Below are 287033 nucleotides of genomic sequence, written 5' to 3'. Positions count from 1 at the left end.
ATCAGCAAGTCTTTAGTGCTTTATGTGTTGTATTGAGCACTTCTGATGAGTCTCAGATCTGACAGTGTATATACACATCAAAGCAGAAAACATTATTTGTTTGTCATTTTCTAAATATATATTTGTGGGTCATTTAGCTATGGTCCACTTTAAAAGGAATAGTTTACCTTCAGAATGAAACTTCTATCACCTGTTTTAAACTGGTCTGATTTTCTTTCTTCTGCAAAACGCAAAAGAAGATATTTTGTAGGTAACCAAAAACTGTTGGTCCCCCATGACTATTGTATGGACACAAAATCAGTGCAAGTCAATGGGCACCAACGGTTTTCTGTTACCAAAATTTTTCAGAACATCTTCTTTCGTGTTGTGCAGAAAAAACAAAGTCGTACACGTTTGAAATGACAATAGGGCGAGTAAATAATGAAAGAATTGTCATTTTGAAAGTGAACTATTCCTTTAAGAAAATAAAAATTCGATTTGATTCTGACAGAAACCTAATAGCTTTACCAACTCAATATGACAAATATTCAATATGGGCTTGTGCAGCAGTGATGGACACAAAATGATGAAATTTTATTTTACAATAAGTCAAGTTAGCAAGTTATCATAGCAAGAAGTCATCTGGAAAACAGAGATTCACATGTTCACATTATGGATAAGACGCTGCAAATTATTGGAAGGTTTTGTTTACTAAGTTTTCGCTTACTATGTTTATTCTTTGTTTTTTACACAAACACTCTACAGTCTCTCCCCCAAAATGTTTCTATATACAAAACCTGATTACCTTGGCAACAAGAGCCGAAGCTTGATCAAGCCCAAGGTCCATATATCTGTCCCCAATAAATACTTTGTAGCACTTAATTTAGTTCCATGCCGTGGGCAATTAGCTCCTACAGTCCGTCACTCAGCAACTGTGTGTTTGATGCAGAGAAAAGGCACAGCAGTGTCAATTTAATTAAAGGTGCCTGTATATCAACAGAGTGTTGCAAACCTCTGAAATGGCTATTGACGTCCCTCTGTATTTTTCTGGGTTCTCGGGTTTCTTCTAATAAAACATATATAAGTGGATAGGCATTGTGAAAGAACAGAGGGTGAATACATAAAAAAGTACTATAGACCAAGGTTAAATTGACAACTCCTTATTTGTGAAGAATGAAAAAAAAAGTATATTATGTAATAAGAAAATTTGCCAATTTGACCTTTAAAGGCCAAGAATGACTATGCTTTAGTGTTTTCTGTTCACCATCAAATTTTAATCAAAAACTATAAAAGAAAATAAAACTGTCAGAATGCTTAACTTTTTATGACACAATAAAATACCAACGATGAGATCACATCAATAATTAATAATAACAATACTTGACTTCAGAAGAAAGGAAACCAATCACAACAACATTTAGTAAGATTTTTTAGTAGCTCAATCATGCAAAACATTACTGTTATAAATCTAGAGTATATATTGTTTTCCTTTTATATATATAGATATCTATAGATATCTGATAACTCTCATAACCCTAAAATAACAACCCTCATAGCATTGGCACAGCCACAGCAATGGCGCCAAAACATTTAAATTCCATAAAAAAAGACTTACAATTTTGACGTGTTGTATTTATGCCGATTTTTTTTTAAGTATTTCATATTTCAGACCCATTGCAAAAATGATTGTATATTGCATTGTAGTTTAGACGGAGTCAAATCAGGCTTCACACAAATGTGGTTGTTCCACCAAGCAGGAAATCAAAGGGCTGTTTAGTATATTCCACACAGTTGTGTTTAGACCTGATACTGTAGTGGAATAAAAGAACAAAAACAACATTTGTGTTTACTTTGTCAACTATGTAAGTGTTTTTGGAATTTGAATGCTTTTACATATTATCTTAAAAATAACACCCTAAACACTGCTTCTCCAAGTCAATGTGATGGGTTTTGATGTTTGTTTGTTTTTGTTGCTTTGTTTGTTTTATATGTGGACTGAATATTTGGAATGAAAATTCTCATGTCACCGCAGTCAATAGATTTTTGTTTGAAACACAAAAAAGAAAACATGACAGACATGTAACTGATTTATGTTTGTTTCCTTCAGTTTAGTGGTAGTATTTAAGTTTATATTATGCTTCAGTTGAGTCCTTCTTTAGTGAAATTTTCTGTGGTTTGTTGTACAAACGTTTAGAGAAAGTTATTACATAACACACACCAAAGCATTTTTATTCATTAAAACTACATCCACCAAATAAAAATCTGTTTGTATAACAACATAATCCATAATCACCATTATTTGTATTTATGAACCAAGCAGATGAGATTGTCTCGTGGAAGCTATGAAACAAGCATCAAAGGGCCGGATGGGGTCCCCCAGGCTTCGGCTGCATTAAAATCACAACCTGTCTAATTACAGGTATGCAAAGGCACAGTGGTTAAAAAATAGAAATGTTTTTAACAAAGATGCCTTGGAGCCATTGTTAACCTGACAATAATGACTAGAACCAATTCCTCATGTGAGGAACTCAGGTGCTGAGAAGCTGTGAGTCTGAAACTGTCTGCCAGGTGACTCTGACTCATTCTGTCTCCACTCAAGCCTTGAGTAAACATCATTTTGTTCTTGATCTAATAATGTTGTTCTTGATCTCACCAAAGCCCCAAAAGGAGGCCAAACACTTGCCATTAAGATCACAGAGCGAGCGTCTGCTCACAGTCTCATACCACACAGCGAGAGATTTTGACTCAGTTCTGGGGGAGATGAGGACGTTGGTGCGGGCGCTGTTAGTCACCAAGTGCTGGCAATCAAAAAAGACAAAAGGGCCTTTCTGAACAAACATGATGCTGTGCTGCTTATCACGCAGCAATTCTTCAAATATGAATCAGCTCAATTTCATGCCTTGGAGCCCTTTAGTCGCGATGATACATTTTTATGTGTGCTAGCTGTGATTTATTGGTTGCAGTTGTTGGTTAGTTGTTGTACTGTTTATCGAAACAACAACATTCCCATTGAGCTGTGGTCTTCGGCTTGCTTTATTTTGTTATTCTTCAAGCAAATTAGCAAATCAGCTGCATGCAATTTAACTTACAAACAGAAGAAGCCCATCTTCCTCTTTAATAGCATGCACTCGACTTCAGAAAAACTTACAGTACTTAGCTATGATATTTTATATGTAAGCTATTTAACATTACACAAATATTAGCATTTCTTTTGCTGTGTCTGTCTGTTTACAAGCAGGCAGATGACCTTTGTGTGATCTAATTCGTTTATTGTTTGCTCTTGTTTAGAGTTTCTGCGTCTAGAGGAGACGTGCCACGTAACTCGGTTACTAAAGGGTTGTGTTTATATTTGATGCCTGGGAAAAGACCACCACTTGGGTGGTTGGAGCCCTGGCAGTATCCTGAAGTCTAAGACTAACCTTTAATCTTTAATCCGTAACCTAAACCTGACCCTACAGCATTTTGCTCTCAGATATATTTGTCGGACGCCTCTCGGTCTATCCATCCAAATCCAATTACACCCAAATAAACCACGGTATTTGTTTGGTGTACAAACGCAAGCGCAATTTATCCTAAATTTTGTGTCAGAAAAACAACTGTTGTCGTTGACAACTATAGTAGCTGGTTTGAATATTTGGAATGGATGAGAGTACAGGGATTTTCAGAACTTATGATTTCCCTGTGTTTTTCGAAAGGATAAAATTCCATAACACTAGTAGTGTTGAGATAACTGTGGAAAGTTATTTGGTTTCAATTTTTAATTTTACAGATGAGTGTTTGATAAAGCAGCTTGCCTTCATCACAATAAAAGATTACATTATATAAGTGGTAGTCATAAACTAAAGTCCAGAGATGTTACATTTAAACCCATTGAGCAGTTTTCAAGTTTGTTTGCATTTAAATCACAATAAAAGAATGATAATAATTCATACATTTATTACATTATACAATAATTTATTATATTATTCTGTCAAAGAGAAAAAAATGGCAAGATTTTATCAGTATATAGTTGAGGTCCAAAGTCAGTTGTAGTTGAACTTTGGTCTTTTTATTACAGCTAAGATTGTTTTGCCACCACCGCTTATAGCAAAACAAGTTCATCATTCATTGGGATACAGTATAAGGAACCACTATGATCAGGTACGTTTTTCTGGGCTTTAGGATTTTAAACGGCCACTTTTATCTCTTTTTTTAAATATATAATTATTGTGATGGTTATTGTTATAATTATTAGCTCATTCACAGCTCATTGCATTGTTATAACTTTAATGCTCATTTTTCTTATTAAAGGTTTGCTGTTCTAATCTGTCTACCAGTGGTGTTGTTCAGCACCTCAGCCAAGCCATACAGGCCCAGAGTAGGCTATGACACTGTTTACGACATAATATCTTGTATTATAATTATAAAGTAATATGTCTTGTATTACAAAAAATATAAATAAACAATGATATATCTACTGTTAGAAAATCTGTCCTGACTCTTCTCGTCAATAAAAAGTTTAACATGCAGTATTTGTTTAAATTCGGTTTGTTGCCATTACAGGAAATAGTGTTGGGCAAAGCAGCTCAAGACACTTTGAAGTGAGTATGCTTTAGTGTCTTCCCTTCTACACACTGTGCAAGATCTAGGATGTGTAGTGAAATCTATAGAACCACGAAAAATGCAATGTCTTTGTGCGCATTTTATTTTTGATATGATATAATCTGTGTAGATCTGAGGATTTAAATGGAAAGATGATGCTGGGAATGAAGGAGGTGGAGCCACCACAAGACATGGATATCGCAGATTTTGACATCGACCCCAACATGTTGATATGGAAAGCTGTAAAAGATGAAATACACCAAAAAAACAACAGACCTGAGGAAGATAAAGATGCTCTCTACCACCCCTTTGACTTAAAGCTTCCAGCTGACTCCAAACATCCTGAACCCTTCATTCAGCCACAGGGAAACAAACAGGTACAAACGTATGACAAACCAGAAGAGGACAGGGATGATCTGTACCATGGCATATTTAATGTAAACGGTGATGCTCTCAAAGAGGATGCTCAAGTAAGTGGAGATAAAGGCAGGCTGTATTTAAGCCCTGAAGAAGACAAAGATGACCTGTACCATGCAGATGTCAGAGGACAACAGCCTGACCAGCAGGTTCCACTGATGGATATGTTCCCCATTCAGCCCAAAAGAGTGCACACAGAGCCAGAAATAGACCTGGATGGCCTTTATCATCAGTAAACATTGACAATGCATTGTAAAGCTGCAATGGTTGTTCTATTATGAATTAGTTCATGATGTCACAGAAATGCTGTCTATTGTTAAAATATTAAATGATGTGTAAAATATTAAATTAAATTAAATAAACAAAGGTTTTATGTTCATTATATGACTCTAACTCAATACTAATGAATGTTTTAACAAAATGTCTAAGCCATAACTGTTTTCCTTAGATCATTTTAAAATAAATAAATTGTATTTTTTATGAAATCAAAATAAAAATGGACAAATTTGTCAGATTCGTTTTTATTTATGCAAAGCACTGAAGAAATTTCCACAATATTTTTAGTTGATTTTGTAGAATTTTTTCACAAAGCTCAATTCAGCTGGTGTAAACTGCCAAAATAAAGGCAACAGAATGAAATGGTGCCAGATGGGTATTGAGCTACACCTGTTGCACAGAGGAAGAAAAAACAGGTAGGCATGCTCCAGTATGTCTGATCCCGTGGAAAGCATTTTGTATGTACTAGTATTAGTCTGATTCTTGTACTCTAAAATAAATAATATGTTTTTACATAATAATATATACATTGACTCATAACTTACAGTATTGTTGTTGTATGTACCAGGATGGTTTTTTTACTTCAACATTTAAATGCTTAAAAATATTTTATAATTTTGCTTACAAATGTTTATATAATAACATATACAATAAAAATAATTGGTTTTATTTTTTCTGTGCATTAACAATGCATTATTTTGGTCTAATAACTTTTGGTACAATCAGTTCAGCACAGTTCAACATTGTTCATCAGGTGAAATTACACCTTTCTTGATTATGAGGTTTCCATACAGTGCAGTCTCCCTGTCAGAAGAATTATTGGTATTATTTATAAAATACATATTTTAATCATATCAAAAAATAAAAATACTGCTTACCCGGTTGCCACTACAGCAAATGCATTTTTGGCACGCTCATAAAAAGCAAACCGCTCAACGAATTTGAAACTACCCTAAAAAGAAAAGCATGCTAAATTTTAACTACAGCACAACTGGTTGTCTAAATAATAATTACAGTATACCTACATGTGTATCATTATGCAATGTATTATGCAAACTAATGCATTTGATGGCAGTAATATTAGCTGAATAGGCAATGAATGTCTATAAGCAAAGTAAGCAAAATCTATGCCAACAAATTTGAAGACTTTAGTGTTACATGTTGAACAAAAAAACAGCATTGCTTTTTTGCATATACATCATGGCATCTTATGTATATTAGATCTTACATCTGATCCTGCTTGTTTCAGAAGGGCAGAGTACTGGTCCCATATAGGCACCTCTAGACCCTTTAATTTGTCACTTTGCACAAGATCCATGACAGCTGCCTAACAAAATAAGACAACATTCAATGAAATACAACCTGATTTCTATGCAGTTTAAGGAGTATCTGAACAAAGTTTATCCGTGTGATTTTAGTTTAGGTATTTAAGAAAAAAAATGTTAATGCAACACCCACCGGATCATCATAGGTGTCAAGAGGAAAAAGCTTCATTATTGCCTTTAAAAGTTCTGGTATACCTACACCTTAAGGAGAAAAAAGTGTATTTAATTATCTTGGTTTAATGATGCAAAAGTATCACTGACAAAAACTGACACTTACATGTTCGCCTATTGCATCTATCAAAAAATAAATTCTGGGTATTTGGTATAACAGATATTTTTTATATTTAAAAACTTCCACAGTGACCATAGTTTCTAAAATTGAATACATTTGATTTGTAAAATAAATCAAAATAAATTAGTAAGACATCTTATTTGAAAACTGTATATAATTAATACAAAATCAGTTTTATTGTAGAAACAGTACCTATAAGATTTAGGCTATAGGTTTAAGGAAGAATAAAGGTAGTATTGTAACTATTGTTAAGTTTTTTTGGCTTTTTTAAATATACTGTACCAGCTTGTACGACACATACCATCGGCTCTTATCTCCGCTGGACCACATTTGCAAATAGACGCGGTTGGAAAATTTGCGTCAGCAAGAACTGGAAATAAAAATATATACATCACATCCCATACACAGAGTTTATTTCTTATAATAATGTTGCTGCATTGATGTTTCGTCGTTGCTGATTATGAGACAAACCAGAACATCAAATGACAGACGGAACCGCGGATCAGTTTTATTTCTGCGCTTTTCAAGATCAGCGGGACTCGAAAGAAAGCATTGAGATCATAAGAAATTCAAATATAGGCTATGACACAGCCACCCCTGAATTAAATGACATTTCGAATATCGAAACAAAAGCGAAAGTTGCGTAGTAAGGAAGGAAAGCTGCTACGGCACTTCCCTCTTCCACTTTTGCAGGATTTATCAGGAACACGCGATTAATCTAATAGGCCTACATTATGGGTCATTTTACATTTCTAAATCGTATCTAACATATAAAACAGTAACATGACCTATTCATTAGGACAGATCGCCTCATGTTGATCCAGAAATTGCATTTGTGACAGAACAGCTTTAAGAGTCCAGATTTAGCTTGGAGTTCGCAAAAAGGGTCGATCTCAACTGATCTGATTAACGACTTACCCAATTCATCTCCATGACCCATTCGCGCCAAAACATACAGTAATTCAGGTGTAAGTATTGATGGGATTCCTTTCAGTATAACCATTTTAAATCGATGACAGTGCAAACGCGTGCGGGTTGGCTGCGAGTCATGTGACCTTATAAAGTTTTCCAATTGGCCAGATGCGTTGAGAGCTACGTTTCTAACGCAATGTTGAGTTTCACGGACGTAATTTGCGTTGCGCTCTGCAAGCGTTTAATCATTCACTGATCGTTTGTTTTTTACGATAACAGAAATACATAATAGTAATGCATATCTAATTTTACTGCTTGCTGTTAGGAGAGAAAAACTTTTTTTACTTTTTTACACGGTGTGCAAAATGTTTAGGTCATCATACGTTACAATACTATCAGATGCTTAATATTCAATCTAATCACTATTTATATTCGATGCTATAAACTCCTACTATTATAATAAACACCTCTAAATAGTATATAGATTGTATAAACAGACCACCAGTTTTCCATTTAATAACACATTTTTATGCAAGTGTTTCAGCAAACTTCAATGCGCGCTGCATGTGAACCAGTTACATTATGGTGCGCTCGGTGTAAAACTGCAAGTGAAATGTGTGATATTTCACGGCTATAGAGGTCTACTGAAGTGTGACGAAGGTTACAACACTCTCAACTGATTTTCAAAAATCTGGATAAACATTTAGCGATAAAAAAAAATACACTATGCTAGGATTGCAATTGTTTTATAATACATTTTCACGATAACATGCAACGAGGAAACATTTTTTATTTATTATTTAAAAACGAAGACCTGAACTGGATGCGCGCAGCTGTTGATGAAGTTAAACTTCTGGTGATGTGGTTGTAATTCAGGGAAATTTGCTGCAAAAGAGGTGTGTGTGGAGGCTTTGCAGCTGCGAAATGTAGAGTGAAAGTGCATAGATGGAAGACTGATGGAAGAAAAGAGATTCGGAGGAGCCAAGACTGTCTGATCAGTTCAAAGCTCTTTTCTTTTACCGAGGAACCATGCTGCTCCCTCTTTGGTTCTGCTTTTTTAAATGAGTTTATCACGCTATGAGGAGCTGCCTCTGCCAAAATGTAACGTTTTGCCTCTTTTGTCCGCGCTGAGCGCCTCAATTCGGTCTACATTTATTATTTTGACCTTTCGTTAGCAGGGGATAGACTTCAAAGTGGAAGCTCCTTTTTGCTGTCTTTTAAGGAGACCTTTGTGCTATTGCCGTGTGTGGAGAGAATTTTTTCTCCTCTATTAAAAGTTTTGTTCCGAGTGCTGAGAAGAAAGTTGGACTCTGAGGGAATATTGAATGAAAATTAAAATCAATTAGGCTATGGACATTTGAGTGTTTGAAAGACGCCGTGCGGAAAAAACGCAGATATTTTAAAGTGAGAAAACGCTCGCCGTTGATATGCAATGGGGATGAAAAGGCTCGCCTTATAATTACATTTGCTGTGGTCCTTCTGCACGCTGTTATTTCAAATAAAAATGGTCAATGAATAAAAGTGGGCTGTAAGTTCTCTGGTGATCTTTAACCTTAACAATTAGAGACTTTACAGTTTTCAATTAACACAATCATAAAGTCTGAGGTTAGTTTAAACGTTCTGTAGATTTTTTGCGTCATTCAAAAAACATAAACATGAGAAACAGCAAAAGTTTAAAATAACTAAAATATATTATGCAAGTATATTTGAATTTTTTATTTAATATTTGTAAATCGTCCTCAAAATTAAATCAACAGCAAAACATTAAAGAAAAGAATACATTTCACTCAGTCGCTAGTCTGTGATGAACAGGTGGCTATATTTAATTATTTTTGGCTAAATTCTTTTAGACTACCTAGCTTAAAAGATTAATTTAATAAGTTATGTAATGTTGTCTTTTATTAATAAATAAACTTTTTCAATGTGCGGCACTAAACGAAAAAAAAAAAAGAGAAAGTAGGCTATTTCGGCTTTCAGTAACCAGACCATATTTTGACATACATGCCATTCATTCACAATAACCAATATTTACATTGAGCATAAATATTACAACAACAATATTTATCATTTAAAAACAATATCTACCAACGAAAAATGTCCGGCTATAAAAATGCTAGTACACCAACTACTCACTGCAAGTACGTTTGAAAGTATAACTATAGCACCACCTAGCGCGTACAATGTGTAATAGCGATTTCTTAAAAAGTTAGTGCCTCTCAATATAATTGTATATTAAACTTGCATTACTGAGACCTTTGCTCTTTGCCAAATGATGTGCAATGTTATACATGTATTGCAAACCGTTTAGGAGGCTAAGGCCATTGCATTTCATGATCTAAAACAAGCAAGGCTACCTGAAAATTAATTTGAAGCAAGCATCTCTGCCAAAAACATGCTGTCGCTACAAAGAGGTCATTAAGAAGAAGACGACTTTATTATTTATTTTTTTAACTACCTGTAAAACGTAAGTGTGAGCCTACAAAACAAAGGCATGTCCTATATATTTAATTGTTGAAACATATCATTTGAATTTGTCACAAACTCTTGATATAAAAAACAGTAAAGTTAAGGCAAAATAGATCACTTTAATATCAGCATTTGATTTTTTTTAAATCACCGTAATTTCACTGGATTTTTAGTTGTCTTGGAAAGCAGCTTTTCTCTTCTCAACAAAGGCGGTCATGCCTTCCTTTCTGTCCTCCTGAAAATCAGAACACATCAAGTTCAAGAACTGTGTATTCACTTTCATCAAAAAGAGAAATGAAGGAGAGGAATTTATATAACGCACCGTGGCAAAGGTTGCATGGAACAATCTTTTCTCAAGCCGACTGCCCTCTGCTAAAGTCAGTTCAAATGCTGTAAAACGAAGTTAAATTGTTAGTTTCTCGAAGAAATTCATTTTGTCTTAGTTAAGTTATAACAATCATAAGTATCATAAACAATCATAAACCCATACCGGCATTAACAGCTTCCTTTGCCATGGCTGAAACCAGTTTGGAATTTGCAGCTATCTTCTCTCCACATTTGATAGCTTCTGAAACCAGCAGCTCTGCAGGGAATACTTTACTCACCAGACCTATGAAGTTAATTCAGTAGTACATCTATAAAATTAAGGGACTGTGTTTTCTTTATACATAAATTACTTTTAACCTAACCACATAATCAGCTCTACAGCAAAAATGCAATGTGACAATAACAAAGTGTGAAAGACAAACCGGACTGTTTTGCCTCCAGAGCCGAGATTCGGTCTCCCGTCAGAACCATCTCCATCGCAAGAGATTTGCCCACTGCTCTCGTAAGCCTCTGAGTGCCTCCAGCACCTGAAGTATAACAAATGAACCTGATGTCATCTGCTCTAAAATCCCTTGTGTTGATGATTGCAAATTAAAATTATGTATCAGCATTCAATGCACAGAATGTAAAGACAAGTGCTTTATTTTACCAGGGATGGTCCCCAGCATGATTTCTGGCTGTCCAAACTGTGCCTTTTCTCCGGCATAGATTATGTCACACATCATGGCTAATTCACATCCTCCACCAAGCTGTCACACAGAGGAAGAATAAAGTTTGAGCACACTTTCTAGTTGTGGTGCACACATTGAAACCTTTAATACTCACAGCAAATCCATTCACGGCAGCAATAACAGGCTTTTTGACTGTTGATACTCTGTTCCAATGAGCCAAGAAGTTGCCACCATAACACTCTTGAAAAGTTCTGTTCTGCATCTCTTTAATATCAGCTCCAGCTATTGAAGCAAAAATGACAATAAAGCATATAGTTTTAATTTTAAAAAAAACATAGAGGTGAATATTAATAAAACACTTAATTATTTTGACAGCTTCTCACCTGCAAATGCTTTCTCACTCCCTGTGATGACAATAGCTCCTACTTCTCCATCAGTTTCAAACGTATCAAGGGCTTTGCCCACCTCCATCATCAGACCATCACAGAGGGCATTCAGAGCCTTGGGTCTGTTCAGCTGGATAAAACCGACATTCTTCTTTTCACCTTTTTTGTCAACCAGTATGTACTGATATTGGCCACCTGCAAAAGAGATGTGGGTCAACCTAACACACAGCAGTTTTAGGGAAATATTTAATATATTTATTGATCAAAGAAAAACAGTATGTGCATAACCACGTTACAGATCACAAGCGGAAAAATATGATGTACAACACTTTGGTAAAGGTAAATTTACACAGATATTGAACAGTTTAGCTTTGACCGGAATTAGCATTTTAGCTTGCTGTGCACCAACACACGTCTTCTGCTTGCTATTATATTTTATTAAGCTGAGTAAAAGTGTAAACTGTGCACCATGTTTGTTGTCAGAACTGAATGTTTGTCTTGCAGGTACAGTACGACGTTCAACACAGGCTGCAGTCACACAACCAGCGCACGTAAATGACGCAAGTTTTCAACCTGGGTAAGCTTGAAAGTGACATTGACAAAGACGTCATTGTTTTTGGGTAGAAATAGTTAAAGTTACCTGAACTGCACTGCCTTGCTGCTGTCAATGCAGATGGCACCAATTTACTATGTTTGAGAAGTATCCCAGTAGATCTGCAAAGCAGTGCCATGATTGAGCTCGGACTAACGTTACACAGTCGCTGTGCAGCTCTGAGAGTCTGTCCTGTTGGTTGGCTCACATTGGTGACGCAACAGCCAAGTCAGGATGCCAGATAATTTACAAGAAACTACTCTCAGTTAAAACCCTGTCAGTGATTTCACGGTTAAACAATTCAGAATTAGACTAAAAGCGAGAATTTGAATAGGTAGTTCTGTACGTATACATTCTCTCATAGTTATACAAAGGGAAATATATATGTTGCATCTTTTAATTGGCCTAATAATTCAACAATAAAATAAATATTTGGCAACAGTGTTCGGTCGCTTTTACTAGTATGGCGCCCTCTATTGGTCACTTTTTACATGTTTTTTTTGCAAGCGCTTACACAGAAGACATTAGTCTGTAAGGATTGTTTATTGGTCCATAAATCAGTTAGAAAACTGAAATTCATGAGTTACAAATTTCACTAAATAGCTAGCCTAAACATTGACTGTAAAAACAAAACATATGATCAATAATATGTTTGCATACCAACTTTGAACAGTTAAACCAGCAGATGCCAGTTTAATAATTGCAGGCAAATAATAATTTGCAGAATAAAGTGCCATTCAGATATTTGTTATTCACATATAGGCTATGTTTTTTCACTTAGTGGCTCCTCTTCAGGTGCATCAGACTGCAGCATATTTACATGGGATTCTGGAGAGCAATTATGTACCACCTCAACAATTTATGAATAATTTCATTTGTTTTAACAAATTATGCATTCTCTTATACCATATGAGCAAAGATGCATCACATTACAAAACAAAAATAAATTGAAAAGTGGTATGCAAATTTCTGTCAATTAGTGTATATTATTTTACTAAATACTAAAGCCATATTTAAATAGGCACATTTCTGATAAATACCAAATACTGAAAGCACACAAAACCAATTCTTATTCTGTTGGTCTTGATTTAACAATTGTACAACTACAATTATTCTTCACCACACACCAGCTAAGTAATGGGCCACTTTATAAACACATACATAGACACTTCAAACAGTCCTGAAAGAAAAATAATAAGTTCTAAAAGCAAATCTCTGAATATACAACAAACAAACTGAACAAATCTAAGCTATGAAATCAACTAGCCTAGTTTTTATGAAATGGAAACTAGTAACTCACTCTACACTCATTCTAATCATTACAAAACTCAAACACCCTCTTTAGTGTCGAGACATTATTGCAGTACCAAAATATAAAAAGAAATGAAGCATACGGACAGTTACTAATAAATGTACATCCAGAGTTCGAAAGCTTCGAAAATGTACAATTAAGAACCATGACATTCATTTTACATCTTTATACTGTAAATCAGTAAGCCAGTTTGAGAATTGTTGCAATTTATTTTGAGATACAATACAATAAACAGCACCAGAAATGGAAGCATTAGAGCTTCCGTCATGTGGAAAATCAGCAGGATCATAGGGAGAAAAGCAAAGGATCTGTTTGTTAAAAGCAAATGCTCTTGTAGCTCCAGGGCCAAAGCACTAACACTTCTAAGGTCAATGTGTAAGCTAATATGTGCCCTCTTATCTTTTAGACTGTTAAATAAGCTTTACTCCCTCCCCTTTCAAAACTATCCAGGTATAACACATTTTGGGTATCCTCACATACAGTCGTGGCCAAAAGTATTGGCTGTGTTTTGCAAAGTTTCTGCTTAAACTGTCCTGTTGTTATAGATTATTATGCAGAGTGATCAGATGCCTTTTATATAATTGCAAAAAAAGCAACTCCCCGGATGTCAAGTCACATATAGAGAACCTGTGGTCAATCCTCAAAAAGCGAGTGGATAAGCAGAAGGCCATAAATTGTGATCATCTCAGAGCACTAATAAGGCAAGAATTGTTCGCCATCAGTCAGGATTTGGCCCAGAAGCTGATATCCAGCATGCCAGAGCGAATTGCAGACGTTATGAAAAACAAGGCCCAACACTATAAATATTGACTCTTTGCATATATTATGTTTTTGCCAATAAACGCCTTTAAAACTGAAGATATATATTAAGATATCCAGTATACCATAGAAACATGTGCCAAAATAATCTACAAATACAGAAGCAGCAAATTTTGCAAAACACAACATTTATGTGCCAATACTTTAATAGATTTAATGTCATCCAAAAGTGTGAGTTTCACCTTTAAACATTAAAACAGTATTAGACAAAACAAAGAATGTCCCACAGAAGTACCAGTTAAAATAGCAATACTATTTGGTGTTCCACATTGGTCCAAACGTCCAGGCTTCAAATGCTAAATATGTCTCATTCCACTCTAAGTCAAAATGTTTTTGTCACAAAATGTCAGCTTTACTAGAGAGAGATGCCTGTGGTCAAGAACCATATTGCTTGCGTGGCAGTACCAATAGTTATTAAATTTGTTGTGTTTGAGACTAAACATGAGTTCTGTGGTGCATAAACAGCTGGAAAAACATCAGCAAAGATACTCTGAGTGTAAGTGGCCCACTTCAAGTTATTTAGCAGAGTTTTTCCCAATAAAGAGGGACCAAGAAGTGATGCTTTGAGTGTAAATCAAAACATTCAAGAAACGAAAAGAAACTTTAATAGTTACTCTTACTTAATATTAATAATCAAAGCTCTTAAAATTAATTCCCCACTCTACAGGGAGTGTTACGTTTTAAAACTGAACATAATACTGATCAACAGTGCAATGTATAATCACAATGGGTATCATAAATACGTATGCTTGCTGGGGCTTACTGTATGTACAGATCTGTCAACAGAGACCATTGTGGGTACAGTGTATGTGGCAGAGGTGCCTTGCAGATGTTAAAGTGGGCAAAAGGCCAGAAATGACAGCAGAACACAGGAAATGTGATGAGTCTTGACTCCACATTTATATTAAGAGGAGCAAAGCGGCAAGTGAATGTTATAAATAAGGGAGCTGGAGGGAATAATAGGCTTTTTCTTTGAAGACACCCACTTTACACCCACACATAAGCTATTATGCAGCCTATGAGTGGATGATTGTACATTCATAAAACTATTTAGCCCTGTTATTTGTGTTCCTTCAACTTTTACTTGATGCTTAAGATCTTGTGTAAACTTTATATGAGCCAAGTTGGGTTTCGCAAAATTCACTTTATCTAGGTAATGAAAAACAGCTCTCATTCCTGGACTAGAAAACAATCATTTGTTGGTTTGGTTGCTATGGATTTCCCATAATACTTAAGTTCTGAAATACTGCGTTGGCTTAGAAGAGAATGATAGGATGATCACGCCACCCAAATTTAGTGCTTCAATTTCAAAGATGACTCCAAACCTCAAGTCAACTAAGTCGCGTGACATTCCTCTGCAGTGAAACACAATCTCTCAAAAAATGAATGGTTGCAATGAACAGATATATGAAGAATAAAAGGCTGGTTAACTGTACACCCTGCTACACATCTGGGGCCTGAATAATACTCTCCACCCAAAATACTTTAGCTTATTAAAGTAGGTAGTTGAGACGCCAAACCAAAAATGGGGCGGAACATAAAAATGCTAAATCTTAAAATCTCTAACATTCTAGTAGTCAAACTTCTTCCAAGCTTATTTTACTCATTCTGATGACAAATTCTTAGTCTTAAATTACTAAGTAGACCAACTTTATCTGATTTCCTGAGTCTTGGATCATTTTTTGGATCATCAACTACACTGCTAGACATCAAGCACGCATAGACTGGCAGTGTCCATTCATAGTAGCAAAATCACCAGTGGCGCTTGGTACTGCCACAGAGTGCATATCAAATTGTGCAATCCCTGAAAAAAACTGAACTAAACATAAAAAGCTACAAGATTTTTAAACCATTCAACAAGGGACACACATCTGAAATTGCAACCATTCACCAACCTGTCATGAAACAATACACAGAAATAAATGAAGAAAGCAAAATGCAGATGATGCTGGGAGGCCTTCATTGCTTGTGGCAAATGCACAGGTGGGCGTGGTCACCTGTCAGAAGTCCTTTTTGTTGTAGGTTCAGCCCAGTTTAGTGATCTGAAGACTCCCAACTATCCGGATCATATTAATGGCCAGCAAAGACTTAACTTTGTGATAAAAGTCAAACAGCTGGTGTCCATCCACAAAGATCCTAAAACGCTGGTGCTCACAATGGATCTCAATCTGCATAATCGGAAAAAGGGAGAGGGGGACAAAAAGGAGTGAAATGAGATCAAATCAAAAGAATCCTTTGTCAGTCACTGAGATTCATTGTGGATAGTGTGTTGAAAGGAAGGACTTGTTTGACTGAAGCGGTTGTTGATTGATCTGGTACTGAACTGACCCACTTTTTCTTTGCTTCAGCCACATTTACAGCATCTTTAGCCACTGTATTTATACAATTAATTGCCATACAGAGTAACTCTGTAACTGGCTACTATTAAAAAATAAATGCAAAGCAGCTCTCTGAAACTAAAATAAAAAACACTTTTTACCCTGAACGGCTGGTCTGGGATGAAAGGGAAGTAAGATATGGCTGCCTCCTCCTCACTCCATTTCCCAGAAACCCGTGCACTCCTCAGGTACTGTCGTTCTGCAAATCGTACACTGAGTTTAAGGGCCACATCTGTGAGATCCTCATCATCTTTCTCCTCCTTGTGGCCGCAAGTCAAAATGATATCAAAGCTGTACACAAACAGCAAACACGGTTCATTAATAAATCTCTTCTTAGAGTGGACTGTCTACAGTTCTATCAGCTTTAAAAGGTTTATTAAAGTCCTGTTTACATTTTCTGTGGTGTTACATACTGTACTCCATTTAAACTATTCAAAACCACAGTATAATGCCAATTTTACCCTTATAAAAAATTATGCATGTAGCTGTTATGATCGCATATGTATTTATTGACAGACTACATAAAAAAGTAAATGCAGATGTAAGAAATAGTGATTTACATAAAAGAAATGGTGACCTGTTACAGGACTTACTAAGTATACTTTTGTAATCTAAATGTAAGTTTTTCTTTAAAAATGTATGTAAATTGTAACTAACTCTATATTAATAAATGTTGCAACACCCTTAAATATATCAATAAGAAAAACATTACAAGCACTGTAAGTAGTGATAAAACATCCAACATTACACAGAAAAAGCAGACAGCTTAACATTGTAAAAGAATTCACAGCCATTTAGGCCTGCCTTGACATCCATTTTCACACAGTAACTTTCTATTGAATCAGCAATTTGTTTAGAAAGGCTGTAAATTCCAGCTGTAATTATGTATTAGTTAGGGATGCACCGATACCATTTTTTAAAGACCAAGTACCAATATTTTTTTCTGGTACTCGCCAATACCGATACCTATATCCGATGCCTGTATAATGTACAATAATGTTAATAAACCAGTATCTTACTGCTACATTTTCTTTTTTTCTTTTGTTTTTAGGTCTACTTAAATTTAAGTACTATTTTTTAATCAAGTTCTATTTTTTATGATAAGTAGCACAATTTTACTAGCACATTTACTTCAGTTTACTAAAGTAAACAATATACTCTGTGGTCAAATTATAAAAAATTTAAGTAAAAATGTGAGTGTATTATAACTTGTTCAAGTCAACCGGACCTTTCTTTTGACAGGACGCCGCAAAGAGCGTTCCTTTAAGTTATCCGGACTTTTATTTTGACGGATCGCCGCAAATGGTGTTTGTTTATGTGTTCGTGTCCTCGTGCAGTGAAACGCTGGCGCTGAAAGCTCCACACAAGCACAATGCGTTCAGTACACGCAACCGCACCACTCTTTCACACACGATAACGCAAAACAAGCAGAATACATATTTAAACAGTATCTGAATATTTCGTTAACTGTTACGTTAGCTGCTAATTTCTTGTTAGGAAATGCCTGGATTCCTCGATTCCGTCCACGTTTACCGCATTGCGGAAATCATAGGGCTCTATGTATGTCACGTGAGGTATCGGTCTTTGGTATCGGTGTGTCATTACGAGTACGAGTACATGAGCTTGGTATCGGGCCAATACCGATACTGGTATGGGTGCATCCCTAGTATTAGTACCACTTCGTCAACTATTCATGGATTAAAAAAATAAAGCAGCATACAGTAATTACAGTTTAAAAGCTAAACCACCCAGATAACAAACTACATTAGTATTGCCATTTCCCTACATTGATTTTTGGGCCCATTTCTTGCTAGTCGTTCACTCTTTTTTTTCACAACCAACTGCATACACTACCAGTCAAAAGTTTAAGATCACTTGACAAAAATGTTTCTCACGATCTTAAACATCTTTTAATCTGAAGGTGTGTGTTTCAATGTTTGAAATGACTTCTGTAGACAAAAATTGTGCCACCATATTAACATAGTCTTTCAATAGAAAACTAAATTTTCATTTAAAAAATTTTTTTGAAATGGATTACTTAAAAATAAAAATCAGCCAGTAAGACTCCAGCATATGGAATGTCCTTCAATACTGTTTGAAAAGCTTTCCAGGTTGAAACTTCAAAGAGCTGGGTGATAAAATGCCAAGTGTACGATTTTACAAATTCAAGTCAAAGGGTGACTACTTTCAAGATGCTAAAATATACTTGGGGGTTAATTTATTTTGTATGCTTTTAGCAAGAGTGACAATTGTTACTCCATGGTTTTATATGGTTTGCTAATTGCTATTATTCTAAAATGTGGGGAAAATCTAAATAAAGAACGAGTAAGTGACCCTAAACTTTTGACCGGTAGTGTACATCTCTTGAATCAAATTATTTACCACAGTTTTGCTGTTATTGTATGATTGTTCAGAAACTCTTAGTCTCTAAAGACACACCCTATGCTGTCATTGTTTTGAGATTTGTCTCTGTGACAGATAATGTAAACGCCCAGCAACACTCAGCAGGTCTGATCCCCGTGATGTGATGAATCGTGTCTCAAGATGAGCTCTAACCCAATGTCATAAATACAGTGATAACATAGCAACAATGTCCACTAAATTAAAGAATAGGCTCTGGCTGTTTCTCCAAACCTAGTGAGCTGCCTAACAAAACAGAGTTTCCGAATATGCCCAAAAATGCATCCAAGGCAGATTACAAGGTTTTGATTTTGAGCTTCTGTTTGATTGATTGATTCATTCATTCATTCCACAAACCACTACAATCCTACCTGTCTGGCTCTGGATCTATGATGCCCATGACAATGATCTTCTTCCCAGGCCTCATTCCATCTCTGATCCTTCCACTGAAAGGAACCGTCTGGAATATAACATTAACAAAACAAAACACGCTGAGAAATCAATCGTACGGCAGGCCACAGTACAAAGTAAAACGACTGTTGTAAGCATCCACTCTACCAGAATGCGAGAGATGTCTTCTTTATCTGGTGAGATAAGACCATCATCTCCGTATGAATTGTTAAGGTGATGATCATCTTCGGTATTCTTCCATAAAGAAAGAGAGGATAGTCAAGATTTACATGTTTAAGGGCACTTTAGGAAGCGACAGGGTGCAATAATAACAAAACCATATGATACAGATGCAGATTTTAACAATACAACGGCACGCCTTGGCTGCAGCTTTGGATACAAATAAAGCGCAGCGCAATATGTTTACACAGTAGATCAGAGCTAAAATAAGACTTAAAACAACCTTTCTATTTCCTTACATTTGCAATGCAGTTTAACTAAATCATAAATGTCATTAATGGAATGAGAGATGAACAAGTCTGCTCTCATGTGATGGATTTCCATCGCGCGCCGTGTTAAATAGACTTTTTTATTAACTATAATGACTATGTTATACTATCTACACGCATACATGTACATCTGAGACATTGTATCATTTCTGTAGGATTTGTTACTTACTATCGCGTCCTTTCCCATGCTCGCCAACGCCATTTTGGAACAAAATGCCATAGGATGCTTATCAAGGCGGTCCAACCCTTGAGTCTGTCAGTGTCGTGGCAGACAAGCATACGGGGCTATAATAATGTGTCAATATTCGAGAATGAAATTATGGTGTAAGTAAAACAAAATTTCTTAAGTAAATAATATACAACTCTGGTCTGTTGTCTAGGATACAGAAATTACGGCGACGCGGATTATCCGGTGTGACATTAATCTGCTCAGATTTGCACAGAATTACCATACATTACAGAATAAGTGGCTACATTGAAAGCACCATTAAAATATGTTTACAAGATACAATAAAATCGGTTTGTCTCAAGGTGGTAGTGGATTTGCATTTAAAAAATTGTTTATAAATACTTGTTAAATATTTGTTGGCAGAGGAACGGATTTTTTTACATTACATGCTGTGTATTGTGCTTTTTATTATTAAATGTACTGAAAAGAATTAGCATTGTTACATTATAATGTTCCTAATAGTTGGACAATCTTCTCTCAATCTGCAGTGAGAGGGCGACCTCTAGTGGCAAGTGTAACCTCTGCTCGTGTAAATTTAGGATCTTTCATATGATGTAAATCAGCGGTTTATTAAATCATTAAACCATGCTACTATACAGTTGTAGCCTGACATATTGTTGCGGTGATTTGCAGTGATAATGCAATGTCAATATGTCTTTGTGGTCCTAAAATAAAACAAAGATCGTTATAATAATGACAAGTTATTTATCCTGTAATTCTTATTAATATTTTAAGATTTTTTTATATATCGATTTTGTACATAACTGTTTTTTTTTGTATTCTGTATTGATATAAATCAAGCACCATGATCAAAGCCAGAAACCAACTGTTCTACACTGCTTCATTATGTTATCTGTTGGAAAATGCCTGACCTCTTTAAATATAATTTATATACTGGAGGCATGGATGACAAGAGCAATCCTGCTGCCTCTGAGAAAGACCCACCGCTATCTCTCTCTCTCTCTCTCTCTCTCTCTCTCTCTCTCTCTCTCTCTCTCTCTCTCTCTCAGATCAAGCAGTTCATCAGCAATCAACTGTAGGCCTACAAGCTGTTACACTGGGGGCAGTCTTGAGTTTAGGGTTTGGCTCAAAGAAAAGTGCTATTATGTCTTCACTCATAAAATTGTCTGTAGTTAAATCTTTAGCTCTAGGACAAATTACGATTTTGAACTTCTTCCACATTCTTCCAAAACTGAGCTTACACTTATATCTTTGTCTTTTTGTTGTTAAGTGCATGGATATTACATTAAGTTTTAGAACTATAAAAGTTTAGAATATACTTTTATAACAGCACGAACATGCAAAGGATGCACTGCACTATGACCTGTCCATAAGTGTATTTGAGCATGCAAATTTAATAAGTGTCTTTATTTAGCAGCGGCGGCCTGTAATTAGGTTAATGCAGCGTCCGCATTGCACTGCTCTCCCACAGGTCCATTCTGCTCACCTGCTCAGGCGGAAAGCACCACAGACGGATTTGGCACTGCCCTCTGGTCGTGTCCACTAGGGACTTTAAGACACCTTGCCCGCCTGCCTCACATGATGTCAATGTTCAGCCGTCTAACGGACACCAGCTGTCAGCTACTAATTTGGCTAACCACAGTGAGTCGCTTGTCCGAAAGTGTTTTAAAAGTTGTACTGAGAAGGGAAAGTTTTAAGAATCATTTAGTTTAGTCTAAACCTGCTTTCTTTTTCATTAGAAGACAAGAAGAGAAATGTTTTAACATTTTACTAGTCACTTAATTCCATACAGTTTTGGATCTTTGAAGACAAAAATTATGCAAATGTAGTTCTCATAAAATTGGTCCGTATACCACTCAATATATTCTAAATTTCAATCCCAAATAAAAGTCATACAGGTTTCGGAGGGGATGAGGGAGCAGTGAGTGGTCACTGTTTGTTTTTCTTTTCTTTTTTTAGCAAACTGTGTCTTTGAATCACCAAATGCTAATGCAAAATACTCAGGCCAAGATTTTCTAAGGTAATATAACAAATCTCCCTCCATCTGCTTGCCTCATATTGCTGTCTGTCTCTCACTGTTTCTCTGTCCCTTACTGAATTTGGCTTTTTGTGAGTTTTTGTGAATGTCAAGCTCCCACACACTTCCTCACACCCACTCCCTCCATGCAGCAGCTGTGTGTGGTCTGTTTCTTACTTCCTGTTCTGGCTCCTCACTCGGGGCCTTTCCCCTCAACACACACACATACAAACAAAGATACAAGACCACATGAACTTCAAGAACAAATATAGTCACACGTCCAATTTATTGCAAATAAATAAATAATATCATAAACCTCCCTATTTGGAGCCCCAACATGTAAGATCTGCAGAGTGAATCCTTTATGTTTCGCAACAGGTAACCCTGTAAGTCTGACTGCTTTCATTGGCTCCATCAGCTACTTCATAATAATTAACTCCCAGTGACCTTTGATTCAGTCGTAGCCCGGCACGAGCCCAATGTTATATGGCACAATCTTTCATCCTAGTGAAAACCTTTAACTTCTGCGTCAGGGGTCAATACGCCCTTAAATCTCACAATGACAAGCAAATGATCCAGTGTTGTTTTAATTCCCAGTCCCTCTTTACACACACATTTTTTGGGCGGTTTAAATAAATCCAAATGGCCTGATTCTGTATTCTTTAATATGAATAACACTTCATAATTTCAAAATGATAACTCGATAATTGTATTCAATTCAATTCTGCATTTAAGACATGACTCAAATTTCCCTATTTGTGGAATGTAACTTTACGTACATTACTGTGTCTATGATAGTGTAAAAGCGTCATTGCAAAAGCCACACTGTCAAATAAAGTGTGTTACCACATATTCTACTGGGAGGTGGGGCTGGGTTTCTGCCGTGTACGATTCAAATTCCAGCCAGCGGGAGCAGTCACGAGCTGGTGTTTATGTGTGTGTGTGTATTACATAAATGTGTGCGTCTGCTGAGCTGGGCTTGTGGTTGGTGGAGAGTAGGTGTGGCTTCTTTCCCTCCGTAGTCACAGTAGAACAAGATCATTCAGATATTTGCACAAAGCCAACCTGACAGAGAGTCAAGGCGGGGGGGGTTATATAGTCGCTCTAATTTTCCTATATTCTCTTTCTCTCTCTCTGCCTCCACAGAAACCAGGAAGACTGTCTACTGTATTTTATACCCTGTGAACTGAGAAGAATCAAATTATGAATGCAGCTGTATGGGTGGCACTCATTCATTTTAAATACAATAGATCGCTGTGTCCTATTCTGGCAAACCAGGTGGAGAGCCATTGATCAAATACTCACAGAATTATTTTGATTAAGACACTGCAGTTGACACTGACAAGAAGAAGAGAGGAAGATCCTGGGAGATGCCCAGCACCAGTGAGAGTAGGAAATGGGGGAAGGGGAACACCCTGCTGGCCTCTTAGACAGGTGTGTCAACTGGGTCACAAATAAGAACGAAGCAAAAATCACTGTGGTGTATTTTTGTCCAGTGACTGTCCTTGGCTTCTCACTATTGGCAAAAAAGAATAGGCCCCCAGCAAAAGAACATATCATCTGATTCTATGGTGCATGTATGTAATCTGACAAATGTAGGATGGGAATTTATTACTTATTAATTAGATTTAATATTAATATCTAAAATATAATAATATAAGGCTTACTTCCATTAAATAATATACTTTAATTGAATAACTTCCAGTTTCTAACAATCCAGCATTGTATTAATTTTAGTTTATTTCACTAATACACCTTGCATAGAGAAAATCTTGCAATAACACCAGGCATTTTAATACCATGTACTGTCTTTATTTTATTATTTTATTTTATCATCTATTACTATTAGGATTTTTAATTATCATAATCATAATTAGCATCTCCAACGGCTGGGCAGCGCTCTCTGGCAGCTGGGCAGCAAACAAGGACAAGAACGGTGTCGACTCGACAGGCCTGGGTACCAGCTGGGAGGCCGGCAGGGATCTGCGGTGGGAACAGGACACCGGCGGCCTCAACCCTGGAGGGGAATCCGACGACCTCGACCCTGGAGGGGAATCCGGCGGAAGGAAGTCTGGCCCCAACCCGGAGGGGAATCCGGAGGAAGGAAGTCCGGCCCCGACCCCGGAGGGGAATCTGGCGGAAGAAAGTCCGGCCCCGACCCCAGAGGGGAATCCGGAGGAAGGGAGTCCGGCCCCGACCCCGGAGGGGAATCCGGAGGAAGGAAGTCCGGCCCCGACCCCGGAGGGGAATTCGGCGGAAGGAAGTCCGGCCCTGACCCCGGAGGGGAATCCGGCGGAAGGAAGTCCGGCCCCGACCCTGGAGGGGAATCCGGCGGAAGGAAGTCCGGCCCCGACCCCGGAGGGGAATCCGGCGGAAGGAAGTCCGGCGGTCCGGTCCCGACCCCGGATGGGAGTCCGGCGGTCCGGTCCCGACCCCGGAGGGGAGTCCGGCGGTCCGGTCCGGACCCTGGAGGGGAGTCCGGTGGTCCGGTCTCGACCCTGGAGGGGAGTCCGGCGGTCCGGTCCCGACCCCGGAGAGGAGTCCGGCGGCATCGACCCCTCCCGCTGAGGTCCCTCTGTCTGCTGGGTCCAGAAGTGGTCGGATCATTCTGTCATGATCGGGGGTGAGAGACACGAATACACAGACAGAGGACCCAAGTGCAGACAACGGGTAAGGTGTTAAACAAGACTTTTAATAATAATAACTAAATACAAAACAAAGACCCACGTGGGGGTAAACAAGGGAAACAAGAACAAGACTAACTAAACTAACAAGACTAGACTATAACACATCACATAGCAACACAATAAACTAGACTTACTCACACGACAAGACCTCACCCACACGACAAACACAACACAGTTCTCTTCAAGACCGAGAACACAGGGGCCTTAAATAAGGGGACAAATCAAAGGGGAACAGGTGTGGGGCATGAACTAATTAACAACCAATAACGAGGGATACAAAAGGGCGGGAACACAGACAAGGACCGGAGAGAGTATCGAAGGCCGATAGGGTCAAAATGACTCTCTCCACACATAACAAGGGATCCTGCCGTGATTCTGCCACAAGATCAAGACAGACATGACAAGATGAGGCAGAACCACGACAGGTAATTATGAGAGAATTTTCATTTTTCTTTAAAGCCAATTATAAAATTATTTCTTTCAGCAAAACTTGGCAACACTGAACATTTAAAGAAACAGACAAACATTACCTATACAGAAATTAGTCAGCTTACTGGAAACAAAAAAAACCCTTCAATATCTGCACATGAAACTTATTAGTAAGATACACATTTTAAAGGCTGACAGCACATGACAAAAGTAATTTTCACACAGAGACTAAAAGAGAAAATGAGGTGCACTGATGAAAAACAACCTGAAATGATAACCATAAAGCTACTTGTATTAAACAAAGATGGTCAGTATCTGAGATCCTACACAACACATACTGATTCTCTCATAAAACAGCAACATAATCCACAGGGGAAAAACATTCCTTCTGATCTGAGATCAGTTTGGCCATGTTTTGAGCTGGCCTCTCTCTTACAGTTCACATGCACACTGCCACATGCTAAAGCTGTTCGTGCTACACAGCTGTGCGGCCCCAATACTGGAAATAGACTCTTGCTACCAGCCCATGAGTCATGGGTGCGAAATGGAGGCAACTGTTGATTCAAAGAAATGTCCGCCGTTTTGTGTAGAGCAGCTGTGTGAGCTGAGGGAACCGCATGATTCAGCCTCACTTTTAAAACTCCCACTCACAAACGACATACATTTACCTGTTTACGCATACATTATTTTGTAATTGAATTAAAATCATATTTTTAAAGCATGTACTACGCTTCATAGTTTTACATGTATTAATGTAAAAAGAGAAAACAAACACAATGTAATTCTTTCAAATCTCTTTATTGTATGATATAAAACTAGAAAAGTAAGACTGTTTCAAATTCATAGACACATGTCCATATTTTATATATATTCTACAGTCCATTTCTTGATGCAAATACAGTGATCATCAGTTGATGGGTTATTTTTCTCAAAATGAATGTCGGTAATATTGCATAGAAAAAGGCACAGCTCCAAGGCTTGAAGATACAGCCTTTCTTAATAAGCAGACAAAAGGTTCAGATCCCACCCACCCCATGTTTTGTCTCTCTCACATGCACACACACACGTGCACGTACACACACATACACACAAATAATCCCACTGGTCACTATCCTGAAACCACTTCACTTTGACTTCCCCAAATGTGTGGCTTGAACCATAAAATGAAGACTGACATACCGGATGAAGACATTGAGATATCATTTAAAAACAACCACCAACATCAGAAATCGTGCTGCGTTCTTTTTACATTTGGCATTGAGGGTTATCAAAAGATTTTCCCAGAAATAGGCTTTGGAAGATTGAAATTCTGAAGTTTGTAGCGAATAAAGTATTGCTTTACAAACCTTTCCCTTGCACGCTCTCTGAAATACATAAAACATTAAATACTCATAATTAAATAGGGGCAGGGAGTGTTGACCTAGAGATGAGCACAAACACCACCCCAAATTATAATACAAGAAAATAAACAAACACAAAAAATAATGCGTTATTAAAACAAGATGAAAAAATGGCTTCCACCCCAATTAATAAGCAGTGATACATTCCCGTAAGCATAATACATTCCTATCTCAAATTCTGTACAAATTACAATCAGCATGTTAGCTTAACATCAAAATAAATATATTTACACAGGAAACAAAAAAAATAAATAACTTAAAATAAAAACAATCACTCCAAATCCAAAAATTCCTATAAGTAATATTAATCATAATTTTGATTCCATAGTATTGTCCGCTCGGCTCGCGTATTCACTCATGTTCACAGAAATTCTCTCTTTTGACTTCTGGGTTGTAAGAAATCCAAACTGTGGCCCTGGCAAAAGCCTCTCTGAACCGAAGCTCAAATGTCAGATTTTAAATGGTCACACCTGAAACACCCGTTATGAAAATATTGTTAGATTTTTTACTTTATAAAAAAGGTTTACACTTTTCTCTGACATTGCACATCGCAATGATATTACCCCACATAAATGTTTATTAGCACAGAATTTTCGGTATGCATAACTCGTGCAGTGTAGCTTTGTCAAACTTATAAAACTGATATGAAAACGTGGTCCCTTTGCATTAGACAAACATGAAGTTCACAACAATAATCAAAGATTCCAACCAATCTCAATTCAGTGGTTTAAACTCCTCTTAGCGACTATACAATGCTTACTATTGCACATACATGCAAAATACTCTTCAACAGCTAGGGACTGTCCCAACTCCAACACTCCTGAAACACTGCTTGCAAAGATTGCTGAACCCTACTGGTGAACAAATGCAAGAATTTGAGCATACTCTTTGAACTAAATGTGACCTTTTCTACTGGCAAAACAACACTAAAACCCAGGAGGCAACAGAGAGAGAATCTGCTTTAAACATGAACAAATAATATTAATTTAAACTCAAACAAACAACGGTATAAATAAGATAAAATAAGACCAAACCATACAAAATCATACATCTGACATCTGTACATTTATGAGCTATAATCCTGCATGCATTAGTATGTTAACAGAAATGTACCGTTGTACTGCTGACAGACATACATTTGGCAAATAGATGATAGAAATTGTGTTGAAAATGGACTCACAAAATAGCAACCACCAACTTACGTGTCTGTGGAGTTTTTCTTCTCGGCATGAACAGACATGCACAGACCTTTTTGCCATGCATTAGTGTAGCACTATAACAAAAAGAGCCACTGTCTCAGAATGATGATATAATGCCTCAACTAAAGCCAAAAAAGAAGTTAAAGTGATGCCTTGACACAGATAACAAGAAAATGAGAGACAGTTCTGATCAGAAAAGCATTGATTGCATACATTACTTATAGCATAAAGGGGTTTTAGCATTGGCTTGGTAATTCCCAGCTCAGGAAACACATCGTATCAAAGAAATGTATCTGTAAAATGTGCACCAGAAAGAAAAATATCACTTATTGCCAGCTGAGATGTAAACACCTGGAATCTGAGCCATTATGGCAGATCACAAGAAATTTGGTTGACTGTAAATATCCGACCACTCAACACATCCATGTACTGTATAAATAAACCGGTAAAGCGTGTTCCGTAAAAGCATACATTTCATAAATGTATATGTTTCACGTAAGAACGTTAAAAGGACAGTGAAACAAAAGCAGACGAACAAACATGAACCACAAATAAAAGACAGATAATTATAAATATCACTAAAATGCCATTAAGCATCACACAGCTCTGACAAACATGAACATAAAATCATTGTGCTTAGTGAAAATGAAAGAACACAAATATAGTGCTGCCGTAGCACATTCTCGCACCTGTATTCTGAGGAGGGCAAATAATAAATACTAGTCCTTCTCCGGCGATCTGTCTAGTTTGATAAGAAATGATGCGGAAAAAGGCAAGACAAATAGATAAAGAGAGTTTACCAAGTGGGCATAAATGATGAAGGCACTAAGAAGCCAAAGTGTTTTCCATAGATTACTTCATGTTCAGTTTTGGAAAAGGCAAGCACAGTGCATGCACAGTGTTGAGAAATAGTACTGGGCAACATCATCTTTAAAACCGTTCCTTGTCATTAAAAACAACAGAAACAAAACTGTACAAAAACACATGATTCTTCAGTTTCTTTCTCAGTTTGTTTTTAAAAACTCTTTGATTGCTTTTGCATCGCCTCTCAACCTGCTCATGATCCCACAAGCACCTCCATAATATGGTCCAGTTCGGTGAGGTCCATTTTGAAAGGCTGGTTTGAGGTGACAGCAGGAGAAGCACCGCTGTAGGGTGAAAGACTCTTCAGGAGTTCATCTGCCGTCACCATGGGCGTCAGTTTGGAGGGGGCTGCACCCGAGGAAGAGGTGCAGGGGTCAAAATCGTACATGGAGGTGTCGATATCTGCAAACAGAATGTCATCCAGGGCCAGGTCTGTTAGAAAGCCTGAGGAAGAGGAGGACAGCGAGGTGCTCATGTCCAGGTTATTAGGAGGAAGAGTCTCCAGCAACCTGGACTCGGTTGCGTTTGGGACCGCCGAGCGTTCCACGGGCAGCGGGACCGGTCCTTCAAGCTTTGGGCTGCAGGGTTTACTGCAGTCTTTGGAGTCTAAGGCCCCTGAGTTTAAGGTTGTGGGCAGCAATGGCATCTGAAGGGCCACTGTGAGGGCGGATGGACTGGTAGCACCGGGCGCTGTCGTAGCTGTTGGTGAGGGTGGTGGACAGAGTTCCTCGATCTCATCCAGGGCAAAAGAGAAGCTGTCTCTGGCTGCAGATGAAGAAAGTCTGGGAGCTAAGGGAGATGGCGACATGCAAAGCGTCACGCTGTCCTCTTCTAAAAGCGAAGCAGGGGTGAGACAGGCTTCCAGGGGGGATGCGTTTGACAGTTCTGGCGAGGGCTGCACAAGGATCGGGGAGGACGGTGCCAGCGACTGGGTGGGGGACGACGCCACCATTGACAGGACGCTGAAAACGGGCTGCGCCTCGCGGAAACTTTCATCCACAGGGTCATCGGGAGGAGGAGAGGGGGGAAAGAAGAGCGGCCGCAGGTTGCCCTCCTGCTTTAGCTCTTCCTGGATGCGTCTCAGCATGTTGTTGATGAGCACACGTTTCTCCAAGCTGGGCTCGGTGAGCGCGCGGTGGTTGTAGAGCTTCATGAGCGACATGTTGAAGATGGTCTGCCGTTGTAGGGTGTAGGAGACCTTGGAGAGACTGTCGCCAGTTACTCCGGCTCTGACTCCTGCCGCCAACGCTTTGCCTTCCAGCCCCTCTTCATCCTCATCTAGTTTCCGTTTTGCCCCTTTACCCAACATATATCTGCGTAGAGAGTAGAGAGAGAGACAGAGAGAGTTACACAGCCACTCATAACTTTCATGACTCACTTGATGAGTCAAAACCATTTCTAAATAATCTCATGTTCCACATAAAAACAGCTTAAAGTTTAGTTGTGTATCAAACATATCGATATTTAGAAACTGGGACATTAAATGATCTGATAACATCAACCAGCAAAACATTTTAATGATTCACAATATAAGATTTCACAAGAACTCTTGTGGTGGAGATACACAGTAAAACGAATATAAATGTAATGCAAACCAATACACGAATAACAAATACATAACGAACAGAACGGGCAGCCAACCCAAACAACAGTTGGTTTAACCCAATCAACAAGTTTGACTAAAAATAAAAGAAACCACTTTAATTAACAGATTTGTGGCTTGTCGCTTGGTTGCCATGACATCACCCTGCAAGCTGTTGTCATATTAGCATTTGGTGCCGCCACTGGGGTGAGAGTCAGTACACTCTCTGTGTAGCCGTCAGTGACAGGAATAAACCCACAATGCCAAATGGATAAGCTTACAATAATCTTTAATTTTGAGCAACTATGGCATCTCCAACTGAATATTACATTCTTACAAATTTAACACTTTGTCGTTTGTAGACGCAAAAAACAAGTGATCTACTACCGCAGAAGCGTTTACAGTAAAACACCTCTGACTAGTCCTTCCTGAGCCACGCTGCAGAGCGGAGGGTGGCAATGTGTGTCAGACTTTCAGTAACTACATACAGTAAGAATGTGTCACACGAGCGCAAAGCCCTGATCGCTCCCTGCCTAAACACATGCTAGACGTGGGAAGACAAGATCCAGCTGAGTGTTTGGTGGAAAAGAGGATGGAGAGGAGTGTGTGTGTGTGAGAACTGTGCTAAGCTTCAATGTTAGCCAGCAGTGCTCTGGAGCACTTGGTTCAAGATACTAGAGATTAATAAGAGATCACATGGTACCCCACAATATTCGGTACAGTGAGTCACAAATAGCTCTGCTCAGAAAAGAGAACGTGAGAGAAATGGGGAATTTATAGAGAACAACTCCACTGATTACACTAGTTAAAGACAACATTCAAAACAACTTTACTAGAAGTTGAACATATGTGAACATGTTTTCTCTTAGGGATGTTCAGAACAACACATTTTGACTAGATGAAGGGTTGTCTAGTTTATAAATTGGGCTAAAGCTTTGTATAATTGTTCCGGATTAAACTTTACCCGACCCCTTCACCTGACTCTGCAGTGTGAGGACCAGTCATGGGTAATTTTTTGGAGGACTTATTGACAGAAATGCAATATAATATACATAACTCACTTTAGCGGTGTATAAAAAGCTTACATAATGAAGCGTTATGTTTTTATTATTACCTTAGAATGAGCTATTTCTATCTACAAACACCACGGGTCCCCTTGTATGGAATTCACCATGTTGTTTCTGCAGAAGCCCCAAACGGACAAACTGTTCTAGCACACTCTGTAAGAAGCTAAAACGTGACGACAAATGCATTGCTTATGGTACACTGTAATTTTTTTGCCACCTTAAAGAGCTAACTATTACAATGTCCTTAAAATTATATTTCATGCAGTGTGTAATGTTGCTGTGTGTGAATGTAAGCAGTCTGCCAAGTTGTAAAGCTGAAAGTGAACGAATAACACAGTTATTGGCTTGAGAAAAAAGGAGTCGACTCTGAATCACGCGAACGAGTCATCGGTCATTCTAATTTCAGTTCCGGGTCGGATTTGCATCACTCGGTGTAATGCTCGCCTACTTTTCATTTGCGACGCTCTACGCGGTAGACCAATCACAGCAGACTAGACCATCTGACCAATCAGATCAGAGTGGGCTGACAGAAAGGAGGGGATTAGACAGCTGAAACGCCGAACATCAGTAAGGTAATAATAACTGCCTATTATTAGAAAATGAAAATGTTTTTACACCTTGAATGTGCATAAACTTGTTGTTGGACACTCTATAAACCAAAGAAAGACCTTAAAAATCACAAAATATTTACTCTTTAAATTTTCTAAGTGCAATCAAATTGGCTGTACAAGCCTTTCTAACCTACTGGTAAAGTAGATCAAATAAATAAATTAAGCAATTACAACTTAATAGTTTTTTTTATAAAAAATAAAAAAAGCAGCAACAATTTTTTACAGTGTAGTATGACCAAAGACATAGTGAGGCGTGACAACAGCCAAAGCCATGTATGTTGTGTAGGACATGCTGTTTAGTGTATATACAGGTACCTGTAGAAGTAATGCTTTAGAGAGGTTGAATTGCAAGTGCAACTTATGCAACAATGCAACTTATGTGAATGGGTTTTACTTTTCAAATTTATGTTATAATAGCTAAAGCACAACACCCTAAAGCATAACCACACACACGCAAAAAAGTACAAAATGAATCTAATCCAGAAACTACTGTAGTTGACCATATAAATCTATCTCATCCCTATTTGTGACTCACATGTATGACTAGAAAAAGCCCCTTTAATGAAAAATTCCTGTCACATTTTAAGACATTTGAATACACATTTTGTTTAATCGGTAGCTGATCTCCAGTAACTGTAACATTTATACATTTTACCACTATGTCTGTTCTCTGGCATGTGTAGCATCTTGCTCTACCAACTGAGCTACAGGAACATATTTAATTCATAATTTGATTAATTATGCCTTCACGCCACTTCTGCAATTTGTTATATTTCAGCCTCATAAAATTTTTCTTTTGCAAATGGATAAGAATTGAAATAATAAATAAAACATGCACGTAAAAGGATGCATCGGTTTTATTTGTGGCCCACGAGCGAAAAGGGAGAGACAGGCAGAGGAAGATCTAGGAAAAGAGAGAGACTGAGAGAAACAGAAGCCAGTTCCTGAGGCCCCCCATTAGCATAAAGTGAAGCCCGGTAGCGTTAGGCAGCGTTGCAGTGTGCTTGAACCTAATCCAGGCTGACAGCCTCACACATCCCAGCCCAGTCAGCTCACACACACACACACAGTCTGCGCAGATGCAGACGCAGATCTGTCAGTCAGCTCCACTCACTCAGGAAGTGCAAGCGGCTGGGCCTGTTGCCTTGCTGCCTGTTACCATGACAAACACAGTCAGCTGGGAATCCACCCAAAGAGTTGACAAAGAGGTAGTGGAGAGAGAGAGAAAGAGAGAGAGAGAGAGAGAGAGAGAGAGAGGGACAGAGAGAGAGAGAGAGAGAGAGAGAAAGAGAGAGAGAGAGAGAGAGAGAGAGAGAGAGAGAGAGAGAGAGAGAGAGAGAGGAGAGAAAGAGGGGGAGAGAGTTGAGGAAAAGGGGCTGAGGAACGTTCGAAAGAAAAGTTTTTTCTTCTAGTTTGCTGCCTATGAGCAGATGACTCTAAAACAACATGTGAATTGCACGAGAGAAAAACAGGTTATGTTTTGTGGAGATGAATGTGCATTCCAAAGCAATGCTGTTTACATTCTGAGTGAAAATTATTCAGATGATGGAGATTATATGAAACCGCAACTACAGTATTAGGCTATCTTAGGTATAGAGAAAGATTTTAATGGATTTAAAGAGAATTTTTTCAATATAAGTAACTGTTATAATATAAAGTTTAATGTAATATAATTTGAGATTATCACACTGACATCACATTGTAGACACCTCAATTGCTGATAAAAGATCAGCAGAGACATTTACACTGTAACATCCACAACAACGTCAGAAAGAGGTGAGAGCTTTGCCAAAATGTTTCAGTAGAGGAAGCAATGTGGGACTGTTTTTGAGACTGAGGTTATTTTGAGCATGAGTACCACTGAAAGAAGGCAGAGGAGTGTAAGTGACTCAAACTGAGTTGTAAAAACACCACTACGTCACACTATGCTGCTATAAGTCACTGCAAATTTAAGAGTATGAGTGATTCTGAAAAGCACAAGCAAACGTGACAGAGGAAGAAAAGGCAAAATACGTTTTAGATCAGTATCACAATTTTCCTACAATATTGCTATAAACTCAGCCGGCATTGCCCTATACAGTATACGCCATTGTCTGAAGCTTTAAAGAAGTTTCAAGTACGTAAAATTTCCCCCAGTAATCCACAAAGAGGAATGCCACGGCAGCTCGATGGGTCCCTGTGACTCACGCCAAGGAGTGGATTGGACTGTCTGCAGCACTCGAATGCCACTGCCGCCCCACCCAACAAATTCCTTCTGATTGTGCTTCTGTCTCCTTTATTCTGTTTCATCCATCAGCCTCCTTCTTGTTTAGTGTGAAAGGTCAAAAAAAGGGTATGAGGTATGGCCCGTTTCCTGACCGTCCGAACTACAAACAACTCCCTTAGTTTAGCTTAGTTCTGATTGGCTGATTACATGCAACCTCAGAGAGTAAGAGCTTATAAGTTTATTTATCAGTCTGTCTGGAAACTAGGGATATTCCACTTAAGATATTTACAGATAATAAGACTATCGATTTCTTCCCACCATGATCAGCTGATATCTATCTTGATCCTTCAGACTTTATGTAACTAAAATCTAAACTCTATTTAAACCTATTAACCTCAGACAGTAAACCAATTAGTAGAAACATTTAAACTCCTAATTGAACAAAATGGAGTAAACACGGAGTACAAAACTAAACATTTCTGCAAGTCAGAGAATGTGACTATAGGCTGATACTGATCAATTGGAGCATCCCTAACTACAAAACTACATAAAATAACCAAGTTTGTTTCCATAACATTAAACTGTACCTTTAAAAAGGTACACAATAGATCTTTAGGGCACAATTATGTACTCAAAAACATACATTTTATTGTAGAGTGTCCTTAAGGGTAACACCCCAGTGATGGAAAAGGTACAGTTTTGTACAATTTTCTGACACATTTTTCTGACACGTGTGTAGGTAACGGGGTGCTTTTGAGTTTTGGAGATCAACAAGCAGAAAACGATACTGATTTTGCTTTTCTGAGTTAGGCCTGTTAAATTGTCTGTATTGTCTGTAAAATCCTATAACAGTCAATTCCATTAGATTACATTTTTAGTACAATCATCATTTTCCTATTCAATTCCTGTTCAAATAATCTGGTACTCTATTTTAGATAAACCCTCCCAAACTTTGACCCCGTCGGTTTTCTTAGTGATCAGTTCTGGATCAGAACAAGCTTCCAAGTGGAAAGTGGAAATTCTCCAACTCCCCCAGAGTGAATAAGTTGAGTTTTACAGTTCTGGAATCTATTCAATCGATCTCCGGGTCTGGCGATAGCACTTTTAGCATAGCTTAGCATAGATCATTGAATCCAATTAGACCAGTAGCATCGCGTTCAAAAGTGACCAAAGAGTTTCGATATTTTTCCTATTTAAAACTGGACGCTTCTGTAGTTATATTGTGTTCTAAGACAGGCGGAAAATGAAAAGTTGTGATTTCCAGGCCGATATGATTAGGAACTATACTCCCATTCCGGCGTAATAATCAAGGAAGTTTTCTGCTGTAACATGGCCGCAGCAGGCGCAGTGATATCATGCAGCGCATTTCCACATTTGAAGCATGTGGAAATGCGCTGCGTGATATCACTGTGCCTGCTGCAGCCATGTTACGGTTTACCAAAACGGTAAAACTCAACTTATTAACTCTGGGGGAGTTGGAGAATGAGCCTGTTTCCAAAAAAAGTGGAGTGTTCCTTTAATCAAATGTTTAGCTATGCTAGAGTCTAGGTATACTAGGTGAGATCCTCTCTTCGTACCGTGGCTTTCTGGTTTTCATCCTCCTTACGCAAATCAGCTGCAATTTCCCTGAATGGTTTGACATTACAGTTTTTCAAATGGCAAAACTGGCCCATGACTGGGCAACCTGTACTTTAACTTGGCCGCTGACCTGGATATACTAACCACAAAGAGACAACAGTAGGAGCCAGAGAGGAGAAAGATGAGAATGCTGAATTCTCCTCAGTCAGAAGCGCAGGAGCAGCACACTCTGTTCTCTCACACATAGAGACATTCATAAACAGACAACCAGCCTTCCTGCTCCCTTATGCACCAGCGCTGAGCGATGACCCTGTGCGAAATCTCTCCAAGTAGAAGAAAAGACACGGTGTCAAAAAACGTCTGTGGTGCAAGAAACGCTATAAAGACTGGGACAAAATGGCTGGCAAACTGGCAAGCTTTAAAAGTGCAACTTGGTGGCTTCCTGGTTACGACTCCTAAGTGTCTGACACATGGCACCGGATAACGCCAGAATTAGCGTGAAACGGCAGGGGCCTTTGGAGAGGCTGTGACTGAGTTGTCAGAGCAGAGGTTGGAACTACGTCAGGGCTGCTAGGCAGGCTGCATGTCCTGTTCCGATCCTATACACCACAGATATGTACACATATGGGAGCGGGTGTGACAGCAGAGGTTGAGTACTGGGTGTACTGGTGGAGCTGGAGCGAGATAATGCGGTGGAAGGGATGGCATGAGCAGGCGAACAAGTGCAGTGTAGAAGATGGATCGAGCGGAGAGTTTTTCAGTGATATTATGATCCTGTAACAGGATCTGCACGTTTCCATGCCTGTGCTTCAAGAGCTCCCCTCCCCCCTCACCTCCACACAGCGCTATTTCAGATCTGGAGGGTAGTGATTCTCTCACTCACACACACACACAAACACACACATACACACTGTCTGTGTAGCTTTCTAAAGCACCTGCAGATACAAACGCACAAATGCAGACGCAACCACGTGCATGTCGAGAAACGCAGAGATTCACATATTCAAAGGGATCACATATGTCAGATTGATGCATAAGGCAGCGACCACAAATATAGACATAGGAGACTTTAAAGAAGACCTGGCCTGTACTCTAACCTCACACAAACCTGTTGACATTATTTTAAAATGTGTCTTTATTTTAAAATGTATCATAAAATATTTGCTAATAAAGCGATATATTTTAATGCATACCTGCACACATTCACACACACAGATTTCTGACCCACCACCAAACAGCATGCAGCAAATCATGGTTCCTGGCTGTGACGTAACTAATACCTACTGGACAGTTTTGTCCATGTCTGACCCAAACTTCCTGTTGCAATAAGCAACATGTCAACACTGGGAAGAAATCTGTGCTAACCAAGTTACTTCATGTGGTTTTTAAAACTGATCACAAATGTTAAACTGGTGCATCAGACAACAACTAAAGCAGACATATGAAGCATGCACTTGCATCTTTCTTATTGTTAAAAAATACCAGACACAAAGCTTTAAAGAATGACAGCGACAGAGATAGAGAGAGAGATGGAGAAGCCCCAGACACCACATTCTCACACAACAGCAAGCTGAAGCTGTAGGGAATACAGACATCTGACATCTTTGAAACGATCATCAACATACAGTATACTGAAACTGTTACATTCTAAATGTCTTCTGTATTTCTGCAATAGCAAGCTGCTTTATTTATTATTAGACTTTATTAAACTGGCTGACTTACCAGTGCCTATTTATAAGCTCTTAAATGTAATGTAAACTTTATTTGTATGCTTTGGAGTACCAAATACAGATAAGGATTTGTTTCTCTACTACTATATTTATTTGAACGTTACCTCACGTGTATTGCCGAAAAGTGAGCCGTAATAAAGGGCTAACATCAATAAAAAGGCAAATGAGGCTGCACCATGTGGCCATATAAAACACCAGAGCAAACTGCCTTCACTTTTTGAGCATGTAAGAGAGAAGATCAAATAAAAATTAAAACATAGTGTTTACATTTTTTTGGGATGAAGAATAATTGTTTGTGCGTGTTAAAGAGATAGTTCACCCAAAAATTCTGTCTTCATTTACTCACCCTCAGATTGTTACAAATCTGTATAAATGTCTTTGTTCTACTGTTGAACACAAAGGAAGATATTTGGAAGAATGTCAGTAACCAAACAGATCTCATACCCCGTTTACTGCCATAGTAGGGAAAATAAATACTATGGGAGTCAATGGGGGATGAGATCTGTTTAGTTACTGACATTCTTCCAAATATCTTCCTTTGTGTTCAACAGAACAAAGAAATGTATACATTTTTGGATGAACTATCTCTTTAAGCTGGGTAGGAGAAAGTATTTTTTAAACATTTACCATAAAAATCTTTATTTTTAAACCAGTTATTAGTCAGTGCCAAATATGTTACATTCACTGAACAAAGATAAGGTGAGGTTTAAGATGAGGTGTGGGGTACACACCATAAGTCACGGAGTCTCATTCCCAGAGATCAGCAAGGGGTTGACAAAAACTCACCCACATTTCAGATTTTCTTATTGCACTATTTATATCACTGAGTGATCTAAACAATTTACATCATCTTAAAAATGTTCATCTTATTGGATACTTATGATTTAGGGAATAATATAAAAATGTTTGTTCTTGCAATAATGCAATAAGCTTACTGTGAAAATAATAGAGGCTTGAGTTAACTGACTTAATAAGAGTCGTAATAAGAGTAAAATATGTCAAACGAAGGCAGTGAGCACAACACAAGTAGCAGTAAGATTTAAGCTCCCTTTAACTGCTCACAATACGTCAGACATCTGTTAAAAAACAGCTAAATGGCAGCAGAGACAGGAACGCAAATCAAACCGGTTTGACCAGAGGGCCAGAAGGCTTGGAGCGCTACGTGAAGGTGTTCAACAGGCACACAACACAAATACACACACCATTTAAGTGAAAATAAAACTGAAGAGGCAACAGATGAATAAAGTCAAATGATATAAGTAAAAATTGAATAAACAACGGCAAGCTTGTAGCTTTTTTGCATTCACCGTCCTTTCCTCTCATTCTACAAGAAACTATTTTAGTAACTGAAACTGCAATATAAAAACTGGATTATGAAAAACAAGACAAACTGCAATGATAGATATAATCTGTAGAATTGTGTAAAAAGCACTAATCTTACAATTCAAGATGCATATGTTTCCCACATCCAGGTGCATTAATGGACAGCTAACATGAGTGAATCTAGAATCTACTGCTGTTGATGGAGCCAGTGTAGTGCGAGGTACATACATTATTACAACATAACTTTGTGATGTAAACTTGATGAACAGGAAGATAAGGACACATAGACACCTACTCTCTGACATTTACTATTAATTAGGGGACAAACCGCTCATTTTACTTCTGTGACTGTTGCAGGAAGGAAGTGCACATTTAAAGATGACACAGAAAGTTCGTAATGTAAATGTCACAGAGTCAGTGTTTTTCTTTAAAGGAAATAAAACAGAAATACGACAAACAACATGCGAATGCTGGGGTTGTAATCTACTTTGCTAAACGGGACCCATACAATCACTAGAAAATCCAACTGGACCTTGATCCTCTGAATTTACTGTGCGTGCGTGCACATGTGAGCGTGCCTGTGATATTCGGACTTTGAATGTCTGTGAGTCTGACAATGATATCGCCTGCAAAACTGCTGCAGGAGTTCTTAAGGATTTCACTTCAATACAACACACAATTAAGATAAGAAATAATCTCAATATAACGTTTAATTTTAATATTTTAATGTTCATAAATAAAACCACGGGTGGACGTGAGACTTTGCTTACACACTGACTGACACATATAAAGACAGTGTCCCTCACAATCCTTCCATTGCCATTTTCCAGCATGTGCATTTGTTCCATGACGAGCTGTGCGAACAGATGTATTTATTTATTTGAGTCACCTGCCAAATAATAAAATCCTCTGTAGCTTCAAAACCATTCAGTGCCTAACATCCAAAATTACCCATTTACAAAACAGTTTTAATTCAACGGTGAAAACGCAACTTTGTAACCAATGCGCTGACAACAGTTACAGTAAAAAGTAACATCACGCTTTCATCCTCGATAGGAATCGTAGAAACACCAAAAGACAATATAAAGCTGTCTGTCCTATTGGACCTCAGTGGACCCAATCAAGCTCGTAAGCCAGCTGAATATGTATCTTTAAGTACAAATCAAGAGCAACCGTAAAGATGTACAATTAATACGTTTAAATGGTTTGACTCGGGGGTCTCTGTTCGGCAGTACCCGTGAACCGAGTGGTTCCGAGCGCCAGCTCGGGTTGCGACATGCCTGTGAACTTTCTGAATATCTCACTGACCGCCAGACAACAATACACTAATATATGTATGACTGTTGCCTTCGCTATGTGCAACATCGGTGTTTCCAAGACAGTTACGAGATTTCAGATATATCTGAATAAGCTGTTCGCTTACCTCGTCTACTTGAAGTGGAGGTACAAATTCAAGCATCGGGAAGGATTTTCTTTTATTGTCGTCCGAATTGGTACCGATAAAACCCTCACGGCTCAGGAGGCTGATCGACAGTGAGTTTATGGCGAAATAAGGAGAGGAGAGTAGACTATTCGCCAGCCCAGTGCTTTAAAACACAGCCAGGCACTATGACCGACACGGTCGCCTTCGGAAGCGAATGACGCGAGACTTCTGCTCGACTACACGGACCTCGAGCTCGGAAAAGTCCAACCCCTACACACGCAAGCACACTCTCCACGCTTCCACCCACTAACACTCGGGTTGTGCATCAAACCTTAACAAGCTACCTACCTAGTATATCACATTTTGGGGCGTCAAAGGCGCGTGAAGCATACGTGCATTACATGCGTGTTTCGAGTATGTTAAGGTAGTTCTCATGAAGGTGAAGTTGTCACCTAGCGCGTCTGTGATGCGTTTAAAATGCTGCCTAGGTAGGCAGCACAGTACGTTTTGAAACAACTCCACAGTCGCACTCCCTTTCTCTCTCTCTCCCTCTCTAATATACTCTAATCAAGTTATTGTATCCTACATGTCTTGTTTGTCCTAAAACTACAACTAACTTATAAAACAATTTACTCTTAAGCTACACTTACAATTTGACTAGTGATGACAATGTGTAAACGCATTGGCGGGTGCTGGGAAGATGGGTGTTATTCAGGTCATACAAGGTATTTTAATAAAAACAATGTGAAGAATATTAATGGTTTGAATATTAATGGTTAGTGCACAACAGCTTACAAATGATATGACCTTATAAATGATGTTAATGACAAGCTATCAAACTGCCACCACATGGCAAGAACAAGCACTTGCATACATGTAGTTCATAATGGCTTATACAGTTACAAACATTAAACACTAAATAAAGTTGAATGATATTAACATCTGAAACAAGCATACATTTGAACAACTTTCTTGCTAGCATCGTGTCTTGTCAGCAATAAACAATAACGCATTTGATCAACAATGTGATTGGTGCAAACCTCAATCTTACACTGCTCTAAAAAAAAATCTTTTTTTTGTTGGTTCAACTTAAATTGGTTGCCTTAAAATTTTAAGTAAATTCAACTTAAAAATATTAGTTAACTCAATTGATTTCTCGTTGCGTTGACTAAACTCGCTGAGTTGACTAATATTTTTAAGTTGAACCAACAATTTTCTTACAGTGAGAATGTTCATGCAGATGCTGAGAGGCTTTTATTGTGTTAATACACAGTTGGGTTGTGTTGGATGGAAAGTATTGGATTTTTCATCTAATTGTTGCGTCCACAAGGTGAAAATCCAGTCACATATTTATTAGCATATAACATGCCTACTGATAATGTTCAAATCACAAATTAATGTGGTTTGCACCTAAATTGAATAATTAGGGTTAGGGATTCAAACAGACCTCTAACCCAAACTATGAGCAATTCTAGTATTGATGTTTGACTTATCAAACATGTAATTATGCCAAGTCATTTACAGCAATGCCAAAAGGATTGCCAAAGGAGATGAAGCAAATATCTATTGCAAAAAAGAAGCATTATTTCTTTAAATAAGATCAGAAGCAGCTGTTCATGTTTACTTTACTAAATAACAAAATTTTGATGGACACAAAATGACATGAGGTTACGCATGTGGCAAACTTGTGGAAACGTTTCTTAGCACAGCAATATCTAAAAAAGAAATGCTTTACTGTCTGTTCTTACTTTTAGACTTCACCCACAATTAAGTATTTCCAGAGAAAATAAACATTTAAACACAAATACAAACCACATCACTGTTTCTTCATGAGGACTACCACTCTGCACCTTTCAGAATGCAATGTGATATACTGCCACGACAGCAATGGTGGCACATGTTATCAATGTCATAGGGCCTATATGCATACAGTATACTGTAAATGATACTGTCTGAATGCAGAATGCAAATTGTTGAGGCTTTATAGTGCCTATTGCCAGCAAATCTGTCACTGAGGTGTTACGACTAACATAACACTCCCCTATTTTAAGTCTACACTACAGCATGTTTAGATTTAGTGCGCAAGCTCAGGGCCGAATCGGTACCAAAAGTTCAGCAAACATACAGTATTTAGTGAATTCCACAGAGGGCACCTAACTTTGTTCAATGACCGAGGCCATGTGTCTTTTCCCACAGTACTTTTCTCACATTAACGGAAGAGCTACACTGGAGCTTATAAAGGACAAAAATCATTGCTGTGAATCTATGTTCCTGTGTCTATCACTATGTTGTTATAAATGAGCAGAAGGGTGGTTCTAAATTAAGATTTCAGGTCAAAAACAGGAAATGGCTCAGTGAGCAGTCGAGGTAGGACGGAGAAGTCCTGGCCGCTGGGCGGCATCTACAACATCCCCTTTGTTCCCTCATGCTACAAGCAAGGGAGCACAGCCCGCCTCTTCTCTCTCCCCTCCCTTCCTCTGTCTCACTCTAAGGTCTCTCCTGTTCTCTTCCTTTACCAAGTCTCTTACAAATTGTGACAGTGTATGATAATTTGCTGTAAGAACCTCCCACCAACTGCCTCTTCAGTAGATGGGCCGAGCATGGCACGAACAGTGTGGGCAGTCATTCAAAAAACATATGAGTCATTACAAAATAATGAGCAGCAGCTTGATTTCCTGGTGTTTGCTAAACATTTTATTTTGTCTTCGGTACCCCCAGTAAGCACCCCATTTACTGACATCAAACCTTTAGCATTATCATCAATATGACTATTACATGGCTTATTACAATCAATCACAAATGAAAATGTTTTTAAAACAGCGATATGGTACAAAATGTCACATGTAATCTCCTCTCACCTCTCCCTTTAATGACAGAGTGGCGTCTTGATAAATGCTCACACACTGTATATTGGTGTTTGGAGTGTCAATTATACAAAACCACCAAACCCAAAACACCTGACTCATAAAAGAACTAAACAACCTACAAAAAGTAAATATTATATAATATTAACAAATTATCAATATTAATACCCTTACAGAAATGTCACATGGATATCATATGTAAAAAAACACATGTGAAATGTGCTTTTGGACATGAATCTTAAATCCCATGTGAAATCCATGGGATTATTAATTGTGATTATTGTAATTAATAACTATAAATCAAAGGATTCATGATATTAATTTAGTTCATAATATTAATAATAATAACAACATTAACATATTATTATTGATTTATATTTATCCATAACTTTTGCCTTTCTGTCCTCATCTCTGTTTGAAACATAAAGCACACATTTCCCACAAAATCTGACCAGGGCGCTCAAATTATAAATTATTATTCTTATAAATTTACCGTTGTCAGTCAGGGTAAGGTAAATTGACAGTTTTCAACACTGAATGTTAACCCACTTGCTTAATAAATATTCTTTGTTTATTATTTTTTTAAAGTTACAGATTGTAGCTTTAATCTATTTTTTTAGGCTGCGATTTCTGCTTTTTATGCAACTCTGATTGGGAATCACTGTCCTAAACAAATCCAACTACAATGTGCTTTGAGTGCAGTGTTTATATTTATTCATTAATTTTTTTTACTATTATTTAAATGCACACACAATCTTTTTTTCACTATTTGATATAATAACTGACTATTATATCAAAAGGCAGCAAATCAAGAGGTCAAGGCTGACTGCAAATGAAAATATTCAAGCGCCCTGCTCCATGATATGATGACAGATATTTGGTGTGGATATTAGCAGAAGTGCTGTGAAAGCACGCTGCTCTATTACACACAGTCACGCAAACAAAAGAGGCGCTCGATCGCAGTGATGTTAATTACAAGCCTCTGACACATACACATGGATTTCTAGTGCCAACAGAAACATCGCTAAACCCACCCCTCCTCTACACAACAGGCCACTCCACTCCACTCCTCCTCGACAGTCCATTGAGAGCCCTTGGCACGCCTGTCTACCTCATTATCTAATTTGTCTCATTAGCCATGCAGACACACTTCTGCAAGGGGGCTTTTTCATTCGAACATCATAATTGATGATCACGGCCATTGATAAATGGCAGATTAGATAAGGGACCAGACCTGGGCCATATATTGAATATTCACTATATCTATTAGTAATCAATTAATATGTCGGCAATATAATATTAAGTACAGTGTGAACATTATGTATTGCTTTCTCTTTGGTCAATAAATTTGCTAAAACCTGTGTCATTAAACTAATGCGGTGATTATAAATAGAAGAAGCGATTAAATTATTGTTTTTGTTCATTCAGTAAAAGACCTGAGCGGCCAGGGTAGGCGAGGAGTTAAAGCCAGTTTGAAATATGATCCTCTTTTGTTCTTTATTTATTTATTATTTGGTCGGCCCGTGTCTGAGATGCACCACGTACCAGGCTGTAAGGCATGCGTGACACGATTCTCCCCCTTTTAATGTGAATCCAGCTTCCCTCTTGCTGAGTTATAGAAACCCACCTCCATTTTAATCACATCAGACCGCCACGACTCACCTCTTCCTAGCGCATACATTTGCTGAGCAATGCTACAAATCCTGAGTCATGTATGACTGCAGCATTTCAGAAAGAGGAAAAAGTGGGCAGAACCGAGTACATGTGTGGGTATATGAGGGATACGAGAGTGCCTTGCAAGAAGTAGGCAGTTCTGCAAAGGAAGAAACGGATATTTAATTACAAGGATCATCTTAACATGATCAACAAGGGGAATTCAGAAATACTGTCATTTTGTTAATAACAGTTATTTTGAAATAAACAGAAAATATGATGCATTCATAACCAATTGCACAGGAAACATCAGATAAATTAAGGATTATTCGTCATCACTGTTGTCCCTAAAGTCGTGTATTAAAGCAAAGAACAACATGTTGTGCTATAGACGGTTTCATCTTAACAACATAAACAAACCTTACAACGCATGCGCACTTTTGAGACCCCCCAACTGAACTTCCGGTACACATTAACAAACAATAGAGCGCCTGTAGATTATTTCTCATAACAATCAAAAGAAACCGAGAAGAACCGTTACTTGGCTGAACTTGTCTCTCCAATATTTTGAATTTAGACTGCGACACCAAGCTCAACCGCTAGATGTCATTGTACCATACGGTTTCTTTAAATGCGATCGAACTGCAGGACCCATTCAACATTTAATAAAATGAACATACAACAAAATTCAACAAATCGTTTATTTAATACAATAATTATACAGTAAAATAATAATACAAATTAATATTAACATAAATTAAATAACATATAATTATATTATTAGTCAATAGAGGGTATGGACGTGTCGTCATTTTATGGCAAACACTCAGCAAAATGACTGCTTACAATATCAGGAAATGCAATTCCGCTCAACATTTCAGTGTCCATGAACACCTGATTCCTTTGTAATTCGTAGCGAAGCCGTAAGGATCACCGTCGAGTCCAGCTGCTTGTAAGTGTAACGGAGGCCAGCTAGTGAAGAGCTGTGCAGTGTGTAAACCTCATTCCCCGACCAACAGACGCTCTAGCGACAGACGCTAGAGACTGCGGTCTTTAGCCTCCTCGTTAGAGCGCCCGTCTCCCATCCGGACTGTGTCAGGTTCGAGGCCCGTGCAGAGCCGTGCAAGTGGGACCGGTTACATAAGTTCAGCAAATAATTGCGTGTTTTAGTCCGTTTCTCCTATTCTCCTCAGCCATTTTGCTGGGTGTTTTGCCACCCAGGGGAGCGTGTCCCGACATGTTAACGTGGGAAAGTAACGTCAATGCATACTCTTTATAGCCAAACACAAACCGGAAGTTAACTGGGGGTCAGGTGCGCGCGCGTCCGATGAAACGGTCTATAAGGCACACTGTGCTTTAAGTCAGTGAGAGCTGAACTTTGGGCATTTTCCAAACGGCATTTATGCGCCCTTGAAGGGCCCTTCGCGAAGGGGACGCCATTTGTAGGGGCGTTCCAAACGAAAGTGAACACCTGAATCCCGTCGCTAAGGGCAAATGCCATGGTCAGTTCAAGGAAGTGAGTTCCGTTTGTGATCACGTGATCTTGGATTATGAGTTCTCGCAACGCATTTTGAAGCAAATATGATGCGGGATTTTGATCATTTAGTTTGTATTTGTTTTATATTATTTTTGTCAGTGATACATATGATTTAACATAGTTAAAATATAGTAAAAATATAATTTAGTTTATAGGAAAGTATGTTTAATATGTTTAAAAATAGCTACTTGTTTATAGGTTTCCTTCATCATATATTCCCTTTATTATACCAAGTGGAGTGAAAAAAACTAAGTGAAATAAGACAATTACACAATATTTAACAAGAAGTATTAAAAATGTTGTTTATTTTCAACATACGAGCACTGGATTCAAGAGTGCATGTGCGGCATTGTCAAGCTAGCATTTGGCCAGTCATTCCCTTTGTGATGGGAGTTCCAGTAATGCCCTACACCCTTCAAAGAGTTAACTTCAAGGGCTCAGCCCTTCGAAGGGAGTAGGGCATAGGGATGCTCACTTCTGTTTGGAAAATGCCATTTGTCTACACACACACTGGTGTTTCATCCCATTTCCATGGTGATTATGCAGAACAATATTGATATAACACAGGGTTTTTTCGACCCTCCTCCAGACATTTGTAAGATTACACGCACGCATAAACGCTCGCATAAAAACACTTACACACCCCAGCTGGAGCAGAACCAATGCAGCGATGGTTGTGGTTTTGGAAGCGGACTCCATATGTGACAGGACACCATACATCATGCTGTTTTTCTCTTTCATTTCGTGACTCCTCTGGCTGCGACTGGAGAACTTCAAAAAACTAAAGATGTGTTTATTGGGAGCAACATTTTCGAGTGGACACAAAGGAGAGGAAAGGTCTTACAGTAAAGAACTGTGAAAGAAGCAAGCATAAAGCATTATCACAGACTATTCGCAATAAAATGCTCTAAGCTGATAAGACATTTTCAGCTGAAAGGGAATAAAGCAAACATTCCATAATGACTATAAAGTAAAAGAGGCTCAAATTAAAGATAAAACCAGCTGGACAAATGTGGCCATTGGTTTTAATACTAATATTTATAGTCATGTGAGCATGCAAGTAATTTGTCAAAATGTCAGTAAATGATGTATTCAAAAGTATAATTACATGGGAGAGCAGAGAAACCCAGGCAAGACTTTCTGGTGTCTGTCTAGGCACTTAATGACAAATAGTTGCATTCCTATTGTGCTATTCATAGCACGCGACTGTACCAAACCCATGTTGGAAGAGACAGTGATTCTAAAAATCAGGTAGTTTTTACACTGGTCACACTTGATGGCAAACACTCCCCTATCGTGACTTGCCTTTTCTTTCTCAAGCTGACTAATTCAATAAACATTCCAGTGCGCGGACATTGCCCCGTCTACAAATGTAGAAAACATTTTCCCTGTGAGCACTAAACACAGATATTCCTCAATTCTTTGTTTGGTTGAACACAGAGAAAGATATTTGGACGAATGCTTGTAACCAAACAGTTCTTGGACCCCATTGACTACCATAGTAGGAAAAATTACAATGGTAGTCAAAAGTGCCCTAGAACTGTTTTCTGTCATACGTTCTTCAAAATATGGCTGTGTATTGGCACGTGCCTCCCGATACGATACATATCACGATAGATGTCACGATACAATATATTGCTATGTATTTCGATACGATACACATTTGCGATATATTGTAATACTTTAAATAGAAAATGTAAAAAGTAGAGCTAGAAATACAACATGCTGTGCACCATTTTCTGTAAGGATAAGTGTAAAAACATCCCTTACCTCTGCAGAGTGGCCATGATGTGCGATGCATGGACCTTTAGATCAGAGGTTTGGGTTCTCAAACTGTGGATTGCGCCCCTCAAGTGGGTACCACAGGGGAATAAGGTGGGTCACGCAAGGCTGTTGTGGTGCATTACAGTTAAAAAAATGAACATTGGCAGTTTAAAACCCCTGGTTCATCCGTGCTGTAAATGTGCTGGTGTCACATCCATGAAAGCACAATAAAAATACTTTTCTTAATAAACTTTTTGTCTAATGCACTGCAGTATCCTAGTGACTTGTGTCATGACTTGCGAAGCCTACAAACAGCATTATTTTATATAACTCATTACTCCATTACTTATTTTGAAAACCAAAGCACACCCACACATCAGCTCTGAGAGCTCGAAGCGTTCTTATATTTTTCGCCATGCTCGCTTCCACTTTACTTTTGGCCGTATGTACAGTATATGACATGATTTAAAAAAACATTACATGTATCAATATTTTTGCACAGCCCTTCAAAATATTTTCTTTTGTGTTCAACAAAACAAACAAAAAAAATGATAAAGCAATTCTTCCTACTATGGTAGTCAATGGGGTCCAAAAACTGTTTGGTTATAAGCATTCTTCCAAAGATCTTTCTCTGTGTTCATCAGAACAAAGAAATTTATACAGAACTGGAGCAATTCGAAGTTGAGTAAATGATGACAGAATCTTTATTTTTGGTTGAACTATCCCTTTAAACAGTGGTGGCTGGTGATATTTTTTGAGGTGGGGCTGTGGCACAGCAAACAATTTCAGCAAGCAACAAAGTTAAAGAACATCTAGTTACCTGTTTATTCAGTTAATTTACCAGTCTCAGTTAAATTTTGGACACTTCCATGACTGATACAAATCTGAGGATAACCATGTACAAGAAAACCAATCAGGTGCTTCATATCCCTCACTCCCGTAACTGTCCATGCTGGATCTGTCCCAGTTGCTTTAAACAACAGGCACGGAAAGCAAAATAAGGCATTAGCAGAAACGCACCCACATAGCCAGGCCTTTTTAGTGTACCAACGGGAAGAGAAGCTTCACGTGTACTTCTTCCCTTTTTCGCTTGTCTGCTGTCTGATTAAGAGGTCAGGCTGATCTGGACCCAGCTCCTTTACCTTCAGTTTTTCTGCCAAAGTTCTCTTCTCAAATGTACATTGGAGTAGAGATTTTACAGAGTTAGGTTCGTGTCCGGAATTACCTGAGCCCGCCATTGTCACACAATTGGAAATTGCGCCACTACAGACCAGCCTGATTTTAGCAGTTTGGGGCGACAGAAAAATCGCCCATTTCAGATAAGATTTATGGACGCTGATTGGGTCAATTTTATGTCGTGTCTTAAATATATGTATATCTTGAATCAGGATTTGACTAAATTCTACAAAGACCCACCTCCTGTGGGCAATTTCTCGATCACCCCTGAAAATTTCACCCGCTGAAATTGAGACGTGCAGACAGGCAGAGAGTGATGATGAAAACATATATTTTCCACAGATGATTATCTATAACATTATATTATGCAAATATACATTTTAAAAAATTATATAATTATAATTTTGTGTGTGTAGTTCAGGGAGGGCGGCGCCCTCTATTGGCCAGCCGCCGCTGCCTTTAAATAAGAATTTGGAATATGAAGAAATATGAATATATGTTACCAGCAGTCTTTGCCTGTCTTCTGCTATAGCTTCAACCTCTCAGATAAACAGCAGGTTTCAAATGAAAAAAAAGAACAACTCTGTCATGGCTCTGCTTCATTTAGTCATGTTTTTCTTGGTCCTGTAGCTGAGCCATGACAAAGCCTTTGGTTATTTGTGGAGAGAAACATATTATTGTCCTTTTGACAATAATATACGTTCTCTCCAGTGTCTCGTCATTGTCCCCGCTCCTCTCGTTTCCTTGTGATCTTTCCCTGAGTGTTTGATTAACCACACCTGCCCCATGTCGTTATCCCTCGTTTGTCTTACCTATATATACCCTCTTGTTTCTTTGTCCTGTGCCCGTGTATTACATACGTGTATGTGTATCGTGCTTGTCAGTGTTCCTGTGATCCTGTTTTTCTGTTTCAAGAACCCAGTCCTGTCTAAGTAAGTTATTATTATATTATTATTTTCTTATCTTGTTTACACCCCCTCGTGGGTTTTTGTTTTGCGTGTTTTTTGTAATAAATATATCTTGTTTAACCCCTTCACTTCTGCCTGCGCTTGGGTTCTTCTTTCCTGCCACACACCCGTGACAAACTCGTACCAAAAGCAATCATTTTGGTATTTAAGGCTTCTGAAAGCCAGCACCTCCTTGTACAACATGCCTCATGTTTTCAAAATTGTGGGCTTTTAAAGAATGCCTTAAATACCAATTTCCATGGTTCTCTTTTTTCCGATTTATTTTTGGAATTTTGTGGTCCACTTTTTAAGCTATTTTAGGTGCTGTTTACTCGGTGAACACACTACAAAGTTTGTCTTCTCTCTGTGCGAATTGTTGTGAATCCAGGAGCCACAGATGACAATAAGAACATCAGACACAGACATATAAAATGCGCCAGAGTGCTTTGGATTGTGGGTAATGAAATTATTGGATGGCCCCGTACCAAAGCCACTGTCAAATTGTCACTTTGGTTACAAGCAACTGTAACATTAATACTAGCATCACTTACTGATCACAATGAAAATATTGTCGTATGAGTATAAATACAAGCCAAAATTAAAATTTCACGACCCCATTTATGTACTGTAAAACAGACTAAATGACACGATAATTATATATTTGTAATACAGACGCCCCACTTTTGAAACCTCATATCCCCTGAGCCCAACCATTCTGGGCACATTGTTTAGCTGTGTCAGTGCGGTTGTTTGAGTGGCACATGGGAATGATTTTTGTGCTGGGATGCAAATCTAAAGTCGGCCAATGAGCACAGTTTATAGATGGAGGAAGACAACTTCAGCAGGGGTCTCCAACCCTGCTCCTGGTGAGCTACCTTCCAGAAGATTTCAGCTCCAACCCCAATCAAACACACCTGGACCATCTAATCAAGAGGTGCGTTCCATTTGGCCATAAGTGGACTGCGAAGTCGACTTCACATGGTGTTCCTCCATCTTAAGTGAGATTCCAATCCGAAGGGAGTGAACATGTTCAGTTCGAAGGGCACTGCGACCGGTGTAGGGAATCAGGGAACATCGATACATCACTGCCATTGTGCGCCGCGTCACGAGTTGGACGTCATCGGACGAGTTTATGTATGACTTTTGTACATTGTGAAAGTTTATTTAATTATTGTTAATTATATTAAATACTGTGGTTTGCTTCATGTAAATGTTATTTTACTTTTTGTAGCATTGTTATTATGTAGGCTACACACTCGAGATGATGAAAGTATTTATTTAATGTATTTATATTTTATTGTGCAATATAGTTTTCATATGCATGTAAGGATTGATCCATTTTGCTATTATCATAATGTAAAAGTGGTAAGCGGCAGCAGTTATTTTTTATAATGTTATGTTATTTACCTCAGGAATGTTTACTGCTGCACCACATAGGAAAAAAAGCTAGATGAGGCCGATGCGACCATGGATCAAGAGCACATCTTCACATAGTTGACCAAATTAAAATTTATTTTTGTATTGCATAACAGTAGAGTTACGCAGCTAAGGTGTTCAGGGCTGTTTGATAATTACAGATTACAGGTGTGTTGAAACAGCTAGGGTTGGCTAGCAGTTTGCAGGACGGTGCTCACCAGGAGCAGCGTTGGAGATCCCTGCCCTACAGAGACTTTAGACAGTTTGCCACTTCAGTAACTAAGTCACACAGAACATCATACAGAATTCATACTTTTGTGCTTTAATGTTATTCAGACTCAAATGGGTTGCAACTGCAAGTGAGCTTCTGGTGAAGTTCATCTACCAAAAAAGTTTCATAAACTTCAACCTCTAGTCGAGTGTTCGACACGTATCCTCCAAAAGAGAATGTCAGGTGAACAAAGATTGGTGGACACAAAATTTAAATAAACGCCTTAATACAAAGTTAAAAATGCTTTTAAGTCAAATTAAGGAGGCAATATTTCTTTCTGAAAGTTCTTATGATATGACCCCTTTACTTGCAATTCTTATTTTGTGTTCTTCTCTTCACTCTCATGTATTTCCCAGCATTCTCTTCAAAACAAAGCCATTTAAACTAATATGCCTCAGCAGTCCCTTTTTCTTTGTACTAATAGCTAACACTTACACAGCTAATACTTGACCATCACAGACGCACTAATGTCTCTTTCAGTTACTTTAGGTCTCCTTTGCTTCCCTTACATCCACACATATCCCTCTCCCTCAACACACACATAAAGCTGCTGTATCTGTGTATATGCCTCGGGGCTTCTCCAGCAGATTGAAAGAGAAAAGCTTTGGCCATCACAGCTGTTCCCAATGCTTCAGTCCCCATTGCTCAGCAACAGAGAACAAAACAAAAGCACATCCCTCCCCTCCAACCCTTTCCATCTCCTCCCATCCTCTACAGCGGCACTACCACATTACAAACCGTTCTCTCTGCCCCTGCACACACACACACATGCACGCCCCTTCTGTCCTCATACCCTCACCCCTCCCACCCACCGTCCTTACACACAAACACCAAGTCCTTTGTCCACATTTACTTGGCAAAATATATATTCTGCAGTTAAAGTGATTAAGAGTCAAGCCAGAACAGTAGTAGAAACAGTAGACAACTTTTGTTCGGCTGTGTGGGACAAATAACTAAGGGGGATGTGGCATATCAGGCTATTTTCATACCAAGTTATGATGTTCTCAGTGTCTCGCTTGGTGAAAAGAGAATGAAGTAAACAACCAGGGCTGGGGAGTAACGAAATACATGTAACTTAGTTACGTATTTAAAATACAAAATTTGAGTAACTGTATTTCATTACAGTTACTTTTTAAATGGTGGTAATCAAATTACAGTTATACGAAAAGTATTTTAGATTACCAAAGTGATTACTTGGAATTTCAATGGCATTTATTTCATTTAAACTTTATATTAACTGTAACGGGCAATTAATGTAAACCGCAATCGGTGATTCTCTGACCCTTGAATCTTTAATGTCTGTGGTTACCTGAATGACTAACGACTGTTTTCATGTTTTGCGAGTCTCTTGTTTAAGTAATTTGTTTAGGTAATTGCGACTTTTTATCTCAGAGTTCTTTTATCTCACAGTTCTGACTTTTTCCTCACAATTGCGAGTTTATAACTCATAAATCTGATTTATTTTCTTAGAATTGTGAGCGATATACACTCACAATTGCATCTGTCAGTCCAATGAGAGAAAAAACACTGACTTTTTTCTCAGAATTGCGAGCTTGAGAAAAAAACTCTGAATTGTTATAAAGTTAGAAAGTTAGAATTGCATGAAATAAACTTACTATACAAATGTCAAAATTGCAAGATCTCGCAATTGTGAGTTTTTCATGCGATTCTGATTTCATAACTTGCAACTGCGAGTTTAAATCTCGCAATTTGGAAAAAACAAAATTAATTTTTTTATTTAGTGACGGAAACAAGTTTCCATGAAACACAATGCATTCAGAGAAGGGGGTGAAAATGTTTAAACAGGGTGATGTGTAAAGATTTTTTAATTTGTTTATAGATCATATTTTTTTCATGTAGTTCTGCCCTTCACATTAAGCATGTATAACCACATGTTTCCCAGAAGACAAAATAAGTACATTTTGCCTCCAATTCAAAAAAGTTTACACACCCCAGCTCTTAATGCATTGTGCTGCCTTTTTGAGCATCAGCATTTTTCCTTTTCTTTTTTCTAAGATTGTGTGCTTTTTTGCTTTAAGATATATTGTGGAAAACTAATGTTGTTTAAAATAAAATGCAGAGGAAAACCAAGTCCTCTGTTTGGTGATCCCTTTGTGTTATTTACCTTATCAGTATTCCAAAGTATTCCAAAGTATTTAGATTAAGTTACAGAACTTGTGTAATCTAACGAAATACGAAATTACTTTTTAAAGCATGTATTTTGTAATCTGTAGTGAAATACATTTTAAAAGTAACCTTTCCAGCCCTGTAAACAACACAGTCCCAGATCGTTTCACTTTTCAGTGGGAAAAGCATATTCAAGTAATTTGACAACCAAGTAAAGTGCAACCATCCAGAGGGTAAAGCGTTTACGTTCATTTATTGTTTAGACAAACATAAAATTTACAAAACAAATACTAAAACTGGGAGATAATAAATCCATTTGGTCCTGTATTGTTCAAATGGGTCATTCTCACAAAACCACTGAAACATCATGGCAGTAAGATTTAGGTTATAAAACATAATTCGGTAACACAAAAATAATCATAATAAACAAAATTATTTATGTATTTTACTGCTTTTTCTGCTGAAATTCTCATTCCTGTAACGTGTCCTGATTTGTCTGAGTGAACTATATGTTATACAGTATATATGTTATGAACTAGATGTTAACGACAAAAAAAAAACATTGACAGAATATTTGTGTAATAAAAATGAAGTAATAGTGGGAAAAAATAGTGTCCATCACTGATATTCTCATCCTCCGTAACAGGACTGTTTACACGCACACACACACTCAAAGATATTTACATTAAGTTTGATTTTATGTGAAGAAGTGCAGGTTAACAGATAACTTTGTATTTTTCTAAAAAGTGTAAGATTCTCTTGTCACGGTGTGTACACAACTTCTTTCATCATTACGATACATTATTTTAGCTGACATGGTAAATATAACATTGGGTCGAAACACTGAAAGCATTTTTAATGTTTGTTGCCGGCATACAGCTAGCCAGGCAAGATACATGGACTGAAAGGGGCAGACACAATACAGTAAGAGGAAAAAAGTAACAGACAGACATAAGAGGAGGCTCGACGGCTCTTTCTCAATAGAGCGCATGTTGAACTTCAGCAGGACACTGTCTGACTTATTTATGTTGGCTAGCATGACCTGCATGAAACAGGAATACAATACAAGTCTTTTAACAGAGATTTAAGGTGCTCGATTTCAAAACAGACAACAGGGAGCAGCTCTGTCCTACAAACATCAGGCCTACAACCCACCCGATCGCCACAAACAGGGGGTGTGAATCTCAAATGGCAGCCACGATTCTGACCCTAACACTACACGAAGTCAGATTACATATCGAGCATCTGTCTGATGAAACAAGGAAGGCGTCGGAATGGCTCGTCTCAGAGACAACTAGCTGCTATTAGTGCAAGTCGTCCCTGCTGGTTCACACCTAAACACTGACCACACACAGTGACAGATAAAAATACGTTTCCCTCTTCCCAGGGATTTCTCGCTAGACATCAGTTTGCGCTAGCAGTTCTGCTGTAAACCTTGACTGTATATCAAATAAAAAAAACAGACCAACAATTCAGTCAAGGCATGTTTGGAAAGACCAGTGCTTAGAGGAAAAACTTGTTTCAACAAGTCCGCTTCTTTGTTTCGGGGTTAATTTACAGCTCTGAGAGAGATTATATACAGCTTCTGGTGCTGGGAGAAGAGAAGTTGGCTCAATGCCGCGTGATAATAGACAGTTTTATAATAAGAGTCGAGTCGACTTCACTGCACTTCACAGACATAAGGAGGAGGTTGGACGACAGTTCAGGGCATATGAGAATGAAACTTAGTGCTCTTCTGAAGCCTCTGTGGTACCACGGGGCACCAAACCAGCGCTGGTTCTGCGTCTCTGAATGCAACATGGGGTTCAGATTTGAACACATGGTGCACATTGCACAATGAGCCCACAGCAGTTAATCAGCTGGTAATGATCCTGCTGGTATAAACACAATCACTGACCACAGACACGGGCGCGAGTGTGAATTCACTACGGGTTTATTATTGTGATAACCTGATAAGGTGCAATGTGTGAGATGTAATGACACCTTAAGAAACAATGGAATAAATTGGAACTTAAACAGCACAGCAAAACATGTCTGGTATTGGTGGCAGAGCATAATAAACGGTGGTAATGCTTGCCGATTCAGACCCAGCGGTCCTGTGCGAGCCATTGTGCAGATGTGTGTGGTCAGGGCTCTGATCTCTCCTACTGTACTAGACTGCCTCTCTGATAACATCCTGAGACGGACACACCCCTGAATTCTCCTCATCTATTATTTAATACCAACAACTCACAGCATAATAAGGCTCGAAAAGAAGCATTTTGATTAAGAAGAAACAATGATGCATACCTCTCATGTACAAAGAGATGAGGCAGCGTACAGGACTGTAATGTCTGTCCTGCTTCTTTTCATAACGAAACTATATAATAAAAATTTATTAAAAATACAATACTGTGAGAATGGTTTTAAATTAGTGGGGTAAGAGGTATTGCTTGCCTTATCTAGCAAACTGTGCATAATTTATGTCAGGTGACCATATATTCAGCAGGGCTCTCAAGTTTTGAACTGAGTTCAGAGTGAGATTTTGGCGGAGGCGGGGGTTTGGGTGGGGACGGGGGTCTGATCTGAAAAATGTGACACATAAATTTGTACAAATAAAAAAATATTTATTTAATTCATCATTTCTTATTGCAGGTTTGTGTGTGTGTGTGTGTGTGCGTGCGTGCGTGCGTGCGTGCGTGCGTGTGAGAGAGAGATAATGGTTAGTGTTGTTTATTGTAGGTGTTGGTAGTATGTTTTGAGGCCTTCAGTACAGGGGTTGGTGGCTCCCACTTGAAACACCGTGGTTCCAGGCCAGCCATTTTCACTGTCATGATGGATGACAGAGTTCCATCCAGTGCCAAGCTGTTCCTGGTTTTGGTTTTATTTAGTCCAACCATGGAGAAAACCCTCTCAGCGTCTGCATTTGAATGAGGGAGCACTAACACTAATGCAGCTATTTTAGAAAGCCTCCCAAACTGGCTGCCAACATGCCTTCTTATGTCCCTCACGCCTTGATGGGCACAGGAGTTCTCTTGTCTACAGACTGAGCACCAGTAGAAGGAGCTGGTGGTTCCCATTGTGATGTATGGCCATCGGGTTGACCACTCCTTCTTAAAGAAACACCTATAGGTGGCTGCTCTACTTAATCCTCTCTTTGCTCTTAATTCTCCCTGTTTCCAGTGGGTTCTCCACTGTCTCCTCTATGGTGTCCTCCACAATCTCTTCCATGGACTCATCCTCTACTGACACCCTAGCTGTCTCCTCCACTGCCTCATCTAGTGTCTTCTCCACAGTCTCCTTCTCTGACCTGGCCACTCTTTTAGGGAGCTGATCCTTTAGAGCGAAGCATGAAAGAATGCTCATTTGCCTCTTCCCTGACATCTTTGAAACAGACAAATGTAATATTTAATACTATACATTGTCTGTCATAAAATATAACAAAATAGCCTAGGCCAAAGGTTTTCACAATGTGAATGTGTATACCCAGCAAACAATTTTTGGTTCCCAGAACGTTCCCCTAACGTTAGTTTTTGGTTCCCAGAACGTTCCCCTAACGTTAGTTTTTTGGTTCCCAGAACGTTATTTTCTGGTTATTTTAAAAAAAACCAGCCTGCAACGTTCTGGGAACGTTATTTTCTGGTTGCAAAAAATAAAACCGGAAAAGAACGTTCTTAGAACGTTATTTTTTGGTTCTCAAAAAAATAACCAAAAGGGAACCAAAAACTAACGTTAGTGGAACGTTCTGTGTTTGCTGGGTAATAGTTTTTTCTTTCCTTTCCTTTTCTTTCTTTTTTCTTTCCTTCTGAATCAGAACTAATACTAAACAAGTGTCAGAATAGCTGCTGAAATTAGCAGGGATGAACACATGCTGTAGTTGCAGCTAGCAAAGGGATTCACTGTTAAAGCTGACTGTATACTGTTTAAGATATTCAATTACTTTAAAGTTTTTATGTTAATTAAAATGTCACTATGATAATGTGGACATGTGAAGCTTGACAACATTTAACTACAAACACATTATTTTGAAAACTAGGAATAATGAGTGCAGATACTTACTGTGTGTGCTGCAGATGTTTTAACCTCTCCACTGAGGAAAGGCAGAATGGGGGAGGGGCTGTCACTGAGGACACCAGACAATTTCTTAAAGGGGCGTTTACCCCAAAATGACAGGGTAGACAGCAATTACAGGGACGCATGCAAAAAGCTTAATATTATTATGAAAATAGAATATAAATTATCCAAATTATTTGTTTTAGTAAATACATTGTTGAGGACAATAAGAACATTCAAAAAATATTTTAATTTTGTGCAGTGTTTCCACTTTTTACACTCACTGAAGTTAGCTTAGCAGTGTGAGGGACATGCCAAAATCACATACATCGAATCAAAGAAAATGGTATAAAATGATAAAACACATTTTAAGAATCTTCTTATTGCAGTTGTATGTGTGTAAATATTAGGACATTTCTAATAAAGCCTCAAAATGTCATTATTTTACATTATGTTCACGATGGCTCAGTGTTTCTGATGAGGACACCAAAAGGCACTTTATAGTGATAATGATCCATCTGAATTAATGTCGTGTTGAGCGAGCCTGTGAATCACAGAATGTGTCGTTGGAATCAGAACCTAAACGTTGTTGTTGCGGGAATATCTAAATCTTAGCCGGATACAGCAATGCTATTTTCTGATTGGCTGTTCGGTAGCTATTTTTTTATTTGATTAGCTGGTGCGTGGCAGGGCCTTCTGAACTCTATGGGGAACTCACTTGATTCTTCTAATAGCGGCGCAACTTGGTGGGCGTTATCCTGGAAATTTCTCTGCGTGAGAAATACAAGGTGTGGCGTGTGAACGGGTTAAAATGCGTGTGTCTCACGCTCAATGCGTGAGACTTGAGAGCCCTGATTCAGAAAGGGCACATTTTACAAAGACGCCTGTGCTTGAGTATTTTTTATGCCACATAAAATGACCTTCATGTCAAAATAAGATTTTGGAAATTAGAATTTTTTAATGTTCATAATATTATGTAAATTGTAAATCCATCACATATCATTCAACTTGCCCCTGACATGACACAACTTGCTGTATCCCTGACACTTGGCAGTTTTCTCACATATTACACGTCAAATTTCATTTCAAAGACAATTTATATCTTAACCAAAATAGTACAAATTTACTGTATTTGCCTCATGATTTATATAAAGACTGAAAAATGCATTTACACGCCACACTAACTCTTCTAGTCAGCCTAAAGAGATGTATAATCAAAACTGATCATCAAGTCTGAGTTGCCAAAATCTGTTTACCAGGAAAACTCAAACATCTACCAACAAAGCAAGAATATTTTGTACAAGAGAAGAATGAAAGACTTTCTCATGTTCCACATTCGAGTGCTGCAAATGTTTCTCGTGCTAGTGGAAAGAAAGGCTGCATTGAGGATATGCCAGATAGACAGACAGAAAAACAGAGAGAAAGTGAAGTTTTTCCTGAATTTTTCCCGAGATAAATTTTGGGCCCACAAAGCACATTTAATATTATTTGATGCAATTTCCCCCCTGATGATCGTGTCCTCATCTCACCTTCAGCACATTAACTGAACCCCAACACGTCATGTCACTTGCGTGAACCACTGAATGACAGTGCAGACAGCCCATTGAAAAAAACCCATTGAAAAAAAAAACAGTGTTGAGGAAATGAAACTTCAGGAATTTTAACATTAGGTTGACTTCCAACAGCGCTTTGAAGTAAAACATTAAAGCTGCATTTAGGTGATTATGTTAATTATGAATTATTATGAATTATGATTGTTAATTATGAATTATGTGCTAACTTTGCACAACCTACCTTCAAAAAAACTCTAGCTAACTATTCATCTTATGTTCTAAAATCACAAGAAACTATTACATTTTCCACATCAAAATGCATGAATACATTACATTTTCGGCTATCTTTAATCCACATGCACAGAAGAGTTGAGTTTGAGAATCATGAAGTGAAGAACAAGTGTCTAAAGTTAAGCTTCAATAAGTGTAAGAGATGAAGCATTTTCTCAAGCAAATGCTGAGAATGGTTTGTTGAGCCATGGAGAATCCCCTCTGAGCTATGCTTTTCCAAGGCCCCTCTACGGCTCTGTCTCTCTGGCCTCCTCCTTCTTTAAAGGTGGGTGTATGAAATATTAATGCTGCAGTACAACTGGCTGTAGAAAGAGGCCTCTCTCTCGCTCTCGGAGTGTGTGCGTGTTGGAGAGACAGCCGGCATTGCCGCTGTTCCAGAGACAGACACCCGATCTCTACTAAGCTCTCTGACCTGCTGGGGCCTCCACTGCCACTGTTTCTGCAGCATTTGAGTTAAACACTGATACAATATCAACCTTTTTCTTTTAATTGTAATCTCACAAGCATAAACAGCTAAAATGACTTTCATATAGATTATTATGATTACTGTAAAAAAGAATGACAACATCAGTGTCTAGCAGTGATACGTTTAATAAAATAACCTGTTTGTAAATAATAATGATTTTACATTATTAGTTTGTAAGTGGTAAAATAACAAAAGATGAAAAATGCATGAACTAACCTTTTGTAAACTGTTACTTCAGAATAAAAAAAATTATTAATTACATCACACACCATAGCGACAGCAACATAACAAGCCTGTTAGGTACAGGCCACAGGTTACATCTTAAGTGGAGTCTTGACACATCTCTCTGGAGGTTTAGCATTCAAAAACTCCAGGTAGTCAGTGTGCCTGATGCTTCAGAGTTCAATACAGTGAATGCGCTTCCTGCACATTATAATGAAAAGCAGGTCAGTGCCTGAGGCTCTGGCAGTTCATTTACACAGAATTTAATGCAAATGCATTTGAGCAATTCAGTAACATTGGTTTATAGTTTACAGCACATTAAAATATTATAGCCTGGCAGAAAATGTAAAAATGCTCATGCTATGGATTTAAGTGGGAAACTTTTTAAAGACTCAATTTGGGCCTAAATCTATGTTAGGGACTACTAGATTGTTTTACACAGAATAGGCAATAGAATTACAGTCACACCCCTGAATGACAGAGGAATTTTGCATACAGATGAGATGCACTTATTTTCCATGTACTCATTGCAATGGTCGTCAGTCCTTACTGAAGACCTAATCCTATGCAACCACCATTTTTATTCATATTCATTCCTTTAAAACTTGTGCAGTTTTTAATGGAGTTTATCTGCATGCAAAACTGATTTTACCGTTTTTAAAGGTGGCTGAGGGGAGTGTTTTAATTGGTCAACGGTGACCTCTAATGAGGTGACAAATCTGAACTCTGAGTTCTCTGACCCAACAGAGAACTGTATACAGCACACTCCCTAATCTGGATTATCATCTAAATTTGATGCGTCTCTAATCCACCACTGCCAAACTCTCGCTTTTAACCACTTGATTCCGGACCGATGGATAACCCAAGTGGACTTGCGTATCTGACATTTCTGGTGCTGAAGTCAGGATTTTCCAACTTCTCTACTTTTTTTGTCAATACTACTCACTTAAAAATGTAAACATTCAAACATAAAACATTTTTCTGTGTCCAATGCCGTTACAAATATAAATCAGACCATTATTGTTGAATATATGTGCAAGAATTTGTATTCAAATTAAGCAAAAGTCATTTGAAAATAATGTGAAATTAGAAACATAAACTCTGAAACTCTGAACCAGAAGCAGCTAAATAAAGAATTCAGAAAACTCGTCAGCCCCCCGATACTCATACAGCAGGTATCAGTATACAAAACATGAATTTGTAGGCTACTATACGCACTCGGACACGTCTCACTGAGAACAGTTATAAAACCAAAGAAAAAAATGCATTGGTCAATTACAGGCGACTATCAACACAGCGATCATAAGTATGTCATGTGGCTCTGCTCTTTGAAAAAAACATGTTTTGCATCCAAAGAATTTCAGTGCTTCCTATGACATGCGTTTACAGTTATTATTACAACTGCTACAGAAGCAAGATGTGCAAACAGGTTAATAGGGTCAATATATGCACGTCTGCAGCGATGACCCATCTACAATCTGACCCACATCGCGATTTTGTTGAAAATTCAAAGGAGAGTCCACTCACCCTTCTTGAAGGACTTGTGCGATCCTGATCAAGTGTAAATCACTGAGTGCTCGGCGGAACTCTAGCACGCGTTACATTGTATCAGTGCATGTTGCACGCCTCGGATTGTCGACATGATTTCACATGGCACGTTTTGACCGTCCCGTGCCTCATCAGCCTGAGAAAAAAGTGAACTGTTGCACACGTGAGTCAGACTTTTAAGTATCCCCAAAAGTACTACTAGGCAGGTGGTCTTCTGTGACTACGCGTCGCAAACACAAGACATGGGTTTAAATGATAGCTTGTGCTGTGAATCGAGACTGAATCTCGCTGTGTGCCCCGCCCTCTTCTCGCAGAATCAACCAATAGAATTGTAGAACGGGCTGCTGTTCGACATGTTATTTAAAGAGCCTGACATCTCTCGTCTGGTTTAATTTTCAAAGCTCAAGGAAAGTGTAAGCGTAGCATAAAATCTGAGCTCAAAATTCAGTCAATAGACAGATCAAAATCTACATAAGATGTGCAGACACAAAATTACAGTCTTATTTGAAATATAGCAACATATTTTTTGCAGGAAATACCCAATGGGTCGCTGCAAATCTTGAAGAATTAGCGGTAAATTCTTGAGAAGGTAAAATGACATGAAACCGTCTTGGTTCTCCAAGTGGCGGAACAGAGAAAAGGCAGCATGCTCTGGCAAGATGCCCAACGACAGCTTGTCTCAATCTTTTTTGCTACAAGTTCAATCTCTACGTCATAACAGGAAATGGAGTGTTCAAAAAAGCCTGCAACTGCGGAAAATAGGCATTAACTAAAAAAGAAGGTCTGGCCTTGCAGAGAGAGAGAGAGAGAGAGAGAGAGAGAGAGAGATGTTTTCTAGCAGTGTTTTCTTGGTTTTTCTGTGAATTCACCAGCAAGGAAATATTGAGTGTTGACTCTAGTGTTTGACTAAATGGGACAAAACACACCGCCTGCACTTTTGTGTTTGTGACTCAGCTGATGGTGAATGGTCTGATGGAATAAGTGCAAACAGTCATTCATCTTAGAGTCTGACATCTGATTTTAGGTTTTTAGGGTAGGCTCGTCCTGACAGACTGGTCATCATCTAAAACAACTTGACAGTATGCAGTGGATGTGGATAGTATAATGTTTAAATTCTCTTTGACAGGAGGGACTTAAAAAAAGCACCATAATAGCTAAAGCGTTTATCATCGATGTATGTGAGTTTACAATCACACCCGTTGTTGTTAAAGGGTTGATATGACACGGCTGAAACGAATATTATCGTTTGTTTTAGATGTAATGTAATGTGTATACACGATTTAAGGTTAAAAAACGCTGTATTTTCCACATACCGTGCATGTTTGTATCTCCTCTTTGCCGATTGTACTGACAGGTACGCCCATCTTTCTTGCGTGTACATTTTGGTGGTCCTAGTCAAATCATACCACGAACTGATGTAGATTTGTGGGGGTGTGGTTACACGAGGCGTTTCGGGCAGGTCTGGGTGAGCATTCACTTTTAGATAGAATGCATCTTTTGTTCCGACACTTTAATTTTTTGCAATTTTACGTGTCTAATACATGTATGGGCAACTTATAACACACCAAAGACACAGAAAAACACGTATTCGTGCCATATGACCCTTTTAAAGGGATACTTCACCCTAAAATTCGAGTTGTTCCAAATCTGAATAAATGTCTTTGTTCTGATGAACACAAAGAAAGATATTTGGAAGAATGCTTATCCTCCTAATTTTTGCTGTTAATGTGCGCGCCGCCATCTTTGAGCTGTTTGTGTTTAGCCTTCCGGTGAGCCACTATATACGTAGCTAATGGCAGTCGTATTGCGAGTGTGCTGTTTTGACTGACTAGTTAAGATTTATTATGGTACCCAAAGGTACAAGCTTAATGTGTGCAGTTAGAGGTTGCCACAATAGCCCGTACAAACGCAAAAATGTCTACAAAACTTTTGTTTTTACCTTATTCCACGCACCAGAGCTGAATCTGGATATTGCGCACCCTATGATCTGCATTCATTATTTTAGCCTACTGAATGCCCTTTCTCCTGGAAAATTCACCTTCTTGACTACAATAACTAATAAACATCGTTCAAAGGCAGGCATTTATGGTGAGAGAAACACTAAATGTATAAAAAATATAATTATTATATATCATAGACTAAACATATTTAGCACAACTAAATAAACTGTATGCAAATAGTGGTTTAATAATATTAGCAGCAGTTAAAATGTAGCTGTTAGTATTTTTATATGTATTTAGCAGTTTAAAACTTAACAGGCTAAAGCAAACCTTCCTGCCAGTGGATCGCAGCCGCATGACTAAGTTAACAGTTACAGGATATTACACTTTCATTAATTTGGCAGATGCTTTTATCCAAATCACAACTAACATTTTGTCAAAACACTAAACAGAACTGATAGCCTAGTTTACCAGGTCATGTTACAATGAGGATTAAAGCTGAAGTAAACAAGGGGAGAGAATGAACAACATGAAATCATTTTTATTTAAAAGATATAAAAACATAGTTACTGGTTAATATGTTTTAAGTTGTTTTTAGAAGGTTGTGATGGGTGCTGCAGCTCGGTGGAGACCTGGGCCCGGTTGCATAAAGCACCTTAAGTTTTTCCCTTAACTATGACACTTAAGGGGTGATTTTCCTTTACCAAAGACAATAGGAGAATAACTTAAGTAAAACTTAAGGTATACTTAAGGACACACTTAAGGGTAAATTACACTTAAGGTGCTTTATGCAACCGGGCCCTGCGATACAAGAGCAACCAGTCGTTTCCATTCTTCCGTTATTAGTTGAAGGACCCAGGAATGTTTGCTCCACTTTGACTGGGATTCATATCTGCTTTTAAAAACACAAAATCGTGGTCTATGTCATGTACAAATTTTGACCGACTTTCCCACTCTGCATGTAATTTACTGGTAACTTAACGTTACGTCTCTGTGCTTTTAGTTGCGCATCGAAGACCCGTCAACTCCGAGAGAAAATATGAAATAATTGAATATATCTTCTTATGATATATCATGCCACTTCATTCTCCCACTGTGTAATACATCGCGGGTGTGTAAAATATTCACCAGAGCTGTTTTTATGGTGTTTTGAGCGTGCTCCCGCGACACCACTTCCATTGTTTTCCATCGGCCGTCTAATAAAACGGAAGTCTCAAGAAAAAAACTTCCGCGTTCAAAAATAAGGTGGATAACCAGACAGATTTCGCCCCTCATTGACTACCATAGTAGGAAAAAATATAATGGTAGTCAAAAGTGCCTCAGAACTGTTTGCTGTCCTACATTCTTCAAAATGTTTTCTTTTGTGTTCAACAGAACAAAAAAAATGATAAGGTAATTTTTCCTACTATGGGAGTCAATGGGGGGCAAGATCTGTTTGGTTATAAGCATTCTTCCAAATATCTTTCTCTGTGTTCATCAGAACAGAGAAATGTATACATATTTGGAACAACTCGAGGGTGAGTAAATGATGACTGAATTTTCATTTTTGGGTGAAATATCCCTTGAGTAGAAGTTCTTGAGCAGAAAGGATTTTACAAGACAAAATACTGACATCTAGTGGTTAGAGAATATTATTGCAACCACGTAGTTACAACACAAAACAGTCAAACAATTAAAAAGGGAATTTCTCGGTGTACCGGATTCTTCAAATCCAAATGTGTGATAAGAAACCGATACAGCAATATTTTAGATACTCATCTCGCCATAGTTTTATCTTAAATTATTTTACAGTACAATATAATGCTTGCCTTTATAATAATTGAAGATACATTTTTAAATAGGATGTATTTTAAACATGCCTTAGTTGTTGATATATGTATATTTTGTTAATGAAGCTACATTTGTACTGCAAACACAGCTAGGTAAATCTGGTATAAGCAGGTTCTAAATAGACAGCTAGAGCTCATCTTTCTAACAGCTGAGTTCAAGTATGTGGTTTGATCTTACACAGGGGTGTCGTCATAGGCCCAGTGATGAGGATGTACCACAAGAGATCTTATGAGCAGTGGGCCGCAGGGGAAGATGACCATTCATAAAAATTTGTCTTGGGCCTTGTGAATTTTCTTAGGACACCTACGTTTTCACTCATTATTTACACTGGTCCTACAGTATACCTTTTTTCTGTGCAATACTTTTAAATCTTTTTTATTATTCTTTCAGTTTGCAATAACATGCATGGTAATACTGGAACCACCATAGGGCCTAAAATATTTATTCAAAGCACCTTCACAGTGGGGTTCGGTGTATCATAGTAGTGACTAGAGAGCACACTCAGCTTCCTGTGCTCCTTGTTTGGCAGCTGTGAACTGTTATTTTTGGAACAAAATACTCAAGGCTCAGGGGAAAGAAAATACAGACAGCTGAGAAAGTTTCACATCATGTTTTAGCATTGGGAGAAACACGGATGACAGTCTGATTTGTAAATTGATTTGATACAGATATTGTCTGAAAACACAGAAAAAGAAGAAATGTACTGTGTTTTAAAAAGAGGCTGCAAAACGTTTAAATTCCAAAATTAACGTTAATAAAACAAATGCAATTGTACACATTGCAAACAACAATACACTGTCACTACAATAACGACCAATAATAAAATTAATTATACAGTATTAATAAAATACTACAATTATATATTGCACAGATTTATGGATGCAGATATTGGCAACCCTTTCCCTTGTTGCATCATTTCATCCTGAGGGGATAGTGCGCATGCCCCTTGTCTTCCCTCTCGGGGTGGAGAGAGCACATGTCTCTTTGCCGGCTGGTTTTTACAAGCGCTCGTCAGTCCTCCTCTTCACACAGCCAAGTGCGCGCACGCTGTTGATGCGAGACCGGTACCAGTTATAAGCGGCTGGTGAGACGCGTAAGTAAAACCATGGAGAAAAAGAAGAGCGGAATCAACGGACACGCGGGACTTAAAGACCCGTTACCAGCGATCCCAATGCAATCTGAAAAGAAAAGCTTTAAAGACCGATTCGTGGTCTTTTTAAAAAGAAATCTTTTAGTCATAATGACGGTGTCCGGGGTACTGGTGGGCGTCGGACTCGGAATGATGGTCCGGAACATGAACCTAACACGAGCGCAAATGACATATTTCGCCTTTCCTGGAGAAATGTTGCTGAGGATGCTCAAGATGATCATCCTTCCTTTAGTGGTTTGCAGTTTAATTTCGGGCGCTGCGAGTCTAGACACTCGTTCGCTGGGAAAACTGGGAGGAATCGCCGTCGCTTACTTTTTGGTGACCACGCTGATCGCCTCATCCATCGGGGTCGCGCTCGCTTTCATCATCAAACCCGGCGTTGGAGCGGGAGCGCTCAACTCCAACAACCTGGGGCTTGAAGGCTTGAGCTCCAACAAAGAGACAACGGATTCGTTTTTAGACCTTGCAAGGTATCATTTAATTATGACAATAATATTAGGACGCCCACTGTGTGTGAATAACGAGCTAAAACGTGGGAGATACGTCCAGTTTCCCAGCATAGATGCTACTGTATGTGTGCAAGTATTACGCAAGCGAATACTGATGAATAACCGGCGATATTAAAGTGGTCAATTATAAATATACAGTTTTGCAGATCACGTGACACCAAATACATTATTGATATTTAAGTATTGCATACTTTTGCTGTTTGATGAATGTTTGTTTGAAGCAATTAAAGGGAAAGTACATCTTCATTTACTCACCCTCATGTCATTTCAAACCTGTATGACTTTCTTTCTTCAGCAGAACACAAAAGAAGATATTTTGAAGAATGTTGGTAACTGGCAACCATTCACTTGCATTGGTTTTGTGTCCATACAATAGTGAATGGGTGCCTTTGCTGTTTGGTTACCAACTTTCTTCAAAATATCTTCTTTTGTGTTTTGCGGAAGAAAGAAAGTCATACAAATTTAAAATGACAAGAGGGTGAGTAATTGATGACATAATTTTCATTTTAGGGTGAACTATCACTTTAACCTTACATCTTCATATTGACTCAAAATGTTTAGTCAGCAGAACTATTCATGACTAGCCCAGAGATGTTATAGATAGATGTTTTTTTTAAGTATACATTTTTCTACGCAATTATGTAATACAGTCTTAAAGCATGACTATGCACAAGGGTTTTCCTAAAAATGCTCTCCTTTGTGCCTCAGATTTCACACTCAGAGTTACTGGATTAATCCTCTTTTTAAAGCAGGTCATGTGAGACTGAACTCAAGTCATGCATGATAACTGTTAGAGTACAGTATATCTGCTTTGATCAGTACACTGACTTGTTTGTGTATTGCTCTTAGTGTTTAAATTGCTGCTGGAACAATGTAAATTAACTTTTTGGTTAAATAATATACGATTAAAACATAATTTAGATCAGAATCTGTCTATTTATTCTGTAGCCTAAGTAAAGAAATAGCCTACCTATTTGTGAAATAGATAAAGTAATTGATCTGTAAGCATACAGTAAATGCAAAACACATTCCTGCTGCACATTTGCCAATTCTGTCCAGATTTCTCCCAAGTGGTGGGAATTTACCAAAGGAACCTCTGTGTTAACCATCTGTGATGATAAGAGCTAATTTCATCACATGTCTGTATCACTTTTTTATCTTGCTTGTTTGTTTTTCCTTTTAGAAACCTGTTTCCATCTAATCTGGTGGCCGCCGCTTTCCGCTCAGTAAGTTTTTTTTTGCCTCTGTCTGTCTCTGTAGTTCAAACTCCACACATATAACACACATACACAGCAGAAGTCATTCCAAGAATGAATATCCGTGTTCTTTTCTCAGATGACCACCTCCACATTAACAGCCCCTTTATCTCTAATTGAGACAGTCTCAAAATCGAGTAGTCATTTTTGTCCCGGCTCAATAAATACCTAGCATCCTCTCTCACAACTGAGCAACCATGCTGTTACCATAGCAAGATGATTCCATTCCTTGATGCCTGGCAACCTGGCTTGCTTCACTGGGCCGTACCACACGGGCAACTGCTCAATAGTGAGCACGCTCTATTTTAAAGGAAGGTCAGGGGGTTCGCTGGTTGGGTGGGAGATAACATCTCTCATGCCCATACTGGAGTGTGTGCGCAACCTATCTGACACAAACTAAACAGGACAGTCAGGAATCATTAAGAAAATGAGAAAAAAGAAAATGAGGTTTTTCCTAAAGGCTCGAGTGGCTTTAGAAAGAGATTCAAGGGCATTACGTGCAGATGTTTCTTTATCCTGTGCGAGAGTGTTTCTTTATCCTGTGGGAGAGTGTTTCTTTATCCAGTAGGACTGTTATTGACACTTACTGGGATACAGTCCAATAAAGACTTTTAAAGGATTAATACAAAAATACCTGAGAATGATGTTAACAGCCAGTTAAAAAGTGGACTGGTTTGGAAAACGAATCGTTGCATATCTATTCAAGGTTGTTTAATTATTTCTCATTGAAATATACTCAAAGCTTCAATTTCTGGATCACTGGGTATTCCATCTCATATAATTGGAGTTTTTTAAGAAGATGGGGTGCTGAATAGATGGGTTGTGGGATTTCTCATTGTCTCTGAATATGCCAGTCTCAGTTTAAATGCTGCTTTTGTTAGTATTTTGGCACCAGACGTGCACAAAACAGACTCAATTTATTCAAATGAATAAGCAAATGCATCACGGTTTAATGTAGAGTTCAGGAAGCCTCATATTGTAGATGTGATAAGCACAACTTATAACTGATGTATCTCTATCACTTTTCTCACAGTATGCCACAGATTACAAGCTGGTTTTTGTCGGAAATGGAACGAACGGGACCCTCAACTACCAGAAGGTACATGATCTTTAACACATAGCACAAACCATCAGATGTATTGATGCGTCATTTCTTCCCAATGTGACATCATTGTCGTATTGGCATTAGTTCATTCTATTTCCCGTATCTTAATCATACGCTTTCTTAACGTGGATGCTTAAATTGAGTCAGGACCTCTTGGCAAAAAAACACTCAATAGTGGTTGTTTGGCAGTCTTGAATGAGCATGCTGTTTGTTTGCACGGGGCCAGGGTTGACACAGCCAGTTTAGCTGCTTCTACACCACTATGCACTCGAGCAGCTGGAGGTGGCAAGCCTTTCCCAGACTGCTTCTTTTCATGAGACACAGCAATTGGTTTTTAGAACGAGGATGTGCAGATATCCAGCGTTCACGTGATTTTCGTTTTCTAATTACCATTTTCTTTATACTTGCTGTATATCTACTATACAATCATCAGCCTTCCCACAAGTCTTTGGGTCTCCAACACATCCTGGCTTAGCTAAAATGTCTCATATCTGCTGGTGCATGAGCAAATATTTGGGGAAGCCCTCTGAAGGTCCATGATTGCATAAGTAGGGCTTTCAGAAAGACCAGTGCTGTGTGCCAAGGGAGGAGCCATGTCTGATGAAGGCTGGGACAACAGAGGGATTTAACGCTTGCATAGTCTCATCTGATCTGCATCTTTCTCTGACCTCAGCACGTTTAGTCTTTTGAAAATCACTTGTCCATTCACAATCAAATCAGGAAACACTATTTCCTTCTATTTGTGTCAAATACTTTGAAAATGTTATAACAAATGATTTTTCATTTGTGTACTGTAAGTCACTTTGTCGACTAACTATGATTTTGGTGAGTTGCAGGTTCCTTTTGGAACAGAATCAGAGGGAATGAATATTCTAGGCCTTGTTCTCTTCGCGATGGTTTTTGGAGTTGCTTTAAAAAAGCTTGGAACAGAAGGAGAAGAGCTCATTCGGTTTTTCAATGCCTTCAATGAAGCCACCATGGTACTGGTGTCCTGGATCATGTGGTAAGTGAAGATCTTTAATCCAATTGAAATCATATAAAATAAAGAGTAAATGAAGTTATTGAATTTAGTTTTTTTTACTGTGTTAGCACTGATTTTTTATGTTGTGATAGGTCTACGATACACATACACTGTTTGTTATATTCTTCTCTTTGTCCTTCAGGTATGTGCCTTTTGGCATTATGTTCCTAGTAGGCAGTAAGATTGTTGAGATGGAAGATGTGGTACTGTTGGTCACTAGCTTGGGAAAATACATTTTTGCCTCTATCTTGGGTCACGTCATCCACGGTGGTATTGTACTACCACTTATCTACTTTGGATTCACTCGTGCAAATCCCTTCAGTTTCCTGTCTGGACTCATCACACCTTTTACGACAGCCTTTGCTACCTGCTCCAGGTACTGGTTATATCTCTAAATGCTTTCCTGTATACTACATTTTTTCTCGAAGGAAAAAGTATTTATTTTTATGAATATTTGGGTTCGTTTGATTTCCAGAAGTTTTGCTAAATCTCAAACAGCGTTGTTTGAAACTCTGTCCTCTGCTCTTTTCTCTACCTGCGCAGCTCGGCAACTCTTCCCACTATGATGAAGTGTGTGGAGGAGAACAACGGCGTTGACAAAAGAATCAGCCGATTCATACTGCCGATCGGAGCCACAGTTAACATGGATGGAGCTGCCATTTTCCAGTGCGTTGCGGCTGTGTTTATCGCTCAGCTTAACAATTTGGAACTCAACGCAGGCCAGATCTTCACAATCCTGTGAGTGCATCTCAGCAGGAATATTTTTAGTCACTGTGAACATTCTGTACATGTGATGTGTACTTGGTATCTAAAGCTTGATCTTAATATACAAGCGATGCACACTCACTCTCTGGAGCTTGCTTCAGTGTGACACAGGTCATGCTGTTGGGGAGCGTGTAGAGAGCAATACAGAATTTTGTTTGTTTAAATGGATAGTTCACCCAAAATTAAAAATTCTGTCATCTTTTACTCAACTGTGAGTTGTTCTAAATCTGTATAAATTAATTTGTTCTGATGAACACAGAGAAAGATATTTGGACGAATGCTTATAACCAAACAGTTCTTGGACCCCCTGGACTGCCATAGTAGGAAAAATTACTTTATATTTTTTTGTTCTATTGAACACAAAAGAAGTTATTTTGAAAAATGTAGGAAAGCAAACCGTTCTGGGGCACTTTTGACTACCATTGTAATTTTTCCTGCTATGGTAGTCAATGGGGTCCAAGAACTGTTTGGTTACAAGCATTCGTCCAAATATCTTTCTCTGTGTTCAACCAAACAAAGACATTTATACAGATTTGGAACAACTAGAGAGTAATTCATGGCAGAATTTTCATTTTTGGGTGAATTATCCCTTTAAATGAAGAACATTTCTTTGTCAGACATTGCTTCCATTCGTCATCTCTATTTGACAAACCTGTTTTGCTGCAGGGAATTAGTCTATGTAATAAGTGCTCTCTAAAATAAAACGTTATACAAGATAATAAAATAAAAAGGTTAAATGCTTATTTGCTTCTTCACAGGGTGACAGCCACTGCTTCCAGTGTTGGAGCGGCCGGAATTCCAGCAGGAGGGATCATTACCATCGCTATCATTTTGGAAGCCATTGGTCTGCCAACTCATGACTTGTCACTCATGCTGGCTGTAGACTGGATTGTGTAAGAGAGCATCTTACATTTCACTAAAGCAGTTCATGATAAGGCTGGGGGTTAAATACGTAACACATCCTTCCACATACTGTAAATATAAAGAATACTGCTTTGCATCATAATTTTGAGTTAAGCTTTTGAATAATCTTTTAAAGCTTCTTAAATGGCGTGTTCAGTATTTATGATGAAGATCAAACATGTTGCTGTCACTTTACTAATTGTTGCATTAACATTCTGTGTGTGCTATTAGGGACCGCACCACCACTGTTGTGAATGTGGAAGGAGATGCTCTTGGTGCTGGCATCCTTCACCATATTAATGAGCAAGAGATGAGGAAGCAAAAGCAGCAGGAGGAGCAGGAACTTCAAGAAGTAAAGGTGGAGGTGGTGGCTAATGTCCAGGCAGAAGAGGAGACCTCTCCTCTCATCACACACCAGAACCGAGGAGACAACTCCTCACGGGAAACGCTCGATGACAAGGATGGTGTGGAGTCTGTGCTGTAAAGTGTTGACTGTGGTCTCTCTCTACTTTGATCTTTCTCTCTCACTCTTAAAAACCAGGGTGTGATGTCACCTCAGTGTAAAGTTTACTCCAGTCTGTGAGATGGAACAGTAATGGTCAGTTTGCTGTTGTTGTTGTATATACGTAGTTTGAAAAAGAACAGGTTCCCTTAAGATAATTGTACCAATTGTGCCAAAATGATTTGTTATCAGTTGTGTTTGGGAATGTGTCCTAGCTTACGTGCAAAGGGAATATTTTCAATCTTTAGGTTGTCAGTTGCAGAGATGGATAGTAATGAAAATCACTCACAGCCTGACCTCTTACTCTGTTTGTTTGTTATATCTTAACTGACTCTGTGAAACATTAACTATTTGAAAGATTTACCGGAAAGTATTAGCTGTAAATATTTGTGTTGCTAATAGCAAATCCTATGAAGCTATGAAATGATTTGGTAACTGTGTGATTTATTGAGAACTGTATCACAACTGTGCACGTGTGCTTGTGTTTTTGAGCAGATTCAGAACCTGTGGTTTATGGTTTTTATACATTCATGCTCTCTGATGTGAAACCAGAGGCATGATCAGAGAGTGATAGACAACTCAGGGTCACAGTTGATAATTGAACTTGATGATGAAAAATTCTAAGTGTCAAATATTTCCTGGTAGATCTTCATTCTCTTTACGTATTCATATTTGTCTAAAGAACAGCACTGTAGAGACAAATAAGTGGTTTCTAGTGACACCAAGTGGTCAGTGTGGTGATAAGCATTCTTTCAGTGCCCGTGAAGTTTTACCATTAATAAAAAAGTAAACATTTTTTAAATGTAATTTGTTCTGCGTCAGGCGTTACAAAATAAGCCATGAATTAAATTAATTAATTTATTGATTGTTAAGTTTTTATATCGCATTTTATATTTGTAATTTGTTGTTACCAAACGGTTAAAAAGTGAGGATTTACATGGACTCTAAAAGCTATTAATTAGCTATTCCAGTAATTTATGTGTTTTTGATATAGTATTTTACTCTGTAATTTTTTACTCTCTTAGGTCTATGAGTTTTTGTCTTGTTACCGGTGCGTCTGTGACTGTCTAGCATTAAATTAAAACGCTTTGTGTCTCTGATTTACATTTTGGGTAATCACTAATGACTGTTTTCAAGCGGAGCCGTTTTCCTGAAGGGGGCGCTAAGGGCGCAGCAAGCTAGTTATTTCACTGAAGGCATTTGCACACAAAACATACATATTATACATTTAAATTGATTAAAAGGGAACGAGATAAATAATTTTACGATAATCAGACGATTTGGTGATTGATCTTATATAAAGGCGCTGAAAAAAATAAGCGATAATGACGGCGCCATCTAGCTGCTGTCTGCAACAATGTACCAAAAAAATGACGCAGGGAAAGTTTAATGGAGGTTATATGCTGTCGGACAGTGATCTTTTTAAAATTACGTGTATTTTATTCAGAATTATTCTGCGCATATGCGTATTTTGATATTGAATCAGCACGAATGAACTTTTGCCTCGTGCAGTTTTAATGGCGTGAAATACGAATTCTTATTGGCTGGAGGGCAGCAGCCACAGACAAGAAGGGCGGAACTTGCGTTCTTACACGTAGTCGCGCTACCTAGTTACGTTGGTGAACGAATCGTTCTTTTTGAACGAATCGTTCTTTTTGAACGAATCTTTTAAGTGAAAAAATCGTTCTCGTTCACGAAAGGCAATTACTCATATTTCTCGTTCACTGAAATCTCTCCCTCGAGCACAGAGCGTCTTGCTTTAAAAGAGTGACTAAAGCACGAGCCAATGGTGTTCGAGTGTGAGTTTTGACAGAGCATATGATTGGTTGAGAGAGAGAGCGATATCTCGTTCGTACACGAACGAAAGGACCCGCTGATTCTCGTTCGTGAACGACATGAGCGAGCTGTTACTTCTCACTCGTGAACGGAAGGTGAGGTCTCTTGTTCAACAAGTACAGAAACGGACACAATGTAAAGATAAGCACTAACGTTACTTTAGATTGCACGCTTTTTTATTTAAAGGAGAGGTTGTTCGAGTGGTTTTACCTAGATGTGAAATAAGTCTCTGGTGTCCCCAGAGTGTGTATGTGAAGATTTAGCTCAAAATAACCAGCGGATTTTTCGGTATAATTTTGCGTTACTAGTTTTACTACGTCTTCAACGTTGTTCTATCATGTACTGTCACACTTACTTTACGTGTTGTGTCCCACTACATGTGAAAAGACGGATGCGAGCTTGAGTAGACTCCCGCATGTATGATCGACCATCCAGGAACTGGAGCCTGTTTGTTGTTAAAACGCGTTTTTACTTAAAAATGCATGTAATATTTATCGTGCCGATTATGGTCCTTTACGGCTGCGTGGAATTACACAGTAAGTGTTGATTAATACCGAATGTATTATTAATTTCTCACTTGTTATTACAGGTAGAACATATGAATTTCGGCATCATAATGTGGTCAACTGACAAATATTTACCCAATAAAAGAACCTCATAAGCAGTTGTAATCATGATTGCTACTGTAAAAGCTTTCCTGTGGCTCAGTTGTTAGAGCATGGCACTAGCTATGCCAAGGTCATGGGTTCGATCCCAGGGGATTGCACATAGTCAGAGACAAATGTATAATGCAATGTAAGTCGCTTTGGATAAAAGCGTCTGCCAAATGCGTGAATGTAAAATTCAGATGACTTTATTCAAAAAGTATTTATTTACAGTATGTCATTGAACTATACTCTGTAATTAAAGTGTAAATACTTTATACATACAATACAGAAATATATATATGTTTATTATAATCATGTCATTGTTGAAGTCGTTACAGATATCTTGCTTATCGCAGTTTTGTGAGCTGGTGTTGGGGTTTCCTTGGACGATACATACATGTAGTCATTCCAGCCTGTGTGGTGCTGAGGATTCGCCGGGAGTTCCCAGATGCCCAGGGCAGCTATGTTGGTTTCAGACCTGGGCTTGATTAAACCTGGACACTATTCTTGAGATGAGCTCCTCCTTGTCTGGCCGCTCATACCCCGCACACAGGTCTGGTGGTATTGGTATCTTCAATACCTCATCCATGTATGGTGTTGGATTCTCAAATACTTTGTGTATTATTAGGTCCTGCAGATCATCCAGGTACCCTGTGAAATATATTAGATAACATTTGTCAATATATATTATTATACTAATTTGTAAGAAATGTGCAATAGTGGAATCTTCCTTTTTTATATATATTTTATAAATAAAACATTTTACTTACTGAATGTTGGTGGTGTCTTGACTGGTTTGACTGTGCATTGTCCTCTTTTAGCCTTTGGAAAGCTTACTCGATATAGTGGTTCTTCTGTCGTTGATGTGACTTGTGGACGTCCAGCATTTTCATTGTAGTGAAATGCAGCGAGGTACAGTCTGCAAGTACAACGACACATATCAGCAAAGAGTCTATACATATATCTGAAATTATTTTACCAAAAATTTACCTCACCTGCATAACATTCCAAGAAATGGGAAGACCACATTTTTGGGGGCAAAACGTTGGATCACACTGTGGAATGACTCCCAGTTTGAAGTTTGGTGATGTGGACTAAGTTTCATGACATCCTTCAATATTCTCTTGTTATTCAGGACTTTTTGCAGCTTGTAGAAAGCTGGAGTTTCTAAAAAGGATATTTCTTTTATTACTTAGTAGTACAAATGAAATGGAGTTCTTATTTCTATTGACGTTTCCTTTTATGTCCTATTTGTGTTGTGAGATATCATAAACTTTTGCTAGGTATCTTACCGGCAACTAGCCATTTGTTACAGTCTCTGCTTTGCCTTTGATCATGGAGACAAGAGGGAAAATTTGTATCCTCGTGTGTGTGAATGTCCCTGACGTGGTTGAGAATCGAGGTCCACTTAGCCACTCTTTCCTGTGCAGTGCTTGAAGATGCAGCAGTCCAGTATATGTGGTTTTTTATGCTTCGCATCCATTTTCTTATTTTTTCACATTCTTTGGACTTCGCTATGTTGTCAAGTTTTTTTGTAATCCCTGTAAATACAGACAAGCATTAGAACACTACAATAAACAGAGTAATGATCAACCTTTTGACTAGTAAAACAACTATTAATACATTTTATTGTAACTGCTGTAGTTTCCTCAAAAAATGATACATTTTAGGATTTATTCACTTTACAAGTAGTGGCTAAATTTACTAGTTTTACATGATGTGTGAGGGAATATACCTTTTTCTAGGTGCCAGACGCCGTAGAACTGGGTGATGTTACATTCTCTGAGGTATTTCTGTATTTGTGGGTGGCGATCGGTGACAATGCACTCCAGTCTCACACCATAATCTTTCAACAGAGCAACGCTCCTCTGCAAACCTTCTTTTTCCATGTGGTAACTGCCTCCCACTTCATTACTCTGTTAAAGTTATGTAGTACAACAAAAACCTCTTAGACAAAAATGAACATAAACATTTTCTTGTATCAATACAATGTTAGTGTTTCACACACCTGAACCAGCTGTATGTCCACAACAATGTTGGTGTCAAGTTCCATCATTGTGTAACTCCCGAACTTTGCAGAGTGCCCTTGAAAAATAATTAAAGCATTATTACACAAAATGCATTTCTTTTACATAAACTAACAGTTTGGCTTTGTTCTGATTTGTTATCTGCTAAACACTCTTACATCCATGCCTCCATCATTTTCATAACTACGTACCAGGCGAGTCAGCCCTCATGTCACCTCCAACGATAACCTTTTCCTTTTCACTCAGATTATGTAGTATTTCGTTCTGCCAATGCTTCCACTTGTACACTACAGCTGGCTCAATGTACAGTCGGGCATGGCGACGAAAGGTGTCGTACTTGAACAGCTGCAGATTCATAGATGTGCATATCTGATGACAGAAAGAGCAGACAATATGTTACACATTATTCACGTAAACAAATAAATGTAAACATGGTAATGTGTTTGTGAAAGTATATGTAGATATTTATTTACTTTTTCAAATCTGAAGAAAGATTCACCACTAAGGTACACTGCAGCAGACAGTTGGAGGTTCCCTGCTGGAGTACTGCCTATAATTGGCTGGCTGCTCCATTTACGTGTATATTGGCAGTGGTTGCAGAATTGCTCCAGTCTTAGAAAAGTTCCGATCCTTTGTGAACGCACATCAGAGCTCCGCCGGCAAACCGGGCACATCTCAAACAGCTCCATAATGCACGTCTCTTACACAATGTATTTCTTGATCTTTTCAATTGGACAGGATTCTTGAACACTAATAAAAAACACCACAAGTAATGATTATATAAGCTGAAGTACAGGGTAAAGTAACAAAGGATAAATGTATAAAATATACACATCGTCTGCACAGTATTGCAACTTACGATATGTCTGTAGGCTCTGTTAAAGTTGTGTCTGTCTCTGCAGGATCAAATGTGACATCTGACTCTTTAGGTGTTACTATAGATGTTGTGTGTTCAAGGCTATCTTCATCCTCCTCCTCCAATTCCATGCGAGGTCTCTTTGATGGCTTCTTAATATGTGTAGAGGACATAAATGGTAATGAACATGAAGAGGCAATGTCCAACCATGGCTCTGTCTGGACACCTGTAATGTATAAAGTAGTTGTATTACATTACAGTAATTGTGTAACAAGCAAATCAGTTATAAGTGAACTGCATACATATCAACAAACCTTTACTTCTGTAAAAATTATGTAGCGTCCTTTTTGATAACTGTGTACCAACAGTCCGGTACAGAGTTTTTTTCGTCTGGCAATCGACATCCTTTAGGTTGCTGGTCTGTTTCGATGTGCTGGCCTTTGCAAATAAACATAAAACTATTAGTACAAGCCTATTCACTCATTAACTCAATAAGCAATAATCTTCCTGTACTGTGCAGTTGAAGTGCGGACTGTGAGCTTTGGGTGATAACAATAATGAGAAAACTCAGTGGGCTACTAAAAAGATCGTTCATGTTAAATTTTTACGATGAAACTAGATACGTTTACGATAAGTCCGACAGCATGTGAGGGCAGCGTCAATAAATACAGTTAGACGCTGTACTTCTATTGTTAGCAACATTACCAATATAGCGCGATAACAAGCCCATTAAGAGTGGCCATTTTGAAAGATTAATCACCAACAATATGAGGCGTGATACTTGCTTCTGCAGGATATGAGGACTGGGCACGAAGTGTTGGTATTGCTCCCGGTTTCAGTAGCAACCTCGTTGAAAGTCCAGCGTTGTACTGGCCCTCATTCGTGAAGCAGTCCGGCGTGAAATGATTGGCGCAAACGTGAAATACTTTACCGATTCTCGGCGGGACATTGCCTTCATAAATGAAATTTAACCATGCGGTTCTCTGTAACTCAGCTTGCGGGAGTCTATGGAGACAGTTATGCTGGTCGGGACATCCTAATACAGAACAACTGTAGTGCCTCCGTGGCGCAGACATTGGTTGCATCTCAATTCTTATTTGTGCATCCTCGTTTCCTTTCCTCGCATTTTAGCTCCACCCCTTCAGGATGCGAGGGAAGGGAACAAGGAAAAGAAGGGAGGACCGAGGAGGGGTCATTTTACGTGGCTAAAACGAATATTATTGTTTGCTTTAGATGTATTACAATGTGTATACACGATTTAAGGTAAAAAAAAAACGCTGTATTTTCCACATACCGTGCATGTTTGTATCTCCTCTTAGCCCCGCCTCTCTGAAACGCGAGGATATTTTACAAAGCTCATCGCTCTGAAAAGCGAGGTGTGCTATGATTGGCCAGTTCACTACTGCGTAGTGATTGGTGGAATACTGCAATTGTGTGACGGAAATGTAACGCCTCTTACCATATTCGGAACATCAGGTTTCAAAGCTAATGACAGGTGATAAAATGGCATACAGAGTTTGTGAGAACGCTCATTACAGCAGGAATGGTAACATGATAAATAAGCGCTTTGGCCCTTCTAGATCAACCAGTGATACGCCATGTCTGTCACGACTCAACAAAGACAATAAACCCCATTATAAACACGACATGTGTTGCCTCTAGTTGGGACGTTATTACTGATTATTAGGATATGTTGTCTTTTTCACGTTGCGCGCGTGTCTGCATTTGCAAATCACAAACACACGACAAACTCAACTCGCGTTAGTCCGTAACAAAGTCTTTTAAAAGAAAATATACTTACAGGCTGTGCATCTGAAGCGCCAGACTGTCCTCGCGGAGTTTTAACCGACGGAATTGCCCCACTTTTTAACAGAAGCTGCCGTGCATGGCCGGTCTTGATCGCTCCCAGATTAGTGAAGCAATCGTCGTTAAAATGCTCTGCACAAACTAGCACTTTTTCATTGTACTTCTCTGGAACAGTGTTGAAAATAAAATGTAACCATTCGTTTTTTGTTGACTCATCTTTTGGCAGAGAAAACAAAGAGGCTTTCTTTTGGCAACGGAACACACAGCGTCTCCACGACATGGCTGCTCCGGCGGCGGTACAATGAAATTTACAAGACCGCCCACATTACTTGCGCGTAGATTTGGGCGGTTTTAGTCAAATCACTCCACGAGCTGACGTCAAGTTGTGGGGGTGTGTGTGGTTACATGAGGCGTTTCAGGCAGGTCTGGGTGAGCATTCGCTTCTAGATAAAAACTTTTGTTCCGACACTTACATTTTTGCAATTTCACGTGTCTAATACATGCATGGACAACTTATAACACACAAAAGACAAAGAAAACACGTAATTCCGGCGAATGACTCCTTTAAAAGAAGTAAAAGAAGATGGCATATCCTCGTTCCCTTTAGCGTCACTTCAAAGCGTCGTCAATTAATGATGACTGTACACATTGCACATTGAAAATATAAAAAATAAAGTTAAATACATACTTTAGGCAGATTTCATAATCTCCACTACAATAAAATAAGTTAAAAACATGCTTAAACGTGGTCAGACATTTATATAAGGTTTATCAAATATATGTTATACATAAATATGAACTATATTAATGTATTAACTATATGAATATTAACTATACTGTCTGAAATAGGTCTACATTTATAAAAATAAAAGCGTAATTATCACATTTATGCATGTTTGAATATGATCTAAAGATGTGATGATGTGCACGGGGAGGAGAATAATACGCGCGTCAGGTTTAGGCGCTGTGTCCACCGAGGCGTTCACGCCTGCAGCCGACGTGTTTTTTCAATTGTTTCCTATGGAAACGCCGCGCTTTTAAAAAAAGCCATCAGCTGGCGCTTTTTTTCCGCGCCCTGCGCTGGTGCTATGCGTTTTTTTCACGCTCAGAGCCGTTCGACCGAGCGCCCTGAGTTGAAAAATGCTCAACTTTGGGCAGAACGCTGCGCCTGCAGCGGGCGTTTTCAGCCAAGCTTCTGCCGTTCTCAGCCGCGTAAATGCTCCTCGGTGGACACAGCCGATAAAACTATAGTGTTAGAAATAATGTTTCAAACTTGTGGGCAATAACGGAAGTGAGGGCGGAGTTATTGACGACAAGCATGGCGGAGGCCACTGTGAGTTTTTTTATTTTTTATTGAAACGGCATTAATTTTCAAACTCAAATGGGGAACACAAATATGCATATGAAAAAAAATATATACACACTTTTCCATAATTAAATTTTAAGCATGTACATACGTATCCATGTGTATATATAAAGCTACACACAATAAAACAACAAACAAACAAATAAAATACGTTTTGAACATTTCCGGGGGGTTGCAAGGAAAATAAATAAATAAAAATATATAAAATTATTACCATTCTTAAAAGAAAAGAGACTCAGAGACCACGGTGAGTTGTGTGCAATGTTTTCTGAATTTTGTATTAAATAACGATCGTATATGACGTTATTTGTTAAATGTTGAATTTGTGCATGACTGTATAACTTACTGAAGCTTAAAGTTGTTGCCATGTTTTATTGTACAGAAAAAAAAATTCTGTAGACGTTTCGATTACTTTTCGGAGCACATATTGTTAATGGGCATTACCTTTATTTTAAGAAATATAAGGGTAGTTGGCTGATTAATTAATCGTACATGTGTCCTAGTGTGACAAAGCAAAATTTAGAAAACAAGATGATAACATTCCATTGTTTTAATAATGGCTTTATTTATTGTATATAATAGCATAAGGGAGATTTATCTTTATAGTTATTCATAGTTATTTTACAAATTTGCATATTAGTCTATCAACTACCCATAAATAGTTTATTCCACTTCCCTTTGTTATATGCATTGTTTGTGAGTTGATTATCGTCGAGTTTTTTAATCGCATTTGTCACTGCTTGATATCATTGTGTTTTGCATTTAGCCTCCATATAACGATTCAGCGAGGTGATTCTTTACCTGAGTTGCAGCAATGCAACAACAGTTTTTAGGATGAATGAGGAGGACAGGAAAGAGGCCCTCAACAATCTGATGAAAGGACTAGAAGCTTCCAGAGAGCCCTTTACAATTCATTTTATGTTCGGGCACGACATAGAGTTGTTTTTGCAGGAATGTCATGACAAAATGGGCCTAAGAGTAAATTGTTCATTTGTTCAATTGTAATTTAATAATTTGTTTTACACTATGTTTGATTGTTTCGTTTAAAATAAAGCTGCTGTTTTTTATATTTTTATTAAAACGTCTGTTTTCGTGTAGAACAAAGCAGAAAACCATAAAACAATAAAACTAATACATTCATACAAAATGCCCACAAGTTTGAAACATTATTTCTAACACCATCAACAAGAACACATAAGCTAATACAATGAAACACATTCATTATTCAATAATTCCACACAAGATTGATGTTTTAAATGGTTTTTTGTACTATACCTTAATGTATTATTATAACTTACACATGTAAGACCTGAAAAGTAGCCTTATTTAAGAATATGACGTTTTCGCGTGTAACAATAGCAAGTCACACTCCAAGACTCTAGGTGGCGCGACTTCTTGTAAGAACGCAAGCTCCGCCCCTCCTGTCTGTGGCTGCTGTTCAGAAACTGCTGTTCAGAATCTGTTGCTGCGGTTCCGCAGCTGGACATTATTGCTGGAGGGCGGCGACAGTCTGCGTTCTCCGTTCCCTGATCCGCCTTTGTGTTTATGACCGTTTCCTCAAACTTACGGATTCCTCAACAATGGTATTTTATATCGTATTTTATCTCTAGATCTTTTGAGCGTAGTTCATCCAGATGCCGAAGGACTTAACTTAACGAAACGGTACGTAAATGTTTGCATGATGTATAGCCACGAAAGCCATTTAAAAAGTGGGGTTGACAATGTGACATTAAAGAGTCTGTTGTATGACATGTTAATACAAACATTTTTAACATCGTGTGCTGCCTGTAACTGCTGTTCGAGTGCATGTCATCGGTCTTTACTACGTATGCAACAGTGCCTAGTTCCTCAAATGTGTTGTCGCGATTTTACCATTGGGGTAAAAATTTCCCAAATTTATGCACAGTGTAATTGATATTTGCTAGTTTATTAGTCTTTTTTAATATCCATGTAATGCTTTTTAATATTATTAGTTATCCTTGCATTATCAAATACTAGACTGTTAAATGGACCGCTTATAATACAAATAAGGAAACATTCCATATTCCACTATTCCATATTTGTTATAGTGTTTTTACATAAATTAATAAATGATGCTGTTATTAGATGCCTGTTATAGATTGTAGTTCTTAACGAAAGTTTGTAGTTTGGCATAATTTAGAATAGGCCTATAGTAAAATGTAAATGTTCACAGTTGGATTGTTTGATGCAGACTCTCTGGTCATTTGTTTGGCGACCAGGTTGTCATGGTAACTGTCCAGTCTATGGTATAGGATAGAATGTAAGTGATTAAGAACTGTAAACAGTAACCTGTGTTAAGATTTGATCTAGTTTCATTGTAGCCTGCCAGGGTAAAGTTAGTACTGTAGTTTTCTAAACAAGTGAAACCAAGACAATTTCTCATTTTTCCATGTATAACACTTGTTTTTGCTGCATACTGTACAAAGTCTTAAATGTAAATAAGTTATGACACAAATTATCAGTAACCATTTGCCTTAAATTGTATGTTAATGCTGTGATTTAAATTTATCTTAGAGAGCTTTCAAAATGTAGTCTGTCACAGAGCATTTTTGACACTGTAAATTCTACATGTTTCTAGGAACAACGAAAGACCATCAACAGGTATTAGGTAAAGGAAGCCCGAAAGGATTCTGTGAAAAAGAGACATACTTGTCTTGGTGTGCTAGCAGGGTATGATTTAAATTTCCCCACGTGATCCCCTCTCATGACATGACATTTTCTGTTGGTTGTCATGGAAACCAGAGGCATCAGCCAATCAAGTAACAGTTGGTTCAGTCTGGTATTCCACAGAGAAATGAAAGAAATTGCTTTGTCCACACACACTTGCAAAATATATAATGGATAATCCAACACACAATAGTACTGTATCATAACATCTGAAATAATAAGTTACATGAATTTGTAATGGTTCTCATGTTGTGCCTCCTTTTGTAGTTAGGGATAAACAAACAGCATGAATTTCAGACAAGCCTGAACATGTAGCTTTAATCAGATGACTTATTTACATGAAAAGTAAGCTTATTACAGTGAATGAGTTCTGCTTTCAGCTCTACCATAAACCACACTCAACTTCCTTCTCTGAAGAGAAAATCACACAGCGTTTAACACAAAGTTTTGACCTTTTAGCTCTCACTCTGGACAAATGAGCCACCACAGAAATCGGGCATGTTGCCATGGCTCTCGGAGTTGACAAGGCCTTATCATACACCTCCTCGCAGATGGAGAACAAGAGCTTTGGGAGATGGAAGTCGAGGATCCCAGAGTTCATTCGCAGTGGTCACAGGGAGAGTGAGGGGTCCAGTCCTGCGTATGTCCAGAAGGCCAAAGATCCAGACAAAGAGCTAGGTGGCTACAAAAAGACAGTCACTATGGCACCTGTTTCCAGGTATATGACAGATAAAAACATCTACACCATGAGAAAACCATTGGTTTTCTCCACTCAATGCCAGACAATGCCCATTCTGAAGAATTCATCCACATTTGAAGATTCAGTGAAGGTAAGAAAGGTAATGCCACGTTGTGTTTGTAATGCATTTAAGAGGCATTTACAGTTTATTCAATTTGAGGGTGGTGGTAACTTACTGTTTTAAATAAAACAGCTATGTTCTTCTTATCAAATAGCTATTATTATCCTTTTTCAGGAACCTCATATCAGCCACAAAGCAGAATCTCCAAAAGCAAAGGAAAAAAGCCCAGTCAAACAGTCATTCAAAACCTTCAAAGATGATTCTTATACATTCTCTCCACCAATGTCTAGGGAAGACCTGGATACCTCAATGAGTATGTTGGACCTCAGGCATTGGTCAAGTGATGAGGAACCTATTTTTAATACTTCATCCCACAGACACAGCCTGTCCAGTCCCCCTTCTGCTATTTTGAGCCTGGCAGTACCTCCAGTGCCTAAGTTGATATCCACTCCTCTAAGTATGTCTCACTCATCCAGCCATACATCTTCTTACACAAGAAGTGTTAAAACTAGAGCAGTTCAGATGGACTGTGGAAAAGATAAACTCCATAACACAGGACCTTTCCATTATTACACTAATAACTGTGGATGTAATGGACGCATGTCGCCATATCAGGCCAACTATTGGGCATGTGCCATTCCGAATTCTATGCCGCCCTCCCCAGACCGGAGATCCCCCAGCTGGGATCCTGATAAGGAATACGAGGCACTCCTGGACTATACATACCCACTGAGACCCAACATGGCTAACACATGGAGTTCACCAGAGTCTCTGTTGCGAACTGATTCACGTTTGCAAGATTCTGGCATTGATTTGGACCACTTTTACAGCTCTTCCACCCTGTCAGGTTTGGATCAATCCCAGGTCGGGACTCGACGGGGAAGGTCTAGACCAGCAACAGGCCGAAGGTCAACTGAACTCCAGGATCAAAATCTAAGCAAACTATCACGCTCTAAGTCATCAGATGGTGTGCTATCCAGCAGCCTGTACTCTCCACTGGACCAGACTGGTTTGTCAGGTGAGAGTCTAGACTGTGACAGGAAGCTGAGGGTTCACTACCGTAAATCAGGTGTGTTTTCTACCTTCAGGTCTGACCCCACATTTATAATTTCAACACGTATCCTTCCCCGTCCTGGATCACAGGAGGATTGGGATGAAGAATTTCTTCGCCTGCCAGAGCAGATACAAGAGCTGAATTTGCTTTCACAGCAGCTGAGGGACATTAGTGCCCAGATGAGCAAGCCAGTCACCACCAGCTGGGAATCTTTGGGGAGTGAGGTTCCTTCGGTCAGGTCACCAACCGTTCAAATGGACAAGCAAGGAGGAGGTGATGAAGACATCTCAGAAGATCATCTCAAGTTTGAGGATGATTCAGAGGAGTCAAAGGAGACTGCTGCCAGACTGCAGCTGGTTAGCCGAGAGGTGAACAGGAGCAATCTGAGGGAGGTGGAAGCTATTATGGATCAACTGAGCTGAATGTCAATGTCTGATCTTCTTATAGACCACCAGGATGAAAAGGAGCCCAAGGAGTCACTCATGCAGCACATACAGGTGAGAAAATTGTACATTTCTGTTCTGATCGTGAGCGTTTGAGACTTATTAATGAGAATTGTTTGCTTTCATTAGGCATTTTGCTCAAACTTAGAAAAGCTGATTCAGTGGCTGTACAAGGTGGTAGAGAAAGTAGAGATTCTTTCCCCACCCGCTATTGAATTAGACAGTGTCAAAGCCTCCTTGGCTGACTACAAGGTTGGTAAAGTAGATTCACATCTTATAACAATAAGGACTTGGTTAAACGTCTTTCAGAAGTCATTAAATGTGTCACACGATCTTCCCACAGAGTTTTCAGGAAGAAGTCAACGCTCATAAGCCTCTTACTGCAGATGTTTTACAGACTGGAGAGATGCTTTTGCATTGCATGAACTCAGCATCTCCCTGTGAGTTTTTTTAGCATTGTTTGTGTAAAATCCCTAAAATTTATTTAGTATTATAGAGTGTAAGGGCAGTGGTGTAGCAAGTCAGGTATGCAAAAAACATATGCAAAAACTTTTAACGGGCCCCTTCCGGCTGTTCGCGACTGCGTTGCGCATTACTGGACATCGGTTGTTTACTCAAGTTTGTTATTTAAATGTTGACGCGCGTAAATCGCACTCAAATAGTAATGAAAGACCCCAAGGGAGCGCAAACTCCCAAGCGCCAGAAAGAGGGAAAAGGCGACTCAGCCAGCGTTTTGCATGCGTTTTTACACATGACATGTGAACAGCCCTAACATTTCTATGATTATACAGTTGTCAAACATTAAACATTTAGCTACTTTCATCTGGCTCTTTCACTCTTCCAACTTCGGCTTCTGTCAATACAGCAAATCCCGCCTTTTTACATTTGATTGGACAGTAATCCTCGCCTTCCTTCATATGTTTGGCCTCCTCGATCAGATTGACATTGACGAGCTCATTCAGAGTCTGTATAAATTAAACTTCATTCTGTTTCGACACAGCAAGGTCAACAAAGTAATGTTGTACATTATACAATAATAATGGAGTGTAAATGATTATATGTATTAAATAGATTTCAACTAATTGGGACAATAAAGACCTCTCTACTACCCCTAACCTTACCATGTGCTTTATTATCAAACACATGTTAGCCATTTTCAAATATTTTCTTAATTTTGTTGAAAATAAATGCCTGTATGATCTGATTCGTGATTTGAAAATGTAATTTGGCAAAAGGCGGATTCGATCTTGCATTCAAATGTACGCGTCAGAACTAGTGGCGTCGTTTTTACACTCCAAATTGTTTTCTGGGGGAGGACCACTCACATCTGCCCATGGGTAGACCAGATCTGAGATTAGTCATCTAGTAATTTTCTACAGTATTAGATGGCCATGAATAAAACTTGGATGCGAGCCCCCAGTACCCTGGGCCCATATGCACCTGCATACCCAGATGCTACGCCACTGTGTAAGGGTATTTGAAGTAATGCTATATTCAGAAATTTATAACCACCAATACTGAAAGAATTTTTAGAAGTGTTTTTTTAGCTACTATACTGTATACTGAATAGCAGGACTACTTTGCATTGAAGGGCAGAGTTGCATTGTGTTACTGAATCCACAGTAGGGGCATTAAAGCTGTCAAGAGGTTAAGTTAAATTTTAAATGGGATGAAACATTATATCTTTTAAATCTCTATAAAGTCTTTTTTGTTCCTTGATGTTTTTGGTTTAATTCCACAAATGTCTACAGCGTTTCAGTTTTGGATGTTATGTAGTGTAACACAATACTCAGTCGCATCTGAGAGAAACAGGAAACGCTCTGCTTGCAGAATGTGGCCATGCATACATGAGTTTGCTGTTACCCTGCATGTCGTATCCCATTCCCTTCCATGGAAAGTCTCTACAAATCTTGTCCTCTTTTTAGATCTGTGCTTGAGTTACATTAAACATTCCTAGTGTTGGAAGAAAACATGTCTATTGTTTTTATAATGTTGTTGTTCTCAAAATGATTTTTCCCTCTCAGTTCTAGAGGAGACATTGGCGTTAATAGAGAGACAGTCTCATACACTGGAAACTCATTCAGAATATCTGTTTTCCTCTATTCTGTCAGCCATGGACAGCCTCACTGACCCCAGGAGTCTGGAGGTCTCAGGTAAATCATTACAATTTTTTCATCTCTGCACTGAGGCCAGTGACATCAGATGGATCTTTACTTGCTAATATAATTTGAAACTATAATATAATATAGTGCCCTCTGTCACTGTTGTGACTAAATCCATGACTAGGTGTAACTGAATTAGAACTTAAATATACATGTAAACTCTTCACTTCACAGTAAAATCGCCAGTGTTAAAAAAAGTCAAATTAACACTCAGTGTATATATAATCCACACTCTCAAAGTGTGGATTATATAAACACTGTGAGAGTTAATTTGACTTGTTTTAACACTGGCGATTTTACTGTGTTGAATTTCATTAGTGATCATAAATGTGATGTGTTTCTCACTCTTTCAATACAGCGGGGATTTCCTGATGACTGCCCTGAGAAGGTGGTGTGAAAAAAAACAGCTCTCTCACTGAGACATCCTTTGTTGCACCTTTAAGTGCACAGGAGGACGATAACCGCAAATCACTAAATACTTGATTAATATTTCAGAATTATTTGACCATTTGTGAACTCTTGTTTACAGTATCAAAGAGAGCTGTTTGTGATTCGTTGGTACTGCAAATCTTCAGTTTTCTTTCGTTTTGTATTTATACTTACCAGATTGCAATATTTGTCACATTGTATATTTGAACATACTCCTCTTGTCAGGTATTGGCCTGAGATGACTCAGTTAAGTAATACTGTGATGCTGTGCTGAAGAGACGCACAGACATGATGCCATCAAAGTTATTACCATTATTAAGTTTGCAGTTTCTCCTCTGAGTAGCCTGTGCCTTAAAGTCATGTTGTAGGCTATTTATGTTTTTTTTTCAATTCATAATTAACTGTGATTGATGTGCTGCATCCAAATTTGCATACCATCTGTCTTCAACAGTATTCTAAGTTCAAATGTATACATCCAATTTGTAGTATATTGAAATGAGTTCTTTCAAAGTATTGTTTCGGCTGATATTTTTCCGTTTCTGAGAGGCAGGATTTTAGTGATCATTCACTGATTTAGTAAATACAATTATATAGTAAACATTAGATAAGAATACAAATTTAAGGAGTTGTATTTTCATGTGCTGTTGTTAAAGGGATAGTTCACCCAAAAATGAAAAATCTGTCATCTTTTACTCACTTTTGAGTTGTTCTAAATCTGTATAGATTTCTTTGTTCTGTTGAACACAGAGAAAAATATTTGTAAGAATGCTTATAAACAAACAGTTCTTGGACCCCATTGACTACCATAGTAGAAAAAAATACTTTATATTTTTTTGTTCTGTTAAACACAAAAGATATTTTGAAGAATGTAGGACAGCAAACAGTTCTGTGGTACTTTTGACTACCATTGTAATTTTTCCTACTATGGTAGTCAATGGGGTCCAAGAACTGTTTGGTAACAAGCATTCTTCCAAATCTTTCTCTGTGTTCAACCAAACAAAGAAATGTATACAGATTTGTAACAACTAGAGAGTAATTCATGACAGAATTTCCATTTTTGGGTGAATTATCCCTTTAACAAATAGAATGTTTGTCTAGGCAACAATGGTCACTTCCGACCTGAGTATATCCCAGTACTTGCATTGTTTTGCTGTGTGCTAAAATTGATATACTTTCCCATAACTAAAACAGTACATACGTTAAGGGTATAGTATTAGTAGGCCAATTGGAATGCAGCAGTTCATTGAATATCAGAATACACTATAAAAACAGATTTTCTGGAGCTCCCTGAGCTGAAGGCAAAGTGCTTTATTTGGCTAAAAATATACAGGTATCATCCCTGTTGTTATGCATAATATTATGTTCTGGGGTTGCTTTTTAGCAAGAGGACCCAAATGAACAGGGCCAAATAAAAGTGACATTTTTAAGGAGCCCATTGAAGGCAGCCAGAAAGCTGTAGGCTGTAAATTCATGCTTTTCGAAGTCAGAAATGTTAATTAAAAAATCATTTTGTTTATTGTGCTAAATTTGTGTTGTGTTCGGGGGAAAATGTTTCTGCGTCAATTTGGGTGATGTCATAGGAACACAACAAAGACCCCACAGTGCATCTGAAAGCACAAACCCTGAGGATTAGAGGATCTTCATCTGCAGAGATGTATACTGTAGCTTTGTTTCTGTGTTGTTACACTGACTCCTTAAATATAACAAACTTTTATAACAGGCTCCTTTGCATATTTTAATTATTTAACATATTAAAATGTGTTACATTTTATTGTGAAGGATATCTGAGTATTTGTTGAGAGGGTGAATCAGTAAAATTCCCTGTATGCACACATAATGAACTTTAATTTATGCATTGGGAATAATTTACAGAGGTCCTTCACTCCAGCCTTAGATTGAAAGTTTTCTACTATTGCATTAGGAGGTTTATCTATTATTCTAGAAAAATATTCTATTCTGTTTTCCATATACAAAAAGAAACTTTATTCTTGTAAAAAAACATGTTCACTGTGATCTGTAACGTAGAAACCTATGTCAAGTAAACTAGATGTAAAATGAACTGCTGCAAAGTTCATTAAAAATAAGTTAATTCAAAAATTTATTCATTTGACTTTATTATGAAAAAGAGAACATAGTGTTTGAGTCACATGAGATTGTGAAATTGTTGGTTTCAATGTATTCCGCAGGTAATGGCCAATATTGAGAGATTGTAGTTAAATGGAACAATATTTACTTATAAATGTTGAATAAATAAAACAAAAGGGTTTAACATGTCCCACCAAGAATTGCAGACATACCGATTTTGCACAGTATGGTCGTACAATATTTATTTATGTTTGTTAACTGTTACAACTGCGCAGCAAAACTACAAGTGTCTGCAGCAACAAATTAAATGCAAAAGAAGGAAAAACAACAAATCGTGTATTTAACTCTAAAGAGCTGTCATTTCAGATCTTACCTATATATATATATACATATTGTGTATGCACATATATTTTACTAAACTGATGTTGGACTGTGAACCACTCTCATTCAGTTGGGCAAAACATTATCCATGGGGACAAAAACCTACACATGCAAATATAAACAGTAAAATAATCAAGAAATAAAGAAAAGAAAACATTGAATTTTGACCACAGACCAGCCCTGCAGTAGGAATGCAGTGAGATAAATACACACATTATTCTTAGAAACCTGCACACAGAGGATTTAAAATCAGTGACTGAAAATGAAATCCATCCATACTTGGGGTAGGATTGGTTAAAAGCAGCCCCTGACAGGAGGCAGGGGTGAAGGGGGCTGACCGTTACCAAATCTCTGACCTCTTATCAGTTTTCGTTTTTGAATAGGGAAGGGGGTGGCAGATTTTTCAATGTTTATTGGTAGTGCGGCTACATACAGTACAACTTGGGTAAGTTAAATTGTTGCCTGTTTCACACTCTTTAATTCGTTCTATTCTCCACATTCACTCTTTGCTCCATAACAAATGCTCTATTAATTTCTCTTTCTCAAATTGTTGGGCTTGCTCCATGATCCAGGGACCGAGATGAGGGGTTTGGGGGGGGGCAGGGGGCCTCAGCAGCAGCCTCCAGATGCAGGTTTCACTGGAGTGCTCTGGATCTTCACGTTGGACTTCTCAGCACCTCCAGCGGTTGCTCCGGGGCCCATTCTCTTCTTGATTTCAGCAGCCATAGTCATGAAGGCTTGCTCTACATTGGTGGCATTCTTAGCGCTAGTTTCCAAGAAAGGAATTCCAAGGGAATCAGCAAATTCCTAAAGAAATATCAACCAAGACATTATTGTAGTTAGAAGACTGGGAAAGTGAACAATTGCATCTGTTTTACAGGCTCTGTTGCAAAATCTAACCTGCCAGTAGTTAGAATATTACCTTTGCTGTCGTGTAGTCCACCACTTTTTTTGTTGTTAAATCACACTTGTTGCCAACCAATAATTTGTTAACATTTTCACTGGCATAGCGATCAATCTCCTGTAGCCACTGTTTAACATTATTGAAGGACTCCTGAAGTGAGAGGGAAAACATTTACAGAGCAGATTAAGAAACGGTTTATCTTATATTTCCATAGGTTTTTTAAAGGTATACCTATGAAACTTAAAAAGGTGAATGACCTCACCTGATCTGTAACATCATAGACTACTATAATGCCATGTGCGCCTCTGTAGTAGCTGGATGTGATTGTGCGAAACCTCTCCTGCCCTGCTGTATCCCACTAGAAAAAATATAAAATAATTAATGACACCAGAATTTAACCCAAAGATGGACCTACAACAATTACAACTGAAGCAGCAGAAACAATGAAAACAACAAAGCACTAAGGGATAAGTGCATTTGATAAAAAGGTTATTTTATCAAACAAAGGGGTTATATCACACCTACTTCAACTCATAATTTTAATCGTTTATGTGACTTTTTCCACCCTCTCTAATCCTTGGAATTAAATTGTTATTGCAGTTTCAGTATATGGGCCGCCGCCATTCTACAGAATTCGTGCAAACTGCAGTCCCACATCAAAAAAACACAATTAAAAAGCATTCAAGTATTCAAATCTAAATTGTTTTTTAAGATCCTTCTATTCTCTATAGAAACCCACAATAATATTTAAAATATCAGTAAGTTTAATATATATAAAATCATAATCTGATCAACTTTCAATTGGGAGATGGCTGTCCCGAAACCAAACCCCTAAATTTCAATTTATGTAAATGACATTAAAATATTTTTTGAATTTTTTCCATTGTTGTTTTTAAAAATATCTTTTTGATGTTTTAAAAAAAGTGAAGTTCAAAAAAACATTTATTTGATATTTAAATGATTAAACTATGTAAAAAAATGTGTCCCGCATTTTCGTGTCACTACAGAAACAGTGTAGTTTTAGTCCATTGGCTGAGATGGATTTTAGCCACACCCCTACATTTTTGATCAAGAATAATTTCTGTGTCCCTCTCTAATAGCTACATGGTGAGAAGATCAGTCTTATTACTTTGAAGTAAATGTGTTCAGAAGTAAAAAAAAATGTGTGTAACCTTAAGGAACGTCACTACCAAACATCTTTTTTCTGCAATTAAGCAAACTTTTTAATGCGTTATTCCATAAAATGTAGTTTTTATGTGTGTACATCTGTTCAGAACTGTGCTTGCTAACCATGTGCTGATTAGCATCTTTGAGCTAGGCTCAAAAGTATTCAAAAATGGTCACTACTAGGGGTGTAATGATACACTCAGCTCACGATTCGGTACATATGTCGATGCTGGGTTCACGATACGAAACACATATCGATATTTTGAACAAAATTCAAAAATGAAACTGAAATTCAAATAACATTTATTTTCAAAATATATTAATTATTTCAGTAATTTATTTTGTTGCACATACAACTTAATAAAGAATTTTAACATTTTAAGGCTTAACTGAAATTAGAATTAAGATCAGTGTCAATTTTGACAGCAAATTTTGATTTAGTTTTAGTCATAGTCTTTTGACTAAAATGCAATTTAGTCTATTTTTAGTCGACGAAATCTACATTATATTAGTCTACTAAAATCTATCTGGATTAACTCATTTAATTGGTGTAATTAAATGTTCCATACAAAGATTGAACTGTTTCGACATAATTTACTTTACCTTGGAATTAAATGAAACCAGGTCATTACCTTTATTTTTCAGAAAAGTTGAGTAACTACTGGATATGCATTGTTGTAACAGAGAATATTAGACCACGAACGACATGTAGCAGTTCATTCAGTCTCATTTTAACTCAATTGACTCGTTCGTTCAGTGAAGGGCGTGTTCATTTAGTACATTCAACCAATGAAACGCTCTGACAAGAGCTCACACTCAAGCGCTATTGGCTCATGTCTCTTTGAAGCTCCGCTGTCTCTGCGTGAGACAGTAATGAATGAGAAAAATCTTTCAAAAAGACATATTACATAAACTGTATTACATTTCTTCAATTATGCAAATCACATACTTGTTTTTTAGCATGTCATTCGATCTTTTAATGTACAGTACGACTCACTTCATCGCTTCTCTGATCGGAACAGCGCTGGTTTATTTTGGCTTACTTTATGTTGCATATCACGTTATGCAGCGGCTCACGTTAGCGGATAAATTAACATTGGCATTTAAAAACTGTGCTGCCTCTGTAATGAGTTTCGGGGTGACTCGCCTGCAGTCACGCTTCAAGTTTGCTGTGTTTGACGCTTTGTAAACCACTTGGAGACACAGATTGTGTCTTGTGCTTCTCTCTCTACCGCATATGTGAGATATGCATGAGTGACGTGCTGGCGCAGAGTAGGTAGCGTCTTGACCGCTGAACAAATAGAATTAAACATATCGTAAAATTTCCCCATCTCTCTACGATGCGCATTGTAACATTTTTGCATCGCGAAATATCGTAATACGAAGTATCGTTACACCCCTAGTCACTACCGAAACAGTCACAATCGAAACGTATCACTGGATATCATCGTTTCGGTAGTGACAAAAATTGTTTCTATAGTGACAGAAAGGCACACTTAATCCTTTATTTGGGTAAATAAACAAAAGTCAATACAGTTCTGCAAATCATTAGTATTTTTTTGTTTTAGTAGCCATTATAGTACGTGAGCTGTAGGTTTTCTATTAGATTTTTACTGTCAGATGTGTCTGCTATATATGCTGGCTGCGTATGTGCTACATAGTTAGTTATTTGTATTAACATAAAATGTTGATAGTCTGATTCAGCTGTGCATATTAAATATTGTGGTGACTACCAAAACATTACCATCACTACTGAAAATGTGTCTGTCACGACCGAAACATGGGATGTTTTGTCAAAAATAAAAGTACATAAAATTATCAACTAAGATGTTTTCATAGTGTTTGGTTCAATGTATATATAAACTAATGAATCCTTAACTTTAAAATCAGTATGATTCTGTTACAAAGAAAGATTGCATTCAAAATACAACAAATCTTATAAATTACATTTGAAATATTGGTAAAATTGAAACTGTTATTGATTTACTTGTGTATTTTTTTTTAAATAGCAATACATATATGTGTACGTAGATTTAAACAAAATCTTAATAGGTCAATATAATAATTAGTATTAAATTATATATTATTTTGTTTCGGTAGTGACAAAATTTGGGGAGAGGAAGAACATTCTAAAACTTTCTGAAATGACAATATGAAAATTACCTGCACATGTTTTGATATTATAAAATTTGCACATAAAAAAATTCTGGGGAAAAAAAACACTTTTTTTCAAGATGTTTCCAACTCTGACTTTCCACAAATACTGTAGAATGGCTCATATAACACTTTCTAACTACATTTTCACATTTAATTCAAATAACTAATATTTACAACAAACGTTTTCACAAATAAACAGCATAGGAGACAAACACTTACGATTTGAAGTTTGATGGTCTTTCCATCTAATTCTATAGTTCTTATTTTAAAGTCCACACCAATAGTGCTAATGTAGCTTTCTGTGTATGTGTCATCCTGGAAAAAAACAATCAGTAGGCGAATTAGATGTTTCAGTACTCAATGTCAAACATATCTTACCCTACACTTTGTCTGCTTTTGTCTGTCAATTCACTGTGTATACACAAAATACTAAGCAGATTCATTGTGGTCAGAACACCTGCTGCCATCTCTGACCAGCACTACTAATACACAAAGGCAAGCTATCAAATATAATGCAATATTCTACAGTGCAATAATCTACACTTTTTTTAATACATAGAATGTACAGTAAATAACGATCCCACTTACAAATATATTACATATACATTATATATTGCTTAAAACTATGTATTTATTTTTTCTATGACTTGTTTTCATGTATGCACTGTATAGGGGTGTAACGATACGCTCAGCTCACAATTCGATATGATACACGATACTTGGTTTACAATCGTATAACGATATTTGGGCAAATAAAATAAGAAACTGACACTCTAATGACTGATTTTCCACCAAAACATGAACAATTATTAGAAACATTTGTTATGTTGCTAAATAATTTACAACATTCAAGGTCTGATTCAAACATCTTTATGTAAAATAATAAAAACTGTATAGATCTGTCACAGAAAAATAACACTGAATTTTAACATAAAAATATAACATTACATACACATTTAAAAAATATATTGCCATAGCTTTGTGATACATATCTTAACGTTTTTGTATTGTGATATGCTATACTTCGATGTATATTATGTTAAAGTACTAAGATCTCCTGTGACATCAAATTCTATGTGTGTGTGTGTGTGTGTGTGCAGCTAATTCTCATATGAAAAGAAAGGCAAATGTTTACTTACTGCGAATCTGAGGAGTAGGCAAGACTTTCCAACACCAGAGTCACCAATCAAGAGCAGCTTGAATAAATAATCACTGTAAAATAGACATTAGACTGTCAGATCTGGTTCATTTTTACGTGTTTCCACCATGTTTACATACTACATGTAAATGTTAATTTTCTTGAATGCATCTTAGGGATGAGCTCATCAAATCCCCCTGCAACATTCGTGAACTAGGTCACACTTGCATCCTAGCACTCTAACACCACTGTCTGACTTGAATCAGTCCACCACTGCATGCAGAATATGCATGAAATGGCTGTTTATACACAGAAATGCACAATGTGCCTGAGGACCTCTGAAGTAGGGAAACTTGAGTAAGCTGATTAAGCATTCCAGAGAGGCATGTTTTGCCCGTTGTGCCAAACCTTTTGGCCCTATGCAACATGCTCTTACGAAAAGTACAAAGGAAGGGAATTTTCATCAGAACATCAGGATGGTCATCACCAGCTCATGGATTCAGCAGAATCAGGTGGCTTTCTTACCATCCTACCCATATCATCTCAACTGAATTCAAGTCATGCTCTCCTTGTTAGGCTGACTGAGGTTAACAAACAACGCTCCTGTGTAGGGATCCTTTACAAAACAGCTGCATGTGAAGGCCCTCTGTTTATGCGTTGCCAAGACTTTTTAAGCATCTCTCCAATGGAATAGGGTAAATGAATCTAAGAGCGTACAAGTCAAACTGTCCTCACAGTTCTGTATAAAATAAAATACATTTAGTAAAGTCGGCTTTAAAAATGTCACGGGTAACAAAAATTCTGCATTTGGCTGGACATTTAGGATGAATCTCAATATCACTCATAATTAATGTCATCTCGTGAATTCGCAAAATGTCTGTGTATATATATATATATATATATATATTAAAGGGGCATGCCTCGGCCCTTTTGTGCCAATGTAAAATAAATGCAATCGCTGATATGACAACCATCAAGTAACGGAGTTGCTCAACCCTCAAACTAGTGATAGTTGTAATACACCATGTAGCATGTCATTTAGCATGTGACCTACACATGACTGCATCACAATAGAGGAAGGGATGGGCACTTTAGCAGAGGCTTGAGACAGCCTACGTGTGACATCTGCTCAGATATTTGAGTGTGGAAACCTCACAATTCAGCACCAATTACAAATCAAGGACAAAACATTGGCATGAATGACAAAACTTAAGATCAAGAACAAAGTAGCATTTAATACGGAAAATGGAGGAATGGCGATAGCACAAAACAGGATAGTGATAGGGAAATGTGGTTAATGTGCATTTAACCCTGATAAAACTTTTTTATATGAAAAATCCACTGACGTTGACTATTATTTTTTCACTTTGGTGTGACGGTAAACAGTAATCATGCACCTGCGATGAAAAACAGGTGCACAAGCCGTTAATCCTGTATGCATAGTTCAGATGATGAGATATACAGTAATAGATAAGAATACACTGCGCGTATTTTGTTTTTCTTATGTTTTAGCAAATAAATGAATATAATCGACTATTACACGTCAGTAATTTAAAGGTCCACCTTCCTGACACTAACATCCTTTCTTTTAAACCAGCAACCTACACCACCGTTATACAATAACTCCCTTTTTAAGTACATTTCAGATCGCCAACAGATTAACGTTACTAACCATGTTAACGTCACGTATCCGGCTAATCTCATTTTTCTACTTTGAAACAAGACTTCGAAAATGCAAGCCAAAGCTACCTGGAGATGTTAGCTACATCAGCTAACGTTAACTAAAATGATTTTTTCGTTAAAGCTTGACAGCTAACGTGTGCTCTAGTTGCCGTGACACATAAACCACAATAACTTGTTAAAGAGCTCTAATTTTAATAAATATAACGTGAATAATATTCAACCAGGTTGGCTAAACCGGTTGAGCTCGGCAACATAATAACAGCAGTTTAATGACAAAAGTTAGTTGTGACTTTCTTTTAGAGTTGCGAGATGTTATGAGAAAGTACTGGTTTTAAAAACTTTGTGGTGTTATTGTTTTTACTAAGTGGAATATAATGCGTACAGCGATATCGGCTGTTAGTAAGATTATACACACAGCTAACGTTAGTCATTTATGCCTATGCCTGTCAAAAGTAGCTACAGGTAAATTTCATGCAAAATAACTACAAACAAGCCCTGCAAAAAGTACTTACTATTCGGGATTCATCGTGGACTCGACACTGTGACAACAGCTGCTTTTCTAACAAATCTCCAACTCCACAGCGTGAAGATGAACTAGAAACAATAACCTTTCCTCCGATTAAAAAGTAACTAGCTAGCTAGCTACTGCCGCAAAAGCTAGTCGGTTGAAACCCAAAATGGCTGACTCTTCAACCAGGAAGTAGGAACTCCTTAAACAGATTGCGTAAGTAATCGTCATCACGACCTTAGCGAAAGTTGTAGTTCAATTCAGAGGTCTCCTGGAATACGCCAATGGAGGAGTTTAAGTAATGGACTACAATTCCCAAAACAAAATTTTAAAAAAGCACGATGAGTTCATAGTGACTCGAATCGCTCACGCTGAGGATTGCCGCAATCCTGCCCCCTATCAAGAGGGGTAAAAATGACGTCATTTGTGAAACGTGGCATTGGCTAACACGAGTATGAGTCACGGATCAATACGTGTCAGAAAAGAGATTGATTCAAACTGACAGCTAGCTTTATTATGTAGAATGATTAAAAATCCAAATCTACAAAAACATTGAAAGGTGAACTTGTTTTGAGTCTATTTAACAAAAAAGTGATTGATGATTTACAACATCCACATGCTTAATGAGTAAAACATTTTTTTTTAGATTTTTCAGAGGAAGCCTGGTTTAGGACTAGCTTCTCCACTGAACCCATCCCTTGCTTCCAGAATGTGTATGGAAATTCCACTGAGGACGCAGCTCCAACCTCTCCCTGTAACAGGACCATACTTGAGTTAAACTGTTATGGGGTTTCTGCAAGTATGGGGTGGCTAAGCTATTAACAACATTTACAAATGAATATACATGTAACAACATTGTATTGTGATCGTGATAACGATAAACTAATTTACTTTACCTTTATATTCAAAGCAATTAGCCCAATTTCAAAGCATGTATCTCCACTGATTCTCCTCTGTATGTCAGCAAGGACAGCTTGACAGGCTTCATTGGGAGATGACCCCTTGGCAGCAGACAAGAACAGATGACAGAATTGTGAGACAAATCTAATTTGCTGACAGCTAATGATTTAATTTCATTGACTTTCTTCACTTTCCTTCTGTCAAAGACAACTATCATGTGAGGCTTGGACATATAATAAACAACATACAAACATAAAAATATACATTTTCAAATTATTTATATAAAGTATTAATCCAAGGGGGTTGATAGATACTTGTCTCATCAGTTGCACAACATGAAAGCTTGGGCAGTAGCACATGATTTTGTCTCCATCACCAGTGGCTGAAAAAAACATTTCAATTGTAAAGGACTAAAAAGCTGAAAAATCTGTTAAGTAATACAATCAAATTAATTGATCAAAGACACTATCTTGGTCTGAACAGCAGTAAGGGTGACTGAGTAATTAAAGTTTGTATTGCGTTTTATATTTTAAATATATATTTGTTTATTTTTTCCTCATCCCAAAGAACTTGTAAAAATGTAAAATCACAGAGCTAGAAAGGGATGTTCAGAAGAGTCAGAAGCAACAAAATGACTCACCTGCAGCTGCACCTACCTAAAAATAAAGAGAATAAAGTTGTAAAGAAACTTGTCCCTACAAATGCAAATATCTGATACATAAAGTACTGTAATAGCAAAATAATTATTAGTTGAATGGTGCAAACTTAAAGCATACAAAATGCTCAACTTAGCCCTAAAGCAGAACAGAATAGTCCAGTACTTACTGTATGGTCAGCATATAGACCACAGCCTGGAAGCGGAGAATCTCCCACACGCCCTGGTGATTTGAAGGGTGCTCCTGATGTGGAAACTCCTATTGATTATGTACACAAATGTTTGTCATAGCAATACTTTATAACAGTAGAATTATACAATATGTACATATCTATTATATTAAAGTATTTAATATATTAAAGTTTATTTCAATGAAAATGAAATGATTTCAGAGGAAATAACAAAAAGCCATTCAGAAAAAGTCCTTACCCACTGTTATGTTACCACTTAGATCAAGAGCTATAAGGCCTAAAAGAATATCACAAATCATGTTATAAAACCAACATTTGACAACAACAGAAAAATTGATTTTTACAACAGACAATAGAACAACATTCAGCAGAAATCTCTTAGCAATGTTTTATTACATTAAGCTTTACATGGCCAAGACCATATAATTTACACAAGAACCTGAAAAAGTAATCAGCCTTTCAAAAATGGGCCATTTAAGTTTTCTGCAAAGAGAAAGCTTTCACATTACATGTGGTCTCTTACCTAACGTATCATGTCCACTGACAACACTTTTATTCTTTTCAAGAAATTCCTTTTGGAATATATATAAAATAAACACAGAACAATGTTTTTAAAAGTATTAGTCAATATAGATTGTATATTATGTTCTTTCTTGTGTTTGGAAAAATGTTGAATATGCAACAGCTTTCAAAAGTGTTACAAGACATACTGTACCTGATAGGCAGTATCTGTATGTTCAGAGAGCATTTTTTCATTGGGCTCAGGTATAAAGCCCAGTTCCTGAGCAAAGGATTCTGCTCCCTCTCCAACAAGCAAGCTGTGAGGACTCCTGTCCATCACTTTGCGAGCTACACGACATGGCTGTGCTATACTAACAATGAAAAGATGGCCATCAATGAAAAGACTATTGCAATTGGTTTTAGGCAGCGATACTGTTCAACAAAGAAAAAAGATACACCTTTTTTATATTTGTTTGTTTGTTTTGTGTACCCTCGCAATGCAGCCACTGCCCCAAATCTTCCCGGTAGCCCTTCCATAATTGCAGCATCACATTCAACCACTCCCTTGAAATTTGGATATCCTCCTCTGCCAACAATGTGTCGTCCTGTGTCTACATCATCTTAAACCTCTGAAAAACATACATCTTACTCTTAATCATGTCTTGTAGGGGTCAAAAGAAACATGATAATAAAATCAGGAAACCCATTTACTCGCTACATAAGGCATACTTACAACATATCCCATAAATGTCACACAATTCAACTGTTTAAATATAAAAAACTATAAATACATATTAGAAATCATAATTCCTCCAAAGAACTTATTTAACCTAATTACATTCTAATTGACTTAAATTTGTTAGAAAGGCAATTTTTTTATTTATTACACACATCTAACAAGTGTTAAAGGTCTAACATCCCGTTAAACCCTCGTTTTAGCAAATACATGAATTTAGGCTGTTAATAAGGTGACACAGCCAGATATTCACGTAATACTGTATACATACATATATACCTGACATTGCTGTTTCCACAACATCTGTTGCATTTTGTCCAGCCAGAAGCATAGACATCGTTCTCTCTACAGCAGGGCGAGAGAAAGACCATGTCCCCACAGCTGCCATTTGTCAAAAACAAATTATAATAAAATACACGTGATATTTATTTCATTTCAAGAACTTGATTACCTTTCTACGCAAACCCAAATTTCAAAATAAAAGTGTTCTTTTTTTCGCCCGTATTTACTGTTTATTGTAAAAAAAAGTAATTTGTTTTTTTGTGATTCACCAACAATATCGAGAAGTATACGCGACAACAATCAATTCGATATAGATGACTTTCATCTGAGTAAAAAATCACGTGTCAGTAAATGTGTGAACCCATAATGCACCGGAAGCGCATGATAAAGAGGGAGGAAGTTGTTGTGAAGTCTCATGTTTTGCGCGCTCCTTGCGTTTCTCTTGAACCTGAAATAATTCGCTCAGGCTCGTGAATCCTGGAAGTTAGCGGTTTGTGAGGCCGTTTTTGTTATTTAGAAAAGGGAACTGTTACTTATGAAACATGACCTCTTGAAGTATGATCGTTTTACCACAGACAGATTAGCTGCACATATCCATTAGCAAACTAGCCACGCTAACACACGATCTTAGTGATCACACTCGTGTTTAATTATATTGTGATTTACGACAATGTGTTAACAACATGCGTTGTTAAGACTAGGCTTGATATATAGATTGGAATTGATATGTAATGCTATTTTTCTGTCTAATCTGTCTCGTTTTTCCCAGTCCAGGTATTCTCAACATTTCTGTCTGACACGCAGTTGTAGTCTTGTGCTGAAATTACAACCAAGTTGTTTTGCTTCATAACCTGCCAATATGGAGCAGAACAACAGTCTACCCCCTTTCCCTCAAGGGCTGGCATCTCCACAGGTGAGTAATGTAGTGTTGAGTAAAACAAAAAACATTTAGTGTGCTTTTTAAACTAATAATTGTGTTTGCTTACGTTTACATTTATTTATGCGTTTGGCAGACGCTTTTATCCAAAGCGACTTGCATTGCATTATACTATACATTTGTTTCTAATTGCTTAAATGACAAAATGCAGCACATTTGTATCAAATCATATTTGCATAAATTTGACAGTCATTTTTTCTGGTCTCAATTTAAAGGGAGCCATGACGCCTGGCCTGCCCATTTTTAGTCCTATGATGCCCTATGGCACAGGCCTCACACCACAACCAGTGCAGAACACCAACAGCTTGTCGCTCCTGGAGGAGCAGCAAAGACAGCAGCAGCAACAACAGGCAGCCTCACAACAGCAGGGTGGGATGGTGGGGGGTTCAGGCCAGACACCCCAGCTATACCACTCACAGAATGTCTCAACTACAACGGCACTTCCAGGCAACACCCCTCTCTACAACACCCCTCTCACGCCCATGACCCCTATTACTCCTGCCACACCAGCCTCAGAAAGTTCTGGCATCGTACCCCAATTACAGTGAGTTTGATTTCTGCATGGCTCACTTGTCGTGATACTGTCAAAAATGCCAAGTTGAAAGTAGAATTTACAGATGCAAATAACATGGTTTCCTTATATAATTTAGGTTTACTTTTATTGTACTTTTTTTTGTTTTTATTTGCAAATATCCTAAAATGCTGCATTGCACTCATTGTTTATAGGAATATCGTGTCCACTGTAAACCTGGGTTGCAAACTTGATTTGAAGACGATAGCACTTCGAGCCAGAAATGCTGAATATAATCCAAAGGTGAGGCTAAGTGTTTGGTTTGTTTGCAAAACTTTGACGTTCTCACAGTTCTCTTAATAAAACTATTTTGTGCAGCAGCCATGTAGTTTGTGAAAAACCTTAATTTTTTAATGCAAATGCATGAATGATGTTTTCAGCGTTTTGCTGCCGTCATCATGAGAATACGAGAACCCAGAACAACAGCTCTCATCTTTAGCTCTGGAAAGATGGTGTGCACAGGAGCTAAAAGGTAAGAACGCCACCTGCAGATTTACTAGCATTTTTCTTGCTTTTACACAAGCTTTCAGAACAAACAGCACTGTGTGAGTTTGAATTTCTCATGCATACTCATTTTTGCAGTGAGGAGCAGTCCCGATTGGCAGCCCGAAAATATGCTAGAGTGGTGCAGAAGTTGGGTTTCCCTGCCAAATTCTTAGACTTCAAAATTCAGAACATGGTCGGTAGCTGCGACGTCAAGTTTCCTATCCGATTAGAAGGTCTGGTGCTTACACACCAGCAGTTTAGCAGGTTTGTCATAAATCACTTGTTAACATTATTCTATTTGTGACATAGATAAACTGTAACGTGATATTTGATGTTGTTTTCCTCAGCTATGAACCGGAGTTATTTCCAGGATTAATCTACAGAATGATCAAACCCAGAATTGTCCTTTTAATATTCGTTTCAGGCAAAGTCGTACTCACAGGTGAGTTGTGTTTGTTAAAATTGCACAAAAGGTACCTTGTAATACAATATGTTAATGAAAGCATCTGCAAATACCTTTGTCCAGGTGCAAAGGTTAGAGGGGAAATCTATGAAGCATTTGAGAATATATACCCCATTTTAAAAGGATTCAGGAAGACGACGTAATCCCAGTGCAGTGTGCCATTCTGTTTTCACTGGTGAATTACTGCGCTCACAAGAATGTCTGGGTTGGCCTACGCAGTTTCATTTTGTAATTCTGTAAATATGAAGGACCCGCTCAGAAGGTGAACAGGTGTGAGGGTAAATGCTTTTATTTTACCTTTTAAATGTTTTCCACCTGCTACTTGTTTTTCAAAATACTGTTTTATCCATGTCTGAACATTTTAATAGTTTGGATTTTGTTTTATGATGTTAAAATGTTCATTTATTCATACTTTTTACACATTCCCTGTACGAGCAGGTTTTATGTATTTGTATTTCTGACCGTCAGTGTTGAATTCGCTAGTGAGAGGAATTAGTCTGGGCAAGTAATGCCCTTATTGACCAGTGCAGGATATTTTTTATTTGGAGGCGTGCATTTGGAGTACTCTTAAAAGATTAACAAACCAGTTATTTCAGTTGGAACAAGTCCTTCAGTTGTTGGATTTGTCACAAGCATTTAACATTTTGTTAAAGTTTTCAGTAGAATATGTAACAATTCTCATTTCATTGTATAATATACTGCATGTATTTTTCCCAGCCCCAAGTAAAGCACTGATAACTTAATCTTGCTGTATCCAATTTATTGCATTACATTGGATGCAAATAAATATTTCTTAACTGGTTTCAGTATATTCATTGTGTTGTAACATTGTATTAAGGATGTTTTTGTGTAGTACTGAAATTAGAAATGCAAATATTACATTGTGGTTGAGATCAAAGTAGCAGCACATTAAAAATATGAATAATATGACTTGTTATAAATCTTGTCTTACAATTGTACGAAGAACAGCAATAAGACAGTGATGATCGTTTTTCTTTCATGTAAGAGTCAATTGAATGTAGTCAAACAAACAGTTTTTTTTTCTGTGTACACGTGCCGTGCCTCTTTCAATTTTCAGTTATAGTATATAACAAATGTCTGACAATGTTTTTTTATCATGTATTTAATACATTAGCTGACATTACAAATATGCTTTTTTTTTAAATATGAATTAAGAGTACATAATTGCATTATGAAATAATTCTATGCTGCCAGATCTGAAAAATCTTGTTTCCAAATAAACTCAGCAGAATATTTGGTGCCTTGGTCACAGCTCTCAACACATGTGTAGATGACCACTGTCCCCCAGTCTATGCAGGCATCTGTCCTATCCACTTTGAGGTGATTAAGTAACTGTGGCATAATCTGAAGTGGAACACAAGTATCATGTAAACAGTGTAATCAAAAGATTTACTTTTATATGCTTTAAAGTAACTTATTTAACGTATAATTCACATTACCTGAAATTCAAAGATACGTTTTGCACCACATGAACATTTTGGAATGTCCTCTTCATTCAACACATGCTCCGCTGACACCCAAAGAGGCATGTCTCCCTTACAATACCGCAAAACCTTTAAAATACAACATTTGATGAGGTGAACATCACAAAATCGTTTAACCACACAACAGACAAGCTATGGAAAGCATTTATTCTCTCAGGCCGTACCTGATAATACCACAAGTCCTGAATAACGTCTGAACAACTCACCTGTTCTGGTTCATTAGCAATGCGTTCCTTGAACCTCAGAAACACTTTAGAGTCTTGTGTTTCATGAAGGGCCATGCTCTCTAGCTCACTATTTTCCAAATCTGAGAAGGTAAATAAACACTCAATGACCAAGTTCTCCAAATGTTAATCTTTCTAACAATTGTTTTTAAATGTATACCATTATTTAAGGCAGTGTGTTCTTGGTCTAAGTTTTGGGATTTGTGGGCTTCCTCATCTTTGGCTGGAAGCTCCTCTGGCTCAGTAACCAGCTCCCACTCCGGAAACAGAAATGAATTGAGCTCCTTTGAGCTAGGAGAAACTGCACATCAAAAATGTATAAAAGCCTATTTGTGTTTATCACAATAAAATAACTATTTATAAAAAACACGATATTTGACTTTACAAATACTGAAGAAATGCATACCATATGATGCTCATCTTTGGCTCATCTACACTCACCCTCATTTGCACATTCTTTCTTATGGCGGTTTTTCCAGTCTATTGTCTGGTGCTCTTTGCAGCAGTATGTAACTGAGTGACATCGAGAGCACGCTTTCTGTCCAAGACAACCACACAGTCTGCACAATTTAAGCCCGGAGCCCAGAACCTGATGATCTTCCAATACGTGCTCCGGCATCTCGTCGGATGGAGGATCAAACGGGTAAAACTTATTTATCCTTGGCAGCTGACATCTAAACACTGGGCACAGTGACAGAATAAGAACAGCACAGCATACTCGTAAGGTAATGTAAGTTAGTAGTCTCTGCTTCTAACACGAGCCTACCTTTAAAACACCTGCTGTCATTTCGAGTATAGCAGGCTGGAGTCTTGCAGCAGAACACAAACAGTGTCCTGTGAAAACATCGATCATACCCCGAAATCGGTGCATACACCTGCAGAAGAAACACTGTTGGGAGTTTGCATTTTTCACACAGTAACGCAGGAAGAGTTGGCAAGTCCACCTGGCTCAACCACGCAGGTGTCCCTCCGACTTTACTTGGAAACTGGTTACTAAGAAGCAGCCACGATTCCGCCTCCTCTAAGAAACCTAAAGTAACATCACTGTTTGATTCCGACTCTTTATTCACATTTGTAGCCATCTGTCCAGTGTCTACAAAGCTAAAATTTTAGCTGGCTGCGCATCTGAGTCTAGTGTTCCGGGTAAAACAGCAAAATACGACGAACGTTCCGCACAAAAATACAGAGAGCTCAATATTTTATAGCCGCTTTTTTATATAAAAAAACTCCTTTTGCATCGTAGAAAATATATTTTATTGGATAATTTTCGTTCTACGTTTGAATTAGGGTCTTTTTCATGTTCTTGAGAGAATTTGACATTTTGACGGTCGAGTTTACGTTTGTCCAATAGATGGCGTCACTGAGGTACAATTGTATTTCTGTGTGAACCGTATGAAACTCGGTCAAGAATTAAAAACCAAAAGCCTTTAAAAGTTGTACCAAACGACGGTTAGGCTATGTAATGATAATGAAAATACCCCCACCACATGCGTTTTATTCATTCAATGTCATTCAATTCATTCTATGTGCAAATAAATGCTGTCTATAATTTGTATAATTACACTTTCTGTTTAAACTTGTGATTTGTTTCTATATAAACGATTATACTTCTGCTAATACAAATCTGTAATTACCACCTGTAAAATTCTCAAAGAACACAAATTTATAAGCGCTTTTCTATTTTAAGTAAGTTGTCATTGATGGATATTGGGTTGTTAAAAAGTTAAAAAGACGAGACGTTTTCGGGCTAGTTGAGTTTATCTGTAATCTATGACAACAGGTCTGCTGAACTTCAGTTCATGGATGGATGAACTCATAGCGGATGATGTCATTAACAACTGTCTCAAACTGAGTGTGCTCCCTACATAGACAGCAATATCTGAGTATCGTACTTGTAGACGAAAGTCGCCTATGACCAATATGCTACTCCCCTGCTGCTCAAAACTGGAGCACGCGGCTGTTGTGTTCAAAGTTTTTGCGCAGTGCGCATGCCTATGATATCCATAATGCTGTCTAGTTAGGAAGCTCACTCGACTTTTGAACACTCGTAGTGTTTGGGAGTAAAGCGCTCGGATTAGTTTAGAGAGGGCGGAGAAGGGCTCGCCTCATGAGAGCATAACGTCAGTGAACGTGTGAACTTCGTGTTTATTTTTGTTTCAGGGTTAACGTTACTTTGTTTATATATGCAGAAGTAATATTTCCATATTTGAAATGTAGCTTTTAAAGGACTGTTTCTCCTTCTCTCTCTCTCTCTGAATGGAAACCGCAGTGAAACAGGAGACTGGTACTCCACTCTCTCATTCAGAAATGAGAAGTCAGATGGGTCGCTGTGACTGGAGGTAAAACTCCTGAAAAAGTTAGTGTTTCCAGTGATGCCTCCGCAGGGAGGTGGAGAATATAAGACTGTTCCAGGGACGGTTGTACCGCCGGTACCCCCGAGAAGATTGCGGAGCAGAGATTTATCATCCGCGGTGAAGAGTCGCTTCGGGTCGGCAGCTGAGCGCAGGGTGAAGTGCGTGCTGGTTGGTGATGGTGCAGTGGGTAAAACTAGTCTCATTGTGAGCTATACCACCAATGGATATCCCACCGAGTACGTGCCAACAGCTTTTGATAATTTTGCAGGTAAATATAGCTCTAAAATTTATAATGTAAAATTATTAAATAAACAAACTAATTATAAAATAATTAAAACCTTATCTAAAACATTACAAATAGTGACGCCCATCCAGGAAACGTTGCTCAAAAGTAATTATATATTTGATATATTTTTATATTTTACATTATATTGCATTGTATTAAATTGTATTACGTATTTTATCATTATTCTATATTTTATAATATAATTTATTTCCATGCGCTTTTTGCAGTTTTGAAATATTGCAAAGCAGCATCACAGAAAATACATTTTAGCACAGACAGTAGAGACATCTGAAAAATAAAGATAAAGAGAAGTTATATGTAATCTGGAAAATGATAAAATACATAAAATATATACTTTTTAAAAATATTATGTTAATTTATAATCATGATAAGCAAAGATACCAATAGAGGATTGATTGTAGTTTCACTGACCTAATTTAACTCATCATGTGCCCACACCATAATTCACTGCCTGTTTTTGTTGTAACTTTTAGGCCAGCAAGTTCAACCAGCAAAGCCCATTTCATTCCAGTGTCTCACAGTGTGTGTCCTAATAATTCATTCTGACTCATGAGGGGTAAAATGTCAAATTGATTCTGTTCTCTTTTGCAGCGGTTGTAGCTGTGGATGGCAAGCCTGTAAAACTTCAACTCTGTGACACAGCTGGACAGGTCAGTCCCTCTTAACACCACCAGACTCACGCAAACCCCTCACAAAAACACATTCAAAACAGATTCTCTCCCGCTGTCATTGTATAGGGGTTACATATTGTTTACACAAACGCATGCTGGTTGTTGTGTCCCTCCTCTTTTAACTTTAAACACTTGTTTAAAGCTGAAGAGCATAGGATATAACAAAAGGAGTTCTGAGTAGTCATATGGCTGGATATCTGCATAAGATAAGGGTGGGGGACAAGAGTAAAAGTGATTCAGTGTTGTTTTGCTCACTCATGATTAGGGTTTCTGGTAAAGTTCATCTGAAAGTTGCTGTCCAGACATCATAAGAACGTATATGCCTCATCCTAGGGAGCACATTATAAGACTATAGGTCAGTCAATGCAACTCATATGTCTTTGCTTTTGTGGAAGGGTTAAACTAGCTCTAGGGAATAGCGAATGGGAAGCAGCCTAATTGTGATGAATTGGGCTCCGTCCCAAGGAAAGGGAGACCTACTTTCTGTCGAGGTACAGCTGGGGCTAGTCACTGGAAACGTGAGATCAGTGAGTTTTTGATGACTTTAGCAAGCTAAGGAGAGACAGTGAAGGCAAGCAAGCCAAGGGAGATTTGGATCTGTCCTGTTTACGCTATTGGAAGCAGAGAAGAGGAAAAGAAAGAGAGTGCATTGACTGGAGACTTATGTCGGTGTAAGTTTATTTCATTGCACAAATACAGAGTATTGAAGAGAATAACAAATCTACATTAAAGATGCTGATCTTGAAATTCCTGTCAGATGATATATTTCCATCAACTGTCTGGGAAGAATATAAAACAGCTGACTTTTTCAATCAAATAAACCACACAAAAACATATTCGTATATAAGCATGCTGTAGTATAAAATGTACTGTAGGGCAGAATTGTTTCTCATGGGTTAGGATGTGTTCGATTAACTAATATAAGAACAAAGGGGCTCAATAGGAACTGAGTTAGAGACTCATAAGGAAGAGTAAAGCAGATGGAATGCAGCGGTAATATACAACAGATTTTACATTTGTGTTGTAGACTTTATCTCTTATGCCAGTGACATCACAGCAGGTCCTGATAATACAGAGATATGTAATCATAAACATGACTTCGAAGTCGCCAGGCCAGATTGAGACGAGACATTCAGACAAGCCTCCTGATGGTGTTTGGATCTGATCAGTCTTTTAAAAATCATAGAAACATTTCAGATCTGCACATCACACAATTTTACAAAAAAATGGTTAAACGAAGATTCTTATGTCTCTCCTTTATGTAAAACCAGAAATTACATAAATAACCCTAAAAGAGCAGAACTGAACACTTCAGGTTAGTCACACATTAACTTTTATTTTTTTATAATCCAAAACAAGTTTTTTTCCTCTTACTTGCACAGCTTTGATGTTTATCACAGTTGGCTCTTTCTTTTCTCCGGGCAGGATGAGTTTGATAAGCTACGGCCGCTCTGCTACACCAACGCTGACGTCTTCCTGCTTTGCTTCAGCGTTGTAAGTCCCTCCTCTTTCCAGAATGTGAGGGAGAAGTGGGTGCCCGAGATCCGTCGGCACTGCCCGAAGGCCCCCGTCCTTCTGGTCGGCACCCAAGCCGACCTCCGGCAAGACGTCAAAGTGCTCATCCAGCTCGCCAAGTACAAAGAGCGCCCTGTGGACCCGCAAGAAGCCCTCTCGTGCGCCGAGGAAGTGCAGGTCGTGTCTTACATGGAGTGCTCAGCGCTCACCCAGAAAAACCTAAAGGAGGTGTTTGATGCGGCCATAGTGGCCAGCATCCAGTACTCTGACAGCCAGCAGCAGAAAAAGATGAAGAAGCGTACACCTGACAAAATGAGGAAGCTCTCCAAATCCTGGTGGAAGAAATACTGCTGTCTGGCATAGAGAGGAGAATGGGATTTTGTGTGTGGATGCGGTTTAACCGGAAGTGGCATTTTTGGAACGAAATCGAAACGAAGCTGTCTGCTTCACGCTACATTGTTAGTGGATTAACTGGAGCAGAGATGGCCGCGGTGCGGAGAAGATGAGACATCTTTTTTCATGAAATGGAAGGAAACATTGCAAGCATACTTTAGGTTGTCAGTTACGATGGAGAAATGAGCTCCGCTGTTCATTTGAAAGTCAAACGAACAGTTGGGGCAAGAGTCATCTGGCTTTCTTTACCTTATCTCCTGTTGAGGAGGGTTTCAAAGTGGAGTAATGAGCCGTCCCGATATGAAACGTCTAGTTCGACTGACAGTCACCACAGAATTTTCTTCCTCCATTTAGGCAAGTTAGCCTACAGTAAACATTAACCTGTTGGTTAATCTCATCATACTTTGTCGGTGCTTTAACATAAATCTCAGTTACAAACGTGATGGAGAAATGATCAAGACCTTTAATCTGAGATAGTCAAGTGTTCCGTAATGTATTTGTCAGAACATTAAGTGCGATCCAGAATACAACTAGATGTTTGGGCACATCATCAATGACGTTTGCCTTGTTGTGATGTGAGAGTGAATGATGGTCCATTTCAGAGACACCAGGACTCTGGCACATCTCAACAGACTCTATTGTTTACTTTTGGAGATGTCCAGACCCAAACATGCTGTGAGGTCAAGGCCTTTGTGAGTGTATATAAGCCAGCTGGACTGTATATCTGGTCATTGAACCTGGGGCTTCATCAGTAACACAATGTTTTGATTGGAGCGCTGTCATGAAGGATCTGTTGAAAAAGTGAACGTGACCTATTAGTCAGATATGGTGACCCATACCCGAAATGTGACCTCTGCTTTTAACCCATCCAGAGAGTAGTGAACACACGCACAGCAAGTCGTGAACACACGTACACCCGGAGCAGTGGGCAGCTATCACTGCAGCGCCCGGGGGTTGTAAAAGTAGGGGTTGGTGCCTTGCTCAAGGACAAATCAGTCGCTACCCGCCAGCCCTGAGGATCAAACCAGCAACCTTCTGGTCACAAGTCCGACTCTCTAACCATTACACCACAATTTAGGGCACACTTTAACTTTTGTCATTCTATCATCTCAGTGTATTTGTTACCTAAAGAATGTGATCCCAGCCATGTAATGCTCTGATAAGCATTGTCTTATCATTAAACATCAGATGAACTGTAAAAGTCACCTGCTGCTATGCGATACTGTATGTGAACCAGTGTACACATACATGACACGGTAAAGTGAATAACACGGTAAAGAAAAGTTAATGTGTAACTGAGTAAGCTGGACTTGATTTTAAAGGACGTCGCCAGTGTCAAACATAAAGCGCAGAATAAAGTGAGAACGAATTCAAGATGATTGCACATTCGTTCACCACGTCAGAATCGAGCGAGGCGATGAAAGTGTTAATGAAAGGAAGTTGGTGGCTCTCAGCAAGTGTACGGTGATGCAAACAGCAAGTGTTGAAAGGTTTGCATAGCAAGAGTTGTAGTCCAAAGTAAACAATCGTACTGATTTAAGCTTTTTGCTAAAAAGAAAACAGCTATGTGTGAATGTGATGTTGTTTCATACTGTAAACATTGTACATTATATTCGATCATTTATTTAGAATTGTATTTGTGGTGTTTCATATAATGGGAATCTCAGAATTTAAACAACGGCCTTGTACGTTCGGACTGACCAAAGCATGAGCGCCATAACGCTGTGTACTTTCACGGCTGCAAGATCAATTTCTAGGTTTTTGACAAGTAGCCAGACGTTGACTTTAAACACATGCTTTGTGTTTATTCACTGCTTTGTTTTGCACGTGAGTTTTATTGCATTGCTGTATATTTACTTTGTGAGTGAACTCATTGCTGAAGTGTCCCTCCAGACGGAACTCTTCAGGATCTGACATGTAATTGCAGAGACCTGCTTGTAGATTGTTATCTTTCTCAGAATAAATATACTTTTTGTGTACTTTTGTTGGTCTGTGCATCTTCTGTGACTGTGGCATGAATTGTCTTGGAATATTCTGGTGAGTTTGTGAAGTACAGACTCAGGGAATCAATTCAAGATCGCAATGTCTTTGTAAAGGGATAGTTCACCCAAAAAAAGAAATTCTTTCATCATTAACTCATCTTAGTATCATTCCAAACCTTTTCCTCTGCAGAAAAGATGATATTTTGAAGAAAACTTCAACTGTATGTCACAACAGGATAAGGTCTCTGTGGTCACAAAGAGACGTTTCTCAAAATATCTTCTTTTATGTTCCACAGAAGGAAGAGTCATACAGTTTTTTTGACCACATGAGGGTTAATAAATGATGACAGAATTTTTATTTTGGGGTCAACTATCCCTTTAAGTGTGTATAGTTTACTGTCTGAGGTTTCCTGTCACCTTATAACATATCGAGAACATCCACACAAATGTCTATTTGTGCTACAGTACTTTTATGACACAAATTGAATGAACTGGCACTCTGAATATAAAGCACACCATGGAGGAAATCAAAAGCAAATTATAGAGTTTCTATAGACATTTAAAGCAGTATGTAAATGGTCTAAAGGCCACTGGAACAGCAGCTGTTGAAAAAGTGTTGCTCAGTGATGTCTTTCTCAGTTTGGGCTATGGTTGCATCGCTGGCAAGGTGTTGTTTTATCTGGCTTTTAATCACATTTCCACAAGCACAATTTAAGAGGTGCCTGGGTTCATTAGCTTCATTGAGCTGCTGTCCTAAACAGCTGACATGCTTTATCTGAGCTTCAGACTCCTAAACTGCTAACAATGACATATCTGGGCCACTTCTATCCAGTTGTTTCTGAGTGGCAGATGAAGAAAGGAAAACATCAACATGCAGACCCTTCAACCCAAAGATCTCATGCTACAAATAGCTTTTAACATTCAGGCCACAATGAATCAAACATGACAGGATATACTGTTTAACCTATAGTTCCATTGTATCTTCATGAAACACAGAGAGAAAGAGAGTGTGCAGAACTGGAACTTGATGTCTGGTGGTATAAAAGTCTTGCAAATGTCTTGATGGAGACATTTTACCTAATCAAACCGCGTCAGTGAAATTTGAATCACTTTTAGTAAGATCACACTATGTTTCCAAACCCTACACTGTACAAAAAAGTAACATAAAAAAGGAATTATCCATCAGCTGGGGCGGCAGAAATATACAGTAAAAATAAATACCGTGAATAAATCCCGTATAATTACATTAATTTCCTGTTTTCTTGTAAATTTGTAAATGTAAACTTCCAGTCTTTTTTCTGTAATTTGATGGTTTTTGACTATATTTCAAAAATATGTAAAAATTCTGGAAGAAGTCCATAAAATTATTTTTTTTACTTTTTTTTACAGTGTAGCCTAACCTTTTCATCTACTACTGATTAATGCTGAAAAGACATTGATCCATTTGGCAGACGCTTTTATCCAAAACAACTTTGAAGGTATACCATTCTTGTGTGTACAAACCCATGCTTTTAGGGCTGTCACAATATCATTATGCAGCCAATATGTATTGTATATGTACATTGATATGTTTTTTCTGTTGTTGTTAAAAAAGTAAATGCTATCTGTCGAGAGAGAGAGAGAGAGAGAGAGAGAGAGAGAGAGAGAGAGAGAGAGAGAGGAATATTATGACACCGCAATACAAGATGCAAAGGGCTTTGCTTCCCAGGGAATGCTGTCCAAGCAGGAAATGAGGGGTCAGTCATATTCTTCTGCTGACTTTAGAAGGAAAGACAGGAAAGAGCTGATCTGCTGATCACAGATGTCTTTATCAGACAAGCACAGTACTCGCTCATGGTTATAATTAAATATCAGGGGGAAAAACTGAATTCAGTACAATCTCTGCACATCGTTCACATACAAACACAAGTGAACTATGAACTGATGATCTGTTAGGTTTATCAGTCCTCAATTTTCCCCTCGTATGTTTGCTTGAGACCTTGGGAAAATTCCAGCAATACTTCACTCAGTGACATCACCACACAAAGTAGCTCTATGTAGTTATCAGGGTCCATGCACACATTCATGCCAAACACAATGAAATGAAATCGGCGCTGGCCTACATTGTGCTGCCACTGCTGACAATGCAGGTGAGGGTTAATTCAATCAACTGGCTACCCGAAATCTCTGAATCTGGTGGCTGTTCCACTCGGCCTGATGCTTTGTGTGATTATGGGTCAGGGCTGAAGAAGTTATGTGCCAATGTTAGGACTCCCACAAAGAGCTAATCGCGCTCTGAAAGCTGGCCTTTTGATGGCTCCTGACAGACTGAAGTACTCCAGAGCACCTCGTCGCATGAGAAAGCCATCGCCACGTCCCGTGAAGCCAAGAGAAACTATTTTCATCTACACCAAAAGAAGAAAAACAACAGAACGCCTTTCTGACAGATCATTTCAGACTCCAACGCATAGCTTTTGCTTCCATGAATAGTGTGAGGTTAGTGGATTCACCTCAGTGATTCAGAAAACAGAATAAAACTAAATGAAGGTTATCACGGTGAAAGAAGATCATCATATTGGGTGCACATCATGTGCCAGGCATAACAAAATGAGAGCAGGATGCTTAGAATAACCCATGTCTGTTTTTAGATGAAACTATTAAACAATGATAGAAAGATTAAGACATGAATATACGTGGAGCTTTTTGTAATGTGTTTTTAATGCTTTCTCTTACCAAGATAAAGTAGCCTTAAAGGTCCAGTGTATGAATTTTGCGACATCTAGTGGTGAGGTTGTGAATTGCAACCAATGATTCACCCTTCCCTTTCCAAGCACTACGGAGGCTGACACAGAACTAAGATGTCGTCACGTTTTCGCTTCTTTACCGAAGGATATAACGTATTTGCAAAACGCTCTGTAGAGCAGTTTGTCCATTTAGAGATACTGTAGAAACAACATGGCGAATTCCATGCAAGGGGACCCGCGGTGTATGTAGATAGAAATAGCTCATTCCAAGGTAATATAAAAAACATAAGCTTAATACACCTCGTTAGACATCGTTATGTATATTATATTACTTTTGTGTCACTAGATGTATGTATTTGAGGATTTTATTTAGCAAATGTTGATTTATGTTGATCACCATATTATTATTATTTATTAGATTGCATTTTTTTATTCGATTGATGTCTGCCCTAAGCAACTTCTAAAATAGATTTGCAGTTTTTTTATTACATCCTGTGAGAAAGTAATTCCACGAAATCTAAGCTGCAGAGCAGAAGGGGTCAGCGAGAAGGGCTCTCCAGAGCAGCATGGCTCCGGGTTACAATCCCCTTTTATTAAGTTGCATAACTACAAACTGTCACCCAAATTTTCACAGAAATTAGTCAAGGGGCTTACTTACTGGAAGAAGAGAGGGAGAAGAAAGCGTGAGGTACAAAGAAAGTTACTTCATGACGACACCCATGAGAACATGTGCAAACTGAATGAAAACCCATGTGTTACTATGGTGCATTGTTTCTAAACTTGTTTCTAAACAGTGTGAGGACGGTATAGAGGACAGCTGCGGGCCAGCCGTGTCACTGTAAAGATGTGAAATAAACCCTGGCCTTATGTCTTATGTAAGCGCTTTCCTTTGTCCTTTCGTTGTTAACCAGGGGGCACTTGTGTTTGTGTGTTTGACTGCGTGTGAACAGAGGTCAGAAGAGACTAGCAACAGATCATGTGTAACAGTTCTGGCTACTGGCCAGTTCTCTAAACCACCACATGTATAATTTGGTCCAGACCATTCAGCTGTAGACGTTTGACTTTTTACACAGGGCTATATACTGAAATACTGCACATACTGAAAAGTCTGTAAGTGCCAATTTAATTTTCTGTCTGTTACTCTGACTAATGTACACTAATGTACACATTTTCCTGTTAGAATATTCATGTAGTTTCTAACAAAGATGGAAATCTCATAAATTTGCATGACATAAATTTTAGTTGAACTATATGCCAGCTCCATTCTGCTTTAATGCTTTCCTTTGGCCCAAAGAAATTGTGGAACAAATCGGTCTATTGAATTATACCACCTTTAGAGCTGCTTCAAAAGCGTGGTTGTGTTGTAGACAGGCATCAATTTGCTAGAAAATTTTCTTCCGCCACAGGTGGGGATTAGTTAGTTATGTAACCCAAACTAGGAAGGTGCTCAAATAACATTTCATTTCCTAAATCCAATTCAAACTAGACAAACAGGCAAAGAGTTTTTAATGTATTGTAAAAACCTAAAGTCAATGTTTACAAAAGTTCTTTTTATTTCCACCTAGTATCCATTTATTAAAACCTCAATGATGTCATCCACTGCTTAACTATAGTTCGCTGCCAGCGGAGCAACAATGCACAACTTTGCCAAAGTGTCTATGGCTCAGTTTGAGCTCTATAAAATTGCTTTTGGGCTCTTTTAGCGCTGATGTGATTGATAGGCAGCGTGTGAATGTTAGTGTGAATACTAAAGAGTGAAAATGGAGGCATGCTGAGAGAGAGAGCACTACACAGAACAGAGTGAATGGAGTGTGTCTGAGAGAGAGAGAGAGAGCGAGAGAGAGAGAGAGAGAGAGCGAGAGAGAGAGAGAGAGAGAGAGAGAGAGAGCTGTGTGCATGCTTACGTATGTATCTGAAGGTTGGGTGTTCTGGGTCTTGCAAACAGAATTAAGCTCTGATTTTCAGTCCTCGCAGCCAATGAGTCACAACACAGCCTTGAAGAAAACATTAGCCACGCCTCCAGAGCCACAAATGACTGAACACAGCTGTTTGCAAATACACCTTTATATTGTGGTATAGAGCAATGATTCGATGAATGCTCTTTGTTAAGCTTGTTGAGCCCTGCTGGCCTCTTAATCTGGTCTGTGGGGGGTCCTGTGATATTTTTGGTGCCACCAATATACCACAGAATATGTATATTAACCACAATTACCATTATCTTATCAGTAAAATGTTCTTTTTTATACTGATGAGTTCAATTTCATTCGTTTTTTGGAGTTCTGATGCTTCACTATTCTAGATCAACAGTATTTTTCCAAAGTGTATTATCTTGTTTTCAGATTTTTTTTGCTGACCCAACAAAAAGCAACAAGTGTTGTATTGGAAGTGTGAATCATTTTTCCACTGAAGCAGACACCCAGACTAACACACGTTTTCAAGAAACGTGAATTTGTGCATGACCCCCGAGGCAACACAATTGATACTTTCTCAGGATCAGAATAAATATTTTCTTGAACAAAAAGTTCTTACACTCAATTTAAAGTCACCATGAAATCAAACAGGAAAATTCTAAGTGTTTTACACAGTGTTGCAGTGATTATCATAAAGGATTTATCCGTGCACACCATTATTTTTTTTATTCATTTGCACATGTAATCTTTAATCAAAAACATTAAGCTCCTCTCCCCCTGTCAACAACTCTTCACCACATGACGTAAGCAACAAAACAGAGGTAGGACTATACTGACTGTCCAATGGCCAGGCATTTTTAGCCCTCCCCTCCAGGCCCAACTCACAACAAACCAATCAAAAAGGGAGGGGCAAAATAAGGTCCCGCCCTACTTTTTTTCTCATTTCAGAAGCCGTTTCACTCGGATATACGTGATGATACGGAAACGAAGTCAATTGCAACTTTAGTTTCATGGTGACTTTAAATGTGTGCAGTGAAATGCACAACTGGGGGTGCAAGCCATCAAATAAACAAAAACACGCCCAAAAACATTCAAGTGTTATTTTCTTTCTCCACAGCCTTTTTGCTGTGGAAGTGTGTTAGTGATTACTGCAGTGAGGGTGGAGAGGTCAGCAGAGCATGGAAGTGTGTGGGAGAAAAACCGTTGTGCTTCAACTCAGATGTCATGTGTGATCTCTCCATCCCATCTCCTCACTGAGAGTTCAGCTGTGAAATCTAGCTTATTGTCATGACTCACATGGGAAAGGGAAAGTTTTGGAAGACTTTCTTGTTCGAGTCAAATGCTTTGGATGTGGTCAATGATTCTGGTGATGTGGCTCAATTGCTAAAACTTTGGCTGTGAGATAAGGCATAGTAGATTTACACTCGGAAAGTAGCAAAGAGGATTCTATAAAGAACCTTCGACTGAATGGTTCTTTGTGGAAGCAAAAATGGTTCTTCTAGGGCATCGCTGTGAAGAACCTTTTAAGCACCTTTATTGTCTTAACCTTTATTTGTCTGAATGATAAAATGATGCATTGGGTGCTCACACATATAACAACCACAACAAAGAAAAAGTAAAGTCTATAAATGATCTTTACACAAGATCCCTGCTTTCATGCACTGTCCTCATTCCTTTCACTTTTGCACATTTCTGTTTAGCAGGGATGCCTTGACTCCTGCTTGAACTCTGTGATCTCCTGCTGATAAAAGCAAGGATTTGGACAGTATAAGCAGATCTTCTGAACTCCCTCAGTTGGGGGTGGAATTATATGGAAGACTCTATTAATTCAATAAATGTTCTTTTGTTGTGGCTTAAATTAATTCAGAATGCCCAGTGGACATAGTAAGTTTGCTGAACATTGTACTGCATCTCCAGTATCTTTCCGTAACACAAAACAAAAACAATACTATTTTAATTCTTTTTTAATTAACGAGTTTAATTCTACTGTCACATGCAAAATATAATTGTGTTCATTGGTGTTGACTTCCCCAGATCCAATATTTATTCAGCATGTCTGTGAACAGCAGCTGTTATCGTATACGGTGATAATAATTCTGTGAGCGGAACTGTCGGTGTGGGGCCGGACGTGTTTTGGAGGAGACCAGAGGGAAAAACAGAAAAGATAATGTGCTTGCATGAGTGGATGATGTGCAGAGGCAGATTCACGGAATAAAAACAATTCATTATTATCAGTGTTCAGTATGATAAATGCTATAAACGAGAAAGACATTTTTTAAGGCATTCGTGTATTTAAAATGAGTTTTTCTCTCCAATCTGACCTTTAAAAACAACTTACTTGATGTAATTTAAGTTTAAATACGTTTAAATTTTAAAGCAAATCTTTTTGAAACTCACAGTAAAAGAATTTAGTACAATAGAGAAAGAAACGGTTTCTGGCAGTAGAGGTTATAGTATATGGAATCAGTTATGTAATGGCTGGAGACAGCTTAAAATAATATGTCAGTGCATGGAAACCATATCCCCTCTGTGGTCAGTCTATTAAATTTCAATGGACAACATATGAATCACTCAATCTCACCTGCTGTTTCACATTCATATTGAGCAAAGAAGCTGTGAAAAATACAGCACGATATCAAGATGTGTATTTAAAATGGCTTAAAGTTGGAAATAAAAAATATTTCATACAATATTTCTCATCCAGATTCATCCAAAATGTGCAGCTCACGGGCGTCTTATGATGATTGCAGATTGCCGTGCATGGACTGCCTCCAGCCTGCACGTCATTTGAGTGTGCAATGGCTCATGACAAGGATCCAGACACGTTCACGATGAGATAAGTCTGCTATTTCATTTTCCACTTATCTGCCTTATCTACTGGAGCGGCTGTGCCTCCTTCCAGCCCTTTCTTTGCCAAAACACTGCACAATTTCAGCTCTTTCAGAAGGTGAATTTTTACGTTTGAGTTTTTACCACAACATTCACTCTCAAAATTCAGGACAGTGTTTATGATTTGGGCTACATGTGGAAAACATTCTAGCTTGAAATGATGTGAAAGGGAGCATGGACTGGAAGTGCTATGTGGTAGACATTCCAATTTTCTATAATCCCCGTTGTCTCAAAGGCAACTTTTCCATCTTCATTTGTCCATTCTGTCTCCTCTGTGCCCTGCTCATTAACTTCTAATTGTCAATGACTGTATTTGCCCCCCAGTATATAATGTTTACAAAGATTGCTGTTTATTTAAGGTGCATGCATTTCATTGTTGGTGGTTCAGGAAAACAGTTATGAGGCCATATTAATACATCTAGGTTTTTTATTAAATTTCTTATTTTGAGGGGGGGGGGCTTGTTAAGGACCTTTCAGCTTCAGCTGGTCACGCATGGAGCAAAAAATGGTTTCCAGAGAATTCACATACTCATGAAAGTCTATAGCTTTCATTCCCTGTAAGTTGCTTTGAATGATAGTGTCTGCCAAATAAATGTAAGCATATGACTTTGTACAATGGTATCCTGAGAAAGATGATCTTAGTCTCTGTATTTCTGGATTTAAGCTCTTCTTACAGATCTGTCACAGATAAAAGGTCCCCATGGAGACTCAAAAGGGTCATCAGAGACACAATTGACTTGTGAGCCTTCACGACAGCAGCTTAGTATTCAATTCAAGTTCCGATGAATACAACCACTTTCCTGGAGAGACATGCATTCTCATTGAACATATTGTCATAGATCAAGTCCATTTATCATGGAGTACTTGGTCCTGACCATCCCCATACCATCAGAGAGAGAGAGAGAGAGAGAGAGAGAGAGAGAGAGAGAGAGAGAGAGACAGAGAGACAGAGAGACAGAGAGACAGAGAGACAGAGAGCTAGGAATGTTGAGTTGTGATAAATCTGTTTAAACTATGGTTTGGATTGGTTGTGGGGTGTCTTAACAAGATTGGTGTCTAATGCATTTGTAATCTAAACACCTTGTAAAATATTTACGGTGGGGTCTACAATGACTGAATGCACAAAAATGATTATTTTGATTTCATTTGGTCAATGTCATAAATCTGTTAACATCTGACATCAGATTTTTTTCTCATTTAGCACATTTGTATGAATGTATGAATGTTGTCATTGCATTTATATTTGAATGTTTCCTTGTGTAAAGATAAATAATACAAATTTTCATTGCCTTCAGTTATCTTCTGTTATCTTTCATTGTCTTCTGTAAACTAAATTTACATTATACACCATTTTGCAAGACGTGTTAGTTTTTTTCATATCTGTTTATTACGTCTTATCCAAAGCGACTTACAAGCGCATTCAAGGTCTACATTTATGTGTGTACCCTGGAAATCAAAGCCATGAATGCTCTGCCAACTGAACTACAAGAACACTAAACAATTAAATATGGTAATGGGTTGCCATAATAAAGAAGTGATTTATCCCCTGTGTCTAAAAAATGAGTGTTTAACATCTTCCGAGCTAGAGTGTTGTGATTTACCAGTGCAGTGTTTCCATAGAGTCTTCTAAAGATTCAAAGTGACCCACAGAACACATGCCAAGTGATCCCAACTCTTCTTTTGTACCAGGTTAATGAACGCTGGAGCGACCAGAACAGTGCCAAATCCCACCTCTCCCATCCCTGTATTTCTTCCCACACCACTCTCTCTCTCTCTTGTTCTTCTGTCTACTGCCTCCCAGGCTGTCTGTCTCCAGTAGTGATGTGCTGGGAACAATGGTGAACTCTTTGTACCATGAAGTGCTATAGAGGCAGGGCTGCGTGAAAAAAAGAGTGCTTTCAGAAAAAATACCTTTAGAAACATTTATATCAGTTTGGTTAAGCATAGACATTCTGACAACTAGCTAACATGAATTTGTTTTACCTTTAAATGAATGTGAGGTCCTGTTAAATGTATGTTTGATGTAAGGTGATGAACAGCCGCAAAACTGTGACTTTTAGGATACATGTCCAGCTCCCTTATACATATTACATCAGATTATTAGGTGAGTTTGTTTGTGTGGTGCAAACAATAGCGAGCTGGTCACAAATCACTTTTAAATGTGGGGCAGTGGACACCAAGATGGCTATTCTTGCCACCCATGGAGTTGTATATTTATCCGACATCTGGGGCCCAAATGTTTCATAAACCCTCCTCAGCGGTCAATAAATTGATTTTCACTCTATAATACTTTAAACTTGTTAACAATTAAACTGAAACAGTTTTGACATCAGAGCTCTCTTATGAAAATAATTGATCGGACTGGAATCAGTACTCAGCTCTACAAAATGGCCAACAGATTTTCATATCCAACATGCATGCATCGCTCTCTGGAGACTCACTAAAGCCGAATGTCTGCTGAAGTATTTCTTCTTATTCACTGTAATCTGTCGAGTCTCTGAGCAGCTCCTGCCTTTCCTGGACACAACACAACAGTATTATTCAGACTGGTTGAGATTAAGACTTTTCAGCTCGGTTCCAGAGTTAAATCTTTAGTCCGCCTCAGAAAGGAGACTGTGCTATATAGAGTACACAGCCATTTAGCAGCACGTTGGGTTTGAAAGATAGAAACACTGACACACTGATCACCAAATGAAAGCTCTCACTGTTACGGCGATGCACAACTCTGTGGTGTGTTTTCTCTCTCACTTTAAACTAACAAGCCATATGTTGTTCTGTGAAACACTGGGGGAAGAAACTGCATGAATCAGGCTGTGTCTATGAATTGAGTGGGTTGATTCCAAATATACTGTAGGGGTTTATATTCAAACAACCTGCAGGGTAACTGAAAATGTACTTTGGCAAAACAAAATGTTGCCATATTTGTTGAAAACATGCAACGGTCCACAGAGCGCACACACATATGCAGTTGGAAGCATAAGTACATCTGCAAAATCAAAATGGCTTACATAGCCTACTACTGTGTGTCTCATTACCGCAGTCAAACATGTCAGCATGCCTTTATTGGAACATTCCAGAAGCAAAACAGACTTAACAATGGCATTTCATATCGTGACAGCATTTGTTTCACTGTTTTTGTGTTATCGCACATTCCCTGCCCGGAGGTTTAACCTGGCACAGATGCAAGCCCTTCTAATCGTTGCTTTGAGCTGACAGAACCTCCCACTTTTTAAAATAACATCCTGGTGCAGACAGTGCAATGACAATTTTAGATTTCAAGGACAGTTAACTTCCCTTCTTCCTGGTTACCATTGTGCTCTGGTGACAGCAGAGATCCTCAGGGATGAATGCAACCTCCCTTTTTCCATACTATAAGTTTATAATGGTCTATGGCAAGAGTGTATATCGCTGCTGTCCTTCTGTTTATTAATATTTTGTGATTTTATTGTTTTTGCCATTAATCATTATTAGTTACCCTTTATCTTTGTCACTGGATTTTGCAAATACCAAAATAAAGTATTAAAAAGCGCTTGTCAACTTTCTCAACACAGTATTTAATCATTTAAAAAGTACAGTGTCTTTTCCATTTACTGAAAAACAGTGAATTTGGACATCGTAGGTTTCAGAAGGACAGCGATGATATATATAGGCTACATACAGATGATAGGTTGCCAGAGATACCCATACACACCTTAATGCATTATGTAATGAACACATAGGACCATCTGGAGAAAATATGTGGCGGCTCATTCTGTAAGCAGCCTCATGCTTGGCGTTGACATGATTTTAGATTTTCAAGAAGAGTCTCAGCTGGAATCAACAGAAACTCTCTGACCTTCTTTGTCTATTGATTTCAAATGAACTAATTTATAAATGACTGGGGAGCAGGAACTGATTAAGCCATTGAGCACTGATGAAACAAAACTATTTTATGTAATACCCTTAGTTTCATATGCTCCATATTATGTTTGTGTGTAACAATCAGTCATTATGGGATGGTATGCAGTGTACAATTTACATCAGTTCCAAATAACTGCTGCCAGAGTTTCCATGACACATCCTTTCAAGTGCTGGATCTTGATTTTATTTAAAAGAGCTTTGATTTTTTTTCAAATTATTTTCGTACTTTTCTCGACCAATTAAGAGCAGTTTATTCTGTTGCAATTATGTTACATAAGGGTTTTTGGGGGGTAAAAGTAATTTTAAATACAATTGAAATACATTTTTACATTAAGTACATTACAATTCTACTTAAAATAAATAATTACAATTGTTAAAAAACTAAATCAAATAAAAATTACAACCAAGATCAATCCTCTGAAATCTGGAAGAGATTATCAAGATTTATTGTGACTTTACAGAACAGATGCAATAGAAATGTAATTTACTATATCACCCCCAAGTGGCTGTTAGAAAGTAAAAAGAGCTTCTGAGTTTGCAGTCGCCTACTTACCAAACTAAAATGTATATGTTGTCCACAGTCCCTTTAAACTTTTATTAAAGACTATATGCCAAATTTGGAACCGACAAATGTTAGTAGACAAAAATAGTAGACATTTTAATCAAACTAGTAAGCAGCATATTAGTAATCTGGTTTTCAAAACGTTCTTTGACTTTTATTTTGAAAATCTCAACAGGATGTACCTCCACAAACTTCCGTCAAGGATGCGCGAAACCCTCTAAGGGATTTCCCTTTATTTGATATCCTTGTTTATTTCTTTGACAGAGAAAAACATTAACAACAGACCAGAAACACAGCGCCAGTCATGTCAGAGACATACGGTAGGGTGACTAATATTTATTTTCTCCTACCATACTTACTGTAGACATCATAACATCAATTTTAGCAGGTGTCCCGAGCTCATTCATCACAATATTTGCTTACAGGGGCAGCTAGAGGGAAGCTGTCCCTGTCTGCCATATGTTTTATTTTGTCGACGTTATTTCTCATTAATCTCTGTACTTATTTATTTTTGGTCCCTCAGTAAGAACAATATAGTCATTAGCAACGAATAATTACTATAACATGTGTTTATTACGTTATTTATTTGGATGTAACAGTTAGCAAGTGTGTTTTTAGTGTCTAGATTAGATTATGCCAGGTTATTGATACCCTGTGTTTGCATGCCCACCTTTAACATTCATAAAATGAATACGTTACTGTTATGGCATCAGAGTAGATCTGCACCACCCTCTTGCGCCTCATGGCTAATATTCATACACTGCTGCTTTTAAGCCATCCTAATGTACTGTACATTATGAATACTTTTTTGAGCTAAAGAAATAGTTTTTCATGTCTTTAATGCGTTTGTCTTTTCCGCCACTCTAGATTTCCTGTTTAAATTTCTTGTGATTGGGAATGCTGGAACTGGAAAATCATGTCTGCTGCACCAGTTTATAGAAAAAAGATGTCAGTGAATTTATTATCCATTATCTCATTGCATAATTTTAAACACTTAACTAAATATTATTAAATGTCGTTTTACCTTTTTTTGTAGTCAAAGATGACTCGAATCACACTATTGGAGTTGAATTTGGCTCAAAGATTATCAGTGTGGTCAACAAATTTGTCAAACTCCAAATCTGGGACACAGCAGGACAGGAACGTTTCAGGTATGCATGTGTCATTTTTCTAGAAAGGTTTTTCTGTCAGGTTTGGCATATTTATCACGATTACAGTTAGATATGGAGTGTGATGGTGATGTTCTAGATTTGGACAGATGGTGGAGTATTTGGTGTGGGGGGGGGGTGGTGATTTAACTCCATATTGCATGTAGGAGTTTATAGTACTGTGCACAGATTCATTTGTGTGCGCTATCAACACAGACTTCATTTGAACGGAATATTTGCCAGCATCATCCTCTTACAGCCAGAATAACCTCATAGTAAAAATATGCTTGAAAATACACTGCCCATCCAAAAAAAAGTCACCACCTGGATTTAACTAAGCAAATAGGTAAGAGCCTCCCATTGGATTGGAGGTCTAGGTTCAGCAACGTTATGTGCCCAAAGAATGAGGTCATCTGACTGGGTTTTTTTCTTCCCTGATGGCACGGGCATATTCCAAGATGACAAGGTTCATCAGGCTCAAATTGTGAAAGAGTGGTTCAGGGAGCATGAGACATCATTTTCACACATGGATTGGCCACCACAGAGTGCAGACCTTAACCCCATTGAGAATCTTCGGGATGTGCTAGAGAAGACTTTGCACAGCGGTTGGACTTTCCCATCATCAATACAAGATGTTGGCGAAAAATGAATGCAACTCTGGACGGGGAAAAATGGATATTCTGGACATTACAGAAGCTTATCGAAATGACGCCACAGCAAATGCATGCTGTAATCAAAGCTAAAGGCGGTCCAACGAAATATTAGAGTATGTGACTTTTTTTGGACGGGCAGTGTATAAAAAAATCTTAACACATTTTTTGTACCCTTGAGACTGAATATGAAACGTTTATTTTTTTGGATAGGAGAAACAATAGAAGCCATTATGTATTAGCAAGAATGAAAAGATGTATTGTTTGGTACAATTACATAATAACAAACAAATCACAAGTATCAGACAAATCACAAGATTGCCTGAAGCGAATCATTATGAGATTGGTCTCTTCTTCAGTCAGCAATGAAAAATCTTTTGGCACAGGATACTCCTGCTGAGTTCTTTGCAGCTGCAACTCTGTTTATTATGCATTAAATTGATTTGTCGTTTCAATTACATTCAGTCTGTTGTTTGCAGTAAATATTGTCCTTGATGTTCTCCTCAGAATTACAAGGCCTAATATCCTGAGGCTGATATGATGTAGTCATTTGGCTAATGGCTAATTTACTGTAGTCATTGTGACTGATGGCTAATTTACTGTAATGCAGATATATGAACGCAAATATAGTTTCATCCCAAAAAATTAAGCTTTAGATAAAATAGAAAAATATTTGGATAAAATTCGCTGTAGTATATTTCAGAGGTTTAAATGTTAGGATTTCTTCCTCAGGTCTGTAACACGCAGCTACTACAGAGGGGCAGCAGGGGCTCTTCTTGTTTATGACATCACCAGGTAAAGTCACACTTATATTGTCTTCGGCAGTAATATTTAATTGACCATCACGTGCGCCTTGCCAACCCTTGGACTAGACAATGTACACTTAGATCCATAAGTGCTTTCTGAAGCTAAAGCTGTATTGATTTCTCAAACTTTGTCTCTTTGTCTGTCTCTGGATGTTAGTCGAGAAACATACAATGCTCTGACCAACTGGCTGACAGATGCCAGGATGCTGGCCAGCCAGAATATAGTGATCATACTGTGTGGAAATAAGAAAGATCTGGATGCTGATCGTGAAGTCACATTTCTGGAGGCCTCACGATTTGCTCAAGAAAATGGTAAGTTGTTTCATAACAATTGATCTTTATTAAACATTCTAGCACAAGTATAGATGTGTATTTATATATTTAAATTGTGTTTGACAATTGATTTAAATTCATACTGTAACTGAGGGCAAAATTTAATCTGATGTCATCCTGTAACTATGCCACAAGAGGTCGCTACAGGATAGCTGTAATAACAGTGAAGATTGGCGCATCAATGAGCTTGTAGATTGGGTATTAATGTATTGACATTGTGTAGATAAGGAATGTTTATGGGAACTTTTACATGTTATATTGCCTACTTTAATAAATATTAGTTTAAAAATATTTCAGTAATTTTTGATCCTTTTGATGTTTTTCAATACATACCTAAATATTAAAAAATGTGGCATCTAAAGTCTTATAAAGTTTTAAAAACGTATATAGGCGTGATCAGTATCAGTAACGTAATTGATTATTGCTGTCCTTTTTTCCAGAGCTCATGTTCTTGGAGACCAGTGCACTAACAGGGGAGAATGTGGAAGAAGCTTTTGTCCAGTGTGCTCGGAAAATCCTAAACAAAATAGAATCAGGTACAATACCACTAGTACATGTGCTATTACTTTTCAGTTGTGCTTATGAAAAAGATTGTAAACATAGCTACTGTGTTTGTCATGTCACATAGGAGAGCTGGATCCAGAGCGTATGGGTTCAGGAATCCAGTATGGAGATGCTGCGTTGCGGCAGCTGCGTTCTCCCAGACGGGCTCAGGCAGAGAGCGTGCAGGAGTGTGGCTGTTAGCACACATCCCCAGACAGATGACCAACCAGGTGAAGCTTCAGACACTTTTTTTTCTGCTTCTTAATCTCAGCCTAAAAATAGGGAAAATACCTTTATTGTGATGTGCAATACTTCATATTCATGCAGTATCAAACAGATACTGCTCGTCATGCAGTATCAAACAGAATAAGATGTGTGCGTATGCTTCTATCTGAATGTGTGAGCGTCGTCCAGTGTTGCTCTCTTTCTTCTGGCACTAAAAATAGCAGAAGTGCATTCAGATTTAATCAGATAGAGTTGTGCACTTTATTTTGGACATCATTCCCTGCATATTAGATTTAAGTCGCTTGTTAAGTGTACTTAGTGGTTGTTTTCTTTTTGCACTGTTTTTGTCCTTTATTTAATAATTTATATGTATTTTAAACATGTATTCTTTGGTTTATACAATAAAGTCGAAAGACAATTGAGAATAATTAATTTATGACTTCCTTATTTATAAAGAAATGGATGATTCATATTTAAGTCCCTATAAAATCAAAATTCTTTTTGGACTTTTTTGGCTTTTAGTATGAATATATATTGGCCTTATAAACACTGACAAAATATGCATATAAAGATTCAAAACAGACCTTTTAAAACAAAGTCTCTCACTTTTACCTAAATATATACATTTTTATGACATCATTCTGCACTTCAGCTTCTTATCAGTTTTTTCCGACCAATCAAATGCTCTCTAGAATCTTTAGAATCTAGCGCCTGTCCCCAATGCATCGAACAAAGCTGCAGATTTCAAAACACTTTGGTGGGTCTTTACATTTATTTTTTAAAAGGTTTCAAACATTTTATTAAAGTTTGGTTTCTTTCGTTTAACTTATCAAAGTTTTTGTCCTCTTCATACTTGAAACAACGTCAGTCCTTCCACTGTTGTCTGTAAAAGGATGTTAATAGGAGCCCCACAGCATCTGTTCTGTATTTGGCATGCTGTAGCTCTCCTCAAGATGGCTGCTATATTTGTCATTGACCACCCCCAAATGCTTCTCAGATGTGCTTCTGCATGCCTTCAGTACGACTGACGATGACACAGCACCAGTGTTACACACACCTCCCTTCCACACACACACACACACACACGGTTCACCTTCTTCCCCCCTCAAGAGGACAAACAACTGCTCCAAACCCTTTCACCCTCTGCCGAGGCTTATCAGTCAAATACCACAGACCCACATGAGAAACGGCTTCAGGGGAATGGATATATTTAACTCCTGATAGTTCATGACCCTCCCAGACTCTTAGCACATCAGGTTTCTAAGGTTCCTTACATGGTGGCCTTGGAATGCAAGCTAGAAATAGAGATTCAAGGTGTCCGGGGAAGATTCGGGCTAATTGGGCGGCTACTTCCTGTTTAGAGGCATGAAGAAGGGGTCTGCTGATTGGTTAGTCCAATAAGACTTGGGGATTGCCTTTGTTTGATCTTACTTAGGTGTGAAAAGTCAAACAGAAAGTCAAACTAAAGGTAGAAGATTTATAACCTGTGCGCAAAGCCTTAATCAAAAATGACCTGTGGCTAAAATGTCATTGCTAAAATCTAGCTGTTTGTTGTCTTTGTCAACAACCTAGCGCATGCACTCCATGTCTCATAGAAATCTTATCTCTATGTCTCGAGGCAGGTTTCGTGAACACAAGGAAGATATCATTGAGGACCGTGATGTAAGGCTCGTCGTGGTGGAGCGACTGTTTCCCTCAACTTACTTTTACTTCTGTTCAGACACGCCGGGGGGTCCCCCTGCACTTCAGAAGGCTCCGGAAAATGTTTACTGTTCCATCTGGCTCACGCAAAGACATCTTTGGTACCCCAAAACCTGGAGGGTAGTTAAAAGAACCCGGCCCTTGCCCCTGAGATTACTGCACTGAGACCCTGCCCCATCTTTCCCTCTTACCTCTATGTAGATCTTGTGTAGAGATGAGAATATATTATCGCTATGGAGCATGTTTCCTGGTTGCAGTACTGCATTATCATAAATTACTAAACACAGCATATATATAAATATAGCTTAGGCATAGCGCATCGATGCTCTTTCAGCGTGCAGCTGTAAATCTTATAATTGAAATTGTATTATGTGCATTATTCTGCAAACATATCATTTGCTTTTCTTTAGCGTCATTTTATTTTTCACTTTGTTTTATGACAAAAAAAGTGGTTATTGACATCTGTGTAAAGAAATCTTTGTTCTAGTGTTATGTATTTGTTTTGTGCGCAAAACAATTCAAAATGCAAAATGTAAGGGCCACCGCACACTTACCATCATAACATGCTGTAAGCAGTTGTCAGTATCAACAGCTTTAAAGTGACAGTGTTACAGTGCTAAGTATTTATTGTAAAGCATTTTTAGTGCTGAAGTCGAATTCTTAGGATGTTTGTTGGAATAACACTAATGTTGTGTTTAAAGCAATTCCTTCTTTTCAAAACTAGATTGTGTTGTCCTCTTTTTTTCTTAGAAAAACAATGCACAGTATATTTTGTTCTTTAGAATTCCATTCCTCATCCCTTTTACAATTCATTTTAAATGTACATATTTTAAACAATCTTGCATACAAATATTTACTATAAATCATCATCATATATAGACCTAACTGGAGAATGCATGGCATTATGTCTTTGTGTGAAGCATTTTTGGTTTTAAGAATTGGCCAGATTACACTGAATTGCATTGTAGTTGGTTCAGTTTTTCCCACAAACACACAATTGTGTTTTGGATGATGAAAGTTTGCCTGCAAAACATTTTGTGGTAACAGGAAGCAAATTTATTGAGAAAAGTACACCAAGGATCCTGAATTTAAAGTCTTTATATCATTACTTGTGTTAAATACAGAATGTTCACTCCAGTTTAACCGTTTTCAATTTTTTAAAAATGAGCAGAAATTATGGCAGGCTGTGAGAATCTTGATGTCTAATTTCATGAGTTTGTGTTTATGTAATTTAGCAGTGTTGTGTTGACAGTGTATTAGTGTGTGTATATATACTGCATTATATATAAATCGACAAGCCCTTTAAAACCTTACTGTAGTGAACTATGTAAATCAATCCCTAACTTCAAACACAAATACTTTTACACCTCTAATTTAAATAACATGTTTTATTTGGTTGGTTAAGCCAGTTCACAAATTGAACTTTAAACAGTACAACTTGTTAAAAAAGATGAGGACTACGACTAGTCAAACATTTCCCATCTCAATGGTCTCAAGTGTTGTGGATTTTACCGGCAGACATATGTCAACCTCAACCACAGATTATAAATCAGACAGTGAAATGGAAATCGGTCAACTTAATTCATTAGTGGTATTGTGGCATCATTACTGTTACAGTAAACACCATTCACAACATACTTACAGAGTTTTATGTGCCAGAATTGACAATGAAGATGCGTAGTACAAAATGGCTTTACATTTGCTCATACAAACATGTATCCTTCAATTACAGATACCGAACCAAATATGTAATACACCTGTTTAAATAATTGTCATCTTTATCATTATTCCTGATTAATGCATTGAATGCCTGACTGCCACCAAAAGAAAAAAATATCACTAAATGTACGATATGCTTAAAAATGAACATAAGTGAGAATTTCTACAGATACCCTTAAACACGATTTTCTCAGCAAACATTAGTATAACTGCCTGCGTGCAAATGTGCAGCTTACTTAAATAATGGGGACCTTATTTACACTTCACAAAGATTCACATTTGCGCAAATGACTTCAGAAGAATACAAAATAGATAACTTGCATGAATCTTCAATATTAATACACCACAACAGTTAACATAATACATAACATTTAGCACTTAAGTAACACTCAAGTAATTGTTTATTACTGACAATCTACAGAGTTTAAGAGTTTAAAGAGACAATGGCATGTCTCATGGCGTGCAAATCTTAGTATTAAAGGGGTCATATGAGGGTCATATGACACGGCTAAAACGAATATATTTGTTTGTTTTAGGTGTAATGCAATGTGTACACACGATTTAAGGTTCAAAAATGCTGTATTTTCCACATACCGTGCATGTTTGTATCTCCTCTTTGCCCCGCCTCTCTGAAACACAGATTTTTTACAAAGCTCATCACTCTGAAAAGCGAGGTGTGCTATGATTGGCCAGTTAACCAGTGCGTATTGATTGTGATTGGTCGAATACTGCAAGTGTGTGACGGAAATGTAACGCCTCTTACCATATTTGGAACATCAGGTTCCAAAGCAATTGTACTGACAGGTACGCCCACCTTACTTGCGTATACATTTGGGCGGTCTTAGTCAAATCATACCACGAACTGATGTAGATTTGTGGGGGTGTGGTTACACGAGGCGTTTCAGGCAGGTCTGGGTGAGCATTCGCTTTTAGATAGAATGCATCTTTTGTTCCGACACTTTAATTTTTGCAATTTTACGTGTCTTATACATGCATGGGCAACTTATAACACACCAAAAGACACAGAAAAACGCGTATTTGCGCCATATGACCCCTTTAACTATATATAAAAAAATGCACCAAGGCATGTGATTGTTTGACAGTTTGCTCTGCAGCATCATTGGACTGTAATGTCAAGTTTGACATGTAGCCTACTGATAAATATAACATCTTCATGGTGTAAATAAACCCTTAAAAACGTGACAAAATTGAGTTGAATTTATTGTGACCCATTTTGGAAGACGGCAAAGTGAGCTGGATAAAATGTGTTCTTCACTAGTCATCACATGGAATGTTTCTGGTTTTTAAGCCTGAGTGGTTTAGATATTTACAGACATTCTTAAAGCTTTTTTAAAAAACAGTTCTACCGAGACCTAGCAGAGAAGCAGCTCATGTATTCTGTCATCCAGGGGTTGTAATCCGGGACAATCTTATTTCTGCTGGTTTCCAAGTCAGCGGATCTGGCTCTCTGCTTGTCAACTCTCCTCATTTGTTTTTCCAACTCCCGTCTTGTTTTTGCTCGCAACGCTGACTCATGAATCTAAAGAGAAGAAAGATCGAATGATATATGCATAAAGCATGACATATAGTACTGTACTGATATGACACTCACATCTGCGGTTGAGGCTTCAGGACCAACATTATGGGTTTTCCTGGAGGCCATATCTGTCTGCTTCTCTCCTGCACCATACAGTGCAAAAGGATGACGATTCTCTTTATCTGTGTCTTTGATGGCATGAGGCTTTACCTTTGATCTAGTGCTTTTATGTGAGGAGAGGCATTTGGGCTTTGGTGTGTTTTTGGTACGTGTATCAGTTTCCGGGATGAGAGCAGGAGAGCATACTCTGCTTTTCTCTTCTTCCACAACTTGATTATTCTGCTCGGCATCTCGGGTAACTGGATGATAAAAGAGATTTGCATGAATTTGTACTTTTTTAAGTATTTAAAATAATTTCAGTTTAATCACGTCACATGTTTTGACCAATTGTACACCTTAATACATTACGACACACACAGTAGGTATATGTAAACAACACTATATAAGAAACACATATGCATTCATTTTAAATCCTAACATCACAATACAAGTAAATAGAGTTGCCTACTGTAGAATATGACATTTGTGAACAATTTAACCATAATGTCATGTTAATACCTTCACAACCTACAGTTTTAACCTTACTTGTGTCCTGGATGGGTTCTGGTTCGGGTTCTGGTTCAGCTGCTGGTTTCTCATCCTGAGGTTCAACTTTGTTACGACTAAGAGGAGAAGATTTACCACTGGACCCTGTTTCACTTCCCCATTCTCCCCAAAACCAAGGGTTGTGTGCCTGCTCCAACAATCGTCTTGACAGTCTGTACTTCAGCAGATCCTCATAACATTTTGCGTAAGTGTCCCATTTTGGGTCTTTAAACCTCTTCATGTATTCCGATCTAATTCGCTTTGTCACCATATTTCACTGTGGATCGGCTGCAGAGAAATATAGAAATGTGTTACGAGTCTATTAATGCAGCACTATCGGACACATATTTCCCCAAGCTCGCGCCAGACATTTAAACCAAAACACCATGGCAACAGGATTGTATGGCGCCGGAGAGAACCAATCACTGGCCAGCTGTGAGTGCCGCTCATTTGACACGCCCCCTCGTGTTGACGATCACTTAAACTATGGCGTCATCTCCGAGCTCTTTGAACCTCTTAACCTATTATTATTTGCTTGTAGGGTAATGATGAACTTGTGCGATGATTACAATAATGCGTTTTATTGATCAAAAGCAAGACAAATGCATGAACATTTTCAAACGAATGTGTTGACATCCATCGCCAGAACAGAGAAACGAAAGAGCTAATCTTCACATTGCGCTCACCGACATAAATATCAGCGTTTGACGTTTAGACCATATGCACGTAAATGACATCTACAGGGAGCGTCGTCAAATTCATAAATTATTAGTCATTGTTGATCAGTACGTCGCCTAGTATTTATAAGCAAAGATATGACAGCGTTCGAATTTGAATGATGTTTCTTGCAAGTTAACACTAATCTGAGCTATGTGTTGACAAATGAGCTGGTATTTACTTACCGTTTCTGTTGCGCGAGGATGTGAAGGTAAACAGATGGCGCTTGTCGTTTGCAGACCTGAATCTTGCCTTGCTTGAAATGCAGAACGCTTTCGTTTTAGCTCCGCCCTGTGGTGGTGAAGGCGTTGGAAATGGCGTTGGAAATCACTCGAATGTGTCAACAAGTGTTGTTGTTTATGGGCACATTTTACATTACCAGAATACAATAGAAAATCTTTGATCTATCATCAAGGAGGTATTTAGCGCATACGCACCTTCTTAAATGCTATAAAAGTGGGGAAGGAGGAAGTTATACATATAATAATTATGTAGAAAATATTTTATAAATAATAATAAGGGCACCAATAATATAACATGGAGTTTACAAATATTTTAAAAACAAAACGTTTAAGAATGTTTTAAATAAGAATTTTCAGTTTAGATTTTTTTAATTAAAAACAAATGTTTTAGAATAATCCCATTCAAATTGGGTCAATATGAGGTCAACTTTCACTGTTAAAGACACGTGGCGGGTTAAAACCTATTAAAACATGACCCTTGATAGGACAGATATTGAATTATGTTGTCTTCCCTTCAAGGTGACTTTGTTATGACATAATTTATTCAGTGTCAGTTTACTGATATTAGTAATAATCTACTAAACTGATTAGTAATAATCTACTAAACTGCATCTACATGAATTAAACATGTCTAACCCTCCTAAAAGATAGTTACTAAAACTATTCTTACTCAAACAAACAGATTTCGTACTAAAACTGGAATTTTCTTATAGCAACATTCTGCTTTGCTAGGCACAAATCTTCACGAGTAAATAAAAATTGGATTTACAAAGACACGTTTCATAAACCAAATACCAAATAATGGACTTTAATAAATTAATGACTATTTATGTACATATAACAGTTTCATGTTAGATAACATGGTACAATGGTCTTCTGGATCATGTGTTTATCCTGGCAACATGTTCATTGAGTAACACATGGGTACAAAATACATTTGCACCAGCACTGTCCAGTCAAGATGAATGTATTCTCCATTATTGCGTGATCCACAGCAAATAGATGCAGATGATGGATTTAGAAGCACTTGCGGTGGACAATGCTGGGGCCTGCCTCATCATATTCCTGCTTGGTAATCCACATCTGCTGGAAGGTGGACAGGGAAGCCAAGATGGAGCCACCGATCCATACGGAGTATTTACGCTCAGGTGGGGCAATGATCTGGAAAAATGAAGAGAGAAATCTTTGAGTGGAGCATTCTGAGATCATTAAAGCAATCAAATTCAATGGGATTATTGTAAATGTAACATTAGATACATTACCTTGATCTTCATTGTGCTGGGGGCCAGGGCGGTGATCTCCTTCTGCATACGGTCAGCAATACCAGGGTACATGGTGGTACCACCAGACAAAACATTGTTGGCGTACAGGTCCTTCCTGATGTCAATGTCGCACTTCATGATGCTGTTGTAGGCGGTCTCATGGATTCCAGCTGACTCCATACCTTTTCAGAAACAGATTCTTTATAACAAAAACCAAAACACTGTATGGGAAAACTAAGCTATAATATTGTTTGTCTTTACGCACCAATGAAAGAAGGCTGGAAGAGGGTCTCTGGGCAACGGAAACGCTCGTTTCCAATGGTGATGACCTGGCCGTCGGGCAACTCATAGCTCTTCTCCAGGGAGGAGGAAGAGGCAGCAGTGGCCATCTCATTCTCAAAGTCCAGAGCCACGTAGCACAGCTTCTCCTTAATGTCACGGACAATCTCACGCTCAGCTGTATCTAGAGATTTTTTAAGTAAATTATTTTTAAAGTACAAACAAATTGGAAATATGGAAAAGCACATTTGAGGATAACTTGTAGGAAGTTGGCATAGTAAACTTAACCTAGAAACCGATATAAACAGAAAAAATGTATGATATACTCACCAGTTGTGACGAAAGAATAGCCACGCTCTGTCAGGATCTTCATGAGGTAGTCGGTCAGATCACGACCAGCCAGATCCAGACGCATGATGGCGTGGGGCAGAGCATAACCTTCATAGACTGGAACATTGTGGGAGACACCATCACCAGAGTCCAGCACAATACCTTAAATATAAAAAAACATGTTAAAAAAGCCCCATGTAAAATATAAATTAATATAAATAAAAATTAGTTAGTTATAAAAAATTTTTTATAAGCATATAAAGCCCAATATATACATTTTAACATATGAATCGAAGAATGTGGAGTGTTGTGAAAAGGACTCACCGGTGGTACGGCCAGAAGCGTACAGGGAGAGCACAGCCTGAATAGCCACATACATGGCTGGGACGTTGAAGGTCTCAAACATGATCTGGGTCATCTTCTCACGGTTAGCCTTGGGGTTAAGAGGGGCCTCAGTAAGCAGAGTTGGGTGCTCCTCGGGGGCAACACGCAGCTCATTGTAGAAAGTGTGGTGCCAGATCTTCTCCATATCGTCCCAGTTGGTAATGATGCCGTGCTCAATGGGGTACTTCAGAGTGAGGATACCCCTCTTGCTCTGAGCTTCATCTCCTACGTAGGAGTCCTTCTGACCCATACCCACCATGACACCCTAGAAGAAAAAAGTGTTTTCAGTGTTACAATAAATATATTTATGTAAAAAAGGATTTTACAGTGGTGAATTTCAAATGCTGTTGGGTGTACCTGGTGACGGGGGCGACCAACGATAGAGGGGAAGACAGCTCTGGGGGCATCATCACCGGCAAAGCCAGCCTTGACAAGGCCTGAACCGTTGTCGCACACAAGGGCGGTAGTCTCATCTTCGTCGCACATCTTGGTGGTTTCTAAAGAAGGATATCATGAGAAATATTTAAAGGGGTCATATGACATGGATAAATATGATCATTTGTTTTAGATGTAATGCAATGTGTATACACGATTTAAGGTTCGAAAACGCTGTATTCTTCACATACCGCACTTTTCTCCTCTTTGCCCCGCCTCTCTGAGACGCGCAGCGTTTTTACAAAGCTCATCGCTCTGAAAAGCGAGGTGTGCTATGATTGGCCAGTTAACCAGTGCGTAGTGATTGCGTTGTGATTTAAGTGCACTGATTCCGGCAAAAAGTGAATCTACAACAATGACCTAATTTGCATAAAATGATAATCATTTCTTATACTTAACTCCGTAGCACTTATTTTACAGTCCTGTACTACTTGTTTGTACTTTGTACTTATTGTACAGTATTTTGTTGGGTAAGTATACTGTTCACAGAGTACATAAATATATAAACTGATAAAAATATATATTTTTTATAAATATAATATATAATATAAATATATTTTATATACTGTAAAATAAAGTGCAACCCCTCTTCAAAATTCAATGTAATCTTCAGCAATGTAAAATAGTAATACACACATGAATAAGAATATAACTGAGTCATGTTTTAAAGATTCTTTAAAGAGGCATGCATGAATTATGCAAATATTGTCAAAAAAGATTTATGCTTCCATCGTAGTTATCAGTATAACTTCAATTAAAGTAAGTTAGTTGCATTTACGTTAATAAATAAACTCTGTTAAAAAGTTGTACCACGTTGCAGTTTTTCTTACCTTTCTCTGATTAAGCTCTGTGCACACTCAAACCACTGCTGTATGCAGTAACGGAGTACAGACCCTCTGAAGCCCGACCACCTTATATACCATCCGCATTTCCCACACGCGCACCATTTAACATATGTATATGTTCAATTGGATTTTCCCCCAACCTTCAACCATATTAGGTTCTTGCGGGGTAAGCGAGGGGGGACTTGGTAGTAAAGCTGCGTGTCTCCCCACTCTCCCCAAGTTCGTAGAGAGCATGAGTGTCCTTACATGGATTGATAGTCATCGTTCCAATGTGCTTGAGCCGTATATGGGCTCCTGTGGGCGGTGTTGATTGGACGTCACACCAGCAGTTTCCCACGTGCTGTATTTCGTAGTATATGTTTCTCTCAGTTGTGAGATAGCATTTTGATCGATTTGTTCACCGTGAATTTTATAGTTCAATATTCTTATATACTTTGTTTATGTTTGTGAAGTAGGTCTGAAAAATAGGACCAAAGAAACGTTCTGTAGTCATTAAAAAAAAATCGTGTTACAGTAATGCCGTTTCAGGTAAGACGTGAATCGTTTTCTTTGTGTTATGGATATTATATTCTGTTTTTTATTTACTGAAGTAGTCCATGAAAACAGAAAGTCATTATTAAATACCATTCAAGTGACAATAAATCAGCGATGTTAATAGATGATTAATTACTCGTGGTGCTTAATAAGTCCCCGCCCCAAACACACACATGCACATGCACGAACATATGCTTTGCGATACTCTTAAAACAAGCCAAAAAAGTCAATTGTTTGTAGTCTGTCCTTTTATAGACAAGCATATTCTATTTTTGACACTTGAGGCCATTTGTGCCATCTGTTCACAACTCAACTGCAGCCGGTTTCCTGAGCAAATGAACTGGACGGTGTTCAAATCAGCCTACGGAATATTTCCATATTTTATCATTAAAAGACTGAATATAAAAATTAGATTCTAGCACTTTGTGAAGATGCGTATTTCATTTACAGTTATTAATTTAGTATGCAAAAAGACATACAAACGAAATATTTAACATGTTGTGTATGTAGTATAAGTGGAGTTCTCAAAGCAATGTTTACAAGTAGAAATATGAACATCAACAGATTCAAACGCGTGTGTATCACTATATCACGTCTTTTACGTACTTAGTATTCTGCGATGATTAAATACAGTATATTTGTTTATATAGTGAAGAGACACCGAGGTAAAGTGCTATTGGTCTGGAAGGTGTGTGGCCGCCCTTGTTATGTGTTTACTTAACAAGAGCGAGACTCTGTGCCAAACTGATATGCTTCCATACTTAGTTTAAGAGCTTATACGTTTAGCGAATCCTAGTCCAGAGAGTCAAAGCAGTGGCTGGGGGTAAACCGCTTAGCTGCTGGGCCATACAAGGCAACAGTCTGCGCTAGATTTCATTAATTATAATCTACCTGCTTTACCTAGTTATTTGGTCAAGACATTGCCACGATGTGGGTTATTAACACAGTACTGGCGTATAAAAGTTTTTAGATCGGACTTTTGTTTTGGGGACAGGATTAGTGTGGAGAGAGCAACAAAACTGTCAGAAAAGAATTAGAATATAATTCAGTTTTATTTAACACCGTCGCTTTTTATCTTGTGTGTATAGTATTTAATTTATACATGCTAAAGATTTTTTTAAAGTACCCCTTATGTTTAAAGGATCAACAGCACCCTCTTTTGGTGACTGAAGTTATTACGTTCTCTGACTGACATGTAGTCAGGTCTGTTGTAGATGAAACATTGTTTCAATAAAATGTATTGTGTAGAGAGAAAACACACAACAGATAAACATACATTTTTACACAACCTTAAACCTAATAAGTTAGCACACTAAATATTACAATTTCCTAAAATTCAGAATAGATTTCATCTGATCACATATAAATATATATATTGGCTGTAAATACAAGTTACATTCAAATATCTCAAATATTTATAGCGTTTGCTCTCAAAAACTCTGACAACAATATTTATCTTTTATCTCTTTCTAAAACAATTTCCTAATTACTGACACCAGAACTTTGACAACTTTCCAATGAAAGTCATAATCTAGGCACAAGAAATCTGTCATTACAAAAAGTGATAGAGATTATTAAAGCACCAATAATGCTGTAATCCAAAAAATAATATGCTTCATCATCCAAAAGTTGCACTGTTAATACCTTCCATTTGCTTATAATGATTTTTCTGCTTTATATATCAAATCTATGTCAGATCCTTTTCAAGTTTTCCCAGTCGCTTCACTTCATTTAGGAAACGTTCAGTGATCAACTTTGTTATGTCTTTGCAAACATGTGATTTTTTTAAACTCTGAATGAGTCTTAAGTCATGTCCACAGCAAATCCTGTCCAGCAACGATTTACATATGCCGTGACCATCTGCCATAAATAGCAGCACTTTGTAATGAACAATGATCAGCATACAGTACAACTGGTTTCCAGTTATTTAGCAGTATGTGATACTGCAAAGGATAAACACATACATTTTATTTAGGAGTGCTTAAACCCGAAATAATCATTATCACATCAGTTGATTAGTGTGCACCCTCTTTGTTGTTTTTAAATTACTGTGTTTCTGCTATTTGAAGAGAGCCTGTTTCTGCTCGGTCTGCAGGAAGGCCTGCTTCTCCATTAGCTTGCGGAATAGCCCCTGGTCATTGGCGAGGAGCTGAGCGTGACTGCCGGTCTCCACAACACGGTGTCGATCCAGCACAGCTACGGCATCTGCGCTCTGGATGGTGGACAGACGGTGAGCAATGATCAAGACGCTGCGACCGTGCATCAGCCGCTCCAATGCCTCCTGGACCAGAAACTCATTCTCTGCATCCAGAGCACTAATAAAGACAACAGTAGAAATCTGCGTTTTTGACTGAAATGCAGTATTAGGAGGAGATCTTCACATAAAAAAAGATCATTTGTTTTTATTTTTTGCATTTGTGTGTTATCCTTTTTCAATATTCAGACTCACCTTGTGGCTTCATCCAGCAGGAGTATTTTGGGATTCTATCAAAAGCAAGAAAAAAATGAATGTACCATTGGAAAATTCACCAAGATGCTGAAGGTAGAGCATATAAAACATTTATTATTCTATTATTTTAAAGAAGATAATTCACAGACCAGATCAACATCTGACATTGTCACTTCTTTAATGCAAAATTAAATGATGTGTTTTTTTTACACAGAGTAAAAGAAGATTTTTTTTAGGTTGGATGAACTATCCTTTGAGAGCAAAAGATTACCTTTAGCAGGGCTCGTGCTATAGCAACCCTCTGTTTTTGTCCACCTGTTTATTCAACAAATTGCATGAAATGTGAATTACACACACAACGCATGTTAAAATGCAGACTAGAATTATGAGTTTGTAAAGTAACAAAAAACAAGCTTCTATGTGTAAATGGGCAGCATTACTTATGTATCATACCTGACAGCAGGACCCCTTTCTCTCCTACAACTGTATCATAGCTCTTGGGGAAGTCCTGAATGAAGTCATGTGCATTGGCTATCTGTGCTGCCCTGTAGATGTCCTGTGTAGTGACCTGACTCGGGTCTGTTGCTCCATAAGCAATGTTTTCAGCAATAGAGCAGGAGAAAAGAACAGGCTCCTACAGCAAACACATTTACAGGGTAATTAGATAAGTGGGATCAAGAGATGGTTTGATTCTACTTTTGCTGATGTTCTTCCTTACCTGGCTTACAGTACCAATGTGACTCCTTAGCCAATAAGGATTCAAATCTCGTATATCATGGCCATCTACAGTAACCATACCTGCAATTTATTTGACACAACATAGTGAAAAATAATAAATTTGTGCTGTCGCGTCATAATTTGCCAAGTATCCAGTATATTCTTTTTTCAGTTCTTACCCGAGTCAGGGTCATATAAGCGGAGCAACAACGACACCAGAGTGGATTTGCCTGAGCCACTGGGTCCCACCACTGCCATTATTGACCCCGCCGGTACAGACAGACTTAGATTCTGGAAGATGGATGAATCCTTCCTTGTTGGGTAAGCAAAGGACACATTCCGAAACTCCAGTTCTCCTTTAAACTGCTCTGGTCTTAACACAAGGCCCTCTGAAGAAGACAAGAGAAAAAAAGATGAGTTACACATCTGCTATTTATGCATATAAAAATAAAAGGCATTTTGCCTTTTCTTGTGTGATTTGTAAGAAATGATTAAAGGGAAATTATATTTACCATTGAGAGGAAATTCAGGTTTTCGGTCCATTAGTTCCCACAGACGGGTACCAGCACCAAGCCCCTTCATCAGCTCGGAATAAAATGAGCTGAAACCTGAACATTAACCCACACAAAAATAAACAAAATGACTCGTGAAGCAAGAAGAAGTTGTGTTAACATGCATGAACTAACAATGAGCATTATCATTTCTTAGCATGTCTGGGTTAGTAAATGTCAATACAATTATTCATGTTAGTTCATGGTGCATTAATTTATGTAAAAATTACAACATTTGATTTTAAAAATGTATTAGTGAATGCTAAAATTAACATGAACTAAGATGAATAAATGCTATATAAATATTGCTCATTGTTAGTTCATGTTAGCTAATGCATTAAGTAATTGTTAACAAATACAATCTTATTGTAAAGTGTTCTTACATTAAACAGCTATACACAGAAAAAAATACAATAGTTTGAGATGTTCAGCCCACACATGTGAAGGTTTTGCAGGAAAACCCCATTGTTAAGCAGTATAATGGCCCTTTGTCTGCCATCATGTTGTTCCTATGCTATGCAAGTATGAAACTTGGATAAAGTTAATTCCATGTTAACTAAATCACCAAACCTGAAGATCAAGCTCCTAATCTTAATCTATGTCAGTTTTGTTTCAACAGTTCTCATATATTGTATTTTTTATGTATTGCGGGCGGCACATATTCAGATATTATATACAGTATGCTGAATAGTGCTCCAAGCATTTGCTCTCACCTGCGATGCTAATGCCCACCCAAAAGGCATACATAAGTAAAGAGGAGAGCTGCCCGACGGTCATGGCCTCACTGGCCATTAGCAGACCTCCCTTATACAACACGCTGAGGATGATAAAGTTTCCACTCAGTCCTGTCTGCATAAAGACAAAGATTTAACGCAATATAAGCATGAATAGACCAACTGTACGCTTTTTAAATGGCCATTATTTATTAAAGTTTTCAAAAGTAGGACTTATCTTACCACTCCATAAAATCCAGCTGATACCACAGCCTCTTTCTTAGCTAGATCAAAAACATGGTCAATCTTGCCCGCATACTTCTGCAACTCCATCAGCTCTTTTCCAAAAGCGCGAACTGTCCGCATGTTGCTGATCCTCTCTTCTGCCAACTAGGAGATGCAGAGCAGCTACAGAGTATAAGGATGCCTTGGCCACTCGGATTCATTACAATAATGAGTACAGCAAACAACTGATGTCAATGAACTGTTTTCAAACCCCCATAAAAAACATATAACAAATAAACTACCTGTGTGGCTGCTGCCAGTGCATCCTGTGTGCGTCTGGATATTGAGCGGAGAAATCTACCAAAAATGATAGCCAGGAAAGCAATGGGAGGAACAACCATCAGCACAAAAGCTGCCAGACTGGGCGATACGTATAACTTGAGAAAGAGAAAGTTTAAGCATTAGTTGGACACTAATGGTGAAGGGTCACACGTCTTTTAACAACCTGTGTCATGAGATATTTATATACTTGTTTAAATGATGAACCAAAATATGCGTCATGCAATTAAATCTGAGAAAATAATTTTTAGGATTTTTTAGCCCCGTTTCCACTGCATCTACTGTTTCTCAGAAACAGAGGAGGAAGCAATGGCTAAACTGTTATGTTTATAAGCAGAACATGTGTTTCTAAATAGAATATGGTAAAAGAGAAAGGAATTAGCTGCTAAAATGTCAAACTACGACAAGGGTTTGACTAAACATCTGGCTCACCATCATGCCTACTCCAGCCCCCGCCTGGGCGAGGGACCTCAGCCCATCAGACAGGTTGTCAGTGAGGCAGCGTCCGACGACAGCGGTGTCTGCCGAGAGGCGGTTAATGAGCTCACCAGTTCTGGTCTTATCAAAGAATCCCACCTCCTGCCTCAAAATCGAGGAGAAAAGGGATTCACGCAAGTTTCGCACAATCTGTTGTCCTGTGAAAATGGTGAAAGATTATAAGAGAGAGAAGAAACACATGCTGTTCAACTCTATAAATCAATCAGAATGATTCTAATTAACACTAAACTAGACTCGTCCCTTTAATTCAGTCAATAGAAGCATCTTCTTTTGTTGCGGTAACAGCTTGAGTCTTCACCTGAGATTTGCATGAGGTAAACGCGAGCAGCATTTGCAGCCCCCCCGCAGAGGAAGACCCCTGTCAGCATGATACAGAGGGAGGTGAGGGAGGATGTGAAGTCTTCTGTGGAGCTGGTGTAAATGGTGTCAATCACTCTACCCAGAAAAAACGGTGCAGACATGGTGACAGCGCTGGAGATCACCAGAAATCCCACAGCAGCTATGAGGAAAAAACGTCTATTAGTGTAAATAATAGGGTCGTCATTTTTAAACAAATTCCCATTCATGAATCAGACAAATTTAGCAAATCAGCAGGCGTCATTTAAAAACTTAACTATAGGTTCATTTACAGGAACATCTGAACTATTTATAAAGTCTGATTAGTTTATGTTTCTGGCAGTCGCTTTTATCCAAAGTCAAGGTATGCAGTGACTTTGCACTGATACTGCAATGTTCAAATTAACTCAATGTTTATATACAATATATGTGACCATGGACAACAAAACCAGTCTTATGGGTCAATTTTTCGAAATTGAAATTTTTACATAATCTGAAAGCTGAATAAATAAACTTTCTATAGATATATGAGTTGTTAAAATAGGACAATATCTGGCTGAGATACAACCGTTTAAAACTCAGGAATCTGAGAGTGCAAAAAAATCAAAATATTGAGAAAATTGCTTTTGAATTTGTTAATCAGGGGCACTGTGGCAGACCATCCACTCACAAAAATTAAGTTTTTATATATTTAAGGTATGAAATTTACAAAATATCTTCATGGAACATGATCTTTACTTAATATCCTAATGATTTTTGGCATAAAAGAAAAATCGATCATTTTGACCCACACAATGTATTTTTGTCTTTTACTAAAAATGTTCCTGTGCTACTGAAGACTGGTTTTGTGATCCAGGGTCACATATTCTATTAAAAAAAGAGAAATAAACATGTATTCTTGATGTGACAAAATGGGCCTTTTCTGAAACATGGTTTGTAGGATTTCTGTGAATTAAAATTCACAAACCAGAAGCCATAATACCCAACAAGCGGAGAAGGAATGGCTCTTCATAGAACATAAAATAGTTATTATTGTTATATTTCATTGTCATGTGCCTATTTGTGAGGAATATGGACAGTTGTGGATGTGGCAGTTCTGAAAGCAGCACTTACCGGACCATGGGAAACATGAATTTTTATTTTTAAGGGAGAACTCACATGATCATTTAAACCACAAAATGTTGACATCTAAACTGCAAGTATGGTGAAAACCCTTTGGTAAAAAAAACATTTTTCATGGGAAGGTTGACATTTGCATGCCATTATCCATTTGCATTTCTCAAAATATCTTTTATGTTCCACAGAACGAAGAGTCATATACAAGTTTTGAACAACAAGACCGTGAATAAATAATGACAGAAGTTTTATTTTAGGGTAAATAATACTGTATTGACTTGCCTGACAGTCTCCATCGCTGTGGATATGCAAGATCCAGCAACTTTTTGACATCTGATGGTACACGCAATGAGTTTTTATTGTCCTGCTGATCTACAGGCGTTGGTGTTTGTTTGGAGTCTGTAGATGTGCTGTAGAATGCAACAGTGTGTCTGGAGTGTTTCCACACAAACCTGGGTAAAAACAACCCTCCAGACCTGAGACACGAGAGCTGGGACATAGTTCTTCCTTTATACAAGGGCAAAACAAGCACCTCCGGTGAACCATTTATGCACACTTGCCTTTTCCATGATATCCGTGAAATGCGATTTGGCAAATGGTAAAATCCATCTGAACGACATTGTCGTAGTTTCCCTACAGTAAATCTAGTTATTCGCAACATTGTCCCATATATTAAAAAACACAAGAGACGACCATAAAGTTTTCGAGCTTAGTCCTCACCTAATCTTCATCGGTCGACACTGACAGTATAAAGTCAAACAGTTCATGAATCCAACACCAACAGTGTTGCTATATAAACGAACTAGAGTTTGAGGAGTTACTAGATGAAAGTATCAAAGATGTGATCTCTTCAGTAAAACTGGCCTGTTGTAGGTCGGGCTCGACGGTTAGTGAACATTATCTGTTCATGACAGTTTTCATATCCAGCCCTGTTATCTTCACACACGCCCAGCGCAGTCCTCGGCAGCGCCCTGTCACCAAAACATGACGCTCTCTGTTGACGTGAAGGATTTTTCCATTGAAGTTAAAGGACCCTCAGTACACAATCATTGAGTGTTTTAAAAAGTACAATTAAATTGTGACCCGGTGATTCCGTGACTTTCGAGGAAGCGAAGCGCTGTTGCATGATGACTCTTACGAGAGTCACCCCAGACCCGATCAGTCAAACAAGTTTTATCGATCGAAGAGCATCAGTTTGTGTTTACTACACTTTTGACCATTCGGTCGTCATCCGAGTGGATGATAATTCATTTATCTGTTAATTTACTTATGGTAGACACAGTGGTGTTATTATGTGTATATCAAATCCGGCTTGAAAGAATGTACAGTTTAAATGCTAACTGCTGAGTCTTAAATAGCTATACCTTATATCTTACTTATAAAATCTACGTGTTAGAGATTTAACATAGGCCTACAGAACATATTGCTTGCCTATCTCTACAAAATGAAATATATATATATATATATATATACACAAAATACTCGTTATAAGAAATCATTTCACATTACTTCCTCAAGAGCCGCTTGTTGCTCTTTTTCGATTATTACTGTCTAGGGTTAAAGTGTGGAGGTTAGAGCCGACAGCCGAGGTCTCTCTCCGGCGCAGCTACAGCACGTGTGTGATGAAAATGTAAGAAAAATGCAAGTTATTCGGATTCTGTCAAATATATGCGTATTTTGTTTCATAATATCATACTGTGTGTTTTATTTAATAAGGTCGTAGCGTGCTTTCTGATGTTTGTGTCCTGTGAAACTCGGTAACTTTAACTTAGCTGATGTCACGCGTGTTAGCTAGATTGTTTAAAATTATCTCACTTAGAGATATCATGGAGTCTTCATGTCAGACTTGCACTGAGCATCACAGTAACTGTAGTTGTTGCAGATTACCTTGTTCTGTAAAGTTAGAGTCTCGTTGTTCATTTTAATAGGCTGCTTTGATATATTTAATTACAGCCCCCAATTTCTTTCTGTTGAAAGTGGACTGTCACTGCAGTGTAAACCTGCAGATCTACTTTTTCATTTACACTTTTTGTATGTTTGATATTCATGTAATGTGCTGCATGGCAAGTAGGTTGTTTATGATGAGCGGCCATCTAGTGGCCAATTCCCCTCTGTTCAGATTTTCATAATTTCATACATTAGTCAAGACGGTGTCAACAGTGTTTTTTATGAACAAAGTAAGATAACCTGTGTTTGTTTTCTTTTTAGACAGTAGACGTATTTAAATATGGCTGCCATTTACTCTGGCATTCATCTGAAGCTGAAAAACCCTCGGACACCCTGGCCAGACAAATTGAAACTTGCTCGATTTGCATGGATTTCCACCCAATGCCTTCTTACTAATAAAGAGCAGGTAAATTACTTGTTTGACTGCATATACAAATATTTAAAAAAAAAACTTTTTAATGCATATTTCATAAACATTGTAATGTTTTAAATTGTAATTGTAAAATGCAAACGTATTTGTTTCTTGCTAATGAGCCAATATAGTATAGCTAATATTTAAAAAAATCTGTTTTCCCTATTGAAGGTTTTATTTGACTGGACAAGCCATGCGCTTGCATGTTTTTACAACAAGAAAGTGGAGGTGCCTTTGGAGGTGGTGGAGGGTTTATGGACCTACCTAGATGATATCCTTCACAGCAAGAAACTTCGTAACATGCTGAGTCAAGGAAAGACCATTAACCTTCGTCCCACAGTAGCGCAGGTACTCACCACTACTGCAGTTTGCTGAATTTCAAGGCATTCAGGGCTAAACAACAAGATTTTCTTCTGGTGATATTTGGAACTTTCAGATATTTAGTTTTCATATATTTATATGGGATCATACATATTTGTCTGAGAAAATATTTGCTAGCACTTTACAATACGGTTGTGTTTGTTAACAATTAGTTAATGCATTAGCTGACATGAACTTACAATGAACAATACTTCTACAACATTTATTAAAGGGGTCATATGGCGCGAAAACATGTTTTTCTGTGTCTTTGTTGTGTTATAAGTTGCACATGCATGTAGTAGACACGTAAAATTGCAAATATTAAAGTGTCGGAACAAAAGATGCATTCTATCTATAAGCGAATGCTCAACCAGACCTGCCTGAAACCTCTCGTGTAACCACACCCCCACAAATCTACATCAGTTCGTGGTATCCCAAATGTATACGCAAGAAAGGTGGGAATACTTGTCAGTAGAATTGCTTTGGAACCTGATGTTCCAAATATGGTAAGAGGTGTTACATTTCCATCACACGCTTGCAGTATTCGACCAATCACTACGCACTGGTTAACTGGCCAATCATAGCACACCTCGCTTTTCAGAGCTATGAGCTTTGTAAAAAATCTGCGTGTTTCAGAGAGGCGGGGCAAAGAGGAGATTCAAACATGCACGGTATGTGGAAAACACAGCGTTTTTGAACCTTAAATCGTGTATACACATTGCAATACATCTAAAACAAACGATAATATTCGTTTTAGCCGTGTCATATGACTCCTTTAATCTTAGTTCATGTTAATTCCAGCATTTACTAACATTTACTAAAGTAACTGTTAACATTAGTTAAGCCACCATGAACTAACATATAATGATTGTATTGACATTGACATTAACTATTAACAATAATAAGGATTAATACATGCTAAAAACTATATATTTAGTTAATGCATTTACTTATGTTAACATACAACCTTATTGTAAAATGTTACTAAATATTTATATTTATGATTACGTTTTTTAAACAAAAAAACAATACTAATGTATATTATTTATATTGTTATATATTTGAAACGATTAATAATGCTAACGTGACATATTAAAATCAGCAGAATTTGCAAAAATGTTCTGTACATAATAGAACACAATTTTTGAGTTTACAAAGCATTTTTATACTAATGCAAGACATATTTAGATATTGCATTTTGGATAGTGGCTAACCTATCCCATTTATTTTATTTCTTTGTAGATGATCAATGAGAGGATTCTGGAAAGTACCTCAGGTCTCACCTCTGTGAGTCTTCACACTGTTCTGAGCTGTTGCAGTGGCATCTTGACCTCTCCAGTTCTCTCTGTAACTTACACAGCCAACTACGAGCTGTTGGTGGAGCTCCTGTCTGGACTCTGCGGCTTGTCTAGCATGAAACTAAAGCAGCAAAAAAGTGAACAGCCACTGTCGCTCAAAGTCTTTGAAGTTTTCCTCTTTGTTCTCAGCACATACCTTACCATTCAGAAACAGCAGGCAAACTCCAACAGAGTGTTTTGTCAAGTAACAGCAAACCTCCTTCAGCCTCTTTTGCTGCTGAGACACTTACTGAACACCAGGGTGTGGACCGAGCACGACGACATTAAGATTCGACAGAACCTGAGCAAGGAAATCCGCAGCAAAGTAGACGCCGTTCTTCAATCAGCTCTCTTCACCTCTGATCATTTACAGTCCTACAGAGAAGAAGTTTTGGTGTCAGAGGATGATGCTTGTGCCAAGAGGAGGCATGCAGGAAAGGGCTTGCTTGGTCCTGTCAAAAAGATTCTATCAAATGTTTGTGTCCAAGGAAACAGCGATGAGGAACAGGTGTTATTTTATGCCGTTAAGTCCAACTCTCTTTCTCTGCTTTACAAATTTGCTTTAGATTCATATTGTAAAGGTGCAGAGAACAAGCTGGTGGGCTTTCATCTCATGACTAAGCTTGTTACTGCTTTGGGCTTAACAGATGAGATGAATATCGAGCAGACGTTCAATGCCTCGAACTGGGGTCTCGCTTTGCTTGTCGTGGAAAACCTCCTCAACTCCTGTTTGGTCTCTGATATTTATAATGTGGCTGTAGACAAAATCCAACAAAAGGAGGTGCAGTTTAATTTCTACAGGAAACTCGCTCGCCTTTTATTCAACAATGCCCAGATGGGCATCCCAGCTTGGTACCGCTGTCTCAAATCTCTCCTCACTCTGAATCACCATATCCTGGAGCCAGATTTAGATGAACTTCTATCAGCTGTGTGGGTTGATGCGGATGACACGGAACTACGTGTTAAGAAAGCCAGAGAAGCGCTCGTGTCTGCCACTTTGCAAACTTACGGCAAGCTCAGACAGCTGCCTAAACTTTTCGAAGAGTTGCTTGATGTGATCTGTCGGCCAGCAGTGGATGAATTAAGACCGACGCTGTTGCCCGACACTATAGAGAAGTCCCTGAGTCAGTGTCTGCTAGACACCCCTCCGAGCCAAAATCTTGAGATCTGTTGGCTCGTTTTGAAAAGGATGCAGAGTTATCTGCTTCCCCACATACAGGAGGAAATGGGAGATTTTGCACTGAAAACGTTTTCTGTGAGCTTGCTGCTTAATGCTGTTCTGTTCAGTTTTAAGACTTTGGATAACAGCACCCCGGTGCCGATCGTGAAACAAACGCAGAATCTAATGGAGGAGATGCTGAACGTTGTTAAAGATCTTTTGAAAACGTTTGAGGAGAAGCTTGTCACTGAAGGTCCATGGAGGGAACAGATCCAAAACGTGACTCTTCTGCTTACTCACACTTGGGTGGAGGTGGATACCCTCTTCCAGATTCACTGTTTTAGATACACATCTCCAGGTGATTCCCAAAGCGTCACCTCTAGTTTAGTGGAGAGAGCTCTGACACTAAAGAACGTAGAGGATGAGGTCATAAGTCCACTTGGTAAAGTGCTACAGAAACTCCTTGCTCTCCACAAGCTAAAGACACACATGCTCAGATCATGTACGGTATCAGATGAAGAAACGGCAAACAAAAAGCCGCTTCTCCAGGAAACTGCTCAGTTTATTGTAAGCAGTCAAGAAGTTTCATTAACACCAAACACTGACCAGATTTGGGACCTCCAGCTTTGTACTATCAACGCCAACACGTACATGACAGCGCATTGGTTTCTTATAACCTCAAACCTTCCATTAATCGCTCCTTATCTTGATCAGAAAGACATTTTTGATTTGGCCGACTGTGTATTGTCATCTTTGCTCCAGAGCTTTCATCCCTCTGGAAACAATTTGGAAAACACCGTGGTCTCTGTCTCCTTCATATGCAGAGAGTTATTTGAAACTCAGGTTCTTTGTGAACTTCCTGAAATGTACTCCGCGCTGATAAAGTGCACCATCAAAGCTTTTGTCGAACTTCTCGAAACTTCACATGTGCAGTCGACCTGTCCTTCGCTTCTGAAACCTTGTGCTGAAATAAGCATGGAAGAAGATGGAGAAACCAGCATGACGCCGCCTCTAAAGCGTCTGAAAGCTATCGGAGAGGAGATTTTGGACTCGGTCAAAATGAGATCTTCAATACGAATATCTGAAACGCAGATGGAGCGTTTTCTATCACTTCTCAAAGTCACGCAAATCTTGAATGGTTTCGCGATGTCCTCTGAGGATTATTCAGAACTTTTTTTAAGCTTGTTCATGATGGCCAATTGTGTCCAGTGTGATGAAAGTGTCTCAGATGCTACAGGATTACTCGGAGAGCTTTTTAGTGTCATGGCTACACTCCTAAAGGTAACAAACTCTACTACCATCCTCAAAACCGTCCACGGAAGCAGTCTCCTAGAGGCGGTTATGACTTCCCTGTTTACTCGATGCAGTAAAGGCCTCTTTACGGGGGTGGACGGACCCACCTGGTTATCGTTTCTTCAGTCGGTTCTAAACTTCATTCAGTCCCTCATCCAGCTCATCATCGACAGGAAGAGAAACATGTGTCTCAATCTAGAGAAATTCACCTCTTTCATGGTTGAGAGTAACAGCGTCGCGGGGGTCCTGTCTTGGGATGCTGAGGAATCAAAGGGGAAGAGCTGCTCATTACAGCTCCATCTGGTAACTTTAAGCACGCTCTGCAAAGAAGTCATCGCTACTCTGGGCAAGAGCAAAGATCTGGATGAGACTCTAACTCATTTGTTGGAAAAGGCCACATCTGTTATGGAGCCAGTCATTCAGGCCGTGCTGACAAGACAGGGAATCGGTCTCCTCGGGCAATCCTTCTCTGTTGAAGTGGTAACAGTGATGCTTAAGGGTGAACTAGCCAGGGTTTGTCACCTGGTTCAGAGCACCTCGGAGGAGGACAGGCGGGTGAAAATATCCCGCATGTCATTCTACCGGAGCTTTTTCCAGCAGATCCTAAAGGAACTGCACCCGTCACCACGTCCGATGAATTTTCTTGTTTCCTCAGTCAACTATCTCTCTGCGTTCTATACGGCTGCAAAAAAGACCAAGTCAGAGGATCTCGATGAGCTCCATGTTGATATTTTGCGGAGCATCCATGCACTGCTGTCAGGTTTGTCTTTAAATGTTTCATTTTTTTATATATATTAATAAGCGATGTAGTGGACCTCTTGTTCTAAACACAGTTTGTCCATCATTTTATCAGGCTCTTGGATGTCTTTGTCAGAAGTGAAGGAGTTGGAGGGAGCAGTAAAGGAGCTGCTTCATGAGCTGTTGTCTGACTGTTCTGAAGAGCAGTTTCATGTAATACTGCTGATGCTCAGAGAGAGTCTTGTGGTGTCAAAGGTTGAAGGAGGACACCACACTGTAAGCCCATTTGTGTAGTTGTGTTTTTTATTGCATTACAAAATGCTATTGCATCCTCATGTCATTTCAAACCTGTATGATTTTCTTTCTTCTGCTGAACACAATAGATATTTTGAAGCACGCAGATAGCCAAATAACTTTGGGCCTGTTTTACTTCCCTTTAAATATCTTTCTTTGTGTTCCACAGAGGAAAAAAGCATATCGTCACTGTCCTTCTGAAACCTTGTGTGTCCAAATGTGCTGTTTATCAGGAAATGGAAAAAAACACTGTACTTTTCAAATGATTACATATAGTTTGACAAAGTTGACAAATACTTTTTATTGTTAGAAATTTGCAAAACCCATTGACAAAAATAAAGGGTGACTAATAATAATGATTTATGACAGAAAATAAAAATGATAAAATATGGAGATACAAGAGAACGGGGTTTCAGAAGGATATTCAGTGCTATAAATGACATGAGAAGGATTTTTTTTTTTGGATTAACTATCCCTTTGATATAATACAGTCCTATTTTTTATTAGTTTTTATTCTACAAGAATTGTAGCTATAATTATAAATACAGTAACTATATTGGTGTTCTCACAGATGGAAGTTTAATTTTATGTTTGTGCACTGCAGTTGAGCATTTTAAATGTGCAAGCTCTTTTTGATTAGCTGTCAATGTTTTTTCTTTTATCATGTGAAAAATAATTGACTCTTCAAGTGCTCTCAGCTATATTGTTGCTCTGTATTGTTTTAGTTGTAATTGTGGACTCTGCTTTTGTTTTACTTTTAAAGCAACTATCTCTATAGTTATCATTCTTGGTGTGACCTTAAAGGTGTAGTTCGCCCAAAAATGAAAATTATGTCATCATTTACTCACCCTTTTGTCATTTCAAACCTGAATGACTTTCTTTTTTTCACAGAGCACAAAAGAAGATATTTTGAAGATTGTTGGTAACTGAACAACACGCAGCAAAATCGCCAGTGTCAAAAAAGGTCTCATTAACTCTCACAGTGTTTATATAATCCACATTTTGAGAGAGTGGATTATTTATACACTGTGAGTGTTAATTTGTCGTTTTTTAACCCTGCAGTTTTTACTGTGCAGCGATACCCATCGACTTTCATTGGTTTTGTTTCCATACAAAAGAAGTAAATGGGTATTGCCTTTGTTTGGATACCAACAATCTTCAAAATATCTTCTTTTGTGTACTGTGGGAAGTCATTCAGGTTTGAAATGACAAGAGGGTGAGTATATGATGACTGAATTTTCATTTTTGGGTGAACTACCCATTTAAGGTCACACCAAGAAAGTAAGTCATACAGGTTTGAGCAAATAATGACAGAATTTTGCAATATCCCTTTAAGGCTGCAAAAATTGTATGTTCCGCTTCTGTTTCTAAGGTACTTTTAGTGACATCTTTTTGTTTAATTTCTCTTGTCTTTCGCAGGAGATTCTGTCAGCTGTGACTTTAACAAAGCTGCTCGCTTCCTGCTTGTTTCCAGAACATTGCTCAAAGGCGTTTTGGCTCATCACTCCACAATTCATATCTACCCTCATTGTAAGTATTTCAGTACCTGTTTTCAATTTGTTTTTCATTTAATTTTTTCTTTTTCATCTGAGATGAAGAAACTAGCACAACAGTAATTAATGTAATTCCTCTTCAGTCTTAACTAAGATGGAAAATTCATTGCCTGTGTAAAAACATCTGCATTGTAATATGTTTTGCCTCAACGGACGCTTTGGACTAACATTTGTATGATTACAAAATGACACTAGAGGGCCAATATTACAATCAATTTGTCTCCCTCATCGCTAACCTTACAGGAATGTTCCATGACCATGTGAAGTTAATAAACCCAGAAAATTTGCACACTACATGCAATGATAGAAAGGATGTTTTAAAACTTTTTAAGAGTAATTTAATTTGGTTAAGGCTAGCAGTTTTGCCAGAAATGACATATTTTACATTTAAGAAAGAAAGAAGTTTTCTTTTACAAAAAACATAACCTTGACATTGTGCATATTCTAAACCATATCACGCTCAGTCACCAGTCTAATTCTCTCATGTGTTAGTTTAGCATTAAAATGCATCTGCCTGTAAAAGGCAAGTATCAAAGTCTCGTCTATTTTTGTCACAGAGTTCACTGAGTGAAAACTGTGCACACAGCCTGTCAGGGTGCATTTATCACCGCACATTTATTCTCCGTGTCAGAGCCACCTCTGGCAGAGTTTACATCGCCACTGCGACCTCAAGCTGTCTTTACCTGCTGCTGCTTTCACACCTAAACTGTCTTTAGTGCGCAAAAACACAAGCTTTGTAATCTTCACTTTTGACATTAATAATTTATAATGCTGTTCTCAAGTTTCGCTGTGCAGTTTGGAAAGTATTCTCTTTGAAAGGGATCTGTTGTTGTGCTGTATTTGAAGATGCCAGCATGGCTTATTTCTGAAAAAAGTTAGCCTGGTTTTAAAAAATCTGCAATACATATTGTATTGTACACCATGTATCATATTAAAATAAATATTTTGTGAAATAAAATGCTCAACAAATAACACTGGCTGTGTGACATAGACCACACTAGTAACCATGATTATTGTCATGATATTAATTCATGTTTCTTCAAACGGATAGTTCACCCCAAAATTAATATTCTGTCATCACTTACTCACCCTCGTGTAATTTCACCTGTATGACTATCTTTATCCTGCAGAAGACAAAAGAAGATATGTTGAAGAATGTTGGTAACAGAAAACCGTTGGTCCCCATTGACTTGCATTGGTTCTGTGTCCATACAATTGAAGTGAATGGGGACCAATGTTTTTTCTTTACCATAATTCTTCAAAATATCTTATGTGTTTTGCAGAAGAAAGTGCGTGACAGAATTTTCATTTTGGGGTGAACTATCCCTTTAAGGGGGACTTGGTAGTATCCATTTGAGAGTCGTGATAAAAGAGAAAGTCAGAACATTCCACTTGAATATCACAGATGTCTGTTTTCAGTTTGTGCTAAAGGAGTCCAGCAAGCTTCCTCCTCTGACCCGTGCGCTGACGATACCAACCCTGGAAACTCTGACCGTCCTGCTCCATCACGGGGAGAAACACCTCTCAAATCCACACCATGTGATCATGGTGCTGGGTGCTCTGCAGTTTGTGCCTCTTGACAGCCATTCAATGGAAGAATACCACGCTGCTTTTGAGGCCATCCATGAAGTCTTGTTTGCAATCATTTTGTACCCTCTGGTGAGTGTCTTGGGACAGAAGTTCTGATAAAGTCGTAATAAGTCGCTTTAGATAATTGTCTGTAAAATGTATAACTGTTGAAAAAGAGAACAGCTCAACTCTGATATTCGACTTCGATTGGACTCCTATTTTTTGCTAATTTAAAATTAATATATTTTAATTTGATTTAGACCGTGGATGTATAATCCATGCCAGCTCCTATCAGATTTTTTTAAGTCACGTTTATGACATATGTTTATATGAAGTAACCCAGAAAAATGTTTTCTTCATTTAGCTTTGAGTGTTTTATTACATGAACACACCCAAAATACTGACTGGTGGATGAAAATTGTATCTCATAGCCTTCCAGTGAAAACAGAATAGCTGGATCTGTAAATTGGTTCTCCGATGTGCTTTTTGTGTCAGCTTAATCTAAATACGCTGTTACGTTGTGATAATATGAAAAGGCCCTGTAGAGATGTTTCATTTGCACTTAATAAGAGTCAAAATTAGCATGTAGAAGTGTAGCATTGCTTGAAGACTGAAGACTTTCTGGTCTTCTGAGGTATCTGGTACATGAGGAATGCTGGGATTATCCAGGGCGTCAGTTCTCCGTGCTTGTAGGATTGCTTGATCTTGCACCGTTAATATACTCTTAGTGGATTTTACACTAAATTCAGCTGTGCACCAATATTACAATTGAAAAACTGTTGTTGAAATGTTTGCAGACAATGCTGAAGGCTTTACCTGTTTTTCTGAATTGCTTTTATCGCCTGGTTTCATCAATCATGTATGAAGGCAGACAGAAAGGAGAGACTGACAAAGGTAGGCATGCTTCTTATATTCGTATTATTATTTTTAAGCAATTAAAAAATAAGAAGGGTTTTTAACGTTTTCTATTATGTTTTTCATGCAGCTTTAATACATTTGCTCAATGTTGACTCTTGAGGGAGCACTTAATAATTTAATTCATCCCAAATTGTTTAAACCAGTAATTCATATTTATTGTCATTTCCCTATTATTATTATACTGTCTGAATGTCAGGGCCACGTTTCTTCTTACTGCTATTCATCCCTCTGTTGTAAAATCCTCCTCAAGCAAACTCTTTTACAAACAAACAGATTTAGCTTCAATAAATTCAATAGCCTCTTTTGTCAGCTACTGTTGTTGGCTCTGTATCTGTCAAAATAAGAAAAGAAAGGGCATGTTGTTGCAAGCTATTACGTTTGCTGTCTTAGTGACATAAAGTGTCCTATTCTCAACCAGAGAATCATTATCAATAGAGCTATTTGTCTGCTGATACTTGGGTACAAGTTGCCCTGAATTCATCTCGTGTCTGTAAAGAAAAAGATGTTATTCGAGGTTTTGATTCACCTAATGAGACTAGCAGCTTTCAGAGCTGCGTTCATAGAGAGACGGTTGAAGAGTGGTTCTGTGGATTGTATTTCAAAAGCAAAGTTTCCAAAAAGCACGATGGTGAGAGGAAGGTTGAGTTTGATCCTGGAGCTCTGGGGGTTTTTTTGCACTGTAGATCCCTTCTGAATTGAGATCTCTTTCTTAATCTCGTTCTTACCTTTTAACTGTAGCAGCAGTACATTTTGTTTTGTATTTCTCAGATTTTATTTTTGACATTAAAAAACCGAGTCAGAACTGTGAACAGTACCCTTGAACGTTCTCATCCACATTTGAATCTTAATGTGATGCTTTTGATCATCTTACTGTATCTTACGTAAATGAGTTTGATGAGCAGTCCCTTTCACTCGTATATAAAGTAGTTCTATTACCAGGATTCATTTTCATAACATGTCATAACATTTACTTGCTATTTTTCAGGCGGTGAGAAAGACCGAGAAAGTCTCCTAAAGTGTGCCATGCTGGTGGAGAGGATGTACACTCACATTAGCAGTGTTTCTGAAGATTTTACAGTCACGTCTTCATTCATGGTGGCACAGTATGTCATTGCACTACAGAGGGTAAGATGATTTATTATCTGTTCTTTACAGGTTATATGTTCAAAAAGAGCACAGTCTCTTTGTAAGAATGAGACTATGGTAACTCAATCTGATTAAAGAATCTTCCCACATTCGTAAATCTGCAAGATTATAGTTCAAGTTCACTTGGTTTTGTTGCATGTCGTGCACTTTTGGCCATAATATCATCTTATTTGTAGGAAAATAATGAGACCAGACGAAATTGTAGATCTCAGTATGCATGTTGTTTCAAAGAAAATGGGAGAACACCGCTCAACACAGCTCAAGGCAATTTGAGAGCCTGTTTTGTGAGCTTGCAGTATGAAATGCGTTTGACCTTCTAACTGACCTGAGATTCATGTTTCTACACAGAACAACTACATTAACACAGATTGCTGAAGAATTGCTGTCACCCTACAATATTCTGTTTTATGTCGTAGGTGACACTTCAGACAGAAGTCAAGGCACGTCTGACAGAGGGTATATACTGCATTCTGGACCGCTGTGCTGAGAAGGACATCAAATTTTTGAACACCACCCTTCAAATGGGTGTTAAGGAAGTCTTCAAAGACCTGTACAGTAGCTACACACACTATCATAAATCTCAAAGGCAAGGGGAAGAAAAGTATACAGTCTGATTGTACAATTCCCAGTCTCCTCAGTGTAAACTGACTGTATTCAGTCATGTGGAAATCTTTGTTATTCTTTTACAGGCAAATGTTTAAAAAATCTCAACAAATGTTATAAATGAGGAAAAATAAGATTTTTTTTGTTGGGATCATTTGCTTTTTTTTTTTTGTTCTTGACAAATTAGGAAGTTATTTATGGCAATATTGCATTTTATATCTTGGACAGACATTCAAGTGCATTCACCGTTTTTTGTGTTAACACAGTAAGATTTTGTCTGACAGTGCTGTAAACCAATCTACTTTGTAGATTGTTTGTTGTTTGCTTGTAATTAAAAGCTTATATTTACTTGTATATCTTGTCAGCTTAATGGTTAAAGATCTGAATTGACCTGCTTAGATCTAGAAACAGTAGCTGTGTCTTGTTTCGAAAGGCTGCATGCGTCCTCGAGTCCTCTGAAGGATGCTCAACCTAGAATTAAATGAGACATCCTTTATATGACATTAATAAAAATGATTTTGACATGGTTTGAAGAAAATAAGTTGGTCAGTTTCTAAACAATGAAAAAAATCCTTACTGTTTTAAATGTTTAAAATGATGAAACACTTTTAATCCTAATTGACCACATCTGACTACTGAGGAAATAGAATAAATAAGTAAACTGTTCACATTTAAACACCACATATTTGATTGAATGCCCAGCTGCTGCAGTTTATTCAAATAATTTACGTTGGTTCTTGGCAATGCAAAGAATTGTGAGTTATCTCTAGCAATGAAGGATACACCTCATGCATCAGAATTCCTGTGAAAGAAAGTCGCATTCGGAGTGTCCTATTTGCTTTTCTGCAATGACATGTTTGCAGCCTTCGAATGCGACCTCCGGGGGATGGTCACAGCTAGTGTCTCTCATCAGCTGTAGTTTGTGTAATCTCTTCTCATAGTTGTGCATCTGTGCAAGCCAATTAACCTCAGGTTGCTCCAGGTGGACTCTATAAAATTAGTGTACTGTAAAAGTGTTGCCTGGATGACAAATAACCTATTAAAAATCTACCCCAACAGACCTGTATTGTAAAACGATGTTAAACATTTATAGAGCCATCACTCAAAAAGTGCTCTTCTGTGCATCAGCCTATTTAGCTGTTCTGCATTCTACAACAGCATGGTACTGAATTTAGATGCAAAACCTTCAAATTGTGTTCAGTGTATATTTTTTAAAATGCAGATGCGTTGCTGTTGGCTCAGTGAGGGAGAATTGTATTTGTCTTAATTGTCAAAGCAGTCACGTTATGTAGGAGAGGAAGTCCCCAGTAGCAGTTTGTAGAACATCATAAAGGAATAAACAGGTGGAGATGATGATTCCTACACATGCACCAGAGGCTCCTCAGAAAGAAGAAGAGGAAAACTAAGTTTGCCGGCTACGCAGCTGTGCCCAGTGTGGAACTTCTCAGGGTGCTCCATCTGCATATTCTCTTCCGGGCCGATGACAAGTCTCCTTCGTCTTCTAGGTGTTCTGCTGCAGGTGGTTCAACCTTCACTGTGCCCAAACATTGCTCATTACCATCGAGACGCACAGTCTTGAAGTGGAGGCGTTCGCCCACAGGGCTAAGCGGTGGGATGTTGTTACAGGCAATAGAGGAATCAAAGAACAGGATCTTAGTATTTGTGGCACTGGGCTCTGGAGCTTGTAGAATCGGTGTGCGCCACTTTAGGCAAGCTGCTGACAAAGCTGTTAAAGAAGGGGAAAGTAGTCATTTGGGGAGCTGAAGTTGTCCGTTGGCACTTGGACAATGCAGGAAGTCTAGCTGTACCACCCACTTCCAATTAGTGAAAGAAGGAAGGATGTTGCAAAACCCTAAAGCCTTCAAGAGATACTTCACCCAAAAATGAAAATTCTGTCATCATTCACTCACCTTTGAGTTGTTCCAAATCTGTATAAATTTCTTTGTTCTGGTGAACACAGAAATATATTTGGAAGAATGCTTATAACCAGATTTTGCCCCCCATTGACTACCATAGTAGGAAAAAATACAATAGTAGTCAAAAGTGCCCCAGAAGTGTTTGCTGTCCTACATTCTTCTAAATGTCGTCTGTTCAACAGAACAAAACAAATTTTAAAGTCATTTTTCCCACTATGGGAGTCAGTGGGGGGGGCAAAATATGTCTGGTTATAAGCATTCTTCCAAATATGTTTCTCTGTGTTCATCAGAACAATGAAATTTATACAGATTTGGAACAACTCCAAGGTGAGTAAATGATGACAGAATTTTCATTTTTGGGTGAAGTATCCCTTTCGTTGATGTATGCTTTTTTGCACATATGGATGGATTGGATGTCTGTATGGAGGTTCCTCAACTTTCTCAGGTCTGCAGGAATGCAAAAAGGTAGCAAAGAACAGAGAAAGAAATGTGTCAGTCGGCTCACAGAAACTGGCAATGATGCTCAGACCAGTGGCTGAGAGCCAAGTGTGTAGAATAACAGATTCAGATCATTAGCCCTAGTGAATGCTTACACGAGGAGCCTGAGAGACAGCCAAGCACCAAATTAAGCCAAACATGCTCTTGCTCAAAGCAAAAATTGCTAGTAGTTTTTAGATGCATGATAATTTATACAGACAGGTCACTAATAAAAGCTGGATCAGTCCTGTTTTTCCGCACAGCACAAGGATTGTTCTCTGATTTGTTTGGGAGACAATTAGAATAGTGCATTCTTCAAATGTTATAATAACGTGTCATGTGTGTTTATAATAGAGCTCCAGTGTTATTGCAAAAAAGCAAAAGCATGGCTTTTGGTTTAGTGTGAAAATAACCATCTGGCTGCATATGCGAGGTTGACTTGCTCTTGACGTGTTTCAAAACCTGCACCGTTTAACAATGTCAAGAAATGATTTGGATTCAGATTCAGACAAAATGTAATTGTTTTTGTTTTTAATCAAGTTTAAGGGTCCCTGCTGACTTTGTTTTTAAAAGTATCGTAGCTAGTTTTGAGAATGCTGTTATTTCCCTATGGAGATGGAGCTTTCATAAAAACACGTTGACTTATTATAGCCACTAGTGATTTTTAGTTTCCATAAATTTCCTGAAAGTTTTACAGTTCTCTCTCTTAAGCTTATCTTATTCTTAGTTTTTCATCATGTTTATTTTTTACAGTTAGAAGATAATCACTCACTGTTTACTGGTATTAATCATGAAACTTTTGCTAAAAAGTAGGATTTTCCTGCACGGTTAGTCATGCAGACACTTTCCTGATCTTACTCACATGACAGTCAACATCACAGCTACTAGACGACTATTGTATACAATTTAATGTCTACTGGGGGTTTTACTCATGGGTTTAGAATTATTGTCTGTATGTGCTTTTTCCTGACCACATGAAAAGAAAAAATATTTACAGTACTGTGCATATGTCTTTTGTTGACTAGATGCTTTAATGTATCGGTAGGAAACATCAATATTTCCCAACATTCTTTGGGATTCATTTATAATAAAGTTATGTGAACAGAAGAAGGCCCACACATACGAGATCTGATCTCACCATCATCAAGTCTGGGATTAAAAAACTGAGACAACCTAAATGCATAAGAACTGTAACAACTTCCTCCCTGCTTAAATATGCCAGTTTCAAGACTTTGGCAGAGCTACAGACATTTCTTGCCTCACCTTTCCTTCTTGTTCTGCCACCTGTATAGTGTTATAGGGTCATGGTGATTAAAGGAAGACCTTTCAATTATACATTAGGCACGAGGATGAACTGAAGGGGCGTGGGAACAATAAAGCTTTACAGACCTTATACAATAAATGAAGAACATAAGGAAATGACATGCATTCTCCAAGCCGAGCTGAGCTACCATTGCAGGTCAACTGATCCCATGGTGAAAAGAAGTTTATTAGCAGGTAGATAACAATGTGATGTGTGAGTAAATGCTTGAGGCCTTGGTCTTGTCGTTTTGACTGTAGAATAATGCTTACTGATGTTAAATGTAAAACCATTGCATTCGGTTTCAAACTAAGCTCGTTTCCCTGAGAAGCGTGGCAAAATACTGAAGAAATGGAAGTTTTATAAGGGAAGACTGGTGGATATATCTTGAAAAAAAGACAGGCATGACTATATTGGTCATTTGTTGTAAGAACTAGGCTATTAAAAATAGATATACTGCTAATAAAAGTTTCATTTTAATATACAGAGAAGCATAGAAAAACAAAAATGTTGCCGACATAAAATATAAATTGACTAAAAGTCAGTTATCAATATTTTTTAAACCCTTTCTTGTTTTTGACTACAGCAGTCTTTGCTTAGTTTGCACATGTGTTGTGTGTCATTTTTAGCCAAGCTTCCTTAAATTCTTATCAAAGCTGAGCTTCAGTTCACACAACTACACAACTTTTTATACAAGTATATCAAACAAAACAAACATGTAAATTGTTCAAATTTGTACAACACTTTTTAAGTCACTACTGTATGTTTACAGTATTTCACTCTGTAGCTTTTTAGACAGCCCTAATCTCTGTGTTTCAATGGCAATTTTTGTAGTGTTTCTTTTTTTCCTGAGTCTTGGCACACAATGGCCAGCTCAAATCTGTAACACTGAATGTACATCAGTGTTCTGTCTGCTGTGCTTGTCCCCATATGAAAAGTTGGTCATTTAAATGAATCCTTGGAAGTGCAGCGGCGTTTCCAAATGAACTCTTCTTTTATTTAACTTTGATTCCAAGTCAAATTTGAATGGGATCTTTAAAATCAAAGACGCTAGTTCTTCCAACTACGTCTTACATTATTCATGACAGCAAGCTGCTGGTAATTTAAAGTATTTTTTCATAACACAGCTATTTTTGACAGGTTTTTACAGAAGCCCACTGTTTTGATGAATAAGTGAATGAGTGAATAATCTATTGCAGCGACGACTGTAGTTACCCTGAAATCTCCCAATGTCTCTTCAAATATTTAAACTAAACCAGGATTCCAGCTGACATCAAACATCAGGGTATAACACGGCAAGCAATGCAAGAAGGATTTTGCACCTTTAAGCAATAAACACGTCATAACCACAGTACCACACAGAGAAGTGCAAGACAATTGTTAAACATAGGCTACATGTATGGTTGCATTCCCAGCTAACACAGTACGTTCTGACGACGTCGCCAGTTCGTCTTCATTTGGTCACCGTGACATTACTTTGTGACCACGTTCTGAGGACGTCTTTGCAACGTTACGTTTCTTAAAATTGTTGCGTATGTTCCAGAAACGTCCTATAGCCACGTCCACAAATAACGTCGTGAATTAATCCCATGGATAACGTTGTAGCGACGTGATGTACTGGTCTTCAGATAACCTGAAGTAACTAACTAACTAACTAATTAAATTGAACTAAATTAGTATTTCATTTAACTAAATACTAATACGTCACACAAATATTACGCATTCCTTCAGTATGAAAACTAATAATTAGTTTGCAGATTCCTCTTGGTTTCAAGAACTGTTTTGAGAAAGAGCATAATAATATTTCATGTGATCATAAAACGCCCTCGTGCAAAATATATGTAATATATTTTCCAAACATCTACAGTTCCCCAAACAATTCCCCCTCAGTACATCTCGACTCGAGGTACAGGCTAAACGGCCCCACCCCCATCCCCTCCGCCCGCGTCTCTGCGGAGCGTGATTGGATTAAAGTCGGTTACCCTTTCCCCTCTAACCCGGTGATGCTGGCTGTTTCCTGCTTCTTCTTCTGTCCAACCACCGCCGCTGCTTAAGCCCTTCGTCAGTAGAGCGCTGTAGGCACGGCGAGACGCTGAACGTGGACGCGGCACGAATCTCCCAGTCACCCACTGTATTATCCCATCCGAAATCACAGCAATGCGCAGGAAATCTAGGATTTTATTATGTTTCGCTGTGCTGTGGGTGCTTGGCATAGCGTATTATTTCTACTCGGGGACAACGCTAAGTCGAAAGGTAGGTTTCTGTGTTCGCTGGTTTGTTCGCGTTGCGCGCGGGTACAGTGAACAATCCAAGTTGTTTTGCGCGATCGTTTTTCAGCTTTCGGATGAATGAGTCAAAACGATCACTACGGCGATATCTGCAGCATGAGAGTGGTCGAGAAAAGACTCGGCAAACTGTTGTGTCCAGCGATGTATTTAGACACAAAGATACTGTTATCGCTCCCTGCCGACTACGTGCTGTGATTTCACTGTGAGACTACAGTACCGCCACGTATGGTTTAGCTGAATTCAACGCTCACGATTAACGCAGACGTCGTGCTTTTTTCCCCAAAAGATTTTGGTGGAGTGGTTAAGCTTCCTTTACGAGCCGGAGAGACGTTAACTGGTTACAAACTAGCAGATTCGCCGGCATGTGTTACAATGTAGAGAGTGTGTGAAGTGCCGATGCATTTAGACACGATCTGTTGTCAGGTGTTTTGCGGTCTGTGTGGATTGAACCGGTTTAAATGTTTCTTCGTTCATTCATGCACTGAATAAATAGCCAAGCCAACCTGAACTTAAAACAAATACGTCTACATTGATAATACAGTTAATACAACCTTCTGACAGCAATTGTTAAAACTCTGATTATTGAATGCTTCTAAATTTGAGTTCGTAAACTACACTCTGTACTTGTGTTTGATCGGTAACTTTCGACAGCTGTGTTTAAGCATCTGGAAAATGTACATATTTAACGTTTGATCTGTAGCTGACTGGTTAATAACCAGTTGACAGTATGTAAATATTGGGATACCAATATTTTGAAAGCAGGGTGGTGCAGCCACACGTTTATCTGCCTTTATAAGAACGTTTATTGAAATGTAGGCTATTAGTCACAATGCTTAGCACACGTACTTACTTTATTATAAAGTGACACGTCGTCTAGGGGTTTGTTTTGTGAATTGTATTGTGCATCAGCCAGACAGCTCAATTTCTATTTTGTGTGCATTTGATATTGTGGTCAGGGCACAATGAGATAAATAGACTGCACATTTGAGAATTGCTCCCTTATGGCGTTGTGGCAGCGTTGCAGTTTAAAACTTCAACTTTGACGAATTGTGTTACTGCCTTACTCTCTAGACCACCCAATCTTCTGCTGGTGATAGTTTTACTTCTGCTTTTATTTTATAATCTTGTAGCATATCAAGATGGCTTTTTGCGAATCTGTTCATAAAGCTTCACCCATGTACTGTAGGATAAGCAAGTGGCACAACATCTGGCCAACACTATTTCAGATGGCTCACGGCACTGAATCTGTTTCATTGGTACATTGATGTTTGGTGCCACTTCCTTGCTTTGGAGCTTTGGGGGATTAAGTGTCTATATCTGTAAAATTACACAGTGAAAGTTTGGTTTTTCGTTCGGTTTACATAAATGAGATTGCACTGTCCTTCCTCAGTTTATTTCTGCCAAAAACTGTTAGTTACGCAATGGATGTTAAACAGATGTCAGAGATCGTGTCTCCGCGAGGAAATGAATTCCCACATCTTTGTGCTCCATACGAACTCACGTCAGCCTCGGGACAGCAGTTGGGGTGCACAGGTTCGAGTACCTCGAAAGGGTCCGAATATTCTCTGTGTTTGTAAATGTGTGAGATGGGTTTTGGAGCCACGGCTGCCCTTGGATGCAGGCAGGATAGGGAAACGGACGGCTTTTATCTCCACCGAGTAATGCGTTTGATCTGATATCCGCTCCACAACACAATTATTGACAGTCTGATTGTTCTGCCCCTGTTGGCAGGATTATAGTGTGGCGGTGTGATGGGGCCATACTGCTATACAGTCACTTGCTCAAATCAAAGCTTGTTAACATCAGGATAAAGGGAACTGGATGACAGATTTGTCCATTTCTCCCAAAGCTGTGTGTGCTTGGGTATTCTCTATTCCCTTTTATAACAGTGCCAAACAGACGATTTTTGGGTTTGATGACTGTCATACAGATTAATTTATACCATGCAATGACAGCGAAGCACAGGCCCTAATTTTTACGCTGACTGGAGACTGTGAATTTCTAATTTTCTGATATTGTTCTGCTAAATGTCTTAGTGTCTCTGCATTCCAATACGTATTCTCAAGAATAACTTCCCGGAAATTGGTATACGAAGTTACATTTTACCCGCCAAAGGGTGAAAGGGGTTTTAAATTTGAGGCGTATTTATAGAGTATTTGTATTTATACGTATACGTATTTGTATTTTTAAATATTTGTAGAGTTCCTTTGCTTTATCTCTTTCCCGAGGTGCTGGCTGCAAAAACTCTTCCAAGCCTTGTAAATGCAACATTTTTGCAGCATTTTGCCACGGGATGTTTTTTCTGCTTATCTTCTACCTGCTGAGCTTTAAAAAAACTCAATATTTTTGCCTGCTTTTATGTTGGCAGTCGGATTTGAGAAGATTATGTTTCTCATCTTGTTGAATCAGCAGAGTCTAATTCCAGAGATTGAATCAATGCTTTGTTTTATACTGAGCCAAATTATAATCTTACCACATTGTACATGCATTCACATGCCCCTACACTGCAATTCCTCATTTTGTTGCCCTTGGTGTGAACAGGAAAGCATATATGAGGCACATTGTTTTTTATGGCCTGACCTTTGACAGGAATGAGGTTGTATATGTGTCTATGAAGGGCTTTAAAGACAGTGTAGAAGAGAAGAACCTCCTCTGTTCTGCATTAAAACTTTGGAAGCAGTTAATAACTGAGTGACCTATACGAGCAAAGGTCATTGAGTTCTGTTTATGACCATGAAATTCCTCTTTCTCAGACCTGTTTTTTTTAAGGAGACAAAGATATGCTGTAGTAGCAAATGGGCAAGACTTTAGTGGCATACAAATGTTGATCTTGCACAAACCATCAGGACCAGTTTTTATAATCTCCCGATGAGTAAGACGGATAAAATGAGAGACAATATTTGCTTTATGTGAGATGAGATTTTAAAGTTATACATTCAGATTAGCAAGAAAATATAACTTTCAGGGAACTTTTTCAACTTATTTTGCTGAGACGTGGCATCGATCCTATTTTAGTGTAACTTCTCATAATTATGCTCATTGCTCAATAAGTAGTTTGAAAAACTCTATTCAGACTGCTTATAAAAGTCTTGCTAATTTAATTTTTTCTTATATTTCTATATATTTCACTATAATTGTTGCAGTGATTACTTTTGACAGGCGGTGATTGTGTTGTCATGTCATAACATCTTTATTGAAGTATTTGGCAGTGGAGATGATGTTCTGTGATATGTGGAGAGATAAAAGTCTCTGAGGAATTTAGCAAATCCTGTCCAGTTCTCCCACAGCTCCTGTCTCTTTGGTAAGGGAGTTAGATTTGATAACGTTTTTAATGCATTCTTGCGTACTACTTCGGATACTTCTTCTTCTTTAAACTTAGCCATCAAAGCGGCTAGAGAAATATATTCATGTAGAGATAATGAGAAAATGGCCAGCCCGTTTATCCAAAGCCCCAATGTTTCGGTGAATGCGTTTCTTGTTGAACATGGGATTACAGAGAATACATTAGCTTTTGCGCTAGTCATCTTTCTGTATTCTTCACTTTAGTTATGCATCTTTTTGTGAAATATGTATGAGCCAGTGTGAAATGTATATAAGTAATGCAGAGCAGTATCCCTACAGCTCGGTTAATTGGAAGTTTCTGATAATAAATGAGCTTTTGATGTTAAGGGTCATTCAGTCCTAGAAGGGGGTTCAGACAGTGGATATGAATTGTGATGAATAGTTTTATGACACAGTCAGCTGCTTTATAGGTTTATATAGAGGTCTAGATAAATAAAATGTGTTTGTGCACATTATTGGGTTTCATATAGAAAGGGACCCAGAACAAAGGTGATAACCACTTCAGTATTTTTGACGTCTTAAATGGATGTAGACAGTTGAAGCCATTTTGGTGCTGGCTGTTATTGACTAAAGTAATATTAGTGACTGGATACTAGGGCTGGGTATCGATTCTGAAGTTTCGATTCTATTCCGATTCACAAGCTTTCGATTTGATTCTCGATTAGACTCTCTATGATAATAGATTTGAAGAGGTCATATGACACTGCTTAAACTAATTTTATCGTTTGTTTTAGATGGAATGCAATGTGTATACATGATTTAAGGTTCAAAATCACTGTATTTTACACATACCGTGCATGTTTGTATCTCCTCTTTGCCCCGCCTCTCTGAAACGCGCTGATTTTTTACAAAGCTCATCGCTCTGAAAAGCGAGGTGTGCGATGATTGGCCAGTTAACCAGTGCGTAGTGATTGGTCGAATACTGCAAGCGTTTCACGGAAATGTAACGCCTCTTACCATATTCGGAACATCATGTTCCCACGCAATTGTACTGACAGGTGATCAAATGTCATCGGTACTTCCTTGTATCAATTCGAGCCCGAATCTGATACGGAAAATGAAGATGATCAAGCCGATACATCAACTTTGCCAGCGCAACTTGAGCAGGATGTAAAGGATTGGTAAGGTTTTATTTAAAAAAAAGATGTTAAATAGTTAAAAACTATAGCTAACTGTTTTACCTTTTATAGGCGACGTTATAAAGACTATAAACAAACAACCATATACATCATACAGAGTTTGTGTGAGATAGAAACAAGCTCGCATTACAGCAGGGAATGGTATAAATAACGCGAGCGCTTTGGCCCTTCTTGATCAACCAGTGTTACGCCACGTCTCATCGCGACTCAACAAAGACAATAAACCCAAAATAAATACTAAATATAAAAAGACATTATAAACTCGACATTTGTTGCCTCTAGTAGGAACATTATTACTGATCATTAGGACTTATGTTGTCTTTTTTCACGTTGCGCACGTGTCTGCATTTGCAGATCACAAACACACGACAAACTCAACTTGCGTTAGTCCGTAACAAAGTCTTTTACAATAAAAATATACTTACAGGTTGCGAATCTGAAGCGCCAGCGAAGTTTTAATGGTTGGAATTGCCCCACTTTTTAACCAAAGCTTTCGTGCACTGCCGGCCTTGATCTCTCCCATGTTCATGAAGCAATCATCTGTGAAATGCGCTGCACAAACTTGAACATTCGGATTGTACTTTTCTGGAACAGTGTTGTAAATAAAATGTAACCATTCGTTTTTAGTTGTCTCATCTTTTGGCGTGGCAAACAAAGAGTCTTTCTTTTCGCAAGAAACACACAGCGTCTCCGCGACATGGCTGCGGCGGTGACGATACAATGAGATTTACAAGTACGCCCACCTCACTTGCGTTTAGATTTGGGCAGTCTTAAGTCAAATCATGTTACGAAGTGATGTACATTCGTCGGGGTGTGGTTACACGAGGCGTTTCAGGCAGGTCTGGGTTCGCATTCGCTTTTTGATAGAATGCATCTTTTGTTCCGACACTTTAATTTTAGTAATTTTACGTGTCTTATATATGCATGGGCAACTTATAACACACCAAAGACACAGAAAAACACATATTCCCGCCATATGACCCCTTTAATGAATGTTCAGTGCTTGCGGAAATATGAAAGAAAAAAAATAGATTCACGGCTTTTGAGAATCTATATCGAATCGACTGCATTTTAAAAAACAATTAATCGTAAATACATTTTTTTATTTTTTTGCCCAGCCCTACTGGAGACATATTATTGTTCTATAGTCCACGTATGGGTCACATTAGTCTTGTGTAGCCACACGTTTAGGCTGATGGCAGAATGGTTGGGGCTCAAATGCAGTTTTCATTGGCCAAGAAGGACCGCCCAAGAGGCTGCCTAAGTGGCATGTAAAGGAACCAATCACTGTCTGTTTTGTTCAGCGTCATGTTTATGGGGAGTGAAAATGCAATGCAGATATCCCTACGTGTTTTGGAAGTCCTGCAGAATTTAACTTATCCAAAGGCGACGTTGAAACTTCTCAGGCTTGGACTAGGGTCACATTGACCTTATAGGGTTGAATGAAGAAACTTTGGTAGAGGGAGAGCGACCAAAAAGAGTACAGCCCTTTGTGATTCTGCTGGTACTGTTTCTGAAAAACCGATAAGCAGCTGCAAGTACAGCAGCGTTCTTGGATTAACAGCTAGTTGTTTAGTTTTGTCAACACTATACAGATTTTACCCCAAATCCATTTGAGTTCATATGGTTTTCAGTGAACTCTTTGTTCAGGATTGGATTAAACATTCAGAAGAGGAATTACATTCATATTTAGCTGCAGTATTTATGTGGCCCAATTGACCATGCAGGCACATGTTAGCAGAACCAAATGGCGCCTGGATATTTCTTTTTCAATTTGATACATTTCTGTATTTTGCACTTTAGGGTAATTTACCGGTGAATCATTGCTTGGTCAATAACGTAAGCGACTGCGCTCCATCATTATACTTTAGTTCTCATACTGTTTTAAGACTTAACATGCTTGTGCCTTGATAACACAAATCTGTCTTTATCAGCTATAGCTTTTAGTGTAATCATTCCCCCTCCATCATCTCGAAGACAAAACAAAAACAGAGTTCTTGTTGTTGATAAGCACTCTTCAAGATATCTATGGAGACAGTAGTTCAGGCTTGTCTTTAAGCCTAGTTTCCCACTGGGCAATCTTCCAGGATGCCAAGCGGAGGGGCTGGAGCCTATGAATATAATATCTATGTTCTGTGATGGCAGACGTGAGCAATGTACTAGGGGTGGGAATCCTTTGGTCCCTCACAATTCGATTCAGAATCGATTCTTAGGGTCACGATTCGATTTAGAATCGATTCTTGATGTAATAATTAGCATATTTAAGATGTCATCGCGTCACGTTTGCGCTCAGAGTCAGACTAGTGTTGGTATTTTGGCTTCTACTCTTAGAACTGTCACACATATTGTATTTTAATACAACAGAGTGCCTGTAAAGCCATTCTCATTGATGTATTCTGCTGTCAGACATTAAAACAAGTACATAATGGTAATTAAACTTGACTCATTAGTTCTGTATGTTAAACGACAATCACTTCCATGCATTGCCAGTGCCACATCGTATAACAAAATCATCATACACATACATTAAAAGTGCGGTTATTTTACCAATATTATTGTGTTAGTCTATATTAGTCACTATTTTGCATTTACTGACAAGTCAGCTGCGGTATAGTAAATTGAATGTGCTGTTTCTCCCTGCCACTCACTCACTGCACAGAACAGATGCAGATGCAGAGAAAGACCATCCTAAAAATGTATTCTGTTTATCTTGCAGTTTAGTCCTACAGGGCTGAACGTATTTTGTCTCCACTGCTCCTATATGCTCCGCTGTGCTTGAGCGTGGTGAGGTGTGCACTCCGGATGCTGCACCTCTCTTGCAGTTGACTTCCGCCTTATTTGTTCCAAAGACATCACGTTATTATATTTAGTAACGTTTAAAAAGATCTATTTTTGAAGTTTGTGAATCGATTCGAATCGCTAGCTGATTGAATCTTCATTGTGATATTTTTTTTTTCTCCCAGCCCTACAATACACATCAATCAGTTCAGCCAAAAAGCATCTTCAATTTCTCCAGAAAGCGTTTGAAAAAGTGTTGCGTGGCCGTGGACTGTTATAGCCTATGGGAGTACATTCTTATCTCAAATCATCTTGCTGTTGAAGTAAACGTGATGAATGCCGAGTAGCATCCTAAAGTGTGGATCTATTTTTGGATCTGGATATAATTGACTGGCTTTTTAGAAGATTTGGCCACACGAGCAACATAATCCCCTTCCATCCTTTTGAAATAGAGATGAATATCGAATGCAGTGAAGTGTGTCTTATTGTTCCCAGTGTTAAAGCCTAAAGGCGGCTCTCCCAAAGCTACAATATGAAGACTTCAAAGGACCTGCATAAAAATGTGCAAAAACATTTAAATATTAATATTAGGGAAAAGATTATTCCCTTATTTCATCGCTTGTGTACAAAGCGACACGATGATGATATTTGTTAGCGTCTTTTAATTCATCCTATCCCCAGTGTTTTGAGTCTTTGCCCAACATCTTGCTAAAATCTTCATAGATGGTGTCATTGCCAAATTTACAATCACAACCATACACCATAATATTGAACTGCTCTCATAAACGAGTGTTGTTCATTCAAACCAGTCGCACATCCTAAGAATTAACATCTGCTTTGTGTCTATGCCAAACACATCTGTTGTGTCAGCTTTTGCTTGAAGTATTGTAACATGTTTCTTGGCTCACAAAGATTAAACCAAGATCCTCGTATGAGGAGAGGGCAGTCAGAGTTGTTTAGAGACTCATGTACCGGGCGCATACACACCTGAATGTGTCGAAGATGCAGTTTGCTTAGCCAAGTGCTTCTAGGTGTTTTGCCACCTCTCAGAGACATCAACGGACCAATCGCATTGCAGCCATATTATTGTAATGAGCTCTGTTTTTGAATTGCATCCTGTGGTGGATCATCATGTCTACAAAATATTGTGCGATGTTGCTGATTCAAAGCTACTTTTGAGTCCTTGATGCTCAAAATGCATCTGGCTACATGAAAAATGCAAAAAAAGAAATGTAGCAATTTTATTTAATGTTATTAAAATGGCAGATCATGTAATATTTGTGAAGGTTTTTCTGGGCCTGTTTTATAACCTCTATCTTTGAAATGTGCCTAATAGTTAAGTATTGTATAGTAATAATAGATAAAGTTTTGGTGTATTTAGCAGTGTAACCATTCATCTTACAGGAGGGTTCACCTTATTTGCCCACACACTGAAAAAAACCACACAAAATTTGCGCAAAAATTTGTTTTTTAAAGTACACAAAAAAAAAAACTCGACAAAAAAAGTAACATTTACTTAAACTGTGTAAAAAACGTTACCAAAAAATCAAGTAAAATGTACTTAAAAAACTGTGTGCAAAACTTAAGTAAAACACATAAAATTAAGTAAATCCTATAGTTATTTTTTTACAGTGCAGCTTTAGTCTGGCCTCACAGGATTTAATAAAAGACAACGTGAACACTTGAAGTTAACCACAAAAGCTAAAATCAGCCACAGGAAGGCCCTTCTTGTCACCATCCATCTGACTGACAGAAATAGTTCGCTGTCGAGTCTGCTCTTAAATCAGTCATGTAGAACTAAATAAATGCTTGCAAGAACATTGTCAGGTTTTATGTGGCTCTGAAATGCCTCAGCTGTCTTTACAAATTGAAAGTTTTCTTAATAAGGAATTGCTTTTCATTTTTTTCCCATAGTGCCCCGTCAATGAGATGGAGATGTGCTAGGCTACTTAGACGTAGAAGATACTTGGTGTGGAACATTGAGTAAATTGCCTTGAAGTGGCAATGTATAATTTAACCCGTGCAACTCCGAATCAAATTCCTCTTGTTTCAAGCTAAATCAAGTGCAACAGTGTAATTTTTCTCATGGTTTTGTAAAGCTCAAAAGCATCAATTACGTTCTAATTAACATGCAGAGGAAGGCAGACGGTGCTCGGGAAATGCTGACTGCAGTCCCTTGTCTTTCGGCCTGATGTTACCTTTCATGCATATTCAACCAACGACTCTTAAGAGAATATTGCCCCAGTCATTTCAAAGACAGATGACACTAAAACTTTCCCTAATATTTTATCTATCTGATTTAATAATTGTAATTGTTTCATTTTTGCTGTCATGTGAAACTTCATTTTATCATTTTGACTATGCCCCACTCTTGAGCTAAAAGCAGAAATCAGATTTCTTTTGTCCTGGACCATTGATGCCCTTTTTTAAAAACGCAACACTGGTCATATAGGTCAAGTCACAGTTCTGTTAGCTGGCCCATAGCGCTCACACCCTGGTCTAAGGCCAGCTGAATGTCCTAAGTGTTGTAAAAGAGTTTGTAAATTAGGCCAGCATGGTTAGACTTGTTTGCATGGATTTCTACTCTTTTAAATGACCAAGCACTTATTTGGATATTACATTTCGCGCCAGGTTTGCTTTTAAGAGGCGTTGTGTCTTGAATAGCTTTGTTGCTTATCTATTTCTTTAAGCAGGTTTTGAGCTTCTGCCAGGTCTTTGGCTTCCATAAGTGCTTTGCATACATCTTCATTGCCATTACCGCAAAATCTAAGGCTTTCTTGTCCCTTTTTTTACCCAGAGAGGTTCTGCCTGTACCTTACACCTTTCTTGCTTAGCCAATTTACATACCTTGCGCTGAAATGATTGCCCTATCATGGTCAAGTGAACATCTGTGCTGTGAGTCATACCACCTGTCCCAGATCAATGAGGACACAAAGTTAAGACAAGAAAACGAAGTTGTTCATTAAAGAGGAATAGTTCCCTTTAATTTAAGCTTCTGTTATCACCAAAGTGATGCTTTTTACGCTGTCTTGATCTTGCATTCGATTTGTTAGGGGTTTATATCGCTTTTGCTTTGTCATTCTTGTAGCAATGCAATACAAGTGGTTTTATCTTTAAAGACAGCTTCAGGTTTTAGATTACAGATAGTCTTTTGGAAAGGGTATCTGTGCAAGCGGTGAAGCGTGGTGCCTCTGTCAGCAACTGTGTCACTTCATCTTGACTTCATCTGGTTGGTTTTCAAAGACAGAAAAGTGTCAAGTGTATCTTTCACAATCCTTTGCGTGTGTTTCAGGTTGGTGGAAATAATAAATGGATGTGGCAAATTTACTGAAAGCAGTAGGTTTATTATTATTAGTTATTGTAGACGTTTAAATATTTGCTTGGTTATGTTGAAAGCTTACTTTAATATGTTTTAGATCATTAGATGTGATTTTGTGGTGCCTTGAAAGTGTGTCTTGAACGGTTTTTGCTTTCTACAAAAAGGCATACATGGCAGGATGGAATTTGCTTGAGGTTTTGGATGCAACCTTTGTTGTAATTGATATTTAGAGAACTCCCCAGTTTCTGTTAATGAAACCTTAGCATAGGACATGATGTGCGAGTGTGGCAGATGGGTGAAGGACGACTTGAGCTGTGAACTCATCTCGGCTGATCTCTTCTTGATTGACACGCTGGGCCTGCAGGGCAGCCAATTTGCACTTCTCTCCATGCACAAAGTGACGGCCCTCTGGACGCCCGATGCAAATTTAGAGTCGACAGCTTCTCACCTTTTGCTGAAGCAGTTGGCTGGCATGTCGCTGAGTGCTGGTCTGATTCTGACAGGATGCCTGATTTTGTTTGGCATAATTTTTTACACTCTGCATAACGTTCCGTTTTCTCTTGATTTAGGCGACACTGTTGAAAAACAGAGCTGGTGCTTCACCAACCACGAATTTGGCAACAGCTCTGCATTTGTCTTCTGCATTATTGAATGCTTCAAGATCTTTTAACCTGAGCCTTTATACAACCAGCCTGATAAAACACAACAGATTGAATTGTACAGAAAGCCACTGGTGTTGCTTTACTCTGAAAATAATACACTTGGCCAATAAAGCAAATTCTGATTCTGATTCTGAATGCTAGCTGAAGCTTCCAAAAAATATTTGTCATGTCGCTTCCCTGCTGAAATGAGACCTCTTGGGTGAAATACATAACATAACCTTGCTGTCCGAGCACTATCTGCCTCGCAGATTTGATCATAATGAAAGACAACATGTAGGCCAAGGACAACACGCAGCCTCTCGGTTTATAAATTGTTGTTGTCACATCAGTTTTATAAAAATTAAGATGAACCTCTGTTGATGACTAGTTTACTCATTCATGAGCACGTATTAGTCGGTAATATCTAGAATAAATATAACATCTTATTTTGTTATTTAAATAACTGTATCTTAAAGAGACAGTTCATCCTAGGGCTGCATAAGGATAAGTCTCAACTAATGGTTTGCAAAATAAAAGTTTTTGTTTACATAATATATGTGCATGTACTGTGTATAATAATTATGTATATAAATACACATGCATGTATATATTTTAGAAATATTTACATGTATATATTCATTTTTATTATATTTCTATATAATTTATTATATATAAAAATATAAATGTTTAATATCTAAAAAAATTCTTAAAATTATACATGTATGTGTTTGTATTAGTGACTGCAGCCCTTGGGTCATCCAAAAAGTTCATAATTTATCCACCATCTTGTTAAAATATGTCAAACATATATATGACTCTTTCTTCTGTGGAACACAAAGGATAATATGTAAAAAAATGTCTCTGTGGTTTTGTGTCCATACAGTGGAAGTCAAAATGGACCGCTGTTGTACGGTTAGCAATGTTCTTCAAAATATCATCTTTTGTGTTCTGCAGATGAGAAAAAGTCATACAGGTTTGAAGCGACACGAGGATGAGTAGATGATGGAAGTATTTTCGGTAGAGTGAACTTTCCTTTTAAGATTATGCAATGGGTTGAGGCATTAGCTATTGAAAGTGCCACAGCAATCAACTTCTGACCCACCAGGAACTACAACTTCAACTTATTTTGTTCTACTTCAGGGACTTTCTTCCATAATGTCTCATTGGACGGATTTTATTTGTTTACCCATTATCTCCCCTAAGGGACATTCCAAAAAGCTTAACAGGAAAAACACTTAACATGGCCGAATGTGCTCGACATAGTCTCTCTCACAAACAGTGCTTGTAAGAAGCAAAAAGGATTATGTCATAAAACGCATTCCGCCACATTTTTATTTGAAGTAAGTTCAGAGAGAAATTTAGGTTGTCCAATGTTAAAGAGCTAGTTCACCCAAACATTTAAATTCTGTCATACTTTACTCTCCTTCATGTAATTTCATACCTGTATTTGTTCTGATGAACACAAATATATTTGGAAGAATGTTAGCAATTTTTAGTTCTGGGACATCATTGACTGACTACCATTGTAGGAAAAATAAAATGGTAGTCAAAGTTACCCCAGAACGGTTTGTTTTCCTAAATTCTTCAAAATATCTAATTTTGTGTTCACCAGAACAATAATTATACAATAATTTTTTTTCTACTGTGGTAGTGGATGATGTCCCAGAACTGAAAATTGCTAACATTCTTTCAAATATCTTTGTGTTCAGCAGAATAAAGAAATTTAAAGGTGAGTAAATGATGACAGAATTTTCATTTTTGGGTGAATTGTCCCTTTAAGGCACACTAAGCCTTTGTAGCAGTTTCCTATAGCAGGGATAAGAATGCCAAACTTTGTGATTTGTGTGTAGATTATGGGCTCATTAATTTGTCTGTTGACAATATTTATGATGAAATAAATGTATTCTTTCAAAGCCACACGTAAAACTGCTGTCTTACACTGGGCTTGTACATGCAGTAGAAAATGCTTAACATAAAAATATAGTCTCCTGAGATTAGAGCTTCATTTTGGCAGTCGATAGCTTTTATGACAAGGGAAGTGCGAGATATATTTGCTTCTCCCTGGTTTGTTGTTGTAATACATTAATCCACGTTAAGTGTTTCTCATTAAGTGTTTTAGAATGTCCCACAGGGACTTTATTTTTAATGATTCAAACTACTTAATCTGCACAGTAAACAATTTTCCTTCAATTCACTTTGGACTTGTAGCTGTGACCAGTATAGATGTGGGTATGATATTGGCAGTTTTGGGTCAGGAAGGTTATGGATTTTTGTGAACTTATTTTATTTTTGACAATAAAATGGATGCCGTCAAAGTCTTGTTTGAGGGAAGACGGAAGCTGATTTATTGAAATAAAAAGGTTTTTAATAATACCATTTTGACCCGAAACAGTAGTGTACATGTATCTGATTTTTAAAATGCATCATTATTTAGCATCTGCCATATTGAAATGTACTTTAGATTCACGGTTTACTTTTTATATCGCTGAACCCATTTGTTTACCTGCAGCAATGACAGGCAGCACCACTCGTGTCCATACTTTCCACATTCTATCTCATGTTTCAGCTTGTCTCCAATTTTTCCTCCTTCGAATCATAGATTTGAAATGTCTGTCCAGAAATGGTAAAGGTTGAAGTAGAAGGAGGCTTTTATCAGTGATTGTGGGGTGTTGTGGGTATTTTGGGCTTCTCCGGACATGCGAGCATGCTTTACAGGTTAAGTCTGCATTATTTGTAATTGCATTATCACAATAAGAACAAGTGCTCGTGTGCAATAGGAAACCAGAGGATTTGTGTTGTTTCTCCAGAAAACTCTGCAAAGAACCTTTCAAACCTTTTCCATGTATGGGAATAATGTATTTTTAGCCTTTTAGCTCCCCCATCCCGAACGCTTGGAAAGTAGATGCCCTTTTCCTGGTAATTGAGGTAATCATGCTTTAATCTAAAAATTGCGTTAACTAGAACGAGACAAAAGCAAGCAGCATGTTTTATCCCTTTCTGCACCGGCGCCACAGCTCTCAAACATTATTCTGTTGGCAAGCGTGAGGTCTGTTAAGCCCCAATCTAAAACGGAGTATACAGCAGTTTATTACAAGGCTTTCTGAAATACTTCATTCTGATTGGTCAGTCGTGGGATTGTGAGGTCAGCGGTGTAACTTTAATGTGTCTCTCATCACATTAGTCTTTCCCTTCTTACGCTAGTTGGAAATAACTGATGACACCATCTTCCAATTTTAATATGTGGTGAACTGAACTTTTGATAGATGATGGGACATGATTACTGCCAGTCTGAATATTAGCCTAAATAAATCTGAAATGAATAAAAAGAATATATAATTTATTACTGGAATATGCCATTGATCTAAAGAGTTACTATGTAGTAATGCAACATATCTGTCTGTTGGGTCCATGCCCTTGCCTGTGTGTGTTTACCCTCTGTTGCTGGGACAGGCATTGTTTAAGACCAATGTGGAGATTTTAGCGCCATCTAGCAATGAAGTTTCAAATTGCAACTAATGGTTCACTCCACCACTCCCTTTCGAAGTACTATGGCGGCTCTCACAGGACAAAGATGTCTTCGCGTTTTCGCTTGTTTGCTGAAGGAGATAACGTATTTGTAGAGCAGTTTAACTTTCTTCTGTAGAAACAACATGGTGAATTCCATGTGAGGGGACCCGTGGTGTATGTAGATAGACATAGCTCATTCTAAGATAATAAAAACATAACGCTTCATTATGTAAGGTCTTTATACACCTCTAAAGACATAGTTATGTATATTATATTACAATTCTGTCAATAGATCCTCCAAAAAATAACACACTGGACCTTTAAAACAATGGCGTTTTGCGTTTGATGATACACTAGAGAAATGTTTCAAATGTCAGATGCAGGGTCTTTATCTTGGGTGAGAAATCTGAGGTGCAACATTAAATTACAACACAGCCAACTTTCCTGCCTGAAGAGCATTCACGCTCTCTGACGTCTTTTTTGCACAACTCATCACATATTATCACCGCTCTCTGAAGGCGTAGCGGGAGTTTCTTTTTACCCCAGGGACCTGTTTGCCATTCAAGGGAAAGAGACTAATTAAACATGACAGGCTTTTTATTGTGTGAGCGGGCATATCGTATCATGCTGCTTGAATGATCCAGTCAGAAGGAATCTAAACCATCACATGGGACTTTTGCACATTTCTGCTTCTGTACGCTTGTGTGTCTGGTGTTCAGCAAGGACACCAATGTGACAAGCAATTTGAATTTAAGGTATTTTATTTCGTGGTAATGTATTGCACTGTGTGATAAATTGTGTTTTGTATAAAAGTTTAAAATCATGTGCGATCACATGAGTCGTATCATAATAAAAGAACATAATTATTTTATATTGAGCCTTTTGCTGTATTGATCACATGACTAGCCGCATATACTATTCACTTTATCTTGGTTGCCCACAAAAATGGTCACATTTTTGCCATTAATGAAGCAGTAAAGCGAAGACAATTACATATCGGACAATATAATATACGGAGTATACCTTGGGTGGTATAAATTGATTTTATTAATGTGTTTCAAGTTTATTTTAACATGATGGTGTTTGGTAGGAATCACCCAGTCAAAGCTGTTGCGCAAATTACTTATTTCTGTAAGAATGGTTGTTCAGGCATCTATGCAATTACAATGTTTAATAGGGTCTTTTGACCTTTTAAAAGTAATCAGCGAGAATTAAAACGGGATGTTCTGGCGACACGGCTAACCCATTGACCGGCATTCCTCCCTCACCAATCATTCTCTTCTTTTTTTTGTTCTATTCTTTTCTTCTCTTGCTGCCTCAATCTCTGATTACACATCGTTGTTCATTTAAAATGAGCCATTGCAACCATTCTCAACTTCATTGTGAACTGTGTGCATTTCAGTTCAAAGAATAAAACAAAACCGTTCCCAGCTTGCTTTACATGTAACTGAACGGTGGTGAGTATAATGTATTGGATGGTATATGTTTGAAGTGGAGCTTGTGCTTAATCGGATCTATGCAATTTTTGTTTCATGTTCAAAAAGCAATGAAAATACTTTTAATTTAATATACTTGCATGCACTATTTCTAGCTAACTGTTATTTGTAAGAGATTCAGAGGTTTCAGATTTTTTTCTACACAATGCATTTCAGTGTTTTTGGAACAGAATGTCAAAGCAAACCCATGTGTGGAGCTGTCTTGTCCTTAACTGGACATGACTAGTCCAGCCACAGAATAACTTTTTTTGAGTGTGTGTGTGTTGTCACATGCTGTTTGCAGTTTCCAGTTTTCCATCAAAGATGCTTTTGTCAAACCCATCATGCTTATATTCGATGACAGCTGCCGTTGCTTCACAGATGTTTTTGAGAGGAATGATTGTATATCCTGAGCCATTAATGCGACTGAATGCTGGTGATTCAATGATTCAGTGACGGATCTGTCCGATCCGTCCATCTAACTCAACATGCATCTTAGGAAGCTTTTCCACAACAACTCCTTAATGTGTCATAGTGTGATGTGCTTTTCTCCTAGTTAATCGTTTTTACAAACGTTATAAGTATAAGAATACAGTAAGTGAGAATATGAAAGGCAACGCTTGGAGAACTTTGGTGAGGGTAGTCTGTGGCCCAGCCAGTCTGTCATTACACATCCTTGGGTTTCCTCTGAAGAACTGTAATTATGATCAGCTGGCCTGTGAGGCTTTAGTCAGAAGCGAGGCTCAAGTTGCAGCCTGTTTTCATGAGATTTTTACCTAGCCCCTCAGTTTCCCCGAGTTCTCCCCGGATTGCATGTCATTTTCTCCGTGTGCTTAGCTCCTTGCATGAATACAAAATGATCAACTCCCTGGCATACGGACCAGAGAAATCTGAGAGGGCGGTTTGGAAACAGAGTTGTAATTTAACCAACACACTAAAGCCTCTATAACTAGATCCCTTTCTTGTGTGCACACGCATCTGAAAGAGTCTTGGTTTAATGAGATAATCAGAGGGGTATTTTACCTAAAAATGACCTCTGGGACATCTTGCTTGAAACACAAAAGGATTCAATTTGTAGTATCTCTAGGCTGTTTCATTTAACGAAACTAAATTGTAAACAAAGCTGTGTCTGTGCCCATTCACTTTTATTTTATAGAAAAGATTTTAGAAATGATTTCCTTCACACAAGAATGTCATACAGTTATGCATATAATAAAGAAACACACAAAGATGTAGTGTTTTAATTGTTGTATTTTCATTGGGTTTTCAAGCTTACTGGTAAAGGTAACTGATAACTCTGAATGTGCCTTTTGTGATGTTTAGAAAGTATGAAGCCTGCATCCAAGTGTTATGCAATTCTGGATGTTTTTTTTCTTATCTCCACCTGTGACCTGATTGTGCCAGTGTGGAGCAGTTCATGTCAGACCTGTACTTCCCCTCACACCTCAGAGACCTGGATTCTGGACAAACACACGGGAGGGCTCAAGGCTACACAATTGTCTCATTGAATGTCCTTTGCACCACTTGCACGCTACCGTGATTTCTCACAGTTTGTTCCACCTGGGTTTTACCCTTAGTCTTGTTTAGCTTCACGAATCTTCAGCTCCTTTTACCTAAATAATGTTCTTCACAATTCAGAACAAGCTCAGAAAAACTAAAGAATTGGACCACTGAACATTTGCATTCTCAGTTTCTTAAGTTTTGTCGAAACTACAGTGGCAACTGATAGCCACAGCTGCACTAGAACAACAGCTCTTTTCTGTCAGCGCTGAATGTTTTTGTTAGCAAAGCGCATTCCTTTATACAGGCATAATATAAAAACATACCATTAAAGGATTTATCATCACAGCTTGGTATTTTACTCGCAGTGTAGCGGCATGTTTGTGAAAGATGACCCACCTGCGCTGAACTGCAGGGGTGGTTCTGTAAGTGCTGGAAAAATTGTCTGTGGTGTTTTCACATAAATAATGTTTTATTTATATAAATAAATGAATGTTTTCATGCTGTTGCATAAACAAATGTTACAGGTCATTACAAGTATCTGGAACTTATGACAGCGTTGTGTCTTGGTTCATTTTGGGTCTTTTTTTAATTTAGGGTTAAAGGGACAGTTCACCCAAAAATAAAAATTCCGTCATCATTTACTCGCCCTCCAAATATCTATACATTTCTTTGTTCTTATGAACACAGAGAAAGATATTTGGAGTGTCATTGCGTTACATGTATCCGTGTCAGTCTCGCTAATGCCTTCGCGTTGCGTGCATTCGCGTTAATAATGTCCGCCTGTCTGGCCCGAGCGTCCATTACGGCCCCATACAGTAGCGGCCCACCGGGAAAATTTCCGATACTCCAGATGGCCGGACCGCCCCTGGTCGTGGCCGTAGGCCGTCGTTGTGACGGCCGTAGGCCGTCGTTGTGACGGCCGTTCTGGACTTTGACAGAATGTCCTACTGGTCAGTCCGCCCCTGGCCACCCGATTCGCGTCATTCGCATCGCCTGCCGCGACTCGCGAGTTTGTCTATACGCGTCTTTGTATGTAATTTACTCGCGCAAATCGCTTAATTCTTGTTTGGTGTGAACCCATCATTACAGTTCATCCGCTGGTCGCATGCTTTACGCAGCAGTTTAAGTTAAGATATACGTTGGAATGTGCTTGTACTCGTCCAGATAGAGAGAGAGTGCAATGAATTTATGATGAATAAACTTAGTTAATCTGCGGGTCAAATGCATTCCGGACCGTAGAGCACGATCCGTACGGATCACCGATCAACCAGCGTGAGTAAACGATGACAGAATTTTCATTTTTTGGTGAACTGTTCCTAGCAATACCTGACCTGCTAGGACTGATATGTGGTCAGAATAACCACAAAAGGCCATTTTGGGGTTTTTGCTGTAGGTTGGCCTGTATATCAAGTATAATCAAATGAATGTAATTCCTTTCATGATATAGGGTACGACTGTGTCAGACGTGCATATGAATGTGATGCTTCCAGCGAATTCTTTTAAATATAAATAAATATAAAGATTTTTTGTCTGTCCTTATGAATTTAAGCAATAGCCTTGTCGTGTTTATGTTGTGATTGTTTTATCATGTGTGCACTTTAACTGAGATTATTATTGTAGGCGATAACTGATGTAAACTGGAGAAAATCTGTAAAATCACTCTGGGTTCCATTGGAGTTTTTGTTGGCTTTGAAGCTCCTTCCCCAGCCTTCATCATCATTCTCATCAAGTTTTTCGACATTTGTTCCCTCAGGGGCACTACTTTAAGACAACTTGAATGTTTTGTTTATTGTGCACTGTAAACCGTTACCAAGGGTTCATGGTTTGCATGGACCCATTAGCTACACATTGGCTTAAAATATCCTTCCTTCAGAACAGACTTTCCATGAGCACAGATTTCAAACCGGGCACTTCCAGGACTCCTTTGCTAGCCAAGCACCTGCCATTGAGATGAATAGAAGTGCTAATGGATAACTTTCTCCAGATTTTATGGACCTCCCTATGCTGTATATTATTATATCACTTTAGCACAGCCAGAACTATGTATTGACCAATCCGCATCCAGGGCAGAAATGTTTCATTTTATCATTTCCATTTTAAGAATTCAGCATATTCGTGTACAGTATATAAGATGCACTCTGTCCTCCTCTAATGTCCTTTTCTCTCCAGCTCCCCAGGTCTTATATTTCCTCATGGGCAGTTAAAGATGATTGGGCAGCTCGAGTGATGGTCAGGTTGCCTCTTAGTGCTCCTTCCACACATTCAGCCGACTCGGACACCTCACTTGGATGTTTTATTGGAAAATTGGAAACTGTGGGTAGTCTGATGGAATAATGCTGTGTAGATGCTTTCATTGAGCTTGTCTTTTAGTCTGGGCCTTGGTATCCATGGTTACAGGCTCCTCTGCTTGCAGAAGACCCTGAGGAGTCATGGCTTTTTGATTTACCCAGAGAAGAGCAGCCTGGAGCACAAATGTCTTGTAATAAATATCAGATTGGATTTGCGTACGCTGGATATGTGTTTAAAGAATCAGTGAGGTTTATGTTGAGTTTGAGGCTTTTAAAGAGACAGCCTGATATTCAGAAAGTTATAATATTTTTGTCAGCATTTGGATGACAGGCCGGGCAAGGATGTAACTTCCTCAGCAGTTTATGGAGCAGCGCAAGTAGACAAGAGAAACAGTTGTTTTACTGCATATTCTTTTTGCATGCTTTTTTTTTAGATTTGAAATATCAGTGTCATTTATTTTGCTGAAAGATGTAAAGTCATTTTCTGCTGAGATTGGATTGACAGAATGACTTCATTTTCTAATTTCAAATTTATTGTGAAATTGGATACACTTATCTTAACAAAGAGAGTTTAATGAGTTTCAAAAGAGATGTGTCATTAGTTGTGGTCTCAAGATTGTCCTATTCGTGGCTGTATTAAAGTGATAGTTCTCCCCAAAGTGATAATTCTGTCATCATTTACTCACCCTCATGTCATTTCAAACCTGTAAAGATATTTCGAAGAAACTTAGTGATCGAACAGCACTGGCACCTATTCACTTCTATTGCATGGACACAAAACCAATGCAAGTGAATGGGGGCCAGTATACAACATTCTTTAAAATATCTTCTTTTGTGTTCTTCAGAAGTAAGAAAGTCATACAGGTTTGAAATGACATGAGGGTGAGTAAATAATGACAGATCACTTTTAAACCTTTAAACTTACTCATAAATCTTGATCTGTTTGCTCAGTTGTCTGACTGCTGGGGATTGTGAAGGATGTGGTCAACAATTACTTTTTGATGATTGTAAATTAACTACAATAAAACATTGACCATGACTTTATTACTGTGCCACCTTGCCGTCCACAATCGGCTAGATACTTAAAGATAATTAAGCCTCTTTTCTTTATGGGTGGAAATCAGCAGGGACCTGCCATTGTCTTGTATTGATATGGGGGGCATGAAATGTTGAACACGATCATGTTTCTTAGCTCAAGGTCTTGCATTCTATTTGCTGTGAGTGAACACACACATTGATCGTATAGAGCTTGAATACACGGTGAAATTGGTTTGGCTTAAAGTGTCTGCTCTGTGCATAGATGTTGAGCTCCAGTTTATCTACCTAAAAGATTGACAGTTATTTTGTCTCTGTCTTCTGAACGTTTTAACTTGATTGATTCAGTTATTTATTCTATGCAAATCAATTTGCATGCACATGTGTATTGAGTTTTAAAGCATGTTTTCAGGCATATAATAGAAATGAGCTGCTGTCAGCTGGTTTCCAGCGAGCTCTGCCCAGTGCTGATGCATCAGAAACGCATTCAGATTGACGTTCACTGGCAGCTTCATGTAGCATTTGTCTGTAATTTAAGCGTGGCAGAAGTAATAGCTCCTCTAATGATAAATGAAATGGAATTTGTCATTTTGGTATTTATATGTGGTTTGGCTTTGAAATAGGTTTTTATGTGAATTCATCCCATTTAAAGCTGTACGGCTGCTCTAGTTGTGAGACCGTAGACAATTCATGAATGTATTAAGTTAAATTACTTAAAAAAAATAAAAATAAAAAAAAATAAAAAAAATGTGTCTCAACACCCAACATTCATCCACATCCATTCAGCTGTTCTTTGGGTAAAAAGAATGTGTTTTACACCTCTATAACACCAGTCACATGTAATGTAGGACTGTAAAGTCATCAGAACGCAACAGTGTAACTTTATTTAGCTTTTTGGCTGCATGACTGCTTTCATTGCACAGATGCCCTTTAAAGAGCAGCTAAACAAACACTTCAAATAAGCTGGGTGTTACCGTGTTACCATTTAGCAGATGCTTTTCATCCAAATCGACTTACAGCGCTTGCTGGCAAGACCTTCCATTAGAAACCTGAAATCAGTTGTTTTGCTCAAGGACGCAACTGCGATAGAAACTGAACCTTTAGTGAAATCACAATTCTGCATTGAGCCAGTGCTGCTTTGAAGATCGAACCAGATTTTTATTTACTGGCTTGCATCAGCGTTCCTGTACCATTTAATAATTCGTTCCTGAATATCGTACAACTTGAGGCAGTAGAAGTTCTGCAAGGACGTTTGATTGTTCTACCGTGGAGACTAACATTTGATCGTCCTTTCTATTCACTTTTTACTAAGTGACTTCACACTTGGCAAGAGCGGTTCTGAATCTTAAGCAACACAAGTTGTGTGGATCGCTCTGGATAGAGACCTACTTAATGTACACCGGTACAGGGGTTTTAGGTGCTTAATTGGGGTCTTGTGTTCTTGTAGGATATGCGTGTGGAAGAATTGAGTGTTCGTTCAGGCACACTTGACAAGAGCTGGTCAAGTCTCGCAGCTCTGAGCACAAACGGGGTGGTTGATCTCTCGGCAGGTAATTGCAGTAACTCTGTGATGGTGGGCTTGATTAGCTGTCTGTGGGTGGGTGAATGGACATTTTGACTCTTCAAAGCCTCTGTGTTGTGGCCAGGTGCTCTTTGTTTGTAATACCTGCCCTGGGCAACATGCTAATGGTTTTCCGTCATTCCAGCAGTGAGAAAACAAGGTAGTTTAGCTGTGTTTGACTTTGTGCACCTCTACATATTCATCCTGTTATTAACAGTAAATGACTCTAAATGAATGCAATTTCCTCTTCAAGTAGTAAAGCTTTTTTAGTAGACTTAAGTAAAATTTATTCAGACTGTACTGTAAACTGTAATTGCATTTGCTTGAGGGGCTGGACCGACTTCTTGGGTTTTATTGTCTTTAGAGCCTCCACACCCAATGTAATGTTGTAAATTCGGTACAATGTAATCATTACATCTCGCAGCCAACTTTCAGGCAGCGTGCGGAGGCGCTGGATCTGCTTTGATAAACATTAAACCATGTCTCGTGCCAAGGATGTACTTTTTAGAAATGAGAGTTTCACATTTGCTCCAATCTAACATACAGATAATAAAAACATAACACGCTTGGATGAAACTGCCAGGCACTGTCAAGAAGTGGATGATTTGTGAAAGGACCATAATTATATAAAAAATACAGCCTACTTTAGAATATGAGGTAAAATCTCACAACCTCTCCAGTCTGGATGAAAGTGTTTGGAACAGGCTGGTTTTGTTATTGACTGTCTACTATTGAGGGTTACATCCAGTGTTGCAACGTCAACAGCAGGCTCTTAAAGCTTGCCTTCATGAAATTGACTTTTAGGTCAAATTACTTTTAACATTACATCGCCTTTCCATATTGATTGCCTTTTAATAAATTATGCCAGCCCGTGGCTTGAATTTTGCATCTATGCAATGTAGGCTTTTACTTTGCTATGAGTAGGACAGTTAGTAAGGGGGTGCTTCTAAACAAGTAAGTTTTACAGCCCTACTGTTGTCTTTAGTGCGTGCGCGCGCACGTGTGTGTGTGTCCTTTTGCGTCATGTGAGCGTGTGTGAACAGGAGTGAATTTATTCACTTTGCTCTTCATACTTTTCTCTTTTATAAATTTAATGTATTGCTTATAGTTAATGTTTCATGTACAACGGCTTAGTAACAATGAACATTTTAAAAAGCGCTATAACTATTGAGTTTATGCATGTACTATATTTTCCTAAAACAATCCAAGTTTTTGTAAACTATATAACCCATGCTATTATATAAATAAACTATAATTCATATAGCCTAGTCTAATATAATCCTTTTATATCTTGGAAAAATATGTAAATAATTTTTAAATCTGCTTTTGGTTTTTGGTCATTTTGATTCTGCTTTTGGTTGTTAGTAATTTTGATTCAAAGTTCTGTAGGATTTGTTTTTTTTAACCCGGAGACAAGTCTATCAGCACACTGATCATTGGACTGGGTTGTTATAAAGTGTCCTGTTGCCAAAAAGATACCCGCTGCACCCATGTTCTCAAAATACTGCCATAAACCCTCAGTGATAGTGGCCAAGTATCTGTTTTATCGATATTTGTTTTAAATTCCCCTAACCTTGCTCAAAATGAAGAAGAAAAGAAGGAAGAAACTACTCAAACAAATTACATTCAGCTGTCACGTCTTTGGCGACAGATTCCCATCACTGATCAAATTGAATCTTTAATTAAGCTCTGTTTCACCTGCTTTGAGTCAGATTCGAGGCTGTGACTCACTTCATTCTCCAGTTCCCAGCATGACTCTAGGTTTCTTGTGTCTGGCTTGAATAATTGTCTCTGTAGACAGGTGAGGCTGAACCCTCCTTGAGTGATTCCATCTGTGGGGAGTTGAGTGCCATGCGATGTCAGCTGGTAACTGGCAGTCAGATCACGCTCAGTCACACACGCTCAGTCACACACGCTCAGACACACGATGGAGCTGCACAGCTGGACAGAAAAAACCAGCACAAACTCTTAGGCTTCAAAAACAACCTTCTATGTCTGGAGCTCAGACTTCGCTGGATTGCTCAAGCAGTCGAATGTGTTTTGGATTTGTCGATGTTGCCGTTGCAAATATTTGCATACTGTCACTACATCCATTTGCATTTGAGTGTGTTTTGTTTGGCAGATGCACTTTCTTTCCCCCCCAAATTTAAAAGCAGAAATATAAACTGAATTATGAAATGTGGCTACATGGTGCATATGGTTCTGTGTGATGTCACGACACGTAGTTGAACACAAACACAGAAGTCAAATTGAGTGTGGCTGAATGTCGAGATGGCTGTATTGAAAGATTGATACAGTGCGCAAGAATACGAAAACAAGCATGTAGGGGTATGGTGTTAACATGTTAAGTTCCCTTTTATATAATGCACTTTGGTACGGTGTGCTTCTACACCATGCACTACGGTACAGGGTACTGGGCAAGCGCATGCGCCGGAAAAGACATGAGCGGTTTTAGGGAGAAGCGGTGTGTGCTAGGTTTGTTGTTTTGCACCAAGCTGTAATGTTTACACGCAATAAAGGGTGCTAACCGAAATAAACGTTGTGTTTATTGGACGTAACAGGCAGCAGGCCAAATCAAAAGATATTAGAGCCTTCACTCTGTCGATTCTGGCACTCAAAAACACAGCAATATGATATTTTAAACTCCTTATGTAGCCGACTCTGCTGATTTGTATTGGCCGCCTACAGTTTTCCCCTTGTTTCCCTGTTGAAAAAAACAGCATATGCTGGATTAGGTATGTTTTGATGCTGGTTTGACCATTTTAAACCAGCTAAGGACCAGCACATGACCAGCTTAAACCAGCATCAAAACATACCAAACCAGCATTTGCTGGTTTTTCAACACGGTTTGCCTACAGCTAAGGCCGTGACGTCGGCTCAAAAGGGGTCTGTGGAATCTGTTGCATTTGACACTGTATTGTCACAACTGAATACATCTTTATACCACCTAGCCCTACAAGCACAATAAATTTGTTCACAATCGTGTTGTCAGTAAGTTGTCAGGGCTCAGTGCTTGGGCCGTTGCTCTTTTCTGTATACATTACATCCCTTGGCTCTGTCATTTGGAAACATGGCTTTTCCTATCATTGCTATGCGGATGATACACAACTCCACTTGTCATTTCAGCCTGATGATCCGACTGTTTCTGCACGCATTTCAACATGCCCGAGCGACATTTCGCTCTGGATGAAGGACCATCACCTGCAGCTGAACCTTGCTAAAACAGAACTGCTTGTAATCCCGTCCGACCCTAAGATCCATCACAACTTCTCCATTCAACTGGGCTCATCAACCATCACATCTTCCAGAACGGCCAGAAACCTGGGAGTGGTGAGCGATGATCAGCTAAACTTCACAGATCAGGTTGCCAGCACCACTCGGTCCTGTAGATTCATCCTCTACAATATCAGGAAAATTAGACCTTTCCTATCCGAGCATGCTACGCAGGTCCTAGTCCAGGCTTTTGTTCTGTCCAGACTGGACTATTGCAATGCGCTACTAGCTGGACTTCCTGCTTGCACAACCAAACCTCTACAGATGATCCAGAATGCAATGGCAAGAGTGGTCTTCAATGAACCGAAGAGAGCACACGTCACCCCTCTCTTCATTAAGTTACATTGGCTCCCTATAGTCGCTCGCATCAAATTCAAGACTCTGCTCCTGGCCTACAAGACCACCACTGGTTTGGCATCCCCATATCTTCACTCACTAATGCAGACTTATGTACCCGCCAGATCCTTACACTCTGCAAACGAACGACGTCTTGTGGTGCCATCCCAAAAAGGTAAAAAATCACTCTCACGAACCTTCTCTGGATCGGTTCCACATTCGTGGAATGATCTGCCTGCTGCTACAAGATCAGCAGATTCTGTGGCCATCTTTAAGAATCGGCTGAAAACACATCTCTTCCGTCAGCACCTGACCGATCATTTCTGACTTCTATATCTTTTCTACTCTATATATATATATATATATAAAAAAGCTTCGCTCTGTACACTGTAGTAGGCTTTGCGAGACATGTTTTATTACACTTATGCTTTTTGTTTTCCTAATGTTGACCCAATTGCTTCCATTGTTTACCCAACTTGTAAGTCGCTTTGTATAAAAGCGTCTGCTAAATGACTAAATGTAAATGTAAGTTTCCCCACCTGGTATTCAGCCACTGAAGTAACGCACCGATTGGACTCCCTTGTTAAATCTATTACATTGTGATGTAAATGAAAGATGGCTGCAAATTGTTTCACTGTGTTCTCTACTTGCCAGCACAGTGTAGCTTTAATGAGATTATTTCAAGAGGTGTCAGGCTGCGGTCATGGTCAAAGCGCTTTTACCACATCGAATGGTTAGCCCTCGCATATGGGTCTGTCAAAAAGTGATGTCGTGCATTGAGCTGTGATGAAAAATGTATTTGGTTTGTTTTGACACCCGACAGTAGATTGCTAGTGTCGCCTCTGTGGAAACTCATTTGTTCCACCCTGTAGCACACGGTAATGAAGGGATTAAATAGTGCTTTTATTTTGTGCTGAGGTGAATTGAATCTTGTACACTTTCATGGCAGCTGATGATGACAGCGGTTGCGAGAAATGTTATTACAGAGTAGCCACCCTCTCAATCATTTGTGCCCCCAGATTAGAACGCTCTTATAAATGTTTATGGTGTTGTGTCCCTTTCCTTGATTTGTAGAATTGAAAGTACTTTAAAAGTGACCTTGTCTTTGCTGCTCTTTAGATTATTTAAACTTAAGTTTCAAGAGGTTACATGTTGCTTTAGGACAAACTCCAAAGCAATAATTGCCATTTGCCAAAAACCGGGCCAGAAAATCTTGTAGACTCAATCTAAAGTGTTTGATATTAGCAAAATGACATTTGAGCAGTTAATGTATAGCACACTACACAACATAAAACGTCTTTAACGTTTTTATGTTTTGAGTTGGCGACTAGTCTATTCTCTAAGCTCAAACAAATGTGATGCATTGGGAGGCATGAGTAAAATAAATAAATAAACATCAAACTGCTCACCATGTCTCCTCAAACATGGCAGAATCCACATTTCCTGCTCTTTTTCTCCTGTTCTATGCAAATCAGTGCAGAAATGAACGCAGGCTCTTCCTTGGAGCTGTTTTGATACAAATAAACATTCTCGTTGCTATGGTTGTGAGAACCGGTTTGGCTATCATAGCTAAAGTTGAGGTGGCCTTGATCTGCAATCGGTTGCGTAGTGTGCACAGGGTGACAAACAAGAGACGTGTCTAAAAAATATATGAAAATGAAGTGGTCAACAATATGTGTACCTAGAGTGCCGCAGAGATGATGTATTTTTGTAGGCCAACTCGGAAGTTAGCGCCACACTTGTTCCCTCTACTGAAAGCCTATGCATTTTTCCAATAGACAAGAGAACAAAGGTTTATGCTGTTTTGTCTATCAAGATAATGTTTAGAAATTACCAGAACATTTGTTACTTTTGTATTCTTAATACAATCGCCAGAAGTAAAAGGCTAACATGAGGCTACAAACAGACTATGCTACGGTCGCTCGATATCAATGTCACCACCACCAAGCCTTGGACAACTTTTTCAAACTTTAAAACGTGTTTCCTGGTAAGTAATTACTCCGTGAATGAATCTCCATTTTCCTTGTTTTTTTTTTTTAGATTTGTGCCCATTATTTGTGAGATTTATATGTGTGATGACGCCTAACCAAAGGATGTAGTCACTTTTAGAAACTTGTTAGCAACCACTGTTTTTAAGACCCAAAGCTTTTAAAAAAATCACAAGCGGCTTATAACTGGTGTGTTTTATGTCATAGATTAAAACAGGAAAATATTGAGAGGTTTTGTTAACCACTGATCTTATTTCAGGCAATTTACCAAAATCCCATTCAAACCTATTGACTGGGGCGATAGAACCGGAAGTGCTAAAATGCTAACTCGCTTCTGGTGTTTGCATACAAAAATATGTCATCTCTGCAGTTGATGTAGATTGTAAATTCCATGTTCTGTAAACTAAGCTTTATTTTCTCAGTATGTCAATACCAGTAGCTCATAATAGGACATGGGCTGTAGAAGACCAGCTGCTGAACGGACAGAAAAGCTTGGCTTGGACGTTCTTCTGTGCTCAACGTTCTCTCCACTGGCCACAGATGCCGAATTCCATAACGTCTAAAAATGCTAGCATTTGTTAAACGTTGCTTCTGATTTTTATCAGCTTACATACATTCACTATTCTTAATGAATACTTTGCGGCACCATTGTGGTTGTAATCCTCAGTCGTGTTGTCCTAGGCTTGCTCACTTTGGAAATGGCTCTGCTAGCTGATTCCTCTTGTCGAGCCTTCACATTTATTTACTGCTGACCTTGGCAGAGGGTCAGCTTTGAATTATTACTAGCCTTATATGTTGTTCGTGCTTTAGTCAGTGGAGGTTTCTTACTCTTGCTCCTGGCCTTGACGTGATTGTCAGAATACTCATATTTTCCAACACTTGTTGTCAAGGGAGATGCCAGGGCCTCCTGTAGATTGGCTAATCTTCACCAGCTTTTTGTTGGCTCAGGGCCGTGGTATGCCCTTGTTTTGTGTTGGAATACTGTTTGCTCAGGCTTTATTCTTGTGTATATAATCTTTAGGACTATGAAAGTGCCAACATTTTATTTTAGTTGTCCATACCAACAAATTCCCAGTTATTTTACTGTACAGACTCTGCTGTTTAACATTTTGTACACTCTTAAGAAAAAAGGTGTTTCAAAAGGTTCTTCAAAGCCTTAAAAGAACATTTTGGTTTCACAAAGAACCTTTAACAGCTGAAGAACCTTTGTTGTGTAAAAAGGTTCCGCAGATTATAAAAAGTAAGAAAGAGATGGTTCTTTAAAGAACCTTTGACTGAATGGTTGTTTGCGGAACCAATATGGTTCTTCTATGGCACGCTGTGAAGAACATTCTAAGCACCTTTAATACTAAATTATATCCAAGTACTGTATAGTCTTAAAAATAAAGATGCCACAGATAAAAAAAATGTATCAATTCTCAATTAAAGAAATTAAAGAAAGTTTTAGCAATCTTGTTTTGTTAAAAATGTATATAACAAAACTAGTAATGCAGATTAAAATATCAATAAAAAATAAAGTTTTTAACAAAATTGTGTCGTTTAAAGCAACAGAAATAATAAATAAAAAATAAGAATAAAAATGTTTTATTTTATCTTTGGTTGCTAAGTACACTTTAGCAGACTAATCTTAATAATGAGTACTTGATGAATGTGGTCATAAGACAAAACAATTGTTGTCATTGTTTCATTAATAAGTCATGCATTTTATCCATCATTGTCAGCCGTGTTCAGTTATCTAGCCTCAGTCCATTCTTTGAAAGCAGTTTATTGCTGTCATTTGTTTTTATAATGATTTCCGTGGAGAAAGATTTCTTTGTATCACCTCGCTTGATTTAAGGTTCCCTGATATCTTCTGCTGGATTTGCTCTGAAAGCAAATGAATGGTTTTGATCAAACTCGCAAGACAGAAAGAGATCCAACAAAACATTAGCTCGTGGTCGTGAGGTCTGTGGTTACTATAGCAACAAGACCCTAAATGATGAGCTTTTTATATTGAATTATATTAATTATTTCAATAGACTAAATTAGATTTTTTTTAGGTATGGTTGTACTTGCTCCTAAAATGTCCTCTGTCATTTTAGTTTTTACATATAGTAAAAAAGATAACATATTATAAATTGTACTGTAGTACCAGACGCAGTATAATATGAGCAACACTGACTAACTACATCTGCTCTAACTGCTTTCTTACTACAGCAAATTGCCCGATTTGTTCATTCTCCCCTGATGCTGCTGCTTTTAAGCACACAATATGCCTGTACATTCACAATCTTTATTTCCTTTTCTTGGCAGGATGACTGGAGTGGTATTAATTCAAACAGAATACAATCACACAGCAATGCAGATGACAAAGCCCACAGCCTAGAGACCCTTCCTCCAGGTAAGTGCCAGCCTCACACACCCCTGTGCATAATCAGCTCAGATCAGGATTAACCTGCTCTAATAATTCACGTTTTTCTATCCCAGATGAATAATGAAGCGTTTCTTATGCAAACCCCCAAAGAGAAATTTCAATGAACAATGTGCACAAAACAGGGCCTTGGATTTTCTTTTGAATGTAGTGTCTGGTTATATTCTATATTTACAGGGAAAGTAGGTGTAGAAATCATCCCTCAAGCATCTAAAGATGCACTAGTGATTTGAGAGGGATTTTTGTCTTTAAGTCAACAGAGTATTCGTTATTTATGTCTACACAGGGTAAAAACTTTCAAACTGAAATCATGTTTCCACAATACATTTGCACTTAATATGCAATTCTAATTAAACATATAATAATAATAATATAATAATAAATCATTTTCACAATAATTTTTTTTAAACATTTTAAGTAATAGCAAGTAGAAAATCAGGAAAGTGGCCCAGAAAGCCCTCATATGGAGGTAGCTTGTATATAACACTTGTACACCTAATACAGTTAAAAAGTGGAGACCTCATTTACTTCTAATGTAACCTAAATATAACGTGCAAAGCTGTACAGTGATCCAGTTTAACTGGGCTGCTTAAATATCAACGTATGCAGAGTTTTTATACACGTCCAGCATTTTAAAGCAGTATTGTTGTAGAGAAGAGTGTATTATTTATTAAGCTAGTTAGTTTCGATGAGGTTTAGGGCTGGAACGATTCCTCGAGTTACTAAAGTAATTCGAAAACAAAAAATCTTGAATCCTCAAGCTTTGTTTAATCCATTTAACTACAGTACACACGGAGCTACCTGCTAAACTATGGTCATGTTATGTAAGCACAGAAGATGCTGCAGAATAAATTACAGAAAAAAAATTTCATGTCCAGTTGTTCATGTTTTTTCTCTGTCTTTATTAAAGAGCAATACTAAATATACAAGAGAAAATAAGACATGTCTCTTAAAATGCACAACTAATTTGTTTCCTTTTTAGAAAAATTTACATTTTTATTGCCGAAATTGCATACATTAATATCGCTTAAATTACAGCATGCGCCCATTCTGGACAAAATTAAGATATAGATCATGTCAGTGTGTGGTGCTTTGGCCTGGAAGCTACGAAGTTCATATTTTTCCCTCGTGCGTGTGTGTATGGAGAACACTTGGTGTAAAATCTTGCAGTGTCAAGTGAAGTGTGGAGGTCACCGCCGAGACTCTCTGTTCTCCTGTGAGCAGCTAATTAGTCTGATGACAGCCCCCTGCAATCCTCTGCCACGGGACGAGCTATCGACCTCGCAAGGAGAGATGTGTTTTCGTGGGGTGCTCATGAGCTTTCAGCAATGTTGGCCGTTGTAATGGAAATGGCAGACTTTGATACTCTAAGTTTCTGTTTGACCTGAAGCACCATAACTTTAAAATAAGCATGTAGGAGCGAGATGACCTTTTTCTAATCCTCCTTTCACAGCCATTGCAGACGGGGAACTTTATTTGTATTGTGTGACAGGGCTGTAATCAATGTGACTGACACTTTTTGGTGGGTTGGTGCATTGCAGCTCAGTGGCGTAATTAACCTCTGCTGTATAACATGTAGTTTCTCGGTTTCAGAGTGTAGTACTTGAAAAGACTTTCAATCAGTGTTACAAACATATTTATGAAAAACATTACTTTGCCTAGCTTAAAGTCCGGGTAAAGAGAATTCTGAGAATTGTTTCTAAATACATTATAGATGTTAGAAATGTATTGCTGAAACGCATTACAAAGACTAAGTATGTAGTCCTGAATTGAATTTTTTGGGGCGGGGCTAAAACAGGGATCAATGACGAAACGGAGCGTCCGAGCACGCATGGCCCCTCCCCTATCACTAGAGTGCCTAGCATCAGGTGTCTGATCAATCACGACCTCAGGGTTGTAAGCCCTCACGCTCTCACTCTGCACAACTAAACAAATCTCACGCCAAATAACAACCAAATGGTAACGCAGACGCGAATGGACGGAGGAGAATAACGCGATCGGAAGGAGGATCACTTCGCGTGATTGCGACGTTTAATTAACAAATTGCGGGACGAGCAGATAATCCACCCGGCTGGTTCGCTATCAGCAATCGCCGCATCAACCTTATCAGCTCAAGAGAGAACCACTACAAATAGACAAAGCTGTTTTACCTGCATTCTCTCTACAAGTCTTCAGGCATCCCTCCACCACCCCGGCTCCTCACCACGAGCCCGTTTTCTCCCGCAGGACAACGGGGGAGCACTCTGAGTTCGGGCTAATACCGGGCCCGGAGCCCTCTCCCCGGACAGCACGCCGATGTCGCATACCTTTTACCCTGCATTATTATCTGCGTAGACGAACTCGTGAATTATCTATTGATGAATATGGCGCATTGACTCGCGTGTGTTTTAATTCAAATCCTCCCATAAAACGTATTCACATAATTCACATATAGCCCACTGGGCTGGGGCTCAGGTTGAGAGACGTGAGTGGGCGTGGCTTCAGCGCCAACAGCGGACATGCCCCCTGCTTATATTGTATAACTTATTTTAATTTACTTGGATGTTTTTTCTCCATTCAAATTTGGCTGGGCGGTTAATAACACACTTTTCTGTTGTCTGACAAACTCTGAACACATATTTTAACGTCACAGAAACTGCTGTATATACATAATTATGTAATATATGCAATGTAATCTAGCAGTTAGTAAATAAATAAATGTATTGTTTGTAACTAGCCGTTCTGTGTTATATTTGAAACGTTGTCCTATGTTCATTAACAGTTCTCGTGGCTGTAATTTTGGCCTTTGAATCCGTGTTAACGCTCTGTTGGATGTTTGACATCAGAGATCTATAACTGTCAGGCAAGTTGTCCTAATTACAATGCAGAAGACGTCTGCCAGAGCCCAACTAGATTAATTGCTTATAGTCTTTTGTAATGATAGATAACATAATCGAATTCTGCCACATGTTTCTGAGGTCTAAGTATCATCCCAACCATCTCTGCTGTTTAACTCAATGACAAGCGTCTGTTAGTGGCGACTGCCGCCGTGTCATTGTGAAGCGTGAGCAACATCTAAATGAAAAATAATCATTATCTTACTGAGAAGAGCTGAGCTTGTGGTTCGGAAGTCTAAAGCAGTGCTTGATGCAATGACTCCATTTGGCATATATCCTCATATTATTATTTGGCAAAGGTCCACCGTGGCAGATTCACCTGGGTTGTTATGAACAGAAGATCTACATCCAGCTACTTTGGTATTTTTTTGGCAGCCGTGATTTTGTAATATAATGATGGACAGTGATGCATCTGAGGTTTTTTTATAGCTTGACTCAGTGAGAGTTCTCAGAAACATTAGTCATTTCAAGAACACATTAGGCCTTTAATATTAAACATGTTTTTTGCAAATATGAGTACTAGAATATACTGTTGAGACAAAAAATAGACGAAGTGCTTTGTACAGAAATCAATTCTGTATTTAATTTGTAAAGAAAAATCCTATTGAAAACACAAACAGTTTATTCTATTGGAGAGATTTGGATATGCTCCATGTGTCTAATGGTCTGTTTGTGATGTTTTACAGGGAAGGTTAGGTGGCAAGACTTTGATCAGGATCTGTACGTGGGAGCGACTGCGGTGAGGCCAGGGCAGGATCCCTACGCCCGCAACAAGTTTAACCAGGTTGAGAGTGACAAACTCCGAATGGACCGCAGTATCCCTGACACAAGACATGACCAGTAAGACCCTGTTTTTCTTTGCCTTCAGTGCTTGTTCCTTAAACTTAATCTATTTAAGTTACTCTCGTATCTGAGTGTGTGTGCAGACGTGCGCAACACAAAACCCAAATTAGAGCAGGCATTCGATTAATCTGTTATTTGAGTATTCCATTGATTGGTTTTTAGAGTATTCGATTGATTGGTTAACAGAGTATTCGATTGTTCGGTTAATTGATCGGTTAACAGAGTATTTGATTGATCGGCTTGATCGATAGATCAGCTAACAGAGTATTCGATTGTTCGGCTAACAGAGTATTCGGTTGTTCGGTTAACGGAGTATTCGATTGTTCGGTTAATTAATCAGCTAACAGAGTATTCGATTGTTCGGCTAACAGAGTATTCGGTTGTTCGGTTAACGGAGTATTCGATTGTTCGGTTAATTAATCGGCTAACAGAGTATTCGATTGATCGGCTTGATCGATTGATCAGCTAACAGAGTATTCGATTGCTCGGTTAACGGAGTAAACGATTGTTCGGTTAACAGAGTATTCGCTTGATCGGTTAACAGAGTATTCAATTGATCGGTTATTCGAATATTTGATTAATCAGTTGGTTCTATAGAGCATTTTGCAAGATATAAACAACGTTGGTCCAGAAGCACTTCCTGTTTCAGTTTTTTAACACTACGTTCACAAATGTTGGAGAAAAATACGTGACACTAAACATTTACAACGGAATCGAAATGTTAAACAATCCAAGACTTAATTATGTATTGGAAATAAAAAAAAAAATAGTGCTTCTGGACCGGTGCTGTTTATGTTTTGTTATGTGGATTTCTGTGCCAGTGTAGTAACAGCTTATCTTTAAATATGAAGTCTGTAATATTAGGATGTTAAAATACTTTTTCCTTCCTCCGCTTAATATGCAGAGAAAACCAAGTTAGCCTTTCGTAGATTGATTCCCAAGAGAAGTGTAAACAAGCATTTCAGCTTTAAAAAGTTTTATCCATGTTACATAATGTTCGTCCTCTATTACAAAGTTTTCTCCATTACCTAATATAATCTGATGAATGTTAGAAACAAGAGTTTCACAGCTATTACTGCTTTTATAGGAAACAGAAATTCATGTACTTATGTAGATTAATATTGGATGTTTTTATCACAAAGCGAGGCCTGTCATTGAATGGGAAATGCTTACTCTGCACAACGACAAAGAAATGTGCAAACTCCCTCCAAAATCCTCCAGCAAAACCCCAGCATTGTTCATTTTTCTTGTTATTGTTTTCTCAGGTTGGCACAGTAACATTTGTATTCAGGGCTTAAATGGTTGTCAGAGATGCCACGTTTGAATTCACAAGAATCATCAGATGCACAGTGATGTATTTGAGCATGGAGCTTAATGTGTACAATAAATTAGAATGAGATGGCCTCATAGGTGCAGTAAGTGGTCCTGTTATTATCATGTGCTGTATCCATTTACCGTGTGTTGAAGTCAAAGGTAAGATCATTTAGTCCAGAGTGGACATTTGATGGAACATCATATTTGCTGGTGACACTAATAGGATTCTGTCCCTTGACAGGTGGCCACTCATCACTTGCTGATACGATGAATCTAGTAGTGTATTGCATCAGATGTTAAACAAAACTATTGATGAATCAATGTTGAGAATAACCAACATAACATTGATTCAACATTAAATCAATTATCTTTGCTATCTGGGTAATCATTTGAGTATTAGAAACTGAATCATGAGTTGGAATCATATGAACTCTGAAGGGTGGAAAATAGTAATCTAAAACAAATTTATTGACTAAAGCAAATGTAAAAAATATTTTAAGCCAACATGTAGTCACCAGACATTTATTTACACAAATCTATCTCTCTGGTGCAGCTTGAACCTGGCTTAATCCTTGAATTCCAAAATGCTTTAGAACCCATGAGAAATGTTATCTGGACCCTGGACGTAACATTATTAGAGCTGCACTTAGCTGACACCATATCATATTGATTGCTCGAGAAAACACGGTTTCCATCAAACACTCATGCTGACATGTTATTATGTCCTGAGATCATCACTGCCATTGTCATGATTCAGAGAGACATGATATCTCACACAAGCACTTGGAACTGCACAAGAAACACATTTCATCAATTTTACTCGTCTCGCAAGGCTGATGTAAATGCTGTGGGGGTTTGGTAGTGCTTAAACAAACAGAAATTGGTCCCACAGCCTGCGGTTGTCTGAGACTTAGCTGTGGGCTATGATGAATTAGCTTTCTTTTTTGGGAGTGTGATGTTAGGCAGAATGCGGGTAATTGCTCACATTAGTTTAAGGCTGATGGATGTAAAAAAAAGCTTTAGTTTTGAAATGTTTTTTTTTCTTTTTTGTCAGATTGTCATTTTTAGTTTTAATTATATGTTTCAGGAGCAGCTTATATAACACTTGTGGCATTCATTAGTCTAATAAAAGGTTAATGGTAAAACAGCAGTGATTTATGTTTTAGAATCTGTTAAAAACACTGTAATATTAAGGTAATAGACACAAATCAACACATTCTCCCCTTGTGAAAGATAATCCTATTTTTGGAACAATCAATTTGGCATCTACAATATGTATACGTATCTATGGTTTAAAGAGGCATTGTAGACATGCAAATGTCTTCACCATTGCTAGTGTGCAATGGCAGGGTTGGGCTCCCACAACTGATTTACTGTTGACATTGCGGAAGACTTGTCAAGGAGCGGGACAGTCCTGTTGTCGCTTCTCTGTCCAACATAAACAGGCTGCTTGGGAGATGCTCTCCTCTTAGGAAATTGCCCTCCCATTGCAGAGGGATGAGCTTGACCCCTGTTGAGAGAACATGTAAAAATAGTCTTCTGCAACTTTTGAACTGTTGGAATGTTCATTGTTGGCGTGACTGTTGTTTACATGCGTGTGCACTGACTTTCACAGTTGTCAGAGTTCCTGACCTTAAGGCATCCCTTGAAAGTACAATTTGTGATTCAGATGTTTGTTTCGGTTTAAAAAAGCCAGCCTATAATTCCAGGAATTCACATACTGTGTGATCTCTGACCTGAACATTATGTCTTAAACTGGTTTGTGATGTAAACAACTCACGCAACTGACCAAAAATGTTGACATTAATATTTTATTCTATTTGATTTGTTATATTAATTTTTTGTTTATTAATTTTTTTTTATTTTCAAGCTTTAATTTAAGGCCATTAGTAGTAATAGTAAGCCTGTAACAAGTCTTTTTTTTTACTTCTGTTCATCTTTTCTTTCTTCGTCCTCTTGAGCATGACCTTTTAAGCCTGGCATTTTCAAAATTGCTCTAAAGCGTCTGCGCGCAGTCCTTTTCTCACAGGAGGACCACTGTGTGCATTGGCCTGTGTCTGCTTGGCCTTTGGGAATATCACACAGTTCTGCCAAGCACTGCAACTGCCAGAGTGATCATGAAGTCATCCACTCATAAGCAAACATTTACCTACTCTTGTATGACTACTACCACACAGACAGATGTGTGTATATATACAAATAAATTACATGAAGCGGAGAACGTTACCAGGGCAGATGTGCAAAGTGCAGGTATTGAAATGTCCATTATAATAGTGCATGATGAGTAAAAATAGGATTGTGCAAAATGAGTGTGAATATTGATGTTGGTATGTATATTGACTTTGAAATAAAAAAAAAGAAATTTGTGATTAAAATGTTAAAATTTATATTAAAATAAAAAAGTTTTTTATTATATTCATCAAGCAACTAATACTACTATATTTTTATATACACCTATATATATATTTTTCAAAATATTTATATAATAATAAACTTTTTATGTTTTAACACCTTGCTTTATGAAGAATAGCATCAGAATCACAGTGTAAAGCATGTTTGGGTCACTTGTTACTACTTACCGTTGTCCAACTTTTGTAAATAGTCCAGTATGAGATATTAATAGTCAGTCATCAAATCCTTTGTAAACATCACAAGTGCAGAGGTTTTACTCTGTAATTGCTACATTTATTTGACATGTTGGCTTGATGTCGTAATATCACGTTAGCTGGATATCTGTTTTAGTCATTTGGCACGGAGTGTTTCTGGCATGGATCTTAAATGTTGTTGACGTCCACTATAGGGTGGTTTGTGTGATTTGTTCGGACAAAATTCAGACTATAAATGGATACGTGTTTGGCATCGTAGCATGTGAGTGAACAAAAACAAGAACAAGATGTTCAGATCATATCACAAAGTTTTCTTCTCATCTCTTGCCTGAGGTGGGGTATGGTCTAAACAGCCATTTCATGTTTTCATTACTAACAGAATCAGTTGTTAACAAATAATGTCTGACTGTTATTGAAGGCACTTTATACACTCCACGAGTCTGAGTTTCCTTAGTGTCCAAGGAATCTCTCAGGTCCATCTTGGGGTTGTGGTGCAGGCTTAGAAGAATGCAGCAAATTGCATTTCCAAAGGCAAACCTGAACCCTTCCAGAGTATGCTTTATAAGTTCTCATAACATTCTCAGCTTTTTCATTTTTTGTGACTGTGAGGTGGAGAGAATGGAGCTTGCAACAGCACACATGCCGTCTGGCGAAGCAAAAGCTTTTGCAGAACTTTGTTTTCCCCTTGTCAGAATGTTCTTTGACAGTGTATACGCACATATAGACACTGAAACGACATACTATAGATAATGCTGCAGAAAGCCTAAGCCAGCCAGTATAGAGGAGAGCAGATGGAAAAGGCTCATTGTATGACTAAATAGACCACCAAAAGGAATTCACTAAAGTTCTAGGATGGAAAAATACCCTGCATTTAAAGGCAGGGTGGGTGATCATGTTGGTTGGAAATCTCTTTACATCCTGACAGCAATCAAGAAGTATAGTGGTCAAATAATATTTTTATAATTGTATATTGTCTGTGAAAGGCGTAGGACCAAAAACGTTCGCCCAATCAAAACGTTCTGGCCGAATGCTGTGACTGGTCATGTGTACATTTTCAGCCAACGTATTTTGCATACCACTGCGCACCCTGTTCAAGCAGACATCATACGTCATCTGCGCCGCAGCACGATCACTTCCGCTGTGTCAATGTAGGGAGAATGGCGGACAATCAGCAACAATCAAACTTTCCTGCGGAACCGACAGCAAGTAAATCTACAAAACAAAAGTCAGCTTTTGAAAAAGCAGTGACGAAAAAACGTCTGGATCATGAAAGAGGAAAAAGTCGAATTAACATCAGTTCAGCTTTTACACGATGGAGACAGCTCCGGCAGGCAAAGGGTCTGAGAGACGATACCATGGTTGCTCTCTTTCTTTTGGACATGTATGTACATGCTTCAAGAAGAATTTAATGGATTTAGTTTGTAATTCATTACGTGGATTTACGAAATACATTTATGTGTTTGGAGGAGGCGTGGCTTTGGACAGCGAATCGCATAGAGGGTGGGATTGTAATTTCAGTGCTAGCAGGCTAAAGTTAGCACCTTTCCTAATCAACCACCCCGCCTTTAAGTCTTCTATAATATCAGATCGTTTAATGGTTCTTGCAGACTTACAAGCAATTAAACACTGATGTAACAATGATACACAAAAGCCTGTAGATCTCAGTACTGAATGAATACTTATATATGAAATGAATGCCTTAATATTAAGAATTGAGTTATGTTAATGGGTAGATTCCCTGCAGTGTGCCCATTAAAAACACATGTCCAGTCATTCTGAGAGTAATGGGAGACGTGCAGATCTCTAGGTTTGACATTGGTATATTTGCTTTGGTTTTACACCTGTTGTGTTTCATATAAAGGTAATAATCACTATGGCCTTATCTTCATGACTGTCAGTGATGAAATCTGGTCCAATTGTTGACGGTAAATATCTGGCAATTAAACAAACAAAAGTAGCTGTCAGTATATAAATAAGGGAGATGACTGAACTGGATTTAGCCTCTTCTAGTTTTAGTCATGACACATCTCTGCACATTGAACTGATGCTCTTAACAATTTTTTAAAGGTGCAATGCAGTAACTGCCAGTGCGACAAGTTTTTCTTTTTTTTTCGCACCGGTGCGTCTGCCAAACTGATCAATATATATTTTTGCGTATTATAAATTTAACATGCAGAAATGTTATATTGCGCAAGTGGCACATTCAGTCACTCATTTTTGTCTTCCTTCTTCAACCATTCACTTATCTATCAGTGCCTCTGCCCCCAAAGACGTAGCCTAATGCGCGGGTGTAAGAGGCGCATTTACTATTTAATGCTATTTACTATTTAATGCTATGATGAAGGGGACCAGTGAAGCACTTAATCTTGCAACTGAAATAAATATGTTTTGCTTCCTGCGGAATAAAAAATTTCCCCGGCTAAGGTACAAAACAGCAAAGATAACGAAATGTGTTGCGTGTACTGTATGCATGTGAAGCTAATGCAGGAAACATGACCATAGTGTGCGAGCTCGTCAAGGGGCAGCAGTATAATAAAGATCTTGGTTTATAATGTTCATCAAACAACAAAGGACGGGCCCAAAAACACTCACTGATATTAAAGGAATTGTGTTCTTTTATAGGAGTTGTTCACAACAAATAAAGGAAGAAAGTAGCTTTAAGAAAGATGTGCTTTAAATATGGTAAAGTGTTTAAAAGAGAGTTTACATATACAATAAAAAGAATTAAATCATAAACAATGATTTGTATTCATTTTTAATTGATTTTTTCATGTAAACACAGATTATTTTTGCTTACCTCACCCCATGACTCTGGTGCTACCAAATTCAGGGCTGATGCCACCAACTGAATAACTTGGTATCACCATTGCCACATCTCTCTAATGTTAGTCTAGAGCCCTGCAATGTGTAATTTTTTTGGAGGCTCTATTGACAGACATGCAATATAATTTACATATCTATGTGTTCAGAGGTGTATAAATACCTTGCATAATTAAGTGTTTTTATTACCTTAGATTGAGCTAGTCCTATCTAAATGGTATTCGCCATGTTGTTTCTGCAGTAGCCTTAAACAGACAAACTGCTCTACAGAGCGCGTTTAGTAAATACGTTATCTCCTTCGGCAAAGAAGCGAAAACGTGATAACATCTTAGCCCTGTGTCAGCCACCGTGGTGCTTCGAAAGGGAGGGGGGGAGCTGTTGGATGCAATTCGTAACCTCACCACTCGATGCCGCTAAGTTTCACAAACGGGACCTTTAAAAGCTTGCATCTTTTGCAAACAAAAAAGAATATTAAAAAGAGATATTTGTATATCAGAAATGCTTGCTATTGTTCTGTTTCTTCTGGTATTTGTTATTCTCTTGCTGTTCTGACTGGTTCATAAGTGTTTTTTGATTTACTAAAATCAGACTATACTCTTTCAAGCTTTTGCCGTCAGTATAATACAGCAGAAAGAGCTGTCAGAGTAATTTGCAGTAGTATGGTATTCCATCTGTATCGATGTGAAGAATGCACAACAGAACCAGTACCAAAGCTATCAGATTTTACCTGCAGGTCTGAACAAGTCCCAGACATGACTTTTCTCCTGAAGATGTGCTGATGCTGCACATGACATTATTATCTGTTGTAAGTCGTCTTATCTCTGCCCTTTCACCATCCTCTGGGTGAGCAGCATTCCCAATCCCAACCCAACGTTCACGTTCAGCACATAAGGACAGGAGAAATCTTCTTGAAAACTGCCATGAGGCCTTTTTAAAGGTCAGAACGTTTGAGTTGTTGGTTTGTTTGTTAGAATGCCAACCTTTTGTATTTTCACACAAACGTGTGTTTTTCTTTCGATTTCTGCACCATTAACTTCTATTAAATATTTACCCTGAGCTGAAGTTATTGAGCACATTTGCCCATGCTGGTAATAAGGAGCACATGCTCTGTTTACTCTTGGGAGCGTCTGCTTCTGTTTTGTTGCCCCTGATGGCAGCAGGCCACGTGTCTTAATGGAAATGTTTTTTGGCGAGGATGGTCGTCGCCTGTGTCTGCTGTCCAGACCGCACCACTGCTTTCATTAAAACAGTAGACCTGCTTACTATTTGACTAATGAATAGCATCTTTATAAACGTGTCTGTTTTAAGGCTGTCATTCGATTGAAAGTGTAAATAGAATTATATTATGTTTATAATCAGTTCTGTCTTTTCAGCATCAGTTTGAGATTACTGCTACTCCAGGTTGTTTTTGTATATATTTTGTATTTAGTAACAACATACTGTAGTAACAAGTAGTCAGCACTGACTGACATCAAACATTTCTACAACTGTAACCCTGCATATATTTGAGAATGTATCTTGTGCCATGCTGGAAGGTTGGGAGGCCAGCGAGGGGAAGTGTGCAAATGGGATATGCTCTAAAAACCCTTGTCTTCTAGTTAAAGCAGCTATTTTACCAATGATCTACTGAACAGTTACTGCTCTCCAGACCTGTAGCAAATGTGTGCCGGCCCCTTAATAATAATATCACTGGAATGTCCAAGAGAGTGACTATCTCACCCAAAAATGCAGAATAAGGATATAATTGAATGGATTCTGGTTGGGTAAATGTATTACAATGGTAGTACTCACTTAATAAAGCATAGCTACGTGTTGCATATCATGATGAAAAAATTTAGGATATTGTCGCTGTCCTTCCGAAATGTAAATTCGCTTTTTCCAGGAAAGCAAAAACGCTGCGTTTTCCTATTGACAGGCACTTTTTAATACTTTTCATTAGTTTGATATTTGCAAAAACCCATTGACAAACATAAAGGGTGACTAATAATATAGATTTATTGCAAAAAGAGGTTTCAGAGGACAGAAGCGATATGTATCTCAGACTCCGTGCCATGGCAAGTGTTTTACAATGTCTGTTTAATTCTATTGGTTGAGCTGCCAACATGTGACCTGCTTCAGCATGTGATTTTATGTTTTTATTTTATATTAATATGTTATTTTATATTAATATTATCAATATTAAAATAAAATATTAATATATTTTAATTAGAGTTTTTTTCTTAATTAGATCCTTCATTTTTATTTTGAGTTAAATTTTAAATTTATTTTTCAGTCAGACATCTGCTCAACTATATTGAACGTTGTCAATTTTTTAACAAAATAACAGATTTTATTGAAAAATGTTAATGCTCGAGAAATAATTATGTTATTTGAATGTCAGTTTCCTGTTTTATTCAAAATATTGTGAAACGATCATAATCATGACCCATATAAAGCACCCAAGTGTCTTGCTGAACATTTACTACAGTGAAATCATATCTTCAGTAAGCAGTTTCACAGTAAAACTGTGGCATCATAAAGCACAATTCTAATTAGTTTTCAATGATGATTTTTTTCTTCTATAGGGTGATAATTGTTAGACAGTGTTGAAATGTATTCCTCGCAAGCTCTCATTGACCCCCTGTAAACCTTGAATCAATGTTTCTTTTGGTTTAGATATTAAACGGGGCAGATTTGGGTTTAACTCTAATCTCACCCCACTGCTGAAGTAAGCTTTCAGTCTGTGCTGGTGGATCTCCCATCCTGACCTGTAGCACAGGAGCCATTGACCCTGATTTCCCTGCTTGAGAGCCAATGACCACAAAATCAATGGCATCAACGGAGACGAAGCTTTGTGTGCTCTTCCATGAGAGGTGCTAGAAATCCAGTGGATTAGCCACACGGCTGTCAAATTAAAACCTGCATGATATAAACAGCGTGCGTGTGGTTTAAACCTTCATAGTGTAAAGGCGAGTGTGTGTGTTTGAAGACAGACATCCAGAGTGTTTAAGCATGCATGACCTCCTGTCTATCACAGTCCCATAGAAGCATTAAATGAATGTGTGCTGCTGAGCCGCTTTGAGCTCCTTCGAGGGAATGAGCCTTCATTCAGGTGTAGCAGCGCGAGAATGAGTTTTCACTGCGTTTCCTTTGACTGCATGCTGTTCTCAATACAAATGTAACGGACATCAAAACAAATTTCAGTGACATGATGTTCTCTTTTTTTTCAACTTTTACATTTTCCAAAGAAGTCTATTTGGTGCCATCATGGCAGGAGGGTGATGGAGGGAAGATTTTATGAGGACATTTGTAAAAAAAGGACATTGCTACAGTGTTCTATGGGTGTGTGCTGGAGGTGATTGCGTATTGGCGCATGTTTAAGAACTGATGTCCTAAGGGATAACATTGGCTTACAGTTTAGAGGGTAAAATTTTTCTAATTGTTGTTTTCTTATTTCTCTTTAGCTGTCGTCACAAGCAGTGGAAAACAGATCTTCCTTCGTCCAGTGTGATTATCACTTTCCATAATGAGGCCCGTTCAGCCCTGCTGCGCACTGTGATCAGGTGGGATGGCTCACATCACACTAAAATATTTATGAAGTCTCATTGGGGTATTATAATCTACACTCATCAGTATACACATACATGTAATTCTCAATTTCCTTCCCACAGTGTACTGAAGAAAAGCCCACCCAATCTGGTCAAAGAGATCATCTTGGTGGATGACTACAGTGACAGCCGTAGGCCCCTTTTCCCCACTTCTTGTTCGTCTTGCATGTGGTCAGCTGCTTTGTCACTATGAATCCCATCCAAACAGCACAACAAAACCGACAGTTCAAATGGAGTTTGATAAGGTGTTGTGTAAAGTGTGTCATCATCGGTTTCGTCACTTTATCGCCATGGTTACAGCTGTACTCCCCCATCCCCGCACTGTGTTCTTCAGATGCCAAGATTGTCTTAGAAAGCTTCAGGTTTCAACTCTTTATGAACCCAAGACCTTGAGGCAGAGCTGCCCAGTCTCATAACGGTCCACTGCAGGGAGCTACGCTTAGTTCTAATACATTTTATACAGAGTTTTATATTTTGTATTTGACCACAATGCTCTGGTCATGCCTTTAGTCATTCGCCGTTGTTTTCACATTTGTGCTACCTGTGTATATTAACTGAAGTGTATGGGATTTAAAAGATGTTGTGCCTGATCACTGGTGATGATGTGATGTTGTGTCAACTTACAGCTGAAGATGGTGCCTTACTTGGGAAAATTGAGAAGGTCCGAGTTTTACGAAATGATCGGCGAGAGGGTGAGTATATGTTAATACAGTCTGAATCACAGTAATTGTATTGATCCAAACTAGGGGTGTCACAATATACTGGTATTGTCAATAGCTTTGATATCAAAAACCAGTGCTCGAATTGGGTGGGGTGCTGGGGTTGGACCCGTGGCCCCCATAATACACAAGTAAAAAAAAGACTTTTTAGAAAAAACTAATAATGACAAATCTGAAATTTGTGCAGATAAGATGCTCATAAATATGCTATTAAATCCCCACTTGCTCTTGAAAGTATAAAGTTAAATTTTAGGGTAATTATTATTTGGATAATTGGTGAAAAAGGTTACATTTGATTCTGTTGCATAGAACTGAATGAAGAATAATATATTTAGTATCGTCTTACAATATTATCTATAAAAAACTAGTTTAAAATATTTTAAGATCATTTAAGTAATTTCTGGTTCCCCATAAAAAATAACATCATCTGGTAGGGACCCCCCCAAAGGACATGATTCAATTCGAGCGCAACCATGATTATTAATATTGTGTTTATTCTACACGTGATAATATCAAAAATCTCTCTAATATCAAACACTCTCTAATCCTAACGCTTGATTAAAGTGTGGTTTATTGACCAAAAAAGGTGAATACACAAAATAAACTACATTGATTTGGACAGTTAACATTATTTGTTCATGAAAAAACATTTAAATAGATAGTGATTAGCCACGATAACCGTGATGTGAAAATTTGATATGACAGCCCTAATCCAAACTATCCTTGGGTAGTTTGTAGTTTTTATGAAAGCTACTTTAATAAATAAATGGATACACGCAGAAATGGCAAAACATTAATAAAAACATGGTAATAAAACATTAATATATTAATGGTAATAAATCATTAATGTTTTAAAGTTTTAATGCAGTTGGTTACTAAGCAAACTGTTTTTTAACCCTTTATTCATGTTTTATTGACATTGTCTGTGTAAAGGCTTTACTACAGTAAGTTACCTAATTCTACATCATAAGAATATATATAAAAAATATTAGCAAACTGCTTCATAGTGAAGTAAAAAATAAAACAACTTCAGAGAATGTGATTATGATTAACTTTATAAAAAGTTATTGGTGAGCTTCAATATAAAATTACACATTAGTAGTCATACCGGTCATATCATTTTTGTTATGATGATGACGTAAAAGAGGTAAATAATCAATTAGATCATCATCTAAACATTTTTTATTATAACACACAGCTATAAGGGAAGAGCAACTCTGCTTTGTCGTCTGCTGTATAAAAAGTTTCATTCAGGTTTGGATTGCATTTTAAGATTGCATCTGTGATAGATCAGCGCTTTGGGCTCAGTCCTCTGTGTGTATTTGGTCTCAGGCTTGATGCGATCACGCGTCAGAGGGGCGGATACGGCCACAGCCAGCGTACTGACCTTCCTTGACAGCCACTGCGAGTGTAATGAGCATTGGCTGGAACCCCTGCTGGAAAGGGTTGCTGAGGTCAGCTATGTTTTTCTCTTTGTTTCTTTCTCTGTCACACACTCACAAGCACACAAACTCTGGGTCTTACAGATTTGGCAAATTATCCTTTTGGTTTTGGAGGCTGTAATCAAGCATGCACATTACAGCAGTGGACATTTAACAGCTCACTGCCACTGAGAGCGGCAGGCCAAGAGGAGAAAACAGAAGCGGGGATAAAAGGGTCCAGTGTTTTCTTTAACCAGACATTCTCCAAACGCAAGCTTTACTGGCAGCAGCTCATCTTCAGACCTGTTCTCAAAGAACAATTCTAAAACATATCATAAAAAAGAACAGCAATGGAAAGTAATACAGTCCAGTGGTGTGTTAATAAAACATGCAGAGGCAAGAGTTTAGAGTTTGTCGAATACAAGCATACACACCCCATTGACAAACAGCAAGTCCGGTCGGTTTCAGGATCGCAAGTTCACACTAGTCCTTCATCGCTGACCTTAAAGGAATATTTGCTTTGGTTCCTTCCCTAGGCACACATAATTACGGTGTTTGATGTTCACTCAAGGCTTATGACTTATTATAAGATAATAAGTAAGTAAGATAAAAGCTTGTAAAGGTGTAAATAGCCGAAAGGTGAAATCTCAGGCATTAGTGTAGGCAGTGGTTTTATAACCTCATTTATATTGTGAGGTGTGTTCATTTCCCATTGGGTGACCCAGAAAGGATAATAATCAGATTGTGGAGTTAGTGACCTCTGAATTTATCAGAGCAGTTATAATCATGTGTATATCAAACATGCATTAAACATTGCCCTGCTTATGCAGAATTTCAAATGGGCTCCGGAACTGTGATTCTTCTTTTTTTTGGCAGTTTTCCTCATTGAATATGGATTTCTGTTATAAATGTTATTATCAGCACAACGATTTTAACATTTTTTTTCCTTCAATGGAAGCATAACATTTTCATCTTTTGGTCAAAAGATAGTGTATGAAATTTAGCGGCATCTAGTGGTGAGATTGCGAATTGCAACTAATGGCTTACTCCAGCGCTCACCCCTCCCTTTAGAAGCACTGGTGGCTGACACAAAACTAAGATGTCATCATGTTTTGCTTCTTTGCCAAAGGAGATTACGTATTTTTACGAAGCATGCTCTCTAGGCCAGTTTGTCCATTTAGGGCCACTGTAGAAACAACATTGTGAATGCCATGTAAGGGGTCCCGCTGTGTATGCAGATAGAAATGGCTCATTCTAAGGTATTAAAAAACATAACGCTTCATTATGGAAGCTCTTTATATACCTCTGAAGACATAGTTATGTATATTATATTGTATTTCTGTCAATGGATCCTCAAAAAAATTACATTGGACCTTTAACAATTCAGCTTGCAACCTAGGCAAGCAGCACCTTTTATATTTATTTTTTATTTCTAGGGTTTGCAAGTTTTCTTCATTTTAAATCCCAGATTTTCAATATGGTCCCAAAAAATACTGCCAAGCTTTAAGAGAAAATCGGAGCAAGAGTCTGTCATTAATGCTTTAGACTGACATAAGCCACTTTTCCACTTGTTGAAACCACTTAGTTGTAATCAGGTTCATTATTTCCAGATTTATACTGTACCAAAGTTTGCCGTAACTAAAAACACATTCTGTCTATTGCTTCTAATATAGGTAGAAACTTGGAAAATACTGTTTATTTCCTGGCCCTTACTCTGTATTGAAAAATGTGATGAAATGATGTTTTGGCCAATAGTACCTTAAGTTTCATGAGCTCATATGAAGTAAATTGGCCATTGCGGTATGTCATCATCATGTCTTTCCTACTGATACTTCAGTTTAATGGGACTGAATTTATATTCTTGTGTATTCTTGAAAGAAAAATGAAAATTCTGCCATCATTTACTCATCCTCTTGTCATTTCAAACCTGTATGACTTTCTTTCTTCTGGAGAACACAAAAGAAGATATTTTGAAGAATGTTGGTTACCGAACAGTACTGTCCCCCACCCACTGCAGAAGAAAGAAAGTCAAACAGGTTTGAAATGACAAGAGGGTGAGTAAATGATGGCAGAATTTTCATTTTTATAAGGTTTTGCCATAGTACTCTCCACACTCATTTCAAACCCATATACTGTAAATATATCTGCTGTCCATTTAAAGAAGTTAGAGTTGAGCAAATAATTGGTTTCATTCATGTCAGAGAGTTTTATAATTGTCACAATTAATAAAAAGCAATATATAGCCTTTTAATTTGGTGTTAACTTATGTTTTGATTGCATGCTTTTTCTTTGGAGCATCCAAATGTAAAGGATGAGAAAACACCAGTGATGTGTCAGTGAAACTCAGATGAAACTGGGATTTTCATAGGTATTGCTTGTGGATTTTCTGATTTGTCACAGCAGTTGAGTGGACGTTTTCCTAAATCCTCGCTGAGCATATGCCAGGACTTGCATTTGAATTCTGGTCTCATTTGTTTTGCTAGTGTCTTCAGTGTAACACCTTTAAAGAGCAAATTGTCTCGATTACTGAACGTGCTGTTGCTGTCATTGAGCCCAGCTGAGATCATTTGGATTGTGTTTTTTCCGCAGGATAAGACTCGGGTTGTCTCGCCCATCATAGATGTCATTAACATGGACAATTTCCAGTATGTCGGAGCTTCTGCAGATCTTAAAGGAGGTAAATCTCTTATTCAACAGATTATGACAGCTTATTTGTCTTATTTTCTTCATTGACATGCAATATCTGTGTGTGTGTGTGTGTGTGTGTGTGTGTGTGTGTGTGTGTGTGTGTGTAGTACGTATGTACAGTATGTACAATATATGTCATTATATACGAATATGTTATATGCCAATTAAAAAACAGCAATATATTGACATGCATTTTAACATAAGCCACTTTGTCATTTGTCTATTATATAGATTTTAATGATTGACAGCCTTGGTTTAAATGCATATTTGTGTTTGGAGTGAGTCAGAAAGAAACCGTGAAGGCAGCAGTATGTGAAAAGCAAGTGAACGTCAATGAATCCTGAATTGAGGAAGTGTCTTTTTGCAATGGAAATCATTTTGATTGATTTCTGTCTGGTGGTTTGGGTATAATGTCTCTATTTCTGAGTGGAATAGCTTTTAATGTATAAGCTCTCCGAGGCTCAGGATGCAGGAATGTGAAAATAGATATTTCCTTCTTGCTACCACTGTGTTTTATACAGCAGCATGGGATATAAATATCATATTATATTTTATAATATTTATATGGTCTCTCTTCCAGCACATACTGGGTGAATGAGAGCCCTGTCTGCTATTGAACCAGCATTCAGTCACACTACAACATATGTCATGGCTCTGTGCAGTAATAGTCTAAGAGCGGGAAGAAAATGGGAAATGAAGGCTATGTTTAGAATACAAGCAGTGCTTTTGTGCGTACTGCGCAGTATATACTGTATACGGTCTGCTTTGGTATGTGAATCAATGTTTGATGTGCAACAAAAAGCATACACAGCACATCCTGCATACAAAGCAGTGTTTGCTTCAGAAAATGCTCTTCAGCCTTAACATCAGGGATGTCAAGACACAAGGCTGGTATTTATTTAACCCGGGTTTAAATCTGGCTTGTATCTCATCTTTTTCCAGGTTTTGATTGGAATCTTGTTTTTAAATGGGACTACATGACCCTGGAGCAACGACGGGCACGGCAAGGAAACCCCATTGCTCCCATCAAGTAAGAACTGTCTCTCGAAATATCTCCGTTACAAAACCTTTGGACCTTTAATCTGGTGAAAGATCATTTTAGCCTCTTTGGTTATACAGTCTATTTTACATATATACTTTGTAAACAAATTGTCAATGCTGGGCGGAAACCTTGCATTTTTATTAAGGGTGTAACGGTACGTGTATTCGTACCGAACCGTCACAGGCAACATTCCAAATATAGTCATCATTCCTATGCCCTACTCCCTTCCCTAGATTTGGAGTGAACAAGGTATTTGCGTCCATTATGTAAACGTTTGGAATGCACTGGCAAAGGTAATTTCCTCATTATCTTCAGCTGGCATGTTCACGTGACGATGCATCATTTTGTCCATCAGCAGATGTCACTGTTTTAATGGCATAAAACCTGTTTGCAAATAAACAATACATTTTATATTTTGAAAAGTTTTATATATAGTGTTTATATTATATAGCATATTTGTAAAAACTTTTTAAAATATAAAATGCATGTTTATTTGCAAACAATTAGGTTTTATGCTTAAGTTATGCCATTAAAACAGCGACATCTGCTGACAGACACAATGCTTCGTTGTCACAGGAACATGCCAGCTGAAGATGAGGAAATTACATCACTTACTTTGCCATGTGCATTCCAAACTTCTACATAATGGCACACAAATGCCCTGCTCACTCCAAAGTCTAAACTACAAGGGCTCTGCCCTTCGAAGGGAGTAGGGTATAGGAATGATAACTTCATTTTGGAATGTTCCCCTCGACAGCTCGTGACGGTTCGGTTCGAATACGCGTACCGTTACACCCCTAATTTTGATATTTCGTTTTTTCCCACCTTGGCCACACTTCATGTTTTCACTCTGAGGTTTTCTTCTTTTACAAGTAACGCACAGTAAGATTTCAGTTTTGTCAACATAGAAAAGCAATCTCCTTAAGTTGTTTTTATAGCAAAACAACGAGCATCGTCCAAAAAGCACATGTGCTCGCCTGCTTGTGAATGGTCCTGCCTCCAGAGAGTGACTCAGTGTGTATAATTAACAGCCAAAAGGAGGAGAAAGAGAAAGAAAGGAAGCAACCGAATGGGAGATTGATATTTCACATAACAGCAATGCATTCACTGTGCTGCAAGTACATTAAAAGTACATTAGGATAATAAACAATGCTGTTTCTCCTGGCAGTGCCATTGTGGGATGTGCAGTGCACAAGTCTTCATGACACAGCACTCTGTAGCTTCTTTTAATGACTCCAGTGTTGTTTAATGACGTTGTTTATGAGGCTGTGATCAGATCTCGGCATCACGGAGCACAATGAGCTCAAGGGTTTATTAGGTGGCAAATGGCCACTGAAACGAAACGCTTCATCAGCGGTGTGAATATATTAATGGTGGTGATTGGGCAATTTAAAGCTTGAGTTTGTTCTTATGCGGATGCTTTAATGTTGAACGTCATATTCATTTTGTTTAATATCGTATGAATCAAAATGACTTCTTATCCATTTTATATTTTGTGCAACACAATTGTCCAGGACACCAATGATTGCTGGAGGTCTTTTTGTAATGGACAAGAACTACTTTGAAAAGCTTGGGAAGTACGACATGATGATGGATGTGTGGGGCGGTGAGAATCTTGGTGAGTGGAGGCATTCTTTCTCTCTATGCCAGACTGTATTTCATCTCTTGTGCTGTTTGAGGCGCTCTGCTCCGGCTTAAAGGAATAGTTCACCCATAGTTCACCCAGATACATCCCATGTGTCATTTTACATGGCATCCAAAATCACACATCCATCATTAAAGTACAGTAATCCAAACAACTCCAGTGGGTTAATATATGTTCTGCAATGAAACAATACAGTATGTGTTTATTGTGTCTCATGACTAGTCATGTGAGTGAATAATACATATTAAAAATAAATACATTGGTAATTACGTTTTAATATGCTCTTTTAAGTTAGTTCTCATGTTAAACAGCTTTATGACTTAAAAAAAATGAATTATTTGTATTATTAGAATGAGCACATGAATTATGTGAATCTGTATTTTTTTCTACATCGCTTATAAATGTACATCATGTTCTTAAGTACTTCCCAGAAGGTCACAACATCTACATGGCTTTATACATCCACTAAATGACCTTAAAAATGTGCAGTCTAGGATTTTTTTGGCAGATGCTTAGTTTTTCATTTTTAATGCAGTGAAATTGATACATTAAGTGTTGCTTAAGTGTCCCTAAACTTTGCAAGGCATGTGTATAAAACCACTGAATGACATCATGATACATCCATCAATATGAGAACACTGTACCTCACTCAGCCAAAACTTAATGTGCCCATCGAGGAGGCAATTCAGGTCAACACAGCAGAACTATTGCTTTTTATATCATCATCATCGAAAAAACTTGAGTAGAATAGTGTTGAATCTGCAGACTGGGAGAGGCGGAGTGAGATTTTCAGATTTTGCCATTAACATCTGATTCATGATGGATTCTGAGAGAGCGTTCGGATTCATTCCACAAACACAGCACTTTCTCAGCTGTGGTGGTGGAAAAGCTTATGGAGGTTCCAGAAACGATGCCTTCAGACTGGAAATGAGTTACATTTTACACACGTGTTTATTTTTGAGGTCTGAGAGAACTAGGCTGGTTTACAGAGCTGGCGCACCGTCTGTTTATGACATGATGGTTTTGTTGTTTGTAGTGTTTTTTGGAAGTCTTGGCATATTGGTGTATTTTCCTAACTCGTGCGTTTTGGCAGATGTTTGTGGTGTGCATGCGTCCTAATAAATCTGGCTGTTGTTGTGCTTCTCAGAGATCTCATTCCGCGTCTGGCAGTGTGGAGGTAGTCTGGAGATCATTCCCTGCAGTCGAGTGGGTCATGTCTTCAGAAAACAGCATCCATATACTTTCCCAGGGGGAAGCGGGACTGTGTTTGCCAGGTATCCACTAAATAACTCTTTTATGCGTAAAATTGTAACATTTATAAAAATGTTTTGAATAAATATGATTTGTTTTTTAAACTATATCAATATGTTAAAGACAGACCTTGGAGCAGGGGTTCTCAAACAGGGGTGCCCCAAGATGGATCAAGGGGAACACAGATTTTGAGGCATTTTATGAATTATAGAAATGTATGCAATCAATTTTATGCAATCAAACATCAGAAAAATAAGCCCACCAACCAAAATAATTGATGTTCCAGCATTGTTTAACTAAATATTATTTTGGTTTAATTAAAATTCTAAGTTTATGATTATAAGTTTTTATTTGGGGGGCCGCAAAGCCATGAGCCCTACACAAAGGGCGTTAGAGTACACCCTTATTACAGCAATGGGCTGTAAGAGGCCATGTGTGTAAACAATTAATTATTAAATTGAATTTAAAAAAGTAAAAAGTGTAAAATATGGTAGAAAATAGCTTGAATTGCATTTGCTATCATTTCATAAAGGCAATAACACCATTATTGTTATTAAACATAACAATAATCAACATCATACAGTAGCTAAAGAAGATTTGCCTGTCTTATGACATAGTGTGTTGTTTCAATACAAATGGAAGCTGTAGTGTAGTTTGGTTCACGTGCGCCACCCAGTGGTTGAATATTGAACTGCAGCTGTATTGAGCTCTCCCATCGAGGCAGTAAGCAATCATCCGGCGTGTGTTACAGAAGGTCCATTAGTGCTGAAATTAGACTCTGGCATAATGAAGTGCTGGTCGTTTTGTCATTAGTATCTCCATATAGAATGTGTCATTTACTTTGCTCTCTGCAGAAACACCAGGCGAGCAGCAGAGGTATGGATGGATGACTTCAAGAATTTCTACTATGCTGCTGTACCATCAGCCCGTAATGTGCCCTATGGCAAGTAAGTGTGTGTCCATCTTCATTTATGAACTAAGTGCACCAGCACAATACTTGACCACTATGTAAGGAAAGCCTACAGCTAGTTGGAGATTCAGTTGAACGTCTACCACTTAAAAAATTAGCTCCTTGTAAATAATTGTATATAATACATACATCATTTTTCATAAATGTCTTCCAGTATTCAGAGCAGACTGGAAATGAAGAAGAGGTTGGGCTGTCAACCATTCAAGTGGTACCTGGAGAATGTGTACCCTGAACTACGGTGAGTGTTTGACCTGAGCATCATATACCGTAGCTAGGGCTGTTTAATGATTCATCACGATTAATCGCATCCAGAAGAAAAGTTTGTTTACATAATACATGTCTGTGTTTTTGTATTTCTAAACACATACACATACGTGTATATATTTAAGAAAATATTTGCATGTACAGTAAATTTAAATTATATTAGTGCTGTCAATCGATTAAAAAAATTAATCGGATTAATCACACATTTTCTGTGATTAATCACGATTAATCACACATAACAATAATATTTTAAAATATACTTTTACATTTGAATAATTTCACATTTAATCTTCAAATTGATGTAGAAACAACATATTTCTTTAACAGCGTCATTTTATGAATGAAAGAAAACATTTTGATATTAGTACTGTAAATGTCTCTATTAAATTGATTATTTTAACATTAATTATAGCCATTCAACAATATAATTGAGAGCTATCATGAAATATACAGAAATTGAAGGAAGTTCTCAAACACTTTACAGTCTTCAATGCTAAATTAGGTAACGCTTTAGATTACGGCCCGCAATGTACCGCATAATTAAAGAGGATTTACAGCATAAGTAATTGTAACAATAATGTACCTCTACAGTACATATCTGTAGATAAAGGGGAACTATATGCAAAGTTTGGGGAGTAAAGGGGTAAGAGGAAGAAAAATTATTTATGAGGGAACTGCATGCCATATAAACATCCAAATCAAACCGCTCTTGAACAACTTGATTATAGTCTCAAAAGACACATTTTACACATTAAAACTCATCAAAATAACTCTTAATTGAAAGAAATTATTTGTGACCAACAATCCTAAAATCAATCAAATAAAAAAAGTCAAAAGTCAAATTTACAGTTGACAGACAGTCTGCGTGCTTCATTCGTGCTGTTTTGTTTGCGCAAAAACTGAACACATCATTTCAGTTTTAAAATACTTACAGAATAAACATTTTTTTGAATTTCCTGACTTCTTTATTCCCCAAACTTTGCGTGTTGTTCCTCTTTACCTACAGATATGTACTGTAGATGTACATTATTGATACTATTAGTTATGCTGTAAATTCTGTTTAATTATGCGGTACATTGCGGGCCGTAATCTAAAGTGTTACCCTAAATTATAAATTAAATGCAGAAGAATTCTCATTAAAGCTACAAAATCACATTGATTTCTTCTTTTATTTTGTTCTTTGATTAACATTTGTGACAGGAGTCACAGCAGCACGTTTAAGAACGCGGCCCCTTTAAGAGCTGTCTCAGTACGCAGATCTGACCGTCACCGCACTCCCATTTTCACAACTCTTTGCATTCATTTAAGATTTTATTTTACACTTTGAAGTCTGTGCTTAAGAAAACGCTAGACAAAACAGGCTTTCTGACATAATCTTGTGTGGTTTTATCCATTCAAGCACGAAAGAGAACTTAACACGGATGCGCTGTCTGACAGAGATTCACCGACGCAGCCTTCAGCCATGACTGTTTACACCAGACTGGACCTCGCGTTGCGTTTTGCCGCGTCCCACAGTTTAGAAGCTGTCTATCTCCATTGAACGCGTCAAAGCAACCGTTTAAAATCGCGCTTAAGTGGTTTAAAAGCCTTTACACGAATAAGAGCGTGATTACATAATGTAACGCTAGACAAAGAATGTCAAAACAAACGGATGCTGCGTTAATTGCGTAAAATATTTTTCACGCATTAATTTGAAAAAATTAATCGTATGCGTTAACGCGTTAACATTGACAGCCCTAAATTATATATAAACATTTATTCATTTTAATATATATATATATATATATATTATATATACATGTATGTGTTTTAATTTTTATAAAATTAATATGCATAGTGCACAGACATATGTAAACACAAACTTTTATTTTGGATGTGATTAATCACGATAACAGTTGTTGTTGCTGTTGAATCGGTTTGGTTCGGTTTAGATCTGTATTACCATTTCTCTTTAAAGAAAGACCCTGCTATGCATTACTACTGCTTAATAGTAAAAACAGTCAGCTTTTATTGTTTGAGATACACAACACAAATGTGATGATCATGTGTGCCTGGCTGAATCAAGATTAAAGGAATAGTTCACCCAAAAACGAAAATTCTTACCCTCAGATTGTTCCACACCTGTATAAATTTCTTTCAAAGAAGATATTTGAAAGAATATCAATAACCAAACAGATCTCGTCACCCTTTTACTGCCATAGTAGGGAAAATAAATACTATGGGAGTCAATGGGGGGGATGAGATCTGTTTGGTTACTGATATTCTTCCAAATATCTTTTTGTGTTCAGCAGAACAAAGACATTTATGCAGGTTTGGAACAACCTGTGGGTGAGTAAATTAAGACAGAATTCTCATTTTTGCGTGAACTATCCCTTTAATACAGACTGAGGCAGATTCATTTTAGTTGTAAATGGGGCCATGAAGTTGTTACTAAACCCTTATGTAAACGTAATAAACTACCAAAACTTGCATAAAATTTCCTTTTTGCCGGTGACTGACTTTATACTATGTTTTTGTCTTGTTTAGAGTGCCGGATCACCAGGACATAGCCTTCGGAGCACTTCAGCAGGGCCAGAACTGTCTGGATACGCTGGGACACTTTGCTGATGGTGTGGTGGGGGTGTATGAATGTCACAACGCAGGGGGGAATCAGGTATCATTCAGAGCTCAGGTACTGAACAGATCATGTGTGATGTGACAGCACTAGTGATGGACACATGACAGTGAATTTCGGGTTCATTTAGAGGAACAATTCACTTGCGGTGGGTCAGTGGCACACAGTGTTGGTGATAGACACACAGTAGTTTCTGGATCACATGATGGGCTCTGCAAGTCAAAATCACTTAAAAATTTGCTTTGAATGTTCGAAAGCTTTTACAGGCATACAGCTTGTTGCATAGTGTGTCTGTAATCTGTTTTTAAATTATATTATATTAGGGTTATACATAGTAAGTATATAAGGAGGAGATATATTAGATCATGCAACTACACCACTATTAACATTGGCATTTACAAAATCTAGTGCTGTCCAATCGATTAATCACAATTAATCGTTTCTTTTATAATATAGGTGTGTGTGGTAGGTGCATTTATATATAGATACACAAAAATACATTAAGAAATATGAGTAATTTATATTTACTGTTATAAAAACGATATTAAATCTAAATTTCGAAAGCGATTAATCGCGATTAATCGATTTGACAGCACTAACCCATTTACATTTTTTACAGAATAATTATTCCAAGTTTCTCAAGTAATGTGGTCATTAAAGGCGGGGTGTCCGATTTTCGAATTACGCTTGTTTAGACAAAGTCGGGGCGAGAACCCACAACAACCTTGTAGCCAATCAGCAGTAAGGTGCACAGTGCAGAGGACGGACATTAGTTGAGCCGAGCGCTGACAAAAGCTAAAGATGGGGGTAGGGGTGTGTCTGTTTAGGTGATTTGAACATCAACAATGGCTAAGAGAAATCGGACACCCCGCCTTTAATGCTGCAGGCGTAAAAATATTCTGGAAAAAAATCTTAATTTCTTAATGGATATGTGTGCTTATGTATTTACTCTCCTGCACAGGAATGGGCTCTGACTAAAGACAAATCCGTAAAACACATGGACCTGTGTCTGACGGTGGTGGATCGCACCGCCGGCTCGCAGATCAAGCTGCAGGGCTGCAGGGAGAACGACAGCAGACAGGTAAGCGCACCGAGCATTGGGGTAGAAAGCATTGGGGTTGCAGCCCCCATTTTAAACATCATTGTTTCTGTTGCAGAAATGGGAGCAGATCGACAACAACGCCAAACTGCGACACGTGGGCAGCAACCTGTGCCTGGACAGCCGCAGCGCGCGGAACGGCGGTCTGACGGTGGAGGTGTGCAGCCCCTCACTTACCCAACAGTGGAAGTTCACTCTCAATCTGCAACCCTAGCTTGACCCCGCCAGTCCCAGGCCTCCCCTTCTCGCCCTCAAACAGCCCACGCTGGGCACGCACTCGCCCCTCAGAGATATCGCTGTCCGGACTCGGGTCCGCCACAACGCGGCCGCTCTGGTCTACAAGGGCCATGGGGCACCGAAATCAGACAACATAAAGTTGATGATGATTTCCATCTAACTATATACCTCACGGTTTTGTCTTATGTCCAGGTGTTGGAAAGTGAATCTAAACTTTTTTTCTTTTCACGTCCTGTTGCCAATGTGAGCGAAAAGGATCTGCTTTCTCGTGTATTTGTCTTTTTGGCATTTCTCATTTTCTTCAGTGGATTTCAGCACATTTTTATGATGGAGTTGACGTCCGTCTTTTTATTTTTCTAGTCACGTTACCAATAGCGTTGAATGTAATTTACGTTTTACGGAGGCTCCCGACCTGCGCTGGACTTTTGAGTGAAAACCGTTTCAGTTTGGTTTGATTTGTGGGCTCGTGGGATTGGGGGAGGACTCTTGTCGCGCACGCTGACACAGACACATTTTTTCTTGGGAGGACTTCGACAGCCTTGTTTCAAATTGCGGTGCAGGCACGGAAAAGAGAGCTGGAAAAAATTGAGACCTTGACTTTTTCTATAGTTTCTATTGATTTGTCTTTTCTGTTGAAGGTGCAATGTGTAAAGATTCAACCTGCTTTCTTTAAGAGGCCTGGTGTGTTCTAAAGGAGATCTGAGGCATTGTACAGAACTTGACTGTTGGATTCACATACTGTAGCACTGGCTGCTAACAATTTAGTGTTTAACATGTCTTCAAACCCGCATTTTTCTCTCGAATCATTTATTTCTTTGTAGCCTTTTTTTCTTAAATGTGTATTATGTGAAATAATCATGTAAATCTGCTAACTCCAGGCAGACTTTGCTCTCATTTTCTCTTTCATCGCTCGGATACATGCACAAGTGGAGTGCACTCTGGATCATGTCCTTTATTTCTTCCCAACAGTGGTTTTATTCTCAAGATGAATCATGATACTCTCAATGTCATTACTTGAGCATCCCTTATTTTCACAGTTAAAGTGACAGCCTTTTGTTATCCGTGATACTGTAAAGAAAATGTGAGGTGTTTTGCTTACCAAGTTTTAAAGTGTGCTTTACACATCTGGTCTCAGAAAAGAGAGGGCAGAATATTATGCGTCTGTCTGTCTGTCTGTCCGTCTCCATTTTCTCACATTATCATGTCTTTATGCTTTCGGGTTATCGTGGTACTTCAGTTGTCACTGGTCGATCCTAACAGAAGTAGGATCCAAATGTAAATCCAATGAACGGGGAAGCCTGTGACATGTGAAGTCGAATCATTTAATCCATTTATCTGTCGTATACCTGAGCTGGGATAATGCCGTAGCATTCTGACTAACTTATTGTAGGGTAGGAAAACAAGACTAAGTGAGCCTCTGACTTTCCCTCGGTCAGCTTTTCTCATGTGTCAGCAGTAAATGTTATGTTAATCTTAGACTTTGTATGAATCTTTCACACCATCCTGTATTTTTATAGACATTACAGTTCCCTGTTGATGATAAGAAAATGGAGTCAAAACATGGAGTCTTGATTTTTCAGATTGAGTGGCATCCACAGCGAATCTGAGGAGGAGAAACAAAACAGTCAACCTGTATTTAGGATGTGTGTTTTTGTAGCGTCTCCAGGTTTCCTGTAGTCACGCGGGTCTGCTACCCACTAGCACATTAACAGCAGAAAGAAACTTTGAGATGTGGACCGCATATTGCTGTTTTCAATCACGCCAACTTTTTCAAGTGAAATGAAGCCGGCGGAGTGGGATCGCCTTTGCTGCTCACCACAGTATTCGTGCAGATGAACTGCTTTGAACGCTGAGATTTCGGAGAACGCAGCCAAATTAGGAGCAATACGTGATGGCTAATTGCATAATTTAATTGGATGAAATGTTTACATTGCACACTGTGCCAAAGTCATTTGCTGTTTGAGTGAAACATGGAAACACATCTCTATTCAAGGCAGGACCGTTTAATTTTCAGTAAATGAAGGACGTGTGACCCCACCTGCTTTTTGTCTTTTTCAAAATCTCAATGTTGCATTCAACAGCAAAGGAAATGGCATGGGGTCGACGCTTGTTCTAGTGTATATGTGTGTATATACAGTATGTATGTCCATGCATGTACATTTAGACTCATTCAGTTGCAGTTATAGTGATTTGGTCAACTGTACAGCGCTTGTATTTGTTTATTGTTTTATAGATATTGCAGAAGTTTGAATGACTGAAAATAATTAACTTAAATAAAATTTATATACATAACCAGTGTCCACGATAGTATATTTTAAAATGAATATTAAACCAGAATTATGATGTAAAAACTTTTGTAAATGAAAATTCTTTCATCGTTTACTCACCCTCATGTCATTTCAAACCTGTATGTCTTTCTTTCATCTGCAGAACATAAAAGATGATATTTTGAAGAATGTTGGTAACCAAACAACATTGGGCCACCATTGACTTCCATTGTATGGACAAAACCACTGGGACATTTCTCAAAATATCTTCTTTCGTGTTCCACAAAAGAAAGAGGATGAACTATCTCTTTAGTATATAACGAGTTTCTATATGTTGACGGTTAATGTTACAGCCATTTATTACTGTATGAAATTAACTGGTTAAGTATTTAATATTCAGTGTAATTTCCAACAGAATAATTGAATTGTAATGCTGACAAAGCACCATTCAATATATAGTGTTGTATTTTCACAAATATTGCAGTTATTCAATTCAATTTTATTTATATAGAGCTTTTCACAATGTGCATTGTTCCAAAGCAGCTTTACAGGAGAAAATAAGAAAAATAGAAAACCACAAAAAAGGTATTACATTGTGTTTATAGAACAAGCAAGATCATTCTAGTAAATAATATCTAAAAAAATGCAGTCTCCCGGTGGTTTATTTAGGATATTATGCATTAAGTGAATGCTTGGCTGAAAAAAAGTTATTACAGATTTTTCACAAATTTTCTGTTTTATTAACAGAATTTTTTACGTATTTTTGGAATACGGTCAAAAAACGTCAAATTAAAGAAAAAAGACTGCAAATTTACAAGAAAACAGGAAAACCATGTAATTTTATGGGGGGAAATGTTTTTATTTTACGGTATATTTCTGGCGCCCCAGCTGCTGGAAAATGTCAATTTTATTCAAGTATTTTTTACAGTATTTTCTAAATATGGTCAAAAAAGTCACATTACAGAAAAAGACAGCAAATTTACAAGAAAAACAGGAAAACCATGTACTTTTACAAGAACTTATTTTATGGAATATTTCTGGCGACCCTGCCGTTTTTTAACGGCTATTTTTTAAAATGTACATTTTGCTCAGAAGTTTGCATGTAGAATTACATATAAATGTTGCAACCAAGTAGTGCAGAAAAATCTTTATAAACAACATTTATTAGTGTGCAAATTGGTGTAAACTCCCACATAGGCAGGGAGCTGGAGTATACATCAGTTTGGTGACCGGACAGCGAGAGTGAAAATGACAGATTACACATCATCACACTGACAGACATATACCCTTCCATACACCTTATTTTCAACATTCATAGTGAAAAGACAAGTGAAGTTACAACGAGCATTATACTGTACAGCAGGACACAGCACATTCCCACGTGAATAGATACACGTCCAACACTGGGTTCCTGTTTGGTTGTTATTGAGGAATTTGGTCCGTTTAATGAGTATTCACGGATTACATAGTTGCCATAGCTGTTTTCTTTTATTAAAGGGTCAGTTTTGTTTACTTGCTATAATGCCATACAAAGCTGGCCTTATATCACACTGTATAACGTTAGCGGCCTGTAAAGAAGCGTTGTCTTTTGGAAGGGTTATTTATGTACTGCACCAGTAGGAACTTTCATTAGTTTGCTGTTTTCACTGGCTCACATATTATGTTCTTGGCAGAGATGTTCATAGCACCCAAACCATTATCTTACTATGTAATGTATATTGCACAACAGTAGACCTTGTAGTTACAAAACCCTGTGGTCACCCAAGATAGGGTCATTTTAGGGTCATACAGTTTAAACCAAAACCATCACTTCAGTTTAACATCCTCTTCATGATTTACTTAAAGATGGAGTGTGGTACATAAAAAACTAAAAGGTGTTTTGCACAACGCAGACATACAGTCTTATAATTTGTTTCTTATTATACTACTGTACATAAACACAGGTGGCAGTTATCGATTATTGACTGTAGTTTTGATTACATGTACAAAAATCTTACAATGATGTGCAATCAAAGTTATGTTGACAATGTTTATGACATTCATAACACATTTTCTGGAAGAGAAAACATTGCTTTCGTCTTGATTAAAAACAAAAGATACAGGTATAAAATATGGCATATATATCCTTTCAGCAGTTGTTGACCTTTTAGAGTAGACATGTTGTACACACTCGGTATGAAGCTTTAAGGAGTGGTCTCTTTGTGAAATTTTGTGAAATACATGTTAATTGGGTTGTTAGTGTTCAGTGTTGCTCTGCATCCCCACAAAGAACGACAGCAGGTGCACACAGTTAACAACAGAGGATGCAAAGGAAATGTATAAAGTCATCTATTGTGGGTTCATTTCCCAAACCTCTGTGACACAAATTCACTAACTATTGTACATCTGTCCCTTACAGTGTTTATTATCCAGTATGAATACAGCACAGTGATAAAGAGGGGAGACGGTTGATTAACGTTATTACCTGAGGGAAATGATCTACATAAATCATTGTGAATTCATCCAGTTTCTGTTCTTTGAAAGGATAAATGATGCCATGGATAAACAGCTGTGATTGTAACACGCCATTACTACAGTTAAAATAAAGCAATGTACAGAATGATCATTTTTGACTGATCTGGCAACCTCATAAAATCCAACCTGTTAAAGGTATAAAGACATTCTAGTTAATCGTTTTATCACTTGTTATCATTCGTTTTTTTAATCATTCTCAAACACGGCACTACCTCCTTTTTATCCGCACATTTAAATTACACAAATATTAAAATATATAAATTATTAGAATTCATATGTACATTCTTTTTGGTATTCTATATCGGGCCTTTTCGTTAAAGGAAAAATTGGACTCATATATATATTTTTTGCCACCCTTATCAATAAGTTATCAATAATGAGAGGCAAAAAAAGTTAAAGCGACAGTTCACCCATAAATGAAAATTCTGTCTTCATTTACTCAGCCTTAGATTATTCCAAACCCGTGTAAAACACAAAGGAAGATATTTGGAAGAATGTCAGTAACCAAACAGATCTCATCCCCCATTGACTCCCATAGTATTTATTTTCCCTACTATGGCAGGAATGGGGGGATGAGATTTTTTGGGTTACTGACATTCTTCCAAATATCTTCCTTTGTGTTCAACCGATCAAAGAAATGTATACAGGTTTGGAACAATTGTAGGGTGATGACGACGGAATCTTAATTTTTGGGTGAGCTATCCATTTAATGTTGGCATGTTATGTCACGCAATGGAAATCTAATTATGTATTTTTGTGTAAATAATTGTACATGTGTCCTATGGTGTGACAGCAAAAGTTAGAAAGCAAACTGTTAATATTACATTCTTTTATGAATGAATGAGGCATTTATGTTCTTAATATCATATAAAATTTATATGATAATAAATACGAGAGATCTAACTTCATTTTTTTTCCTAAATTTTTGCCATCACACAAATTTGCATATTAGTCAACTACTCAAATACCAGTTTTGAATGAATCCAGCAAATCCACATCTTAGCTACTTCTAAGTGCAAAAAGTATTGGGAAAGTATAGTTATCGCTATCTGTGTGGCTTTATTATATAACGCCTGCAGCAGTGTTTAAACCACTAATCTTATAGCCTGGTCAAAAAAGTACTAATAAATAAATACATACATATAACTAATAAATATTAAGTGATATAAAATAGAAAAATGCCCAGATATTTGGGAAATCTCCCTTCTAACGTGAATGTACATTCTTATTTTGTTGATAAAACCTCTCAATCACCAAATATATACAGTATGTGTGTCAGTGCCTTGGATATGGTGTCCACAAACAGAGCTAAATCACAAAACATCGTACCTCAGGGTTCAAAACTACATCAACACTACTATTACTCTATTGAGAAAAATCATTGCACATCTACACGTTTCATGTTTCTCATGCAGCAAGTGTTACAGAGACTGTAGTGATTTATGTACAGTACACTGATCTTTTACAATCCAGACAGACTTGTTATAGCCGAACGGTGTCTGAAATGTGAATTTGCAACATCCAATTTTAACCAAACTTGGCACATGTATTTATTACATATTGGGGTGTACAGTGAACACAACCCTGAAGTACACAACTCGAGTATGTGTGTGTGTGTTAAATAATGTCCGTGTTAGTATGAATGTGAGTGTGGGTTTTTATGTTCTTATGAGACAGCCTGTGACTTCTTCACTGTGCGGGTGAGCAGTCGTCCATATCCAGGAGCTCTTTGACCAGCCTTTCACCGAACTGTGCCCGGCTGTAGCGTTTGACGTGGTAGGCGTCTGACATCTTGTAAAGGATGTAAGCGTTGTTGATGGCAATGCTGATGGTCAGCCAAAACACCTGCTGCCAGGTCTTATTGGGCTTGTGGAAAATGAAGTACCTAGATGGAAAAAGGTGATGATTTCTAGACATTTGATTTCACGTTTTTTTTGTTTGTTGCAACGATCAAAATGAGCATAACCTTGATTAAGTAAATATTTACAAAGATCTTAAATAAATGTTCAACCAAAATGACTCCATTCATTTCATTCTGCTTCACATCTGAAGCCCAATAAATGTAAACTGAAGTTCACAGTAGTCATAAAGTGTGTCATAATGTGTTCTATAAAACAGATGTCATGCATAACTCACTTGCTGTACTTGTCATCATATTTGCAGATGTAACTCAGATGTGCAGCGAAAGCCTCGACAGCGAGAGGACAAGGGATTTCTCCACTCTTCCTCTTAATGATCACCCCTAAAGCACCAGAGCACAGCTGTCACTCACAGTAAACATACATTCAACATCCAACAAATATTCAGCAAGTGGCTTATTTCTTCTTTTCTCCAAATTCTATATTATTATTCTTTCTATATATTTATTGTCTGTTTGTTGCTTTTCAACAATACAAAATAGTAAAAACCGCATTACCCCTGCTTTATAGTAACGTGGATCAAAATAAAAGTTCTATTAAATCTTGACAATCTGGCCACAAACACTCCGAGTGATTCACTGTCTGTGTTACTGAGTGATTAGTCCTTGTAAAGTTTCTGTGGACTTTTAATCTGAGATGTAATTAAATTATAATTAAAAACAAGATGTCATTGAAACAAAATTTATAAGAACTGAGTTAAGATTCCTGCCATGGGATCTGGACCATTATTAACTCTCCAATATCTCAGCCTACTGTACACATAAACGAACAGTTTTGTCACCCATCATTTATTCACCCTCCTGTCTGCCCAAATCTCTATGACTTTTTAAGATGACAAAAGGAGAACATTTTCGCTCTTGCATCGCCCTTGGTGCTATTGCATCCTTGTTTAAGATTCTGAAGGCTTTGTTTACACCTATTTGTATTCCAAAGAAGAAAATAAATGTAATACAGGTTTGGAATACAATGTGCAATGTGCAAGGATGTTCCATTTTTTCAAATTCAAGAATTTTTTATTTTGGGTGAACCATCCCAATTTCCATTTGTTGCAGTCATTAGTAGTATTTGTTGCAGTCATCTACTGCACATTATGATGTGATTCTTAAGAGCAGAATGGCATGCAAACTGCAATGTTGGCTGAGAGTGGTGTACTTTGGAAATTAATATGTGCTATTTTGAGTCTTGAAGACATGCATTGCAAAGCTATTTATAGACCCTGGACTTAAGTAGCGTCTAAACTTTGAGCCGCAGTGCCTCTGGGAAAAGTGTTTTAGTTCAGGTTATGTACAGAAAACTTGGCAAGACTTTAGCACAGCAATATCAGTTTTTAATGAAATCGTGTAGACCACATTAATCAAAAGCAACATCTCCTCTCAAATAGGAAAGTTAGAAAAAGCATTTACTATATAAACGAATACCAGGGATTGAAATTTTTTCATTTTTGAAAAAGTTTTGGGTCATTGAGTAATCAAGCAAGCAAATTTGTGACATTGACAAAATGTTTAACAAACGTCTGATTTTATTGCTACCACCGACCCATACAAAAGGTTTTTTTTCAAACCATTCTGTAAAGCACAAGGTTTATGTGCACAAACTTGTGGATAATATGCAAGTTTAAGAGCATGTTACCGATTCTTCACTTAAAGGGATAATTCACCCAAAAATAAAGATTGTGTCATTATTTAATCACCCTCGAGTTGTTCCAAATCTGTATAAATGTCTTTTTTCTGTTGAACACAGAGAAAGATATTTGGAAGAATGCTTGTAACCAAACAGTTCTTGGATCCCATTGACTACCATAGTAGGAAAAATTACTGTTGAACACAAAAGAAGATATTTTGAAGAATGTAGGACAGCAAACAGTTCTGGGCACTTTTCCCTGTCATTTTTGGGTGAACTATACATTTTAAATCTTTACTGATAATTTAAATTTGAATGAAAACTAGAATTTTCTACCACATGGGCAAAACTAAAGATAAAGTATGATTGAATTGATGCATCACTACACTTTACAACACAGTGAAGTGAAAAAGCTTTGCTTGTCATAATCCTGTGATGTGCCGGATATCTACTTAATCCATTCACATCAGCATAAAACCATCAGCTCCGTCTGCCACGCTAGAGACATCATGCATGTACTGTATTTTCTTTTTAAGTACCATAATTCTTAGTTTGCATTGTAGTGATCAACCACTGTAACCTCACACGTTTCCTCCCATTATAAACTGAGGATACCATGAACTCTCATCCTCTTACCTTCTTTGGTAGGAGAGTAGGCATTAGTGAGGAACCTGAAGTTGCCTTTGTTGTACCAGTTGATTATGGACATGTTTCCTCTCATCTTAATGCGAGACTGACCACGCTGCTGTGGGCTCTCTGTGTTCATCAGCATAGACTGAGGAAGACCTGTGCAATCACTCTTCCTGGTGCTCAGCAAGCCGCAGCAGTAGATCCCTGCAGGACAGAGACAGAGAAAATGATTATTAGTATATAATCCTGGAGAAATAATGACTCCGTCTCTGAAGCACACTGAGGATGAATGTACAGCCTTGAGTATTCACTGTACTGTACTGTATAGCACAGTAAGTCACGACTGGAGGTTGACTTTAAAGTGACAGTTCACCCAAAAATGACATTTCTGTCATCATCATTTACTGTTTGTAACTGAACAACTGAACAATCAGATTACCCATTCTGTTCTATTGCATGGACACAAAACCAATGCAAGTGAATGGGTAGCACGGTACCACCGTTGTTTGGTTACCGACATTCTTCAAAGTATCTTCTTTTGTGTGCTGCGAAAGGAAAAAAGTCATACAGCTTTGAAATGACATGAGGGTGAGTAAATGATGACATGAAAATTCTGTCATCATTTACTCACCCTCAGGTTGTTTCAATCCTGTATAAATTTCTTTGTTCTGATGATCACAAAGAAAGATATTTGTAAGAATGTTAGCAATTTTCAGTTCTGGGCCACTACCATAGTAGGAAAAAAATAGATATTATTTTTTTGTTCTGTTGAACACAAAATGAGATATTTTGAAGAATTAAGGAAAATAAACAGTTCTGGGGCACCTTTGACTACCATTTAATTTGTCCTACTATGGTAGTCAATTGTGTCCCGGAACTGAAAACAAACATGATTTTTCAGTATTCAAAGTGCAAAAAAATTAAAAAGATATATTTTATTATATATTTAGTATTGTATACTATAGTAAAGTGTACTACAGTAACCAGGAATTGTTTAACCCAGGGCCTTCTTTCTGAGCATTTTAAATGATGTCTAGGTTGGACTGCATTATTGTCTGCAAAGCTGCGAGCAAATGTGGTCTTGACAGCTCTGCCAGACGCTTCAGCCCGTCTGAATGAGATACGATTCATATTCATCCTCTCAGCAGGCAGCAGGGATGAGTTGTGTGACTAATCTTTCCTCAAAGATTGTGGCAATTTCTCAGCATTTAGAGTAATTTCGAGAGTCGTAAATCAACTCGCTTTCCTACTGATGTTACTGCTGAGACAATACTGTAAATATCAGAACACCATTTTAAGATGTACACTTTCTTCAATAGTTAACCTTTAAATATAACCTGAATTACTGAGAAGCAGTCATAATGGCTGATCCACTGTGTTAATCTTTCGTGGAATAAGACCAAAAACATTATAAGTCACCATTTACTTTCATTGCATCTGTTACCGTAAAATGAAAATGGTGACTGAGGATGTTAGTCAATATCATTCTGTGTAACATCTCCTTATATGTTTTACTAAGGAAGAAAGTCATACAAGTTTGGAACAACATAATGGTAAATAAATGGTGACAGAATTTACTTTTTTGGCTGCACTGTCCCTTTTAACTGTGTATATACTTTTATTTGCCCAGCTGGAGGCTTTCAAAGAGTCTATGAGAATCATAGCTGTGAGAAATCAAGGTCAACTTCCTCTCACTCTCTCCATTTATTGCTTGCCACAGGATGCTGTCAGTGTGTAATTAAAATCTGCAGGGGACGAGGAACATCAAATGGGGAAAGAGAGAAGATTAGTAAAAAAAAAGAGAAAAACACATGCAGAAGCACCTCACTGTTTCTTACAAGATACTTATTTTACAATATAGCAGTATTTATTACTATACACTGTAAATGTGTCACTCTCACTTGGTATTTCAGGGTTTTCCCACATCATATTAAATCCATACAACTCATAAAACATCATTTATTTTCTCATGCTGCTGCAGATTCACGGAAAAGCACTGCAGTGCTGTTGCACTGTACCTTGTTTTTCAAATTCCTGAAACAAGTTTAGACTTGTGATGCTTGGTCCAGTAAAGATGATTGCATTACAGCCAGACAGGTTCTGACAGAGCTGTTTGGCCACCAGACTGTGAAGCTGAGGTTTATTCTTCAGTGTGTCCAACCCATCTGGACCCGGACCCTCCTTCAGATGGACATAGATCTAGCCAAAGAGTTTATAAATAGTATTACAATTTAATTGAATTTTAGCTTCTCGTTGTTTGATTATTCAATTCACCATAAATAACTTCTAGCCAAATGTAATAAAATACAAGATAATAAATCCTCTTGTCTTATTGGTCCACACCCCTGGCACACAGCAGCAGTCATTTCTTTCACAGGCACAAACCAAGAAAAGAGAGCAATTATGTTAAGTGGTCTGGGCTTTGGCCTTCTTGGTAAACTCTATAAATGATACTTCATTGATTCCATCTGATAATGTGAATGAACTTATTCCTTAAAAAAAAAGAGTTTCGAAATAAAGCAAAGTGAGTGACTTTTTCGTTCCTTTAGAATCGATGATCTTACAGCACCAAACACAACTTTGGCATCAGATTTTTGTTGTTCTTTTCATTAGTGCACATGTGACCTAAATAGCTGGACCAGTTAATGCATTTGTGAGCTATCAGCGAGCATCCTCCCCTGAAGCTGCATGCATGCGTGTGTGTGCAGTCACCTGACAGATGAAACCAGTGGAGCTGCACTGTCGCACCCACAGGCTGAACTTTCTCTTCTTCCTCTTGCGCAGCTCCCTCTCTGTACATGTGGTGATAAACACTGGATCTTCATCAATCAAGGGCTCATGGAGGACCTGAGTCAAAGCAGCAGCACTTAGAATTGATAACACCTGCAAATGCATCATTTCTGTTTGTTGCCTTCGGGGAAAAACATGATGAAATGTTGATGAGGACCCTGAGAGGAGGTGTGAGGTATGAGCTCTGGTTTTAAAATAGATAATAAGATGCCTGCCAGGTGATAAACAGGCCAATAAATCTCAAGAGATTTACACTGAAGAATATGTAGCCTCGAGGATGTCAAGTATAGAAAACACCTAGAAACCACCCCTAGCAACCAGATAACAAATAACCTACCCTAGCAACCACTTCACACTTGTGATGGCAAGCTGTGCATGGCCAAGCTCTCATTTCCACATCGCATAACATCTAATATTAAAACCGGGATCTTTAATATTTCATGCAGTTAAACAGGGCGTGTGTGTTGCTGTTGAATGCTTGATTCTTTACCAATGGGAGATAAGGGATCAAACCCATGGTAGTCAAAGTGGGCTGGTTGGCACACTGTCAAGGTAATATCACCATGGTGCACTGGAAAAGCTGAGAGACACAGATGGTGTTTAGTTTACTCATGGTAGGCGGGTAATTGTTGGTCTGTCTCTGAAATGGGCCAAGCAAAGCTTCACGAAACACAATTTTCCATTAAAACATTGGAAAATAGGGCAAGGTGAAATTGTGAATTGTGATAATAATATAAGAAATGTTTCAAACGTGTATGTAAAGGGATAGATCACCTAAAAATGAAAATTCTGTCATGAATTACTCACTCTCTGGTTGTTCCAAACCTGTATACATTTGTTTTGTTTGGTTGAACACAGAAAAAGATATTTGGATGAATGGTTTTAACCAAACAGTTCTTGGACCCCATTGATAACCATAGTAAGAAAAATGACAATGGTAGTCAAAAGTGCCCCAGAACTGTTCTTTTGTGTTCAACAGAACAAAGACATTTATAAAGCCCATTTTACAATGGTAGTCAATGGAGTCCAAAAACTGTTTGGTTATAAGCATTTTCCAAAACATGTATACAGATTTTGAACAACTTGAGGGTTAGTAAATGATGACAGAATTTTTATTTTTGGGTAAACTATCCCTTTAGTAATGAAGCATTCAATCTGAAGAGATCATTCGTAATAAAAAAATGCAATGTTTCAAACGCTACCTCATAATAAAGCAGCAACAACACTTACATAGTTCATTAAAACAATGGACAACATTATAAATGTGCAGAGTAAGAAAATCACCTCATTAAATTCTCTGCATTACCAGGTTGCCTTCTGGCAAGAAAAAAAATCATAGATATTCACATTACTAGCTTGTTAAAGAAATCTCATACGATTCGTTCAAACAATAAATGTGTTGAGATGCTTTATGCTCTGTGAATTATTCATACTGATTGAAAAACAATGTTGTACATCAGCAAATGCTAATTCTTTATTCTAATGATATATCAGGACTTTCATTTAACTGAATGTAATAAGGGTGAGTTACTTTCACTGAATAATGGACTGATCAAATTCTGGCCCTTTTGTAAAATTACTTTTCACAACTCTATTTTTTTCTGTCTGAAGGCAGAATCTTAGATTAAAGAAAAAGGGAAGACCATCCATTTGTTAAAGGGATATTTCACCCAAAAATGAAAATTCTGTCATCATTTACTCACCTTCGATTTGTTCCTAATCTGTGTAAATGTCTTTGTTCTGATGAACACAGAGAAAGATATTTGGAAGAATGCTTATAATCAAATTTTGCCCCCTTTTTTTTTCTTTATTGGTAATTTTTTTTTATTTTTTTTTTGGTTCTGTTGAACACAGAAGAAGATATGTTGAAGAATGTAGGACAGCAAACAGTTCTGGGGCACTTTTGATTACTATTGTATTTTTTCCTACTATGGGAGTCAATGGGGGCAAAATCTTTCTGGTTATAAGCATTCTTCCAAATATCTTTCTCTGTGTTCAGCAGAACAAAGACATTTATACAGATTTGGAACAACTTGAAGGTGAGTAAATGATGACAGAATTTTCGTTTTTGGGCGAAGTATCCCTTTAATGATAGAAAGATGGTAGAAAGAAATTAAGAGATTACTTGGCAGGCTGTGTTTTCTTGTTGAAGTATTCTTATCATTTATACTTCCTAATGTTAGCCTGACATTTAAATGTCTGACACAATGAGTGTGTAATTATTTTTCTTTTTAAAAGACTGAGCTAAGTAATAATTCGGTATTATACGAATAGTAAAATTACTAAAATCACCTATCACAATCATTTTATTGTATTAATTACTTTGTATATTACAGTTATTTTGCTCTTTTATTGTCCTTTTGACAGACATATATGAATTTGCATTAAAAATAAATCTACAGATTTGCATTTAGTACGGCTGAATCTTTGCAATCAGCAGTTCTGATTAGTTGAATAGAGCTCTCATGTGAGCCATATAAAGCACACAGCCCGAGGACATGTGACCAGACTCCAAATGCTACCAATTACAACACAACATGCTCTGCTTTAAATCCCTAAACCCACTTTCACTGACGCAGACATGGAAAATGTCTGCTAGCCCTAGTTACTAAAAAAGTTCATACTGAGATTTGGTTGGAGTTTGTAATTTTTGTACCTTAATTTAACATATGACATATTTAGAGTTTGACGTTTTTAAATATCTGCTTGTGTAGAGGAAAATTTCAATTTTCAGAATGTGTTGTACTTTTTTTATCCTTTATTTAGCCAAGAAGATCCCATTACATTTGACATTCATGCATTAAGCAGTGTTTTAAATGTAAATGTTTTAAACTGAGAATGCAACCTGAAAAATCCAGTACCTGTGAATCACTGTAAAAATCACAGAATTTACTGGAATCATATTCAAGAATTCCATACAAGATAGCTTTTCTGTATATGAGATGCTCAGGTAATGAATGTTGTGTTGTGTATCTCTGTACCTGTGTCTGTGATGGCCGGAAGCTGGAGCTGAAGCTCTGTTGCAGTGAGTCCAGGAAGGGTTGGATCTTATAGAGGCCATGACTGCCACCTTGACTGGAGCGGAAGGCTACGACGTGGAAGTACTTGAGGATCTTCTCGAAGCGCGTCTGGCTCATTTTGAGCGCGATGCTGCGGTTGCTGAAGAATCCACTGCTCCAGATGCTCAGCACTGACTCACAGCGGTTCACGCCAGTGGAAGTCACGTAGCCCAGGAAGGCTTTCATCTCGGCCAGTGTCACGTTGGTCCATCCTTCTTCGCTTCCGAAACGCTCCTGGTACTTCTTGGCATACATGTTGGTCTGGGTCACCATGTTGTGGATGACGTTATCGGGAACAAACAGCTGGAAGAAATCTATTGCAGTGGCTGTAGCCGGCATTTTCTGTGTCGGACCTGAAGCAAATTTCATATTGAGATTGTTCAGGTACTGGCAGAAACTGGCAAATTCAATATCTAGTTGTTGAATTAAAATCTATGGAATGCAGGACTGGAATCTTCTCATCATCTTCCTAACAGGAAAAATGTATTAGATACTAATGAGCATATGGTACATTAACAATGTGATGTGAAAGCTGAGCTTATCGGCTCAAAATATGTTAAAACGCATCTCACAGAAGATTGCTTAATTTGTTCTTGTTCTATTTTACTCTACGAACTCTAATGGGCATTTTGTCAGTCTTAAAAGACCTAATCATTCTCAGAGATGATGCGCACAGGGAGGAAAGAGGAAGCGTCTTGATCTAACTTAAACTCTGAAAGCCGATGATGAATGATTGCAACGTCAATGAAAAGCTGCATCAAGTCTGCATTGACAATGGAAGAAGCAATTACCTTAAACAAATACTGCAGTTTATATTCATCAGTGAAGGTTTTGTATTGATCCTAAATTATCCTAACCCAAACTTGTATTCTTCATCTGATGTTTTGTGAACACCCATACAAGCAAAAGACAACAAAACACCTTTATCTCCATTGTCAGTGTTGTAATAGTACAGGTTGGAGATGGTGGTCATAACATTTTGTCACCGTGACCCCAACACACCGAAGCCAGAGAGTGTGCAATTGATTTGAGTGCAGTTGTAAACTCTCCTGAATTTCACACTGCGTTTTACAAAAGTAAACTGTTGAGTCCTGACAGTGTAATATAGAACACACCCTATACAAACATCTCTAAGCAAACAATATATATTTAAAGACAGTCGCATTAAAAGTACCACATGTCTCCGTTCCTAAAAACAAAAAGATTCATTGTTGTTGCACAACCAATAGCTACACAAACATACCCTGAGGATAAAGCAAACTATCCATTTTAAACTGCATTACGTTCATCTTTTTTCCGTATCTAACATTTTTTCTAGCTGCAAGAAAGAAAGAAACTGCTATTATGGTGTCATTTTTATCTTATGCTGGAGTGTACAGTACAGAACATTGACTTGATAGAATAAACCGTTTTGGGTTTGTGCAGTATCGGTCTTAAAATCTGTTATGGTCTTGACTTGGATTAGTGTTATGTAATACACGACTCTTAATCCAGATTATGACCATGTCATTCACTTCCAATATGATATCAGAATACCATACAATAAAAATAAACAATATTGGGTTTGGAGAACGGATTGATGGATGGAAGGATGACTCTTATAGCTGTGTTCAAATCTTCTGCCCAGACTTTCTATTTAACATCAAGTTGTATTTATCATCTTTTTATAGTCAGAGTTGCTGAAGAACAGCTGATGTATTTTCCAAGATTAATTATTGAAAAGACGACAACAGCAGCTACTGCAGACCTTCTCTAAACCTCCTTTATACAATTAAGCAAGCTGCTATAAATCGATCTTATCCTTTTAGATCTCGCAGCAGGTGCTAAATTACCACATGGCTCCATTTCAAATATGATAGTCAAACAAAGTTAATGTGTGTCTCGGCTTTTAAACAAACGTCTGCTTTAGGAAACATGAAAGACACCTTTAATCTCTTTACTCTCTTTACACAGATCCTTGTATGATTGCAAAACATATTTGGTAGTTTATCGTCATGGAAGTTGTCATAGAATGTAATGTACCTTTTCAGTAGTTTAGTCGTCTTGTCTCACTGGTTTAAAATAATGAACACATTCATTATGTTGACCTAAACAATATTGACTTGATCTAACTGGCTCTTACAAGCTTGTTCCAATGAAACCAAGTATTATAACCAAGACTTTGTAACCTTTAACGCATCATTTTTTCAGCTCGTGACCAAGCAAAACCTGTAACCAGATGGCCAATTTCCCCCCCAGGGTGACAGACAGAACCATCCGAGCAACCACGACTGAAAGGTTTGGCATTTATCAAGAGTGTAGCATCTACTTGTCTAAGGAATAATATAAAAAGATTTACTGATGCTTTTTTAGCATGCTTGATATCTTAGAAAGTTGGCATATGTAACTTATTTCTAAATGTTTCCTATTTCAAGCAAAATCTGTTCACTGAACACTTTTCCATGATTTTTATTGATCGCCTGTTCATGACCTCATTTAGATTACACCATCAAAAAGCAATTAAAGTGCAGCTTATTACAGGAGAAATAGATGCTTGTTATTCTCACAGAAATGATTTTCTTATGTAAACCACTTGATTTGCTAGTGACTGAAATTAAACAATAGCCACAATCTGTGAATTTTATGATTCATGATTTCGTGTTTCATTTTTTTATTTGAATAAAATTATTGCACACTACTGTGTCAAATTGACCACTATTGTTGCATGCTACTGTGTCAAATTGTAAGCAACCTGTAATGTTTAACAGCCTGTGTAAATCTTAGGAGTCACCAAACTAATTTAAAGTTAGACTTTCTAAATAAAACCAAGAAATACGTGGCTCAACTCAGCCACCCATGCAAAAGACCCTTCTGCCCTGACACAGGTACAGTAATATAAATGTGTCCTAATGATTAGACCTATCACACATGGTCTGCATGGAGTACCTATCACATTTCATTTCTCATAGCCAGTTAATTGTGATTCCACTATTCTGATCTATATTTCAAGGACTCGTGTCATCTGTTTGAGCCATCTGATGGGAGAGATCAAAGCAAACCAGTGTTGCCATCAAAGGGTCCCATCTGTGATCTTAATTGCTCGTCGTGAGAGCAGTGTGACCCACGGTGTGTCACACGGCCTCTCAAGGTTCTTAAAGCTGCATTGCATCTATTGAGCTTATCATGGGACATAACGTTCATTAAACTCACCATGTGTGTCCTGATAGTGGGGAATGCTGATGTCCTGTAGTGCGTCGGTCCATCCTTCCTCCTGCGCTTGGCCGTTGGAGACAGACCCAGGGGGACCGTAGCTCTGACTACTCCTAGTTTCACGCGCTCGGGCATCGTCTGCATTTGTCTCCGTGTAGTTGTCCGAATTGGAGTCGCCCGTTGTACTGTAAAATGGGTTTTCACTGCTGTCGTCTCCAGACTCCCCAAACACATCGTCGGAAATCTGCAGGCTCTCGTAGCGAGAACGCGCTTCCTCGAGGAGCGACAGTCCCTTCCTTCCACACTCCGCCATCGTTCGTCAGTCCCAGTGTGCGTTTACTACGCCGGGCGAGTTCGGACATGCAAGTGACCTCCTTAAATCCGAAAAATCCAGCATGCAGTCTGTTTGACCCAGTCCCTTTAAACGCAGAACCTCTGCGGGCGTATCACCGTCCTCTATGCTATGACCAGCGATGCACGTCCTTATAGCATCGGCGAAACTCGAATTCACCGGGAGCTGTCCCTCCCCCCGTGGTGCTGAATTACCCCCAAGCCTGCGAGCTGAACCCCTACAACGTTCCCCTCCACAGATGGTCTGTGCATCCGGGTTGGGCGTAGCGGACTGAATGAAGCTTCCTTAGAAATCACCTGACTCGTTCTCCTACATTGTCCAATGGGATTAATCCCTCATCGAATTATAAATGTTGCAGGATTATATTTCCTCTGTCTCAGGAGAGTCATGTGATTAAAATACCTCACATATTAACAATATCCAGTTTGAATATTCAATAGCAAAATATGAGTTTCAGGAAAATCGATTCGATATGAAAAAACATAACAATTTAAAGGAATGTTAATTGATTTCCACTGTGAAGGTATTTTTTGTCCATTTATTTTCTTGTTTTAATTTAACTGACTTGGCCGACTAGTAAAAACACTGTCACCCGTTTGTTGTTTGCATGATACAGTTTGGTTATACAGTAGTCATGTTGCAGTACCGCTAGTAACCAGTTGGAGCGCTGTTCAGAAACTCTCGAAAGGGTGTGAACGGTGTGCATTCTTTACTCAGTCGTTGGCGTGTGCCATGTTTGCGGAAGTTAGAACGATTTCTGTCATTTTAACGAAATGTAGACAATACTCTTTCCATTTGAAAAATAAATGTTAAAATATATTATTTTGTAGCCCAACATAATAGAATGATGACATTACCAAAGGGACCGGATTCTTTGTGCTTTGACAAAGACGAATTTATGAAGGTAAGGTAATGTTATCTATGTGTAAACTCCCGTTTTTACCTTTAAGAGCAACTAACCGGCTGATTTAGGTTTAGTTTGTGTTCAAAATTAATATATTTAACGTTACATGACTAAGCGTATAGCTCGTATCGAATGTCAAATACTTAACGTTAGATATTCACGCCACACAGTGCCTTTACTGTCTTCTAGTTGCTTTTTGTGCATTGGTGTTTTTCCTACATTGGTTTTTTTCCTACATGAGGACACTTATATATTGTATATATTAAATACTGCAATGTTTATTGCAGGATGACTTCGACGTGGACATATTTGTGGCTGACTGCAGAAAACGCGTCCAGCTCGAGGAGATGCGTGAAGATCTGGAGCAATATTACAGACTTCTCAAAACAGCCATGGTCGAGCTCATCAATAAAGACTATGCAGACTTCGTTAACCTGTCCACCAATCTCGTGAGTTTAAGAATTTGCTGTGTGTTTTATTTTAGCTTGAGACCATCATGATACCGCCACATAGTGTATGTACTATGTTTATTGGTTGACGTCTTATCTGGATGATGGAGAAGGTTGTATCTGTAATTTTAGGTTGGAATGGATAAAGCCCTCAATCAGCTCTCTGTACCTCTTGGCCAGTTACGTGAAGAGGTTCTTGTAAGTGCTTAGCACAACATCAGTGCATGGATTTGGATTGGCCATATTTCATGAAATCATGGTTTAAATAACTTCTTCTCATGCACAGAGTTTAAAATCATCGGTGAATGAAGTTATTGATGCTATAGATGCACAGTTATCCAAGCAGGAGGATATTCAAAAAAAGAAGGTATGTCATGGTGTGGTGTCCTATCGTTTTCTGTAAAATACATTGTTGCTATTTTAACAGTCTTTATACAGTCTTGTATTTGTGTCCTCGCAGATTTGTGTGTTGAGACTCATCCAAGTTGTGAGATCGGTGGAGAAGATTGAGAAAATTCTTCACCAAAACACAAAAGATACAACATCCCTAGAGACCAGCAGGTATGTTGAGTATTCAGAGATTGCTGTGACAAGTAAGTTCAAGTAATACATTGCAAGTTAATAGTTAATTTGAATTATACATACATGTCTGTTTGACTGATAAAAGAAAATGGTTTTAAATACATCGTTGTATTTCTATAATACTATAATACATCTATAATACGTTCTTTGCATTGCAAATGAACAGTGTGGTCTTTATTTCTTCTTTTCTTAGTCCTCTTCTGGCAGGTCAGATTCTAGAGCGAATTGCCACAGAGTTCAACCAGTTACAGTTTCATGCCGTCCAGAGCAAAGGAATGCCATTGCTTGATAAAGTGCGCCCGGTGAGCTGCCAGTTTTAGAATAATCCATTGTGTTTCTCACCTGTTTAATTATATATGTTGTAGCAATTTATGGCAAAGGTCTTAATTTCTGTAATGTGTAATGTTTTAGAGAATAGCTGGAATCACAGCTATGCTTCAGCAGTCTCTGGAGGGCTTATTGATTCAAGGCCTGCAGACATCAAATGTAGACATTGTACGGCATTGCCTCAGGACGTATGCTACCATAGATAAGACAAGGGACGCAGAAGCACTGGTTGGACAAGTCCTAGTCAAACCATACATGGATGAGGTAAATTTACACTTGGTAATAGCGGTAAAGCCAAATGTATCATTCTTAAGTCATCATTACAAAAAAGTCTTGCAAAGACTACAGATACGCTTAAAGATAAAATTCACTTTTGTAATCTGGCAGCCTGTTCCAATTCCCAATGTACTGATTTCCTAACTGTACCTTAACTTTCAGGTTATTGTTGATCAGTTTGTTAAGTTCAACCCTAATGGTCTAAAGATGATGTATGCAAAGTTGTTGGAGTTTGTGCCTCACCATTGTAGACTGCTACGGGAGGTGACTGGTGGGGCTGTCTCTAGGTATGCCTGCTGCTCTCATTGATTTGCTACATTTTGCTGTATAATATTATAATGTACTTTAACTTAATAACACGCTTCTGTGTACGTAGTGATAAAGCAGATATTGTCCCAGGATATGACTTCCTGGTGAACTCTGTCTGGCCTGAAATCATTAGAGGTATTGAGGAAAGGCTCCCTTCTCTCTTCAATCCTGGAAACCCAGATGTGTTTTTTGAGGTAAACACAGGATAGAACGTATCCATGCTTAAGCTGAGACATCTTCGGAATATACAAGTGTACACTTGCTTTTGTCTTTACATTTGTTTTAAAATGCCATTCTGTGATGATTCATGATGTCTTCTTGTTTTCAGAGATATATTGTCAGCATGGATTTTGTGCGTAAGTTTGAGAGGCAGTGTGGTTCCCAGGCCAGTGTGAAGAGACTGCGTGCACATGCTTCCTACCAGAGCTTCCACAACAAATGGAACCTGCCAGTGTATATCCAGCTGCGGTATGATGACTTTTTTTACATGTTATTCAAATGCTTTATGTTCTTATGTCTTTATGTCCTTAAGTTAGTTAGTTAGGGGCTGGAAATTTTCTCTTTTCTCTTTATAAAATGATTGTAAAAATCCATGTCCAGTCACCACGATTGACCGGAAGTCATGTAGCAGTCAAGGGAATTAATAGCATTAAAAAGGAACTGAGCTGAGATTCTGTTCTTTGTGTAATATATTGAAAAACATTTACTTGCTCTGAAAGTGCATTGATCTGTGTGTGAGGCTTGGACAGTCTTTGCTCTGTGATGTTTGATTACCATTCACTGGATATAAAGTCCAGTGTTATCTTAGTTTGTTTAGGCCAGTTAAGCTTTGTTGGTTGTGTTCGCCTTTTCTTGGAAATGAGCTCTTGTAGTGCACTTAAAATGATTGCTCCTGTGTTTTTATTCTTCAACATTTTGAATTGGATATTATGTTTACTATCTAGTTTTCAAGCCTTTTTAATTTCTGTATTATATCATTTTTGTTTCATTTTTTGAAATGCATTTAATGTGACTCAATGTTTGTCTTATGTAGTCCTTTCGTGGCATTGTCTACAATAGCTGTTCTGTACAAATGTTCCCTCATTTCTTTGCATCAGCTCACTCAAGGCACTATAGACCTGTGTGGTCATGAACTTTTTGTTACCAATCTGACCTTTTTTAGATCACTTCCAGTTCAGTTGTTTACTCTTCTGTTTTACTTGGAATTACATGTCGATACTTACACTACTTTGTAAACTCTCTAAATGATCTAAAGTTTCAAAAGATTGTTTTTTACATCCATAGAAATGTAAATATTCTAAGCAATGGCCTTTTATCTTCATGACTATATCCTGACATGCTGTGTTTTTTATAGATTCAAGGAGATTGCTGGAAGTCTAGAAAATGCCATTGCAGATGGACTGGTGACAGCTCCAGGTCAGTAAATGTCTTTGGGTTGGGGTAAGATAATGCCCCATGACACGAGATGGTGGCGTATACAAAACACATTTAGGAACATACTGTGTGATGCACAGTTCTTGCCACACACCATTTGTTTCCCTTTGATTGCATAAGAGCAAACAGCAGATCACCACTGACACAGAATCTGCTCTTTGTTATTGTAAACTCAGTTGGAGGCAGTTACCACCTGCAGGTGACTGAGGTGTTGTGGAGCTGTGTCTGCAGGTGTTGGGCCGACCAGGTGTACCTGTCTCCACTTGCTCATCGATTTTGGAAACTAACGCTGCAGCTACTTTCCAGATACGGCACATTCCTCACAGAGGTAAAATATTCATGGTGCAGCGAATATGAATTATGATAGCATTGGTACTAATTTGTACTCTTTTCATCTCACAGGTCCTAACAAAGACCTATTCTCCAGAGACTAGCAAAGATTCAGTAAGGCCTCTTTCAAGCTCCGCCTCCTCCACATCCAGCCGAACATCACAAGACGCAGACAGTGAGAACTCTGGCCCCACTGCCCTGTCTACCAAGCACCTCGTCTTCATCGCAGCCGATGTTGATAAGTTACAAGAGCAGGTAATGCGCTTTATTTAGAGAAGAGTCTTATTTGGAGAATCTTTAGTACATCTCATATGGATTAAATCATGTTTTTACTCTGTTTCTAGATTCCAGACATCACTGAGATGATCAGGGTGAAATTGGAGGCTATTGGATTCCAGAACTTTGCTATTGTTTCAGGTTTGTTTTGTGAAGTTTGAAGCCATTCCTCGTGAATAAACAGCAGTGCCATACATGTGAGAGTGTGTTTGTATCACTGTTTTTTGTGTTGTGCTCCAGACGCCTTGCAGGACTCCAAGACGTCCTTGTCTAGCTGCATTCCCGCACTGAACAGCAGAATGACTCAGCATCTGACAGAGAGGAGCATTCGCTTCCTGAAAAATGCATCCGAGGTTCCTCGGCTCTATCGAAGGACCAACAAGGTCAACAGCACTTTTATTCGCACATATTTTATTATCGTACAAAATTAAGCAAATGTTAACCTGAGCTGTTTACATTTCCTAAGCCATATAAAAACTGTGGTTGCTCTCTCATCAATAGGAGGTGCCCACCAGATCCTCAGCGTATATGGACAATGCCCTTCGCCCACTCCATCAGCTGGTCACTGATTCCAAAAATGTGGTGAAAGACTCTATCATCCTGGAGTGGCTCCGCATCACACTGTCAGAGTGCACCCATAGGTGCTGCTGAATGAACTTTAACCTTTCTCTAAACATATATTTAAACTTTATCACAGTTTATTATTCACGCGCATCAACTCCAGCGTTGTTTTGTTGCTCAAAAGAACCTTTGTGTTTGTTAGATATTTTGAGACGATATCAGACGTGCTGAGCTCAGTGCGGAAGATGGAGGAGTCTCTGAAGAGACTGAAGCAGGCTAGAAAAACGGCCACCACCAGCACTGCTGGTGTCAATGCGGGGCCATCAGATGACAGTAAGATCCGCCTGCAGCTGGCTCTGGATGTGGAATACCTCGGAGAACAGGTATTACATACAGTAACGGGTCAAAATCAGATATACTTGCACTATATAGTTATGGGTAAATATTGGGATTTTACTACTAGAGGTACGCATAACAGATGCGATTTGCACAAGTGCAAAGAAGAATGGTGTTGCTTTATCATGCTTGTAATTTCTTTTTTCAAGATTCAGAAGATGGGCCTCCAGCCAAACGAGATCACCATGTTCTCTTCTTTGCTGGAACTTGTGCAGGAGGCACGAGATCTTGCTTCAGCGGAACAGACAGGGTCATAAAGCAGGATGGCCCAGGAGGATGAAATGTAGGGTTCAGTTTGTCTTGTCTTGGAGGTTTCAAGACCTTCACCATGCGAATGCTCAGACAGAATAAGAACAGATGCTCCACTCAGCGTCTCTTCAAGGAGAAGCTTTATGAAGTCCTGTTGTGGGTTCTTACATTCATGAGACAAACACTTAACTTGCTAATAACAACAAGATTCTAGCAGCAAGATCTACCTGTTTAGGAGCACACTAAAAGAATGTGATTTACTGTCTGACACGTTATTTATCACTTAACTATATGTAAGAATATGACTGGAACAGTCATTTTATGCTTATTGGAGTTATCGGAGCAACTCATTTATATGCACCAGTCATAACATTTGCACGGACACTAAATCCTATAAGCTACTGTGTCTTGTCATGTGGTTACATCAGTTGATTTAAGATGACACTGGTGCTTTGACTTCAGTTGTGTGTGACTGAAATTGCTCTCCTAGGAAATTTGGCGAACCCTGCCTAATAAACTGGTCAAATGCTGAAGAGGTTACTTGCTCACATTACATCTGTTTTATATAAGAAGGGGTATTGGAGTTTACTTGTTTCACTGGGGAAGAATGGGACTGCTGAAATATGAATGATGATTTAAAAATAAAAATGGGGATACTATGAAACGCTGTGTGTGCGTGAGGGTTAATATGTTACAAAAATGGCCTTGCGGAGCACGATGGAACGATGACCACCAAACCGAATGTGTGCATTACAACTCTCTGTGTTTTACCAATAATTTTAAATGGCTTTTTGTAGCAGGAGTGCCTAATAAATGTTGCTCATTTGCATAATTTCTCCACCACTTTTGTAATCATTTTCATTACATACAGTATTTCATACAATTGCTTTTGCTGGTTAATTACATTTTTGTTGAGTAATTATGAAAACTTCTTTTGTTAAAATGAGACATTTTTACAGAAATGGTTGTTTTTCATAAATATTAAAATTTTATTTGTTCAAGCAGTTCATACAGAAAGTCTTTGTACATATTTCACGTTATTACAAAAATGACAAAGTTGTCTAAAAGGTGTGTGACTGGTTGACTTTAACCTGACGCTGTCCATTATTTAAATGTTTAATTTACATTTACTTTATTCAAATGGAGCACTCAAAATTCTGCATAAATTACTCCACAGCCACCAAAACTGAGATGTGTTTTAAATTGTTGGATTGACCATTTTTCCCAGCATGAGTATGGCATTAGAATTTCCCTCCACAAGTGCAAAGAAGTATGGCCGGTTAAATGTCAGTGTCTGGACAGGTCTTGCTAGGTCATCTTTCTGGAGAACCTTAGATCCTTCCTCTGTCACCTCAAGCACATCATTATTGAATACCTGCGAGATATAAAGAGCTTTACATGTTTCTATGATCCTTTAAAAATGCTGGTTACATATTTAAAACTAACTCAAGTTAACTAGTAACTAGTTGAAGGTAATAAGACCAATATACAATACATAAAGCCAATTACAAACTCTTGTTCCCCAAATATTACCTGATCGACAGTGAAGTTCCCTTTGCTGCTGAGTTGACTGAAACTGGCATCAGAGCCCATGAGGTACTTCTCCACTGCCATTTCAGACAGTACTGATCTCAGGTCTGTCACAGCAGTCAGGGAAAATTTGGGCAAATACAGCACCAGATGACTAGATGAAGTCATAAGAACAGAAACATTTTTTTTATTATACACAATTTACATTTGTTTTCTAATCTTATATTCTATATTGAATAGAATAGAATACTTTATTGTCATTTCACAGTTGTACAACAAAATTGAGCACTCTCCTCATCTTAAGGTTAATTTTGTTTTAAAACTGCATTTTATGTCAGGTTTAACCACCTGTTATCCAGTTTATCTCAGGATGTTGTGGTGGTTTAATTAACTATTTTACATTAGCTGAAGGCAGTGTGGTTCACAATAGCAAAGTTTCCAACTATTGTTAAATACGTCTAATTTCAATACATGAAAATAAAATAAAAAAGCATGCAAATGTACTCACTTCTCTTTTAGATGTTTATTCCACTTAGATATGATATCTGACCCGAGTTGCTTCTCAATGTCCTGCAGGTTGGTTCCTTCATGAGGCAGAACCAGAAGTAAGTAGGTTCTTTTACTGAGGCCGAGTTTGACTATAAAGCACTTCCTGTGAGGGTCAGTAAAGTACATGTAGACACCATGATACTTCATTAATGGGACTTTGACACTGGATTTCTCATCGGTCCAGAACTCCTGCTCAGTGGTTGCATTAGGATCAGATGCAAACTTCCAGTTACCTGTAAAAGTTAATAAAGATTAATTTCACAAAATAAATCACATTCACAATATATCTCGTAAAGGTCCAGTGTATCATTTTTTGGAGGATCTATTGACAGAAATGTAAAAATATACACAACTATGTCTTCAGAGGTGTATAAAGCAGTGTTATCATAGTTTTGATTTTAGTTTAATATAGTTTTAATAACATCTAACTTTAGATTTTTAGTTTTTGTGTTAATTTTAGTTAAAGTTTTAGCAATTTTGGTATATGCTTTTGTAATTTTATAATTTATTGGTTTATTTTTAATGTTGCTATATAAGATTAATTATTTTTTATTTTAGTTTTATGTCAACACATTTTTTTTGTTTATTATTATAATTTTACTGCTTTATATTTACTTCAGTTTATTTTTGAGGCAAAATTTCAAGTTTTTCCAATAATTCTTAGATCAATTTTTTTATTTCAATGAACAGGCACGTTTTCAAAGTTTTAACTTTAGTAAAGTAAAATAACTTTGGTATAAAGACCTTACATAATGAAGCGCTATGTTTTTGTTACCTTAGAATGAGCTAATTCTGTCTACATACACCGCGGGTCCCCTTGCATGGAATTCGCCATGTTTTTTCTACAGTAGCCCTGAACGGACAAACTTCTCTACAGAGCATGTTTCGTAAATACGCTATCTCCTTCGGTAAAGATACGAAAATGTGACGGCATCTTAGTCCTGTGTCAGCCACCCTTCGAAAGGAAGGGGGGAGGGTGAAGTGAGCTGTTGGTTGCAATTTGCAACCTCACCACTAGATGCCGCTAAATTTCATACACTGGACCTTGATTCTTAATGACGTTAATAAAGTCTTTTTAATCGTCACAAATAATGGGCCAGAAAACTTAAATTGCAAGCTTTTAGGATATCTATAAAGGAAAAGACATGTAGCACTCACCTTTGAAATTCACTGAACTAGCAAACAGCAAGTTAGTTTGCTCAGTGACATCCGCAAACAGTTTCTTCGCCTTGCTGTTTGACGTTTTCTGGATGAAGTTGTTCACCTGCTCTTCAGCTTCCTTGGGCTGTGCAAAGTCCACAGCACGAACAAAAGATTGATCTGAAAAGTCTTGTGTTCCACGTACAAAATCTTTAGAAAGGTCAGCATTGTTGTTACTAAAAGTCCACACGACGGTCTTGAACTCATTTCGAGATTCAACTACATGTGAACTTATGGCCTGAAGTGTGCGTAACACTGTATGCCCATCCATAAAGTATTCACAGTCTGGCTGATCAGACTCCCGGCTGAGTCCTAACAGCTGTTGGTAGGAAATGGCAGTCTTTTGGGATGCTCCAAGGAATAATGTCACCAAAGTACCAAAGGCATTTACGGGAGACAGCAGTGTGTTGGTATTCTTCTGTGAGCGACTGAGTGCCTGATACATACGTAACCCAAGGGAGTTTTGTAGTTCTGCTAACACAGCAGTTCTTTGGGTGAGGTTTTTCAGGTCCTCTGTGGTGCCGATTGGTCGTGGGTCTGGCTCAGTACCGTCTTGAAGAGTCAGTGGATGGACGGTTTCTAAGAGCTGGTGGTCTTCTTTCTGGATGACCTCACAGCTGATGTTGTCAAAGCTAAAGAGGTTGAAAGGGTGGATATACACACGATTGGCCATTCCCAAGGTAAAGCAGGAGATCATTAAGAGTGTGAGGTACATCTTGTTCATCTTCATTTATTGGAAAACTATCACACAGGACCTGTTGACTTGGATATTGAAGATATCTGGTTAATTGCACAATATCAGAAATTATTTTTTGTTTAATATTTAAAGACTGTTTGAGTCTTAAAATGCCCTGCACTTTACTTGGAAGTACAAGAGACATATATTTTACATGACTGGCATCATTTCACAAACAATGTTTTTTAATCTACCTAAGACTGCTTTGTTTGAGTGATCTTTGGTTTTCCACCCCTCTTTTTTCATAGAATGTGCTGAATATGAGGGCAATAACCCTCATGAACCAAAAGAGCAAAGAACACGCAGGCCTAGCTGAGATAATGGCGCAAAGACAAAAACTGTTACATTTCAGCTTTTCTTGCATTTGTCCTTGCGCCTAACACTGTGGGCCGGTTTCCTCGGACAGAGATTGGAGTCCAAGACTAAAATAAATGTAAGAGCTGTCCAAACTGAAAACAACTTGCACTGACATACTGTAACTTAAAATACATGCCTTTGTGTTGTCTCAAAATGCACACAAGTAATGTTTTTAAGGCATGTTTGTTAAAACTGCTTAAATTTCCTCATTAACCTAAAACCTAGTCCTGGTTTAAATTAATCCCTGTCTGGGAAACCACCCCAAAATGTAATATTGTTTGTTTTTGATTAGGCCTACTTAAGAAACAAAGAAAAAATATATTTAAATACAGTATATTAAAACACACACATACATCAGCCAAACTAAAATGTACAGGCCCACTTTACTAAAAAATCACCACAGCAAGCTCCATAGCAAACTGAGATGAAATATTAATTAAATCAAAAAGTTCTTATTATGATCATTTAATGATAATTTCTCAAACATATACATACTCGTAACTACATTAAAAGAAAACGATTAAAAGAGCTCCTGTTTACCTTCAGATGTTTTGCTGAATCTACAGCTGGCTGATTAAGGACTGAAGGTTTACCCAGATTTTAAATAACATCTATTGCAGGATGACTTAGTTACACATTGACACAGTATTGAGACATTCACATTTCCCTAATGTTCGGTTTCGTAAGGACTTCTGTGACTGTATGTTGATAAACAGTGGGAGTCAGTGAGACCACGTTAACATATTTACCTAAACCATGATGTAATACTGCTAAAGAGAGATATGGGGTTGACTTGACGTTCACAAAACAAAATCCAGGAAACTGAGTGAGTCATATTACACCTTGTTCAAAATGCTTATGCTTTACTTTTCATCCACTTTTATTTTAAAACAACATCATTATCAAACAATACAACTGCCAAATCTTTATAGCAGATCATTCATATAAGTGCCAATTTCCCATTAGACCCTTACTTGTCTATATCACAACAGAGATGATATGAGTACATTAAGCAGCATACAATTCGGGGAAAAACATATTTTAAGGTATATATTACACATAATGATATGAAATGAAAACATGTCCCTCTTAAAAAAGCTAAAGTCGCTTTAGCAGGGACAAACACACAAATAACATTACAGTAAAACCGCAAATGCCAGAGGAATCCACGCTCTCTTTTCTTTGGGTTTTCACAAACATTTATTAAGTCAAAACGTGTCACACTTCAAATGTCGAAATGGCTGCAATTGAGGCGTCGCTGACTGACAGACGTGACGCACATGACGTTCTTGATGTGATTTCCGTCTCGTAACGCCTCCACAGGGATGTTTCAGAAGTGTCGTGGGCAGCTGTAAAGTCCTGTGACCTCAGTCTTCCTCCGGATAAAACTCTCTGTAGATTAATATCTTTTTAATGGACTTGTTTCGTATTTGTTGATGTAATACAAAGTAGCTACTCTTTGCAGAGGAGAGACACTTACATCATCTCAAGATGAACATAGAGAACTAGTCAACAGCGTTTTAGGTGCCATTATCTTACTATAATTCCCTGTTTAAAACTCGTTATTTTAGCATTTCACAACGACAGTAGTAAAACGAGATTACGTTTTAAAAAAGATCAAGTTTAACAAAGATAAAGAAAGCAGCATGATGACGGAAGAAGACAGTTTTTCATATATAAGGACTTTTCCTCAAGTGTTTCCTGTATTTAGAGTTCGTTCTCAAAGTGACACGTCTGGTTTTAAATCCAGAATACTAACCAGACTCCGCGCAGCTTGTTCAGGTATGCTGCACTTTGTTTGCTTGTTTTAAAGTGTGTTTGCTGTTTTATTAATGAAGTTTTTGGCATTACATAAATGTAAATGCTTCAGGTTTTGCTTTTAAAGTATTGCCCTTCTGAGAGATAGGCTATCTTTAATGTTTAATGTTATATTTAAGGTGATAAAGTAATATTTAAGACTCTGAAATGATTGCTGTTGTAATAATTTGCATTGGTGGATTACTATTTTTATTGATTATTTTTGTAATGTTTTCAAATCATTGTCATGCATGTGTAATGTTAATAATAAATGTAGTGATCCATTGACTGATTTTGATGAGAGCGTGTTAAAGATCAAAAATACTGCAATACTGCACATGCATTTCTTTGTGGTTGGCCTAAATGCAAGAGTTGTGTCCAAGCATTTACTGTGCACCTGAACCCACACAGGATATTGAAGCATTCATGTTGGCTTCTGGGTTTTTCTTTCTCAAAAACAACCCAATGATGTACTTTTGACTTGTGATCTTTCTCATTGTGTTGAACCTGTTGGCATTTTATTAATTATACCTAACAAAATAGGTTTGAGTAGTTAAAATGCCTTATTCAAAACAATAATACTTCAGTGCAGCTGACAGAAATATATTTGTCACTACTTGGTTAGAAGTTTTACACAATATTTTAGGATTAGGTTTAGTCAAGTAACAACGACTTACCATCTCCATCATTCAGTAGTACTTTGATAGAATTAGATCCGGCACTATAATTGTCAGCTTATTACTCCATTTACTATTTCAAAAGTGTTTGTACTTACCACCTGCACCTGCTAAACCTTATAACACTGTATGTATTTGTGTAAAGTATTATACAGGCCTGTGTTAGTTGTTTTGTTCTGTGGTTTTTGGAGACAACGTTTCATTTCTGGTCCTGCAACCCTGGAGAAAAATAAGAATTTCTAAACCCAGTGTAATTAATAATCACATTCGGAGAAATTGTGGTTTTAATGTTATCACCCATATTGTAACCTTTAACACCACCTGTTAAACCAAGATGACAGATGCTCTCGCCCGAAACGTTTTCAGAACAATCACTTTCACAGCATGAAATGTTATCAAGTTCCAGTATGTGAACATTGTAGAAATACTTTAACTTTTAAAGAACACTGATATACATTGCTACAATGGGTTTGACATGCGTGGCTATGGGCGCAATCATAAATTTGCAGCTACATACTGTAATTCAACCCTTTTATGCATGTTGTTTATATTATACTTTATGTTTTATATGACACTAGGCACATCTTCACGATGTTGCACTGAGATATCTATAGAAACGGCAGTTTAACCACTTCCTGACATTTCAGTACACTTCACCTCAGTGTATTGTTCTTACAAACCTCATTTTGTTTCAATCAGGTTCTTTTTTATGTTTAGTTTAATGAACCCTGTGGGCTCTGTCTATTCAAAGAAATACTGTTAAAAATTAAAGAACCTCTCAGAGGTATGTTGTTATATCAGTTAAAGAAGTGCATCATCAGTGAAAGTTAAAGATTTCACAATTTTATTTTAAACATTGGCCTTACTCCTCTGTGTTTTTACCATTGAGCATTCAGCATAGGGGTAAGTGGGTCAGATTGGCCCTACATGACAAATTGCATCTCAAGGGTCACAATTTGCTGTTTGTGTGGGATAGGCATGATGACAGTGATAAGATTTTAAACAGCCTTGTTCAAATCACATCTTTTGTGGTTGTCACTAGGTTTCAGGCTGAAAAGTCGACATTAAACTGCAGAAAATGCTTCTCGACAGATGGGTTAAATATACCACATTTACATAAGTTGATTTGTCTGTCCTACACTGTAACAAATGATTTGTTGTTTTTTGTTGTTTCAACTTAAAAAAAGAAGTTACCTTGTTGCCTTAAAATTTTAAGTTAGTTCAACTTAAAAATGTTAGTTCACTTAATGAATTTGTTGCAAACTCGTTGTGTTGACTAATATTTTTAAGTTGAACTAACTTAAAATTTTAAGGCAACAAGGTAACTTATTTTTTTAAGTTGAAACAACAAAAAACAACAAATCATTTTTTACAGTGTAGTCCTAGTTCTATTTTTTTGGACTGTAGTTTTAAATCACGTCCACAAGGGGGATGTGTGCATTCATATTTCAAATGCTGTGCAGGGCATCAGTCCTTTGGCGTTATTCCTTTGGATTCTTTTCTGTGCTGAAATGTTTTAAGACCAACTTTGAAACCACATGATTGTTTTTCGAAGCCTCGCATCATCAATAATTCACGTTGCCTGGTCATGCCGCTGGACAGGTTTGTGTTCCTGCAGCCATTTAATGAGCGTGTACGCAACATTCTCTCTCTGTCAGTCATCACAACATGATCTATGCAATCTTTGAATAGATCCAGTCATTGTGTTCTGAGAACCATGAGGAGCAAGGGACATGTTTAAATATACATCCAGCACTGGCTTGCATTCAATGCAACCTCTACTTTATCTTTCACTGTGATTTTAAATGTATGGTTAAGAGACATGGGGTGAAAGCTCTTTCTCGCTCTCTGTTTGTTTGGATTAATTTGTAGGTTTTCCTCGTTTGATGCTGGTGCGAGGATGTGTGTCGTCCCTTTATGCACACAATTAGTCATGTAATGACACAGAGCTACAGCCGCGCTGCTGAAAGCGGTTGCCCTTTTCTAATAATGCGCTTGAGACTGAGCTCATTAAATAACCTTTTTCTTTAACCTTTTAAAAGCTTGTTCCTCCCACCTTCTGAAGGAATTTTAAACCGTTATGAAAAACACTATAATGGCCGATAGAGTGTCATAATGGGTGGCTTTGTATTTTATGGGTATAGTTATATGTTACACATATGATGTAGGACTGAAAATAGGGCTGCACGATTAATCTTATTTTAATCGTGATAACTATTTATGCTTCCCACAATTAACTGAGTGTAATCGTTGTGATAATAATGTTTTAAAAGCAAGCACAAAACTCCCGATAAGGTCAGAAAATCATCGCAAAGCTTGTATCTTTTAAACTCCCACTTTACAGGAAATAAAAAAGCACAACATTTTTTCACTACATTTCTACTATTTAATACTTTTTTTGCAAAACCCATAGACAAACATTAAGGGTTAACAATGATTTATAAACAAAAGAACAAGAAATGAATAACGGAGTAGCAAGGTTTCATTCCGAAGGTCACAAAATGTTAATTTTTGTGGTGGAGTGTTTAGGTAATTGATTGCGTGCTTTGAAATACGGTGTTGAAGAAGTTCAATGGCAGCAGATTATAACATATTAATTGGATGTAAAGTATAGGTGTAATAAACATGCTGAAGTGAAATTAAAAACAAAAGTTTTGAACTGACAAAATAATTGTGTTTATTAATTGTGATTCAATTTTCGAGCAAAATAACCGTGATGACCATTTTACCCATAATCGTGATTGTTTGCTTTTCAGTTGCTTTTCACTTAGATTCAGGATTTTTGAAGATGCCCGTATTAATCAGAATTCTGTGACATGCAAACATTGTCTGGAATTGCTAAAGTACAATGAAAACCATATGTACTGTATATATACAATATATACAATGTTATTGACAAATAAATGTAAACGCTATAAATATACATTTCATTGCATGTTCAAACTGAAGTTATAAGAAACTGTTGATGAAATGCCTTTTTTCTGTAAACATATATAAAATAAATACAAATTTAAAGGTCTAGTGTAATTTTTTAGAGGATCTGTTGACAGAAATGCAATATAATATACATAAACTATGTCTTCAGAGGTGTATAAAGATCTTACTTAATGAAGCGTTATGTTTGTATTATCTTAGAATTAGCTATTTCTATCTACACACACCCCCTTGCATGGAATTCACCATGTTGTTACTTTCTACAGTAGCCCTAAACGGACAACCTGCTCTACAGAGCTCATTTCGTAAATACGTTATCTCCTTAAGCAAAGAAGCAAAAACGTGACAACTTAGTCCTGTGTCAGCCACTGTAGTGCTTCGAAAGGGAGGTGTGAGTGGTAGAGATTGAGACGTTGGTTGCAATTTGCAACCTCACCGCTAAATGCCGCTAAATTTCATACACTGGACCTTTAATATAAATGTTATGCATGCAAACACAGTTGTTGATCTCACCAAAAGTGTCTTGTTCTAGACCTATAATTGTTCACCTTTATCTAATCTTAAGAACCTGCATAATCTTTATGCACTTGCAACATTTGTTCTAGTCTGTGCCTCCCGTATGTTTACTGGTCTGTCTGTGTCCCTTGCTCTCAAATTCTCGTTCTTTTTCTTAGTGTGCAGCTTCATCTTAGGTAGGAGTGTTGAGCTGCTCTATGCGTCAGACAGTGTAGGCGTTCTCTGCAGACACACAAAGGGCACATGTGAAGATTGGCCATCATGCCTTTCATCTGTAATTGCTGTGCTGTGTTGTATTTTTAGAGCTGAGAGGATGGAATCTGCCATTTTTTCAGCTTTTAAACGATTGATGGGTGTTTATGAGCATTTCTAGCACAGACGCGCTATATTGCACGCAGCGTATCCCATGAGTCAAACCATCAGCAGGGCAATATCTCCTACACGGTTCGAAAAAATGACTTTGGGCAGTACCCTCAAAGAATAAACCTGCTCTAGCTCTTAGGCGCGGTACATTTTCATACATCTTTAGGCTTTAAAGCGTACAGCAGGTGTTGCTTTTTTATGTACTGCACCAGTGACAAGCTAAGGATACAAATTTTGCACATTTGTTTTGACAGTGTAATATATCCTGTTTCTGTATATGCGATGGTTAAAAGAAACCGTAATTTGGCAGATTCTTCTCTGAGCTGACATATGTGATAATGTGACCTGACGGTTTCTTATTTGCTGCTTTTGTAAAGTATAAGCTGTTTTACTAACTGGGTTACATGAAACTGTTTCCATCACACACTTTGCTTCTGTCCCAGGGCTGGTTAATATAAACAGCAAAAGGTAACCTGCCTTGGTTAAAATATCACATTCTAACGTCACAATATACCCAAGCACAAAGGACCATATCAGGATGTTGCTATGATCTTGTAACAACACAGGAACGCTAATGAATTGCTCTCGGATGTGCACAATGGACTTTGGCACCTTGTTAAAATAAATATTGCCATTGATGTCTTCTATGCTCGGTGTAGTAGGTGCCAATTGTGACACTCAACAAACAGAACATTTGTATTTTTGTGTTTGTGGATTGATTTTCATTTTTTTGTAAGGAGGTTATCAGGTGCTCATCTGCACGTTTAATCTGTTTCTACTGCCCTGGGTTAAATACAGGACTAATGATTTAACCATAGCAACAGTGTAAATATGTTTGACGAAAGTAATGTACTGTAAGAACACTGCCACTGCAAGACTGTACTGTTGCTTTTTTATATTTCATAAGGTGTGGAAGGTGTAAGGGAAAGTTTTTAAGTGAATAGCATTTTTACATTTAGGATTCTAAGCTGGATAGGTTCAAAATGAGTACATAAATAATTTTATGGAATAGCTGGCATGAAATGACTTGTTCCTCAGACTCGTTCCTCAAAGCAAATATTGTGTGCCATTACTATTAGCCATAGATTATCCATGTTAACATAAAATCACTTACTAACTGTGAGTATGTGCCACTATGTTTACAGCTTTTCAGGGTTTATATTTGACTGCACATTAAATTGGAGCAGGGCAATTCCAGCGTTATGGATGTGACATTTTCAGTCAACACTTGAAATATAAATTCGCAGAGAATGTATTTATTACCAGTATATTGAAGCATCTGTTTATATTTTACTAAACCCCCGTTGATGGAGTCCAGACATCAGAAAAATATCAGGCTATGCATGAGTTTTCTATTTTAAAAGAGAGAGAAATTTAAGCGTTATGGATTTGACAAAAATGGATGCACGTTTTTGAGAGAGAACTTTGTAAGATTCTGTGAATTGTACAAACCAGAGGCAATAATACCCCAAAAATGGAGCACAGATGGCTCTTCATAGATTACAAATAGTTATTATTTTAATTTGTCATGTGCCCATTTATGAGGAATATGGACCGTTATACAATTTACTGACTATGGAAAACTGTTTTAAAAACAAAAAGTGCTTTTCAAACTCTGAGAGACTTCACATGGGTATTTAAACCACCAACTATTGACATTTAACTTAACAGTCTGGTGAAAACCTTTGGTAAATATTTGTTTTTTATCACATTACATTTGCATGTAATTGCCGAGCAAGAATTTTAACATAGTACTTTAACATCTATTTGCCAAAAAGGCCAAGACAATGCATCTAAAAATATCTCTATGATAACTGTGTACTTGTATGCCAGGTTAAGTTTTTCTGCATTTAGTTTGACCAATGCTTTAGGTTCATTTAACCACGCACAGCCTAAAGCGAGCTTTGAGAACCGTCTACCATGCAACATCTCAAGCAATGATTCATCCTTTCTAAACCGCAGCCAATTCTCAACGTCAAAATGCCACACCGAAATAGATTTGGAAGAAATTGTTTTAGATTTTCACCCACGAGTAATGCTTCCATCCTACCTGCCCGGCCATCACATACTCTATGAGATAACACTTTCCCTTCACCCACTTTGACCCCATACACGGATTAGGTGTGGTACTTTGCTTTACCTTTGGGATATGAATGAGTAATGTGACGTGTAAAATAACTTAACGTTGGCGATGAATGTAGAATCATCTGTTTCGGTTGGACAAGAATATTTTAATGAGGCTTACAGAGCTGTCTCTGGCCACACCAGCTCACCCCTCCCCAACCCCGTAGCCAAAGGCGTTAGCTGAAAGCCCCAGCGGACTGGGTGGTTCCGCTTGATGGACTCAGACTGGCTCCGTCAGCTCGCTTTAATGGAGGTAATGGCTGTTTGTCATCCAGCGGCCGTAGCTACTCTCTGCTGTGCACCACTGTGGAGGAGACGACTGCGAGAGCACCACAGGAAGGGCTGATGAGAGAGAGAGAGAGGGAGGCTGGGAGGGAGGGAGGGATTCTGGGAGGGAGGGAGGGAGGGGATTCAGAGAGAAGGAGTGAGAAAGGAAATTGAAAATCATCTGGAGCAATCTTTTTTCCTTCCAGTCATGGAACATCCGTGTAAGTGCTCATAACTCTTTGATACTGTGCATGCATCTGTGTGAATGTGTATGTGTACCCTGCATAAATTAGTTATGAAAGTTTCTGATGTTGTATTTTATCAAGTGTTTATATTTTGTGTATTTTTAGGAGTATTAGTTTGTCCTGTTGAGTCTTGCATGATATTGATGATCTGATGACACATGCGGTCTTAAACATGCCCCGGTTCTATTGATGTTTATCGGCTTATGTTCTGGGAATCCAGCTAACGTGTCTAATCATAGAATCAACAGACGCAGGCTTTGCATTGGTTGTGTATTACAGTCAGGCTATATTTGGTTCATGTCTTGTGATGTGTTTGATTGGATTTGTAATGCTTTCATGTCATATGGAAGAGCTGTTAGGTTCTGTCCTGCATTTAGCTTTTTATTCTGTATTTTTGAGTGAAATAAATACAGAAATAAATCATGTCTGTGTCTATATCTGACAGGAACTAAATTATTAGTCGCTTATGAGTCACACTGGTTTGTAACATCCTAGGTGTCATGAAAAGTTAACCAAATAGTGTTTTGTTTCTAATCATAATGTAATATTACATTGATATTGTGTTTTCCTTTGTGTAATCCTTTTAAGTGCGTGTTCGATGCCGTGATAATGCTTCTGTCACAAACTAAAGTGGAGATCCTACCTTTGGATATTTTGCAATGCAAAGGCGTATTTGTTTGGGAGTGGTTTGCAAACTCTGTTAGGTTTCGTGTTTTTACATAGCCAAAAACATATGCATAAGCTGGTATTTACATACAAGCTTGATCATTCTTTCATGCTAGAAATGCTGATTTGGATTATTCAGGTTGCTAACTAAACTGCTTTGTCAGTAGAAATGTACGGCAATTGTGGTTTAACTTGTTGCTAAGAGGATCTGTTCAAAAAAATGGCAGAATGAATCACTTCCTCTGACTTGCACCTCACTAACACAATAACATTTAGTGAAAATAATTCAGGGGGATAAGACTGTCTTGTCTATGTAGAGATGCAGGTCGTTGCTTTAAGGTAAAGGGACAGTTCACCCAAAAATGAAAATTCTGTCATCATTTACTCGCTCTTAAGTTGTTTCAAACCTGTATAAATTACTTTGTTCTGATGAACACAAAGGAAGATATTTGGAAGAATGTTAGCTATTTTCAGTTCTGGGGCATCATTGACTACCATATAGGAAAAATTAAAATGTTTGAACCGTTTGCTTTCCTAAATTCTTCAAAATATCTCATTTATAAGATATACATTTATAAGTGTTTGGAACAACTTCAGGTTGAGGAAATGGTGACAGAATTTTCATTTTTGGGTGAACTGTCCCTTTAAGGGTAAATTCGATTTCTGCCAGATTCAAAATATTTGTTGTGCTATATTATGCACTTAGGGTTAGTTGCACGTTTCAAATGTCCAGAGGTTAAGCAAACGGTCATAAAGGCGAGTTTCTTGTAACACACCTTGTTATAATTTTTTTGTATATTCTGTGTAAAAGGAACCATTAAACCCTACATTTATGTTAAATCTAATGGCATGATATTCTACCTCTTTACAAGCTTAGTCCATTTTTAGTTTCTTGTGAACTGAGCGTCCACTAAACACAAGGGGTGTGTCATGGAAGTACTCCTTATCAGTGTCCTATCCAGAGAACAGGGTTGATTCTCCCTTGATGTGTTTGCTTCTGACCAGCATCATTAGCGTCTGTTTCTCTGCTTAGTGAAACTTAATGCTCTCTATCTCTACCCCCCTGCACTGCACTATTATTAAATGTCCCAGATTTTCAAATAAGAGTCATCCTTACTGAGGAAAAACACTTTCAGGCAGGATGTCAAGCATTGATCGACATGGTTTGCCATACCTTCTTGTGCTCCATCATTAGGTAAAAGGCCCAAAAGGAGTCAGAGGCTTGTCAAAACAAAGAACATGTCTAACATTACACTATGGTCTTTTGGACATAATGGTCCTCACATGTCATATCTCAAGTGGCCTTATGTCAAGATGATGCTCGAAACGACTGATGTCACTCTCGTTCCTTATATTGAAATAAACATGAGATGAATAAGTATGACTTAATCAGATCTTAAATGCCAGCAGATTTCTGTGGTTTATATGTTTGCATACTGTGGCTGGAGAAATCCTGTTTTCTAAAACATTAGAACTTTTGTCAAGTTAATAAATAAGTCATCCGAGCGAAGGAAAGAACTAAATTGCATCACTTAAACAATAATTAGCTGCTATTTTGTGCTGAGATGTCAGTTAATAATTGATGAGGTTGTCCTGTGCCTTTTCCAGTGATGTTGCATTTACATTCCGCTGATAGTTTCCTATTTAGTGGATTGTGCACTTCAAAGCCATTTATATCGGTCACTTTGATGGGCAGCGTCTCAAATCGCATGAATGGCGTACTAATATAGTTTGCTAATCTCAACGTCCAGTAAACAGTATAAGGGTTGAGGGTATTTTGCGGCAGCTCATCCTCTGATGAACAGCATATTATAGACTAATACATAGGCATTGTATAAGCATTTGAGGGCTGTGTTTGTTTTGATGTCTCGCAAATAGATCCATTTTACGCTTCGCTGTCTGCCATTAATGTCTTCCCATTTGCACTTAGGCTGCACACTAAAGCAAATGGATAGATTTTTCTCTCTACAGTAAATCCAGACGTCCGTCTCCTGGGAAATCTGACTACATTGGAATTCAGATTAAGGTCCTCAAAAGAGTCTAGATGGAGAATCTGTATAGGATGTGGACCAACAATCGTGCCATGAGTGAATTCACTTCATGTGATTAGACCAGTGGTTCTCAAACTTTTTCGTTGTAAGGCCCCCTTTGTGTTAAGTGCATCACTTTGCGGCCCTCCATATAAAGACGTATAACTTAGAATTTTAATTAAACCAAAAACATTCAGTTATACAATGCTAAAACCTCAATTATTTTGGTTGGTGGTGTTTTTTCATTTTTCTGATGTTTGATTGCATAAAATCTATGATAAATTTCTATATTTCATAAAATGCCACAAAATCTGTGGCCCCCCTGGATCCATCTTGGGGCCCCCCAGGGGGCCACGGCCCCCAGTTTGAGAACCACTGGATTAGACAGTTTACTCATTTTTGGGTGGTGATGAAAGTTCATGACATTCCTGTTTTTCACATTTCGAACCCACAAAATGATCAAATTTGGTGAGATAAAGCAAAGGGTGGAGGCCAAATAATAAAGGGATAGTTCACCCAAAAATGAAAATTCTGTCATCATTTACTCATCTTTGAGTTGTTCCAAATCTGTATAAATGTTAAAAAGATATTTGGAAGAATGCTTATAACCAAATAGATCTTGCCCCCCGTGGACTCTCATATTAAAAAACCTTATCATTTTTTTGTTCTGTTGAACACAAAATAAGACATTTTGAAGAATGTAGGACAGCAAACAGTTCTGGGACACTTTTGACTACCATTGTATTTTTTTCTACTATGGTAGTCAATGGGGGCAAAATCTGTCTGGTTATTCAATTAAATTTAATTAAATTTTATTTATATAGCGCTTTTCACAATGTGCATTGTTCCAAAGCAGCTTTACAGGAGAAAATAAGAAATTCTGTCATCATGGTTATAAGCATTCTTCCAAATATCTTTGTGTTCATCAGAACAAAGAAATGTATACAGATCTGGAACAACTCGAAGGTGATTAAATTATGACAGAATTTTCATTTTTGGGTGAACTATCCCTTTAACAGTTGAACGATTTAGATGTTTACCTTCAGAGTGGTCAATAGATGGCAGCGTTCTCTTGAATACTGTCAGGGTGTACTGCGCTTTGGTGACTCACCATACATACAGTATGCCTCTTCTGTTTTTAACCTGAGACAGTGCTATAATCAATGCATGTCAGGAACTCATTATAGAATGCCATGACTCAGATATTTAGTATGCAGTCTACATTTTAAATAGTATTCCAGGGATGTTTTGAAATCCACACTGTTTATTTTGAAGTTATTATGCTAAAACCAATTGTTATTTAAAATTATGGACATTATGTCTATTACAGTCAAGTCAGACTGTAAAGTGTAACAATAATGTTCTATAATAATGACAATAGTATTGACTGTAACTGGCTTTTTTGTCTTTGTGTCTACCTGTGTACGGTTCATCGGAGTACACATGGTTCCTTGTCAGGTCCTGTTAGAGTGTGAACTGAACGGATGCAGATCGAGCATGATATCAGACTGACTTGCAGATTTTGCCTGTGGAAGCTTTTTCAACCCCAGCAGAGGGCCCCTTTAAGACAGATTAAAGAAGAATACAACAATAGAATAATACAAGAATGGATCAATTAAAAAACATTCTCACTGGTGTCGCTTAGGGTTTTGTGTGGTGTGTCCTGACTTTGCTAACAGAAAACAGAAAATGGGGACCAACGGTTTTTGGTTACCAACATTTTTCAAAATATCTTCTTTTGTGTTCTGCAAAAGAAAGAAAATCACACAGGTTTAAAATGACAACAGTTTGAGTAAGTGATGACAGAATTAGCATTAGCATTAAACCTAAACAACAGACCAAAAAAATTCTGTCAACATTTCTTCACCCTAATTTCTTCTAAAATTACTCTTTCTTCTGTGGAAACCAAAAGAAGATATTTTGAAAAATGTTTCAGTGGATTGTTTCCATGCAATGAAAGTCAATGGGGTCCAGTGTTGTTTGATCATCAATGTTCTTCAAAATATGTTTGAGTAAATGAAGAATTTTCATTATTGGGTGAACTATCCCTTTAACAGTATGCTCAGTCAGTGGCACTCCAGGTATTGGTTTCCCCGTATTTGGGTTTAGGGCTGTTCGATTCCAGAATTTTTAGGGTCGATTCCAATTCCTGGTTTTGGAATCGAAAGAATCGATTCGTGGAATCGATTCCTAGCTGCGGTTTTCGATTCCATTTGATTCCCTGTTTTACTACAGATTTTAATTTGTTATTAAGAAATTGACACATTTTACATTCAATACAAATATCTAAGTATTTATAAAGAATAGTGTGAGTATGTTGTAAGTGTTAATGACAGACAAATCTCTATAGAGCTAACTCTTTTTTTCTTTACTTTCTAATAAACTCAATAATCATATGTTTTATTGTTGCTGCTTTTTCTCGTCTTTCGATTTAATGTTAAATACAAGTAGGCTATAGTGCCGAGAGGTGTTGAAATTGTGCTGTCTATCTTTAACAGCTTGAAACAGACGTCCAAGTTTAGAAAATTTTTAACTTAAGAGACTGTGCTGTATACAAGCGGCTTTCTTCGCGCGCATTCTGAGCTCATCGGTAGAAAGGACGGTGTGTTTTACAGTCAGTCTGAACAAAAATATTTATATGATTTGTTATATGTGTGGATTTATCTATTATATCGGCATAGTGTGTGCAAACAAACCTTTTGCTTTTATCCGTCAATGCAAAATATTTGATGTCAGTATCGCGATTCCACAGCTCAAGACTTCATCAATCAGTATTTTCTGAAGTTATAACTATTTTTGACAAGTAACTGATGTGACTGAGTTGACCAATGTAGCTAAGGGGCGGGGCTTATGAAGGCTCTTAAAGAGGAGTCGATTCCTTTAATGGAATCGATTCCAACCTTTGGAATCGACTCCCAATTCCCAACGCCTTGGAATCGAAGAATCGATTCTTTTCGGAATTGATTCCCAGCCCTAGGTTTGTGAGCTTACACAGCATTAAATCACTATTACCAATCAAACGTATTTCCGAACATGTCCATTAACCTAATAACTATAACGAATATATAAAACAGCCGTTTCAAACTATATAAACCCGGTTAGTATTGGAATTGAAATGCTTCAGCAAATCACAGCGTTTTAAATGCTTGTTGCGTTCATGCCTGCGTGGTTCCGGTTTGGTCAGAAAAACTGTTATGATCATAAGGACCTTCAGGAAGAAGGGAAGGGGTGGAGAACTTGTACTTGATGAGAACATTAAGCTTTGCGCAAAACAATGGCTCACATCTCTAGCGTTGGACTGTTTTCGTAAGCCTTCCTGCACTGAATCCCACCCACCACTTCTGCTTTGGTTAAGAGGGCTTAGGTGGGGGGACCAACGTATGGGGGCTTTTGGCCTCTTCTGCAGGAAGCAAAGCACTGCCCTCTCAGCAAAACTTAAAGATTAAAGCAGTGCCAAGCATTAGTATTTGGCTCTGTAAAACCTAGCACATACAGCATATTTTGTTCTCATAAAACATCGAGGAAAAGAAGAGACAAAGATTGTTATCATTTTCATTCCCTCCTAAACGCTATTGGGTGACAGTTATAGCAACAGGCTGTTTCAACGCACGGTAAACCATGTCTCACGTGCGTTCTTTATATTTTACTTCACATCTTTACAAACTATGCTTTCTTTACATTTTAAAACAATGTAGCCAAAAATAGCACGGGCAGTCATGCTACAGTTTTGTCGACTGATGTCACGTTATTGCGAGCATACACTTCCATGCTTTAAGCAGAGCTGTAGCGAGGAGGGGCTTGAAACTTCCTCCTTATGACCTCTGACTGCTTACAATCTGCAAAAAGGAATGACAGGCATTTCAATTCGGATATTTAGATCACTGCGGCGTATTGTACGAGTTTACAAAGTATGCAGGAGCTCATTTGACGAGCCGATCTGAGAGTTCAAGGAGTAAAATGACAGTCGTGTTATGTCGATCCACTTGGCTTTGTTGCAGAAGTTCTCGGAGCGTCGTATGATTTTTGCCTAGCGGCCCATTGAAGACAGACATGGGCCAGACATCTGTCTCCAGTTTGTCTCAGAGAGCGAGCGGTAAGTGTCTGAAGGGCTTGTCCGATGACTTACTGTTTACTCACTTACTAGACCGCTATCTCAACAAAGCTCAGGGAGGAAGACGGGACTTCACAGCGGTTCATATCCGCAGATTAAATATTTTATACGATTCATTTAAGACTTTATTGCAAGTTCGAGGTTGACATTTTAACACTAGCGACGAATCAAACTGAAACACCCCCATTATAAGAGCAAACTCGGGGGTTATCGTTTGTCGGTTCGCTCGCTTGTGGAAACATTCAACAAGTGGGAGTTTATTAAGACGATCATTATCCGTTCAAAAAGCGCAGAATTCAATTGATTGATAAGGTAATTCTAACATTTTTTTAAAGACGACGAAGTAACATAAACACTGGCCATTGCATGCAGGAAATGACTGCTCGCGTGCCGTTTGTCGTAATACTGTATAAAAGCATTGTACTTTTACATTGTGTCAACTGCAGAGTAATTATCTTCCCATTTACGGTCAAGTCAGAGTGTGTAAAACCTATGCCCAAATAGCTTGGGACACTTATGAAAATTAACCATAGTTTTACCATGTGTTTTTGGTTTAGTTTGTGGCAAACCCATGTTAGCCACAAATTACCCATGGTTTTTACAGTAACCATAGTTGAACCATGATGTTTATACTAAAACTATGGTCATTAAAGCAGTCAGTCCACCAAAAACATGGTTGACTTTTACTGTAATAATACCATTGTTTCACTGGTGTTTTTAATTCATAACAACTCTGGTAAATATTCGGTTCTTTATGTTGAAAATGATCTATACCATAATCTTAGTACAGTAGTCAGTTTCAGCCTCTTTTCTGCAGCAATCCTAAAATCTGACACAATCTTCATTCCCTTTTATTTCCATTGTTGCCCAAGTGCTGGGATATAAAAGCTTTTGAGGCTATTAGTTTGCCAGAGGAAAATGGATCAGATATTGTGTGTTTTCATGAGCTGCATGCATACAGTATCATGTTTAAATGAGACTAAACTGTGAGTTTAATTTGGTCCAGTATGCTCATGCAGAAGGTCACAGAATTTTTTGTTTTAGGAAACATTAGTTTTTCTAAAACTACAAAGCATTGTTTTGGTGTAGTACAAAGTATGTATGACTATAATATGCAAATAAGGAGGTGAAAGATCTCCGAGACTATTAAAAAATAAAATGGATACCGTTATTCCCTTTTTATCTTCTAATCATTTTATAGGAAAGCCCATTTCATGCAGTTTTTTTTCTGTCAGTGGAACAAAGTATTCACTGAAATTAGTCTGTTGCTTTCCTGTGTATTGTGAGGAACTGATGCTGTAGGAATAGAAACATAAAATGCTTCCGGTGTGTTTTATAGTGTTAAAGACACTCAGTCAAAAATAAAAAGTCTGTCATCATTTTCTTGCCCTCATAACATTTTAGGCCTATATGATATTCTTTCTATAGGAGGTTTAGCAAGATGTCTGTGCTGTTCTTTTTAAACAATTAATAATATAGAGACCAAAATGACTGAAAACATACAATGAATATGCACAACATACAGTATGTGCTTTTCTACTAGTCTTCTGAGTAACTTCTTATGTGTCTTGTGAACTTGTGCAACGAGACAAATTTTAATGTGGATGAAGTCAGATGGAAGTTGCAACCTTTAAGCTATGGAAAGGGGAGATCATTTAACATTAATATTTTGAAATTGAGTTACCATAAGTTTTCGTCTGTTCTTCATACAGTAAACAGGAACAGAAACATGCAGTCAAGAGTGTTGACATTAGCTACACTGAAATATGACTCTAGTGTGCCCACATGCCTCATTACAGGACTAATGGAGGTTTGAATAACTACTGCCTTATATTTTCAGATCATCATGATTATCTGTTATGTTTCAGTTTCCTAATAGAGGAAGTAAGAAATGCAGTGATCTATACAAACATAAATGTGATATAGAGCATTAGGGAAAGAGGGGAGGTTTGTATAAGAATCTTTAATTTTGTCATTTCAGTATTTTGTTCAAAAAGGACCTGTTTTTATATCAAAGCAGTTTTATGTCAAAGCAGATTTATTTAGATTTAAAATGTGTGAAGTGCACAAGAGGTGTAATGTGCTTTTGATTTAACTTATAGTAAACTTCACATGCTGAATTAGGTGTAAGTTTGACATTTGTGCCCTTGTTCCTAAATAAACCTAAAAAGTAAAAAAGTGGGACAGTTTACCTCACTGTACCCCAAAGAACTTCGAGATAGTTCAGTCATAAATGAAAATTCTGTCATCATTTACTCACCCTCTTGACATTTCAAACCTTTATGACTTTCTTTCTTCTGTTGAACACCTGAAGATATTTTGAAGAATGTCAACAGAATATTATTGGTCCCCATTGACTTGCATTGGTTTTGTGTCCATACAATAGAACTCCATCGGGACCAATGTTTTTGTTTACCAACATTTGTTTTGTGTGTTTTGAAAAAGAAAGAAAGTCACACAGGTTTAAAATATGGTTGTTTTGCTTTGAAGTTGCACATACATGTACATAATAAAGCCATGGACTGAATTTACAGTACATCGTGTAAAATAGTTCAGTAACTCAGCTCTAGTTTTGCACTGAAGGGCACAGATGCGCAGTTATACTCGCTCAGTTGTGAACCAGTGACCTCTTTGTTTTAAAAGTGCTTGATCCTCAGAGGCTTGTTCTTAGGGACATTACGCATGGCATCGCTGTGAGTCGCAGGTATAACAGATTCTATTAATAACCCAATCAGAGGCCAGCTGGCTGTTGACAGGCCAATGAAATCAAGGGTCAGTGGCTCCTTGGGGAGAATTGATTAGAAATGAAGCACTTACGCATTCTCATGATGGTGGTAAAAAGACCACTGATGTGTTGTACTGTCGCATGTGGCCACTAATGAAAGCTCTCAATGTGAATGACAGCCTTTATATGTTGCCTCTCACACAGGGCTGTATTGAGGTGTCATGTGTTTGCAGGTTAGATTTTGGACACCTGGAAGTTATGTGGTTCAACACTTCAATGGTCTCATTTCAAACTAAAGCCTATATTCTTGATCAGTCTAATAATCCAAGAACATTTTTGTATCCTGAGGAAGAGTGTGTAAAATTGAGACGCTTAAGCAAACTTTTTTATGAATTTTGAATTTTTGAGGCTTTTTACATTTCCGTGAGTTCATTGAGTTATGGATTTTTTTGTTGCTTGATTTGATATTTACCTTTCATATACTTAATGAGCGTTTTTGGTTAAAAGCAGTTTGTGCCCCACCCAGTTGTCGTGTTTTGAAACATTTTTCTTAAAGTTTGTCAATAATGACAATTCTACAATTGGTCCCAAACAATTGGATTCTACATAGCTTATTTTATGCTATGTTTGCAGCAAAATAACCTTTTTTGCATGTTAAATGACATGTTTTCACATTTTTCCTGTCATTTTTTTGTCATATTACAAAAATATTTGAATATTCTGTGAATTCTGTAAAAAAAAATTTTTTTTACATTATACGTGAAAAATCTGTAAAAAAAAACAGATTGTTAGATCTGTAGAATTTTTTTTTTTTTTTTACAATTGTTTTTTGCAATTTGTTTTGTTTATTATTATTTCTAGATGTTATCACAGAATTCAGTGTTTGAAACTCTAGTTAGAAAAATGAATTGAAAATACGGACTGATATAAAATGTAATTTGACATCCTGAGGTTGAAGGATGAATTTTTCTTGTGCCTGACCATTTTACGAATAAAACTTACAAAGACTTTCAGGTCTGCAAAGTTCCTTCTACTTCTAAAACCTCCTTGAATGCTTTCATTTTTGATTTGAGAACTGAGAAATGTTTAATGAGGACCTCTTTATTTTTATATCTAGTAGCAATATCTTTTTTGGCACATTCATAAGCATTGAAATTGTATTTCAGTTTTTGTCACCAACTTTGAGGTTAGATCTCAACCAGCCAGTTGAAACCAGTTAGCTTGTGTTTTGTAGAAAAACTCAGTTAAAATCTCATAAGACTTTAGACTCAGAGTCAAAATATCAAAGGTTACTTTCTCCTCAACATGTTATATGAATTATTTTTATTATTTTTATTCTGCAGAGACTGTGTGTGTGTATACATTTGCTTGGAATGATAATTCTGTGTCTGCTCTGGAGCCTGCTGCCTGACCCTTTGTTTATTGTTTTCAGTCCATTGATCCTGTTTAGCCATTTGGAAATGCTCTCGTGATCATTTTACACTTCATCTGTTGAGGTGTTCATGTAACAATTGTCTATTTTGTCACATTCTGCATGTCAGGGTTATGCATGCAGGAATTGATTTTTCTTTTTGATTGCAAGTTTCATATCCCCTTGCGTGGGCCATGTGAAAAGCCACACCTCTCTGTCTGTCTGTCAAACTAGTTTTTTCATGCAAGCTAACAAGAAATGATGTGGGCTCAGGGCTGGGCAATATTTTATATCTTGATATCTTTCCAAGTATTGATGATACTCTGTTATAATAGTTTTGCTTTTGAACATGAATAATCAAAAAACAAGATTTTATGTTTTCACCAGTTTGAAAAAGGGAGCATTATTTGGATAGAATATTCAGTAAACAAAGAGCCATTGACTTCGTTTTAATGCATTTTGCTATATTTGTATAATGTAAAGGGATCATGAAATTGCTTGTTATATTATAATATAATTTAACAGTATTTAATATTCTTGATATTCTGAAATTTTATATTTGCAGCACAATTATCTAATGTTTGATATATTTTGATAATTCATATATTGTCCAGATATATTGCCATATGATAAGTTTGTCTGAGGAACAGACATTAATAATCTTTACTTCCACTGAAACTCCCACACATTCCTGTTAAACAGATTTTTCTTTGGTTCTGCATTAAAAGTTCTTGTTTGTCTGAGCTGTAGTCCAGTGGTTAGTGTGCCACACACATATACTATATGAGCTGTTGGCTCATGGGGACCAGGGTTCGAGTCCGGCCTGGGTCATGTCCCGATCCCACACCCCAACTCTTGCCCTCATGCTCCTGTCTGCCTTAACTGGCCTATATATAAAGTTCTTGTTTGACCCATTTGTTTTAGTTATGGTCTGTGGTCTAAACATGCCTATTTTTCATTGTTAAGGGATCAGCCCAGTGTTTTTGATTTATGTCATTCATTGGTCTCGCCTCTCTTTTAGTGGAAGGACTGGAAAAATCTTCACTGGCCAACTGTGATGTGGTGGGAAGCTCACAGTCTGCTCCGCTGAAAGGAAAGGGGAAACTCTCTTCTCTGGGAAAGATCTTTAAACCTTGGAAATGGAGGAAAAAGAGGACCAGTGATAAGTTCCAGGACCTCTCCAAAGGTACTTTTCTGTGTAGTCATAGTCATTTTCTGTGCTTTTTAATGTTTGGGACAACACGTAAATGTAAAACTTATTAAACTCAAAATATTATAGCTGGCAGCTGCCTGCAGTGTCTGTGGGCCACAGTGGCCATATACAATAATGTCTTGTATTAATATCTTGGAGTACTTTGTGTTCTTTATCTTTATAGTTTTGGAGAGAAAGATATCCACCCGGCAAACTCGAGAGGAGCTCATAAAGAAGGGTGTGCTCATTCCAGATCAAGGTGAGATTCATAATAAATGAAGGGAATATGATACAGACACATCAATATCTTCAGCTTCTGTTCTGCAATATTAAAATAATTAAGTTGTTTGAGTTAACAGTCTTTAGCTAGTGTAATAGCTTAAAAACGGTTTGTTTGAGTAATGTACATTGTGCTAATTTACAGAAGATAACTTTCTGAAGTGCATTTTATCAATGTTTGGTGTGGCGTGGCTAGCAACTGTTGAGCTACTGGAATGTTTTATATTCTGTTAAATGCCCGAAATTTAATAGCAAACACAATTTGATCTGTTTGTTTGACTAGCAATCCATCTTGAGTCTTGAGTGATTTTTGTAGTACCAAGGCTCTTGTCGAGTTTGTTGAGATCTCCTCTGTATTGAAGCATAGATATGCAATCTACTCCAGATTGGGTAAAAAGATAACTCGGCCATGTTTGCCTATCTTTAGATGATCCCGTGAACACAGAGACCTTGAATGGTCATGCAGGGTCCAGTGGAGTCACTGAGAAGGTCAAAGTGGACATTGAAACACCAGACAAAGTCCCTGAAGAGAAAGCAGAATTAGCAACAGTTTCAGAGGACACAGAAGGTAAAGCCATTTTGGACGTTATAAAATAAAAATGGAGTTTCACAATCTCATCATCATTTTCTGCCCTTTTTTGGTCTTTTAATGTCAAGTCTCTCACGAGGAACATTACTAAACCAGAGACCCAAAGATTGACCCTCTGATGCTTTGTTCTAAAATGTTCTCGAGTCCGTTAATGTCTTTTGCAGCATGCTTATGGTTGTGTCTTGAAAGTATTTTAGACAGTGCATGTGTGATTAATATTAATATGACTATCAAAACATATAGCATTCCATGCCATCGTACCATATTATCATGCCATGCATGTATAATGTCATGTCTATGTTAACATTATGGGCTTCAGACATTAGTTAAAGTCAAAGTTGGTGTTATCATCATTTTGAGGATGTGGTCAAGTCTAATATATTAAGCAAATGAAGATGTTTGTAGAACTATGAGATAGTGGTTTTGGCTTTAATTTACTGTGTTCAGATGCTCCGCCCTGGTTGATTAATGTGCTTTATATCTCAACAGATATTGTTACCTAAGAATTACAAGGTTCTATCTGACTTGTTGGTCAAAATTAAGGTTTTTACGTGTTCTCATTCTGAGACAACTTATTTACTTTATGTGAGGGTTTTCCTTTAAGTTGTGTACATTTCGCGACTATTTAAAAAAGGTTCTAGTCGAACTCTAACTTGGTTCTATAAGGTTCTATTTGAGTTAATCAGCACTTTGAATGCACACAAGATGACCAATCAGGATCAGCTTTCTTTGATCCTATCCTTTTTTCTTAAATTTTACAATATTAAGCATTAAATGTCAAACAGTCAACAAATTAATTGATGGGTTCCTAATTACAACAATAAACATTAGTGTGTTATTATAATTATAATATATAATGTTATTATATATTATAATATTATAAGTATTAAATGTCTTTTTTTATACATGTAAACACATTATTATTATTATAAGTAAACTGTTTGTGTTGCTTGAAAATCGTTGCTTCAATTAATATTTTGCAAGATAGAACCTTATAATTTGAAGCAGAAGGTGATTTTTTAGAATGAAAAGGTTCAATCTGATTTTTACCTGTTCCAAACATCCCCATTTACAAATGTGAGAGGATTTTGATATTATACATTAATTTGGAACATAGCAATAGCTCAATATCTCAAAACTGCTCAGAATGCAGATAGAACCTTATAATTCCAAGGTGACGATATGCCTGATGTAATCTCCTGACTTAAAAGTAACCATCTATGATGATGGGTAATATCCTGTTTGGACTGACATCATTTTGGATGTATTATTGAAAGCCGTGGGCAGCTGGAGTCATGAGTTGCAAGAGAAACATATTTTTAGTATTTAGAGGCCCGGTTTCACAGACATTATATTAGATCATAGATATTTATGTCACTTTTATAAAAATGCCTTTGAAAAATACATTACTGGTGTGCATATTGAGACAAAACAATGGCCCTGATATATTTTAAAATATTTCTGGGCAAGTTATATTCAGTTAAAGGCGCAGTTTTTTATTTACAGTAGCGTTGTATTATAGATTTGCAAAGAATCGCTCAGTCCAAACACGACGGTGGCCACCACAGTACAAAAAGATGTCGTTCTCATGTTGACGCAGGGAAGAGATCATGCGGGCATTAGAAAGACTGTAGAAAGAGCGATGTCTTATGTATTACATTAAATAAAAGGTCTGTGGATTTTACGTTTAAAAAGAAGGATAAAAGTCAGGCAGGAGCTAGGACCTGCGTTAATATTATAAAGACTTTCCAGCAGAGACGCGTTAGGACCCGCGGTACTAAGGCTTTTAGCAGAGATACTCACAGATATCTATGGAGATACTTTCCAGCAGAGAGACGTTGGAGAGAAAGATCGTCTTAAAATCACCTCCGAGGAGGTTGCTTTGATTCGGATCAGTATGTGAGTAACATATTAACATTCCAAGATATGTTGTTGTTGTAATGTTAGCTGTGTGACGGAGCAGTTTTGTTTATCTTGAATCGCTTTAATATTGTACTCGTCCAGATACTGGAGAGAGCGCGTTGGCGCTAAAACTGTAGAGAGAGAGCGCGTTTTACTCTCTTACTCAATGATGAATGAATTTACATTTAATCCTCGGGTCACATGCGTTCCGAACCGTAGAGTACGATCCGTACGGATCATCCGCGATACATTTCACCACTATACTGCAGCGGAGAGGAAGAGGAAACGCGCGTTGTAGAGTTGTTTGTCCGTTTAGGGCTGCTGTACAAAACATGGCGGAGAATTCAATGTATGTAGGGCCGCTCTGTTTGTAGTTATAAATAGCTTATTCTAAGGTATTAGAAACATAACGGTTCATTACGTAAGGTCTTTATACACCTCTGAAGAAATCGTTTTGTATATTATATTGCATTTCTGTCAATAGATCCTCCTCAAAACCCCGTATTGTTCCTTTAAGACAGGTCTTACATTCATTTTAGTCTAGGACTAGCCTTAAGCCTTGTCTGTGAAACCGAGCCAGAATGTTCTACAACAATTCTCTAATTGTTCCCCCCCTTCTCCTCCCAATAGTGAATATAGGAAGTGGTGGGAGGAGGAACTATGTTTACATAAGCAATAAAACCACTCCCGGCTATGAGTTACAGGAATTTTGCTATGGGCGAGAGACGTTTTTAGCCTAGAACCTTAACTCTAGACTCTAGATGTCAAACAATGGATCACCTTGGCATGTTTGAAGATGTGCTGTAACAGCTTTGAATGCAGTTTGTCTTATAAGAATTTAAAACCTGAAATGTTATAAGGAATAAATGAAGAAGGACTGTTTGCAGTGAGCATTCTCCATATCAAAAGTTAGAAGTGTACTGCGATTATTTATATTTCCTCAAAAAATATTCTTCCTGAAATGCTCTTTATACTTTATATATTCTCTTTATAATTTGGTTGTTGACCTCACCACAACTGTCAGTTTGCTATTTGGGGCTCTTGTGAGTCAGTAACAGTTGAGGCTCTGCTCCTCTTTGCTCCTGTAGAGAAGAAGGACAGCAATCCCAGCCCACAGGCCAGTGAGTCAAACGCTCCAAAAACCCCTCCTAAAAAACAACAGGTCACACCCCCTAAAACCCCAGGTGAGGCCTCGGGTGCAGGTGTGAAGAGAGGGGGCCAGGCAGGGGCCAAAAAGGTGACCAAGAGCACCACTAAGCAGGTGACCGCTCCTCCTCCTACATCCAAACAAACCACTCGAAGTGCCACACGTGGCAACGGTGAGTAAATCTGTCAGTATGGAGCGTCGTGTGCATGCTTAGTGCATGAAGGGGCCCTGTTTGTTATCTTTTCCCCCTCAACCGGCCTCACTGGGATCCAGATGTCTTCTTAAAGAGCAACTACGCAAACCATTGATTTGTCAGTTGACTAGTTTGGGTTTATTATGGTGTGAAAGGGAAAATCGTGACTCATTCGTGACCCAGCATGACTTTGTTTGATTGTTTTTCTGCCTGCATTACGTGTGTATGACTGTCTTGTTAAACATTATAATCATTTATTGATGATTGCTTTTGTCTGAATGTGAAACGTGTCTCATTTGCATGTTAGCGGACTGGATATGTGCTTTATTCATATCATTGTGTAACCGCAGGGGCTCTCTGCCACACACTGTGTTCTTCCTTTTATCTTTTTATCTGTTCATTGTTTGTTTCTGGTGCTGCTCAGCGTTGGTGGCTTGACTCTTTTAACAGAATATATATGTATTTGATATTTATGGTCATTGTGTTTGCATATTTCATATCATCTCAAGAACATGAACTGCTTTCCATTTTCGTTGGAAATCCCGAAAAAAAAGCCATATTATACTTCCACTTCCTGTCTCTTGTGAATGTGAAACTAAACTATCAGAGGAGAATCTTTGGTCACCTTTGCATGCATTGGATTTGTTTTGGTAGAGAACATGCATGTGAACCTGCACCATCTTAAGTTCTTGTCTTGATCTTGACATTTTTTACTATATTTTTCACAGCTAAACCTACCAATGCTAAGAAAACCGCCGGCACATCCAAAGTTTCTACTCAGGCTTCAGGACAATCTTCTTCATCCACCTCCTCGAAGACCCCAAAGAACAACAGCTCGGAACTGAAGGTAACACAAGCCAAGTCTGGCAAGAAAACCGAACCCTCCAGGTCACCACGACCCCCTTCCAAAGGTTCGTCTGAGACGGGCAGCGTTCCTGAGGAAAGCGCCTCTAAAAAGGACCAAAAGAAAAAAGAGGTGACCTCTGATGTTAAAAGGTCAGTTGAGGAGAAATCTCAGGATAGGAAGGGTCCAAAGGGTCATGCTTCACAATGTTCTTCGGAGCCGAACAAAATTCAGCCCCATGTTAATGAGGCGACGGAGGAAACGCCCTTTACTAGATCTTCAAATGAACTTTCTTCAGATAAACCTGTGAACACAGAGAGTGATGTGGAGGAGAAGACAACAACGGACCAGACACAAACGTGAGGATACTTTTATTATTCATTGGTGGAACTTGATTAACATTCTAGTTTTTATATTTATTTGAATGTTGGAGTAAAAGCATCTTTTCAAAACCACATATATAAATGAGTGAAGCTATAGACCACTTTGCAAGATGTAAGCACTGCTCCAGCTGCACTGGACACTTATTTTTGAGCATTTTATTGATTGCAAAACTAAGTTTAGCTTTCAAATGATGCATAGTTTGTGATCATTTATTGAATAATAATGTAAAACAAAGGTTGTAAAAATGCAGACATGATAAAAATGCCTTTTTAATAGGCCAATTAATGGGCCAGCAGAGGGATAACGGAAGCCAGACATTATCGTTAAAAGCCTTGTCAATATGGATATTGATGGCACCCATTTACGTCTATTGTGCGGACACAAAACCAATGCAAGTGAATGGGTGCCAGTTAACAACATTCTTCAAAATATCTTCTTTTGTATTCTGCGGAAGAAAGAAAGTCATACGGGTTTGAAATGACATGAGGGTGAATAAATGATGACAGGACTTTGGGTGAACTATCACTTTAATTCTAAACTTCAGAGAGAGGGTGGAAAATCTACTTAATCTACTATTATCTAAAGTGTTACATTGACCTCCTCCTCTGCCTTTTGTAGGACTGAAGGAGAGAAACCACAAGCTGTCAATGTGGAAAACCCAGAGGTGACCTTCATTCCTGACCCCATCACAGAAAACCATGCCAATGATTCTGATTCAGACGGGCCTATACTCTACAAGGATGATGAAGAAGACGACGAAGATGATGAGTATACCTCTAGTACGTGCACTTGTTTGCCTTGTGTTCATTGCATGTCCACTGTTTTTCTGTCTATCAGTGAAGGCATTTAAAAAGAGATCCGCATAAATATTATGTAACTTGATTAAACTTGTTTTTGGTTTATCTGACAATAGCTTTGAATCAACAGCTCTTTCTGGATTTGTTCAGAAAATTCTACTACATGGCGTGTCATCAGCCTTATGTTTATGTGTAACCACACACAACATTTCTAGGAGGCCTCTTTCTTAGTATTAACATTTTGGAAATTTCTCCACAAAAGACTTTTTGGCAAAGCAGTGGTATAAGCATGTACTTAGTCAAACAGGAAAAACATGCTGTCTTTTTGACACGCTGGTAACTGTGCAGGTTTCTTGCTGCCAGCGCACTAAACTCAACACATTCCTGCAAAGACTAATGCCTGTTTCTCATTTTCTGTTCTTTCCACACTGCATCAGAAGAGGTTTCGCTTGTGTCAGAAAGCAAGTGCATGAAAGCGTTTGCTGTATTTTTGTTTTCGTAGGCTCCCTTGCCAGCAAAATTCGCCGCAGAGACACACTTGCCATTAAACTTGGAAACCGACCCAGCAAGAAGGAGCTGGAAGAGAATAACATTCTCCCACGGACATCAGAGACAGAGCGGCAAGAACTATGGCAGCAGATTGGCTGCAAACTAGTCAGGTATATTTATCCTCCGCCTCCTCACTGTTTGTATTATTCATCCTCTGTACTTCTGCGCTCATTTATGAATAACACTAGTGCTGTACTGTGACATTTATTATTATAGTGACTTGTTTTGTGTTTCTACTATAGACGGCTGAGCCAGAGGCCCACCACAGAAGAACTAGAACAGCGAAATATCCTGAAACGTATGTTCCCTTAGTCTCATTTACATAGTAGACAGTTTGATTAGAAAGTTTGGATGCCATAGAGGTTTCATGAATGTTCTTGCTTATTGTTGCCTCTTGCATCGGAGAGACTTATTGAGTCACAGATGTTCTGCCATTGCTGTGATGGATTTTTTTATGCCACCTTTGTTTTAATGGGGTTTGAATGATTGGGACTAGGAATTGAATGGCGTTCTGTTCATAAACAAGTGGATATAAACAATTATTCTTCAATGAGTCAGTGTTCAAAATGCTCAAAATTCACTGCTTATTCGGCTATACAGTATTTATTCTTAGCAGGTATCACGTTTAAGGCCCGAAAGTGCCAAATTTAGAATTGCATTCTGTATTTATTGTTTCCAGAAATGTACATTTTAAAGATCAATGAATTATTATTGAAATTGGTATTGAACGTATGGAGTCAATCTTTATAATAATATGAATCTTCCTTGCGTCACTTTAGAGAAAAACGAGGAGGAAGAACAAGAGGCCAGGCAGGAGATCAAACGAAGACTTTCCAGGAAGGTATAGACTTCAGTCTGTTAGATTATAATTTGTCAGATATTGAAACAGAATGTAAATGCACTGTTTTCCAAACACTCATAACCTGTAACTAACATCAGCATAACACTGAATGAATGAGTTATGAATCATCAAGAGTCAAAGTCATTGTGACCTCATCAAGTAGACAACAGAGGATTGTGGATATGGCGCCCTCTGCTGGCCAAAGAATAATGTTAATCAAAATACAAGGAGCCTGTTTACTCAATACATTGTTTATGAATGTGACTAAATAACAATTTGAGGGTGTGGTTGCACACGCCTTTATGAATATGACTTTAGATTAAGCCATATTTTGCTATTTCAATATTGTTTGTTTAAACCCTAATTTAAGAGTGTTGTGACTGTGAGGAATGAGCAGAGGCTAGAAAAGGGTTTTTAGTATGCTGGTAATGGCCCATGTTATTCAGAGAATCGGGACACAGGATTTAAACAGGCAATAGATCATATCTGTAAAACAAGAGTAGTGACCCTTGAGCAAGAACATGTGAATCTGTTTTAAAGGTGACTGTAAACACATTAAAAGGTGACTCAAGGAATTGCTCTTTGTGTACAGTTAAGCGTCCGACCCACAGTTGCAGAGCTGGTGGCTCGTAGAATTTTGCGCTTCAATGAATATGTGGAGGTCACGGAAGCAAAAGACTATGATCGCCGGGCTGACAAACCCTGGACCAGGTTAACCCCTGCTGACAAAGTAGGCCATTTTTCTATCTTGTTATAATTTTGAATTGCACATGCAGTTCTATATAGCAGCCTGATTCTTACAAGTAGGCCTATAACTTAGAAATATAATATTTCAACACGAAAGATTTAACATGTTTATTGTATTTACATGTTAAGCATTATTAAAGTCTTGTCAATCCTTTTTGAAGGAGTATTTTAATTCTGTTATTTTTGTTGAAAAACACTATAAAAAGTCATATTACATTACTCTGTTGGTAGAGCTCAATGAATGTATTTGTTCTAATTAAAACAAAATAGTTTTTATTAACACATTTTTATTACTATAATTTTTTTTATCATTGATATGTTGCTGTGGTCACAGATGCCACCTACTTATAAAGTTTTTCATTAAAAGTACAAATACACGTGTGTCAGTATTTTATAATATTCGGAACATCATTTCGACCAAATGCTGCTCTTGCTAAACATCTTAAGACAAAATCGATTTTTTAACAGGCTGCTATACGCAAGGAACTGAATGAGTTTAAAAGCAAAGAGATGGAAGTCCATAAAGAAAGCAGACAGTTCACCAGGTAAGTGTGTGTATTCTTCAAAGAGTAGTTTTCAACAGTTCCATTAAAGAAAAGAGTGAAATATGAGCAAAAAGACATAAAGGATTGCATTGCTTCACTTGCTGTGATTTACTCATCACCCTGTTTGGGAATTAATTCCTGCCCATCATTTTGCCAGCCGGTCTCCATATTTCTACCTGGATCAAAGTGGTAGAAATGGACAGGCTAATCGCATATTTTATCTTTCATCTATCAGTATGTATTTGGCAGGAGTCTTCATTCAACAAGCCCCCCACCGATAGACTTGCTAATAATAAAAAGGTCCTATCAGTTGGTCTTTTCACAGATAGATGCCTTTGTTTGCCATAAACATTGCTCAGATCTGTTCTTGTTCTGCTGGTGCTAAAATAGCGTCTGCTCCTTTTTCTTGCCAGGTTTCATCGGCCCTGAGGCGGTGCCTGCTGGCGGGGTGCTGGAAGCCTGAAAACTCAAGGCTCTCTCTTCCTGTTTCTTCAACCATGCTTCCTGCTGGGAGACTAACAGACTGGCTCCTGCTGCAGCCGGCTATTCTCTGGCACAGGCTGCGCTCCCTGCTGGCCGTCTTGTCTTTGGTTATTACTTTCAGCCACTGGGCGGCTATAGCATATCTGAGGATGGGCCTGGAATGCCATTGCAAGCTGAAAACAGAGAGAGAGAGAGAGAGAGACCTTCACAAAATATAAAGCAATTCAAGGATTCTGACCATTTTTCAAACCTTTTATTTTTTGCACACACTAAGGACAAAACTTACACTCTTTTCATTATCCCAAGGTTCAGTGCAACAGTGCAAAACAGGCAGTGACTCATTCTTGTATTGTTGCTACTACGTGCGCGTCCACATTTTTTTTTTTTGTATATACTACAGTACCTTTTCTCCTACAGTATTCTGACAGAGTCCAGTAACGTCAACGAATAGCCGTGCATGCGAAAACAGTTTATAACACATATGTACCTGGTTCTTTCCATCAGTGTACATTAAATTGATATTGAAGTCCAGGTTTATTACTGCCATCTGTATCCTGATTATAAACACCCTCTATATAATAGACGTTATGTAATCAGATTTATGTTGTGCCTTGACAGTGTTTTTTTGTTTCCCCAAAGTCGGATTACTTGATATACATGGTTGTTGTAACATATCTGTAACTGCTGTACAGGAAAAAAAACATATAATGTTTATGACATATTCCATGTCTATTTACCTTTTCGATCTCTTTTTGTCTAAATGTCATCCGTTTTCTCAGAGTTCCAGTGAATGTGGATTTGGCTTTTGTACATAAATTGGTGGGTTTTATTAGGCACAGTGGTGCAGAGCCATATAAAAGATGTGGCAAGCAAGAGAATTTATTCAAGAGTTTTAACTTGAAAAATTGGAAAGGGCTTCTCTACATGTGAAAAGGTGGGATTTAGTCCACTAAGGAATGTGTCACACATATTGGTGCTCTATATAATATGATCATATATCAAAAGTAGTCTTTGTTAATATTGTTTTTTTGGGGAGAAACTGTTTTAAATTATTTCAGATCAGTTGTACAGACTGTGTATGATATATGTGAATACACACAAGTATATTGCACGTTGGTTTGTTTTTCTTTTGATAGAGCAACATGTTTAAAGGATGATGATAAACATCTTAACTTGTATTTACCATTTTAAATGGTTAGTAAGTCACAGCAAAGATCAAGAGAAATCATCAGAATCGTATATATTTATAAGACATATTAACATATTTATGTTTAATCTGTATTTAAACAAGATGTATTGAAGAGGCCTTTTATTACTATTATATGTATGTATTCAACATGCTTTTGTAATATATTCGAAATCTGACTCTGCATAGTAAGAGGTCAAAACATGTGAATTTCTCATGTCTTTAAACAGAATCCATGCTAAGGGAAATCTTACAATAGAACTAATATGAACATTTTGTCATTTTTATAAGAGTATCTTCACATGAGGAATTCAGTTGTTTATAATAATGGCCTAAAATATTAAATATGCTGTTGTTTTTTGTGTGTTGACAAGCGTATCTGCTTACTAAATTTGATGCTAAATGTATAAGAAATATTACCAAAGACAGAAGCTACATGTATGTTCAGAAGAAATTATTATAAATGCCAATAGCCTCCATTTCCCCTTCAGTTTTCTTCAATATATCAGATCTCCATCTGTTTCTATTAAGCTATTGTGCTAAGTGATGATAAAGGACTGGGAATGCAAACAAACGAATGCACGCGTTTCACAAAATATTTGGCCAGTGGATGTAACGCAGCGAGATCTTCCGGCTGGTTTCATTTCATGGTGCAGTCAACTGTAAAAGTGATGAGCACTCTAGTAAAAAAGCAGAGGGATTTTCTAATGGAATAAACTGGTTTCATTTTCATTGTTGGCCACTTGTTTAATAGATCATATAGTTAGAGAGAATAAATGGCATTAGTATCCTTAAGGCTGTAAGATGTTATAGTCAATAAGGTTACATAAGCTTTCTGAATTTTTATTGTATGATTTGTAGATGCTGTGTACACTCTCTAAATATTTCAAGCTGTAGATGTTATGGGCATGTTTTATTAGATATACTTTCATGGCACTATGTGAGTAAAATCAATTTTATGTGAATAATAACTGTAAAAGAAGCTAGTTGTCAGTCACGGGTAACATAAATGGTTAGATTCTTACATAGATGAATATCATGTGGTGGCCTTGTTGTTAAAAATGAGGATATCAATAGTAAGTTAAACTGTTTGTAATAACACGCCATTGTTGTAAATAATCAATCAAAAGCCTGTTATTATTGTGAAAACTGGATGTTATTCAGGAATTCTTTTTGCGTAAGTGGGCAACAATTTCACCAGCTGTGATCTTGATCTGTTTTCTCAGTGACGCACAGCAAATCTGTATTGTGTATAATTCTGCCATTATCTTGATATTGACGAATTCGTTTTAGGAAAACCAGAGTCTGATAGATTCTTGTAAATGCATACTGAATATATTAATGGCGAGTGTGACCTTTCCCGTAAAATCCTTAATTTAATTTAAGCGCCGTTTGATTTCATGCTTGTTTAAGTTGCTTTTTTTCGTCTGCTCAAATTATAGGCCTACCAAATTATTTAACCATCAAATGTATACCCCTTTGATCTTATATTGAATTACGGCATAGGTTAATTGTGTCCATTTT

The 287033-nt window shown here is 37.9% G+C and overlaps 23 protein-coding genes across 32 annotated transcripts; 10 read left to right on the top strand and 13 right to left on the bottom strand.

Moving 5' to 3' along the window:
- Window positions 1-4081: 4081 nt before the first annotated feature.
- Window positions 4082-5357, top strand: si:ch211-217g15.3 (uncharacterized protein LOC368914 homolog). Its single transcript, XM_057342948.1, has 4 exons — window positions 4082-4119; window positions 4270-4336; window positions 4522-4559; window positions 4691-5357. The coding sequence occupies exons 1-4, from the start codon at window positions 4112-4114 to the stop codon at window positions 5211-5213; spliced, it is 636 nt and encodes a 211-aa protein (XP_057198931.1). The 5' UTR covers window positions 4082-4111; the 3' UTR covers window positions 5214-5357.
- Window positions 5358-5482: 125 nt separating this feature from the next.
- fuom (fucose mutarotase) lies at window positions 5483-7915 on the bottom strand. Its single transcript, XM_057342387.1, has 6 exons — window positions 7789-7915; window positions 7172-7240; window positions 6712-6779; window positions 6482-6580; window positions 6132-6205; window positions 5483-6057 (listed from the first exon to the last, which is right to left on the bottom strand). Exons 1-6 carry the CDS (start codon window positions 7871-7873, stop codon window positions 5991-5993), a joined length of 462 nt encoding a protein of 153 aa, XP_057198370.1. The 5' UTR covers window positions 7874-7915; the 3' UTR covers window positions 5483-5990.
- A 2279-nt stretch (window positions 7916-10194) lies between these two features.
- Window positions 10195-12438, bottom strand: echs1 (enoyl CoA hydratase, short chain, 1, mitochondrial). The gene is made up of 8 exons (XM_057342106.1): window positions 12273-12438; window positions 11630-11827; window positions 11401-11528; window positions 11225-11324; window positions 10998-11102; window positions 10739-10858; window positions 10571-10638; window positions 10195-10483 (listed from the first exon to the last, which is right to left on the bottom strand). The coding sequence occupies exons 1-8, from the start codon at window positions 12361-12363 to the stop codon at window positions 10418-10420; spliced, it is 876 nt and encodes a 291-aa protein (XP_057198089.1). The 5' UTR covers window positions 12364-12438; the 3' UTR covers window positions 10195-10417.
- A 1941-nt stretch (window positions 12439-14379) lies between these two features.
- Window positions 14380-20457, bottom strand: lgalslb (lectin, galactoside-binding-like b). The gene is made up of 5 exons (XM_057341635.1): window positions 20202-20457; window positions 19692-19778; window positions 19505-19593; window positions 16835-17024; window positions 14380-16523 (listed from the first exon to the last, which is right to left on the bottom strand). Exons 1-5 carry the CDS (start codon window positions 20250-20252, stop codon window positions 16380-16382), a joined length of 561 nt encoding a protein of 186 aa, XP_057197618.1. The 5' UTR covers window positions 20253-20457; the 3' UTR covers window positions 14380-16379.
- Window positions 20458-26143: 5686 nt separating this feature from the next.
- Window positions 26144-62459, bottom strand: sertad2b (SERTA domain containing 2b). 2 transcript variants are annotated; one of them, XM_057341634.1, is made up of 2 exons: window positions 62185-62459; window positions 26144-30131 (listed from the first exon to the last, which is right to left on the bottom strand). In XM_057341634.1, exon 2 carries the CDS (start codon window positions 30125-30127, stop codon window positions 29012-29014), a length of 1116 nt encoding a protein of 371 aa, XP_057197617.1. In that variant the 5' UTR covers window positions 30128-30131; window positions 62185-62459; the 3' UTR covers window positions 26144-29011. The 2 variants fall into 2 exon arrangements, with proteins under 2 accessions (XP_057197617.1, XP_057197616.1); XM_057341633.1 differs by lacking the exon at window positions 62185-62459 and adding an exon at window positions 40339-40609.
- Window positions 62460-66837: 4378 nt separating this feature from the next.
- slc1a4 (solute carrier family 1 member 4) lies at window positions 66838-74280 on the top strand. The gene is made up of 8 exons (XM_057341632.1): window positions 66838-67595; window positions 68818-68860; window positions 69924-69989; window positions 70832-70998; window positions 71159-71392; window positions 71560-71754; window positions 72540-72674; window positions 72916-74280. The coding sequence occupies exons 1-8, from the start codon at window positions 67081-67083 to the stop codon at window positions 73166-73168; spliced, it is 1608 nt and encodes a 535-aa protein (XP_057197615.1). The 5' UTR covers window positions 66838-67080; the 3' UTR covers window positions 73169-74280.
- A 1579-nt stretch (window positions 74281-75859) lies between these two features.
- Window positions 75860-80644, bottom strand: LOC130559113 (uncharacterized). Of its 3 annotated transcripts, none has more exons than XM_057342014.1 (11): window positions 80354-80644; window positions 78867-78990; window positions 78556-78778; window positions 78170-78446; window positions 77888-78065; window positions 77678-77754; window positions 77405-77585; window positions 76962-77210; window positions 76665-76836; window positions 76440-76588; window positions 75860-76320 (listed from the first exon to the last, which is right to left on the bottom strand). In XM_057342014.1, exons 4-11 carry the CDS (start codon window positions 78383-78385, stop codon window positions 76142-76144), a joined length of 1401 nt encoding a protein of 466 aa, XP_057197997.1. In that variant the 5' UTR covers window positions 78386-78446; window positions 78556-78778; window positions 78867-78990; window positions 80354-80644; the 3' UTR covers window positions 75860-76141. The 3 variants fall into 3 exon arrangements, with proteins under 3 accessions (XP_057197997.1, XP_057197996.1, XP_057197998.1); XM_057342013.1 differs by lacking the exon at window positions 80354-80644 and adding an exon at window positions 79313-80299; XM_057342015.1 differs by lacking the exon at window positions 80354-80644 and adding an exon at window positions 79317-80299.
- A 2519-nt stretch (window positions 80645-83163) lies between these two features.
- cep68 (centrosomal protein 68) lies at window positions 83164-89813 on the top strand. Its single transcript, XM_057341620.1, is given in 7 exon segments — window positions 83164-83386; window positions 84872-85242; window positions 85387-86763; window positions 86839-86961; window positions 87053-87149; window positions 88734-88862; window positions 89230-89813. Coding segments are annotated over 6 exon segments (2064 nt in total). The 5' UTR covers window positions 83164-83386; window positions 84872-84918; the 3' UTR covers window positions 89244-89813.
- A 1568-nt stretch (window positions 89814-91381) lies between these two features.
- rab1ab (RAB1A, member RAS oncogene family b) lies at window positions 91382-99508 on the bottom strand. The gene is made up of 6 exons (XM_057341622.1): window positions 99328-99508; window positions 97134-97206; window positions 96214-96309; window positions 92933-93028; window positions 92689-92820; window positions 91382-92573 (listed from the first exon to the last, which is right to left on the bottom strand). The coding sequence occupies exons 1-6, from the start codon at window positions 99339-99341 to the stop codon at window positions 92376-92378; spliced, it is 609 nt and encodes a 202-aa protein (XP_057197605.1). The 5' UTR covers window positions 99342-99508; the 3' UTR covers window positions 91382-92375.
- A 307-nt stretch (window positions 99509-99815) lies between these two features.
- Window positions 99816-102747, bottom strand: zgc:153169 (uncharacterized protein LOC767799 homolog). Its single transcript, XM_057341621.1, is given in 10 exon segments — window positions 99816-100075; window positions 100220-100324; window positions 100538-100605; window positions 100864-100879; window positions 101049-101137; window positions 101308-101346; window positions 101593-101641; window positions 101785-101941; window positions 102061-102199; window positions 102586-102747. Coding segments are annotated over 10 exon segments (903 nt in total). The 5' UTR covers window positions 102695-102747; the 3' UTR covers window positions 99816-99943.
- A 226-nt stretch (window positions 102748-102973) lies between these two features.
- On the top strand, window positions 102974-105300 carry tbp (TATA box binding protein). 2 transcript variants are annotated; one of them, XM_057341867.1, is made up of 8 exons: window positions 102974-103078; window positions 103363-103501; window positions 103741-104069; window positions 104252-104339; window positions 104477-104568; window positions 104679-104846; window positions 104930-105024; window positions 105109-105300. In XM_057341867.1, exons 2-8 carry the CDS (start codon window positions 103448-103450, stop codon window positions 105186-105188), a joined length of 906 nt encoding a protein of 301 aa, XP_057197850.1. In that variant the 5' UTR covers window positions 102974-103078; window positions 103363-103447; the 3' UTR covers window positions 105189-105300. The 2 variants fall into 2 exon arrangements, with proteins under 2 accessions (XP_057197850.1, XP_057197851.1); XM_057341868.1 differs by having other exon boundaries at window positions 103358-103501.
- A 490-nt stretch (window positions 105301-105790) lies between these two features.
- Window positions 105791-107963, bottom strand: pdcd2 (programmed cell death 2). The gene is made up of 6 exons (XM_057341866.1): window positions 107541-107963; window positions 107216-107455; window positions 106935-107075; window positions 106757-106857; window positions 106506-106619; window positions 105791-106410 (listed from the first exon to the last, which is right to left on the bottom strand). Exons 1-6 carry the CDS (start codon window positions 107854-107856, stop codon window positions 106249-106251), a joined length of 1074 nt encoding a protein of 357 aa, XP_057197849.1. The 5' UTR covers window positions 107857-107963; the 3' UTR covers window positions 105791-106248.
- A 112-nt stretch (window positions 107964-108075) lies between these two features.
- Window positions 108076-113973, top strand: rhoua (ras homolog family member Ua). 2 transcript variants are annotated; one of them, XM_057341869.1, is made up of 3 exons: window positions 108076-109396; window positions 110027-110085; window positions 111532-113973. In XM_057341869.1, the coding sequence occupies exons 1-3, from the start codon at window positions 109147-109149 to the stop codon at window positions 111982-111984; spliced, it is 762 nt and encodes a 253-aa protein (XP_057197852.1). In that variant the 5' UTR covers window positions 108076-109146; the 3' UTR covers window positions 111985-113973. The 2 variants fall into 2 exon arrangements, with proteins under 2 accessions (XP_057197852.1, XP_057197853.1); XM_057341870.1 differs by having other exon boundaries at window positions 109233-109364.
- Window positions 113974-126171: 12198 nt separating this feature from the next.
- rab4a (RAB4a, member RAS oncogene family) lies at window positions 126172-132106 on the top strand. The gene is made up of 8 exons (XM_057342707.1): window positions 126172-126300; window positions 126848-126928; window positions 127017-127131; window positions 128511-128573; window positions 128742-128896; window positions 129358-129453; window positions 129546-129690; window positions 131308-132106. Exons 1-7 carry the CDS (start codon window positions 126285-126287, stop codon window positions 129659-129661), a joined length of 642 nt encoding a protein of 213 aa, XP_057198690.1. The 5' UTR covers window positions 126172-126284; the 3' UTR covers window positions 129662-129690; window positions 131308-132106.
- Window positions 132107-132763: 657 nt separating this feature from the next.
- Window positions 132764-136306, bottom strand: ccsapb (centriole, cilia and spindle-associated protein b). Its single transcript, XM_057342706.1, has 4 exons — window positions 136190-136306; window positions 135288-135575; window positions 134718-135001; window positions 132764-134645 (listed from the first exon to the last, which is right to left on the bottom strand). The coding sequence occupies exons 2-4, from the start codon at window positions 135556-135558 to the stop codon at window positions 134469-134471; spliced, it is 732 nt and encodes a 243-aa protein (XP_057198689.1). The 5' UTR covers window positions 135559-135575; window positions 136190-136306; the 3' UTR covers window positions 132764-134468.
- Window positions 136307-137038: 732 nt separating this feature from the next.
- On the bottom strand, window positions 137039-139918 carry acta1b (actin alpha 1, skeletal muscle b). The gene is made up of 7 exons (XM_057341764.1): window positions 139767-139918; window positions 138859-138998; window positions 138442-138766; window positions 138118-138279; window positions 137774-137965; window positions 137509-137690; window positions 137039-137407 (listed from the first exon to the last, which is right to left on the bottom strand). Exons 2-7 carry the CDS (start codon window positions 138985-138987, stop codon window positions 137264-137266), a joined length of 1134 nt encoding a protein of 377 aa, XP_057197747.1. The 5' UTR covers window positions 138988-138998; window positions 139767-139918; the 3' UTR covers window positions 137039-137263.
- A 1437-nt stretch (window positions 139919-141355) lies between these two features.
- Window positions 141356-148379, bottom strand: abcb10 (ATP-binding cassette, sub-family B (MDR/TAP), member 10). Its single transcript, XM_057342825.1, has 13 exons — window positions 147542-148379; window positions 146106-146306; window positions 145742-145944; window positions 145273-145407; window positions 144989-145135; window positions 144746-144881; window positions 143994-144089; window positions 143661-143870; window positions 143483-143562; window positions 143218-143398; window positions 143036-143079; window positions 142765-142799; window positions 141356-142630 (listed from the first exon to the last, which is right to left on the bottom strand). The coding sequence occupies exons 1-13, from the start codon at window positions 147918-147920 to the stop codon at window positions 142375-142377; spliced, it is 2103 nt and encodes a 700-aa protein (XP_057198808.1). The 5' UTR covers window positions 147921-148379; the 3' UTR covers window positions 141356-142374.
- Window positions 148380-148823: 444 nt separating this feature from the next.
- Window positions 148824-160942, top strand: urb2 (URB2 ribosome biogenesis homolog). Its single transcript, XM_057342852.1, has 10 exons — window positions 148824-148889; window positions 149468-149612; window positions 149790-149966; window positions 151221-154527; window positions 154621-154781; window positions 156219-156329; window positions 157772-158011; window positions 158719-158815; window positions 159825-159964; window positions 160402-160942. The coding sequence occupies exons 2-10, from the start codon at window positions 149487-149489 to the stop codon at window positions 160597-160599; spliced, it is 4557 nt and encodes a 1518-aa protein (XP_057198835.1). The 5' UTR covers window positions 148824-148889; window positions 149468-149486; the 3' UTR covers window positions 160600-160942.
- Window positions 160943-166288: 5346 nt separating this feature from the next.
- galnt2 (UDP-N-acetyl-alpha-D-galactosamine:polypeptide N-acetylgalactosaminyltransferase 2) lies at window positions 166289-229117 on the top strand. Of its 2 annotated transcripts, none has more exons than XM_057341429.1 (16): window positions 166289-166534; window positions 197047-197134; window positions 200727-200880; window positions 211067-211165; window positions 211274-211341; window positions 211837-211902; window positions 213262-213383; window positions 215940-216027; window positions 216981-217068; window positions 218595-218698; window positions 219873-219999; window positions 220831-220923; window positions 221101-221184; window positions 223737-223881; window positions 224786-224905; window positions 224982-229117. In XM_057341429.1, exons 1-16 carry the CDS (start codon window positions 166439-166441, stop codon window positions 225135-225137), a joined length of 1698 nt encoding a protein of 565 aa, XP_057197412.1. In that variant the 5' UTR covers window positions 166289-166438; the 3' UTR covers window positions 225138-229117. The 2 variants fall into 2 exon arrangements, with proteins under 2 accessions (XP_057197412.1, XP_057197413.1); XM_057341430.1 differs by having other exon boundaries at window positions 166291-166534; window positions 223737-223863.
- A 120-nt stretch (window positions 229118-229237) lies between these two features.
- On the bottom strand, window positions 229238-243754 carry pgbd5 (piggyBac transposable element derived 5). The gene is made up of 7 exons (XM_057341431.1): window positions 243149-243754; window positions 239882-240312; window positions 236823-236957; window positions 236129-236309; window positions 234117-234314; window positions 232078-232183; window positions 229238-231826 (listed from the first exon to the last, which is right to left on the bottom strand). Exons 1-7 carry the CDS (start codon window positions 243459-243461, stop codon window positions 231631-231633), a joined length of 1560 nt encoding a protein of 519 aa, XP_057197414.1. The 5' UTR covers window positions 243462-243754; the 3' UTR covers window positions 229238-231630.
- Window positions 243755-244228: 474 nt separating this feature from the next.
- cog2 (component of oligomeric golgi complex 2) lies at window positions 244229-250257 on the top strand. The gene is made up of 18 exons (XM_057341428.1): window positions 244229-244404; window positions 244692-244853; window positions 244986-245051; window positions 245140-245220; window positions 245314-245414; window positions 245629-245737; window positions 245847-246026; window positions 246201-246325; window positions 246415-246541; window positions 246676-246815; window positions 247702-247763; window positions 247958-248109; window positions 248184-248366; window positions 248456-248528; window positions 248628-248770; window positions 248889-249028; window positions 249151-249331; window positions 249494-250257. The coding sequence occupies exons 1-18, from the start codon at window positions 244345-244347 to the stop codon at window positions 249599-249601; spliced, it is 2193 nt and encodes a 730-aa protein (XP_057197411.1). The 5' UTR covers window positions 244229-244344; the 3' UTR covers window positions 249602-250257.
- Window positions 250258-250372: 115 nt separating this feature from the next.
- On the bottom strand, window positions 250373-253602 carry agt (angiotensinogen). Its single transcript, XM_057341432.1, has 4 exons — window positions 252831-253602; window positions 251632-251905; window positions 251127-251277; window positions 250373-250968 (listed from the first exon to the last, which is right to left on the bottom strand). The coding sequence occupies exons 1-4, from the start codon at window positions 253600-253602 to the stop codon at window positions 250792-250794; spliced, it is 1374 nt and encodes a 457-aa protein (XP_057197415.1). The 3' UTR covers window positions 250373-250791.
- A 1691-nt stretch (window positions 253603-255293) lies between these two features.
- On the top strand, window positions 255294-285882 carry phactr2 (phosphatase and actin regulator 2). 4 transcript variants are annotated; one of them, XM_057341663.1, is made up of 13 exons: window positions 255294-255747; window positions 274853-275017; window positions 275208-275282; window positions 275730-275870; window positions 278882-279112; window positions 279862-280336; window positions 280980-281140; window positions 281661-281817; window positions 281950-282005; window positions 282487-282548; window positions 283141-283278; window positions 283764-283840; window positions 284254-285882. In XM_057341663.1, exons 1-13 carry the CDS (start codon window positions 255612-255614, stop codon window positions 284267-284269), a joined length of 1890 nt encoding a protein of 629 aa, XP_057197646.1. In that variant the 5' UTR covers window positions 255294-255611; the 3' UTR covers window positions 284270-285882. The 4 variants fall into 4 exon arrangements, with proteins under 4 accessions (XP_057197646.1, XP_057197650.1, XP_057197649.1 ...); XM_057341666.1 differs by lacking the exon at window positions 255294-255747 and adding an exon at window positions 262776-262864; XM_057341665.1 differs by lacking the exon at window positions 255294-255747 and adding an exon at window positions 269346-269677.
- The last annotated feature ends 1151 nt before the right edge of the window (window positions 285883-287033 follow it).

The sequence above is a fragment of the Triplophysa rosa genome, linkage group LG9, assembly GCF_024868665.1.
Source record: "Triplophysa rosa linkage group LG9, Trosa_1v2, whole genome shotgun sequence".
Classification (NCBI taxonomy): Eukaryota; Metazoa; Chordata; class Actinopteri; order Cypriniformes; family Nemacheilidae; genus Triplophysa; species Triplophysa rosa.
Note: the sequence above shows the minus strand (reverse complement) of the source record. Positions and strands in the feature narration are given on the sequence as shown.

Coding starts and splice junctions, on each gene's coding strand:
- agt (XM_057341432.1), bottom strand. CDS start 253,602: ATGAAGATGAACAAGATGTACCTCACACTCTTAATGATCTCCTGCTTT. Junction 251,278..251,631: donor AATAAACATCTAAAAGAGAA/GTGAGTACATTT, acceptor GACTTCATCTAG/TCATCTGGTGCTGTATTTGC. Junction 250,969..251,126: donor GGAACTTCACTGTCGATCAG/GTAATATTTGGG, acceptor TATATCTCGCAG/GTATTCAATAATGATGTGCT.
- ccsapb (XM_057342706.1), bottom strand. CDS start 135,558: ATGGTGACAAAGCGAATTAGATCGGAATACATGAAGAGGTTTAAAGAC. Junction 135,002..135,287: donor AGAACCCATCCAGGACACAA/GTAAGGTTAAAA, acceptor TTTATCATCCAG/TTACCCGAGATGCCGAGCAG. Junction 134,646..134,717: donor CTGAAGCCTCAACCGCAGAT/GTGAGTGTCATA, acceptor TCTTCTCTTTAG/ATTCATGAGTCAGCGTTGCG.
- lgalslb (XM_057341635.1), bottom strand. CDS start 20,252: ATGGCATTTTGTTCCAAAATGGCGTTGGCGAGCATGGGAAAGGACGCG. Junction 17,025..19,504: donor ATAGATCCAGAGCCAGACAG/GTAGGATTGTAG, acceptor GTTTGTGTACAG/CTTTGATATCATTTTGACTT. Junction 16,524..16,834: donor TCCCAGACCAGCCGTTCAGG/GTAAAAAGTGTT, acceptor CCGATTATGCAG/ATTGAGATCCATTGTGAGCA.
- tbp (XM_057341867.1), top strand. CDS start 103,448: ATGGAGCAGAACAACAGTCTACCCCCTTTCCCTCAAGGGCTGGCATCT. Junction 103,502..103,740: donor AAGGGCTGGCATCTCCACAG/GTGAGTAATGTA, acceptor CTCAATTTAAAG/GGAGCCATGACGCCTGGCCT. Junction 104,569..104,678: donor GTGTGCACAGGAGCTAAAAG/GTAAGAACGCCA, acceptor TCATTTTTGCAG/TGAGGAGCAGTCCCGATTGG.
- urb2 (XM_057342852.1), top strand. CDS start 149,487: ATGGCTGCCATTTACTCTGGCATTCATCTGAAGCTGAAAAACCCTCGG. Junction 149,613..149,789: donor TTCTTACTAATAAAGAGCAG/GTAAATTACTTG, acceptor TCCCTATTGAAG/GTTTTATTTGACTGGACAAG. Junction 149,967..151,220: donor TTCGTCCCACAGTAGCGCAG/GTACTCACCACT, acceptor ATTTCTTTGTAG/ATGATCAATGAGAGGATTCT.
- cog2 (XM_057341428.1), top strand. CDS start 244,345: ATGATGACATTACCAAAGGGACCGGATTCTTTGTGCTTTGACAAAGAC. Junction 244,405..244,691: donor ACAAAGACGAATTTATGAAG/GTAAGGTAATGT, acceptor TGTTTATTGCAG/GATGACTTCGACGTGGACAT. Junction 248,367..248,455: donor TTGATAAGTTACAAGAGCAG/GTAATGCGCTTT, acceptor CTCTGTTTCTAG/ATTCCAGACATCACTGAGAT.
- rhoua (XM_057341869.1), top strand. CDS start 109,147: ATGCCTCCGCAGGGAGGTGGAGAATATAAGACTGTTCCAGGGACGGTT. Junction 109,397..110,026: donor AGCTTTTGATAATTTTGCAG/GTAAATATAGCT, acceptor TCTCTTTTGCAG/CGGTTGTAGCTGTGGATGGC. Junction 110,086..111,531: donor TCTGTGACACAGCTGGACAG/GTCAGTCCCTCT, acceptor TTCTCCGGGCAG/GATGAGTTTGATAAGCTACG.
- LOC130559113 (XM_057342014.1), bottom strand. CDS start 78,385: ATGGAGCTGTTTGAGATGTGCCCGGTTTGCCGGCGGAGCTCTGATGTG. Junction 77,211..77,404: donor CGTCTGGCACCTAGAAAAAG/GTATATTCCCTC, acceptor CTGTATTTACAG/GGATTACAAAAAAACTTGAC. Junction 76,589..76,664: donor TTTCTTGGAATGTTATGCAG/GTGAGGTAAATT, acceptor TTGTACTTGCAG/ACTGTACCTCGCTGCATTTC.
- abcb10 (XM_057342825.1), bottom strand. CDS start 147,920: ATGTTGCGAATAACTAGATTTACTGTAGGGAAACTACGACAATGTCGT. Junction 146,307..147,541: donor ACAGCGATGGAGACTGTCAG/GCAAGTCAATAC, acceptor TTTTCCTCATAG/CTGCTGTGGGATTTCTGGTG. Junction 145,945..146,105: donor TTACCTCATGCAAATCTCAG/GTGAAGACTCAA, acceptor CCATTTTCACAG/GACAACAGATTGTGCGAAAC.
- rab4a (XM_057342707.1), top strand. Junction 128,897..129,357: donor ACGATTTGCTCAAGAAAATG/GTAAGTTGTTTC, acceptor CCTTTTTTCCAG/AGCTCATGTTCTTGGAGACC. Junction 129,454..129,545: donor CCTAAACAAAATAGAATCAG/GTACAATACCAC, acceptor CATGTCACATAG/GAGAGCTGGATCCAGAGCGT.
- galnt2 (XM_057341429.1), top strand. CDS start 166,439: ATGCGCAGGAAATCTAGGATTTTATTATGTTTCGCTGTGCTGTGGGTG. Junction 211,903..213,261: donor ACGAAATGATCGGCGAGAGG/GTGAGTATATGT, acceptor ATTTGGTCTCAG/GCTTGATGCGATCACGCGTC. Junction 217,069..218,594: donor AACCCCATTGCTCCCATCAA/GTAAGAACTGTC, acceptor ACAATTGTCCAG/GACACCAATGATTGCTGGAG.
- si:ch211-217g15.3 (XM_057342948.1), top strand. Junction 4,337..4,521: donor CCAAGCCATACAGGCCCAGA/GTAGGCTATGAC, acceptor TTGCCATTACAG/GAAATAGTGTTGGGCAAAGC. Junction 4,560..4,690: donor GCAGCTCAAGACACTTTGAA/GTGAGTATGCTT, acceptor TAATCTGTGTAG/ATCTGAGGATTTAAATGGAA.
- pgbd5 (XM_057341431.1), bottom strand. CDS start 243,461: ATGGCGGAGTGTGGAAGGAAGGGACTGTCGCTCCTCGAGGAAGCGCGT. Junction 240,313..243,148: donor CCACTATCAGGACACACATG/GTGAGTTTAATG, acceptor AATTTGCTTCAG/GTCCGACACAGAAAATGCCG. Junction 236,310..236,822: donor CCACTGGTTTCATCTGTCAG/GTGACTGCACAC, acceptor CTCTTTGGCTAG/ATCTATGTCCATCTGAAGGA.
- pdcd2 (XM_057341866.1), bottom strand. CDS start 107,856: ATGGCTACAAATGTGAATAAAGAGTCGGAATCAAACAGTGATGTTACT. Junction 107,076..107,215: donor GAAAGAATGTGCAAATGAGG/GTGAGTGTAGAT, acceptor TTTGATGTGCAG/TTTCTCCTAGCTCAAAGGAG. Junction 106,858..106,934: donor ACACACTGCCTTAAATAATG/GTATACATTTAA, acceptor TTACCTTCTCAG/ATTTGGAAAATAGTGAGCTA.
- sertad2b (XM_057341634.1), bottom strand. CDS start 30,127: ATGTTGGGTAAAGGGGCAAAACGGAAACTAGATGAGGATGAAGAGGGG.
- echs1 (XM_057342106.1), bottom strand. CDS start 12,363: ATGGCACTGCTTTGCAGATCTACTGGGATACTTCTCAAACATAGTAAA. Junction 11,325..11,400: donor CTGCCGTGAATGGATTTGCT/GTGAGTATTAAA, acceptor TCTGTGTGACAG/CTTGGTGGAGGATGTGAATT. Junction 10,484..10,570: donor TCCATGCAACCTTTGCCACG/GTGCGTTATATA, acceptor TCTGATTTTCAG/GAGGACAGAAAGGAAGGCAT.
- slc1a4 (XM_057341632.1), top strand. CDS start 67,081: ATGGAGAAAAAGAAGAGCGGAATCAACGGACACGCGGGACTTAAAGAC. Junction 71,755..72,539: donor GGCCAGATCTTCACAATCCT/GTGAGTGCATCT, acceptor GCTTCTTCACAG/GGTGACAGCCACTGCTTCCA. Junction 72,675..72,915: donor CTGGCTGTAGACTGGATTGT/GTAAGAGAGCAT, acceptor GTGTGCTATTAG/GGACCGCACCACCACTGTTG.
- acta1b (XM_057341764.1), bottom strand. CDS start 138,987: ATGTGCGACGAAGATGAGACTACCGCCCTTGTGTGCGACAACGGTTCA. Junction 137,691..137,773: donor CTTCCAGCCTTCTTTCATTG/GTGCGTAAAGAC, acceptor GTTTCTGAAAAG/GTATGGAGTCAGCTGGAATC. Junction 137,408..137,508: donor CCAGCACAATGAAGATCAAG/GTAATGTATCTA, acceptor TCATTTTTCCAG/ATCATTGCCCCACCTGAGCG.
- phactr2 (XM_057341663.1), top strand. CDS start 255,612: ATGATGACGGAAGAAGACAGTTTTTCATATATAAGGACTTTTCCTCAA. Junction 280,337..280,979: donor ACAACGGACCAGACACAAAC/GTGAGGATACTT, acceptor TGCCTTTTGTAG/GACTGAAGGAGAGAAACCAC. Junction 282,006..282,486: donor ACAGCGAAATATCCTGAAAC/GTATGTTCCCTT, acceptor GCGTCACTTTAG/AGAAAAACGAGGAGGAAGAA.
- rab1ab (XM_057341622.1), bottom strand. Junction 96,310..97,133: donor GCCTACTCCTCAGATTCGCA/GTAAGTAAACAT, acceptor GTTTTTTTCCAG/GATGACACATACACAGAAAG. Junction 93,029..96,213: donor AGACCATCAAACTTCAAATC/GTAAGTGTTTGT, acceptor TATTTTTTCTAG/TGGGATACAGCAGGGCAGGA.
- fuom (XM_057342387.1), bottom strand. CDS start 7,873: ATGGTTATACTGAAAGGAATCCCATCAATACTTACACCTGAATTACTG. Junction 7,241..7,788: donor GGGTCATGGAGATGAATTGG/GTAAGTCGTTAA, acceptor TTTTATTTCCAG/TTCTTGCTGACGCAAATTTT. Junction 6,581..6,711: donor TTGACACCTATGATGATCCG/GTGGGTGTTGCA, acceptor TTATTTTGTTAG/GCAGCTGTCATGGATCTTGT.